Raw genomic sequence first — 285,518 nt, forward strand, 5'->3', positions numbered from 1 at the left:
GAGAGCGGGGCCAAGCGCACCAGGGTCAGATGTCGGGGACCAGCCAGAAGGGGAGGCCGAGGAGGAAGCTGATGAGGCGGGAAGGAGCCCGGAGGCCCCGGAGCGGGGGAGATCTGCCGGGCAGACGCTGACGGGATTCAAGTTCAAAAGACGGGGATTACGCCCTGGGTCGAGCAACGTGGAGAAGACCGTGGCAGAGCAGTGGGGCGGACCGGGTCTGCGGGACCGCACGCGGGCGTTCTGACGTCAGACGGAGACAGCGCGTTACGAAGTTTGCCGACGGGAGGTGCAGGGGACTGGGGCCAAGAGGAATTTGGGGCTGTTTTCCTGAGACGAGAGAAATAACAGCACATTCCTGCGCGAGTCGGAAAGACCAGGAAAGAGGGAGATCGGGCCGAGGCCGGCCAGGGAGCGTGGAATTGCTGCTCCCAGCCCAGGGCAGCCGCGGGGTGGGCCAGGTGCTCAGGGCAGGGTCTGGCCTTCAGTGCAGCGTGGCCGCCCATCCGATCCCAGAAGCGTGATCCACAGCAGTTCCCAGACGAAAGTAGAGGCAGGGCTCCCGCGGGGCAGCTGGCTGATTTGTTCAAAATAGAGACACTTGCAAGGCAGGTAGGCTTGTGCGTTTTGAAAAGCTCTCTGGAGACATTTAACGGCCCCATTACAAGGAGTCCCCACCTACCCAGCCCGGCCCCATTACAAGGAGCCCCTGGCATGCGGGATGCAGTGATACAGCCAAGAGACGGCTGGGCCTCTGAGGCCCTGGGGTGACAGTGGAGTGTGTGACAGAGGCTGTTCTGGGCACAGGTGGCAAAGGAGCAGGACGTGGGGCAGTTGGGCCTGCAGTCGGTGGAGAAACCGCGTCCCCATTCATTATATTTATGGCTCTGCTCTGATTCATTCATTGTGATTTTACAGATTATTTTCATTTTAATGTGCAATTTACTTTTCCTATTTCCAAGCCGGCAGGAATATTTCACTGCTGCCCCCCTGGGTCCCTCTCCACGTTCAGCTGCCCCTCTGCTTCAGATCCAGACAAGGTCATCCTCATCCTGGAGACCCTGAGTGGTCCAAACAACCCTGTTCTATTCACTATTCTATCCCTCAGCACAGCCCTACACAACCCCCTACACACACACACACACACACACACACACACACAGAGAAAATAACCGGAGAACCACACTCCCAAAGGTAACCATCCTCTGACTTGAGGTGTCAGTAGGACGTCCAAGTTTCTCTCCTGGTGCTGTAATGGCCCATCTCACTCCCTACAGCCCTGGGCAAGGTTCTCCCAGCTCTGCAGTGAAGGGCTCGCATGAAGGGAAGAAATTGAGATTGGAGTCAAGGAGGAGAGAGAAGGAAGGTGGTCACCTACCGGTTGCTGCCCCCGTGGTTCTGGGGGGAGAGGGTCCCCGACTCATGCCTGCCAAACCCAACCTGAATGCCTGGAGAGCGTCACGACCACACAGAGCGGAGCGGGGAGGAGGTGGTTTTATGGAAAAGACCTGACGGGGGGTGAGGGTGGAGGTGCACCTTGTACACAGTAGGTGCTGAGCAAGGATCCGTGAGAGGGGGAATGGATGAATGCAGGGCGAAGCGACAGCGGGTGAGCAGAGCCTGTCATGTGCCGAGCCGGAGCCTCAGGACGCAGGGTGGGAGCCAGTCGCCCAGGTGGGAACAGCAGCTGGAGGGTTCCCTGAAGCCCCTTCACCCTCCGCCAGAGACCACAGGCTCCGCGGGCTTCCCGACAGCCTTCAAGTGCCAAGATCAAAGGTGAGGAATGTTTTGAAACTAGGAGAAGCTTGGGCTCCATCCCTGGTTTCCCAACCCCTCTGTCCAGAGTCACTGTGATCTCTTCCCTGAGTGGAGTTTGCACAATTTTTCTCCAGCCCAGCTAACGCAAAGAAGTCGACGGGCTGGGAGGCTCTGCCACTTAAGTTAATCATCGTAAAGGGACAGCAGGCCGTTCCACATGCTTTCGTGTATTACCTCACTTAATCCTCACCACAGCCCTGTTTTTATCCACATTCCACAGTTGAGGAGACTGGGCAGTTACAAAGCCCCCCAAGGCCATGGTGAGTATATTGGTCCCTGGGAATTAGACACAGGCAGTGTGGCTGCACAGGGCTTGCTCTTAACCTCCAGGCTACACTGCCTCCCTTAAGCCAAAACACTAGGTTACGGCTGTCTGCTGTGTCCAGCCGTCCGTCCATCCACCCGACCATCCATCTGCCCACCCATCCAGTCAGCTGTCCACCTGTCCACACAGCCATCCATCCTACCATCCCTCCTTCCCACCATCCATCCCTCCATTCAACCATCCACCCCCCTGTCCATTTATCCATCCGTTAATCCATCTTTCCATCTGTCTGCCTGTCCATCCATCCACCCATCCAGCCATGCATTCATCCATCCATCTGTCCGTCTCTCTGTCCATCCAACCACCTATACATGTATCTATCACTAACAAGTCTTATAGGATACTGGTTAGGCAGGGGTCCAAACAAGATGACAAAGGGAGGAAAAGGAGATGACATGCCTATTGTCTGTATTATCACACGTATTAGTCTACACACATGGAGAAAACACGAAACAGAGGCTGAGGTCTGGTGAGCGTTCTTCTGCGGCCCAGGAGGAAAGCTCCCAGGTGTCTTCCCTATTGACCCCCCTCTAGGTCCATCCTCACCCTCATTCTACCTGTTATCTCTGCACTTCACACCATCCTTACACTCCCCCAGGAAAGCCTTTCTTCTCAGCCCCCAAGCTTCACGTTAGTTCTGGACGACACTGCATTTTTGCCGAAGCATAAACTTCATTTATGGAAGGAAACTATTTACACATCTTGTCATCAATTACCAGGACCAGAGTGACCTAAGGGGTCGACTGCATTGATTGGTGAAGTTATAACAAAACACATCTCATTTTCCACAATCTTCGCATCATATTCTATGACAAGTGAAACTCCCATCCTCGGGACAAGCTCTGTTGTAAATATAACGATGAACTATGAGCTATTTCTCAATCTTGTTACCACCAGCGTAAATTCAGATGTCAGCACGCAAGCGACTGCCAGGAGACAGCGTGAGTGCCAGCTCATAATGGAGTCTTTGTGTGTCCATCTGGTGCAAAAGAGAGGAAGCAGCTTTGATCAACAGATAATATGCACAGTCGTTGGGGGCTTTCAATACAGCCCATAAACACAATCTTAAAATTGAGTTCTGTAAAGCTATGCTCGCCTTTCGTTTCTTTGTACTGGCCTTGACCAACCTGAAGCTTCTGTAATGTTGCTACCCACGGGACAAAGTTGAAGGACAAACATTAGAACGAGAGAAATGAAAGGTAATCTTGCTTTTCCTTCTGATTTTAAAACAAGGTCGCTATGGGCTTCCCTGGTGGCGCAGTGGTTGAGAGTCCGCCTGCCGATGCAGGGGACGCGGGTTCGTGCCCCGGTCCGGGAAGATCCCACATGCCGCGGAGCGGCCGGGCCCGTGAGCCATGGCCGCTGAGCCTGCGCGTCCGGAGCCTGTGCTCCGCAACGGGAGAGGCCACAGCGGTGAGAGGCCCGCGTACCGCAAAAAAAAGAACCAAAAAATACCCCAAAAAACCAAGGTCACTATTTATCACATCCATATTATATATTACGTATCTCCAGACCCTCATTCTCCCGTTCGGTGAACGCTTGCTTAGCTATGCTTTTCTGAACAACAGCTCACGTTGATCCAGCGCAGAGACGGCAGCTAACGCTGCTCACTGGTACCATGAGACGCCCCCGCACTCAAATCCCTTTCCTCTGGCCACCGGTTCTGGCATCCTGGGCCCAGAAGAGGATAATGCAAACCCAGAGGACTCACGGCTGATGCCCAGTGGACGTGTAGAAGGAGCAGAAACTGACACCTTGGGGGTGTTGGACTCTGTGGGTCGTTGCAGCCTCCCTAATAAAAGTGCCCACTGGGCACCGGACTCTGTTCTAAAGCCTTTAGCTGCAGCCGCTCATTTTGTGCTCAGAGCAGCCCTCTGAGACGGACTCCGCTCGTGCCTGGTACAGAGCCTGAGGCACAGAGCGGAAAGGTTTATGGCACTCTTACACCCCAGCGCTTTAATAAATCAAGTCATTTATAAAACTCAGATTCTGTTCTTAAGGTCTTAAATATTCAGTTTTATGTGCACAACTGTGGATGACAACAGCAAGATGATTCCCCCTACTTCTTGAGAGTGAGGGACATTAAGACTGAATAAAGGATGCAGACCGCCCCCCTGGCCAGTCGGGAGTGGTCCACGACACTCGCCCCAGAGCAGTCAAGAATGTGACTAGAACCCAGCTTCCAAGCGGGTAGAGCTGCGTCAACCTCATTGGGCCGGTTTCAGCCATGAGCTGCTGAGCCCCGAGCCACACCTCCCCTGCCACCCCAGGACCTTCAGCTCGGTGCTCTCGAAAGGGGTTCAAACCCTGGGGTTTCCACAAGGAACCGCAACAGAAGAGAGTGAGGGCTTGCTTCCGGAGCTCCACCCACCCCCAGCTCACCAGAGCTCCTCTGCTCCCGGACTGATGCATTGGATTTCCATTCCAACCTTATCTGAAGAGAGAATTCCATGCCTTGAAAAAACGTTGAAACCCACTAGTATAAAATAAGCCTGCACTCAGCACTACCTACAATAGCCAAGACATGGAAACAACCTAAATGCCCACCGACAGATGAGTGGATAAAGAAGATGTGGTACATACATGCAGTGGAGTATTACTCAGCCATAAAAAGAATGAAATTACGCCATTTGCAGCAACATGGAGGGACCTAGAGATGATCATACTAAGCGAAGTAAGTCAGAAAGAGAAGGCCAAATACCATGTGATATCACTTGTATGTGGAATCTAAAATACGACCCAAATAAACATATCTAAGAAACAAAAACAGACTCACAGAGAAGAGACTTGTGGTTGCCAAGGGGGAGGGGGTGAGGGAGGGATGGATTGGGAGTTTGGGATTAGCAGATGCAAGCTATTACATATAGGATGGATAAACAACAAGGTCCTACTGTAGAGCACAGGGAACTCTATTCAATATCCAGTGATAAACCATAATGGAAAAGAATACAGATATGTGTAGCTGAGTCACTTTGCTGTACAGCAGAAATTAAACACAACATGTAAATCAACTAGACTTCAATAAAATTAAAAAAAAAAAATAAGCCTGCACTCAGGAGGCGCACAGAGCAGGTCGGCGAGCCAACTTTGCACTTCCGAGTCGTGCAGGCTTGCTAGAGTTACCTTCCCCATTACTTTAGTGCCTCGGGCATAAAATGGAAATAATAGGATATGGGACTTCCCTGGCGGTCCAGTGGTTAGGAGTCTGCGCTTCCACGGCAGGGGGCATGGGTTCAATCCCTGGTCGGGGAACTGAGATCCACAAGCCTCGTGGCGTGGCCAAAAAAAGAGAAAATATTAGGAAAATTGTGCCTACCTGGCAAGGCTGTGGAGCAGCTCCAACTGCACGTGGACTGTAAGGCTTGTGATGGATGCCAGGGCGTCCGCAGGTCTGGGAAGGACAGCCTTCCTGGAAGAGGCGGCATCTGAACTCAACCTGAAGGATGGAGAGGAAGCAGCTGACCTCCCTCTCCACGTGGAGGGGAAGCACAGGGTGAGACCGCTCCTGCGCCACGCGGATCAGCAGCTTGACATGGAAAGAATCTGCCTGCTGAGGTTCTTGCATTTTTTGTTACTCAGCTGCAGGCAGGGAGCAGAGCGGAGCGTACTGCTGCCAAAATAGATTTCTAAGATGATGTGCTTTGAATCCTGGCAGAACTCCCGGTTGGATTTATGCTCCATCCCAGTGGATTTCTAATTCTATGTTAGTTACCTCAAACGTAGCCATCTTCAAAGAAATTCACCGGCCCGTGACATTTGACTTAATCATAAAATCAGTCTCTGGGAGGAAAATCTCGTCCTCCAGGCTCCAAATCACGCGGTAGCAGCCGGGACAGAAAACAAGACTGAAAAGTACACCTTGGCCTCGATTAAGAGGCATACTTTGTGCATGAAAACCCAGTCAAGTTGAATGGAACTTTTCTATGGGAATTTTCACTGGGGTTGGACGGGGCTCTTCAGGGTAAGCGCGGATTCCAGGAGGGAAATGGCGCTCAGGTGGGCGGGGGCTTCCTGATTGCCCGACCTCGGCCAGGTTTCTGCGCTTCTGGCGGGGGAGGGGGGCTGGAGGGGGGGTCCCGTCCTCCTCCTGTGTTCCTCCAGCCACAGACCGAGGGCCCGAGGGTTGTGAGGACACAGGGAACATGCTTCTGAGTCCCCACCCGACGCAGGCCGGTGAGAAACGGGGCACGTCCCTCGGTGGGGGGCAAGCACCTGGACGGGCACCCCGCGAAGCCGCCGGGACGTCCTCCTCAAATCCGACTCTGCCATTCGTTCATGAACCGCGTGTTCATCCCCAGCTCTCCCACTCCAACCCCCCCCCTCCCCACCCGCCCAGGGAGGCCCAGGAACCGCCTGCTCTGCAGTGGACGGATTTGATCTCCATCTCACTGATTTAACTACCATTTTTGGTGACCTGGGTCCATCAATCTGATGTCCACAACCTCAGATTGTAACTCATCTTAAGCAAACTTTCCCCAGTGACCCGGCTGTGGCCTGAGCGTCACTGGCACCTGTGGCACACGTGTAGACCCCCGTGAACACACCCTTGCTTTCCCACCCGGGCCGGCGGAGTTGACGAGGTTCCCACCAGGCCCATTGGAGGCGGGCAGGTTGGTACTTCCAGCTTTGCTGGGTTCACGTTCTTCGAAGTTAGCCTAAGCGGCCTGAACCAGCTGCTTCACCGCCCGGGAGCTCAGGTCTTGACCTGTGCACTGGGGAGGACAACACCTTCCCCACGGCAGTGTGGTGTTTACGCACACAGTACCCGTGGATCCAGCAGCCATCTTGTTTATTTTCTTTAGTGGTAGCCGCCGGCTGAGTGACCAGCGTGCTCCCCGCGGGCGCGTCTGAGGACCTTGCCTCCGTCGGCTCGTCAGCCTGCAGGCTGCGCCATCCCCAGGCGCTCCCGGATCCTGGCAGTTATCGCCAGGGTAGCAGGGAGCTAGAGATAGATGGCTCAGGGCCCTCCCGCCGGTGGGGTCTCTCTTCTGAGACGGGGCTGTGCTCGGCCGGCCCCGTGAAGAGGCCGACACACAGGGGCCGGCCTGGAGGGAAGGCGCGACTTCCCAGAACAGGTCTGACGGGGTTGCTTAGTCACCAGCCACCTGACCTTCACAGCAAGTCACCCTGGGGCCTGTGGTCTCCCTCCTGAGCAGACCCCACCTGGGCGCACATCCTTGGTCCCGTCAAGGGGCGGGGGTGGCATCATTCACGCAGAAAGGACCACGGGGGGCCCGGCCAGCACACGTCAGCCGCCCAGAGCTCCCTGGACTTTTCTCCAAAGTGGTCCCTGACGGTGTTGTGAAAGGCTCTCCAGGATTCAACTAACCGTGTGGGGTTGCGCGGAGCGTTCGAGGGAACAGGCCTGGGGAAGCGTCCCCACAGGCCCGGGGGTGATGCAGGCGTGAGAGACGCTGGCTTCATCTTGGCGGCTTCGTCCTTGACCCCGGCACCTTCGTGGCCAGTTATTTCCTCTCTAGTTTGTCAGAATCGTCTAAAAACGCACATGGGGGTTTTCCAGATTCCTGTCTCTTCTTCCTCAGGTTATGACTCTATAATTAGCACTTGGATGTATTGAAAGGCTCCTCGGGGAGATGGCGCTGCTCTCATTTTCTGTAAAATCGCCTTCGTTTTCAGGAGGTAACATCTCTCAGCACTCAATCCCTCTCTGGGATCATCAGAACAGTACCTCAAGGTTCTACTTAGTTTTATACAGGGACCAAGTTTCAGCTGAAGAAACAGAATGAATGACCAAATGTAGACTCGAGAAATGCAGAATTAGGCTCATTTTAACACGTGGGTTGTAGCATCAGAAATGTGTCTGGCGTGGCTCCCCCGCACAGCATCATTCCTACATATGCATGAGACACGTTCTCCTCCATTGCAGTGAAACATTTTGCCCTAAAACAGTGAGTCCCCGCGTTTGCGCCTGATAACCACCCACGGGCTCGTGTCACCTGTCCCCAGGCTCACGGGGAGCGCCTGGTGGCCGAGCCGAGCCGCCAGGACCCCAGAAGCAGGTCTTCTAACCAAAGTCCACAGACGGGCCAGGCTCCAACGACGACCCCGCTTGAGGGGAAGGACGCGACGCCCTCCCAGGAAGGACACCCCGACTGTCCCGCCCACACCTGACGTTCAGCCGCCCTTCCTCGCCCTCCATCCGACTCCAGCAAAGCCCCCGATGGTCCCGCCAGGACAGCGCTTCCCAGTGGGAGGTGGAATCGTCCAAATGTGGTCCCTAGAGAGGAAGAGGGCGCCGACGCCCAGAACTGTGGCTTTGCCTCCTGTTACCCGAGAATACGACTCTCTCAGAAGACAGGGATTGTCCCCCGGGGTCGGGACCGAGGTGTGCAGGATGCCCATCACGGAGGTGAGAATGGAGCTTCCGTCGTGGGACAGCCAGGAAGGCCGTGGTCCCTCCTCCACCCAACCTCTCTTCCCGCGGCTTCTGAAGACCTGTCCTCTTCGGCACAAGCGCCCCTGCCCCTTTCCTCATTTCCGCAGAGCCTCTCCACCCAGACCCCACGTTCCCAGCACCTCTTTTACACATCGCCCCTCCTCCCCCAGTCTCTCTGCCTACGAGACCAGATCCAAGCCCCTGAGCGTGGTCTTCGTTCTCCTCTGCCCACCCAGCCTCGTGGTACACAGCACTCCTTCAAGCCAGGGCCCCGGTCCCGAGAGTGCCGTCTGCACGCCCTCTGGGCCAATGCTCCAGCAGCCCCAGCTTCCCTGCCCCCGACCCCATTCACAGGACCAGCCTCTGCTCTCCTCTCCGGGTGCTCAAATCCTGACCACCGCGTACGCAGATACCACCCTCACCTCAAGCCTGAACATCCCAGAGCAAACGCCTTCAGCCTCCTCATTGTTCTGGTACCCTCCGTGGGCTCTGTCGTTCATCCGGCCCCTCACAGGCACGCAGGGGGTCCCTGAGCATGGAGCATCTTCAGAAAGGATGAAGGCCTGCCCATCAATTGTTATAAACCATTCCTCCTGGTCCCGTCCATTTAGACACTCTGCAGTGGGGGAGCATCAAAACAGTTAACTGAACGGTAAACCAATTTAATATGTAAACCAATATATGCTTTAAAATGGTACAATCTCTTCCCCTTCATGCTCTAAACTACGTAATTATCACGTCAACACTTTTATATATGAAACCATTTACCAAGATGCAGGAATTGTAGCACAAATTGTTTATCCAACCTAATAATTTCCAAATCATCAACAGACACCCAGGACTTCCCTGGTGGCGCAGTGGTTAAGAATCCGTCTGCCAGTGCAGGGGACACAGGTTCAAGCCCTGGTCCAGGAAGATCCCACATGCCGCGGCGCAGCAAAGCCTGTGCGCCACAACTACTGAGGCTGCGCTCTAGAGCCCACGTGCCGCAACTACTGAGCCCACGTGCCACAACTACTGAGGCTGCGCTCTAGAGCCCACGAGCCACAACTACTAAGCCCGTGTGCTACAACTACCAAAGCACATGTGCCTAGAGCCCGTGCTCCGCAACAAAGAGAAGCCACCGCAATGAGAAGCCCGCGCACTGCAGCGAAGAGTAGCCCCCGTGCGCCGCAACTAGAGAAAGCCTGTGTGCAGCAATGAAGACCCAACACAGCGAAAAATAAATAAATAAATTTATTTTTTAAAAAAAGAAAAAAAACAGACATCTAAAAACTTGGGTGTGACTTTTATTTGACAGAGCTGTCCCTATAAGATGCCTCTGACTGAGCCACAATTGACATGGGAACCCCAAAATCCTTCCGGCTTCCCTTTTAATTACACTGTCGTTAGGCGACTTTAGTTCTTTTAACATCTTTGACATGGTTCATAGGACAGAAGCCTGTGTGAGCGTTTGCAACACTAACATCCATTCTGTGTAAATATTCCAGCTCTAAGAACACTGTCTGACATTTTCACGTGTTCAATATCTCTGCTATTAAACTAAATCTTGAAAATTGGTTCTTGGATTGTCACATTCACTAGCTGGCTGAATTTTCTTTCTCCACGGGACTTCACACATGTCATCTGACCTAGTTTCAGAATTCCAAAATTTAAAAACCTTAACATTTCATTTTATTTTTTCCCTTTTTTCATTAAACCACAAGTGCATTTTCACTTAATTTATGAGGCAAGCTGGTAGTTTTTCCTCTTGGAACAGCTACTGTATGCTTTCATTTCAAATTTCATATCTTATTTCTTCCCTTGAATATAATCTTCTACTTTTCCTTCATAGTTTCATTTATTTGTTTTCTGTGTTTGTTCACTGAAGAAATATTTGTGGAGCACCCACCAGGGGCAAGTGACATTTTAGGCACATGGGATACATCAGTGATCAAAATCGACAATAAAATTAACAAAAATCTCTGCCTGAAGGGGCTTACAGAGTAGAGGAAAGAAAATAAATAATAAACATAGCAAAAAAAGAAAATGATACCTGTTTAAAGATGATACGAGCTATGGGGGAAAAATAGAGCAGGGAAGAGGGTTCAGGAGTTCTGGGGACAGTGGGGACTGCTTTGAAATTTTAAATAGAATTCTCAGGGAAGTTCCCACCTTCAGGAATATATGTCTGAAAGCTTTCTTCATCCTTGCCTTAATAACTGAAATGTCTTTCTTAATGCTAAAGAAAATACTGACACCTTTGTTGGAGAGTAGTGTGCCTTAAAGCCAATATTTAAATGTTTATCCTCTCCCAGTTCACTAATTTTATTAGAGAGGCTGAACTTACCTTGATACTCTTCTTAAATGCTGTAATACCTCTAGCTGTACAGGGTACCCATTCAGATTCAAATATCCTTCTAATTTCCTTCATTTCTATTCCTAGCTCTTCAGATGTAGTATTTATAATTCTCTCTGCTGTTTCCTTGGTATATGAAACAAATATGAAACTTTTGGAGAAAAGCTATAAGGTGCTCAATTTACATATTTTATTATATCATCCAGATATAATTGAATGTGGTCATTTTAGACGATCTAAATTAAAACATTTGGAAATTTTGGCTAAATGAAAATTTAGCCAGAGCGACACACTTTCTCTCTCCAATTAATTACAATCAAACTACATTACAATGTAATTGTAATACATGGCTGGTTATACGTACCCAATATGTTCTCTATAGGAAGACTTTCCACCAAAATCATTTTTTCAAGCGCTAATAATAATGACTGATGTGTAGCTACGTCCACCCCTTCCAGAACCACAAAATCAACCAAACCATTAAACTATCTTCAAAGCTCTGATTCTGCACTTCAAATAAATGTTTACAACATTCTTAAGTGAAAGAGATGAAGCATGACCAACAGTGATGGAAATTTTGCTGGCTTGGTTTGTAAGTTTCTCTAAAAGTTGTTTTCACATTTCAAGAGATGCCCATTTTCAGTTAGCAGTGTCGAAAATCTAGGTTACAATGACCCACTTACATCAATGTTATATTTTTTGACGTTCTAGTAAATATTTCATGTCTGAAATGCCTGATTCATTTTAGCCACAGAGTAGGTGGTGTGAAAGATTATGATAGTACTTTCTCAGTGTTTTTTATTTGATTTATTGATACCCTTTAATAAAAATTTTATGCTTTTATTATTTTAAATATTTATTACATGAAACTGAATTATGATATTCTTTAAAAGTTTTCCACATTAACTATCACAAATATTCTTTACATAAACTATGCCTTTAGCAGAACAAGTTTATCCTTGTGCTAAAATACGTAGGTGATTAGCATTTTCACTTCTAATAAACATTGGCACCATCTGCATTGGTATTTATATCAGTATCAATAGGCCACTCAAGTTTTGTTGAAATAATCAGCCTGTTTTTAATTCCAGGAATAGAGCTTTTCTAGTGCATTCTTGCATAATATCAAACCCTGCTCCAAGCTAGCCTGGTGCTTACATGGTATCAGAAGATAGTCCAGGCAGCAGATCTCATTAACATCATTTCTTCTTTGTTCTGAAGACTCAGAAGATGCATGCGTATGAGATTTAAAGGGAGCATTAACACACCTAAATAGAGCGGTGTTTATAATATTTTATTATAAATCTGCAGTTACTACTTACATAAGAAGTTCAATGCACCATTGCAGTAAAAGCAAAAGTTTCTCAGAGGGCTTCCCTGGTGGCGCAGTGGTTGAGAGTCCGCCTGCCGATGCAGGGGACACGGGTTCGTGCCCTGGTCTGCGAAGATCCCACATGCCGCGGAGCGGCTGGGCCCGTGAGCCATGTCCACTGAGCCTGCGCGTCCGGAGCCTGTGCTCCACAATGGGAGAGGCCACAGCAGTGAGAGGCCTACGTACAGCAAAAAAATAAAAAATAAAAAAATAAAAATTTTCTCAGAAAACAGTGAAATAGGAGGCCCATTTATCTTTAGAAGTCATAATGGCTGTAACAAGTTTACATGGCCATAATGAGTTTACATGAGAATTTATATCATTATGAAATATTACCACTATCACAGATACTGTTAAGCTATTTACCAACCACTGGGGAGCTATTTCAGTATTTTCCCCGGCAGTTTCTTCTTGAGAACAGGTTCCTGCGTGGCCATATCTGGGCATGCTAGCTTGGTCCCAGCCAGATGATTGTTAAATCATGGTCAAGGGCTGTCCTTGAGGATGTGCAGATGGCTTTTTCATCCAACTAGAAGAGCAGAGTTGGCTACAATCATCTGTCCTCACACCACCCCCAGATTCCAGAACAGAGCCCTGCGTGCACCGCGTGCTCTGTGGTCATCAGGGCGTTAACGTGTGATGGGCCTTGCCTCCATCACGCCTCTCCGGGTGCGTGGCCAGACTGCACGTCCTGTTCTAGGGAAGGGTCTGCATCGTTCACCACGTAGCTCGGGCTGTTTTAGCCACCCCAGCACACTAGATCAACAGTTTTAGGAAATGGACCAACGAAAATTCTCAAGTACCTTTATCCAGTTTTCTTCTTTGAATGTTTTGAGGATGAAATGAGAAAACGTATACAAAGTGCCTGGTTCGTCCTCGGCCCTAAGTGACCATCAACTGCTCTTGCCGTGCAGTGCCTGCCCAGCGCTCCGGACGCTGCTTGGACTTTTCTCCCAGACACTCGTTCTCAGTGGCACTCACTTGGCGTTTGGTGTCCATCTGTCCGGACACGAGCCTTCCTGTCATAGTTCATCCTCCCGACGCTTCCTATCCGCGTGCTTTAGGGTCGATGGCAAACTTGATGATTCATTCCTTTGCTTTCTCCTTTAAAGGCCTGACTTCAGTCAATTTTCTTCTAACTGGGGGTCTGACAATCCAATTCAAGTATTTTTTAAATAAATGTTCTGTTTCTTCTGTTGCTTCCACGTGGACATTTTCCCAGCATCCAAAGAGAAGGTATGTGGGAGATTAAATAGTGAAGCCGTTATCAGTTACCTCTGTAATTTGCTCACTAATCTTCCCATAGGATTGATGAACACGACAATTATTACACAGATTTGGAATTTCTTGCTGTCTCTTTTGACTGCCTAAATATTTAGACACATGGTATCTAAGCCATACATATTTCTGTTCCCAATTACTTAGTTCTCAGCTTGGCCCACAAATAGAGAATGAGATTGTTTTGTTTACACTGGAGTGAGAAAGTCTGCTTTGCGAAATCCAGAGAATACGGTTTTCTAAACTGGGAAGGATTCTTGATAGAAGTGGGAGAGTTGCTATAACTATTCTTTGAAGGCGAGTGGGGAGCAGGGCGTTATCAGGCTTAGAGGAGGTTTCAGGCGTTGAGACTGGGGCTCCGGGGTCAACGTCAGACCTGCAGTCACCACGACCTCCAGGACAGCATCATCCACCCACGCATCAGCAGACCACATGGACCATGGGCCCGGGAGTGCGGATGCCCTCCTGCAGTGGCCGCCACCTTCAGCCCGTGCCCACACACTCCCTGGTCTCTAGCGGTTCCACAGGCTCCGGGGTTCCACCGGGTCTGCTACTGAGGACCCTGGCAGAGGAGGAGGGGCCGTTGCTGGACATCGCTGTCTCCAGGGACGTGTCGGGATGTCATTTTAATATATTATCGTGCTCTTGCTATGGATAATGGTAAAGGGACCCACGCTGATGGGTGGGAAATAGAAAAAAAATACTGGGGAGGGCATTTCCAGGTAAATGGAAATGAGCCAAATTCCGCTCCAGGTCAAGATGTACAAGTATCCACCTTAAATAAATGCAGGTGAACGAGGTCACCAGCTGTGAGCCCAACAAAGCAGCGCCGGCTTGCTCGGCCCGTCCATCTAAATACGCGGCTCAAACAGCGCACGCCGCCTGGTGGGCTGGCACGTGCTTCAACTGGTGCGCCGCGTACGCACATCAGTTTGGCCATGGGTAGGAGTGGTGTGACTGTCCCCAGTTCTATTGAGAACGGCATCATTCACTTCCCTGGCCCAATGACAGCTGCTTCTGAATAGGAAGCAGTGCTTGTAATATATTCAGGACCATGTTCGCTTCCCAGTGGCCTTTCACCTCTGTTCCTGAGCACTGGATAAGGAGGAGTTATGTTCACAGCCTGCCATGCAGCCCCATCATCCAGGCGCAGCAGACCGACAGGTCCTCATGGCGTCAGCACCAACCAGGCCCCCAGGGCTGTGCTCAGCTGCACAGAATCACACCATTCTCCCTTGTGGAAACACCCCCGTCCCCTCTCTATCACCACCGCCCTAGCTCCGTGGCTGCAGAAAACCGACAGCCCCACATGGGTCTCCAGCAGCAGCGGGGGCTCCAGCAGCCTGGACCCCGGCCCCGTTCCTCCTCGAACTCCTCTCCCTGCTGTGCCCGGCCCCCCACCGGTCCAGGCAGTTTACAGCCCGAGCCCCAGCGCCTCCAGCCCCTCCAGGATCTCCCCCTCCAAAGCCACAGCCAGACTCATCCCCCAGGTGCCCGGCCCTCCGTCCAGCCTCTCCTGCGCTCAGGAATGTACACGCCTCACAATTACCGGCCACGCGGCTCACCAACTCGCTCGTCTGGTTCTGGGGCCTTTCCGTGCCGTCTGCATCCAGCGTGCAGGTGACGCCCGATTCGTCCTGTCTGCCCCCGGCCCCCGGCCCCGCCAGGCTTTGGTGTGGCCACTTCCCCGGCCTCTGCTGGCTTCCCGCCCCAACTCTTCGCAGCAGTGCCCACCGTGCCGTGTGCAGAGCACTGCATGCCTGTCACCTCCCCACATGGCAGGCCAGGTGTGTGCTGGAGTCCCCACATTACAGCCTGGGCAACAGCTCAGGACAGCCAAGAAGCCTGCTCAGGACCGTGCTCCAAAGCAAGGCCAAGGCCGGGCCCCGGGGCCGGCCTGTCTACTCCGAAGCCCACGAGTCCTCACCCCCAATTGCACAGCCTCCCTTTCCTCCAACTCCTGGACCAGCTATTAGAGGCCCCTGCAGTGCAGCAAACTTTCTAGATAACGAGGCAGGTGCTTGGCTGAAAAGAGCCCAAAGTGCATCAAAAGTAGAAAGATATGAGCAATAAAAAGAGTGACTCTTAGTATAAGGCAGTGAGTGATTAATACCACATGAGTGGCAGAGATCACGTTACTACAGAAGGAAGAAAAGCTGCCTCTGAGGCTAAAATGGCCTGGAGACGGTGCTGTGGAGAAGGTGCATCTGAGCTGGGCCTAGAGTGACAGGCGTGTCCCTACGGTGTCGATAAACAGACAGGTTGGGGGGACCAGCTTCTGGAAGGAAGGATCGTCACGTTCCGAGTTTCTACTTCTCTTCCAGGTTGCAGTTTCTTGCTGCCTAACCGTCCCCTAAGATTCAGTCGAGCCTCCCCAACGATGCGTAAGGCATCGTCTTACAAACACAAATATATCCAAGGGTTGAAATACACACCTTCTCCTCCTCGGCCAGGGCACGGTGCCCGGGCTTCAGCTGTCCATGGTTTGTACGCGTCACGTTTCCCTGGGGGCTGGTGAGTCACCGGTGCTTCCACTTGCAGGCCTGCTCCCTCTGTCCGCCCTTCTTTGCGTCTTGAGAGGCAAAGTGCCCACGTTAGCTGTCCCAGTAGCCACCTGCTCGCGGAGGCGCGTATTCAAAAGAGAGAGGCTGGGTCTCTGCGTCTGAACAGCTGCGGTACCAGCAATTACGCTATTTCAAGAGACTCACTTTCTTTTATGCCCACGGATGAAACTTGGAGGCGCCACTGAAAGCCAGGTGGTCGTGCATGGATTCTGAATCTCTACCCGAGCGCCCCCGTGCCTGCTCGGCGCCAGCACTGCACTCGGGTTTCACCCGGGATCTCGGCCATCACTGTTCAAAGAGAATGGGCAGGGACTCCCCTGCTGGTCCAGTGGTTGAGACTCCGTGCTCCCAGTGCAGAAGGTGCGGGTTCAATCCCTTGTCGGGGAGCTAAGATCCCGCATGCCGTGCGACGCAGCCAAATATAGACACATGTAAACTAAGAGAACGGAGAGGATCAAACATCGCGAGATTTAACCCCCTTCCGGTGTTCCCTCCTTGCACACACGTCAACGGGCCCATCAAAGCAAAGTAGGTGGCCAAGCTCTTTGGCCACATGTGTAGAGGAGATGTGTGATGCGTTCCAGAAAATAACGCTGCAGCTTCATGAACCAGGCCCTCGTGAAATGCTTAGTGGGTGAATAAGTGGGTGAAGGACTGAATCACTGAGCAGGTGGACTTGGCACTGCACGGGCTCAATGGACCAGAGCTGGCAAACGCCAGTGTAGGCGGGCGGGTTCCCTGGGGGCAGATCCCTGCTCCACAGCTCCCCACCCCCGATACCAGAGGGTCATACAAACAAAAAATTGCTGCACGGGCCACAGAAGCAGCTCTAGATGCACAAGTCATCCAATGTCATTTCGCCCTCCCAACACGAGGTGTCCTCTTCTCCGTTCCTTAGGTGGAGAGACTGAGCACCACAAGGTAGTAACTCAGCTGAGGTTGGACAACCAGCCGGCAAAGGGCTGAGTTTCCAAGTCCGACTCCAAAATCTAGGCTCTGAATGTCTGTGCTGCGGTCGTGCTTCTCATACCTTAATAAGAAAAGGAAAGGTCTGGGCTGGGCTTGACAGCCTGCTTTTTGAACAACCATCCGGCAAAGCCCTGCTGGTGGCCGACAGACCTCAAATCACTCTCCCCGGTCAGTGCCGTGGTGATCTGTCCCTTAAGGCATCGCCCACAGCTTGCCTAATTATATGAATGATTCCAAAGTTTTATTTTTGTAATTCAGTTTTGTGTTAGTCAAGATTCCCCAGGGGGACTTCCCTGGCGGTCCAGCGGTTAAGACTCTGCGTTTCCACCGCAGAGGGCAGGGGTTCAATCCCTGATTGGGGAATTAAGATCCTACATGCTGTGCAACACGACAAAAAAAAAAGAAAAAAAGAAAAAGTTCCCTAGAGAAGAAAAACCAAGAGGAAAGACATACATAGAGAAAGAGAGAGAGATTTTAGGAATTGGCTCCCAGACCTGGGGGGCTGGCAGGTCTGGAATCTACAGGGCAGGTCAACAGCCTGGAGATTCAGGTCAAAGTTGATGTTACAGTCTTGAGCCTGAAGACAGTCTGGAGGCAGAGTTCCTCCTTCTTCAGGAAATCACAGTCTTTGCGCTTAAGGCTGATTGGATGAAGCCCAACACATTCCGAGAGTCACCTGCTTTACTCAAAGCTGGCTGATTTAAGGGTTCATCACATCTACGCAGCGCATCCACAGCAGCATCTGGAGGGTGTTTGAACAAACAACTGGTCATCATAGCCTCGCCAAGTCGACCCACAAAATTAACCATTACAAGTTTCAACTTCCAGAGGCATATCCCTCCTTCCCCTTATCGGGGCAACTACTCTTCAAGTTTTATCATCTCTGCCTTGGAAATAGGTCTCACCTGTGGTCCTCTTTCTCCATTGCCCTTTCTCATTTCTAATTTTCACCCCAAGCCTCAAATTCTGTCCTTGCCAAGAAACACTGTCAGTGATTTCCCTTGAATGAAGGCTCACTTCATTCATTTTCTGGCAGATGTCTGCCAAGTACCCAAGTTATTCTGACATTTGTTCTTTCAAGTAAAAGAAGATGTTCCACGGAAGAGTGGAGAGTTCAGCTGGCAGCTCAGACAGCCCTCAAGTCACCCGCCCATGATGCGTCGGCTTCTGGAGAAGGCTGTGCACGCCTGTCCCATTTCATTGCGTAGAAAATTTTAAAGATATGTAAGATCTCGATGGTTGAGACGTAATGAGGTTCATTTTGGCTGCTTCACGTTCTTAAGTGAAATTGGCAATTTTCTCACCGAAGTGCTTAGTATGGAGAATCCAGCGACCACCCACACAGGGAGCAGCCGTCCTGGGTGGTCCTGAGACACCAGGAGTTCTGCGTCAGGACACCTGTCCACACGGGGACAAAGGCAAATGACGTTTATATTCTTGCTACGAATATAGTTTTATTTTCACCTTTATATTTACATGGAGCACTATTATGAAACAGTTTTGACCTTGCAGACCTGAGAGGACGTTAGGGCTCCCCAGGGCCCCACGGACCACACTTTGAGAACCAGTGGCCTGGACTATTACATTCTACTCGTTATCTCACTCCCAACGCCCTCCACAACCTGACCCCTCTCACTATTACCTGATAATTCCATTTCTCACAACACCTTCAAAAAAGAGTTTATGTCAGTCAGACCTGTATTATAACACCAGCTCTGTTATTAGCTGTGTAACCTGGTGAAAATTAGCAAAACTTTATCAACTTCGGTTTTTCTCATCAGTAAACTAGGGGTCAAAATACTTACCCATCAGACAGCTGTGAAAATTAAAGGAGTGAATATATGTAAAGCACCTATCATTCATAAATATTAGCTCCCCTCCTTTGTCCCCCACTATGGCTAAAAGGACAGCAATTCCCTAAAAGGCCTGTCATGCCGTAACTCAAGCTTTAATCAGATTTCCTTGTGTCTGCAGGGAATTCCCAGGACTCCAAAATCGCGCTCCAAAATCCTTCCCCAAGGACTGGCTGACTTCCATCTCCCGCCTTTGAGCACGAAAGGCAAGTGTTTTCTGAATTATTCATTTAAGTTAGTCATACGCCTGTTCATTAACCATTTCACAAGTGTATCTTCTACCTACAACTAAAATCTAAGCTTTCTGAAGATGAACTATTTAAAAACTGTTATAACTCTTTGGTATTCGTGATCTGTTGCCCCGTGACAGATTACCCCAAAATGCGGTGGTTTAAAGACAGCAATGATCATGACGCTGTCTCCTGCTTCTCTGGGTCAGGTCACAGTGAGACGCCTTGTCCCTGCTCCGTGACAGCTGGGGTTGGAATTGGCTGGAGGCTCTCTCACTCCCATCAGTCAGCAGATGCTGGTGTCAGCTGGGGGCCTGGTGGCTGGACCACCCACCCACACGTGGCCTCTTCAGGTGGCCTGGGCTCCCTCACAACATGGCAGCTGGGTTCCCAGGGTGGGGTCCAACAGAGAGACAGAGCTGGGCAGAAGCTTGCGGCTTTCGATGACCTAGCCTCAAAGTCACACAGCCTTACCTCCACCAAAATCACTGGATGGGACGCTAACCAGATCCCACAGGGACTCAGAGGGAGGAAACATTGGCCCTCACCTCCCCAGGAAGGAAGGTCAATTCCATGACAAGTTTCAGGAAGAGTATGTGAGGTGAGCTAAATAGATAGGTGTGGCCACCTTTTGAAAAATCCTCCTACACCCTCTAGAAATTGCCTCTGAACGAGTGCAAGCGAGCACGCGTGAATGAATAAATGAAGGGAGAGATGACTGTCGTTTGGAACAGATAGTTTTTCTCAACTGAAACGAATCAGGGTGTAGCCGAGACTGTCACACTGAATTCTATTCTCTGTTTATTCGTCTGGTTCTCCTCCACCAAATGGTAAATTCTTTGCAGGTAAAAACTGTGTCTGGGATCCTCAGAGATTAACCCAGAGACTGGTAGGTAATAGGTGCTCAGTAAGTACTGATCGGAAAGAAAAAAGGAAGGAAGGAAGGCGGGAGGGGAGGGGAGGGAGAGGGAGGGAAGGGGAGGGGAGAGGAAGAAGGTTCTTTCAGATGCTCTGAACTCTAAGATTCAGTGATGTGGGCTGTTCTGGTTTCAGGAACCCACAGTTCCCATCTGTGCAGGAACCAGAGCAAAATTGGGATAGAAATGAAACATAAATTAATTCACTGTATGATTCTCTCTCCACGGCCAGGAGCCATTTTTGCCTGAAGGGGAAAACAGAGCCGCCTTTTTCAAAACAGCTCGTCTTTGGACACATTTTATAAACTCAAAAGGAGGCACCAGCGTGTTCTATTTCAAGTCAAATAAAAGCTACCGTACCTAATAGTGATTTCACCTATTTTTTTTTCTTCTGCACACCAGGGAATGTTTTTGCCCTTTTAAAGAAATAATTCACTTACATCTCTATTGTACATTTCCTCTGAAAGCATAAGGAAGAGAACACTTCAGAGATGAATGTATTTGCTAATGTTAATGCTGGATCAAAAAGGAGAGCTTTCTGTTTTTGAAAATTAAACTTACCTTTAAAAATAGTTGATGGAAAAATGAGTTAAATCCAGTAAGAAGCCTAGAGGTTTACATAAAATCTGATAATGAAAATCAGCTTCCTTAACTACTCCAACTTTATGAAAAGAGAGAGTATTTTCAAATCGGTCCTGAGTTAGGAATTCTACCAAATTACTCTCTTGATATTTGTCTATGACATCATAATTATTGTAAGATAAATAGGCTTTTCTCCCCGATACATTTTCCTTGCCTTCCATTTTCAGGCCGAATTTTATGAAATCAGTGTTTGTGTGATAACGTGGGTTTGCCTTCCTTCTGAGCCCGGCCCGTGGCCAAGACACCAGCATGAACATCCATCTCCCGAACTGGACCTTCCGCCGACCACTGGCTTGAGAGCTTTCAGAGTTATTCTAATTGATGCTTTCAGTGTCTCACCTGTGAATGTTTAAAGCATTCATCCACATTCAGTTCTTGAGTGGGTCCTGTATCCATGAGATCAGACACACCAGCTAACTTCCCAGATCCCAACAGGTAACCACGGTTCCTGGTAAACAGACGTGGCTTCATGCAGTGTCCCCAGCAAAGCCCACTTGTTGGCGCCAGAAGGACAAACAAGCCAGGTAATTTAGGCTTTCAAAAGAAGGAGAGAAAGAAAAAGCCCTGCGTTCCCTAATAACAAAGGATAACTCGGGGTGAGCTTTTCAGATAGCACCCCGCCTGTGTCACCATGCAGCTGAGCTCAGGGTCATCTCCAGCAGGTGTTTCCGCCGCCCAGTCCGACCAGCACCTGTCCCAGCAGCAGGAGTGTCTGCCAATACCCCAGCAGGTTCTGCTCTTCTGCGGAACGTCAGTTTATAACTGCAGAGACTGATCACAGTTACTTCTTACCTCGAAGAGTTCCTTCCAGTCCACAGCCAAAATGACCCTCTGAAATAATCTACACTACTTCGAATCTAACGCTCAAAATATACACCCCACTCCAATTTTTTCCCACTCTCCTAACCTCACTAAGGCCTTGCTCAGAACTGAAACCTTTAACAAATTTTATTTGCAAAATATTTGCGTGCACTTAACTTTCAGCATGCCTGTACCAGGCATATGAACATTAGTGAGGTTGGTGCAGGTCCTGGACCACACTGCTCCAAAGGCCAATTTCATTCACTTTCACTACTCAGGGCACATCAGTTACTCAAAAACGTCTCAGAAAGAACGTCATTTCATGAATAACTGTGAAGAGATTATATAAATATAGTAACTATATATCATATAATAACTATATTATGTAATAATTACATAGTACGTAATAATATATTTATATATAATAACTATGAGAAGTCAGATGTAAAAAAAGAAAACGTCATTGGGTATTTATGTGATCTTTTGCTGGAGAAGGGCTGTTTTTGTCTCTGTTTTGGCCGCCCCTCACGGCTTGCAGGACCCTAGTTCCCCAACCAGAGATTAAACCCAGGCCACAGCAGTGGAAGCACTGAGTCCTAACCACTGGACCACCAGGGAACTCCCAGAAAGGCTGTTTCTTTTTAACACACAAAAGCAAAGAAAGAACCCATAAACAAAACTGTGACAGATTTTTTTACCTAAAAATGTAATATCTTTATCTGTCAAAATCTCAATTAACAAAATTAAAAGAAAATGAAAATTGGAAGAAAACATTTGTATTATACATTAAGAAAAAGCATTAATATTTCTAACATATTTGATTATTTTAAAAATCAATAGGTAAAAGGTCGTCCCCATGACAAAAATGGGGACAGGGACTTAATTGGCAATTCATTAAAAATGTATCACAAATACATCAAATAGTATTCAACTTCTCTAAACTTCAAAGAAGAGTCTGTCAAAGCAATGAGAAATCTGTTGGTCATTGAAAATATTGTTTTATCTGGTTTTTATTATGTTTTGACAAGGGTCTTTTTTGGTGAAGATCTGATACACCAGACACTCTCAAACACAGGTAGAGGGAATGTAAATTTACCAAGAGACTTAACAATTTCAGATGCTATAACCCGTTTATTCCAGTTCTGTGAATCCAAGGAAGAATTGGAAATTTGCAAAGTTTTGGGTAAAAGGATGTTTGTGCGGCATTATTAACAATAATGCATGGGACATCCCTGGTGGCGCAGTGGTTAAGAATCTGCCTGCCAATGCAGGGAACACGGGTTCAAGCCCTGGTCCAGGAAGATCCCACATGCTGCAGAGCAACTAAGCCCGTGCACCACAACTACTGAGCCTGTACTCTAGAGCCCACGAGCCACAACTACTGAGCCCGCATGCCACGACTATTGAAGCCTGCATGCCTAGAGCCCGTGCTCTGCAACAGGAGAAGCCACCGCAATGAGAAGCCCGTGCACTGCGACAAAGAGTAGCCCCCACTCGCCGCAACTAGAGAAAGACCGCGTGCAGCAACAAAGACCCAACGCAGCCAAAAATAAATGAATAAATTTAGTAAAAAAACGAAACAACAAAAGAAAAAAAACAATAATGGGTCCTAAATGTTCAAAAACAGGAGACGGGAGGAATTAACTATGTTTTTTCCTGTTTGGTAGAAAACTATACAGCCATTTAAATAAACGTGATTTTAGAAAGTATCTATTGACCCTGGAAAACGCTTACGACAAAGTGAAGAGAAAAAAGCAGGCTCAGATCACAATGATTTCCCCAGCAACGTGTGTCAGAGTTACCTGTGTCTCTGTATTTATTAAAAGTTCACTCATTGATTCTAATGTATACCCCTCCACCAAGAATCACCAGTATGCTGTATTATCCCAGCTCTATCGCGTAGAAAAAAGATTGAAACAAAATCCACAAAGTATAGTGTTTTTTTCCCTAGATGGTGGAATTAACAGGCAATTTTATTTTGGCTTAAAACATTATTTTTCCCAAATTCTCAATAATGAGTATTCATTACATTTGTAATTTGAAAAGGGGGCTATTTTTAAAATGTAAAATAAAGTCTTTAATCTGGGATGAGACATGCTTTGAAATGTTGACAGGACTTGCTTCCCAGAGTGGTGAAAATACCAGACATCCTTGGTAACAGCATAAAGAGCATACTTACTGAGTGACTAACAACTTATAATCAACCAAGTTCTAATTGTTTAAAAATTATTTCAAATTAATTTGTGTTCTCTTTCTATCAAAATCCAACCCATCACTTAAAACGTGAGAATCGAAGCTTCCCTGAGTGCAGTCTGCTGTCATTTCTTTGTCCTCTGCGTTCCGGCTGTGACCTCTTTTCCACATCGATGCCTCCCTCACCTGTCCTCATCCAGCACCCGGTTAAGCTCGATATCTCAGGTGCAAAGCCGTAGATCCTTACCAAGCACAACGTGAACCCGGTGCTCAGAAGGCACGAGGTTCAAATTCCTGACGGTAACTTGCACCGCAGACTGCAATCTTACAAACCTCAAAGTCACAGAGGTGCTAATGTCCTCAGCTCCCAGCAGGTGTGTTTAGGGCCCAAAGGAACACACGCTGGGAGGTTGTTCTAAGCCAGAATCCACCAGCAGGTGAAGGGCTTACCTGGCCTGCACACGCTCAAGTGCTGTGGGCACCAGTGGGTCGTTGGAACCTGGGTAAAAGCGTGTGTTTTCACAGACCACGTCCCAGCCGGCACTGCCCGGCGGGGGCCTCTGCCCCTCAGAGTTGTCTCCTGTGCGGGCCGCACGCCGCTCGGCCAGCCTTTCCCCGCAGGCCCTCTCGTGTCAGTCACAGGCCACCTCGGCCCCAAAACATTCCCTGATCCAGTGGCTCGGCCCTGTTCTCTGCTGGCTTCTAGTGGTAGCAGAGTCTTCCTGAGGTTAAAATAAACTCATGTCTTCAAAACAAATAAAAAGCAAGGCAGAATGCGTAACTTGGTACATAACTGACCTACGCTATGGACTCTTAGGGTAAGCGTATTTCTCTGCAAACACGTATACTTCTCTACCCGTTATTACAACTTGTGTATGAGAGCCCTCCTTCCAGACCCTGACCTCCTGGGGGGCAGAGCTGTCCCCATCACGGGGCATCCCCACCAGAGCAGATGGTGATCGTGGCCATCGCTGGCGGGGGAGGTCACTCAGCCTTTCAGGAAGGGGCTGCCACGTGATTATGTGGCATTTATCGTAATCTGATCAACAAATTTTTCTCTTTGCATGAAATTTAATTTTATCTTTTTTCCCTCTTTACGTGGAAATTTTAACGTTTCATTTTTAAACCTCCTAAAGTAATGTGCTTCGCAGGAGAAAACGTATATAACTAGGGACACACGCTGCTGGAATCTCTGGCCCATGCCGTGTCAGTTAATCTTCCTCCCAAGGAGATGGGCTCCAAGCAGGTCCCCCGGCTGCCAGGTCAGAGGCAGGTCACACTCCAGGCTCGAGGCCGCCTCATCTGCATCAGAGGGGTCGCCCCTTGCATGTATTTCACCTTGTGTTTTTACCTTGGACTCTCTGATTTCTCATAAATTATAACTGGGAAGGACGTGCGTGCTTTGTGCTGGAGGGGCACACGATGGAAGCGTGGAGGCCAGTGTCCAGGGCCCTTGTGTCTGAGGCGATTTTATTCTCTGGCAGGAAATCGAACACCCGGCAGTGATGAGGCCCCGCAGGCGAGGATCGACGTGTTTCTTGTCCGGCCCTGGGGACGCAGAGTGCCGGCTGCTCCCACAGATGCAAAGCTGATCGTCCTGAATGTTTCCAGGAGATCCTGCTAATGGCCAAGGTCAATGGCGAGACCAGTTGAGTGCAGCCAGCCGTCAGGGCAGGGTCTCCTCTGGCTGGGGTTGAGGGAGGGCCGGCCTGCTGGGAGGTTAGAACAGCCCGAGGGAAGCACGAGCCGCAGCCCTGGGCTCCGAGTGTGAAGACACAGGCCAGGCTCCCCTCTCATCCGCTTCCGCACCGTGGCTGGAACACGCGGGGAGACACTTAATACTAAACACTGAGGCAGGAACGAGGGACACTCAGCAAAGTTCTCGCCAAATCCTCTTTCATTTACACATCTACAAAATAGGAAGCCTCAACTAGACGATTCTCATGATTGTAGAGTGGCTTGGTTTAGAGAATTCCTGCTTTTCCCCTGATTATCTACTTTCATACACGATTAAAGCAAATTGTAATCAAACCTCATTAATTTATAATTACAGGAGTAAGGCCCATCTAGTTCATTAAGAATCTGAATTATAACGTATCTGAAGAGAAATGCAAGTTTATTATTGGTAAACTCAATACATTGTACAAAGATGTAAGTGAATAAATGTAAAATGTTATATAAAAGGGCTTGTATGCTGGGGGTCTAGACTGTGAACTGCAAACTATAAAACATCCTAACAATAAAGTATAGTTCTGAACCCGGACCCTGAAGACATTCAGTGAAGCTCCTTTGTGCTATTTTATTGAGTTTGTTATTTATTTTAGATGGTTTAGTCTTGTCTCTCCAACAAGATATCAAGTCTCTAAAGCAAGGGAGTGTGTACCACAGGACTTATGAGAAGGCTCTTGAAAATTTTCAGGAGTAATTCGGAGATCCCTACCCGCGGGCAGCTGGACACGAGGATGCGACCTTCATCCTCAGGAGCTCGTGGGTGACAGCTTCCCCCGTGACACAGCCCTACCACGTGGGTCGGGCCAGATCCCTTCTTGCACTAACCAGAGCTGGGAACTGTGCAGGTCTGAGCTCTTGAGACGCCTGTTTTGAAAGATGCTGACTTTGTTCTGCTTAAATTAAAACGTCAGGACGCTATCTCACCTTGACCCCTGTGGGCTGTTTCTTGGTTACGACAGAGTCGCCTCAACCTGGTCCTTCCCGCCCTTCTCGGGCACGCGGGCTTTAGGGCTGAGTCTTCACAATATGATTCCTCTGGGGTTTGCAGTAAGAACATGCATTCAGCTGACACTGTATCCTGCCTTTATCTCCACTTCCAAGCAATCTCCACTTCATCTCTAGTGTGTTTTACAGTAAAATTGAAGAACAGAAAAATATACAGTTAAAAAGTAATGAAAAGCTGTCTATGGAAAGCGCAAAAAATAGCAAAACAAACAAAAACCTTTCAGAAGTCGGCACAGTGTTTGTGGGGATAGGGTGGGTGACAGGGCCTGGAAGTGGCCAAGGAGGCCCTGGCGTCCAAGGGTGCGGGGTGGATCCGCCCTGACGGTGAAGGGGTGCCGGGTCTGTGAAATTCACCACACGGAGGATTTAAGTACACTTTTCTATATGTCATATTTCCATAAGGGGTGAAAGAATTTTTAAAAAGCAATGGGAAAGAGGGCGTGGGTCACACAGATCAGGAGACCCCGAAGGCATCTGCTGACGGACGGGGTGCCCACGGTTCTCAGAAGGGCTGCTTTCCACAGAGCGTTCAGACGCAAATGCATGTTTAACGGCAGGATTTACATGCCTAAAATGCAAAAACCTGTTGAAACAAACTGTGCCTCTTTTCCCGACGGTCCCATTTAATAAGGCGCCAGGCAGTCCAGGGCCACGGACCACGTCCCTCCTGGGCCGCCCAGGTGTGCGGCCCAGCCAGCAAACGTGTGTGTTTCATATATTTTCCTTTAACCCTTTGAAAATAAGCACACGTGAGCGCTGTACATACGTGTTTTATGGCCTCATCCGAGGCCACAACTTTCTTTCCTTTTCTGACGATACTCAAAGTAATTTTTGATAAGAATGTGACCAAAGTCCTCACTTTTGACGTCTCAGAATTTCAAAGCAGCCCTGTTGTTGGGTTTTCGGTGCAAACTCTAAAAGGTCCGATTAGATGCCAAGTATGACCACCGTGATCCTAGTAGACTTTCTCCAGCACCCGAGGCAGCCTGGGGGGCTCTGAGACCCTCCATCCGTCTTGGTCCCTCCCCCTAAATCAGCTCATTCTCCTTAAAAACCGTCCGTATCTGACAACTGCCAAAGCATAGGCTACCCCGAGATCCTTGATGCCCATCAACACACACTCCCTGCGTTCTCAGTCACGGAACTCTGTATTTTCACTGCACATCTCATGCTACTTTTCCATGTGATTTTGGGGGTCCCTGGGGGGCAGATGGTTGCCCCCGCTGCTTTGAGACCATCACGTGCTCTGCCTGACACAGATTCTCTGCCCAACAAACATCAGATGATAAGTAAATTGTAGTTACACAGAAGCCAGGGGAGGCAAACGCCCTCCGTGTGGCTCTATAATTCAGCACCCGGAGCACGTTCCTTCCCGCGTATGCAGCAAAACTCTCCCTCTGAACCCACGGTCACCGCAGCCTCTGCAGATGTCCCCACTCACAGCTCCCTGAGAAACCTGTCTCGCCCATCGTGACCTAGAAAACACTCGGGCGTGTGTGGACCGGCCCCCAGCCCTGGCACCCTAGGGGGCAGCCCGGGGGGACAGCAGCCCTGTGACCGGAAGGTCCCGGGACATGGAAGGCTCACTGTCCCAGCACCTTCAGGCCACGGCCCCCTCATACAGCTTTAGTATTTCCTACCGCACTCAGCAAAGAGGGTTTATTCCTGTTCCCCCAAACATTTACGGCCCTACACAGATTCACTGTCATCGCAGAGCTAAGCAGACAGACAGCGGCTCATTGCTGGATACAAAAGTATAAAGATTCCCAGAGCTAAAGTCAGATAGCTGATAGATGGATGCAGAGAGAGAGAGATAAACACATAGCTAGATAGGTACATAGTTACAGAGCTAGGTACATAGATACAGAGCTAGATACATAGATAGATACATAGATAAGTGAGATAGAGATTGAGCGAGAGAGAGAGGTGATCCCTGGTTGAAGCAACTTTGATCACTACCATCTAGACAAGTGACAGACTCGGCATGTGGAAGTTTCTGGTGCTGTGCTGGTGTGCACAGGTTATGCATAAAAGCATTTTTGAAGGGGAAAGAGTGGAAGGAAGGAGGGGGGTAGAGAAGAGAAACAGGGGATAGAGAAGGCAGAGCAGACCTCCGTTTTTCCAACAGGTGGTTAACTGGGCAGCTGCAGCTGGACCCCTCTGCGGTTTCCCCACGCCCAGAACGATGCACACAGTTCCAGATTCTGCAACCATTAAATCAGAGACTCTCCTCCATGTTCAGACAGTTCATGAAGCAAACAGCTAGAGCAAACTACTTGCACATCGCTCCTCTGGGGCCAAGGTCACTCCTACTGGCCGTTTCTCGTCGCCAGCCACAGTGCTGGGGCAGCCCGCGTCTCCCCACTTTTCTGTGCCGGGGCCGCTCAGAAGCTGGGGGGCTCCCTGCATGCAGAGACAGCCCCAGACGAGGGAGCGGAGGGCGGGGGTCTCGCTTTGGACGTGTCCCACGGGTGCGTCCCACGTAGGGCTGTGTCTGCAGTGGTGACATCTCTGCTGCCAGTCCTTGCCCCGTTCCCCTTGCCGTGCCCCACCTCTGCTCCCTAACTCACCTCTCAGAGAAACCGCCTGCTTTCAGAGGCGCCCAGCCGAGACCCTTCTTAGCTCCTGGTCCCCCAAACCACCAAGCCTACCCTCCGTATCGACAGGATTTGGTGGTCTCGACAGTGCCGCTCAGTGGCGGCCACAGCCCTGATGAGTTGGAATCAACAGCACTGACCCCTTTCCTGACAGCATCGTGCACCTTGGCCTCATTGAGGACAAAAAGAAGCAATCGCGACAAAGGCGGCCCAAGCCTCTGTAGCAGGAGCTCGGAAACCTCACAGCTGCTCTGGACGGGCGGGGACAGCAGACAGGCATCCGGCAGGGGCCCTGCCTGGAACAGGGGGTCCCGTCTCTCAGCACCCCCGGGCCCTGTCTGAGAAGAGGGGCCCTTGTGGTCTTGCCAGGGCAACGGCAGGAGCTCAGCGAGCCCAGCCCTGCGCCTCACGGCCTGCGGGCACCTCCTACACATGCCACCAGTGGCCAGGCGGGCAGGGTGCCGGCCGCTTCTCGTGGACGGGCCCAGTGTGGTAGAATATTCAGAAGCAAGCCCTTGTCCAGCAGCCCTGCCCAGCAGCCCTGCCCAGCAGCCTGGGGCCGGTCCAGCTGTGAGCCTGCCTCTTTCACAAGCCCAGCTGAGGCCCGTGGACGGCTGGCAGGCGGAGAGGTCATCCGGCTCCCCTTGCAGCACAGAGAAAGGATGCGTTCGCAGCCGGGCACAGAGGCCCTGGCAGACAGCCCCATCCCATGCGATCAGGAGATGACTGAGCAATTCCAAACTGGGGCAGGAATGAGCCCGGACAGCAGGCAGGAGGACGCCCAGCACCTCAGCTGTGCTGCCACCCAGGGCTGCATCCACCCTCGCAGAGGTCAGGCTGCACGGTCCAGCACACGGGTGGGCCCCGGCTGAGACAGCCGGCCAAGTGCCCCCAGGAGGTGTCCCAGAGGATTGTTTCTGGTCAGCACGCACGGTTCCCAGTGTCAGCCATCATTGTTATAAATGGGGCAGGGATCGACGACAAAAGGGACGAGGAGGTCCCCACTGTCCCCGCCACCCGCTCATAAATGGGGCAGGGGTCGACTACAAAAGGGACAAGGAGGTCCCCACTCTCCCCGCCACCCGCTCATAAATGGGGCAGGAATCAACTACAAAAGGGACGAGGAGGTCCCCACTCTCCCCGCCACCCGCTCATAAATGGGGCAGGGATCGACTACAAAAGGGACGAGGAGGTCCCCACTCTCCCCGCCACCCGCTCCTCCTGGAACACCGTCCCACCCCCAGCATCCACCCCCTGGCCCTGCGGGACCCTGCCTCCCGGTCACTGGGAAGGGAGGGCGTGGGACTGCAGCTCCTCCCCAGCTCTGCTCTGGCCCCATCTCACCATGCGCGTCCATTCCAAATGCTCCTTCCAGGGGCTGAAAAACTAAATCACATGCATTTCTTTAGTTTCTTTAGTTAAGAAAATGAAGTTTCACAGGAGTTGTTACCATCCAGGTAGAGGGAGAAGAGGAAGATGAAAAATCAAGTGGGGAAGTTCTGCTCTGAGAAATGAGGAGAACAGGCACTTATTAAGCGCCTACTGTTTACCCTCCATAGGTGTCCATTCAATCGGCCCCGACAGCAGAGCTGTTGCGTCCCTTTTACAAGGAGGTTTCGACGCTTGAGGACCAGGCAGTTATCACCTGTGAGATGCAGCGTCTTCAGGCTGCTGGCAGGAACGGAGCGACGATCCTGAGCCTCTAGACAAAGGTGGTGGAGGTCAGAGCAGATGGAAAAACGTTCAGGAGGAGGTGTCCCAAGGTCGTGAATCCAGAAAGAGGCAATTCCACTGTGAAGTTAATGCACGCTTCCGCATTATGAAGGGAGAAGTGAAATGTGTTCTGTAATAGTGGTCCCTGTGCTGTGTTGCATGCGAAACGGTGTTATTCTTGTTACATGACAACGACAGAAGAGAAGACTTTTAATTCATCCATTCTGGAAAATTCCTGAAATGACTGAAGAACACAGACTCTGCCGAAAATTCTGGAGGCCGCTCTCCGTTTTTCAAGAGACTGCAATGTGGTGGTGATACAGTCACGTAAACAGTCGTAAGGGTTGCTATAAGTGTGAAGAGATGACCGGGACCCCAGGAAGAACGCCCTGTCACGCAGAGGGGCTCAAGACAGCCCCCACCTCGGAAGAAGTTGCTGGGAAAAAACTACTGTTGCTTTTTTTTTTTTTTTTTTTTTTTTTTTTGCGGTACGCGGGCCTCTCACTGCCGTGGCCTCTCCCGTTGCGGAGCACAGGCTCCGGACGCGCAGGCTCAGCGGCCACGGCTCACGGGCCCAGCCGCTCCGCGGCATGTGGGATCTTCCCGGACCGGGGCACGAACCCGTGTCCCCTGCATCGGCAGGCGGACTCTCAACCACTGCGCCACCAGGGAAGCCCCTAACTGTTGCTTTTTTAATGGCATTTCATCCACTATTACTGCTGATTTGGCAGTAGAAGAAGCGGTGGGCTGAAATTGTCTCGGAGCTCTTCTCAGCTGTGCTGTTCTGTGATGTTAACATGGTGGGAAGATTCTAGGCTGTTCCCAAAGGACAAGCCAGAAAGGACTCGCAGTCTTACAAAGCAGAAACAACCTCGCCTCTGCGGTTAAGAGATAACCTTCACCATCGCCGTGTCCTGACGCCCCTCAGGCCAGGCCTCAGTTTGGGGTCACATCACTGGGTCCAGGTCCACGGGCGGCTCCAGCGCTGGGCACCTGAGCTTCCGTCTCTGAAATGGAAATAGAAACAATGCCTGATGGGTGGCACCAAGGGTCCTGATGAGACAGGGGAAAGGTACAGTGCCCTGTGATGTTCAGTACCGAATGCGGGGCTTTCTCTCTCAAGAAAAGGTTACAGAAGAATGTAGGATTGACTAATAAATAAAGCCATCCCATGAATTGATAAAGAGGGAACACTTTCTGAGGTTAAATGAAATTTCCAGAGGTCTAGTGATTTTTACCATCCAAGTGAAATAGAACTCAAATTTTATCTGTGGTTCTGAAAAGTCCCCTTTTATGATAGCGTTTATTCAGTCCGGTTCTGAGTGAGTGTGCTGTTGGGATACAATTAGTTAATCTTCACCCTTCATTTGTCCAAATTGTTCAGCATGTGAATTTGTTCTTGAGGAGAACGACTCAAATTAATAACTAGATTTTTCCCCATCTTTGGAATGTGCTGCATCAAGTTCTGCCCCATTTCCTGGTAATTCAAATTCTAATGGTAACCTTCACTCTTTTGAAACTTCCTTTTGTGACAGGGATGAGGCTGTCTTAACCGCAAAGAGGAAACAAGAGAGGCCTGTGTCAGACACAGAAGGACAGTGGCACACTGACTGTCTCCTGATACCTCCTTCTCAGTGGGCCAACCCTTTCTGATGCCCTAGCACCCCAGAGAATTGGGGTACAGTTTTTGTGACTCTCAGTGACACCGGGGGTCTCCAGTGAGGGCAGGGCAACCCCATATCAGCTCTCAGAGCCCTGCTGACTGCTGCCCTGGCCACACTGCTGCCACCATAACATCTTCTCATTCCATCACTGGGTGCCTTCTTCTGGTTCAGTTAAGAATTCTCAGTCAGCTCTTAGTGAAATGGAGACAATAAGCAGTGTGCTGAAGGTCATGGAAATGGTACGTCGTAGCTCAAAACACACCAGCTTTCCTCATTTTCAGGCCAGCGTTCTATAAGTCAATCAGATCGTGTCTTTGAGTGTTCATTAGACACCCATCGCACGCTTAGTGTCACGTAAAGGGCCCTGAGGACGGAGGAGAGGAGGTGTGCCTCTGGGGCTTGAAACATTTATATTCTAGACCAGAGCATACACCCACCAGAAACAAAAGTGAGAGAAAGCAGAGCAGAAGAAAGCAGCTACGGAATGGGGCTGGAGAGGACTGCTTGAGGAGGGGAGGATCTCACGTCACGACGTCCTCGCTGAAAGCTCCTTGCATTTGGGGTCAGGGCAGGGTTCCAAGCTGCAAACATTTTTCTTTATACCTACTAGTCTACAGAGGAAAATTGAAAGGCAAAACTACTAAGAATGAATACACTTGCCAAAAACAACTAAATTTAATTTAGTAACAAAATGAACCAAGTTTAAAGTTGTTCAAGTTGGCAAGTAGTCGTCCATGTAAAAAAATGTTTTTTCTTTAAAAAGAGAAACTGGCTAGTTCAGGGAACCCTGGGGGTCCAGCTCGTGAAGGCTGGACGGCGGCTTCCAGGCACGGGCACTGCAGCCCCAGGGCTCCGATGCCACAGGCTCCGCCACCCAAACAGCCAGCTGCTTCCTTCCTGCCCCTTTTGTGAACATTTTGTTATGTTTTGTGAACATTTATTACTGACACTTTATTTGGTTGGTGTTATTCGAGAGTGAACTGTTTCATGCAATCTATTTTTCGAAATAATGGAAACTCACTCCCTTAAGGGCTAATACTTTTAAAAACTATTTTAGATGGTTTGTAATATGTGAAACTTCTTTTTGCATTCTTAAACACATAACAGTTTAAACTTTTTGCACGTGTGTGATTCAGTGCCTTTGTTAGGAGAGTCAAATTTTGGACAATTATGTCATTTAGAGACACTGAATTAGGGAGGGGTCTTCGTACCCACATTCAATGGTTCCAGACTTCAATTACCTTAATCTTTTGTATTTGCTTTTCATAGTTTCTCTTCTTCCTCCCGCGTCTGCTGTATTTTTCTTTAATAGATTTCAGATCTCATCTTGTGGGCTAAGACACATCATGGCTAAGTAGTTAGAGCGAAGAAAAGCTCAGGACAGGGAGAGGAATCAGGATAAAGAGACTAGAGAAAATATCAAAACTGAGATTTGCTGTTGTTGTTAGAAAGCCCCTGCTACCCGCCCACCCCGGCTGGGAGCGAGCGCAGAAGGGTTTCCGCCAGAGCGGCAGCTACGGAGGGCAGACGCTCTTCTCATATCCTCTCTGTCTCCTCGTCCCGGTCCACTTGGTCCTGAACATTTTCCTCTCCTCTGATGCTGCCCCGTCGCCATCACCAACGTATTGTACTGTGTCTCATTCAAAATCCGTGGGCTCTGCTCTCCCCGTTCCGCCGCCTTTACCACCAACCTTCTTGATAAATAGCACTTCCTGTTTCGACTTCCTCACGTCCCTTCACTCTCCAAAAAGCTGAAATTTGATTACCTGCCCCCCAGCTAGTAAGGAAATAAAATTCACCAAACCTGACCCCTAAAGAAGCTGCCCTTGCTGGTCGCCCACGACTTCCTAAACTGGTAAACCTGCGAGCAGGCTGCCACCCCCACAGCCCCCCAAGAACCATGCCCCCCTAAGGGCCCTGCCCTGATCCTTCCCGAACTGCTTCCTGTATCCGCCTGACTCCTCCTCAGCCTCCTGTGTGCACTTCCCTTCTTCCAGCTGCCCTCAAGGCCGGATCCGCCCAGGGATTCATCCGGACTGTTCTCCTCACTCCACTCTCAGCAGAAAAGCTGTCAGCCCGCAGATGCCCCAGCCTGTCGAGGCCGTGGCTCCGCCCACTGGGTTCTATCTTTGCTCCTCTCCCGGCAAACTTGGATTTGTTTGCTGTGTGACCAGAGCCAGCCTTTTGCTGTGCAAAACGCGGTGTACTGGCAAGATGGGGACGTGGGGAGAGTTAAAGGGCGTCAGAAGATGCAACTAAAAGGCGCCCGGGAGGGCTTCCCTGGTGACGCAGTGGTTGAGAGTCCGCCTGCCGATGCGGGGGACGCGGGTTCGTGCCCCGGTCCGGGAAGATCCCACATGCCGCGGAGCGGCTGGGCCCGTGAGCCATGGCCGCTGAGCCTGCGCGTCCGGAGCCTGTGCTCTGCAGCGGGAGAGGCCACAACAGTGAGAGGCCCGCGTAGCGCACAATAAATAAATAAAATAAAATAAAAGGTGCCTGGGAGAGTGACAGGGACCAGGTGCTGGGCGTCTTCACACTTTTCAAGGAGCAAAGGAAACCTGCGGAGCTTCCAGGCTTTCCAGGGCCCTGAGCTTGGCCTCTGCGGGCGGGGGCTCTGGGATGGAGCCATGTGGCCACACCACTTCCCTGAGCAGCAGTGTCATTACCTCCCTGCCTGGCGGGTATCTTGTGGCAGATCAAAGCGACTCTAACCCAGAGGACTTCTGCTTCTGCTTCTTTATTAGGGGCATCACCCACCTCTGATGGCCAGAGCTGGGAACTCAATTTCTCCAAATTGGCGAGCAGGCCCGAACCAGTGGGGTCCTGGCCCAAAAGGTGGCACACTGCAAAGGGTTTAACAGAAGAGAGTTCATGGAGGGACTATTTAGACAGATGTGGGCAGGGTTATGGGAACACAGAGGGAGGGGTGAAAGTTGGAGGCGTCCTTTTCTGTGAAATGTCCAGTGTGGGCATCTACAGAGGCAGAGAGTGGATCCGTGCTCACCTAAGACCAGAGGCCCAGGGGCCGGGGGCTGGGACAGTGACTGCTGGCAGGTGCCAGGCTTCTTCTGGGCTGAAGAAGGTGTTCTAAAATTGATGGTGGTGACAGCTGCACGACTCTGTGAATGTAGCCCAAACCATTGAATGGTCTACTTTAAATGGGCGACTCGTATGGCATGTGAATTATATCTCAATAAAACATATGTATATATATATGTGTGTATAGAGTGAAGCTTCTAGACATCTCAGAACTAAGCAACAGGGGAACTGTTGCCCCCAGACAGGAGGGGAGGGACCAGTGATGCTGGACCCTGAGAGTGGCAGAAAGTGAGGTAGCAGGGGCAGGAGAGACCCCACGCTCTCTTTTCCCCCACAGCCTCCAGCCTGTGTTCCCTAGTGTCACACTCAGTCAGGGGAGAGGTCAGCCTCCTGGGGCCCAGGGCAGGTGCCAGGGAAGGCAGATGGAGGATAGCCAGAAAGTATGAATTCACAGAATTATGAACTGCTTCATCCCGTCCTCCACCGTTGATACGTTTGCAAGGACCCTCATCAGGTCAGGCCTTGAGCTTAATAGAATCCTACTCCTAAAGCATCCGTAAGACAGCCAGTCCTCACGTGGACGCCGCGGGGCCTGATGCCGGGATGGGAGCAGTGAGAGCGCAGGGATGTGGCCGTGGCGAGACTGTCTGTGTGGAGGAGGGTACACACGTGCAAGCCGAGTGAGGGGAAAACAGCGATGTGTGCACAGCGTCTGGACTCAGGGCAGGGGTCGGGCTGACCCCAGGCTGCCTCTGTCAGGCACTTCTGGCCTATTCTCGTCCAGACAGCATGTTAAACCGCTGCTCTCAGATACGTTCTGTGTTAGCATTGAGTACTCCCCAGCTATAGCCATAAACATCATAAATGTAAACAAGGCATTTGGATGAGGAAATGTGTCACAGACTAAAAAGGAAACTCAAATCTTCTCCAGCAAACTGCAAATCACATCCAAGGGCACATGTTCTGGGAGTGGATCTTGAAAGAAAACTCTCCAGAAACACTTTATAAAGACATCGTTCAATGAAACTAAACACAAGCAGAATTTGGTGGTTTGGATGCTTTCCTTAAACAGAAGTTGCAATAAAATGTTTTGACAAAGAAATGCTAACTCACGTGGTTTAATATTTCATGATTTCCTTGTGAAAGTTTTACGAGAAGCTCTGGTAAGAATTTCTAAACGTTTTAACTCTTGTGGGTGTAGTAGCGTGGCCTATGATCGATATCCAATGCGAGCAGAGGCCCAGCAGGCACAGATGAGGCCACAGAAGTTAGAGGAGTCTGTCCGATCTTCAGTTAGGAACTAGAAACAGGAGAGATCGCCACAGTGTGTGTGAGGCTGTCAGCAGGATTTACCGCCGGGAGCGCTCCACAGTTAGTCCCGTGTCACACAAGCCTGAGCGAGCACCTGGTACCTCTCAGCGAGAATGATTTCTCATTTTCCTTTTTATAATCTACTCGTAGCCTACTCTTCTGTTTCCTGTAAACTACAATAGGAAAACACAACAAGACAGAACTAATGCACGGCGGACATTCTTTGGTTGCATTTTTTCTTACAAACATGCTGTACGGTATAAGGTGTACATTCGATGGATAACACTTAAAATAGGCACCCCATGCCAGATACTCGGGGACCACCTGAACATGAGAGCCTTGGTCTGTCCTTGGAGACATCTGAACAGCTGACTTGAGCTGAGAGAAAAACGCTGGTTGTTCATAGGTATAATTAGGACGTGAAACTTGAATCTAATCACAGGTACCAACTGAAACCTGAGAGAAAGGAATGATGAGTTGACAACTATTTACAGTCAACAAAACCAAATCTTGGTGTCAGAGAGGAAGGAAGCATCTTTTTGAGAGACTAGCATTTGCCAAGGTGATCTGGTGCCTCTTCCCATCCTCACAGTAACCCGAAGGTGGGTGTCAGCGACAGGCAGTGCGCAAGACTTCACCCTCTGTGCGAGCTGACGGGGTAGCCTGGCACAGTGCCAAGGATGCTGGCAGAAGACACAAGCCTCCCAGCTCAGAGAGGCCTCTACTGCTCCCAGCACAGCAGGCAGCATGAGTTCCACGCCTACCTCTGTCCCCCTTGACCCCCAAGTCCCACACGGGTGATGCAGCACATCCTGGGTTTGTGTCCCAGCGGATCAATTCCACGCCTAGGAGCCCCCAGTCTTTTATGATCGGTTGCAAACGACCTGCCCCCTGCCCCAGAGGGAGACATTATCCGTATTACAAACAACAGCGAATGAACCTGCCCCTTGCAGATTAGAGGGAGGAAGACACTCCATCTCCCCAGACTGTTTGCCTTACTCCCAACCTGGGGAAGATCGTTGTAACAAAAGCTGTCAGTGCGTCTGCTCACAAGAGACCCGTGGACAGTCATCTCCTGACTGTGGGCAATCTTCTTCCAGTTATTACAGATTTGTAAATTAAAGGCTGGAGGAGGCATCCAACCTGCTCAGGGTCACCAAGCTTAAGCTGAAGCATCAGGATCCCAGTGCAAGTGGGTCTGATCCCTGAGGTCATATCTATCAGACAGCCAGACAGCGTCCTTCCGCATGAGACAGCAGTTCGTTAATACAAAAGGCATCATTACCACACACTCCTGAATCTCCCACCTGGCTCCTTGAGTATGTAGATTTCTCAACGACAGACCTATCACCATCAATCCTTTTAAACAGGCCTCACAGCCTAGCACCACCATCCTGCATTTTTCACATGTAGAACATGAATTACAGAAAGTAAGCCAGCAGGAGAATCAGAATTGTAGCAGGGACGGGGCACATCCTTACTGGGTTTGGTCCCCCCTTTGGAAAGCAAGGCAAAGCAGGGACCTCTGTGTCCCCTTAAATCTTTGACTCTTCAGACCAGGCCATTTTTAATGCTACATGGTGTGGCACCTGAATTTGGGCACACCGCGCAATTTTTTTTCTTGTAAAGCCAATAATATTATATTTCTCGATAGTTCGGTAACCCAATTGAAAAAATTATTCTGGTCTATAAACAAATTTTCTAAGTCATTGTTATGTGTGCATTTCTGCAGGGATCTCTTACCAGAAAACACTTTTTAAAAAAATTGTATTTAAATTTAAAGATTATAATTCTTTTCTAGACACAGAGAAAGATTTTATACAATTGAAATGTATGGTTTATTCCCAATATCGTCTACTGATTTACTTCTAAAACGTTTGTGCTATATGTGCCCATTAAAAAAAGAGAAGCAGCGAAATTGCCCAAATTAGATGGTCTTAAAAAGGATCAGAAAGAAAAAAGTGGCCAGATTTTTGCCTAAATCTAACTACTTCAGGAAGTGAAAACCACACAGGAAACCACTTTGACCAAGTGCATGACATTTACTAGACATATAACATGATTTGGTTTTCAGATAGTGCAGAATCTTTCTGCCAGCTTTATTGAGGTATAATTAACATAAAATAAGATGCACATATTTAAAGAGTATAATTTTTTTAGTTTTCACATATGTACACACCCATGAAAATATCACCACAGTCAAGATACTGCCTTGTGATCCACTGTAATCCTCATTTTCTCCCCTCCCCAGGTGTATGTGTTGTATATATTTTCTTCCAGACTTGAGTAGAATCTTGACAACTCATGAAACCTCAGACATAAATGTTTCCAAATTAAAGCTTCTCAGATTAGCTGTGAAGTTTTACATTCTTAATTTGTATAGAAAAGCAAGATATGTTATACTCTATTTTTAACTAAAGCTTTCAATTTAATAATTATATCGTACAAAATACATTAGCCTATTTTTAAGTTATATTTAATAACTTAGGAAGATTTTTTCATTGACTAAGAATGCATTTTCGAAATATTAATTGTACAAACTTATCCTGCAACTTGATTTTTTTTTTCCTTTCAGCAAAATGAACTAAGGCGAGAATGTGTTAATCTATAAAATTAATTATAAATATGAACACCTTATGAAGCACACTGGGCAGGGATAACTAAGTCTAATACTGTAGTAGTAACGGTTACATTTTGATCATATTATAGGATTTGTATGGCAAGTTTTTTCATTTTAAAACAAAGTTATTCTGCAACAGGATGACCCTTGAAAACATGCTAAGTGAAGTGAAGAAGCCCGTCACAAAAGACCGCATGTTGTATGATACCTTTTAAATGAAATGTCGAAAATAGGCGTAAAAGTAGAAACAGAAAGATTAGTGGTTTACTAGGGTTGTGGGGTTAGGCAAGGTGAAGACTGACTGCCAATAGGTTTGGGGTGGAAGGATGTTCTGATATTAGCGGTGATGGTCGCACAGCTCTGTGAATATATCCAGAAACCCACTGAACTACACGCTTATAAAGGTGAATTTTATGGTATGTGAATTATATTTCAATAAAGTGAGTATTTTAAAAAATTTGCTGAACTTCCTGAAAAATATCAATAAAGCCCAACTTCCATTCCAATAATTTGAGTCTCTTTGTGTTCTCAACCAGATACTCAGCGTTTCCCAGAATTCACGTCCCTCTTAGATGACTGATGCTAATAAATAAAGCTGAGACTCAGCTCCTTGAAAGGGTTAGTGAAACAGAAATCTCAGCACAGAAATCTGAATTTAAAACATCCCCACCTCCACTCCCCACCGCCACCCTCCATCCCAAAACAGAACTCCAGGCCTAAGTCAAATCCAAATGTTTAAAGAGGGGTAGGGAAGATCAAAGAGAAAAAGGGGGACACTTCCAAGTAATTTTTATGAGACTAACATAAGTTTGACCTCAAAATCTAAAAGGACATTATAAGAAACTAAAGTGATAGGCTAAAATTCCTCATGCATATGGATCTAAAATTTATAAAAGGTATTAGCAAATCAAATATAGCAAAGTATAAAAAGGATAACACGTCACAAAATTTGGGGTTCATTCCTGGGAGTAGCATATTAACATTATTTTTTCTAAAAAGAAAAATTATGTAATCATAGACTTGATAAAGAAAAACCATGTGAAATCATTTAATCCATTTATGATTTGAAAGGAAAATCTCTTAGCATCTAGGAATAAACTTATATTTCATTATTACAATAACAGATATTTTTTGAAGGTAGGAATAAAGTGAAACGTCACCATCATGGTAAAGAGAATTTGAAAACATATTTAATAGTGAAATTTTGAAACTTTTCCACCTGAGATTAGGAAGTAAACAAGAATGTTTGGTGTCACCAACACTATTCATCATTAAACTATCAGTTCTAGCCAGTGGAATAAAAATATAAATGTTGGAAAAGCAGTAACAAACCTGCCATTGTTTGCAGATATATGATTGTGCATGTAGAAAACAAAAATTATTAGAATGAATAAATGAACTTAGCAAAGTTGTTAAACACAAGTCACTATTTTAAAAATCAAATATATTTCTATGTACAAGCAATAGAACAGCTGGAAAACAGCTGGAAACATATCATTTACAATACCATAAAAAAATCAAATATTTAGGACTAAATCTAAAAAAAGTTGAACAAGAACCACACAGAAAAAACTATACAACATCATTGCGAAAAAGTAAACATGATCTAATTAAATGGGGGGTATACCATGTACATGGATTAGAAATGTTTTTATTATATCAGTTTTACTCAAATTAATCTATAAATTCAATGCCACCCCAATAAAAATCTCAGCTAGATTTTTTTGTGGTAATTGACAGTTGATTCTAAAATTTACTTGGGAACACAAAGGCTCAAGAAGAGCCAAGATGGCTTCTAGTAAAAAGAACACAGTGGAAGGACTTAGTCTATCAGATGTCAAAATTTATTATAAAGTTTCAGTAACTAAGGCAGTTTTTTTAAATTGAAGTATAGTTGATTTATAATGTCATGTTAGTTTCAGGTGGACAGCACAGTGATTCAGTTATATATATGTGTGTGTATACATATATATATATATATAGTCTTTTTCAGATTTAAGGCAGTTTTTTTGTGTAACGATAGACACAAAGACCAAAGAAACAGAATAACTAGTTCAGGAACAGACTCACACATATGGACACCTGATTTACGGCAAGGGTGGCAGCATGCACAGCAGTAGAAGGATTTTTTTTCAATCAATGGTGTAGTCGGCAGTTGCTGGATCTTTCAGAATGCATTATAATTATAAATATCCCCAAATATTGGACACCTGGCTTGCCAGTAGAAAACCCCGAGAATCTCATTTTGGACTAGAACACTTTCTCTGGGCTAATTATCACTGCCCTCCAAGAACAGCTGTGAATCGGATGTCTTCTTGGTTTCAGCAAGGCAAGTATAGTGAAATCAAGTCCCATCTGATGCGAAGTGAATACTTTCCTCCCCTTTTACTTCCGTAACTTAATATCTCTTTATTAGCTAATACCATATATCTAGGTTTCTGAATGAATATCTTGTTTCATGTCACCTCTCTTTTTTATTTTTTCTTAACCATTTAAAAATGTGAAAGCATTCTTAGTTCGTGGGTCATACAAAAACGGAAAGCAGGCTGAATCTGGCCCACAGGCTTGTAGTTTGCCAACTGCTGGCTTAAAATATTAACATTCGTTCACATTAATCTGCAGCCTATGTGACCTCAGAATAGGGGCTGCTTGTGACGGTGTAGATTTGTGTAGAAAATTGTACAAGACTGAAAGTACTTAGAATGTACCTTTTTAAAGCGGGAATTCACCCTGCCTCGCCACTCCTTATAATTGCCTTGCAACAAGTAAACCAAATTATTAAACTAAAGAAAATAATTTTTTGGCATTTGTCTTTGAATGGGCATCTCTTCATGAATTTACTATATTTTAACAAATAGTTTCTAGGTAGAACATAACTCTTACTTGTAATTGGGTATATATCTGCTGGATACTTTGTTATATATATACTCTTGGCTACAGAGCCCCCTAGAAGTTTATTTTTTACTCTATTGCCAGTTTACTATTTATAAATTGAAACTCAAACTGTAATCCTGTCTTCTTTATTTAATAACTGTGTGGGAAATTAATAAACTGTGTGCTTCTTGAAAAAACTCTTGTTATTAAACCAAAAGAGTCTTGTTTCTGGAATCCCAGTGCAAATGAAAGGGCAGAATCATAGAAAATTCTCTCATAACTAGCTGCTGAGATTAATGTTTTAAAAGATGCTAATGATATCTTAAGCTTCTCATGGGAATTACAACCATGAAATACTCAAACTACATAGTACCTAATCCTAATACTGTTTAGTTAGTAATACATTCCTGACCGCGCTGTGGCTTCCTGCTAGCCTAGTGAAAAAGTCATGGTCTCAGGACGTATTAATATACAATTATTTTAAAGAATTTCGTATCTAAACAACAAATTGCTTCAATCTAATCTAAAATGCGAGTTACTCTATATTTATTCATTTTGACCTTGATATTTAAGTAAGTCTTCATTAAACAAACAAACCCTTGAAACCAAAAATTGTCATACTTTTCAAAATAGATACTCAGGTCAAAGGAAACTGGACACATTATATGAACAACTAAAATTTTTCAGTCTATGATTTTCATCTTTTCTGATAATTGGGTTTTTTTTAATAAATTAATTTCGTTTATTTTTGGCTGCATTGGGTCTTCATTGCTGCGCGTGAGCTTTCTCTAGTTGCGGCGAGCGGGGGCTACTCTTTGTTGTGGTGCACGGGTTTCTCATTGCGGTGGCTTCTCTTGCTGCAGAGCACGGGCTCTAGGCGCGTGGGCTTCAGGAGTTGTGGCACGCCGGCTCAGTAGTTGTGGCTCGCGGGCTCTAGAGCGCAGGCTCAGTAGTTGTGGCGCAAGGGCTTAGTTGCTCCACGGCATGTGGGATCTTCCCGGACCAGGGCTTGAACCTGTGTCCCCTGCATTGGCAGGTGATTCTTAACGACTCAGCAACCAGGGAAGCCCTGAAAATTGGTTCTTTAAATTGATTTTTCTTGTGAAAACTCAATCTAAAATTTATTTTTAAAAGATAATATTATTGTGTAATAATATAATCAAATTATTTACATAGTTATGTTTTGTCTTGGTAACTACCTTAAAAAATAAATATGTATCAATATCTGTGCCTTATTTTTAAAAAAATCAAGCTGGTAAAAAATAATCAAACTGGTGAAAACATTGGGCAGAAAAATTTATCTGTGCAGTCTTGTAATTATTCTATACATCACAGAGAGATAAAAATAAAATCTTACTCTCTGAAATTACTTTAAGGTTAGTGCGTTTTCTATACCAAGAAGAGAAAACGATGTCAATGTAAAGGTTTCCCATTTAGGGAACACTGCATCTATATGATTGCAGGATTGTAGTTCATTCATTTTTCACAATTCTGAGGCATCCTGCCAATTATTTAGACAAGAAAACTGGGTTTCAGAAAGAGAATTGGGCATTAGTGGCCAACAGCAGTTTGACATTCAACGAGGGGTCTGTGCGACTCTGAGCCCGTGGTCTCCATCACACCGGGTTACGATTGCTAACAGAGGTACAGACCACCTGCACGGGTCCACCGGGAGGAGGGGCCTGCAGCTGTGGTCAGCGGGGAGCACTTCTGCGAGGGCGTGGGCCTGGGTCTGGAAGTCGGCGGTACTGAAGACAGGCCACATTGTGCCCTAGTAATCACTGGCCCCACATTTCAGCGCTTAACGCCCACTGCGGGGCCCAGGGACTCTGCAGGGTCAGCCGGGGCTGAGACCAGCTGATCGATTTTACGGCACCTTCACTCCTACAGGGACTCGGTCACTGCAGCCAGGGAAGACGGGGCTGGGTGGCCACTCACTGGGTCTTCCACCCAGAAGAGACATACACCATTTGCATCTACACCATTTCATTGACCAAAACTAGTCACGTGGCCATAGCTGACATCACACGTGCAAGGTGACATTCTGTGTGCTTAGGAGAGGGAAATCGAAACCGGTCCACAGAGCTAACGTCTAAGGGAGATGGTTGGGATTTCAACCGGGGGGTCTGAATGGGGCATTCCCAGTGGAGGGAGGGAGATGAACAAGGCTGGTGGGCAGTGGGCAGAGGCGTGCTCGTCAGATGGGAGGGGGACGATCTGCTTGGAACTCACACGTGGAACAGTAGGAAACTGAGCTGAAAAAGTCACTTTGGATGCTAGGGTTTTTTCAGGGTGAACAGAGACATGATCAGAGGAGTGTGCTGGGAAGATGGGGACAGTTTGAACTGAGGAGAGGATGCAGCAAAGAACCCAATAGGAGGGTATATAGTCATAGAAAGAACTGCTAGGATGGGAGCCCAGTAGGATATGGAAAATGAAAGAGGAGGAAGAGTCAGGGACAACACTAAGATCAGAGTGACACGCGCCCAAGCCAGGCCTTCAGAGCAGCCATGTGATGGGGGGAGGGGGGAAGGGAACAGCAGCAAGACACCGTGAACCCTGCAGATGGAAAACGGCTGGAAAGGTGGCTTAGTAACTTAGGAGAGAAGAGAGGAGCACCTATTTCCCCTACACCTAGAAGTTTAAAATGTTACAGTATGTAACGTACCAAATTCAGTGTTGCAATGAAAACAATTGTAGCACATAGCCCCAACGAGAATACAGTCAGATAATGTTAATTCCTTAATTCTATGGCTTGAAACCCGCCCAAGGTTTACTGCAACATTCTGAGCAAATAGAAGTTCTAATGCAGTGTCTTTGAATAATTAAAATATGCATAAAAAGTTAAGATTTGATGATTTTTCTTTTTTTCCACATACATAAGCATGAATACTTCTGTACTGTTTTACTCCCATCCAAGTCCATTAAAAAAAAAAAAAAAAGCTTTTCTGGACTTTCCTTTTTCTCATGTACCTTTTTATCCCCTGCAGTGCCAATATTCAAATCTAAACTGAAGATATTTCTACACCCACGGACACTTGGAGAATACATTCATGTGCTTACTTTAACTTAAACCTTGTTGAAGCCTCCGTTAGGGGGGTTGTTCAGGTCATTGCCGTCAAGAAGGTTATTTTTTGCTTGAGAAACTGAGCCTCCGAGAGCTACAAGGACCCCCCTCACTGTCCTACGATTCGTGGAAGGGATGGATCTCACACTGCAGAATCTGACTCCTTCCCCAAAGCTGCTTTCTCATTCTAACGCCTCTGATCACAGGCATAAAATTGACTTCCATGCTAGTTCAGTGATATAATGGAACCAGCCTCACCCAGGAGAAAGGAGAAGTGTGACCGCAGATGTGTGACATTGGAAAAGTCATAGTCTCAAGGTCAGAAAGGACCTAAACAGTCATCTGAGCCAGCGATTATCAGCCCTGACTCTCAGAATCACTTAGGGAGACTTCAGATATACAGACTCCTGGACTCGCTCCGCATTCTGGTTCTGTGTCTGGGATTTGGGGCTGAGGAAACACATAGGTTTAAAAAGTCCTCTGAAATGAGAACAGAGTCGATAGTTGATGACTCTTGTTGTTTGTTTTCAAGGTATAATAACAGGAGGGGAATATATATTTTAATAGTCCTAGTCTTCTGAAGATACATCTGAAACACTAATGAAACAACACAATGTCTGTTTTTTTGTTTTAATTAAACACTAATGAAACAACACAATGTCTTCCCTCATCAGGGATGAGGGAAGAGGGCAGCGGGTCCATGAAGCAGGCTTGTGGTAACTGCTGGAGCTGGGTGATGAGTGGGGACGGAGGAGGGGTTTCTCATTATGCCTGCATGTATCACTGAGATGCTTCTATAACAAGGAAGTTGCAAAAAAAACTCCCCAGGAAATTCTGATCCGACCACACAGCCCTAATGCAGAGGTTGCCTGTGTTTCGTACCGTGTGCGCTCACCTACATCTTTGTGGTATTGCTGAAGATCACTCACCCATGCACGCCAAAGTGTGGAAATGGTTTGACTGAAATAGGGCATTTAGAATATAGAGAAGTGAGCACGTGGCTAGAAGTAAGTGTTCTCAGATACGGTTTGCTCCCCCAAAACCAGGGACTGTTTTCTGGGTCCACTCTTTGATACTCCACTTTCCCCTCCGTTTTCAGTCCATTCCCAGGTAACTTGTAACATTTCCACTTTGACCTTTTACCCTATAGTTTCCCTACTTTGTGTCCAGGTGTGTATTTAGTCTCATTCATCCTGATCCACGTTTGAAAGCACTTTTAATCTGAAGACTCTTGTTTCTCACATTCTGGAAAATTCCCAGCTTTTATTGCTTTAATTATGCTTCTCTGCCATTCTCTCTGTTCCCCTGGAATTCTGATGAGATGAGACTGACCTCTCCCAGACTATTCTTGTCTCTTACAGACTCTTATTTGTTTTATTATTTTTTTTTTGCGGTACGCGGGCCTCTCACTGTTGTGGCCTCTCCCGTTGCGGAGCACAGGCTCCAGGCACGCAGGCTCAGCGGCCATGGCTCATGGGCCCAGCCGCTCCACGGCATGTGGGACCCTCCCGGACCGGGGCACGAACCCGTGTTCCCTGCATCGGCAGGCGGACTCTCAACCACTGCGCCACCAGGGAAGCCCCAGACTCTTATTTTTTAAAAATCTTTCTTTCCATTCTACTTTCCAGAGGTGTTTCTCAGAACTTTTCTTCCTTCTATTGTGTTTTTTATGTCAACCCCTAAATGGATCATTTCTAGGATTTCTAATTGGTTCTTTTTTTTTAATTTTTATTTTTTGCGGTATGCGGGCCTGTCCTGTTGCGGAGCACAGGCTCTGGACGCGCAGGCCCAGCGGCCATGGCTCACGGGCCCAGCCGCTCCGCGGCATGTGGGATCTTCCTGGACCGAGGCACGAACCCGTGTCCCCTGCATCGGCAGGCAGACTCTCAACCACTGCGCCACCAGGGAAGCCCTCTAATTGGTTTTTTAAAAATACATTCTTGTTTTAGTTCTGTGAGTTCCTTATTTCACAATTTCTGATCCCTTTTTATGGATTTATTCCATCATATATTCCCTTAAGGTCCCTAAACATTTAAAGCTTTTTCTAGACTGTTCTATTACTTTTATTTTGTCTGGAGTGAGTTCATCTCTAGATTGCGGCTTTTGATGGTCCTTTAGCATTCAGTTTACACGTGGGTATTGGCATATTGGGCTTGTCAGCTCATCCTAGGTGGGGGACTCTCTCCCATGGTCTCTCTTGCTGTGCCCCTTTGCTCACCCCTGCCTCTGGCTAACGAAGGCCTTGACCTGGTCCACTGGGAGCCCTGCTCCTGGAGCGAGTCGTGTTATCTCAACCGGAGGCATCCCAGATGTAGCCACTGCAGGGCTCAGCTCAGCTCCAGGCCAGAGGCTGTATGAAGGTTTTCTCTCCTCCCGTGAGCACTCTGGTGCCCACGACCCGACAGGAGCCCAGCTTCCGGCAGCACCAACCGGGTTTGGGCCCCTGGGTTTGTCAGGACGGCTCCTCCGGCCCCTCTCACCACTGTGCACTTGTGTCTGGACACCAGTCCTCAGAGCTGGTCACGTTGTTTCAAGAGCCCTCTGAACTTACATTTTCTCCTTCTTTTTCGTCTTTTGCTCGTGTGTATTTAGAGCAGGTATATGTGTGTGGTACGGGAGCCTCAGAGCACAGACCTACAAACCATCATGACAGGAGCCTTACCCAAGCTTTTCACTTCTCATGGAATTATTGCAAACGTCAGCGGCACTTTCAAAAATGCGTTAAGTTGCACTGCAATTCCAAAAGCAAACACCTGAAATGTGGTATTTCGGATTTCCAGAGATGCTGGTGGATGAAGAAGAGATTTGGCTTGGGGGAAGTCTGGGGATGTCCCACTCCTGGGTTTCCCATGGACAAGACACTTGTCAACACTTTCTTCTCTGGTTTCTCTTAGTTTTACTGCTGGTAAAGCATTTAATAGCACATGTTCCCTTCATTTGGTATGTTTTTATTTGTTTAAGTACAATTTAATGGGAGTTTGCATTTAAAAATGCTTCCAGGAAAACATTACGTATATGCTATACCTCAGCATATATTATATATCACACAATTATATAAAATTTATATGCTTATATTTGTATAAATAATATAATGTATTACAAGTATTGTGTGTATATATATATATATATATATATATATATATATATATATATATATATACCCGTTTTCTAGCAAGAAAGGGCATGAGACACAGAGAACAGTTGATATATTTGTACCATTTGTCTTCTTAGGTCTATTAAGTTCCTGATCTTTTTCCTGATCCTATTTTCTGGAGTCTGTGAAAATTGGGCCGGGAGTCAGTTTTATTACATTTAGTTCATCTTAGAACCTGGTTTCCATAATGATGCCTACATTGTTTGGCTTCTGTCCTGTCAGTGGCAGCCAGTCGATAGCGTCCTATAAAGGCTGCTCAGGAGCTCGAGGCCTCAATTCAAGAGTGAGGGAGGTACTTTCCTCGTCTAGCCCCAGTTTTGGGGACTATTGTCACGAGAAAAGAGAAAGGCTGATGGAAAACTCCCAAGGCCTCCACGCTGAGGAAACTGCCCTTGTGAAGACCCCTCACTTGAGCAGCGGCCCACCGGGAGCTGCCAGCAGCCGTGGACGCTGTGTGCTAGCGGCCCCTCAGCACGCCATGCTCACCCAGTTGGGGTGATGTGTCTGACACCACTGCACGCGAAGCTCTGTGGGACACTCAGCAGTGGGAGCAGAGACAGAGTCAAAAATCAAGAGATGAGTCCCGACACCTGGGGCTGTGGACACAAACAAGGTGCACGAAGCAGCTTTCCAACACATTGCAAGGGGCATGAGCCATGTTCACGGGCTGTAATTCTCCCGCTAACACACACACACACACACACTGAACACAGGGACACTCGCAACACATATGGACACACATATACAGACAGACACACATGGGCTATTTTCTTTGTATTCAGTGTAAATATCTTATTTAACTGTTTTAGATTTGGTTTTTTTTTTCAGCATTATCTTAGGTTATAAAATGCTAGAGAACACATTTAACCACAGAAGTCTTTCTGCATTAGTAATATTTAATTTTTTAAACAAGTAAGATTAATTTCCTATTTTAAGGGCTTTTTTATCTCTTCTTTCTCTGAAATCTTGTTTCCTGAGAATTCTAATAGGTAATCTAAAATTTAACTAATTATCAGGAACATTGGAATATAATGAAGAAGAGTTTAAAGATACATTTCCCCATTTATCCAATAAAGTAGCACATACCCTACTTATTTCTTGAGACTTTATCCTCCGGAATTTCTCTCTCTCTCTTTTTTAAACTAAATTAGCCACACTGACCTCTTTAGTCATGGGTTAGGCAAAGGAAGAGTTTGGTTATTTAACTTTCTAGATTAGCTAACTAAATTAACTTTCACTTGCTTAAGCTACTGTGGAAGGTAGTCTACCCTAGAAATTCTTCAATTTGAACCTTTATTATATCCCTTTACTTTTTGTTTAAAGACCATCCTCTGAATTGATATAGCTAATAAAAAGCTTATAAGATGCTTTGTCAATTACAGGATGAAATATTTTAAAATTCGGTTAATTTACTGAAATATGAAATTTATTGGCAGCTAGAAAATGACCTATAGGTCATTAAATATAGCTAATATAGTGAAATATTGTTAATATATTTGTACCATTTTTTTCTTCTGAGATGGATTAAGTTCCTGATCTTTTCCCTGGCATTTTCTATTTTCCAGAGCCTGTGAAAACTGCAGCAGGAATAAGTTTATTCCATTTGGTTGGTCTCAGAAGCTGGGTTTCATAATGTTTCCAAAAATATTTTTAAATGTTCAAAGCTTAACCAGAATTTAAAATTTTTCATTATTTATTTGTTCTTATATATTTATCCCCATTACATGATACTGCAAGGTTTTAAGTAGGTTTAAGTTTTAGAGATATTTAGAACTATTTGTAGATCAGTGCTGACTTAAATAGGAGCTCTTAATAGTGTAGCTAAAAATAAAATAATACTTAGAAAAAGAAAACCAAAAGGTAAATATATACACTGCAAAATAAAATTTTTAAAATGGGTACTCAGATTAAAAAACCTGATTTAAACCTCACCCAATGAAGCTCTGTTTACCTTCGGTCTGGTCTCTCACCCCACACCTTAGTTCCTCTGTCTACACAGCAGGTTTAATAAAAAAATCCCACGTGACTTAATTTTTATACAGTATCTCTTGAATAGCACTTACATATGATTTCTGAAACGTATCAGAACTCAGCAGTGCCATAAGAATAGAAGATGGATAGCACGTGTACTTACAAAATTAACATACGGCTCAGTATATTTCTTACAATTAGTAGAACTTGTTAGCTTGAAGGTTTTCATGGCCTAAATGTACCAGTTCTAAGAGTCTTCATGAGTTAGTAATCATGTGTATTCTATGGGTCTCACCTTGCTTTTAAACCTTTGTCAAGAAACTAATGTTGGTTGGGACCTACTATGAATTGTATACTCATCTGCCATTCACACCTAATGCCAATGGGGATTTTTAATGAGTCAGAAAAACAATAATAACTAACATTGATTTAGAGCCTTCTACATGTCCTGCACCAAACTGTAGGCATTTCATGTATGCTACACACGTTTATTACAAAAACAACACTGCAGGGAGCCCATACTTATTTTTTAGCAATACTAAATTTTCTACATGTACTTACTTCAGACACCAGCAAACTAATTGCCGGCTTTGCAAACGAATTCTTTGCTCTAAGAGCCAAGTCATTCTTGCTAATAGCATAGTCAGGAATAAAGTTCTTACTGTTATAATTCAGTTGACACTATAGCTGATGACTCGCACGGCATGTGTGGAACTTAGCTGGACAGTTCTGAGCTGTATGGACACCGTGGTGTTCACCACAACAAACAAACAAACAAAATCCCAAAACAAAAAACAACTTGAGTCTATAAAGAAGCACAGGAACTAAAAAGCATAAAGGAACAGAATGTCAGAACACAGATGTCTCGTTTATATACATATGCTTTTCCGCAAGTCACCACATTTTAATTTTGAGAAAGGAGGCTGGAGATCTATTGAAGAATTCATTCCCCCATGGCACTGGTTCAACCCCGCAGGCTTCTCTGCTGAAAAGCCTCCTTATGAAGCTGAACTGTACTAGTGCCGCAGAAAAGAGAGCTGAAGACAGAACCCAGCAGGGATGGTAGAATTCTCGTCTTTCCCAGAAGAGAAGAAATCCAACTGGTGGAGGGAAAAATCATCTCACACTGGAAAAGACAATGACAAAAATAAAGAGCCTTTGTCAAATGTAGCTCACTGTTTTCATCACTTAGCTGTGGTATTTCAGAGATGAAGGTTTTTGTTGCAACACATCACAGATAACACAGGAGATTGACTTCACCTGGCCCAGCACTGCACGGGGGAAATAAATGTCTGCAGGCAGGTGTTCTGCTGCCAAATTTGTTTTTTTTTTTTTTGGCGGGGGGCGGCGGTGGGGAGGAGAATTAAAGAGAAAACACCTAATGAAATAAATACTCCTAAAATGGACGAAACTTGCTGCTGAAATGAATGTTAGGTCTGCAGAGGCACCGGGACACTCGGAGGCTCCAGCGCTGTGGAAAGGCAGCATCTCCCCGCGCCCGGGGGCACCTCGAGGGACCCCGTCACCTAAGGCTGCAACCTGGTGCTACGAGAAGACGTGTTTTCTGATCCACACGCAGCCAGGAGGCCGCTCCGACCGGACACCGTGGGACCAACACCGACATGGGGGCCCAGCCCCGGGGCGGGGGGACCCGCAGCGCCACGACAGACGCGCCCCCCCTCGGGAGGAAGGCCCAGCAGACGCGAGTCACCCCAGAGCCCACACGGGCATGGGGCGCTGCGGGGCCCCGTGCGCTCAGCGCCCAGAGGGGCTCTGCGAGTCCCAGCCCTGCGGCCTCCACGGCCCAGCGCGCCCAGCCGAACCTGGCCCGCTCGTCTGACCCGGCAGCGCCCGTCCGAACTCCGCCCACTAGCTGGATCCGATACCACCCGTCCCCACACGGTACCATACGAACCCAGCCCGCCCGTCTGAACCCACCGTCCGAACCTGGCCCCCTAGTCGGACCAGTACCGCCCATCCGAACCCCGCCCACCGGTCGGACCTGGTACCGCCCGTCTGAACCCGGTACCGTCCGAACCCGGCCGCCCGCCCGTCTGACCCGGTACCGTCCGCTCGAACCCGATACGGTCCGAACCTGGCTCACCAGTCGGACCCGGTACCGACCGTCGGAACCCAGCCCCGCCCAGCGGGCGGCGCGGCGCGCAGGCGGGCGCAGCATCACCTAGCGGAGGCCGGAGGTGCGGGCGCGGGCGCGCGGGCGCGGGGGCGCGCACGGCGGGCGGGGCGGCGGCGCGTGCGGGCGGGCGCTCGGGGCACACACCGGCCGGCGGGCTGACGCGGGGCGGGCAGGCGGCTGCGGCGGGGAGCGGGGCCGGTGGAGGCGGTTGAGGAGCCCGCGGAGCCCGAGAGCTCGAGCGCTGAGGCGGCCGGAGGCGGCCGCGGAGCCGGGAGCGCGGAACCGGGCGCGCGGAGCCGGGAGCCGGGAGCGCGGGGCGCCGGCCGGCGGGGCCGAGCCCCGAGCCGGGCCCGCAGACCTAGGCGCGTGGCCCCCCGCCCGACCCCGACCCGGCCCCGACCCCGCGGCGGCCCGGGCGGGCGGGCGAGCGCGGCCGGAGGATGTCGGCGGGCGGCCGCGACGAGGAGCGGCGGAAGCTGGCCGACATCATCCAGCACTGGAACGCCAACCGGCTGGACCTGTTCGAGATCAGCCAGCCCACCGAGGTACGCAGCCGGCCGGGGTCCCCCCCTCCCCGGCGACGCCCTTCCGCCCCCCGGGACCCCCTCCCGCGTCGGCCGCGCCCCCGGACCCGGGGTGGCCGCGCCGGGCGCGGGCGGAGCGCGGTCACCTGTGCCCCGGCGGGGGGCGGGGGAGGCGGGCGTGGCGGGGACGTCTTTCGCGGGTCTCCCCGCCCGCAGCCGGGGTCGCGGCGCTGGGCCCGGGCCCGCGGACCTTTGTCACCGGTACGCGCGAGCATGTGACCGCGGCCGCCGCGGTGGGTTTGGAACTTGGGGGTTGGCGGCCGGGAGCGTAAAGTAAATATCGGGATAGTTGTTCCAATTGTGCGGCTCTGCTGATAACGCGGCCCGGAATTGAACTCCCGTGGAAAGAAGGTTTCCTCCCATTCGCTGCCTGCGCTCAGGTGGACGGGAGGGCGCCCCTCCCCGCGCCGGCCGTGCGCGCGTCCGCGGTGACCCAGGCTGGAGAGGGGGAGGGGGAGGGGAGGGAGGGGGGGGAGGAGACCTGGGCTGGGGGAGGGGGCCCGGACCGGGCGGGGGGAAGATCGAGGGAGGGGGTGGGGCAGAGGACCTGGGCTGGGGGTGGGGGTGGGGGACGATCGAGGGAGGGGGAGGGGGGCTGGGCTGGGGGAGGGTGCCCGGACCGGGGGGGGGAGATCGAGGGAGGGGGAGGGACTGGGGGAGGGGCTGGGCGGGGGCGGGGGTGGTGGCTGGTCCTGGGCGTGCTCCTGGAAAAGGAGGAAATCTCTCTTGCTCTCGGCCTGGGACAATGGTAGTTGTTTATAGCAAAGCTGCTGAAAGAGTTCCCAACAGTTAAAAAAACAACAAAAAAAATAGGTTTGGTCCCCATCCGCCGGTCTGGGGGAGGTGGGGGATGGGAGTGGAGGTGAGGGTCAGGGAGGGACCCTGAAAACCGATTCATCCCAGCTAGCGCTCAGAGCTGTGCTTGCTTCTCAGGCTGTAGTTGCACAGACTTTAGCCACACGAAATACACCTTACAGAGGATTTACGTCCTCTTAGGAAATTATTTTAATAGCATCTGTTTCTGATTTGTTGTAGTAGGTAGTTCAAAGTTAGTATTATTTACTAAAATGCCAGCTTTTGGGCAGCAATACTGTTTGGCAAATTTGAACATTCTCATGAAATTTAATCCCTATCATTAAACTCCAGTTTATATTTCTGAGTAAACTTGACCTTCACCTTTTCAGCGTCTTGATTTTGCTTGTGGTGGGAAAGATCCATTTCTTCTGTCTTCCTGGGCAGAGCCATTCATCTTACTCCTTAGTTGAATACTAATATAAATTATTAGGTTCAGGTTGCCAATTTGAACACCGATACTGAGTTACTCCTGATTCACAGCTCATCTTCTCTAATGATTTTATGGGTTAGGTGCTAGTAAGCAAATTGATAATATGTAGTTAAGTGTTCATAGGCTTATTAGCACATCTTTTGAAAGGTGACTGCAGTAATTTGGCCTTCAGGATTATGTTGTCTTTCAGAATAATGAGTTCATTTTTCTTATCTCTGGCTTTAAAAATTCGGATGTAAAATATTATTTTGGTAGGTAGTTGTTTTTTTCTGTTTGAATGGACCTATTTATATATATATATTTTTCAGAGATTTCCCAAGTCTGGTTGTGAAAAGGAATATTTTTTCAGTTTAGTAATAGGTAATTCAGTTTACTCTTTGGGATTTTAAATTGCATTGGCATTTTAAAAAATCCTGAATCAAAAACAGATTAGTTAATTGATTTTATTAATTCTATTTTTAAGCACTCGATTGAAACTTTTTCTCTATTTTTTTAGGTATACGAGTAGTTAGTAAAGTAAAACTGACCTCTCATTTGGAGAGCTACTCTTTTCCTAGTTATTCTGTGGGTGAAAAGTTGCTGTGCCCACGTGTTGAAGCAAAGCAAAAGTTAAAGGACATTTCTGGGGAATGATTATATATTTCATTTAGTAGTTTTTCCTCCCCACGTATATCTGAACATTTCAGTTTTTAGAAATGATTCTCCAGGATTATGTTAGAAAGCTCTTCATAATGAAATAAGTTGGTTTTTTAAAACACCTGCATGTTATTTTCTTAGCTCTTATATTATCTCATACCTAGCTCACACTTTTTGTTTTCTGGAGAACCTTTGCACACCATTAAGCTTATCGTGGTCTTGGAAGGTTAAGCTTCGCATTTAGCATGTATTTTTCATTATGATGTAGGTAAAAACTAAAGTTAATAATTCTCTAAATCACTATTTCAAGGCCAACAGTTTCGATTTGCTTTATCTAAACTTTGTCGTCTGCAGTTTTTTACTATCTGAGAAATAATGAATTGTTACTCTATTTGTCCATCACAAGTCATTGTTCTTAGTTTTCTACAAGAATGTAACCATTATATTGGCCTTTATTATGGTCAGTAAATGTTGAGCAAATTTACTGCAGAATTTGATTTGTAGGAATATGATTTAAGCCTTATATGTATATATTTGGATAATCTTTTCTTATGTACATACATGAGAGTTTAGTTGTGGTTTGTTTTCTTTTGATTGCTTTTTTGGGGGTTACAGTGGTCAATATCTGTTATCAAATTATATAACTATAGATCATCTGTGATTGGTTTCAGGCAGCCTTGGATAACCACTGATCTGGGGTGTCTGTGTTTAGGAAGATGATAAACTTGGCTTTTTGCGTTACATTCACTTTTAAAGAACATTAGAATATGTTTTAAAATAAACTTGGTTAAGTTTGCTTCATATTCACCTTTGTGTGTTAAAGGGCTTCCAAAGAAAAAGCAAGTTATATTTTATCATTGTGTATTTTTCAACCGCTTCCTCACTCTGGATCCCAGGTCCTTTTGGAATTTAAAATGAGAGTTGATGATCTAAACTTAAAGTTGATGTTTTCTCACCGGGAGATTGATATTAAGCTGAATTAATATCTTGATTACTATGGGAAACTATAACTCATAATAAATGCTTCTGAGAGCTTTTTAGTCCTGTCTGTCCTTTTCTTATTTTTGATGTTAAGTCTTTATTTCCTTTAGGGATTTCTGATTATTTATTATGGCAGAGTTCTTGTTCCTAATCTCATTACCTCCTCAGAAGAGGGCTTCTCTAGTTACCCAAAGGTCTCCGTGTTGTTTTTTGGTGTTCTGTTGTTTAACTTATCCCAATTTTGTTATTATAGCCGTTGGTTTGTCTGAATCCCTCTCTGATTGCATGAAGGCAGGAGCTTAGAGTTTTATTGTTTTAAACAGTTTTATGGCTGTCACATGGTAGGTGCTCAGTAAATATTTTGTGGAAAGAATACTGAATATGGCTTCCTTCGTGTGTACCTTTATTCTTGACAAAATAAGATACATGCTTTTTTAAAACTTAGTGAAATTGTCTTTTAGGATCTTAAAGATTTATCTTTTCAAGTCTTATTCTTTTGCATAAAGTTTACACCTAAATGCAAAAACCATGCTAGGTAGTTGACCACTTCATGAGACATTTCTTAAAGTCATTTGTTTTATTACTTATTGAATTCATTGCCTTTATTTTGCATTGATGGGAAAAAAAGTAACCTAGAATTTGTGTGGATACCCATATATTCTTTATTAAAGGTAAATATGTTCTAGTTTAATATTCTGATTAATCTTGAGAAGTAATGTGGTGATTCATGTTACCCAGAGGTGTGTGTAAAAAATAACTTGAAGTTTGTCAGCGGAGGTGGAGTAGGCAGTCTTCAGATGAAGTAGTAGTAATTGCATAATTTAGAGCTAAATCTCTATTTCAGACTAATGCTTAGGTTGTAACTATGCTTTATCATACAACTTAACTATATTTGAAACTAGTTTGAAAACAACAGTTGTATTATTAAACGTTGGTACGTTAGAAGGTCTGTATTTCTGGTGAGTAATGTATAACGAGATAGGCAGTTGCCAGTGATGTGTTTTTAGTATTTATAGGTATCTCTGCTCCTTTTAAAAAAATCTTTAGGGCTTCCCTGGTGGCGCAGTGGTTGAGAGTTCACCTGCCGATGCAGGGGATGCAGGGGACACGGGTTCGTGCCCCGGTCCGGGAAGATCCCACATGCCGCGGAGCGGCTGGGCCCGTGAGTCATGGCCGCTGAGCCTGCGCGTCTGGAGCCTGAGCTCCGCAACGGGAGAGGCCACAGCAGTGAGAGGCCTGCGTACCGCAAAAAAAAAAACTTTCCTTTTTTTTCCTGTAATAATTGGTCGCAGTTTATGTTTGTGGGTGTGTGCTTGTGGGTATGAGATCTAGGCTCTGTGTCACTTTGTTTCCTTACCTTGTAACTGAAGCGGCATCTTGACTAGCTTCACTTTGCTGTGCTCCTGACAATGAAAAATAATTTTACTTTGTGCAATTTATAGACTTCATGGAATGTAAGTGTTGTAAGTGTAGGCTTTTCTAAAACTATCAATTTTTGATTGTGGTTAATAGTAGAATAGCAAAAGTGGTTCTTTCATATTCATGAAAAAATTTGATTTGCAGAAGATCAGGATATGGTACCAAGTTGGTGGGGTGTTTAAGAGAACAAGGTTTAGGGTTATGTCATTAAGGATTTAATTGAGCAGTTGTAGTGTATAAAGCATTATTATTAGTGGTTGGTCATTATTCTGGTGGCGTAGATTAATTTGTTTATAAACAGTTTTACCAGACTTGAACTTGGGTGTAATATCAGAAAATGCTAATAAATAATATAGCAGTTATTTTGATATTAGCTTGCTTTCCTTTATTATACATAAAATGTATATATGAATAATATTTATGGAAATTAAACTGACCTCTTAATTGAACATTATTTTCAGGTTAGGTAGAGTCTGTTGATTTTGGTTCAGAATTTTGCTGTTGCTATTAGCTTCCTGGCTGACTGTATTTTGGATACGCTCGTTCACCTTGACGATGCCTAGGACGGTGACCTATACTTACGTTTGTAAGTTAGATACTAAGCAGTGAGCCAGATCCCACAGACCCCACTTACTAGGTCTGGGCGTGTCCCAGGCGTTGGCTGACACTGACAGGCTGGCAGGCCCTGGGAATCCATTGGTGGCTCCCAGTCAGGGCCCCACAGGTATGAGGTGACGGTAGGTGTGGGCGTGCTGTCAAGGTGGACCATCTTTATGCAGGAGCTGTGCATGAGCTGGAGCTTTTCCTTATATTTGGGGTCATGGATGGGGTCTAAATAAAGCAGGCTGAGGGCTGGTGGGGGGGTATTGGCTTGTCTGTCTCAAGTCATCTGGTTGAGATTTTGTTCTACAACAATAAAAATATAAAAGCTCACTTATCATTTTGGCATAGGTGATTGACCAGAACCATAATACATGTAATTCAGAAAGTGAACGTGCTTTATAAAGTTTAAGTACACAGAGAAGTATCAGGAGTTCACGTGGAAGCCGGGAAAGTATTTTCCCAGTATCAGTGGACCCCAGACAATAAGGATGATCTGGAGTTTATACTGGCAGTTTTACCATTGTGTGTCATGAATGAAATTATTTACAGGAACCGAGATTGAATAGTTTACGATGACTGGAAAATAGCCAAAATTTCTGTGTTTTCACTCAAAAGAAGTTTAATGTTAAGGAAGAAGTCAGTTGTGTCACTTACAGAAAGTAAGGTGTGAACTTCTGTCGCTGTTGTTTGCGTCGTCGTGTTTTTAGGTTGGATACACACAGCATGCTTTGCTTTCTCAGGGCGGTCACTGCGTCATAGTTGGGTTGACCTGTGGAGCACTGCTGTGACGACTGATCACACCAGGATGACAGGCGTGAGGGAGGTTCACTCTTCGGCGTGAACAAGATGAACTTGCTTAAATTGTTTGTTTTTTCCATTCCCTGACTTTACTAGTGCTGTTCGTGCCCATTTGATCTCGGCACGCTGGACAGGATCATTCACTTCTTTGTGTTTTTAAAGAAAGCCATTTTCCATTTCGGTTGGACGGAGTAAACTGGAGGAGGACATGTCACTGTTGAATCTGGTTCTGCTACTGTCGGGCAGTACAAACAGTGGGACAGGTGCTTCCAAAGGAGAAGTCTCGCCTAGCTTCCTAAAACTCCCCCTGAGAGTTTCACTGTTATTCAGAGTAGAAGAGAGTTTGACCCCCAAAAATAGGACCCAAGAAAAAAATGCTCATTCGTTACTATTGTTTGGGTATTTTATTGGTTAAGAGCAGTCTAGCTGGTGTGTTTTATTCTGAATCATAGCTTACAGTTCTCTGTTGCTTGATTTCACACATGTTCTGTTAAAGGAAAATCAGACTTTGGTTTTGGCAAATTTAAACCATTTGTTCCTTTAAAGAATGTACCCTCTCTCTCTCTTTTTTTTTTTTTTTTTTTTGCGGTACACGGGCCTCTCACTGTCGTGGCCTCTCCCGCCGCGGAGCACAGGCTCCGGACGCGCAGGCTCAGCGGCCATGGCTCACGGGCCCAGCCGCTCTGTGGCATGTGGGATCCTCCCGGACCGGGGCACGAACCCGTGTCCCCTGCATCGGCAGGCGGACTGTCAACCGCTGCGCCACCAGGGAAGCCCCAACAATGTACCTTCTCTTTACCCTTGTTTGCTAATAGTGGTACTTTCCATGGTGACTTACTTATTATACTTTCTATTTCCTGATTTTTGCAGGAGAACTAACAGAATTTCTATCTTATAATTTCTTTTTGTGCTGCTGTTACCAGCTTTTGGTACTGAGGCTGGAGGTTGCCAGTTTTCTCCCCTCTTGCTTTGAATCTGGTCTAGTTCCATATGTTGAGTAGAGAAAATGAAACGTGAGCAGCAATACAGTCACCGTTGGACACGGTCAGATGTTTAAAAACCAGGGTATTCTTAACATGCGTGACTCTTCCTGTATTCATACTTGGTATAAAATGTGTGCCTTGGGAAGGTGTCTTTCAAATACATTATTTTTAGGTAGGTATTGATATTATCTGAATACATTTCTGAGTGCTCCAGACTTGTAGAGAAATGCTCGTGAAGTCTACCGTGGTTTGCCGTGAGTTTACGATAAACCGCGATTTTACATGAGCTCCTTAATGGGCTCTTAGTTTACGTTACATTAGATTTTTCACTTCAATGAATTTTTGTGTTGGCAAGTACTTGGGGGGATTATTGGGGGGATTATTTTTAAGAGACATTGGTAATAAAAGTAAGAATCAGTTATATGAAGATTTCTGGTTTGAACCTAAGTATTTTCACTTCTGGTACACAGTTCTCCTTTGGAAGATTGCTTTAAGTATTTTTCCTATTCTGTTACATTAAGATCCATTTGTCTGCTTTGCACTTGGAGTGGGTCTTGTACGCATGCGTGGTTTTGCGCCGGCATGCATTGACCGTTTGGAAAATACTGGTTCACTGAGCTGTGTGGGTTTTCCACATGTTGGTAGATTTCTTTAAACAATATAAAACGATCCCATTGTTAATATCATCACTGACTAGAAAACTCTTAAGTACTGGGAAGCTCTCAAGCTCAGTGGTGGAGACACATTTTCAAAACGCCTAGTGTTCTGTCAAAGCTCAGATTCTATTGCCGGCAGCCCTGCCACAGCAGCACTTGAAGGAAGGGGCTCTCGCTTCGTTTGTTCCTGAGGAAAGGCCCCACATCCACACCCGAATAACTGTAGTTTGTCAGCAGCTCTTCCAGGTGGGAGTGGTGTTCCGTGAAAAAAGCGGCTCGCTCAGCGCGCAACGTTTGCGCGGTCGCACACGCGCTTTTTCTTGAGAGAGCCGTCGGACTGTGATAAATGGAACTTCTCTATGTGCACTTCGTATTTTGGCAAATAGAATATTGAACAGATATACTCAAGAGCCCAAGTGAAACTGGCCTTTTTATAGGTGTGAATGAATAGCAGTGAGAAATACGTGCGCCATTAGTCCAGTTTGCTGCTGCTGCCTCGATTTGTGGTAACGTGCTGTCAGATTTACCTGTCATTACTTTGTACCGTCAGTTTAAATGCCAACGTGGTGAGAGAGGCTGATACTGCCTGAGTATTCGTAGGAAAAGAGTTTTGACCTCCCAGTTGACCTGAGAGGGTCTGAGGGGGGACCCCAGGGATTCCTGGATTACAGTTTGTGAGCTGCTACCTAGAATACTTAGTGATTGGTTTTAAGAGTTTTGGTTTGGGCTGATTTTTAAAATATATTCTCAGGTGGATATTAAAGTCTGTATTCATGGTATTTTCCAACTAGGGCTATAAAATTAACATGTAACATTTAAAGTGTGAACATAAGACTCATTATGATAGAAAGGTATATTTTAACATATATTAATTTATTTGACATATATATTTGCTTAATTTTTGTTTATAAATACCTATTTTAATTCTTAGTTATCAGTAATAAGATGCAAGCATTTTTACATTTTTGCTGTTGAAGGGTACTGGCCATAACCCAGCTAAAGCAGTGACTGTGAAGTTTTATTACTCTGATTCACTCAGGCTGTGACCTGGGCCACTCCCTCCTGGGCCGGAACAGTGGCAGGTAGCGTGGTTGGTGGGTGTGTCGTTGACGTGGGCTCATGTCTTCAGGTGCTTGTCTGCCCTTTCCAGTCTCTCCTTCCCAAACATCAGCTCTGCATTATGCCAACCACTGACTGTGTAAGGATGTTTTTTTTGTTGTTGTTTTTAAATTTTATTTTATCTATTTATATTTGGCTGCGTCGGGTCTTCGTTGCTGCACGCGGGCTTTCTCTGCTTGTGGCGAGCGGGGGCTACTCTTCGTTGCCGTGCAGGGCTTCTCATTGCAGTGGCTTCATTTGTTGCACAGCACGGGCTCTAGGTGCGCGGGCTCAGTAGTTGTGGCTCGCAGGCTCAGTAGTTGCGGCTCGCGGGCTCTAGAGCGCAGGCTCAGTAGTTGTGGCTCACGGGCTTAGTTGCTCCACGGCACGTGGGATCTTCCCGCACCAGGGCTCGAACCCATGTCCCCTGCATTGGCAGGTGGATTCTTAACCACTGCGCCACCAGGGAATCCCATAAAGATGTTTTTTTCCTACTGTTTTTAACCAACAAACAGTTTGTATTTTCCCTTAGCTTTAATATATCTCCCGAGAGAGAGACAGACAACACAGGTAGTATTTATATTTTAAAACTCGCCATGCACGATATGGAATTGTAATGCTTATAAATAATAGGTGAACATATTACTTTTTAAAATGCATATGGTAAAAACAAAATATTAGAATACTGAATTTGTGTTAAAGATTAGCAACACTTAAGATTAATGTAGCTACTCAGTGGCAGCTTTTTTTGCAGCAGATATGTTGTGTTCTTCATTCATGGCTAGGTGTAAGTTCATTTTGAAACTTTGGTGACCATTTCCTTTCTACTGATAGCATTACTAAATTATTTTGATGGTGCACTGTTTTTAACCACTTAGTGAGACATGTTTATTAATAGACATCTTGTTTTAATTTACCAGAGTAATAAAATACAGATAAGAAATCTGAATTGCTGAATAAGTGAATTTGTGAATGATTCCTTTGTAGATCAGCTGAGCTCTGCTTCTTCAGAGGAGGAGCCTACCCAGAGCGCCAGGGACAGTGTTTTCACCACATTTCATATTTAGGACCTCGAATATTTTGAAATGTGTTTTTAATTCTAGTTTGGCAAAGGTGACCTTGTTGAGTTCATAGTACAGTTAAGGTGTTTTTGTGCCAAGCTTGATTTCGGGTTTTAAAAATAATTTTTTATTACCTTCATGAAATTGTTATTTTGGGAATATCAGGGACAGTAAAATTAAGGCCAGTGAATCTGGAAGAGCACTAAAAAGCCTTTATGATGTTCTTTTATGGTTTACTTTTGAAGTGTATTCTTGAAAATGTTGTTAGACATCAGGAGTTAATGCATTTGCTTTTTTTCTGTTATGGAGATTATGTGCTTATTTTAGAATATTTGGAAGCACTTGAAGTATACATGTATGTTTAGTTGCATTTGGTTATTAATTATTTGCATTTTAAACAGTACTGAATCATGTTATGTTATTCATCATGTTATTTAGATTATCTAATCAGCCAGGTCTGTCAGGAATCCAGTTTTTAAAAGCTTCGTAGGTTATTCTGATAACAGTTATAATACTTAACATTCCGTGACTGTATAGTGTCTGTACGCATGGCGTTAGTGTAAATGCTTTGCATGTATTCCCTCTTAGTTTTTACAGCAGTCCTGTGAGGTGGGTACTTTTGCTAGAGTCTCATTTTGGTTGAAGAAACCAAGGCACAGGGAGGTCAAATAACTTGCTCAAGGGCATAGAACTGGTAAAGCTGGGAGCAGTGATCGGAACCCGGGTAGTCTGGCTCTAGAGCCTTCCTGTAACCACGATGAGAACTTGGAGAGTTAAGATCACTGCAGTTTAGAAACGGAACAATTTAGAGCTTAATTTTAAGGAAGAACCACAGGCATGACACAGTGAGACCTTATGTGCATGCGTATGCGTATCTTACGTATACATGAGTGTATGGATTTTCATCTTGACTTTTTAAAGCCCTATTATATCGTTTATCTTGGAGGCAGGTGATTCTGTGTTTTGTAGTCAACGTGGTGCAGCCGTATTTTATTTTCTAACTGTACGCAGACTGTTGGATACCTTGTATCTTGCACAGTAGCCAAGAATTTGGTAGCCTCGCTGATAGCCTTCCTGTGCCCGAGGGAAGGAGAGGTAGGCCCTGCCTCCCTGAGGTTCGGGGCGCTCTTCTGGCAGCAGGGCGGTGATTGGAGTCCAGCCGTCTGCCCACCCCGGAGTACTTCGTCCCCTTTCCTCTTGATGGCCTCCTTCACTGCCTTTCTTCCAGACTTTACTCTGGATCTGGCTGTGGCCCTGGCCCTTTCCTGGTCTGTGCCTCAAATGAAATGACAAGCAAAACTGCTGGGCTCAGTTAATTTAACTTCATGAAGTGTTGTTTACATGTTACCTAGCAATTTCCCCCCAGGTGACATTGGAGTTTCAACAGAGTCTTCCAGAGCTAATTCCTTGTTGGTTACTGACGATTCTAACTAAGGTCTACTGAGTAAATATTTGCCTTTCCCAAACTGGAAGGGAGAATTACAGGCAAAAACGGCGGTTTTGGAGAACAGTATAGTGGACCTTCGAGATCATACTCACTTCTCTGTCATGAGCCTACGTTTTCTCTTCTTGAAAGAAATGGTAAAGCGTGGAGGAAGTTTCTCGGTGGGAAGTTAAGTGTACTTTTCTTTTATGAGCCAAGGGCTGAGTATTTGATTATGGGAACCACGCGTTAGCATACCCAATTTGTGATGACAGCAGACTAAGTGTACTCGCTACACTAGCGTTACAGGGTGATTAGATGCATGTAACTTCACGTTGTCACCCATCATATTTTCCTTACTTGTATCAGTTTGATGTTGCATTTGCCTTTAGATGCTGTGGTTCATATTCTAGCATAAAATGTAATTTGACTTTAAAGTTATCATTAATTTTTTTTAACTGAGTGGCGCCTAAACTATTACATATTACTTGTCTGTGGTTTGCACAGCTTCTGAACACGTTTCCGGTGCTTCAGGAATGTTTCCATTTTATTGGGGTAATGACGCTTGTAGACATTTTATCTTTAGTGTAGTTACAAACGCATGGGATTGGTGTCAACAGCTCGATTCTTGGAAAACATTACAGACTTTATGTTACGTACAGTGATAATTCTTGTTTGCTTCTATGAACGTGTGAGCAAAGATTTTGGAAATGGTTATGCACTTACTTCAGGGCCTGAGTGCTGTGAGAAATTGCTTCTGTGGCATATCTGTTTTTGTTTCTTTTTCTAGTGGCTTAGCCCTGTTAAAACTATGGCATTTAAACACTTCTCTTGGGTTTGTCATAGGCTAGTGCAGTGTTCATTCATTCAGACTAATATTTATTGAGTGCCTCCATGTTTTAGGCTTTGTTTATAGGGCCTGGGCCTACACGAGAGAAAGCTGAACTGCTCTATCTGAGGGAGGGAAGGGAAACAAGACTCGGAATAATGGCCCCATTGTGCCCTAAGAAGAAAACTTAAGCTGTGGCCCGCAGTGCCGACAGCGCCTGGGCCTGAGGTAGAGCCCTGGCCCTCCCACGCGGTTCCCGTGACCCTCTCTGCCGCCGCATGTCCATGGGCGCTCACTCAGTGGTCACCTACTGCGTGCCAGTCGCTGCGTAAGTGCTGAGCCTGCAAAGCTTAGTGGACCCCGATCCTTTTCTCACGTAGCTCCCGTCCTAGTGTGGCAGGTAGACTGAAGGGCACGGCAGTAGTGTGGTGAGTGCTCCGCTGGGATGCTGAGGGGCAGGGGCCTCCTCATAGACTGTTGACATGGGTCTTGAGATGATGGGGAATTTTCCCTGTGGATCGGGGGAGGGTGTTCCTGGCAAAGAGCGTTACTAGTGCAGCAAATATGTGTTCATCTGATACCTGTGGGGCGGCGGTGATCAAGGGAGACATCTGTGTGCTGGTTTGGAGGAGTCAGGGGAGCACGTGGGGGCCGGGGGAGCACGTGGGTGGGCACAGTAAACAGGTGTGGAGGCCGGGGGAGCACGTAGGGGCCAGGGGAGCACGTGGGTGGGCACAGTAAATAGCTGTGGAGGCCCGGGGAGCACGTGGGTGGGTACAGTAAACAGGTGTGGAGACCGGGGGAGCACCTGGGGGCCGGGGAGCACGTGGGGACCAGGGGAGCACGTGGGCACTGCACCTCCCCTAGAGGGCAGGTCAGCAAAGCTTCACTGAGTTCATTTTAGGAAATGTTTACTCTGAGTCCTGAGGAATTTGTAGAAAAGGTGGAAAACTTATTTAAAAGTATTCAATCTGGTTGAATCTCTTTTTGCGCCCGTGAACATGCAGGTGCGTTGGTGACCTGCAGGCTGGCTTGTTCCTCAGTACTTTCTGCTCCTCCCTGAAAGAGGATCGTAGGGCTTTGCCTTCTTGGCACCAGGCTTGACCACGTGGCTTGCTTTGGCCAGTGACACGCCACTCTGAGCAGCAGCTTTAGGTCCCAGATGCACGCTTCTGTTACTGCTCTTCCCTCCTCCATGAATTAGCGTGTCCCAGGCTGGGGCTGATGAAGAAGCCTGGTGGAACAGAGTGATCGCGAGAGAGAAATGGAACTTTGGAGTTGTGGCCCCTGAGCTCTTGAGTTCATTTGTTTTTGCAGCATGGCCTAGTGTGTGTCCGTGTGTGTCTGGATGTATGAGTGTGCCCGCTGGCCTGTCTGGGCCAAGGTGCCAGCTGCTGGCTATGGAGCTGCAGGTGTTAACAGGGCTGGTTTCTTGTGGGCCTTGTAAGCCAAGGTGAGAATGCTGCAGATGAAAGAAGGCGATGAAGTTTGCAGTTGAGCGCACCTGGCCTCGCTGGCGTCAGAGTCTACGGGGCAAGGGGAGAGCGGGCCTGGAGGCAGGAGGCTGACAGGGTTTACGGCAGGTGTGTCTGTGGGATCAAGGCCGCAGTTCACGTGGAAGGAGAGGATGAAACCTGAGGAGGTACAGTTGGGACTTGGAGAGTGGCAAGGAGATTGTTGAAGAGAAAAAGTTGTCCAGGATCATCTCAGGTTTGTACTTAGCTACTAGGTAGGTGGTGGTACCCTTAGGCGGAGTTAAAAAAAAAATACAAGTGGTAGATTAGATTTGGGTGGGGAAGTAAAAAGTTGTCTTTGAGATGTATTGAATGTGAGGTGCTTATGAATGTCCGGGTAGAAGTTTCCTACATAGACAGCTAAGAGGAAGGGGACGGGGGAGAAGGGTGTGGCTGGAAGGTAGCCAAGGCTGGGTGAGCCTCAGGAGAGAAAGGACCTAGGTCGGAAAGCTTGACAACCAAACTCTCTGAGGTCGAGCGTACGGAAAGCCGGAGGCCATCCAAGTCCAGTACAGAAGAGCATGTTGCTGTCCAGCCGGGGGAAGGTTTGGAGCGAAGGTGTCTCGTGCTGAGCTTTCTGTTCTGTGATCTGCAGCCACCTTGTAACTCATCTCGTCCCTGCCTTCTTGCTTCCAATCCTCCTGGCCTGCTAAACTGCTTTTCTCGAGGTAGCCTTGGTTTCCTAATTGCCAGAACCAGTTGCCCATTGCAGGCCCACAGAAAACTTTATTTGCCCCCCCTTTTTCTTTGCAGTGGTATTTGTGCATTTTCACCTTCCCTGATTTCCCCTGGGTGACTCCATTTGGCTCTTCTTTCTTGGCGTTGTAAGTATTTTAACGTTGGACTCTATCCTCTACTTATTTTTTTTTTTAACATGTACAAACATCTCTTTTTAATAAATTTATTTTATTTATTTATTTATTTTACTTATTTATTTTTGGCTGCGTTGGGTCTCCATAGCTGCGTGCGGGCTTTCTAGTTGCGGTGAGCGGGGGCTGCTCTTCGTTGCGGTGGGCCGGCTTCTCATTGCGGTGGCTTCTCTTGTAGCGGAGCACGGGCTCTAGGCGTGCGGGCTCAGTAGTTGTGGCTCGCGGGCTCTAGAGCGCAAGCTCAGTAGTTGTGGTGCACGGGCTTAGTTGCTCCGCGGCATGTGGGATCTTCCTGGATCAGGGCTTGAACCCGTGTCCCCTGCATTGGCAGGCGGAGTCTCAACCACTGCGCCACCAGGGAAGCCCTCCTTATTTCTGTAATTCAGAAAAGACCTGTAATTAAGTATGGGACCATTATCCTGAGGTCTAGCGGGCAGGTTGGTGTGGAGCGGAGCTGACACAGCACATTTACTTAAGACATTGACTGTAGACGGTGCGCTTGCGTGGATACGGGCACACGTTGCTTGTGTTGCTGGGTCATGGGAGCCGCGGGGCGGTGGTTCGTGGGAGGGCTGGTGTCCTGGTGGCCGCTTCCCCTGTGCCGCCTTCTCTCCTCCTCTCCTGCGCCGCGCGTGTCTCGGAGTTGCTGTGGGGTCTCTGCAAGAAGACGGGGGCCTGGCGTGCTTTTTCGCTAGGAATTAGGGAATTTCCGAAACACGCGTAGCTCGTTGCAGAGACTAACGACTCGACAGCACATCGTAAGAAAGGATAGATTCTTTCCAGAAAAACGCCGCTGCTTTTTACCTAGAGCTGTGATCTCTAGTTAGAACCTTCTGTGGTTACATTTTGTTGACGGTTCAGTGTCTGACTGGCCCCAGGAGCAGAACCTCCTTGCGATAGTGGCTGTTGAAGAATTAAAATTAAGTAAGACTTTTAGGTGAGTAGTAACTGACTTATTTTTACTCAAAAGGAAGCTATAGACACCTTTATAACACCTATATAAAATTCTCTTAATTTTTGATAGCTATGTAATTAATATTCCGCGTACTAGTCATACTATTCACGCTCTGCAATACAGTGTTTCAGTAATGCTCCTGTGAACGTTTTGCGAACATCTCTTTCTGTAGTCGTATTTCTATAAACTAGATTTCCAAAAGCAGAATTTACATCACAGAACATTTTGATAGACTTTGCCAAATTCTTACCTTAAAAGGCTGTTGCAGTTCACACCGCCATGGTTGTGGGTATGACCCTTCACCTGACGCTGTATATTGAGAACCAGATTTCAGTCTGACAGTTAAAAGGTCATCGGTTTCAAACTTCACATCTCCTTGTTCATTGTTCAGGTGGAGCGTCTTTCACGAAGTCACTGGCCATTATACTTTTTAGGTGAAGTATCCCTTTTTCTGTGGCGATGTTTGTTTTAATCTTTTCAATTTGTACAAATGCGTATTGATGTTTTACCCTGTATTAAAAACATTTTTTTTTACTTAGTCATTTCGGTCTTCTAATTTTATATCCGTAAGTGAATGTATTTTACTGCTCATTTCTTTCTTTGTTTTTATGTACTTGAAAAGTAGCTAAAAGATCAAGGGAGCACCTGTTTTTAAAATTGTCGCTATCTTAGCTTGAGTTACAGCTGAGAGCTTCTCTCTCTTCCCTTTTACATTTAGTAATTACCATATTTTGTAAGCGCGTGGACAGCCTTTCTTTCTTAGATCAGGCTCAACTCTATTAAACTCTCCACCACCAGACTTTATAGTATCAGAAGGAGGCTTACACATAGATGGGTTTGTTTCTAAGGTCTTTAAATGTTGAACTAGTTTGGAGTTTTGCTTTATGTCCCTAGTTTTCAATATAACTATAAAATGCTAAATTAATTTTACTTTAATGATTTTATTTATTTCTGCATTGAGAGGATTCTCAGAATGAACTTTAGGGGTATGTTTTTCCTTTTTAGCAGTAAATGACCTTAAAACCTTTTCCAAAAACCAGAATATGAACTTTAGAAGTTCAAAGCTAAGTCATGAGCTTTGCAGAAATTAGCTTTATTGTTAGTTGTAAATAGTTAAGGTTATCTGACTACTTAAAACTTCTCATTGATTTGATTTGTTTTAGTGATATGGTATGTATTTTTTTCAATTTATGTTATTTCTATAAATATCACAGTAAAGAAATTAATATGTTAAAAAACGATGATTAGCATTAAAAAAAACCAGGTGGTTTTGTTTCCTGGTGTTATCTTTTAGAATCTTCTATGTGATTTGGGGGAGAGGTAGCGTATTGGATGCCTAGTAAATGGCATTTTCAGGGGAATCACTCATTGTAAAAGTCATCCTTAGAACTGCGTGTGTGTGTGTGTGTGTGTGTGTGTGTGTGTGTACCAAATGTTGTTTAACTCTGCCGAGCGATTCTGTCTTGTTAAGACAGTCAGTAATTACATGATTATTTTGCTGGTTTGGTTATTTGGTTGATGTGAACAGCCACCTATAAAAGGAGAAAACCGTGAAGTACAGCTGTACTTTGCTATCAGTTTAAATTGTCTGATTTTAAAGATGAAAGTTAAATTTTAGAACTTTGTCATTGCTTTTCACCCTAAGTTGCTCAACCCTCGACCTCACCCAAACCAGTGACCTTCAAACCGCCAGATGCGTCACCACCTCGCGCCCCTCTGACTTGCCCCCCCCCCCCCAACTCCATCTGCACTTGGCCTCCGGGTCTGGTCAGCTCTCCTTTGCCGCGGGGAGGAGCGCCCAGGTCTGGCTGTGACCTCCCCTCTGCCCCACAGGAGCTCTTTCCTTCTCAGGGCTTCAGGTGCCGGCACGGCCCAGTTTGTATCTGCAGGTGTGGTCACTGCCCAGAAGGGACGTGTCCGGCCCCAGTGCTGACTCCCCACTCCGCGCACACCTGCATCCCCTGCGGCCTCCCCGCCTGAGCACCAGCTGGCCCTCCGCTTGGCTCTCACCTTGCGCCCCAGCCTTGCCCCCGTTCCAGCTCGCAGACCTCCCGTTCCATCAGCCGCGGCAGAACCTGGCTGCTCTGCCTTCCAGGCATCATCATCGTCTCGCCTGTCCTCGGCATCCCCGCTGCCTGCTGCTGGCCCAGTCCAGGAGGGCCTCCTCCCTCACCTGGGCTGCTCCAGTAACCTCTTGGTTTTTCTTTTTCCCTCCCGTTGTCTACCTTTGCCCCCCTCACAGTCTGTTTCCCATGCAGAGATACACTTCTAAACCTTAAGTTAATAATACAGTTTTCTGTTCAGGCTCTCAAGTGGCTTTACTGTTACTCGGAGTGTAGCTCAGCCTCCAAAGCCCAGCACGATGCTGTTTTCTGAGAAGGTCTAATGCTGCATTTTCCCGTCTCATTCTGCTCTAGCAGCAGTGGTCTCGCCGTTTCTCAGATGTGCCCACCAGGCTTCTGCTTGTGGTCTTGCTCTCGTTTTCTCTGCTGGGAATGTTCCTTCCCTACAGCTCAGCTTTTGTTCAAGTCCCCCTTCCACTTACATCCCCCAGTGACTTTTGGTCCCTCTGCCTTACTTAATTCTTGTATCACCATCTGTCATTGTTGTGATCTCCTCCTGTTCGATTCTAAGTTCTGTGAGAACAGAGACGGTTTTGTTTGTTATTCTTCCCCCATCGCCTAGAGTTCGGGGACAAGAAGAGGAGGAGGGGGTGATGATGGTGATGATTTAACTGGAGATAAAAATGTTCTACCCCCTAGGCTTAAGGTCTGTTCTGAGTCTTTTTCGGTTACTAAATTACAGTTTTCATTTCTTTTTGAAACGTTTATTATAGATTGTTATTCCCGTGTTACTGAATATTTACATTTTTAATACAGCGTAAAAACGTTACTGTGAAGTGAGCTTTACCTTTGAACTGGCTGATGTCCCAGCTTTGGAAATCTGACCTGTGGTGATGGTTTTTATTTTGTCCTCCCTTCTAGACAGTTCCTTCCCTTTTCTTCCATTTCCATTCCTGGAGAATTATTACTGGAAAATTGTAGGGAACCCTTGTCCTGAAGAGCTCTGGCTAGGAGGTTCATGGTTCTACCACAGTTGGCATCCTGGGGGGTCCTCTGTCGTGGGGGTAGTGCTTTGGGGGGGTCCCGCGCTCCTCCCGGCCCATCTCCTGTATGAGTGACTGTCGCGGCCACGCCTCTGACATATTACACGCCGAGCAGTGGTTTAGATGCACAGCCAACCTGTCCCTCCATTTAATTCCCGAATCAACAAGGGATGTATTATTATTATTACCTACATCTCTTTCAGTTGAATGAGGCTCAGAAAATTCAAGGACTTAGTAGTTATAGTTCCTTCTCCCTTTCGGCCTCCAGAGATAACTACTGACCTGAAGACGGTAGAGAATAGTTCGTGTGTTTGAACTGTTGTGTAGTATTCCTCTGTCCATTATCTCTGCTCCTGTCTAGGGACGATCAGGTTGTTCATAGCTGTCCCGTGTTACAAAGGAGGATTTACAGAACACCCTTGTCCGTGTTTCCTTCTGTGCTAATGACAGTGTTTAGGAGGATATCTAGAGGTGTAATTTCTCGGTCAGAGGCCATACACAGTTTCTAATTTACCAGGTTCTGCCAAATTGGTCTTTGAGATGGTCTTTGAGATGGTTACACCAGTTGACATTTCAGACCTCAGAATTCCTCACGTCCTCAGTATATTCAGATGTTTTTGTAAGCTGGAATATATGAAATAATAATTATTACTTACATTAACCTGATTTCCGTGAGTGAACATGTTTTCTTACGTCTATGGTCATTCTGATTTTCTCTTTGAATTACCTATTTATATATATTTTGTCCTTATCTTTTTCGGTGAGCTGTTTGTATTTTTCTACTTGATTTGTAGGAAACCTTTATAAATCCTGAATACTAATCTTTTGTACATTATATATTTTGCCAATATATTTTTGTTTATAGTTTTTTATTGTTTATAATGTCTTATCACGTAGACTTAAAAACGTTAAAATGTAGTTGGGTTCATCAGTCTTCTCCTTAAGCTTTTGTTAGACCTTTTCCCTCTTGTTTGATGAATATGCTCCATGTTCTATTCTGAGTGTTTTACAGTTGAACTTTGTACATTCAGGTATTTAGTCTAATTAGAATTTCTTTGCGATGTGGGACTCCCCCGACCCTCCGCCCCCATTGTAGCCCAGTGCTTCAGTGCTGGTTTTTCTGGCCTTCCCTTTTGGACCTCTCTTTATAAACTCAGTGTGTGTCAGAAAACGCTGACACATTTGTGTTATCTGTCACGTAGTGGGATGCTTACCGATTGCTTAGTCTGCATGTGGCTGAAAGTGGGGAGGGTTACAGCCTTCTTTTATACAACAAGGTCAGAGATAGCTTCACATGGTGGTTAGAAGTATGGCCTCTGGTTTGAGATTTTCCTGAGTAAGAATTCTGGCCCATTGGTGTTAGCGGTGTGATCATGGTCAAGTGCCTTCGTTTTTCTAAGGCTCACATGAGGATCTGTAAGACAGGGAGATAATGGCACCCACCTCATAGGGTTGCTGTTAGGGTTGAAGTAGGTGATGTAAAGAAAGCACTTAGTTCAAGGTGGCTACTTTACTTCTGAACCGAGGAGACTCTGTTAGGGTGCGTACCTACACGAGTCAGGCGCTCTTCTGTTTGTATGGTTCTGTCATCATTATTATCTGGATTTTTCTTCCTTTCCGTGTTTTGCTTTCTTTGCTCCAGCAGACTGTCCTCCTTGTTCATCTCGGGACGGAAACTCAGATCTGTTTGCCTGGCCTTATATCAGTTGAGGTTATTTGTGGGGCCCCATTGTATGTTTTAGGTTGATTCTGTATTCCATATCTTAGATTGAAAAAAACTCTTATTTGTTACTGTTTCTGATTTTGTCTAGAAGTGGTAATATCTTCTTCAAAAGATACAGTGTAATGTTATATATAAAAATAGAATCAGTGGTTTTTGAGGCTTTCATTTACAGAAGCTAACACTTTTTTCTCATCTATCTGTACCTTTGTCTTTGAGTTCATGCCTACAACATAGTCCATTAATTATCTAAAGAATTTATTCCAGAATGTACTTTTTTAGTTTATTCATATATATGTGTTATAGTTAAATATCCCACATATTTGGAGTGTTTATTTTCAGTGTGGACAGTTCTGGAATAGAAGTTGGAAGTGTTATTTTGGTGAGCAGAGTGAGAATCTGCTTCAGTGATTGCTTCTTTTCATGAAAATTCTCGTTTGCAGTTATGTTAAGAAAACTCCTCAGTTGAACAGTGAGCTCTTCTCATCAGTGTCACTTTGCCCTTCTAAGTGTCTTTGCTAGATTAGTGCTGTTACAAGTCCTCCTAGACTTTGCCTTCAGCAGGAGTTCAGAGGGTGGTTCAAGATGGCGGAGTAGAAGGACGTGCGCTCACTCCCTCTTGCGAGAGCACCGGAATCACAACTAACTGCTGAACAGTCATCGACAGGAAGACACTGGAACTCCCCAAAAAAGATACCCCGCATCCAAAGACAAAGGAGAAGCCACAATGAGATGGTAGGAAGGGCGCAGTCACAATAAAATCAAATCCCATAACTGCTGGGTGGGTGACTCACAGACTGGAGAACACTTACACCACAGAAGTCCACCCACTAGAGTGAAGGTTCTGAGCCCCACATCAGGCTTCCCAACCTGGGGGTCCAGCAACAGGAGGAAGAATTCCCAGAGAATCAGATGTTGAAGGCTAGTGGGATTTGATTGCAGGACTTCGACAGGACTGGGGGAAACAGAGACTCCACTCTTGGAGGGCACACACAAAGCAGCGTGCGCATCAGGACCCAGGGGAAGGAGCAGTGACCCCACAGGAGACTGAACCGGACCTGCCTGCTAGTGTTGGGGGGTCTCCTGCAGAGGCATAGGGTGGCTCTGGCTCACCGTGAGGACAAGGACACTGGCAGCAGAAATTCTGGGAAGTACTCCTTGACATGAGCCCTCCCAGAGTCCACCATTAGCCCCACCACAGAGCCCAGGTAGGCTGCAGTGTTGGGTTGCCTCAGGCCAAACAACCAACAGGGAGGGAACACAGCCCCACCCATCAGCAGACAAGCGGATTAAAGTTTTACTGAGCTGCGCCCACCAGGGAAACACCCAGCTCTACCCACCACCAGCCCCTCCCACCAGGAAACTTGCACAAGCCTCTTAGATAGCCTCATCCACCAGAGGGCAGACAGCAGAAGCAAGAAGAACTGCAATCCTGCAGCCTGTGGAACTAAAACCACATTCACAGGAAGATAGACGAGATGAAAAGGCACAGGGCTATGTACCAGATGAAGGAACAAGATAAAACCCCAGAAAAACAACTAAATGAACTGGAGATAGGCAACGTTCCAGAAAAAGAATTCAGAATAATGATAGTGAAGATGATCCAGGACCTGGGAAAAAGAATGGAGGCAAAGATGGAGAAGATGCAAGAAATGTTTAACAAAGACCTAGAAGAATTAAAGAACAAACAGAGATGAACAATACAATAACTGAAATGAAAAATACGCTAGAAGGAATCAGTAGCAGAATAACTGAGGCAGATGAACGGATAAGTGACCTGGAAGACAGAATGGTGGAATGCACTGCTGCAGAACAGAATAAAGAAAAAAGAATGAAAAGAAATGAAGACAGACTACGAGGCCTCTGGGACAACATTAAAGGCAACAGCGTTCGCATTATAGGGGTCCCAGAAGGAGAAGAGAGAGAGAAAGAACCCGAGAAAATATTTGAAGAGATTATAGTCGAAAACTTCCCTAACATGGGAAAGGAAATAGCCACCCAAGTCCAGGAAGTGCAGCAAGTCTCATACAGGATAAACCCAAGGAGAAACATGCCAAGACACATAGTAATCAAACTGGCAAAAATTAAAGACAAAGAAAAATTATTGGAAGCAGCACGGGAAAAACGACAAATAACATATAAGGGAACTCCCATAAGGTCAACAGCTGATTTCTCAGCAGAAGCTCTACAAGCCAGAAGGGAGTGGCATGACATATTTAAAGTGATGAAAGGGAAGAACCTACAACCAAGATTACTTTATGCAACAAGGATTCAGATTCGATGGAGAAATCAAAAGCTTTACAGACAAGCAGAAGCTAAGAGAATTCATCACCACCAAACCAGCTCTACAACAAATGCTAAAGGAACTTCTCTAAGTGGGAAACACAAGAGAAGAAAAGGACCTACAAAAACAAATCCAAAACAATTGAGAAAATGGTAATAGGAACAAACATATTGATAATTACCTTAAACGTGAATGGATTAAATGCTCCAACCAAAAGACACAGGCTCGCTGAATGGATACAAAAACAAGACGCATATATATGCTGTCTACAAGAGACCCACTTCAGACCTAGGGACACATACAGACTGAAAGTGAGGGGATGGAAGAAGATATTCCATGCAAATGGAAATCAAAAGAAAGCTGGAGTAGCTATACTCATATCAGATAAAATAGACTTTAAAATAAAGAATGTTACAAGAGACAAGGAAGGACACTACATAATGATCAAGGGATCAATCCAAGAAGAAGACATAACAATTATAAGTAAATATGCACCCAACAGAGGAGCATCTCAATACATAAGGCAACTGCTAACGGCTGTAAAAGAGGAAATTGACAGTAACAGTAATAGTGGGGGACTTTAACACCTGACTTACACCAATGGACAGATCATCCAAACAGAAAATTAATAAGGAAACACAAGCTTTAAATGACACAATAGACCAGATAGATTTAATTGATATTTATAGGACATCCCATCCAAAAACAGCAGACTACATTTTCTTCTCAAGTGCACATGGAACATTCTCCAGGATAGATCACATCTTGGGTCACAAATCAAGCCTCAGTAAATTTAAGAAAATTGAAATCACATCAAGCATGTGTTCTGACCACAACGCTATGAGATTAGAAATCAATTACAGGGAAAAACACATAAGAAACACAAACACATGGAGGCTAAACAATACGTTACTAAATAACCAAGAGATCACTGAAGAAATCAAAGAGGAAATCAGAAAATATCTAGAGACAAATAACAATGAAAACACAGTGATCCAAAACCTATGGGATGCAGCAAAAGCAGTTCTAAGAGGGAAGTTTATAGCAATACAAGCTTACCTCAAGAAACAAGAGAGATCTCAAATAAACAATCTAGCCTTACACATAAAGGAACTAGAGAAAGAAGAACAAACTAAACCCATTTCTTAGTAAAGAAATCATAAAGATCAGAGCAGAAATAAATGAAACAGAAGCAAAGAAAACAGTAGCAAAGATCAATGACTGAAAGTTGGTTCTTTGAGAAGATAAACAAAATTGATAAAGCATTAGCCAGACTCATCAAGAAAAACAGGGAGAGGACTCAAATCAATAAAATTAGAAATGAAAAAGGAGGGCTTCCCTGGTGGCGCAGTGGTTGGGAGTCCACCTGCCGATGCAGGGGACATGGGTTCATGCCCCAGTCCGGGAAGATCCCACATGCTGCGGAGTGGCTGGGCCTGTGAGCCATGGCCGCTGGGCCTGTGCTTCCGGAGCCTGTGCTCCGCAATGGGAGGGGCCGCAGCGGTGGGAGGCCCATGTACTGCAAAAAAAAAAAGAAAGAAAGAAAGAAATGAAAAAGGAAAAGTTACAGCAGACACTGCAGAAATAAAAAGCATCCTAAGAGACTGCTACAAGCAACTCTGTGCCAATAAAATGGACAACCTGGAAGAAATGGACAAATTCTCAGTAAGGTATAACCTTCTGAGACTGAACCAGGAAGAAATGGAAAATGTGAACAGACCAATCACAAGTAATGAAATTGAAACTGTGATTAAAAATCTTCCAACAAACAAAAGTCCAGGACCAGATGGCTTCACGGATGAATTCTGTCAAACGTTTAGAGAAGAGCTAACACCCATCCTTCTCAGACTTTTCCAAAAAATTGCAGAGGAAGGAACACTTCCAAACTCATTCTATGAGGCCACCATCACCCTGATACCAAAACCAAAGATACTACAAAAGAAGAAAATTACGGACCAACATCACTCATGACTATAGATGCAAAAATCCTCAACAAAATACTAGCAAACAGAATCCAACAACACATTAAAAGGATCATACACCACGATCAAGTGGGATTTATCCCAGGGATGCAAGGATTCTTCAATATACGCAAATCAATCAATGTGATACACCATATTAACAAACTGAAGAATAAAAACCATATGATCTTCTCAATAGATGCAGAAAAAGCTTTTGACAAAATTCAGCACCCCATTTATGATTAAAAACTCTCCGGAAAGTGGGCACAGAGGGAACCTACCTCAACATAATAAAGGCCATATATGCTATGACAAACCACAGCAAACACCCTTCTCAATGGTGAAAAACTGGATGCATTTCCTTTAAGATCAAGAACAAGACAAGGATGTCCACTCTCACCACTGTTATCCAACATAGTTTTGGAACTCCTAGCCATGGCCATCAGAGAAGAAAAAGAAATAAAAGGAATACAAATTGGAAAAGAAGAAGTAAAACTGTCACTGTTTGCAGATGACATGATACTATACGTAGAGAATCCTAAAGATGCCACCAGAAAACTACTAGAGCTAATCAATGAATTTGGTAAAGTTGCAGGATACAAAATTAATGTGCAGAAATCTCTTGCATTCCTATATACTAATGATGAAAAATATGAAAGAGAAATTAAGGAAACACTCCCATTTACCATTGCAACAAAAAGAATAAAATACCTAGGAATAAACCTACCTAGGGAGACAAAAGACCTGTATGCAGAAAACTGTAAGACACTGATGAAAGAAATTAAAGATGATACCAACAGATGGAGAGATATACCATGTTCTTGGATTGGAAGAATCAATATTGTGAAAATGACTCTACTACCCAAAGCAATCTACAGATTCAGTGCAGTCCCTGTCAAATTACCAATGGCATTTTTCACAGAACTAGAACAAGAAATCTTAAAATTTTTATGGAGACACAAAAGACCCCGAATAGCCAAAGCAGTCTTAGGGGAAAAAATGGAGCTGGAGGAATCAGACTCCCTGACTTCAGACTATACTACAAAGCTACAGTAATCAAGACAATATGGTACTGGCACAAAAACAGAAACATAGATCAGTGGAACAAGATAGAAAGCCCAGAGATAAACCCACGCACCTATGGTCAACTAATCTATGACAAAGGAGGCAAGGATATACAATGGAGAAAAGAGTCTCTTCAATAAGTGGTGCTGGGAAAACTGGACAGCTACATGTAAAAGAATGAAATTAGCACACTCCGTAACACCATTCAAAAATAAACTCAAAACGGACCAGAGACCTAAATGTAAGACCGAACACTATAAAACTCTTAGAGGAAAACATAGGCAGAACACTCTATGACATAAATCACAGCAAGATTTTTTTGGATCCACCTCCTAGAGTAATGGAAATAAAAACAAAAATAAACAAATGGGACCTAATGAAACTTAAAAGCTTTTGCACAGCAAAGGAAACTACAAACAAGACGAAAAGACAACCCTCAGAATGGGAGAAAATGTTTGCAAACGAATCAACGGACAAAGGATTAGTCTCCAAAATATATAAACAGCTCATGCAGCTCAATATTAAGGAAACAAACAACCCAATCCAAAAATGAGCAGAAGTCCTAAATAGACATTTTTCCAAAGAAGACATACAGATGGCCAAGAAGCACATGAAAAGCTGCTCAACATCACTAATTAGTAGAGAAATGCAAATCAAAACTACAGTGAGGTATCACCTCACACCAGTTAGAATGGGCATCATCAGAAAATCGACAAGCAACAAATGCTGGAGAGGGTGTGGAGTAAAGGGGAACCCTCTTGCACTGTTGGTGGGAATGTAAATTGGTACAGCCACTATGGAGAACAGTATGGAGGTTCCTTAAAAAACTAAAAATAGAATTACCATATGACCCAGCAATCTCACTACTGGGCATATACCCATAGAAAACCATAATTCAAAAAAGACACATGCACCCCAATGTTCACTGCAGCAGTATTTACAATAGCCAGGACATGGAGGCAACCTAAATGCCCATTGACAGACAAATGGGTAAAGAAGATGTGGTACATATATACAATGGAATAATACTCAGCCATAAAGAGGAATGAAATTGGGTCATTTGTAGAGACATGGTTGGTTCTAGAGACTGTCATACAGAGTGAAGTAAGTCAGAAAGAGAAAAACAAATATATATTAACGCATATATGTGGAACCTAGAAGAATGGTACAGGTGAACCGGTTTGCAGGGCAGAAATAGAGACACAGATGTAGAGAACAAATGTTTGGAGACAAAGGGGGGAAAGTGGTGTTGGTGGGATGAATTGGGAGATTGGGATTGACATATATACACTTATATGTATAAAATGGATAACTGATGAGAACCTGCTGTATAAAAAAAATAAAAAAAATAAAAAGTACTTGTAAACAATATGCTTCCTTTCCAAAGTCTCTGCACTGGTTTATGCAGGTTACCTTTTTGTTTTTCTCTTACCCGGTACCAAGCGACATTCCAATCTCCTGTGGTCATTTGATAATGAAGAGTGAAACAGGAAGTACAGTCTGGAGGTACTGGTTGGCACCAGATATGCGGTTCAGGGTCCCTCATCGTAGCAGGGGAGAGAATGTCAGACGCTTGTACCAAAACAAAGTCTTTTGTTTTCTTTATAAAATCCCAACTAGAAGGCAGTAATGTTCATGTCACTGCTTTTGCACCCTCTATCCAAAAATTATTTTGTTTCTAATTTGTTCTTTCTACCTTGTTCCAACCCCCTTTAAAGTGTCTTATATGTAAGATATGAAAGGCCTTAAGATATGGAAGGACTCAAAAAACTGCCTGTGTTTCAAAATGTATTTTTTACTCATGCAGTATATACTACAGTAGAGATTTGAACATATTTTTAATTTAGGTAAGTTGCTTGAGTTTTTTTTTTAATCAAAATAGGTTGAGTACTATGAATTCAATTTTTAGTACATTAAAAGGATTCAGATGGAAGCATTTTGATTATAGGAAGCTTCTTTGAATCAGTTGTTATAGTTTGAGTATTTACTTTGCTATGAAAGTTACTGTAAATACAGTAAATGATAGTCTACCAGTTTCTGTATATAATTTGTATGGTGCATTACCCTTGTTCAAATTTAGAAACTTCTTTTTAATATTTCACATACTTAAGACTCAGTGCAGATATAAGAAGCAGGTTTTAAAAGACAATTTCCTCATTTATCTTTCTGGATTTTCTTTTGGATATTATAATATTGAGGTTGAGTTCAGGGACATGGTTATTTTCTTTGAACAAGAAGACATTTCAGCATTTTATATGTGTTGATTTGGTTACAGTCAGAGCATTGGAAAGGATTGATAACTTTTGGACAGTGAATTTCAGAAATAGAACTATGAATGTTGTACAGTGTGGTTTCTTCTGCAAAGCTTAGTATTTTGTATTTTTCATATACATGCATATAGACTTTTAATATGTGCTCAGTTTTTTGCCTTTGTGTGTATATTTGTATGTGTGTGTATATATATATATATATATTTTTTTTTTTTTTTTGCTAGAGATAGGATTATATACCTTGCAAACTAGTTCTCATGTAAGTATATGAACACTTGAGAACTTGTAGATGGGAAATGACATTTATCATTTAGTGCCTTTTTTGTGGCAGGTGTGTTTGTATGCCATAAATAACACAGTAATCACAAAACCCTGTGAAATAAATAGTGGCTTCTCCATTTTATAGGTAGGAAATGAGAGACTCAGATGTCTTACCCAGAGCTGCAAGCGCCTTAGGTGAAAGTCCTGGGACTTTTAACCACTGTCTGGCCATTCCTGAGGCTCTGCCTCACCTTCTTTCCACCACACACTGGCTGCTCAGTGTGAGCGAAAGATGTTTGGCCTCTGGTGTTAATTCCTTACCTGTCTGCGGTATCAAATTGCTTTGGATTTTTTCCCAGAGTCTCTTTTTATGAAAACAGGTTTATATTTAATACTATTTAGTTTGTACTTACAACTTATTTTCATATTTTTCATAGGAAAAATTTCAAACATAGATACAACTCACTTATATCCACCGCCCAGACTTCAGAATTTTCAAAATTTTGTCATTCTTAGTTCATTATTTTCTGTTGTTGTTTTTAGCTGAAGCGTTTTAAAGCTAATCCTAAAAACTAACGTTATTTCCCCTCTACTTCAGTGTGTATCTCAAAACAACTTAACCGTAAATACGGTAGCTCCATCAGTAAAATTAACCATAATTCCTTCTTTTCTAGTATCTAGACGACACTCAGATTTCCCTGTCTCCCTCGAGCATGTGTTTTTACAGTTAATTTATTTGAATCAGGATCCAAACAGGGTCCACACGTTATATTTAGTTCTCTTATGTTTCTTTTAACCTAGAGCATTCTAACCCCCCTCCCACCCCCATTTTTATTTCACGTCAGACTTGCTGAGAAAAAGTGCTCATTTTTCCTGTAGGACGTCCCTGTTCTGGACGGGCCTTTTCTTTTCTCCAAGGGTGGGCGGTGGAGTGTGACTTGTTTCTGTAGCTTCAAAGCCTTGGCGGTATCCAGCAGGGCCTCGTAAGCCGTGCCGTGTGTGTCCTGGGCCCCGTGCTGGTAGCGGAGGAGGAGCTGGGCCAGCCTGCGCCTCTGCACCCTCAGTGCCGGGTCCCCTCAGCCTTTCCGTCCTTGGCTCGGCCAGTGCCAGTCTTCGCCTAAATCAAGTAAGGGTTAAAAAATCGCGATCGGAATTCTGTCATTTCTTTCACATTTATTGGCGGGAATTCTTTAAAAAACAGAAGCACATCTTCCTCCTTTAAGCTACAGGAAAGCAAAAGGAATTATTAATTCTTTGACTTTAACTGCTTATTTTCCGACTGAGGAGTTGGTGCCCTTGTCGCCTCCAGTGGTAACAGTGATTTTGGTTTTGTTTGGGTTTTCTCATTTCTGTTTACTGTCATTATAAACTTGAGGATTTTCATGGATTCTGTGTCTCTGTGAGTTGCAGCCATTCTTCTTGCCGGTATTCAAATTGTCCGGATTTGGCCAGGTGCACCTTTTGTTTGGCTAGAGGGTTTTTTTTTTTTTGAGAAGTTTTTTTTGAGAACTTCCTTGTTTTATGGCATAACAAGGTGTCCCAAACTCATCTTGTCCATTTTGTGACCTATACCTGGATTAAACCATTTCTCCAGGGAGCCTGGGTTCCTTTTAGTGGAGAGTAGTATTTAGAGACAACGGTCTAGGTGCCAGAGGTGCTTATTTCTACAGCTTGTCTTTTGCTTCGTGACCATTTCAGTGGTAAGAGCTAGAAGATACTTTTCTGTGGGGAAAAAAAATCCATGAGTTCCTACTGATGTTTCCAGTTCAGATTTGGCCCTACTGGGTTTATATGTAATTACTTTGATTTTTAAAAGTCTCTTTTCTCTTACATTGAAAATTGTGTGTTTTTTTTTTTTTTTTTTTTTTTTTTGTGGTACGCGGGCCTCTCACTGCTGTGGCCTCTCCCGTTGCGGAGCACAGGCTCCGGACGCGCAGGCTCAGCGGCCATGGCTCACGGGCCCAGCCGCTCCGCGGCATGTGGGATCCTCCCGGACCGGGGCACGAACCCGTGTCCCCTGCATCGGCAGGTGGACTCTCAACCACTGCGCCACCAGGGAAGCCCGAAAATTGTGTGTTTGTAACTATATTAACACAGTACTTGTTTGCTTCATTCTATCATGTAGTTCTTGTATTAGGCATAATGGTACTAATATTATTATTAACAATAGGGCTTCTGAATAAAGATTAATATTTTTTCGCAAAATAATTATCCTTAGAATAGAGTCTACTAGGAATGTAAAGTCAAAACACTTTTCTAAGGTCACTTGAAAATGAGTCTTTTTTCTATATGGCAATGTGACCAACTTCATATATAGTTAGATGTTAATTTCTGTTTGTTTTAAATTTTTAGTGTTTACTTTTCGTTTAAGTTTTAATTTTTAAAATAATTAAATGGGTCCAGAGTTGAAGCTGTATAATAAAGTGGATTTAGAAAGGCTTTGCTTCCATCTTTTATTACATTTTGGTTTATCCACTTTAGGGAAGGTTTCTTTGTGCAGATATGATCAGGGGTGTATGTGTGTGTGTTTCTTGCCCTTTCACATAAAAGATGCTTACCATATACACTGTTTTGTTCCTTGCTTTTTTCACTTAACTGTGTACTTGTGATCCGTGCCATGTCACAGGGTGAAGAGTTTCCTCATTTCTTGTAGTGGCAGCATTTTATTCCATTATATGAAAGGACCAGAGTTTATTCAACCAGCATACCTTGCTGCAGCATTTCCAAACTTTTGCTGTTATAAATGGTGCTACAGTGAATAACTTTGCTAGTGTATCTTTGGAATAGATCCACAAAAGTAGAATTGCTGTGTCAAAAGGTACATGTGTATCTCATTTTGCCAAATATTGCCACAGTTCTGCTCCTTGGTGTACCTTGTTTTGCCAGCCCCACTAATAGAGGATGTTGTCAAACTTTCAGATTTTTACCAATTTGATTGAGAAACGGCATCTTATTATCTTTTTTTTTTTTGCGGTACGCGGGCCTCTCACTGTCGTGGCCTCTCCTGTTGCGGAGCACAGGCTCCGGACGCGCAGGCTCAGCGGCCATGGCTCACGGGCCCAGCCGCTCCGCGGCATGTGGGGTCCTCCCGGACCGAGGCACGAACCTGTGTCCCCTCCATCAGCAGGCGGACTCTCAACCACTGCGCCACCAGGGAAGCCCTTGTTATCTTATTTTAAAGTATTGAAGTTTTATCATTAATGAGGTGGTTCACCCTTTTTTATACTTGAGTCATATTCACTTCTTTGTGAAGTAACTGTTGAGGCTTTTTTTACCCATTTTAAAATGGGTTATTTATGTTTTTCTTCTCAAATTTTAGAGACTTTTTATATACTACATTATATTTCTTTCTGTCATGTAAGTTCGAAATGCTTTTTCCCCAGTGTGTCACTGGTCTTTGGACTTCACTTATTGTGTGCCTTTTTTTTTTTTGCTAAATTCAAGTTGTTGGGGTTTTTTTAAATTCATTTTTATTTTTGGCTGCGTTGGGTCTTCGTTGCTGCGTGTGGGCTTTCTCTAGGTGCGGTGAGCAGGGGCTACTCTTTGTTGTGGTGCGCAGGCTTCTCATTGCAGTGGCTTCTCTTGTTGCAGAGCGTGGGCTCTAGGTGCGCGGGCTTCAGTAGTTGTGGCGCACGGGCTTAGTTGCTCCACGGCATGTGGGAATCTTCCTGGACCAGGGCTCGAACCCATGTCCCCTGCATTGGCAGGCGGATTCTTAACCACTGTGCCACCAGGGAAGTCCCATCAAGTTTATTTTTATGTAGACAAGTTTATTAACATTTCTTAAATTGCCTTATGATGACATCTGTAATTTTTAAAGTGTGGGTTTCCATGAGGATATTTATTTATTACACAAGTTTTAAAAGCAATGTGTGAACTATGTACACTAACACTGTAGAGATGAACTTAAACTATTCATAGACATGCTCTCTGTGATTGTGGTAGGACTGGAAAGGAAGCTGCATCTTGGGGTTGGAAAGCTATGTGATCCCACTCACAGGAACCAGCCTGACTCAGTGGACACAGTGATGTCATTTCGTGTGTACGCCTGAGCGAGAGAGAGAGTAGGGCTGCCAGATTTGTAGATCAAGGAAATGCATTAGTCATGATGTGTCTGGACTTGAATCAAGGAATTCAACAGTGTCTTTCATCCTGTTCTTCTGTTTAAGGGCTGGATCTAAGTGCAGTGAGATGAATTAGGAACCGGGTGATTAGTTTTACCCAAAGGCTGTTGCTTAACAAATTAGTGCCAAGCTGGAGAAAGGTTCCTGGGTGGACTAATGGGGCAGTGACTCAAGACTTGTCATTTTACTGGAACCTCCTGTGAAACAGCAGTATTAGGTGCTCTCCAACAAGCTAATGTCATCTTAAATTGCATTAATTACAGGTATGATATTAGCATTAGCAGTATATTTGCAGCTGGTTAGACACACCTGGAGTTCTGTGATCAAGTCTGGAAACTATTTGAGGCTCAGAGGCTAGAACATGAATGTGTTCAGGAGAGAAGTGAACACAGTAGTAAGTGGATCTGAGATTATGTCCCAGGTAGGAGAAGACTTGGTTGAATGGGAATTAGAATGCGATGTTGAAGAGGTTCCAGGCTTATTCTGAGTCTTGGGTCCCCACCAGGACAGTTTTATCCCCTGGGGAGTCTGTGCAGGTATCTGGAGGCAATTTTGGTTGCCACAGCTGGGTGGGTGCTGCTGGCATCCGGTAGATAGAGGCCAGGGATGTTCTAGGCAGCCCGCAGAGCACAGCACAGCTCCCACAGCAAGGAATCAATCCAGCCCAAAACGTCAGAAGCCCTTTTCTCCATCTAAACCCATTTACCGTGACCGGTAGTAAGAAAGAACTGCCTTTTTCCTAGGAGCCCAGGGCGTGCACAGGAGCGCGCCTGGAGCTGAAGTCTCCTAGCCCAGAGCGCATGGTGCCTGGGAAATCTACTCTGCCCTGCTTCACGTCATCAGTGAATGGAAAAGAATGATCATTCATAAACCACGGTTTGAATACAGGTCTCAATGATACCAACAGGCAAAGTTAAGCAGTTGGCAAAGCGACGTGAGATGAATCTTGCTTTTGTATAAGGCGGTACTTTCTAGCTGTCGAGCTGCACAAAGAAAGCATCCGTTGCTTGGCTGGATGGTGCGTTTGTTATCACTGGAGATGTTCCATGGCGTTCTTAACTTGAGGTCTATGAATACATCCCATGGGATCTTTCAACGTGGGTGAGAAAATAAGTACATCTTAATTTTCAGTAAATTTTATTAGCCTCTAACTGAAATTTAGCATTTTCTTCATTTATGAGTTTAATCTCATATCTACTTCAAAATTGGAGTTCTAAAATTTTAAATGCATAAAATAAAATCTAGGCCTTATTTAATGTTAATAAAGAATACTCATGTTACTATGTCACAGGTTTTAAAAATATTTTAATAATTGTATTTTAATGTAATTGTTCACTTTGCAATCCTTTGTATTTTATTTTATGCATTTAACTTTTTTTTTTTTTTCGGTACGTGGGCCCCTCACTGTCGTGGCCTCTCCTGCTGCGGAGCACAGGCTCTGGACGCACAGGCTCAGCGGCCATGGCTCACGGGCCCAGCCGCTCCGCGGCATGTGGGATCTTCCCGGACCGGGGCACGAACCCGCGCCCCCTGCATCGGCAGGCGGACTCTCCACCACTGCGCCCCCAGGGAAGCCCCATTTAACATTTTTATTCTGAGAAGAGTTGCATAGGCTTCGCCAGACTGCCGAAGGATCCATGGCAAAGTTGGGTAGACCCCCGCCTAGAGAGGTGGCTTTGAGGGCTGTTTCGTTTACCTCTGTGCTGCACTTTACATTTGTACAAGTGCAGTGTTTAAAGGTTACAGTAGAAATAAAGATGGTCTTTAATCACATTTGTGATTATTGCTCTTCGGTCATGTGGGTTTAATGTGTTCTTCAAGTCGTCATATCTTTCGCTTCCCCAGTGTATGTTGTGTGGTAGGTATTCAGATACAGATTAAAAATTCTAAGAGGACTGTGGGGAAGACGTTGACCTTTTGATCCCGTCATAATGCTGACTGAGGGCGGGTAGAGTTCCGGGTCCGACGGAGTCTCACAGGGAAGCACAGACGGAACTTGCCTGGGAGCCGGCAGACTTCATGGCTCGTCGTTCTGTGTTGTGAGCGGGCAGGTGTTACGTAGATAATGTTGGCAGTGATTACTGTGGCCTTTAAAGAAAAAAAACGTTGGCCGATTGGTTTTCATGGCAGCCTGTGTTTTCTGGCAGAGAATTGTCTTATTTATAATGTTGACATGGTTGGATACTGGATGGATTTTTGCTAGAGTTCATTAAAGGGGCGATCTGCGTGTGTTCTCTCTGTGGGACATGTGTGTTTTCGATCGGTTTTTTAGTCCAGAGAACTTTTATCCTGAAAGATGACTTTTTCCCATTTTCAGTGAACTTGGTCTTCCTCAGCTTTGGTAAACTAGCCTCAAGATGTTAGGAGAACAGTAGTTGGCTCACATCCAACAGGTGTGCATTGTGATGTGTTAGAGATTCTGCCTTTATTTTCAGACAGAAAGATGTATTGGAGTCATTTTATTATAAAGACCAGTTAGACGTGTGCAGGTATAAACTGTTGCTGGGTGAGGATTGCTGGGTCAGAGCAGCTGCTCTCAGATGACGACTCAGGCTCGCTGCAGACACGGTGTGTTCCGTTCCAGATGCCACAGTAAAGCGAGGCACATGGATTTGTGTTGGTTTCCGGTTGCATATAAAAGTTATGTTTACATGATCCTGTAGTCTGTTAAGTGCACGGTAGCATTATGTCTGAAAAAACAATGTACATACCTTCATTAAAAAAGAGTTTATTGCTAAAAATTGCTAACCATTCATCATCTGACAACGCAGGGTTGCCTCAGATCTTCAATTTGTAAAAACCGCAGTATCTGTGAAGTGCAGTACAGTGAGATGTGCCTGTAGGCCAGTTTATGTCACACAGAGTGATGGAGCCCTGGGAGGCCGGGTGATGAAACAGAAATGATTGCCATGGGCAGAAGTGGGTGAAGGTACTTTCCAGATAGTTCTTTCAAGCTTTCAGGAGTATTTGTCTTGCAAAAGTTTTAGGTAATGAAATGCATATAATTTTAAAAAGTATTCTTGAAGTACTGGTTTAAAAAATAGTTCATACAAGTTTAAAAGATAGTGTTTATACAAGTAAGATTGCAGAAACCCATATTCAAGTATTTCTTCCATTCTCTACCTAACCTGTTGACATTGAAATGTTACTTCTGTTTTTAACGACGTGAGTCAGACGGCGGTTGTGCTGTTGATGGTTTATGTAGTGACGTGTGTGTGTTGAAGGCACGGCTGTATCTTTTCTTAACATTTTGCCCGTGTTGGAGGCGCCAGCCTGGGAATAAAGTGTGTGTGTGTGTGTGTGTGTGTGTGTGTGTGTAAAGTGGTGGTACTGTCAGTGGCTGTGCCCTCCGGGGGGGTTGGGACGCTGAGTACCTGTTTGCAGGTAGCATTGTCGTGCTACAGGCTAAGACGTGGATTTCAAATAACTGCTGAAAGTGAGGAGAAGAAACGTGCGTGGAGCCTGGTTGCCCTGTTTAAGCTTTAGAGCAAGTCGTTCTGATTAGCTTGAGCCAGAGGAGATTTGGGGTTGCTCTGGTGAGTTTCTGTTCTTTTGGATAAGAAGGCCGATTGGTTATCAGTTTCATTCACTAATGAGATATTGATAAAATATTGAAAAGCAAGTCTCCATCTTTAACTCGTGGTTCCTTGCTTTGGCTCTTTAGTGTGTAATTTCATAAGAAGCCTTCTCTCTCTCTCTTTTTTGTCTGTTGCATTCTTTCTGATAAACATGAAAATGCTTTTGTTTCAGAGTGGTTAACACAGCCCCAGGCAGTGTTGCATTTCTGTTGTAGAATTCGTCAGTGATCGTGTTTCTCACTTTATGTAAAGGTGAGTATATACCTTTAGGAAAAAAAGAAAGGTGTTTTCCTGTCAGGAAAAGTAACCATCAAGGAAAGGAACCAAGTGATGGTTATATTGTCTTTTCCTTCCCTCTGCACTGAGCTGTTGTGGTGGATATGCAGTACGCAGGTGACGAGAGGGGCTTGGTTCCTGTCCCGCCAGCTCCAGACAGAAGTTTCTCCCTGAAAACTCGCTGCCAGCAGGCAGCACTTCACCCAGATAAGGGAGGCCCTGCAGCAGTGCTTTTATTTTAAAGATTTTTTTTTTAAGGTCAAGTCTTTTATTGATTTATTTATTCTTAGCCGCGTTGCGTCTTCGTTGCTGCATGAGGGCTTTCTGTAGTTGCAGCGAGCGGGGGCTACTCTTTGTTGCAGTGCGTGGGCTTCTCATGGCGGTGGCTTCTCCTGTTGTGGAGCACGGGCTGTAGGTGCGCGGGTTTCAGTAGTTGTGGCATGTAGGCTCAGTAGTTGTGGGTCACGGGCTCTAGGTGTGCGGGCTTCAGTAGTTGTGGCTCGCGGGCTCAGTAGTTGTGGCTCGCAGGCTCAGTAGTTGTGGCTTGCAGGCTCAGTAGTTGTGGCTCACGGGCTTAGTTGCTCCGCGGCATGTGGGATCTTCCTAGATCAGGGATTGGACCCGTGTCCCCTGCATTGGCAGGCGGATTCTTAACCACTGCGCCACCAGGGACGTCCCAGTGCTTTTATTTTAAATGCTGTTTTATCTTGGGTGATAGGTGTAACCAGCACTAAGGAGGGGAGGAGTCTTTTTTAAGGAAATGTTTGCCTTTATAAAATTACGGCCGTGTTGGCTGCAGCAGCATCAGAATTCCAGCTGGCTACTGATTGCAAGTGTAAAGTTTTGTTTTTCAGAGTTCTGATCAGGTGAGAACAGACAACCATAGCTGGAGGCATCAGACATTGTTGCTGGAAGTTTTGACTCAAATGGGTTTGATTTTTATGTGTGAAGCATTGGAGACCGAGGGAGGACCTGGACTGTGAATGAAAGCTCCTCATCTCAGAAGAGCTGCCGTCCGTGGAGAGGCCGAGAGGAAGTCACCTTAGGAAGGGGCCCAGGCACTGCTGGCGCCTCCACTTTATAGTTGAGGGCATCCGAGCTCACGTGGGTGATGAAGACTCTCTCAGGGGTGCCTGCTCTCCTGTGCTCTGCTGTGCCTCCCCCGGGTGTCCCCCTGCGCCGGGCTGGGCTCCGTGGGGAGTGGGGGCCATGAGGACACCTGCAGCTGAGCACGTGCTGTCCAGGTCTCCAGCCCCTCTGAACCTTCGCTCTCAGTTACTCAGCTGTCCTCTGGTGCCTGCAGCCCGCCACTTGGTGGCTGTGTGATTGTAGCTCATGTGCTTAGCCTCTCTGGACCTCGTTTTTCTTTTTTCCCCTGTGCAGTGGGGCTGATGGTAGTACCTAACCCTTAGTTTGGGGAATTAAATGCTGAACCGTCAGTATCTGGCACATGGTAGACCCTCATATATATTAGTTAGTTATTACTGTGTGTTAGTTTGGGCACTACATGCCCAGTTTTTAGGTTCAGGAGCTTGATTTTAGCAGCCTTCTCAGGTTTGATAAAATTCTGTGGACTTATTCACACCAGCCAAAATTAGCTGAATGATCGAACAGAACGCTAATGTGTTCATTCATTAAGGGACCACCCCAGTAACGACTCTACTCACATGTTCTGTGTGATGTCAAGGTCACCAGGCAAACTAATTAATAGTTATTTATTAATACTTATTTAGTGCAAATGAAATCAAATCAAAGGTAGTTTTTATTGGCTACTTTATTTAGGCTCGACAGACCTGGAGAATTTTTTCTTTAAAAACATCAATAGAAATATTATTACTTCTCTGTAGACAGCTGTTGCTTGCTGGAGACCTGTGTCTGTAACCTTGGGTGTACTCTATTTAAAAAAAAATCTTTTATCTCAACATTTTATGTAAGATCAGTAGCTGAACCACATTAATAATGGAGGGTTAATATTTGTAGTTTTCTTTGTACCTATAAAGGGTAGTAATCTGTACGTGAGGGACTTTGATGAGGGTGACCAAGGATACGGGGGGCTGTCTCCAGGCTTGCCTCCATCTAGTTCTAGATGCTTTCCTTTGTTCTTGCCCAGTTGGGGTGGGCAGCCCCTCTCAGCCACAGATGCTGCCTCTGTTCCTTCAGTATCTGGTAGTTGGGAATTACTTGTTGGCTGTTCTCAGAGAAGCTGGTGCTTTCGTGTCTTTCGGGACCTGTAGGTGTATCTAGCTGTTTTATTCTCATCACAAATGATGTATTTAGAATGACCCAGTTATCAAAACGATTGAGTGCTACGGAGGGTAATCTAGAGAGGTGTAAGGGTGGGCTTCAGAGGAGACTGCTGGGTGCAGCGTAAAGATGATTTCAGGGCGGCGGTGGTGAAAGCGGAATTCTGGGATAAAAATGTGACTCCCATAATAAAAACTTCAGTGTGTGACCAGATTTCCAGACTAGGTGTTGCTTTCTGAAGCGCTGTCTCAGGGGCCTGTGGAGGAGGTTGGTCGGCAGGAAGAGTGAGACCTGGAATGGGGGTCCCTGAGTGACTTCCCGGGGCTGGGGCCAGGGGAGACATGTGGAGAGCGTTGAGCACCGTGCCTGGCTGGGGCAGATGCGTGCTGAGGAGGCCTTGGCTGTTCCTGGCGTTGACCCGAACCTGCGTACAGATTCTGAGTTGAGGGCATCTCTCCCGTGCATCCTTACTTACGGCCTTTAGGGTTGCCAGACTAACATGGAGATGGAGATATTTATTTTTAAAGGATATCAGCCTAATTTTTTTTGCTGCTTGACCCAGGCCAGACAAAGAAGACTCCTAATTCATTAAGCCTTCTCAGCTCTCACCCCGTAACCGTGGTCCTGCTTCATCCCAGAGTCCGTGGTTCAGTGGTGTTCTTCTGACACACATGCTCACTTACCTGTGTTTCTCCCCGGGGCAGGGGGAACAGGGAGGGCGGGTGGCCCAGTGGGCAGGGTCTGGGCGAGCACAGTAAAAGCTTCGTTGCTAGAAACGTGCCTTATAGTCTCGTTTTTCCGGTTTAACTTTCGAATGGTTACACCATTAACCCCATTCTATCAATAATATTCCATTTGCCTGCCTTTTCTTCAGATAAATACTTCCCAGTTCATAATTTTCAGTGAAGGTTAGGCTACTGGACTGGGACGTGGGCAGAAGCTTGACTGTGATGGTCTCTGAGCTGCAGGAGAAACTTGACGTCTGAGAGCGAAAGCCACTGCGAGGAAGAAAGCGAGGACTGATTTATCCGACTGGGTTTTGACAAGGTTTTGGATGGATTCTGGATGCATTTGGAGGTGGAGAGACTCCATGTGTCAGACGTGGCGGGGAGAGAAAGGCGGCCGTTGAAGAGCAGCCCGGCCGAGGCTTTTTGCTGCAGGAGGCTGAGCACAGAACCTCGGGGTCGGGTCACAAGTGCTCCTCAGGAGTTGGCGGGGAGCTGTGCTTTGTTCTGTGTTCATGGGAGTAATGGGGTGCACGGGAACCCTGGACCTCACTCTCTTACATCCCCAGATAAAGTGTAACCTGCCAAACAAACACGGATTCTCTTTGATGCGATGGTTCCCAGTCTGTGGGATGTGAACTGCTGAGTCTTATTTTCACAGTGATAGCAAAGGGCCTGAATAACCATCTCGTAATTGATTGAAAAGAAAAAAAAAAAGGAAGCCATGGGAAGGAGCCTTCCACAGTCACATGGGCTTCAGCCTGCTTGAAGTAGTCTTTGGTTGACATTCTGTCGAATTTTTCTCTAGAAGTAAGGTTTTAAGAAAAATCTAAATTGTGTCTGTTGATTTGGGGCAAGTCGTTCATAGTGAAAATTACTTACAATTACATTCCGCTAACGCTGAGTTTCCATTTCTTCACGTTCATGGTAGGATTGGGGTTAACATCGCCCCTCTGCTTTTAGAACAGTCTCTTCATTTAGGCTTTGTAATCTCGGGATGGGCTGGCACCTCGGGCAGATAGGCGTATGGACTTCAAAGTTCAGTGGATCTGGGTTTAATTCTGGATTTGCTGCATAACCAACTGCTTGAGCAAGATGCTCAAACTCTGTGAGTTTTAAAGACCGAATCTTGAGAATTGGGTTTGGTCATAGTATCTGCTTCACTGGGTTGTTACAAAGACGTGATAAAACGATGCCTGTCCAGGTGTGCCTGGCATTTGCTGACGGCTCTGACGCCGGGTGCTCTACAGCCGTTACCTTATACTTGAGACACGTAAGGAGGAGACAGATTGTAAATAACTTGTCCCAAGTCACATAATTAAATTTGAAGACATCATTTTAGGATGTTGTTTTTCCAAAAATGTATCATTTGTTTTCCTTTTAGGATTTGGAGTTCCATGGAGTGATGAGATTTTATTTTCAAGATAAAGCTGCTGGGAACTTTGCAACAAAATGTATCCGGGTCTCTAGTACCGCCACCACTCAGGACGTGCTGGAAACGCTCGCTGAGAAATTCCGCCCTGACATGCGGATGTTGTCATCACCCAAGTACTCCCTGTACGAAGTGCATGTCAGCGGAGGTCAGTGGACACAGACGGGGCTTGGGGGCCCTGCTTTACTGCTGACCCCCTCTTTCTTATTCTGGAGGGGCCGGGGAAGCAGTTAACGGGTTGGCAAAACTCGAGTATGTCTGCGAAATGTCCTTGTAAGTTCCTAGTAGGTGCGTTTATTTGTTGGGAGTTAGAATGAATAGATTAGTTTTACGTGTGCTCACTTCTCCAAAGATAAGTAGCATAGCGTTTCATAATTGAAATTCTCCAGCAGGTCTGTCACATACATTCATGGTACAGTAGGCTGCTTAATTTTGGAGAAGTATTTCATGTAACTCTTCTGCATAGGTTATAATATTACAATTAACGATAGCCCAGTGTTTTATGAGTACAGTATTTTATGGGTAAAACCCAGTGTTTTATCATGCTTGCTGTAATACTTTTGTAATGTGAAACAGTAACGTTCTTTTTTTTTTTTTTTTTTTTAGTAACGTTCTTTGGGAACAATTAGGACATCTTGAGGAAACTCTCTTATGTAGTTAGTAGTTTCTCCTTGTTTTAAGATTTGAAATTTCTGAAAGTATCCTATATATCACATGGCAATTGAAGTTGAACTGATTAGAAATGTAGAAATTTATAAAATTTTTTATGAATGCTTTTGAAGTACTGAGTCACCTGTTTAAAAAAAATAACAAATTCCAGTTAATGCAGTAAACAAAGGATTGTATATAGTACAAGCCCAATTTGAATACCTGTTTAAGTTTCAGCCACAAAACCTGTTGGAACATAATTTATTTTTCTTATCTTCAAAAGTGCAGCTTTCTTTGTACATTTGAAATTGGGCTGAAATTTTTGTAGTGTGTGGAATTCAGGTGTCACCAAATGCTACCAGTATTATATTAGGTAGGCTGTACTTGTTTATCACTCGTTTAAGGTTACTAGGGTATCACCTACATAAATAATACCCAAACTGAATTTGACAATAGTGGATGGTCTCAATTTTGGACGTTTTTTTGAGGTTGAATTCTCCTTTTACCTTAGAATCTTTTTAAATAGGTTACAAAGAGGAAGAAAGTATTTCTCACTTTCAGCCCTCTTCTCGCTGCACCATTGGGTCATTTGAATGCTGCCAAGTGAGGTCTTTGAAATGCTATCTAAGATTGGGATTTGAGATCTAAAAATGGAATGGGTTTGATTTTTTTTAAAGAACATTTTTTCTTTAAACTTTCTTTGCTAGATTTGTTTTTAATTAAAAAGTAAAATATGTTACTTGTAAGGGATGAAAACACAAGGAAGGTGTGTAAAGAAGGAAGTGTTCACCATCTTCCCCCGCCCCTGCAGTGACCACTAGGCTGGCCTGGCCGTGTCCTCCTGCACCTTCATACCCCGCCAGCGTCTCAGAGAGGAGCAGACCCTGGCGTGCAGGTTCTCAATCTCTTTCGGGTCACGGAGCCCTTAGTGTGTCAGTAATTGTTTTAGTGGCATCTCTAGGCCAAAGGAAATACCTAACAGTTCATTTTACTGCATAGATTCAGACGCGTTCATCAGGATTTACACTTTAACAGCTTGGTGGATGTGTGAAAAAACAGTACAGATCAGATGAAAGGAAAACTGAAAATTTCATCTCGTTCTTAACCACAGTTGCTCCCTGACGGGGCACGTGTGCCTCCTGGGCCCTGCCCAGCTCCTGGGTGGGGGCAGTGCCCTCCTTTCCTGTTCACATTGGTTTGCGGGCAGTGCTTGTTTCTACAGCGCCGTGGAAAGCCCGATGTGACCCTGGTGGGACAGTGCGCAACCTGGTGGGAACCAGCAGCTCCTGCAGCATCCGGCAGGTGCAGCTCGTTTCGCTGGAAATGTAACGTGCTCCTCAGTGAGCCGCTGGACACCGCAGCTGCTGTGTGAACCAGAGCGCTGGCCCAGCACCATGGAAACGCCACTCTCAGCTCTTCTCTGCGTTAGGGTTCCTTGTGTGAAATCAACGGGAAAAGTAAAAAGGATTCTGCTCTTCTAACATAAGGCAGAAGATACCTTAAGTTACAAAGTTGTAGCAGGGCCCTAATTATATTTGCATGCAGTAGTTAGGCACGTATGCTTTACAACAGCTCACCTTGTTTTTGTTTTATGATTTAGACTTAATTGTTCTTAAGACTGGTTCTCTAAAAAACATGCCACGAGGGATTTTGATCTAGTGAAGATTCTGCAACACGAACAACTTGGTAATTTTGGTTTTGCAGCAGGAATTTGGAACTTCTTGATCCAATATGTGACTTACTACTCTTTTCTCATATTTTCAGTTGATAAAATAATGACTTAGAATTTTTTTCCTGTATTCTGATCATTAACACTGCTGTTTACCTATAATATTCACTGAAAGCCTCTATAAACTATCTTCTCAGTTTGCCCCGTTGACTTGCTTCCTGTACCAATGTCATTCACCCCCTCTGGTCTCACTGCTTCCTGTCTTTGCTGCCCGTGTTGTGGTGCATCCTGTGTGCGTTTACCTGGGTAATCCTTGCCAGCTCTCGGCTTCTAGTAGGTGGTCAGGCTGTGTAGGGCCCTCAGTGGGCTGCCATGAGGCTTGTTAGGTTTCTAGTAAGGGAGGAAGTAGTCACTTAACATAGCACTTCATCGACAGAGAAAAGGCTGGTGCTTCATGGTGGGAGGGGCTGTGCGGGTCGAGGAGTGTGCGTTTTGGAGACGAGAATCAGAGGTACAGGGGGAGGAGGGAGAGTGAAGACTGATGGCGGTGGTGCCGTTTCTTGACAGCATCTTAACATTAAGAAAAATCCCATGAATCAGTGGAACTTCTGTGTGATATTAACATTATTTCTGTATTTTCCAGTTGTATGTGAGGGAATTTGATTTATAGAAACAAACGTACGGCAAAGCCCTGCTTATAATTTTTTCTAGTCCATGTGTATTTCTCTTATTTTCTGGGTTAGATTCTAAATGTTGCCAGGAAGCTGTGCCTGGTCTGTGTCTGGCATTGGACACGTGCTAGTACACATATAGTAGCACCAAAATACTGAATTAGTCATTGAAACTCTAACTTCACAGTGTGAATTACACTTCAGCCTATCAGTAAATAATCAAGGGAATTAGGTATTTTTGTCTATAAAATGTATCGTGTATCAGAATGTCGCATTGGCTAGTGCCGTTAGCTAACCACGGCTTCTTTCTTTTTCTTTTCATGTTGTGAAGAAGAAAGAAGATTGGATATAGACGAGAAACCCCTTGTTGTGCAGTTGAATTGGAATAAGGATGATCGAGAGGGCAGATTTGTCCTTAAGAATGAGAACGATGCCATTCCTGCTAAGGTGAGGCCTTGGGTCTCGGCCCGTGCTGTGCCTGGCCTGCGTCTGACCGCGTGTCGTGTCGGAGGGGTTCATTCTCTGTTTCGCTTCTCTTCCTGAACTACCCTTTTACCCCTGTCCTGGAACATAATTTAAAAGTAGCCCAGCTTCTCCCTGCTCCATCCTCTGTTTCACTGAATAATCCAAAATATTACTCCTTCCTTTTCAAAGAAGAGTTATGTAAGCTTTTGTTCCTAAGAGACTTAATGTTCAAATCAGCTTCAGGTTTTTTTCCCTAAATTATAAAGTCAAAATAGGTTTTAATAGGACTCAGAAGGGAAAATAAAACTTTAATAACCTATTTATATGTGAACTTCTAGATACAACTTAATAAGGCATATTTAAGACCTTTTTCATGTTATATGTGTAAGGTTAGAAATCAGTAAACTTCCTTGAGTGTCTTTGGATGATGAAATAGAGTGAGTCTAAAACTTTCTCAGGTAGTAGGATGTCTGGAATTCCTGTGCTACTGTTCTTTTTATGTGGAATACTATGAAATATTGATACAATTTTAAAACAATTATAATTCTGTTTTAAGTCAAGTGTCCTCTTACACTAGAATTCAGTATTGACAAGTGATAGCAAATGCAGAGGTTAAGAATATTTTGAGGAAAATCTTGTATTTAATTTTGTGCCCCAGCAGGCTGGGGGGAAAGTACCATTATTTACTTAGGGCAGCAGTTTCCACATTGTCTGTGTCATGTCCTCTGTGTTCCTGTTCCTGCGCTCCAGGGACTTTTATTGCCGTTGTGGCGAACACATGTGATACAAGAGCGGATACGTGTGTGTGTGTGTGTGTGTGTGTGTGTGTGTGTGTGTCCATGTTTTATTTTGTTCCTGCACCATGATTTCAGCTGATGTACCTTTTCACGGAGCCACAGATCCTGTTTGCTGTGTAGTAGAACTCTTCTGGGGTCGGGATGACAGGAGGGTGCTGGGGTAGCTTGCAAGGAAACGGAGATGCTCGCTCACAAAGCAGAAGGCAGTTTTCTTTCCCAATAAGATAATCTTTTATTTTTCTTGATTCTTTACCAGCCAACCTATTAAGTCACATAAAAATAATCTGTCTCTGTGTCATCTGCTGGCAGGCCAAGTTATAAATTAAGAATAAGGAAACGAGTAAGATCTGGAAAAGAAATTAGAAGTTTTTGCACAAACACAGTACTTATAACTTTGCTTCATGAAAGCCAGTTTATTAGGGCTACTCTTAACATTTCTTTTGAAGTTAAAACATATTTAAAGTAGACGATGATTCAAACAGTTATTTCCGTATTTTCATTAGTTTCCTTTTATTTAAGTTACTTCATGTAAATTATTTGGATTTTTATTTATTAAAAATAATAAATAAGCTGGTGTGATTCCAACCCCAGTTTTCTAACTGGGTTTGGATTTTCTTGTGTGTTTGCTTCCTTGGTTATAGTTTTGAATTAAGATACAATTTACACACGGTGAAATGAGATCTTGAATGTGTACGTTTTGATCCGTACACTCACGTAACTGTCGGCCCATCAAGACAAAGAACGTTTCTCACCCCAGACCTTCCCCTGCCCCAGTGGCTCTGTTTCTGGCCGCAGTGTATGAGGTGAAGTTAGCCAAGCCATAGATAGCTTTATGTCATTCTGTGTCATAGCCAGTGTAGTGATAATGTTAACTTTTATCAGAAGGCTCAAAGTAACGGACCTGAAAAGCAGGAAAAAGAAGGTGTTATCCAGAACTTCAAGAGAACTCTCTCAAAGAAAGAAAAGAAGGAAAAAAAGAAGCGAGAAAAAGAGGCAATGAGGCAGGCGTCTGATCGAGACGATAGACCTTTCCATGGGGATGACACGTAAGTTCATTTTGGAAATATTCCTGGTTCTTTGTGTTCTAAGCCCGGTGTTTTTCGTGCAGCAGACCTCATTAAATTACCAAGTAAAGGCCGAAGAGGGTGCGCCTCAGGTAAGTGCGCTGGGGCTCGTGCTGGGTCCTCGGCGTCGAGGGAAGCCGGTGGGGCTCTGACTGAGCTGCACGCGTCGCTCACAGGGCTGGTCTCTCTGTGCGCGCTCTTCCTAAAGATGCGGACTGATGAACAGTATTGCCGTTCCTGGGTAGACTGGGTGCAGGGTGTTCTTCGTCTCTGCCTGGCCTTTCCTTTCCTTTCTGTTGTTTTGGTCCTTAAGGCAGCAGTGGATTCTTAGACACCTCAGGTCCGCTTAACACCTGATCAGAGGTTGGCAAGACCAGTGAGAAAAGCTGGTGTTCGCTTTTCAGGTTCAAATGCACCATCAGGTTCACTCCAGCCCCCGCCAGCCCCCCTTCCTTATTCTCGCACAGCAGCCCCATCACAGGTGTCTTTGCCTGTCTGAAGGGATTTGAGCTTCCGACCTCGGAGCTGAGGGAATAAGGGAAACCGCTGTGTTTCGTTGTAACAGAAAGGACACGTGAGCAGAAGCTGGCCTTTCCTCCTCGCTTGGAGTCTCCTGGCCTCAGTGTCGCCTTGTCAGTTTTCAGTTCAGTTCATTCTCTTATCGTGGTTTCTCTTAGGCCTCTTCCTTGCCTTAGAGTTGACGGCATAGTGTTCTGTTTACAGCTTATTTTAGAAAGTCAGAGTAGATAGATTTGCCAGAAAGGGAAAAGGAGCTGCTTGTCACGTATGAACCCAAAGAGAGCCGTAGTTTGTTTATGCAACACGAATATATGCGCTTCATATATCTATGTAGAGAGTTTTTAAACAAGTATAATCAGTCTTTTGAAACCAGAACTTTTCACATGACATTTTTCCACTAAAATTATATGTATTTCACGTAAATACACAGTCAAAATATATATATGTTCACAAAAGACATACATATTAAATAAATGATTGTGCAGTATTCTATCGTATAGTTTTCCCATAATTCATGAAACCAGCCCTTTTCGTGTATTTGTGGAGAGTTTACAGGGTTTTTTTTGATATTATAAACGATACTCTGGTGAATATCCTTGTTTTTACAATTTTGAGGACTCCTGAATATTTCCTAAGGAAATGCTCTGGAAGAATGGTTCAGAGACCCCTTGGGATGCTTGTGTTGCCAGACAGCCCCTGGAAAGGTCTGCACAGCCCACGGGCCCTCTCGTTTCCATACCCTTAGTACTGCTGAGTGTAACAGAGCAGAGTACGGTCTCTGCAGTATGCGAGACCTTCAATAACTCGAGCTTACTGTATCATTAACAAGGTAGATGTCTCTCTGCACGTTTATTAACCGTTGCTGTTCTGCTGCTGCTGCGGTGACCTCTTCAAGTCTTTTTTCCATTTTTTGGTTGATTCTAAGTGTTGTGTGTGTCTTGAGGATATTAACCATTTGTCAGTGAAGGGAGTTTACTTTAGAGTGGAACTTGAGCCCATTGTAGAGTGCATCCAAATGGATTTAGATATTAATCTGTTAGGCAGAGACGCCTATGGGATACACATGAACTCTTGACTATAGTATTACATAGTAAGGCTCTACTTAGTGTATTTATACAAGAGAAAGAACTTGTATACATAGATTGTTCATATATGAAAAATACCAAGGAAAAGGAGAGTTTAGAACTTAGGCTACAGTTTGTTCTATTTATTTAGTTTATAGGGGGATAAACTATTTGTGTTAAGGAAATGAGCTACTTAAAATGAGTTAAGTTTAACTTATTGATTCGAAGCTTGACTGACTTAATGAAATTATTTTGTGATTTTAAAAATGGCATCCTTAAAGTATATTTATCAAAGTTTAGTCAAGCATATCAATCTTACCTAAATATTTAGTTTTCAACTCATCATTCTATACAGTTGACTCGTTATAGGAACTTACGGAGCAATTTCCTTTTAAAACTTTCGCTTCAAGAGAGTGAATGGTGGTAAATCTCTTAGTTGTTAAAAAATCAGGCTGTTTGAGTTCTTCAAGATTACTGTAATTTGAAGACAGATTTTTACTAAAGTATGTTCAATCCTTTATTTCTAGTGGTTGGAATGTTGTATCCCTCATTTAGTCTATTTTAAGATAACCGTGGTAGAAAGAACTGAAATGTATAATTTATACATTCTAGCTTTATTAATGAATACTCAATAATTAAGTTCTGTAAACTCACTATAAAATTTTAATTATAAATTTCTGCTTGGTTCAGTATTTCAGCTGGTATTGAGAGGAAGTGTATTCTCTATCCCTAGTAATTAACACGTGGTGAATGGTACGCGGCAGAACTGTGTAGGCTAGTAACGTCTGCCATTTTGAGTTTTGTATGATTTCAGTATAATTGTTTCTGATATAAAATTTAAAAAATCTTGTTATTGCCTTTTTCTCCTTACAGCGAAAATTCTCGACTGGCTGCTGAGGTTTACAAAGACATGCCTGAAACTAGCTTTACCCGAACGATTTCTAATCCCGAGGTGGTTATGAAACGACGGAGACAACAAAAACTGGAAAAGAGAATGCAGGAATTTCGGAGCTCAGATGGGCGGCCTGATTCAGGTGCAGACTTTGAATTGTTTTTCTGTTATATTTGTTGTAAAGTCTATTAATTTCATAATCCTTTTTATATATGCATGAGGCCCTGAATAAGTGAAGTTAATGGGCGATGTGACCTGTTCATAGCAAGCGTGTGCCATGTGTGTCTGGTACAAAGTCAGTTTTGCCTTCAATACGTTTAGTTACGTATTTATCCCCAGTATGGCTTTTTTTTTTTTAATTCTGGAAAATGTCAAGTATATACAAAAGAATAGAGATATAATGAAGTTCCCATGTGTTTATTACCAAGCAAGCTTCCATAATTAACACGTTTCATCTCTGCTTCTACATATATTGCTTTCATTCCCAGACTGTGTTATTTTTGAATCAAATCCCAACTTTCTCATTATCTCATCCATAAATATTTTGATATATTTTCCTGAAAGGTAACAATTCTAAAAAAGCAAAAACAAAAATAAAGCAAACCATAGTACCACTATCACATAGAAAAGAATTGACAGTAATTCCTTAAAAATCATCAGGTACCTAGTCATTGTTCAGATTTTCCTGATTTGCCTCAGATAATTCCTTTAGTTGAGTCAGGATACAAATAAAACCTAAATGTTGCATTTGCAATTGGTTAATTTGTCTTTTATGCCTTTCATTCTAAAATCCCCTCTCCTCTCTTGTATCTTAACCTCTCAGTTTGCTTATTTGTTGGTTTGTTTTAAAACCCTAGGTTGAATGTCTTGTAGGTTTTGCTGACGGCATCTTGTTGTGCGGTTTACCGCTGTTTTCCTCTTGTTTTCCTTGACTAGATACAGGTACAGGGTTAGGGTTTTTGGTGGTAGGCGGTGGGACAGGAATATTCACCTTAGTGTCATCCCCAGGTGAGCAGTGGTTTGTAAAATTTTAGTAAGCTCATGGATGTAAAGCTTCTCAATGTTTGTCCATCTTTTGCGGTTATTGTCGTCTGATTCTTGAATGGTGGCTTCGAGCCAGCGGGGCTGTCTTCCAGCTGGCACCCGGGTCTGTGACATGGCCCAGTGATCTCGAGAGCTTCCCTGGAGGATAGGATGTCTGCTCACCTCGTGCTTTCCTGCCCCGGCCTAGGAGTCAGCTCTTCCTCGGAGGAATCCTGTTCCTTTTGCTGGGATAAGTGTCTGGTTACTAGGAGCACTCTCTGTTACTGGTTAGTCTTTACTTCTAAGCCTGTTTAGTGGACAGAGCTTAGGAAATATGTGGTTTTTTACTACTTGGATTTTAGAAAATCTGGGTGTCTTTTCTCTAAAGGTAAAATTCTTCCCTCCTAAGAACAATAGAATAATTATTAACAACATAATTATATTAATCAGGTATAATACCAAAATCAAAATAGGGCTATTATTAATACCAATATGATACTGAAAACATTTTGTTTAAGCGTCTTGTGAAATCTGTGCTGTTTGAAATCGCACATTCGATTCCTGTGTATGTGATTGTATACCCGCGTGGATTTATACTGAGGTTTGTTTTATTTTACTTTTGACTTTGAAGGTTTGCTTCTTTAAAATGTAGTGTTGTTTAACAGTTTCTAAGTCAAATCTGCAAAACAAGGTACGTTTAGAGAAGTCCAGCTTTTTTGTCCCTGTGGACCCCTTGAATCAAAGGCAACATCCTGTACACATGTCCCACCGTGCTGTTTCCTGGAGATCACCCTGTATTTCTGAGGGAAATAAAGGTTAAAACGAGAAGTTAAAACACATGACTACTCTGTGAGCTATAAATTGGTTTTGTGTATTTTTAGCTATTTGATATAAAACTTTTATTTGTAATTAACCTCTAATTATACTCAGCAAGTAAAGTGGTTTTACTTGTTAAAAAATAATAGCATAATCATTTGTTTCAAAAACAATCCTTGTATTAGAAGGCTGTATCGTCGATCCAGCCTTTCCTAAGAATGTCTGACCTGGTAAGTCATCGCCTCTGCGGCTCTGTTGTAGCGCTGCGCTCCTGCTGGCTCACGCACGAGTTTTAAGGTCTGAGTGCTGGGACTGGCGGCTTTTCTCTGGAGCCGGGTTTATAGCAGTTTTGGTTGGGAAGGTTGCTTAATTGTGGGCCCATTCTCTCGGCTCCAAGGCTGAGTCAAAGGGTGTTAGTCCCTATCCAGACCCTCTTATTATCCGATATGTTTATGTGGCAGCAGGTGGGATCTGTCAGGGGAAGCTGTGCTCACACTCGCGTCACACTCGTGGGAGCAGCGTTATCCTCTTATTTTATTAGTGGTCCCTCTTCCCTTACCTCCATTCATGAGGTAGTCTGTGGACCGTGGTTCTGAAATGCATGGTTGCTTGATTCTGCCCACTTGACAGAAATTGCTGTGACCCATTTCTTGTGAGCTTGCCCAGAGCTTTGTGTTAGGGGGGCGTGTCATACAGCACCAGCCAAGGTGGGAGCCGGCCCTGGGACCTGGTTGTCTCTCCAGCATCACGGGTTTGCTTTGACCCTTAGTGCCTGTATGAACTGAGTCTCAATTATATGTTTCATGGGAATTATAGTATCGGTGATTCAAAAAAACTAGGACACTGAGAGACTTACTAGTTCTGTAAATAATTTGATAGATGGCTTTTGAGACCTAAATGATTATCTGTTTGTATATATTGTGTCTTGTTCAATCAGGAATTGAAAAAGACAAGAAAAAGAAAGTAAGGAGAAAGGAGGGAGAAACTACAGAGGTGAGGAAGGAGAAATGTAGTAAAAGTTTTAGAAAGGACGAGAGGAATGCTCAGGGGTACCTGCCACGTGCTAACCACGCTTCCGACCACGGGAAGGAGTCTGGCATCGTTATGGAAGTAACTTCCTCAGTGACCCCTTGAGGAATATTCAAGTATAGGCTCAGGGGTATGTGAGTCAGACTAAGGAGAGCTGGCTTAGAGTGTGAGTTTTTATAAGTAACTTAACAAAATCTTTTTATAAAAAGTATGTCTTTAATGTGGGTCAGGATGCAACATTATATATGTTGTTAAGATAAAGCAGGAAGCTTTTTTTTTCTTTTTTTTTTGCGGAACGTGGGCCTCTCACTGTTGTGGCCTCTCCCGTTGCGGAGCACAGGCTCCGGACGCGCAGGCTCAGCGGCCATGGCTCACGGGCCCAGCCGCTCCGTGGCATGTGGGATTCTCCCGGACCGGGGCACGAACCCGTGTCCCCTGCATCGGCAGGTGGACTCCCAACCACTGCGCCACCAGGGAAGCCCTAAGCAGGAAGCTTTTTGCAGGTAACTTCAGCCTGTGTCCCCAGAGATCCATATTTATTTTCCTGTGCCATTGGGGGTCCTTTGATGGAAGTATTTGGTATGATCTGTTAATAAACTGCTGAAAGTTTTAAGCTAGGGATTGAGAACGCTTTCAGTTAGCCCAGGCCTCCAATCTGGAGCGGTTACTCTGAGAGCAGAATCTAGGGTTGATTTGAGGGAATTGTGGTCAGAAGCAGGTGTCCCCCTTCAAAGGCTCGTGTGGCCCCGGAAGGACCGAGTCTCTGAGCTCAGTCGGGGACAGTGGTCATGAAGAGAGAAAAGCGGGAGCAATGTTAAGAGAGAATGATCGGGAAGCAGCGCCAGCCTGAGTTTTCTGAGGAGAGGAGGCCTTCCGGATGCCGCCCTGCCTTGAGCAGGATGGATGTGGGTCTGGGTGAAGGAGCATCCGGAGGGGAAGACGGGCTTCGTCTGTGTGTCTTGGGAGGGGCCGGCGTGGTGTGGGGGTGCCTTTAGGCTGCCAGCTCGGTGGCTGAGTGCTAGTCAGCGGTGCCAGGTGGAGAGAAAGATTCGGGAGCAAGCTGTTCTTGGGATGCAGCATCATGGGCATGGAAGAGATTTGGTGGAGGTAGGAAGTATACCGGTAATACACGGCCATTGTTGAGCAGTAGGCCAAGACAACAGGAACAAAACCCCAGAGAATTAGGAGAAGAAACAGCAAAACACCCATTGGAGTAGAGCTTGTCTGTTACAGGGATGGTTGGGTGGAAGGAACATTTTTCTGTACAAGCTCCTAGGAAACCCTAAAAAACTGGATACTGTTGGCAGAATAGCTGTTTGTGGTTAATATTAATGCAGTCAAATATAGTAAGTTCAAGTGTTCTGTTGGTTTTTAATAAACAACTTAGAAAACGATATCCTTATAACCTACTGAGGCTGTTAGCTTAGCGCTTAGGTTGGTGAAGAATGTTGTCACGGGTGGGTAAGGTTCCCTGAGAGTAACAGCCAAGTCTGTAATTTTCCTGTCTTGTTCGCCCGAGCGTTGGTTCCCCAAGTTCTGATGACCTACTTAAAGAGATCTGACTCACTTCACAGTGGATCAGAAGTCATAACTTGTAACAAGCCTTGGCCCCAGAGCTCATAAAGTATTTTTAACACTCAGACGTATTTACTTTCTTGATGTCTTCCAAGTATAATTGACCTCAGAATGCCCTTGGGAGTCAGCCCTTCTGCCTCAGTTTTCTTGTGGACAGCAGTCTTGGAGCTGTGGAGTGCTAGGACACGGACTCTGGAGCTGGGTTCCGGTAGGGACCCTTGTGTTCCGTGGGCCACGCTTTCTTCATCTTCTGAATAGGGGAATCATCCTCCCTTAATTTTAGAACTGAAATGTATATTTATTTATACAAACAGATTTTAGTCGATGGTAGAATTTTAAAATGTTAGCTTTTCTTCTATCTCCCCTTCCTTAGGAAATTGGGAGGTATGTATTTCTGTTGTGATGATACTATGGTATTATGCTTGTAAACTAAAAACCTCTTAAATTAGACTGTATCCAGTCAGTTACTTATTAATCTGTCCATGGATGTCGGTGGAGTGTAGGTCCTCTCTGCTGTTGTGTTACTGTCAGTTCCTCCCTTTATGTCTGCTAGTACTTTATGTAGTTAGGTGCTCATGTATAGGGTGCATATATATGAACTGAGTGTTCCTGTATTTATCCCTTTATCATTATATAATGCCCGTCTTTGTCTTTTGTTATAGACTTTGCTCCGAAGTCTGTTTTGTCTGATAGGAGTATTGCCACCCCCATTTTCTTGTCATTTCTGCTTGCATGAAATAAATATCTTTTTCTTTCCCCTCGCTTTCAGTCTGTATGGGTCATTAGCTGTGAAGTAAGTTTCTCGTAAGCGGCGCATAGGGGCTTCTGGTTTTTTATCCAATCATCCATCCTGTTTTTTGACTGCAGCATTTAGTCCATTGACATTTGAAGTAATTATTGATAGCTGTGTACTCACTGCCATTTTAGGACTTGTTTTCTGCTAGTTTTTGTACTTCTCTGTTCATGTCTTCTTTCTGTTTCTTCCCTTGTATTTTGATGATTTTTCTTAGTGGTACCTGTTTTTTTGTTTCTAGTTTTTGTGTGTTTATTGTAGGTTTTTGATTATTGGGTGCCATGGGTTTCATATATGTTGATCTGTATCTACTTGTGGTAAACTAGTAGTCATTTAAGTGCAGACACATTGTAAAAGATCTGCATTTTTTACTTCCCTCCCCTGCACTTTGTGTTTCTGATGTCATATTTTATGTCTTCATGTTGTTGTCTTGTTTGTTTTCTCCCCCTGATTTCGACCCTGCAATCAGGTTACAAGCTGTTTGGAGCCTAGGACGATGACCAGCTCATGCTGTGTCCTCAGCGTTGGGACGGGCGGTGTAGGGGGACCTTATAATCCCTGTGAGTTTGTAGACAGCCTGACCCCTGGCCTGTGTCAGCAGGTCCGCGTTCTAATACCAGCCTGGGCTTGCTGGTTCTTCTTTTTTTTTTTTTTTAACATCTTTATTGGAGTATGATTGCTTTACAATGGTGTGTTAGTTTCTGCTTCATAACAAAGTGAATCAGTTATCCATATACATATGCTCCCATATCTCTTCCCTCTTGTGTCTCCCTCCCTCCCACCCTCCCTATCCCACCCCTCCAGGCGGTCACAAAGCACCAAGCTGATCTCCCTGTGCTATGTGGCTGCTTCCCACTAGCTACCTTACGTTTGATAGTATATATATGTCCGTGCCACTCTCTCACTTCATCCCAGCTTACCCTTCCCCCTCCCCGTGTCATTGCTGATTATTCTTAAAAGACCAGTGTTATTTTATTGTAGTCAAGTTGTCATAATGCAGTGTGTGCCAGACTTGTTGAAAAAGAGGGTGTGAGAAACATTCAGTAGCCAGAGTAACTGCATTTGAATTCAGAAGAGGCAAAAAGGAGTCATAGAGATTTAGAATTTGCTTCAAGAGATCCACAGATGTTTAATCTAGCTCTTTAACGTAAAGGTGAGCAGAGGAAGTCGGGAAGCCTCCCCGAGGTCCCACATAGCATGGGGATGTGGCACCTTGCCTGAGTTGCCTACCTGCCCCCAGTAGTCTTTCAGCTAGACTTAAGATTTTAGGGCTTAAAAATCTTAGATCATAAGTAAAAAGCAAATTATGACACCAAAAATGTCAGTAATATAGCATATGTAGGATTGCATTAAAAAGAAATATACAGACAAAAAGAAAAGCTGAGGATCCACATTGCTCTGCCCTAGTTGACTTTTTTCCCTCCCGAATGAGTTCACAGCTAGAAATGACATTCTGGTTTGCAGCACCTGGAAATGTAGATAGAGCCCAGTGCTTTGGTGACAGGTTCCTTATGAAATGTCTTTGGACTCCAGCACCTGAAGTATCCTGATTTCTGGTTCACTTTTTTAAAAAACTGAGTTATTTAGTGGGATTAATATTGTTTGGGGTTTTTAAGTTTCAGATTGTTGGTCAGGAAGTAGCGGAAGTGGGGAAAGTAGATGTCTAACGCTGTGTAGGTAAGGAAGTGAGAAGGCAGTCAAAGCAAGAGCAGCACTTGGAAGAAACTCCGGGGTTTCTTCCCTTTCTGTCCTTTCCCCACAGTGGAAATCAGTTCGTCATTATAAAAACTGCACGGGCTTGAAGGGAGGACAGAAACAGCCTAGTCACACAGAATTACTCGCCCTGTCTAGCACAGGATCACTGGGTCGGCATGTCCCTGCCAGTGTGTGTCACCTACCAGGAAGTGGGGATAGAATTCGTATACAGATCTCTGGTATTGGAATAAAAGTTGTGATCAAAGATGTCACAATGTTTTTTGCAGGTGGAACATTGAGAATTTATGCAGATAGTTTAAAACCAAATATTCCCTACAAGACGATCCTGCTGTCTACCACAGATCCTGCAGACTTCGCTGTGGCTGAAGCTCTAGAGAAGTACGGTCTGGAGAAAGAAAATCCTAAGGATTATTGCATCGCCCGCGTGAGTACCTGCCACGTCGGTACTTCCCCATATTACACGTGCTAGAACTTTGCATTTAAATGGAAAGATATTCTTTAAATGAAGTTAAACTTAGGCTGAATTTCTCCACACTGTATCACTTAGAATCTGGTAAACCGAAACCATGTGTAAATGTATATAAGAAACAACATTCTCCTTTCCATTACAAAAGTAATCTGTGTTCCTGCTGTAAACTAAGAAAAGTATAAAAAGGCAAATGGAAGAAAGTCCTCTGTAGTTCTAATACCAAAGGATAAGCGCCATTAACATTTTGATGTATATCCTTCCAGTTTTTATTTTGCATATCTATAGGTGACAATTTTATTTTAGTAAAATCTGCTTTAATGATTTTTTTCTTAGGGTTTTTACTAAGATGTATCATAACGACCCAACTTTAAATAAATCTTGGTTTGCTGTTCATCATCAACCGACATTTGGCTGATAGGTTTAGTAGTCATCCGTAATTTCTTGGAGATAAAGGGTGTATCTTTGACCCCAGTACTCAAGAAATACAGTGAAATTTTATGCCTCAGAGTTGAATTGGTGACGCTAAGTAAAATCAAGCAGATTTTCTCTTCTAAGACAAACTTTTTGGAAAATTATTAACCTTTAAGTCAATCACAAGTATGTAATAACTTCTTTATACCCATTATTTCTCTGTCAAAATCTCATTGGAAGTAGATTTTTTTAAGAAGATATCCTTCTTTCTCTCATCTTAGCAATTGATTATTAAATAATGGAAGTGTGGTTACTTGTTTTAGTTCTTGCCCTCGCCAAGATTATTGAGAAATAATTAAAGTACAAGGTATTACATGTATTTAAAGTTTATAACACCATCGGCTTGGGCCTGCAGCACAGTGAACGTTTCCTTCACCTTCAGGAGTTTCCTTGTGCCTCGTGGTATTTTTGTGTTTCATTGTATGGACACGTCACACTTTGTTCATCCATTCACCTGTTAGAATTTGCCTTGTTTCCAGTTTTCAGTTTTGGGCTCTTACAGTAAAACTGCTGTGAGCATACATGTGCAAGTCTTCTCACAGAAGTACTTTTTTTCTTGAGTAAATACTCAAGTGAACGGCTCCGTAGGAGGCATATGTGTAACTGTTAAAGAAACTCTTTCCCACCTGAGTATGCCATTTGCATCCCCACAGTCATGTATGAGATGCCATTGCTCTGCCCCTCACCCATGCTTGGTTTGGTCAGTCATTTAAACTATTAGACATTCTGATGGGTGTAGTTGTATCTCATTGTGGAGGAAATTTGAGTTTTCCTGATTATCTGTATACATGTCAAGTCCTGTGTATGATACATGTACTGTGAATATTTTTTTCCCCGTCTGTGGCTTGGCTTTTCATTTTTAAGATGGTATCTTTCCGTGAGGAACAATTTATTATTTTGTTAAGTCCAGCTTGTTAACTTCTTAGTGCTCTGTACTTTCTGTATGAGAATTCGCTTCCTCCAAGGCTGCAGACACTTGTACCTATATTTTATTTTAGAAGTTTCATAGTTTTAGGTCTTAACATTTGGGTCTGTGTGTTCCATTTCAAGGTGACATTTGTGTATGGTGTGAGATTAGGGTCGATGCTCATTTTCTTCTGTACAGATACAGAAAAAAAGACTTTATTTTCTCCCACTGAGTGCATTGGCACCTTGTTGAAAATCAGTTGGCCATATATGTTTGGTTCTATTTCTGGAATCTTCTGTTTCATTTGTATATCTTATATCTTTTCACCAACACCAAACTGTTTTGATTACTGTGGATTTATGGTGAGTCTTAAAATCATATAAAGTCCCAGTTTTGCTTTCTCCTTTTGCTTTTAAAAAATTGCTTTGGTTATTCTAGGTTATTTGCATTTACAAATAAATTTTAGAATCAACTTATCAATTTCGACATAAAACCTGCTGGAGTTGTGACTGGGTTTGCATTAACTCTGCACATGAATCCGAATGCTAACAGTGTTCAGTTTTCCAGGCTGTGGACAGAGTGAGTGGTCTTCTGTAAGCTCTCAGCAGTGGTTTCTAGTGTTGCTACAGAGAGAATTAAATAAAAGGCCTTGCTTGAGTTTTATGGCTTTTTTCTTTTTGCTGAAAAGCTGAGACTTTATATTCGGTTGGAAAAACCATTTGGTAGATGTGTAATTTTATGAATAAAGTTCAATTTTCATTTGAAAATAGATGAGAAAACAGATGTTTTGATTCCACTGAGATGACAATAAAGGATAAAGCCCTGTGGGAGTGCACGAGAACAAAGAGAGTGAGCGAAGGGGCCAGCAGAGCAGTTGTAGATGAGAGTCTGAAGAAGTGGGTGGGTTGTATCTAAGTTGCTGGACCTGCAGAGGGGGCAGCCGAGGGGAAGCGCGCAGCTGCCTGTCTCCCAGCGCCTAGCGGACTCCGGCATGAGGGGCTCTGGCACGTTCTGAGGCAGCATTGAAAATTGGGCTGAAAACAAATTGGGTGGAAAGTTTTTATAAGCAGTAGTAGCCTCCAGCAGACTGCCTTCCCATCCAGCTACTGCGTCGTCTCTCCATCCGAAGGCCAGAGTAAAACCGCTGGGGGAGGAGGCCTTGGCTTTGGGGGTGACTGGCATAGCAGGGTCTTTACCACAAGCAGGAGGATGGAGGGGAAGGCTGTACCCAGAAGATTGAAGGATTCCTCCCAGAAGGCACTTTCTGGTCAGAGAAGAAAGATCTGTATGGAAACTGACCTTTGGACGTCTGGTCCAGCAGCCGTCCTCGCCGTTACCGTCAGCTTTCCTGTGACTCGTTGTCAGTGTGAGTGGACGGCCCAGACTCAGTAGACATTTGCAAATGCCTTTAAAATGAAAGACAGACCGACACAGACAGATCAGAGAATCTGGAGATCCAAGAGACAAAGCAGATGGAGTGTGGGAGAGCTAAGAGACTCGGCGGATGGTGCATCCGGAGCACAGTGAGGAGAAGCGTGCGGGGGCTCCTAGGGATTGAAAAGCCCAGGTAAATGAGGGGTGGGGGCAGAATGTCAGTGGAGGGATGAAAGAGCAAGTGGAGGAAATCTGCCGGAGGACAAAAAGAGAGGGGCTCCGGAATTTAGATTATCGGTGCAGAATATCTTAACATTTAGCCCAAGGAGGACCAGGTAGAAAAAGCAACAGGAAATGGAGAGATAGACGTTACCAAAGAAGCAATGCTAGACCATCTCCCAGGACTGAAGGATTTGAGTCTCTAGGTTGAAAAGGCCCACTAACTAATGGGACAGTTGCTTTGAAAAAGGCCCAAACCAGGGTGTAGTGAAAGTGCAGGAAACTAGAGAAAAAGAGAGGGTAATGATCGCAAAGAAGCAGGTTCAGGGCTTGTATAAAGGGTTGGGGGGCACAGTTGCAGCAGTCACTTCAGCAGTAGCCGTGGACTCTGGAATTCAGGGGAGCGGCACTTCCTGATGCAGAGGGAACCAACTTCTAGCCATACCCTCGGTCAGGCGCCGGGCGGCTGGAATAAAGACGTTTTAAGACACACACGGCAAAAATCTACCACCCACGCAGCCTCTCTCAGTAAGGTGCTGGAGGACATTCTCCAGCAAAATCGTGGTGTAGGCCAAGAAAGAGAAAAACAGGGTGTCGCAGAACGGGCTCTAGCACAGCAGAAGGGCGTCCCCAGCGACGGGGAAGGAGCGTCTGGGGGTCGCTGTGTAGCCATCCTCTGCGGCACCTGTTTCAGAGTGGAGGTGATGTCTGAGATGGAAAATATTCTTTAGAAGTACGGTGGTAAATATTAGTTTTAACGTCAAAATAAACAAATAGTCAGTAAATTCCTGAGTGTATTTCTGTAAAAACGTTTTTCCCGTGTCGTGTGTTATAGCAATAAACTGAATACTCATCGCTTAAGGAATACTTTGAATACCTTGTCATTATGAAACATTTTGAGTTAGGCCAATACCAGTTGACTCAGACGTACTTACATTTTAAACAATACCCTAGTTTTGGAAAAACAGTCACCATACAATAAAACCAAACAACAAAATTCTGTGTGTATGTATACGTGAGCACCAAGAAAGGTACATGCATAGGAAGAATACACACCAGCTTAACTGCCTACATGAGGGGAGGGAGAGGAACAGGAGACTTTAAAATGTTACATGTGATCAAGCCATGCACCTTCTTATGTAAAAAAAAAAAGCATAATTATAGAAAGCATGATCAGGAAAATACACTTATTGTCTCACAGATTTTTGTCCCCTCCTCCTTATGCTTTTCTGTATTTGAGTTTTTTGCGTTGAGCCTGTGTTATGTAGAATCAGAAGGAAGGACAGCAGAGCTCATTTCACTGTGGGGTGGAGGAAGGTAGATGGATGCTCGTGAGTATTTGCTTTTTGCTGCGCCTTTTCTTTCTTTTGGTCTTATTAGAAAGAGACTGAAAACCCGCCTTACTTTGGGGAGGGAGGGGCTGGGAGGGCGAGGTTGGGAGGATAGGTCATCGGGATAATCACGCATTCTCTCCAAAGGGAAAGAACCTGAGATTCAGGCCACGCTGGGCGTTTTCCTCCTGCAGGTGAGTTTGAGACAGGGGGACCCTGTTGTCATGATGGCTCCGTTGCTTTCCTGCTTGGGAGAAATAGCAGGATGGAGCAAGCATTAGTGTATGTATGGAAAATATATTTACACCTAAAGAATAATTGTGTCCATGGATTAATGGTAGATTTTGATACACGTTCCTCATAGTTTTGGTTAATAACTGCTGTAAAAAGTGTTCTTAGGATAAAACCAGTAAGACAGCGGTGTAAATAGGGTCTGCATTGCTAAACAGAGGGCTGGCCCTTCTCCAGCTGGGTCCCTGTCAGGCTGTGAGCGCAAGGGCAGGAGCTTAGCTACCGCTGCCGAACACTTGGGATTGCTCAAGCGCTCGCCAGGGCAGCGTTAACTTTTAAGTGTATATAAATCCATTAAATAATTCTCAGTTCCATAAAGGTGCATTTGATAGGGTGTGTGGTAGTGAACTTTATAACAGTTTTTTCCTTTCTTTAATTTCTGCCGTGTTTTTACTGATGAAAATCAGAAAGTGAAAGAACACCTTAACCAGGGCATGAAGTTATTGGGCTTTTCCTGAGGGTCCCTTTTGAGATCACTTGATGATTTCTTCTGAGGGTCGCCTAGTTTTGGTTTTTATTCCTCTCTGTTCTTGCGCATTTTCTTTCGCAAGCTTCAGGAGGATAAATTAGGAGTTGATTATTGTTTTAGCCTTGAGATGGAAGTCCTTTGTTTCCTTGCCGTCTCATCCATCATGTAGTATGTAGCCCTTTCATATTCATTCATTCATCTGTTATACCTACTCAGTGAATTAGTCAGTAAACATGTAGGTTCCTCTTATTGGTTAGATACTGTGCTGGGATGCAAGAATAAGAGCTGCCTTCAAGAGGTTACAGTACAGGGAGACAGAGAGTCCGAGAAAGAAGTGCAGGCAAGGAGCTCGAAATTAGAACGGAGGTCAGAGCAGGCTCCCTGGAGGAGTTGTACTTGGGCTGGGAGGTGAGAGGGCACGCTAGCTAGACCCGAAAGCTGGGGACGGGCCTTTGAGGCACAAGGGATCGTGGAAGCATGAGGTTTCGTGGCCCAGTCGAGAATTCGGAGAAGTTCTGTGTGACTGGATCTATGAGGATACGTGACAAAGACTGCGACTTAAAGAGATGAGTGAGGGTCAGGTCCTGAAGCAGTGTGTGTTCCAAGCCCACTGTACTACATGTAATACAAGACGCTGTGAGGAAAGGTTGGTTACTTTAGCATAAGGGTGTGTTGTAATAAACTTGTCTTTTTGGGGTAATTTGCAGCAGTGCGGAGCAAAGTTTTACAGTTCTGTGGAAGTCTAACCCATCTGGTCTATGCACACGATGATCTAATTGGGAGTGAGGTCTGTTAGGGTGACGTTATTACAGGAACTCCAGGCTGAAAATAATTCTCAGGTGCCAGTGCCTGGCTTCTCCTGTTTTCTGTAACCGTGTTTCAGTTGGTGCGAGCGGTGGGGCAGAAGTCAGCGGGGGGTCGGAGACAGAGCCCTGCGGCCGCTTGTTCTGTTCTCTGAGTTACAGAGAGTTTTCTCGAATGATTGAGAAAAGTCGTTTGCTGTAAAACATAGAATAAAGAGTAATCCAGTGTTACAGATTTTTGAGTGTGGTGAATGCAGTATCTTAAAGCATTTGTTGAATGAACGGCCCAGTAATACGTCTAAATGATCTGATTAAAATTTAATCATAAAAACGAATTTTCTACAAGAAAAAGAAAGCTAATCTCTTGTGTGGTTATGTGATGGTTACACCCTAAAAGGTTACCTGTTAGATGAAACTCCACACTAAAACGTTTGGTTATGAAAGATGGGTCCTGCAGTCCCCTTTCCCGAAGGCACTACGCACAGGTTGACTGTCGCGTGCAGTCTTTCCAAAAGAGAGTTTGTCAGAAAGCAGACTCAGGCTAGTATGGGCCGGGGAGCCGGGCGCAGCGCAGAGAAGCAGGGGAAGGAAGACGGTCCGGCTGGCTGGCCAGGCTTTCAATTGGAAACTATTTTCCGTCACTTCTGTCAGTGTTCTTGAGAATTGTTCATTGTGTTTGACCAATTCAGTTCTATCTACAGTGACTTTTTTATTTCCTCAAAAACAATACATTCTTTCTTTTACATACCTGCTAATTCACTTTTCGGGTGTAGTCACAGCTCGTTGTTCTTCCCTCCCAGGTGGTGCTTCCTCCTGGGGCCCAGCACTCTGATGAGACAGCTGCTGAAGAAATCATCCTTGATGACGACGAGTGTCCTCTACAGATCTTCAGGGAGTGGCCGAATGACAGAGGTGAGGAGTAATCTTACTTGTCCAAGACTTACCTCTGTGATGCGTCACACTCCGACTTGAAATATTAGTCGTTTAACTTACTGGAAGGTGTAGGAAGGTGCGCGTGGCAGTCTTTTGAGGGCTGTTTGCTGTGCAGGTTTCTGCCCCCTTCTTGGACTTGCTGGGTGGTTCCTAGGGGGTCCCCGCATCCTGAGGGCCGCTCTCTGCTGGTGGGTCTAGTGGGAGACCTGGCACAGACCGTTTTGTGGCAGCAGGAGCACCGTGTCCTGAAGAAGCTGGACTTCAGCCCCGTGTCAGGACGTGGGAGGTGGGTGTCTGTCAGCAGCGGGATCCTTTCCCTGCCGACCAGATGGACTGGTGATGTTTGGACAGATTTGTTGTGATAGGGAAAATAGCCTTCAACCCTAAATACCGTCTAGTAATTTAGTCATTTCATATAATGAATCCAGACTTTTCACTATCGAAACGATTTCTCCTAATTACGTCAAAGCAGTGAGGGTTTAAAGGTATGTTTTTTATGAAATAGAGTTTTCTTGCTTTCAGATACACATCTTAAGCTACCTGTCGCTCTGTGGAGGGCCTTTGCATTAATAAAGACATAAAAACTGACTGCCAGTCACATCTGAGTGTAGACCGCGAGTTTTAAACATACACTTGCTTAGTACCTTTTCTCGACAGTATAAAGCTAAACTTTATTAAAGTCAGATTGCTTTGAATTCTGAGTTAATTCGGTTGAATTAAATAAGATCAGGTTAACTAAGAATGTATGTGTAGTTGTGTGCGCATGTGCTATTACATGTGTGTATGAGTGTATTTATTGATCATAGGGTTCTTTACCAGTAGAAACATTCATTTATTCTGAAACTGGAGTGTTGTCTTTCATGCATGTGATATGCTTGGGAGGGGGTTAATTTAAAATAATTTTTGGAAATTGCTTGCTAGAGTTTTCAAGAACATGTCAAGAGAGTAGTATTTCCTCTGTTGAGGGAAAGTGTAAATTGGGTAGAGCTTTTGCTTAATTATTCCCTGGGAGATGTTATTAAATTACATTTTCTTGATAAATCTTTGAACAGTTGATTGCCAGTCAGCTGGCCGTCTACACTCACTTGAGTCTGGTTGCTAATTTACAGTGTTACTGTTCTAGGGATTTTAGTCTTTCAGCTGAAGAGGAGGCCACCAGACTACATCCCAAAGAAAAGCCAGAAGCACATGGATGGGAAGCCGCTGCACGGGAAGGAGCGAGTTGATGGGTCTGGCTACGGCGCTGCACTCCCACCGGAGAAACTGCCCTACCTCGTAGAGCTGAGCCCAGGTGAGAGGTGTTACCAGTGTACATTCTCAGCTTTACATGTTGTTCTTTTTAATGAATGTTATTTTAATCGGTCTTTCTTTTGACTGACAACCTTTTTAAGATCATTTATTTAAAAAAGTAACCATCATAAGATGGTATTCATTAAAAAAACAAAAACCCTTAATTAAGGTTATAGGATATGTATATCTATATGTATATGCATTAAAATATGTATATGCATTAAAAATAAACTTCACCTGCACAGAAATAAATACTGAAAAACAAAATTTTAGTGAATATAGAGAATTTAAGAAGTTTAAATGATTTACTCCCTTTTAAATTTTTTTTCCAAAATAACCCTGTAAAATACTTAACTACTAAAAATGAGAAGCTGAAATGTAGTCCTCTTAGGACAGACGTCATGGAGGCAGGTGTGTGTGTATTTATCACACTGTTGCTTCATGTATGAACAGTGTCAAAAGAATATTTGTAAATTTAATTACACCTAAGAAGTCCACCTGTAAGAGGAGCGACATTTGCTTAGTTTTAAAATTATAATAGACTAAGTTTGTGTTCACGTTAGCCTTCTAAATATTTCGTTTGTTGAGCTCTCCTCTCTTAAGCTAAAGCTGTTGTTATGACTTAGCCATCAGGTAGAGAGATACATTGACATTCTTAAGGAAATGTTTTATACGCGCGCGTCGTATGTAGTGTACGTATTTGTACGCATATTTAATATATGTGTGACACGTTTGTTTACTGTTCAGCTGAACTGTATCATTTCTTATTTATTTGGTTAAAATGATGGTATGTGACCTTTATTGTAAAATGCTGTGAAGAACAGAGCATTGTCCCTCCCACCCAGAACTGCTTTTTAAATAGAGCTCAGTAAGTAATTATAGAAAAAGTGAGCTAAAAACAGACTGGTTATGTAGATAATCTGTGTTTCCTTGGGCGGCAATTATGTTTTTCTCCTTGATTCCTGAGTATTTATTTTTGTTTACAAGATTATAACTAATGATTAGATGTGGCACTTGTGGTCCAGGGGTCTCCATGGCACAACTGGGTTGTGTTATATTGGTACAGGGAAAATGCTGTTGTTTTGACTGATACTCCATAATTAGTAGTCCGTGGCCGTGTGCTGCAGGTAGTGGTTTTTATGCTTAATTATGTTTGAAGGTTTTTTTAAATTGATTAGCTGTTTATGAGGAAGATGTGAGTGTTGCCTTGCCTCTCAGTTCTCCAGCTGAAAAGTTCATGAAACTTTGGTTTTCTCACAGTGGTTTGCAGACGTGATTAGTGGTGAGGGTTTGGTGCTCAGTGGTCCGAGGCAGTGAACGGCGACTGGAAGACAGCCATCTGTTTTTGAACTTAGAAGTTTTTAGGATCATCTTTGGGCATTGGGTCTGCCATTCAAGATTTTGCATTACGTGCTAGAAGCTAATGATTGTTTTCTCCCAAACTGAAATTTTTGAAAATAGGAGTATTAACCCAGAGAGAGTGGATGAATAGCACCTGACGTAGGATGATTTTCAAATGAATAGTGGAAAGTTGACTTGGTGGGCAGCAGAGACAGGATGAGAATTCATCCATTTATTTCTTTGACAAGTACTTACTGACTGCTTACTGTGTGTCAGACACTGTTGTGGACCTTGGAGATAGGAGCACACCAGCAAAGCGGATTAAGCCTGGCCGTGGGAACGTAGATTCTAGTGGGAATTGGCGTTCTGACTGCTTGCTTCATCCTTACGGCCTCCCGGGTAATAAAACAGAGAGAAATTTTTTGTCGGTGTAAGAAACTGATGGATCCGAGATAAACGCTAGCTGTGCCCTGCTGGTTGCCCAGTGCTGGCGGCAGCATCTACCAGACGCTTGTTAGAACACGGCTTCCCTCACGGCCCTCTGCCACTTCAGCCAGCGTTTACCGGGCTGCTGCTTTAGGCCGCGCAGTAGGTACACAGGTGACTCAGGTGGCTTCCAGAGAGACTCGTGGTCCGAATAGCTGGGCAGCCGGGGCCCCCGTGAGTCTGACGCGCCCGAGCGCCTGGGCCGCCTGCTGGAGAGCCGCAGCGCTCCGCAGGTGCCTGAAGTTCAGCTCCGCGCAGCACTCGCAGGTGAGCAGGTGACGGTGGGGGGGATGGGGGAAGGCCCGGTTGCCGGCCGGGGTCTGTCCCACTCCAGAGCTGTTCTCTTCGCCAGGTCACGCTGTCTTCTTAAGGTGTCGCTGCTGACCGAGCCCAGTCAGCACGCGGAGTGAGATGGACTTAGTTTCCCTGTGTTCGTGGATGCTGACTTGTTACGAGCGACTGTTTCCCTGGACACGTTGTCAGCCAAGCACGTGTCCTCGGGGTTGGGCCGAGGTCCTGTAGGTGTCGTTGGAGGCTTTTGAGATGTGGGCGGGTGCTTCCACTGTCTTTTGGAGGGACGGGGGTAGAAGTCGTTTTCGTCCCTTGCTCTGGGTTGGGCTGTGCTCCGCAGGGAAGGAGTGGGGTGGGTCTCCCTGTCACGGACAGACAGCTGCTCCCCTGCTGCTCGGGGACTCCCTGTCAACTCAGTGTCCCCCTCAGCAATGTGCCCACGCCGCGCGGAGCATGGCTGCCGTGTCCTCCAGCCCAGGGCTGGGGCGGGACGTGCCTTTCCCCCTGGACAGTCGCCTCCCTGCAGCTCACCCTCTCCTTCTCTCCCCTGCATGCGTCTGCATGGCCTCTGTCCGCCGCTGCTGCCTTCACCCGGGTCCCGCGCGGGTGTGCGCGCCCCAGGGAGAAGGGGTCGCTTTGCCTGCTACGGCTGGCGCGCTTCCTGCTACTGTCTCATCTCGAGCACTAACAACCTCGCGGGCAGAACAGCGGTAACTGACCAGATGCTGGATGTGTTGGCTTTTCAATTAATATAAATAACTTTTCTTAAGAGTTTAAGGTACTTTCATTTTACCTCTATCTAGTTAACTCTTCCGTATCCAGGATTCATTTCATTTAATAGCAGCTTATTTTGCAGAAATGTGCGGTGTCTTTGTTCAGGCTAAGTTTTAAGTGGGAACTTGGACTGAAGGAGGGAGAGAGCTGCTTTCCTGTCCTTCGACCCTGTGCGCCCCCAGGAGGAAGAGGGGGAGACACGGGGGGGAGGAGGTGCGGATGGGGGTGGGGGAGGAGGACAGAAGGAGAAATGGGGGTGGTGGGTGGGGGAGGGAGCGCCGATCGGGGCCCCGTGTCCGGTGACGCCAGGAGGCTGAGAAGGAAGAGGCCGCCACCCACTTAGTGCCGCTCGTGTCTGTATCGTTCTCGCGAGGCGCTCGCTGCCATCGTGAGCAGGGTTAGGGCGTCCTGGCCTCGGCCTGCCCTCCTGCTTGAGATCATATCTGGTTGGCGCAGCTGGACCTTCCTACTTGGAACTTGTTTCTCAGATTTTGTGCATTAGCATCTATCACCTTAAATAGTACAGGGAAATACTTCCTTTGTCTGTTTTTATATTTCAAGTGTCGTTTTTTACATGTCGATGTAACAATCAAAACTTTCTTGTATGTAAAGTTGACTCAGCCTTTCGGCATCTTATCAGTTTGTTGAATTTTCTCCAACCTGATCATACAGGTTTTCATTGGATATTAACCAAACTTGGAGTTTTAGTTTTTTATTCTTTTAAAGAAAAATGGAAACAAGGGATATTTAGTACCTATTTTGATATAATACGTAAGTAGAGTCTAAGACAGGTTTCTGTTGTTATTTTATTCCTGAAAAGGATTCCTTAATGTTTTCACGTGTTGGTTACTTTCACACTGTAAAAGAATGGAGCAAACAGAGAGACAAATACGTTTCCTCTTTTACCTGGTATGTACCGAAAACAGTTTCTTCCCTGTTGTACTGGTTCGCTAAAACGTAAGCGAACGGAAGCTCTCTGGGGGCCAGGACATGAGCTTACTTTCTCACCGCAGACCTCTGGCGTCCGCGCGGCGCCTGGGACACGGAAGCGCTGGTCAGCACTCCTTAAACGCGTGAGTCCCCCGCCCTCTGTTTGCAAGCGGGCGGCCAAGAGACGCCCCAGGCCGTCGTCCACCCAGCTGCCCAGAGGCAGAAGCAGGCCTGGATGTGTAGACATGCTGTGCAGTGACACCAGAAGTGTCCTGAAAAACGTTCTCAGGCTTTGCTCAGAGTCATCTATTTTAAGTGCGTCCCAAACGTTGGACATTTGACTGGTTGTTGCATATTCTGTTTGGTAACCCCAAATGGTATTCTAACGCTTGTGCAAGCCAGGAGAAGGAAGAACATGAGTATCGGGAGGTGTAATTATATACGCACAAAATAGACTCTGAAGATTTGCTTCTGGGTGGGGCAGGACTAGGCAGGGGCCGGGTGGGGAAGGGTGCGGTTCACCGGGTCCTTTTTGTGCCTTTTGAATTTTGCACCATATGAACGTGGTACGTATCTTTAAGGCAAAAGTATGAAATATTTCTAAAAAGCATTAAAGCCTCTGGAGGAAGCACTCGTCTGTGTGGTAGGGTTACTTCGGAAGATTTATCTCCGCCTTCAGAGGCACTGCGGATCCATTGTAGCTCTCAAGTGAGGAGAGGTGTGCTCCGGTACTGAAGCCAGAAATAGAGCATTTGTAGAATCCCTGTTGTGGAAGGGGATAAAATTTTAAGGTTTTTGTTTTAAGCCACAGTTTTACACGTTTGTTACTGCCTGTGAGGTGACTGTGCTCTTACTGAGGAGGGGCCTTGGATCTCCAAGAAGCTGTCAGTTACATTGTGAACGTTACTCGCCTCCGTTTCTGGGTTCTGCCCGAGGTCCCAGAACTCTGTTTTATCTGCCACGTGAGTGGCCCCTGTTTAGGTTATTCAGGATATACCTGTAAAGGTATCTTTGTTTTCTATTATTACTGTGAAGCAGAAAGAAAGAAGGGATTGGGAAGGTTTATTTCTGATCCGTCTGTCGATAGATTTCTGTCACAGAGAAAGGAGAGACTGAGAACGTTTGTATCTCTCCCTTTCTTTTTATATTTCTAAATTTGTGGATGTCAATGTTGATGCAGAAAAGTATATAATACCCATTTATTAGCTCACAAGGTACCCTTCAGAAGCATTCAAAATTCAGAAGGAAGCGAATGTGGATTTTTCTTTCACCCCTAAACAGACATATTTTTCATGTTCTTCTGTTTTTTAAACATTGTGATTGAAACAGTTGTTCTTGATCACTTCTTTGCTGCTTTTGCTGTCTTTATAATTCATTCGTATAATTCTGTGCGAGACCGTATCGCATTATTCTGTTCTCCACATTTTTAGTTAATAACTCCTCACTGTTAATACGTTAACGCTTTATTGAGCGCACGCTGCACTGAGCACCAGGTGTGGAGAGATTGTTCTAAAGACCTAGCCGCCTGGGAGCTCGGGTGGGAGAGGTGGGGAAGCAGAGACCCTCACCGGACATGGCCAGTGGGCTTGAGACGAAGTGGCTCTCGGTGCGGTGGGTGCCGGAGAGGGTGCTTCTTGACAAGGACCGTCCTTAGGCTGCCTGTGGTGTTTACAGCCAGCAGAGTGGTAAGCATCCCTCAGGGATTTGGGCTCCGCAGGTCTAGAAGGGAACTGAGTCCTGTCCAGGGAAAGCCCCGCGTGACTCGGAGGCCCCGTTTTGGATCAGTGCTTGGAGTTGAAATAAAGTTGTTTAAACGAGGCTTCAGCTGCCAGCAGATCTGATGAGGATGAGCTGTGGAGCGACGCAGACCCGGGGCCCGGCGTTTAGTGCCTGTGAGACGTGTGTCTCTCGAATGCTGCTTCAGTCTCGCCTTACCTTCACCCAGATCCCAGAGATCGCTGCAGACCTGTGGTTAGCGTGTGATCTTGTGCACTCTCAAATGAGCAACCGTTCTAACAGCTTGCACACCCATGTTCCTGGCGTCTTTGGTCTGTGAGAGTTGAGACCACACTGCACTAAGATTTTAGCAGTCTGCACTCCGTGTACACTGCAGTGTTTACACTCCTGATCCTGGGGACTAGAGATCTTAACTGCAGCTCGGTGAGCGATTCTGAAGTCTCTGAGGCTCTGGGGCAGCGGGGCCTGCGCAGCATGGGCACAGCGAGGCTGCTGCTGTCACGGCCCTGGGACCGTGTCCTGGCGCGTGAGTGCCGAGGCCCGTGTCCCCCGGTGCGATAGCGCTGAGATCAGAATGACCCTCTGTGTTAGGTGGGTTGGCTTGGCAGGTGAGGAGAGGAGGAGCCCATCCGGGGGTCAGTGGGCAGGGGCCGCGGCTCTTGTGGTCCCCCAAAGCCAGCCCGTCAGACAAAGTGATGGCAGGCAAGGGAAACATCTCAGCAGTTCCCGGAAGTATGAAATGACACAGAAGTAAAAAACCCAGGCTCTCCTTTTGTCCTTCACCCCAGCTCCACTCCGTGGACGTGAGCACTTTTCACGGCAGTTCTTTCTGGAGCTTCCTGCCAGGGGTGGCCGTCAGAATCACGTGGGGACACGCGCTGGGGCCTCATCTCCGGGGTCGGTCTGGTCCCGAAGGTCCGGGGTGAGCTGGGAGGTCATACTCCTTCCATCGGTAGCTCCGCTGCGCCCGGCGGTCTGTGAGGAGGTCTGGTCTGGAAGGAGCGTCTCCCTGTCTTCTTCAGAGTCAGACACAAGTCTGGGACCGTGTGGTGGGGAAACATTTTTTTCTGTGATAAGAAAACGTCGGTATGAATGACGGTGTTAGTACCTTGAATTATATTTTAAACAGAAGCTGATGTGCGTATGTCTTACTTTGAATTTTGTGTATTCAGTTACTTAAGTTGCATGATATAAATTTGGGGAGTTCTTTGAACAGAAATCCTGAGAATTGAGAACAGTAGTGTTGCTTCGAAGGTAACCTGTTGTTTGCTTGTTTGTTTCAAATAACATGATGAGCACATTCGACTTGGCTAGTGAAGCCCTGTCCTTCTCTCGTCGCAGATGGTTCCGACTCCAGAGACAAGCCAAAGCTCTACCGCCTTCAGCTGAGTGTCACTGAGGTTGGGACAGAGAAGTTCGACGACGGCTCCATCCAGGTGCGTGTCCGGCTGCCGCTTTGCCGCTTCGGTGGGTCATAGGGCAGCGTGTGGGCCTGCCGCGCCGCGGGTGAGTGGAAGGGAGGGAAAGCCTTTGTATGTAATGGAAGCAGCTTGCTTGCTCTGGGTCACTTCTCTCTGCTTCATTGTGAACAGAGCAGAGTGTGAGTGTCTGTCCCACTCCCCCCCAGACCTCCAGGGCTGTTGCTTTTCTCCAAAAGATGGTGATGGTTTTATAGGTTGTTTCAAGATTACAAGATTAAGGGGGATAACGTACGTGGAAGTGCCTGTCACTGGGTCACACACGCAGTAGGAGGCGTTCAGTGAAGTATAGTTAAAATGTTAGCTGAACCACAGTGCTCAGGCTGGATTAGAGGAGAGCTTAGCGTGCCTGTGCGTTGGGAAGGGCAGGGCTGCTCGCTTCCTGGGGCTTGGGCGTGGGCAGATGTCCCTTCTCTGTATTCTCACTTCTCAGTTGTGGCATGAGGGGCCCGATTACTAATGTCATTTTCAGTTCTAACCCCGTCCTCAGCACAGCAGTAAAACAGGTGAACAGGGATTTGTAGCCCTGATGATCTGTGTAGATTTACCCATTAATTGTCTCATATTCAAGATGACCACGTTTTATTTTTTAATAAATTTGTTTATTTATTTTTGGCTGCGTTGGGTCTTCTTTGCTGCGCGCGGGCTTTTCTCTAGTTGCGGTGAGCAGGGGCTACCCTTGTTGTGGTGCGCGGGCTTCTCAGTGCAGTAGCTTCTCTTGTTGCGGAGCACGGGCTCTAGGCGCATGGGCTTCAGTAGTTGTGGCACGCGGGCTCAGTAGTTGTGGCACATGGGCTCAGTAGTTGTGACTCGTGGGCTCTAGAACGCAGGCTCAGTAGTTGTGGCTCTCGGGCTTAGTTGCTCCACGGCATGTGGGATCTTCCTGGACCAGGGCTCGAACCCGTGACCCCTGCACTGGCAGGCGGATTCTTAACCACCGAGCCACCAGGGAAGCCCCCATATGCTTTTTAATGCAGAGTTGTGGTACCCCTTAAATCAAGCTGCTGGATGGTGAAAATATTCAGTTATTTTGACAGTGTTTATTTAGTTAATAAATTAAGGGGAAATTCCCTGAAAGCACCAAAAATCCAGAGTTTATTAGATTATATTTGTCATAAAAGAGGGACTTACAGTCTTAAAATTCAGTCTTTAAATCCTCCGTAGTTGGTGGTGGACGTCCCTTTGATTTTCCTTTCTTTTCAGTTGTTTGGTTCAGGAATTGAACCCCATCACTGTGACCTCACAAACATGGATGGAGTGGTCACGGTCACGCCGAGAAGCATGGATGCCGAGACCTACGTGGACGGGCAGCGCATCTCGGAGACGACGATGCTGCACAGCGGGATGAAGGTGCAGTTTGGGGTGTCCCATGTGTTTAAGTTCGTGGACCCCAGCCAGGACCACGCTCTGCCCAAGAGATCCATGGATGGAGGCCTGATGGCGAAGGGTCCCAGACAGAGGCCTGGGTAAGGAGCATCCGTCACTTTAAGAATTCCAGAGTGTTGTGATCGTGCTGAAAATGAAATGAATTCGCCACAGGTTATGTGTTTTATTGTGTTTTCAAAGTCTGTGGTTTGTGGTTCAGGTTCTTGTTGATTTGGGTTGGTTTCAGAGAAGAAGAAGAAGAAAGAAGGTCTTGACTTCATCTTGAAATTGGAAGTTGTGGCTGGTTTTTACTTTTAAATTTTGTTTTTTACCTGATACTTTTTTTAACATAAATTTATTTATTTTATTTTTGGCTGCGTTGGGTCTTCGTTGCTGCGCGCGGGCTTTTCTCTAGTTGCCGCGAGCGGGGGCTACTCTTCGTTGCGGTGCGCGGTCTTCTCACTGCGGTAGCCTCTCTTGTTAAGGAGCATGGGCGCCAGGTGTGCGGGCTTCAGTCGTTATGGCGCGCGGGCTCCGTAGTTGTGGCTCGCGGGCTCTAGAGCGCAGGCTCAAGAGTTGTGGCACGTGGGCTTAGCTGCTCCGCGGCATGTGGGATCTTCCCGGACCAGGGCAGGGCTCGAACTCGTGTCCCCTGCATCGGCAGGTGGATTCTTAACCACTGCGCCACCAGGGAAGCCCTAGCTGATACTTTAAAACAACACTTTATTTGAATTATGGTGTTGTGTGTTACGAGCCTTACATCACCGAGGTGTTTTTGTTGAGGTGTGCCTTCTCTGTTACTAGTAGTGAAGCACGTTGTTCTTTGTTAAGGAATTCAAGGTATTTGGCTCCACCTAGTGCCTGTCTGAGGACTTGCAACGTGGGCCTGGTGCTGGAAAAGGAAACTCCTTACCGTCTGGGAAAACTTCTCTGAGGGGAAGGGAATAGGACTTCCTTTTTGATAACATTTTGTTCATGAATATACTGCCCGGTGACTATTACCCGTCTTACAGGTTGCTAGGGTGTGGATCTTGGGAAGACAGGGGCAGTAGCTTCTCCCCGGCCCTGCTGAGAGCACAGACGTAGCATCCCAGGGGTGGCGCTCCTCGTTCCTGTGCCGTGGTTTCCTGCGTGAAACCGCGCAGAGCTTCCACCTGGGGCCACGTGGGGATCGTTCCCGTTCCCTCGTGCTGGCCCTTCGCTAGCTCACTGTCGGCACTAGGAGTTCTACCCTGACGGCTGCTGCCAGGCAGTTGAGGACGTCTTGGCCGCTCTTCTCACTCTGTCCACATTGAATCCTGGCGGTGGAGAAGGGTGAAGGGCAGTCGCGGTTGGTGCAGATAAGACGTAACACCACTCCCGGGTGGACGCTCTGTGGTTCGCGCATGTTCGCGTCAGCAGGGTGGATGTAGGGACTGCGTGCGGGTGTGGGGATCTGACGTCCCAGCGTCTCGCCTTCCAGTGCCAGGGTTCAGCAAGTGACCGAGCCCTTCGTCCCCGAAAGAACCGGCGTGGGTCTGTTCTGCACAGGAAGGTCCCTGTCTCCACCTTTAAACTGGGCGCGCGGTAAACCCGTCCTTCCCTACTGTGTCTGGCAGGACCAGGTGGTTTAAGTTCCTTTCTTCAGGTTGTGTTTGTTTATCAGCCGTCTCCCCATTTCCTGTCTCTTGTCGTGACCTTCCCACTGGCTCTTCTCTTCAGCAGATGGTCTTGCTGAAAGGGTTTCCATGTTAGTTAGCAGCTTTCCTTCGCCCCATTTCTTCCTTTCAGAACCAGACAGCTGGACAGGGTAAAGCCCGCCTGCTTAATAGCCTCACGCTTATTCCTCGGAAGTTTCTCCAGAGAACTTACCGTGTGAGCAGTTCTTCTGGTGTGGTGTGTATCGTCTATCAGCAGTGCCTACGATTACTGCCTCTTATTTGCAACTGGGCTTTACTTCTAGGTTTTGTATCATATTTATTTTGATGGTGTTAGTTGGTAGTGTTACTGTCATAAACACAGCTCTACAAACTGTCTCTGTCCCACTCTTGCAGTCGGCGCTTCAGTTTTGTGGGCGATGTTTTCCTGGGTGAGAACATCCGTCTCCTACTGCTTTTTGCCTTAATGGTTCCTGCTCTGGAGGCCTGCGGTTGTTGATTCTTGTCTTGTCTCTGGCTGAAAGCAGAGTTCGTGTAAGGACATGGAGAACATCTCATTGAGGGGTAGTGCTGCTGTGACATTTTATTTTTATTACATCTTTTTCCTGCAAAACTAGTCAAAACTGCTTAGTGGTTGAATATACCAGTACTTACACGGACATCCATAAAGTAGAACGGACTTTGCTTTTTTATAAAAATTAATACTGTTCTCATGTTAAACCCTTATGCAGATTTCTAGGTAGATAACTCAGGTATTCCTTTTTTTCACACATGTATGTATATTTCTTAAATGAGCTATAATTGGCATATTAGTTCAGGCGTGTGACATAGTGATTCAGTATTTGTATGTATTGTGAAATGATCACAGTAAGTCTAGTTACGTCCATCACCACACGTAGTTATGCAGTTTTTTCCTGTGATGAGAACTTTAGGATCTCCTCTTAGCAGCCTTCAGTTATGCAGCACAGTCTCAGGAAATGTAGTCACTGTGCTGTGCGTTACATCCCCAGGACTTAATTATTTTAAAACTGGAAGCCTGTACCTTTTGACCCATTTTGGCATTCCCCCCACCATCCGGACACCCCTGCCTCTGGTATCCACCAATGTTTGTATCTGTGAGTTTGGTTTTTTTGTTGTTACTGTTTTTTTATATACAGTTTTCAAAGGTCACTTCCCATTTACGGTTATTACAAAATATTGGCTCTGCTCCCCACGTCGTACAACATATCCTTGAGCCCGTGGTACACCCGGCGGTTTACGCCTCCCATCCCACAGCCCCTGTACTGCCCTTCTCCCCACCCCCGTCGTAACCACTAGTTTGTTCTCTGTGTCTGTGAGTCTGCTTCTTTTTTCTTGTATTCACCAGTCTGTTGTATTTTTCAGGTGGTATCTGTAGGATTTGTCTTTCTCTGTCTGACTTGACTTAGCATAATGCCCTCCAAGTCCATCCATGTTGCTGCAAATGGCAAAATTTCATTCCTTTTATGGCTGTCTTGTTGTTCTAAGTTCCACATGTAAGTGAGATCATATGGTAATTGTCTTTCTCTGACATTCCAGTGAGCACAGTTTCTTCACATTCCATTCATGTTGTCACAAATGGCAAGATTTCCTTCATTTTTATGGTTGAATGATATTCCTGTGAGCGTGTATACACAGACACAGGCGTGCGCGCGCACGCGCACACACACACTCCCACTATATCATCCTTATCCATTCTTCCATCAGTGGACACTTAGGCTGCTCCCATATCTTGGCGTTGTGAGTGAGGCTGCAGTGAACGTGAGGTGAGGATATCATATCAAGTCAGTGTTCTCATTGTCTTCGGATGTACACCCGGAAGTGGGATTGCTGGGTCATACGGTAGCTCTTGTGTTAATTGTTGAGGAACCTCCATTACCGGTCTCCATAGTGGCTGCACCGATCTCCATTCCCACCAACAGTGCACGAGTGTTCCCTTTTCTCCACACCCTCTCCAACACATACCTCTTGTCCTTTTGATGATGGCCATTCTGGTAGGTGTGAGGTGATGCCTCCTTGCGGTTTTGATTTGCGTTTCCCTGGTGATTAGTGACGTCGAGCATCTTGTCATGTACTTGTTGGTGATCTGTATGTCTTTAGAAAATGTTTATTCAGATCCTCTGCCCGTTTGTTAATTGTTTTTTGTTTTGGGAGGCGATGTTGTTCCTGAGTTGTATGAAGTCTTTATATATTTTGGATATTAACCCCTTATCAGATATATGGTTTGCAAATATTTTCTCCCCTTGCACACATTGCTTCTTCATTTTGTCGGTGGTTTCCTTTGCTGTGCAGAAGCTTTTAGTTTGCTGCAGTCCCACTTGTTTATTTTGCTTTTGTTGCCTTTTTTGTCAGATGCAAAAACTCATCACCAAGACTAGTGTCAAGGAGCTTACTGCCTATATTTTCTTCTGGGAGTTTATGGTTTCAGATCTTACTCAAGCCTTTGATCCATTTTGAGTTAATCTTTGTGTTTGGTGTAACATGGTGATCCATTCTCATTCTTTTGCACGTGGCTGTCCAGTGTTCCCAACACTTTTTATTGAAGAGACTGTCCTGTATGTTCTCTGTCATTGTATATTCTTGGCTCCTTTGTCATAGATTAATTGACCATATATGTGTGGGTTTATTTCTGGGCTCTCTATCCTGTTCCGTTGATCTGTGTGTCTGTTTTTATGCTGATACCATTCTGTTCTGATTACTATAGCTTTGTACAATAATATAGTTTGAAATCAGGGAGTGACTTGTTCTTTTTCTTTGTTCTGTCTCAAGGTTGCTTTCACTACTTGGGATCTTTTGTGGTTCCATAGAAATTTTAGAATTGTTCTATTTTTGTGAAAAATGCCATTGGAATTTTGATAGGGATTCCAATGAATGTATAGATTGCCTTGGGTGGTATGGACATTTTAACAATATCCATTCTTCCAGTCCATGAGCACAAAATAACAAATATCTTCCATTTATTTGTATCTTCTTCAGTTTCTTTTATCAGTGTCTTGGAGTTTTCAGTGTACTGGTCTTTCACCTCCTTGGTTAAATTTATTTTTAGGTGTTTTATGCTTTTTGATGCGGCTGTAAATGGGATTATTTTCTTAATGTCTCTGATATTTTATTACTTGTGCATAGAAACACAACATATTTTTGTTATTGGTTTTGAACGCTGCAAGCTTACTGGATTGGCTTATTCTAACACATTTTTTTAGTGGAGTCTTTAGGGTTTTCTGTATATAGCATCTTGTCATCTGCAAATAGTGACAGTTTCCCTTATTTTCTGATTTAGATGGTTCTTATTTCTTTTTCTTGCCTAATTGCTCTGGCTTTGTTGAATAAAACTGGTGAGAGTAGGCGTCCTTGTCTTGTTCCTGATCTTAGAGGAAATGCTTTCAGTTCTTCGCTGTTGAGTGTGATGTTGACTTAGGTTTGTCATACGTGGCCTTTGTGATGATGAGGGATGTTTCTTTTGTGCCCTCTTTGTGGAGAGTTTTTATCACAAATGGCTGTTGAATTTTGTCAGATCTTGTTCTGCATATGTGGAGATGACCGTGGTGTGCCGCGTTGGTGGATTTGTGGCTGTTGAACCATCTGTGTGCCTCCCTGGAATAAATCACACTTGATCATGGTGTATGAGCCTCTCAACAGATGTTTTAGGGCTCTTTCTCCCCTTCGGTTGGGCCTCTCCCGTGAGCTGGAATAAATGGATTGCATTCACCCTTCATTTCTGCCAAAGAGCTGTAGCTCGCCTCAGATTATTGACTCTTTGAAATGAGATTTCGTTTATATTCTCAACTAATTTTTCATAATGATAAGTTTAACAGTTTTGGTATTTTTGAGATATTCTTAAAAACTGTTTAGAATTACTCTGGATCTAATTATTAACATTATCAAAAATTTCTCCATTTCTTTATTTGTAGCCTAATGGTGGTATCCGTGAGCTTTTAAAAAACCATCAGCTTGGCTTTCAGGCAGGAGTCAGCTGGGCCTGTGCCTTGTCTTCATGCCCACTCCACCCCCCCACCCCACCCCAGCCTTCCCTGAGCCCACACGTGGGCTCCTGGCGCCTCAGGTGTCGGCGCTGTGTTCACACACCCCGGCCTTCCCTGAGCCCACACATGCCATTTGCCACCTAGAGAGACTCACTGACGGAACAGCTTTCTCTGTTTTCCTTTATGCTTCCTTTCAATTTTTTGTTATTAGTTTTCAAAAAACTGATCTCAAAAAAGGGAGAAGACTCAAATCAATAGAACTAGAAATGAAAAAGGAGAAGTAACAACTGACACTACAGAAATACAAAAGATCATGAGAGATTACTACAAGCAACTCTATGCCAATAAAATGGACAACCTGGAAGAAATGGACAAATACTTAGAAATGCAAAACCTGCCAAGACTGAACCAGGAAGAAAGAGAAAATATGAACAGACCAATCACAAGCACTGAAATTGTGACTGTGATTAAAAATCTTCCAACAAACAAAAGCCCAGGACCAGATGGCTTCACAGGCGAATTCTATCAAACATTTAGAGAAGAGCTAACACCTATCCTTCTCAAACTCTTCCAAAATATAGCAGAGGGAGGAACACTCCCAAATTCATTCTACGAGGCCACCATCACCTTGATACCAAAACCAGCCAAGGATGTCACAAAGAAAGAAAACTACAGGCCGATATCACTGATGAACATAGATGCAAAAATCCTCAACAAAATACTAGCAAACAGAATCCAACAGCACATTAAAAGGATCATACACCATGATCAAGTGGGGTTTATTCCAGGAATGCAAGGATTCTTCAATATACGCAGATCAATCAATGTGATACACCATATTAACAAAGTGAAGGAGAAAAACCATATGATCATCTCAATAGATGCAGAGAAAGCTTTTGACAAAATTCAACACCCATTTATGATAAAAAAAAAAAAACCTCCAGAAAGTAGGCATAGAGGGAACTTTCCTCAACATAATAAAGGTCATATATGACAAACCCACAGCCAACATCATCCTCAATGGTGAAACACTGAAAGCATTTCCACTAAGATCAGGAACAAGACAAGGTTGCCCACTCTCACCACTCTTACTCAATATAGTTTTGGAAGTTTTCGCCACAGCAATCAGAGAAGAAAAGGAAATAAAAGGAATCCAAATCGGAAAAGAAGAAGTAAAGCTGTCACTGTTTGCAGATGACATGATCCTATACATAGAGAATCCTAAAGATGCTACCAGAAAACTACTAGAGCTAATCAATGAATTTGGTAAAGTTGCAGGATACAAAATTAATGCACAGAAATCTCTTGCATTCCTATACACTAATGATGAAAAATCTGAAAGTGAAATCAAGAAAACAGTCCCATTTACCATTGCAACAAAAAGAATAAAATATCTAGGAATAAACCTACCTAAGGAGACAAAAGACCTGTATGCAGAAAATTATAAGACACTGATGAAAGAAATTAAAGATGATACAAATAGATGGAGAGATATACCATGTTCTTGGATTGGAAGAATCAACATTGTGAAAATGACTCTACCACCCAAAGCAATCTACAGATTCAATGCAATCCCTATCAAACTACCACTGGCATTTTTCACAGAACTAGAACAAAAAATTTCACAATTTGTATGGAAACACAAAAGACCCCGAATAGCCAAAGCAATCTTGAGCACGAAAAACGGAGCTGGAGGAATCAGGCTCCCTGACTTCAGACTATACTACAAAGCTACAGTAATCAAGACAGTATGGTACTGGCACAAAAACAGAAAGATAGATCAATGGAACAGGATAGAAAGCCCAGAGATAAACCCACGCACACATGGTCACCTTATCTTTGATAAAGGAGGCAGGAATGTACAGTGGAGAAAGGACAGCCTCTTCAATAAGTGGTGCTGGGAAAACTGGACAGGTACATGTAAAAGTATGAGATTAGATCACTCCCTAACACCATACACAAAAATAAGCTCAAAATGGATTAACGACCTAAACGTAAGGCCAGAAACTATCAAACTCTTAGAGGAAAACATAGACAGAACACTCTGTGACATAAATCACAGCAAGATCCTTTTTGACCCACCTCCTAGAGAAATGGAAATAAAAACAAAAATAAACAAATGGGACCTAATGAAACTTAAAAGCTTTTGCACAGCAAAGGAAACCATAAACAAGACCAAAAGACAACCCTCATAACGGGAGAAAATAGTTGCAAATGAAGCAACTGACAAAGGATTAATCTTCAAAATATACAAGCAGCTCATGCAGCTCAATAACAAAAAAAACAAGCAACCCAATCCAAAGATGGGCAGAAGACCTAAATAGACATTTTTCCAAAGAAGATTTACGGACTGCCAACAAACACATGAAAGAATGCTCAACATCACTAATCATCAGAGATATGCAAATCAAAACCAGAAAGAGATACCATCTCATACCAGTCAGAATGGCCATCACCAAAAAATCTAGAAACAATAAATGCTGGAGAGGGTGTGGAGAAAAGGGACCACTCCTGCACTGCTGATGGGAATGTGAATTGGTACAGCCACTATGGAGAACAGTATGGAGGTTCCTTAAAAAACTACAAATAGAACTACCATATGACCCAGCAATCCCACTACTGGGCATATACCCTGAGAAAACCATAATTCGAAAAGAGTCATGTACCAAAATGTTCATTGCAGCTCTATTTATTAATAGCCCGGAGATGGAAACAACCTAAGTGCCCATCATCGGATGAATGGATAAAGAAGATGTGGCACATATATACAATGGAATATTACTCAGCCATAAAAAGAAACGAAATTGAGCTATTTGTAATGAGGTGGATAGACCTAGAGTCTGTCATACAGAGTGAAGTAAGTCAGAGAAAGACAAATACCGTATGCTAACACATATATATGGAATTTAAGGGAAAAAAATGTCATGAAGAACCTAGGGGTAAGACAGGAATAAAGACACAGACCTACTGGAGAACGGACTTGAGGATATGGGGAGGGGGGAGGGTGAGCTGTGACAAAGCGAGAGAGAGGCATGGACATATATACACTACCAAAAGTAAGGTAGCTAGCTAGTGGGAAGCAGCCGCATAGCACAGGGAGATCAGCTCGGTGCTTTGTGACAGCCTGGAGGGGTGGGATAGGGAGGGTGGGAGGGAGGGAGACGCAAGAGGGAAGAGATATGGGAACATATGTGTGTGTATAACTGATTCACTTTGTTATAAAGCAGAAAGTAACACACCATTGTAAAGCAATTATACCCCAATAAAGATGTTAAAAAAAAAAAGAAAAATGATGATAAAGAATAAAAATGGGAGGTTGAGAAGGAATGCTCACTTTCTCACCTTTCAGGGTAGAGAGTCAAAAACAAAAATCTGATCTCAAGAGTATTCAGTATACATTGGTAGGAAAAGTTCATAAAGTCACAGTAGTTTTTTAATTCATTAAGTTCATATTCTGGCAGTAAAGTGATTGCTTGAAGATCTTTGAACGTTGGGATATTTAGCTAGCTAGCTATTCCTTTTGTGTTATAAAGAAGAGACTACCTCTTGTCATTGGAGAGTTATTAATTCTATGTATTTCTTTTTCTGTCTCAACAGAATTGTTCAGGAGACAACTTTTGATTTGGGAGGAGATGTTCATAGTGGGACAGCATTACCAGCGAGCAAGGTGGGTGATTGTCTCTTACCTAACAGGACTGTGTTTGTTTCGCATAACAGGACGTCTTTGATGAACTACTGATGACATCCTCGTAAAAGTATTGTACAGACAGACTTTAATAGTGGCCTGCGTGTGGGTGTCCTAACCACTTGTGTCTCTCGTGGTGATACGTGAGCAGCAGACCGTCTTTTCCGCTAAGGCCGGGAGGCTGTGCTCTCTCTCCCAAGCAGTGTGTCCTAGGCCTGTCCTCTGTGTGGCCAGCCTTTCTCGCTCAGGCCACCCCCGCAGATAGCGGACTCCTGCCCTTCTTACCTCAGCCTGGGTCCCGGCTCCCACCTGCCGCTTCACGCCCGTGGGCGCTGTGCTCTCTCTCTTGCACAGTTGGTTTACTTCTGTCCTCGTTCTGGTTCCCGTCTGCTGGGTCACACCCCACACCCAGACTCGGGGACTGAAGCAGCAGCTGTTTTGTTTCTTCGTAGCTGTGCAGGGCGGTTTGCTCAGGGCTCAGTCTGCTCTGCTGGTCTTGCTGGTGGCTCCTTGTGTGGGACGGCTGGTGGCCGGGACCCCTCGCCCATCTCTCTCCACGGGGGCGGCGGACGTCTTAGTGCCTCACGAGAAGCGCTGAGCTCCCAGGCCTTGCGCCTTCCACCGCGCCGTTCACGGGCCCGGCTCGGGGGCAGGAGCTGCTCGCGTGGGGCTCATCTTCGGGCACCGGAACAGATTTTTAAAACCCTTCCTTGCTGTCCTCTCCAGCTACTGCCCGTTTCCTACTCGTGTTCTCAGCACGGTTTCTGGCAGGGATCATCGGCGGTGGCCGTGTCCACGGCCTGCACTCCATCTCCTTTCCCGCTCGTAGGGCCGCGCCTGTCCCGGGCACCGACGCCCTCGGTTCCAGGTCCCATGTGGTCCGTCTCGGCGGTGCCAGCACCACCCAGCGGGTGCACGCCCTCCGCCCCAGGGCCTCTCTCGCCCCCGTCTCACGGCACCTTCCTCCTCAGTCTGATTGGTGGGTCCCCGTCCCCCCCCACCTGATTCTGAAATTGGGGGCCAAGGCTTCAGACCTCGGGCCCCCCTCTTCCGTTGGTACCTGTTCCCAGCTGACCTTAGACAGTTGGATGCCCTTTGTGCGCGCCACTCCCGTCTTGGGCGCCAGCCCCCCAGACTCGGCAGCACCCGTCACATTCAACGCAGCTGAGACAAACGGAGACTTTCTTTCTCACGCACCTTCTCTCCCTCACCCTTCCCCACCTCGGGGCCTGACGTCCCGTCCTCCAGCGTCCTCGGCATCGCTCGACAGAAACCTGTCGCGGGCCACCCTGGCCCCCCTCGTCCCCTCACCTGGTCACGCCCTCACCCGGTCATCGGCAGGTCCCGCCGGCACGGCCCCTGCCCTCTGACCCGCCTTTGTCTGTCGTCCCCGGGAGAGTCTGGCTCAGGCTGCAGCCGTCCTGTGGCGGAGGGACCGCAGAGCTTCTTAGACGGCAGCCCCTCCTCTGCTCTTCCCTGGCCCGTCATTCTCCTCCCGGCAGCTGAACCGAGGTATTAAAGACGTGAATTAGACGTTGCTACTGCCCTGCTTCCGAAGCCTCTGGGTGGTTTCTTGTCCCGCTGTCACACGGTCGTCGCTCTGTGTCACACAGCTCCTGGGGCCCGGCCCCCTTCCCTCTCAGCTCAGCATGTGCCACCACTGCTTCTGTTCCCGGGACGCCCACCCCCTTCCCACCCAAAGGCCGGGTGGGCCTGCTTCTCGTGGAACGCTCTTTCCACTGGTTGTCCCCCAGCGAGCCCCTTCTTACCTCGGGCTTCCTCTGCAGTCTCCTCCATGAAGGAGTCTTCCTTGAGCGCCCTGGCACTAGTGCACACCGTACGTGACATTCTTTGTGCAGCCCTTGATACCGTACGCTACTTGTTTGTCGATTGACTGTGGAGTGTGAGCTTGTGAGGGTGGTAGGGCTTGTGTGCTCACTGCTGCACTTCTGCTGCTTAGAAGAATGCCTGGTAGTACGTACAAGTCTCAGTAAAGGTCTTCTAAGCAACTTAATGAATAAGTACTCTCAGAACCCGATATGATAACCATCTTTATAAAAAATTTTGCTTCTTATAAGAACGCATAGTCAATATAGAACACTTGGCTAAATTGAGAAAATGTGTAAAAAAAACTGAAAACAGTTCATGGTTGGCTTTTGGTAAAATTTTGGTAGATCCTTTTCTGAACTCCTATGCGTGTGTGTGTTCATGTGTATTTTAACATGATTAAATCCTTCTCTACACAGACACACACCTTTCTTTCCTGCTTCCTTCAGCTGTTTTGTGAGCATTTGTTCTAAAAACCATTTGAAAACAGCTAAAGTGGTTTTGTAACATGTTAGTTTATAAACATAGCAGTTTATTTGTTCATTGCCTTACCATTGTTCATTTATAACAACTTTTTGTAGTCTAAATGTCGCCATCCACTGACCAAGCAATTTTATTTCCGTAGCCATACCTTAACAAAGTAATTAATTACTGTGTGTGAACATGTGTGTGTGTGTGTGTGTGTATTTATACACACACAAACAAGCACAGCTATCCTGACACTTCATACTGATGAACATTTTAAACAACCTAATAAAAATTGGTTTAATGAACCTTGACGAATAGACAACAGAATGTTAATACAGCCATTACAATTCTGTAACATAAAAATAATATTATGAGATGTCTACAGCATTAGAAAAAGTATCTTTTACAGAGTGTAGGCTGTGTAATGTCATTTATGGGAGATATAAAGAATGGAAAGATACATGCTGCACAAGGTTAATTCTGGTAGGTAAGGCCAGGATGATTTTTATTTACTTATCTGTGCTCAGTTTCTACAGTAAGGGATGTAGCAAGAAGTCTTACATAAATTTTTTGCTGCAATGGATTTTTTACCTAAATTTATTGATTCTGTTCTGATTGTTTTCTGAACATCAGTAACTCATCCCTCTGTCAGCCACAGGCTGGCTAGGACTGGGCACTGCTTGGAGGGACTTACATCGACTGTGTGGGGTTGCTTCATAGGTGTCTTTTCCCTGTGTTGATTAAGGGCAGGAAGCAAGCCAGTTTCGGTACTGAACCCTTCACTAGGTTTTGAGCTGTGATGAGTGAATTCCTTCATCCTTCCTTAAAACTCACAAGTAAACAGAGAGCCACCTCTTCGCGTTGTGCACATACCCTGTCCACTGTGTCCTGACCCAAGAGAACTCCGTGGAGTCAGGTCGCTGCTGTTACTGGACTTTCTGCAGGGCCCTGGTGTGTGTGCCCCACGCCTGCATGCCTGTGTTTTAGAGCCAGACGGGGAAAGTGGCCGTGTGTGCTGTTATTCTCTCAGTGACTGTGCTCTTGGGCACACTGCCGTGGACGTGGCATCCTCGGCACTGCTGGGCCCCTCCTGGCCTCTCCTGTCCCTCTGCGGCCCCCCCCCCGCCTCCCCCGCGACGCTGACTGAGTGTGAAGCGTGGTTGGTCCGCGTGCTGTGTTTAAACGCCCTGTGTTTCCCCTGGACTTAGAGCTCCTCCAGGCTGGACGGCGACAGGGGGCTGTCTGCCGCCAGCACCGCCGAGCGAGGGATGGTGAAGCCCATGGTCAGAGTGGAACAGCAGCTGGACTACCGCAGGCAAGAAAGCAGGTGGGAAATGGGTGCCTTTGGAATTGTGAAAGGAGTGAAAGTACACCTGGAGAGGGTTTGGGTTAAAGGTTACTCACTCCAGAGGTTTGGCTGACATTTTTAGAGTGTTAGCAGCACTTTAAGGTTATTTCCTTTTCATGTTACTGAATTGAAAAAAAAAGCTTCATCAACAGTTACATCCCTCGCTTACATGCCACGGCCTCATCCAGGTGAAACGGGAGGCAGTTTGAATTAAGATGTTTCCATGTTAAATGTGCTACTTCGTAAAAACAGGGAGAAAGGGAATTTTTGGAGGATTTTAATATTTGATCATTTTGATATTTAGATAAGACTAATCATTTGACCCATTTCCAGAGGAAATCCTCACGTGTTTAAAAATACACAGAGCCAAGAATGAGGTTGAGGTTGAGTGTCTCAGAGTCACGGAGCACATCCTGCTCTGTCTCACGCCCTGGCAGCTCCCCGTTGATAGACGGAGATGAGTCTTTTTCTCTGCTGGCACTGGTCTTGCCTAGTTTTTTTGAACAGAGAACATAGACCTTTTGTTATTTCCTTTTCTTAAGATTTTTAAATATATCTCACCTTAAGTCAGAATTCTGCTTCCTTGTGGCTTCTAAAATTGTTTCGGTGTAGGAAAGCATGGTGGTTCATTGTAGGTGGTGAGCCCTCCTCGCACAGAAACGGGGGAGCTGGGTGTGAACGCTCTCGTTATCAGCAGTGGAGCCGGGAGCGCTCGTCTTTGGTGCTTTTCAGACTTTTGATGAGGCCATGCTGACCGTTCCCTTTCGCAGATCCAGTAACCAAGGCATTAGCTGAGGCAGGTCGCTTACATTTGGTGACAGGCGACAAGCGACCGATACAGTTCTTAAGTTTTCCGTCTTGCAGCAGAGGGCACTGTACATTGTAAGATTTTAATAGCGTTCATCATAGTGATTAAATCTGTGGACTCATCTGGGAATCTCAAGTTTTTACCTCATTTTTATTATGGGCTTTTGGTTATTATTCAGTATTTTTTTGTGAATTTTTTTACAATTACAATATGAATCATTATACGTGGAGAATTTTTTTTAGATATAATAATAAATAGCCTACTTTCTGTGTCCGGACTTGTTTTTGGTAGTGTATTCTAGGATTAGATGTTCAGAACAGTGAATTAGTATTATAAGGAGTTAACCTCCATTTGCTTATAAGGTGATCAAGAGGTGTGTATCATAGTTCTTAGCCCATAAATACTTGAATAAGCAAATCGTCATTAGGGGAGGGGAAGATTGATTAGGATAATGTTTTTAGGGTATGCAAAATTAATAAGTATATACTTACTAACATATTAATAGTTAATAAATATATGATAATATAGTGTCAGAATAGCCATATGATGATTAATTATGTGTCAGAAATTATTTTTTCCTGTGAGCATATGTTTTAGTTAAGTTTTTTGCAGGGTCATACTCTTTTGTTTTGCCAAGACTTGTTTACGGTTTACTGGATATGAATGTGTGTTGCTTTGCTGCTATGAGGACAGTGATGGAAACAGATGGCTCTTCCCATTCTCAGCCTCTGTTTCCGTGTATGTGACACATCGTTAGTACAAGCAGGTCCTCTACACTGGTGCGGTCATGAAAACTAAGCAGCTTTCATGAGCGATTAAATACTAACCTTGTCAAGGAAACAGCTATGAATGATGGAAAAGACTTTTAAAGTACCACTGACACATTTTTAAAATTTTTTCAATGAGAATTTAAATTCCTTATTTCTAATAGATGTGTTGAAGTGATGAAGCATTAAAAAAATTTGGTAAAAATTTATCCAGGTTCACGTTATGGGTATTAAATTGAAAATAACTGCTTAGCTACAATTTCAGATGTTTACAAATACGGCAGCATAAGAAAGACATTAAAATAATTGAGCTTTTGAATTACTTCTGTTTCTAAGAGCATTTTTATACCTAAATTATTGAGTTAAATCCAAATTAATAAATCATAGACTGGATAATAAACTTTGAAGCATGTAATTTGGTGAAAAGAAGGTTTTTTTGTTTTTACTTTTCATGTTTATGATAGTTTGAATGAACCCACATTATATTTCTCCTTATTCATCTTTTGGTGCGTGGAGATGAGGATGGAGGGACCAGAACATTTGTTGTTGGAAAGGAATCACTTTAGTTCGCCCGTCTGTACCTGCAGATCTGTAGTCAGCCGTGTTAGTCATCCTACGGCGTGGTCACCGTGCGCGGGGACAAATGCTAACACTGAGTGGTCGAGGGGACCTGGAATGGCAGGGGTCACGTGTCTAACCTCTATTGGGAGAGAAAGGCGATGTCTAGCTCTTAGGACACTTTTCCTTTTCCTGTGTGAGAGCTCAGTTTCAAGCTCAGTGTGGTTTAGATTTTCTCTGTGTCTCCCAGCAGTGTCTCTTCATTGTCACTTGAGCCATCGCGGTAGCAGGTGCCTGGCAGCCTGATCTCTCTGCTCCACGCGACGTCTTCATCAATAATAAAGAAACAGGGTCAGATCTGTTCTCCTGAGGGAAGCAGATACTTCAAGGACCTGACCTCTGTGAGGAGCTGGGACGTGGTCACTCCCAGTTCACTCATTTGAACGCTTGAATAGGTTCCACGTGAAAACCAGTCATCGGGCTGTGTGTTATTTGAAAAAATTTTATATATAGACATTTGAGAAACAGTTGCAGAAATCTGCACTGGCTGTCGGTGATGTTATTAGCTAATGTGACCGGATTTTAAGAAATGGCCATTTTCCTCTTTCAGAACTCAGGACGCTCCTGGGCCTGACCTAATACTGCCTGCAAGCATTGAATTCAGGGAAAGTTGTGAGTAATTTCAGATTGCATTGGTAGTGAATTACTTCTTGTTCCATTTTTCTCCATCTGATTTTCATGGGGTTTTTTTGTTCTTTTTTTTTTTTTCTTCTTCTTCTTTTTTGAAATCTTTTCACAGCTGAAGATTCATTTTTATCTGCCATTATAAATTACACTAATAGCTCTACAGTCCATTTTAAGTTGTCACCTACATACGTGTTATATATGGCGTGTCGGTATGTATTGTCCAGCCAGTACAGACCCGATGTCAGTCCCGCAGAACGGACGCACAAAGTGATTGCCATTGTCAACAAGATGGTGAGCATGATGGAAGGGGTCATTCAGGTAAGCGCCAGCCTGCAAAGCCAGTTCAATGACCGTGTTTATAATTTTTAAATCAGTTAAGTTAGTTTTTTTAACATTTCAGATTTGCTTACATGTTTGACTTCGTCTTAATCTTTTCTAAAACGAAAGTTACATAAGTAGGATTAGAAATTGTGTAGCTTTAAAAGTTGAAAAGAAATGTAAACTTCTTTTCTGTTTCTTCCCTCCAAAATTTAAAATAAGGGAAGAGAGACTGTACATGGTAACATAATGATCATGAAAAAGACCCTTGAAATTACACTAGTTGTGAGAAGGCATTGAGAATTTAAAAAATAATAATAAATTACTGAGGTGAAATTCACGTAACATAAAATGAACCCTTTTAAAGTGAGTAGTTGGGTAGCATCAGTACATTCACAGTGTTGTGCAGCCTCCTGAACTTGGTTCCATAGCTTTCCCATCACTCCAGACAGACCCCTCACCCATCGAGCAGTTTCTCTCCATTACCCGCCCCATCAGTTCCTGACACCTCCTTAGAATTTTTTAATGGTTATGAAAAAGGACTTGTTCTTTTATAATGAGCCTACTAGGATGTTGGTAGTTAGCATCTGGGTTTTTTGATAGCAAACTTGTGTAGGTATAATGGACATCGTGACATTTCTCACTTACGATGAAAATCAGATTCAAATTCTTTCATAAACCAGTTTTAAAGTTTTCGGGAAATTAGGATATTTTCGTGGCAGAATGGTTTGTTTCCTTTAGTACTGTCTTGTCTGTAGTTGATAAAATTGGCATAATCGTTTTCCAGACTTTTAGATAACTTGGAGGTTTAAAGTCCTTAAAAGTAAATTTACAGATTTTTTTAAAAAGTGTTCCTAAATCACTTGTCAACGCTATTTATTACTCAGCTGTGAAACTCTAGGTATATAATGTTACATAGCATGGCTAGATGGTTTGATTGTTTTTCTCCTGTCAGGATACTTTTCAAACTAGAAAAGACTAGTTTGAGGCAGACTAGTCTTTTAATTCCCTCAGAACTGTTTTAAAAGGCCAGACATTTGCAAGAAGGGTTTCTTTCATGTTTGAGTGGTTAGCCTGTGAATTTGAGGGGGTTGTGAGTCTTCCACCCAAGTGAGGAAACAGATAAAAAGGAAAGTCGTTCTGTTTGGGTACCATTTTGTTACTCTCTTATTATTTTATAGACAGATGTGGATTTCCTTTCCAGTTGTCATTCAGAGCCATTGTCTGTCTTCCATCGCGTTCGGATTTCAAATTACCAGACTCCCATCAGCAAACTACTTTTGATGGCCTTTCCTTACTAGGCAGTGAAATCACCGTTATCAGGACAAGCCTTTCAGACTTCAGGTTTAGGTTCAGTATGTGACTGGAGATCTAAAAATTTTCAATATTAAGGTTGAAGATCTAAAAGTCTTCAATTTTTAGAGAGTAATTATGGAATAATTAAAATTCTTTCATTTTTTGTAAAAACCTACTTTCAAAAAACAAGTTACTCCTTTCTAGTATAGAAATAATGCATCTTTAATACATTTTTAAGTTCTCAGCTCTTACTGTTTTTGCTGGTCTTTCTTGTTTTTCATTCTTATTAACTGGTCCAGGAGAATAGACGCTCAAGTTATGTACGTTTAAGTCGTCTCAAACACGCAACGCTGTTACGAGATGTTAAGAAGTCCTTTTCTTTGTAAATCTTTTAAAGAGATCAGTGTATTCATTTGTTTATTGTAACATCTTCTTTATAGATAAACTCTAGGAATTCCCTTCGTTACTGTGCCAGTTTTAAGAACATGAAACTAATCGTTTATGCCCTAGGCTTCCAAAGCTGCCTCAGACTGTAAATGAGTGTGTAACGTGGGAATAGCGTAACTAAGTGTCGTACCCTCATGTCGTACCTTCATGTTAGTGTTTTGATTTTTTTCTTTTTTTAACTATCATGATTGTTTACAAGTTTCTTTCTCTCGTTCTGCTTGGTTTCCCCGCGTCTGTTTTTCTCCAGGAAGTAGACCAGGTTGATCAGGTAGGACATACTGCTGGGAGCCGATCCTCCTGGCTGTGTTGGCTTAGCTGAGTTTCTCATGCTGCTTCCATGTCAAAGTACAACAACAACCGGACCGAGGCTCATAACACTCATTTGGCAGCTGGAACATGCAGTACTAAAACCCTTTTTGGACTGTGCAGCCTTTATCAGCATTTCATAACTTTTGCTTAATGCACTTCAGTGTGGATATGAAATGACAAAAGTTCTGTTTCTTCTCTTTATTGTTTATCCTTGGTTCCTATTCTTTGGATCTCATCTGAGGTTGCCTGGCCTGCACATGTGGTCGGGAGATGACACGATAGATCAGTACTTGATACCGAGTTGCTTGGTGTCCAAGCCAGTGACTTTGAGTATCAGGGTGGCTGTTGGGTAACCATGGATACACGTGTGTATACTTCACAGATTACCAGATAATGCACAATCTCCAATTTGGTGTTGTATTATTCGATACCTCCTTCCCCCCACTGATTCCATAAATTGTAGCTCATTAGATCCGTGTGTCTATACATGAATCCTAAGAAGTTGCAGTGGGTTTTTACTTTCCATTGCGATGTATGTACCCAAATTCCTCTGCACGTATCTGGTATCTGTGGTAAATACCTTGGTGAAAATGGGAAGGTACTGGTCTATCTTCAGCAGCTTTTCAAGAGCATTCCTTTTTATTTTTATTGTTGTTGTTTGTCCTGTGGTTGCTATGGAAACGTGTTCTGTCTACAGAAACAGAAGAATATCGCAGGAGCGCTTGCTTTCTGGATGGCGAATGCATCTGAGCTGCTCAACTTCATAAAGCAGGACCGAGATCTGAGTCGAATCACGCTGGATGCCCAGGATGTTCTAGCACACTTGGTTCAGATGGCCTTTAAGTAAGAACGTGTGTTTGGAGATGATACTGTTCTGTAAAGATTTAAATCATGTTTTCTGGTTAAATTTTCAAAACTAATTTTAAGGGGTTTTATTTACCCTAATTGAAGATGGATATCAAGAAGCATAATTAACTATATGCAAAATGTGTTGATTTAATAAATTTAATTCACTTAGCTGTGTTTCAAGAATCCTGAGAGTAGAACTCTTACATATATTTTTTACATGAAAGATATTTCTAAACAGTACGAATTGTTTCTCTTGTGATATTGTGTCTGATGATAGCAGGGCGTCATTCTGAGATTATTAAAATTGTTTACGTATTTTCAGATACCTGGTTCACTGTCTTCAGTCAGAACTGAATAATTACATGCCAGCCTTTCTGGACGACCCCGAAGAGAACAGTCTGCAGAGACCCAAAATAGGTTAGGCTTCTCTTTTTCTCCTTCGTCCCCTCCTTCCCTCCTTCTCCTGTTTGTTTAGCTTCATTTTAATATTTGCTGTATGTGAGAGGGAGGTATTATGAAAGTAATGAGACATCCTGTTGGATCTGGCATTCTTAACTAATAAATTGTGATCACCACGTGTCTTGTTTAAGAAGAGTTACCTTGTCGCATCCTGCTGGTGCGACATCAGACTTTCCCAGAGGTCTGTCTGGGTGAACTTAAGTAGATACAGTTCATACCGCTACGTATTGGTGGTTCGAGACCACGTCACTGCTCCCTGTTGGGGTGAGATTGCTTTTCTAAAGAGGTTGAACAGACGTCACGCGCGTTTACCGCTAATTCCGGAGCGCTCTCGGTGACGCAGTGCCGTCTCTCTGCACAGACGACGTGCTGCACACGCTCACGGGGGCCATGTCGCTGCTGCGCCGCTGCCGGGTCAACGCCGCGCTGACCATCCAGCTCTTCTCCCAGCTCTTCCACTTCATCAACATGTGGCTGTTCAACAGGCTGGTGACCGACCCCGAGTCGGGGCTGTGCTCCCACTACTGGGGCGCCATCATCCGCCAGCAGCTCGGGCACGTGGAGGCCTGGGCGGAGAAGCAGGGCCTGGAGCTGGCGGCTGACTGCCACCTCAGCAGGATTGTGCAGGTGGGTGGTCCCAGCCCCGCTGCCCCGCTCAGTGGCGCTGTCGTACACGTCTCTGGTTCTACCACGGGGGGGAACGTGGACTCCGCAGAGCTCAGCACCCTCCTTCTGGGGTTTTTCACATGTACACGTAGGTTTATTAGTTTGCCTGGGTTGCTTGAACAAAGTGCACAAATGTGGTGGCTTAAACAGCAGAAATGTATTGTGTCTGGAGGCCAGAAGTCTGAGATCAAGGCCAGGGCACGTTGGTTCCTGCGAGGGAGACTCTGCTCCAGGCCTCCGTAGGCTCTGCTGGCTGTTGGCAGTCTTTGGTGTCCCCGGGCTTGTGGACACACCACCCGTCCCCGCCTCTGCCTTTGTCTTCCTGGACGCACACCTGTGTCCAAACGTCCGCCTTTTATGAAGACGCCAGACCTACTGACCTGATTTAACTTGATTCCTTCTGTTAGGATCATGTCTCCAAATAAAGTGACGTTCTGAGGTAAACAGGGTTAGGACTTCCCCATATGAATTTTGGAGGACACAGTACAGCCCGTAATAGGTGGTACTCAGTAGAATAAATACCTTAAAGGGTTTTTTAAATTGAGAATAGTAAGGTATATTTCATGAAGCTCCTTACTGAAAGATAAAGTCCAGTTTGAAAATGGATGGTGACTGCCTCTTTAGGAATACAAAGCCAGGTGACCGCAGAGCAAAGACCTATAGCAGATACACAGATAAAGAGAAAGGGATCTAAGCACACCACTGCAGAAAATCATCAGGTCACCAGGAACAGAGCAGGAGAAGAGGAAAGGAACAAAGGAGTACAGCAGAGCCATGTCCTAATGGCTTAACCAGTTCTAGGAACTTCCTAGGTATTAAGACTAGAAACTGGTGTTTTGCAGTTAAGGAAATGAGTATCTAGAGCCTCATACCCTAGGACATTTTTTTAGTATTATTATTATTATTACAGTGTATTATTACAGTGTATTATTACAGTGTATAATTTTGTATTTTTTTCTCAGTCTCTTAAAAAGATTTAGTTTCGAAAGAGGTTTCTGCCCTCTTACTTTCATTGAATCAGCGAGTTATTTAAAAAGTCATTACAGGGACTTCCCTGGTGGTCCAGTGGGAAAGAATCCACCTTACAGTGCAGGGGACGTGGGTTTGATCCCTGGTCCGGGAACTGGGGTCTCACATGCCGCGGGGCAACTAAGCCTGCGCGCCGCAACTGCTAAGCTTGTGCTCCTCAGCTAGAGAGCCTGCGTGCCACAAACTACAGAGCCCACGCGCCCTGGAGCCCGTGCACCACAACTAGAGAAGCCTGCCCATCACAATGGAAGATCCCGCGTGCTGCAACTAAGGCCTGATGCAGCAAAAAATAAATAAATTAAACAAATAAATAATAAATAAATCTTTTAAAAAAGAAGTCATTACAGTGGTAGTTTACTCAGACCTTAGTAATTGGTGATCTTAGTGGTTATATAAATGTTGAAGTTTCTAAGAAGTTTTTGTTGTTTTTGTTTTTGTTTGTTTTTGCGGTATGTGGGCCTCTCACTGTTGTGGCCTCTCCCGTTGCGGAGCACAGGCTCCGGACGCACAGGCTCAGCGGCCATGCCTCACGGGCCCAGCCGCTCTGTGGGAAGATGTGGGATCTTCCCACACCGGGGCACGAACCCGCGTCCCCTGCATCAGCAGGCGGATTCTTAACCACTGCACCACCAGGGAAGCCCTCTAAGAAGTTTTAAATGCTCTCTGAACATAAATTATTGAGTCTCATTATAAATATATATTTTAATAAAACAATTCATCTAAAAACCTTTACGATGCTTTGAGTTCAGTTTAACACATATAGGTAATGTTAATGGAACTGTATTTTCTTAAAAACACCCTGCATTTCAAAATCAAATTAGCAAGTTATTGCAGTTTTACAAATGTTATGTAAAGGGGAATATTTATGAAATACTTTTAAATCATGATCTTTCATGTTGCTCATTCCAAATTAGGCAACCACTTTGCTCACGATGGATAAGTACGCACCCGATGACATCCCAAATATAAACAGTACCTGCTTCAAGTTAAATTCGCTGCAGCTTCAAGCCTTACTTCAGAACTACCACTGTGCACCCGATGAGCCTTTTGTCCCTACAGTAAGTGACAGCACCACACTGCCACTCCATGCGGGCCGTGTCTGCACAGGGAAATGTGGAGAAAAAGGAAAATTTATGTAATCAGTTCCCTTATTTCTTTAGTAAGTAAGATCATTCACTTGGTCGTCTCACGAGGTCACTTTTGCTATTGATGTCTGTATGAGTTAGAGGTCGGTGCAAGAAGTGGAAACTACATAAGCATGTTAAGTAGAAAGGGATTTAATTCGGGGATTGAGGTTGTTGGAAAATGGTTGGAAAGCCGGGGCGGGGAGTGAGGAAGTTGCCCTGACATCTGAGTTCTCGGGCGCGGCGCTGTGACCCGAGACCCCGAGTGCCATCCTTGTGTTCACGCAGCAATAGCTGCAGGGGCTCCCCAACCTGTGCAGAGGTGTCTGCCTGGTAAAACCCAGGTTCTTGTCCAGAACAGAGTCTGCTATTTTGGGATGCCTCCTAGAAGGGACAGAGGGTGAGAAGCACAGAAAACAGTACGTGCTGCAGCTGGCTCTCTATAGAGAGGAATGCTGCATGTGCCCTGAGAATTCGGCAGAGAAGTAACCTAATTGGATGGATGGCTTGATCTCCAGTGTGGGGTTTATGCCTACAGAAGACAGGTACAGAATCGCCCAAACCTGGAAACTACTACCTGTCCCCAAATAGACCGTGTCGCAGTCCGGTAGAGGAGCCTGACGCGGCTGCACAGCAACGCAGGAAGTCACGCACCAGCTCTACACCCTGGGCTTCCCTTTGCACGGACTCGGGGACACAGGAGGACGCGGCTTAGAAGCCTGGGTGGCCGAGACTTTGGGGACGGAGGGCAGGGCAGTGAGGGCAGCTTCGCAGTGGGTGTGGTTCGGTCCCCCGAGCGGGCTGGTTGGTGGGGGCGGAGCTGTACAGTTAGGATTTGTGAACTGTCCTGTGTGTACGTTATCTCACTACCGGAAAGTTTTTAAACAAGAATCACCCATAAACCCATAATAAGGCAATAACCTGCGTAAGCCGGGAATAGATATTTTTGTCCTGATTTTTTTTACATTTAACATTGTGTGAGATTTTTCCGATGTCGTTAAGTATAAAAATAAGGTTATTAGCAAATGGATGTTAAAAAATTGTGCAAGGAAAAAACTATTTTTGAGAAGGGAAAAAGACCGTTTTCTTGTGGTCGAAGAATTTCTGTTTAAAACTACAGGTCTTTGGAAATTAATAATTAATATGGAAGCTGACATATTAAGAGTGTGTGCTGTACTAGTGTTTTATTGCTTTACAGACTGATTTGAATTGTTGATAGACTTCACTCTCCCTGCACGTGTGTATGTAGCCACGCTATGCGTGCTTAAACGTTTTTCTGACAGCTGCTGGTCAGCTGCGCCCGTCACCGAGCGTGTCCTTAGCTCTGTGTCTGTTTTCCAACCAGGACCTGATGGAGCATGTGGTGGCTGTGGCGGAGAACACAGCCGACGAGCTGGCACGCAGTGACGGGCGGGAGGTGCAGCTGGAGGAGGACCCCGACCTGCAGCTGCCGTTCCTTCTGCCCGAGGACGGCTACTCCTGCGACGTTGTCAGAAACATCCCAAATGGCTTACAGGAGTTTCTGGACCCTTTGTGCCAGAGAGGTGGGTGGCGGTGCCCACACCTGGCATCCGAGCTGGCCCGCATGCAGGCGAGCCTTGCACTCGTGTGTCAACCCACCCGCGTTGTGTGCGCCCTGTGTGCTGGAAAAGCTGGGGGTCCAGCGGCTTGGAAGGGAGCGTCCCGTGGGGACGTGGGGTCAGAGGCGTGCAGACCATGGGGTCCTGGGTGTTGCCCCGGCTACCCGCGAGCTTGCCTGGTGTCAGGTTACAGCAGGAGGGACCTTGGCTGCCCCTCCCTCCTGGGTTCTGTGAGAGCCTGGGAGCTCCATCTGCCCCGTTAGCGCGAACCGTAAGTGTTGGTGCCCCCAGAGCAGAGCAGGCAAGAACAGCACCAGCGTTAGAACCAGACGGCCGGAGCTCTGACTCCACTGTCGCCTTTGACCTCCCCCGTGCAGTGGGCGTGTCGACGGTGCCACCCCACGGGGCTGTCTTGAGGATTGAGCAGGTGGCTGAGTGTGGAGCCCCTGGCACTGTGGCACGGGGCGAGCCCGTGCACGTCACGATGCCAAGCTCGCACGCGCGTGTGTGCCGATGCACCGGCACAGCGCAGCTCGCTTCCCGCTTTTACTCTGTGCCCTCTGTCCACCCTCTTGTTGATGTGTTCCGAGGAAGACACAGGCCGACCTCGGAGGCGCCGTGGGTCTGGTTCCAGGCCACGGCGATGAAGAGGACGCCGCAGGAAAGCAAGGCGCGTGGAGCTCTGGTTCCCAGCACGTGTGCGGAGGTTATGTTCACACCGTGCTGTAATCCGTCTGTTAGGCGTGCAGAAGTAGTATGTCTGAAAAGCAATGGACGGGCCTTCGATAAAAAAGTACCTTATCGCTGAGAAATGCTGGTCACCGTCCAAGCCTCAGCAAGTCTGAGTCGTCACAGATCGATCACAGGCCACCGTGACACACACGATAATAATGGAAAAGCTTGAAAGAGTGCAAGAATTCCCAGCATGTGACACGCAGACCTGAAGTGAGCAGATGCTGTGGGGAAAGTGGCGTCGACAGCCTTGCCTGGTGCAGGGCTGCCACAGACCTTCCCATCTGTGGGAAACAGTCTTTGCAAAGTGCGATAAAATGAGGTCTGCCTACCACAGTTACACCTGAGCCACGAGCTTTTAAATTAGACCGGATTTCACTTCTCGTCTGCTGCTTTTGTGTAATGTGGAGCTCAGATGAGTAGCAGAAGGGAAGCAAAATTTAGGAGTTAACTTTTCTATTTTTTTTTTTTTTGCTTAAATTAAGGTCTGTAGATATATAAATATATAAACTTAGTGTGACTTTTAACTTCAGTGAATGTTTCAGTCACCACAATAGGTCTTTACATCTTCAAAGGTTTTGATCGTTTTAAAAAATTCATTTTATAAAGGCTGCTGCTTGTAACGAAATGTGTTTGTACAGCAGCTGGCAGACGTGTCTGTAACCCTCCCCGGAGCGCTGACTGAGCTCTTGGTGCTGTCCTGGGAGAAGCACAGGCAGGGTGGGATGTGGTTCTTAAAGCATCGGTGTGTGTGCAGGATGAAGGGGCGGGGGCAGCGGTGGGCTGGCAGAGCCCTCAGTTCAGCCCTGACTCTGGGACAAGCGGGGCGGAAGGGAGGGGTGCGGGCTGCAGGCACGTCTGAGAGAGCTTCAGTCGGGCAGCGGGAGTCCCTGAGCCGCAGTGGCCTGAGCCTGGGCCTGGTAGGGAGGTGGTGGCCAGGGCAGCTGCTCTGGGGCCGTGGGGCTGCTTTGGGGTGTCCTCCCTGCTCCCGTGGGCTCCCTGACACTCAACGCAGCAGCCCTGCACCTTCGCCGCCGGGCTGGTTCCTGCTCTCCTGCTCTGAACGTCCCCGTCACCTGCCTTTGGGCGTGGCACCATCTCCTGCCAGTCCTGGCCCCCTATCTGCAAGCACACGAGCCGTGCTCCCAGTACTGGACCGTGTGCTGTGCCTCCATGGGGTCGCTCCCCGCGTCCACTCCTCTCCCCGCTGTCTGACTCCCGGCAGTGGCCCTGTTTTTCTGAAATTCCAGCCAGCATCCCTTTGTCTGTGGACTCAGCCTCTCCCTCACACTGCTGCCACCTTCCCCCCCCCGTGGTTCTCCCCGTCTTCGGTGATACTTGGTGCCAGTGTGTGAGCCGTCTGTGCTTCCAGCAGGACAGGCTGGCGGTCGTCCCCGCTCTCCGCCTGCTCAGTGCCGGGCAGAGGGCCTTCGGGGCCACGTGCCGGCAGAGCTGCTCTTCGGGGCCTTGTGAATAAGCCTGCGGAGGCTGACTCACCAGCCCCCGTGGGACGTGCTAGGCGTGCTGGGTACCCAGCTGCCGGCTCCACAGTAGGTGCTGCGGAGAGGGTCTCGGCCAGCCCGGGGGCAGCGCCATCCTGACTGCACGATGCCATTTTTTCCGTGATTTCCCCTTAGGCTTTCCCGAATGATTCGTTGTGGAGCGTACGTGGTATTTCCTCACGGTCTAGGCGGCCCCACGCTGTTTTCATACATCTTAGATGATAATGTAGCCAAGTACAAAGCCACTTTTAAATAAGACTTACAGAGAACTGGGTGTTTTCTTCTATGACGTCAGCGGTTTTAATTCTTCATGCTCAATTTTTTTGTAAGCCAAGGAAAGAACTGCTGTGTGCTCTCAATTTACGTTCCTTTGGCTTTTTCGTGTGATACGATTCTATGAGAGAAGCTATAAAACCAGCACGGACTCATACCTGACCTGAGGTGCGTTCCTGGTGCTGAGAAAGTGAACCGTCTGTGTGCATATGGTCCAGACGTGCAAACCTGATGTTTAAAAAATTAGAAAATTACAACTGTTGACGTTTCAAAACCGTGAGAATTATGATTCCCTAAAGCATGGGAAAGAGAAGTAAATTGTAGTAATAATTCAATGAAACTGGATTGAAACTGATTTTTTTTTTAAAAAAGGACTAAAACTAAGTGAAAATAATTTTTGCCCATATTTTAATTGAGTATATTTGTGATGTCTTCTTTTCCCTCTACCACAAACAACCTCATAACTGTCCAAAGATAACAGCCCCCCCACCCCCACCCCCCCAGCACCCAGGTCGTGGGGACCAGGGCGTGTCTGGCAAGCAGTGTGCTCTTCGTAATTGTGAGCTGCTGCTAATAAGACCACTTTGGAGAAAAGAATTGTGCAGGGCCTGTGTGATCTGACTTCGTCACGAAATCTCTGAGAAGCTCTGTAAGATCTGACAAATGAGGAACGACGTAGGCTTAGTTTTGTAAAGATGTCATTTGTCCCTGATGAACATATCAGAGATATTCTTTAAAACAGTATAAAGTGATTCTAAATTTTCGTTTGGAAGAAATTTAAGTGAGTGTGACTTGTCAGAAAATGTGGGCAAAGAGTGATGAGAAGGAGGCCAGTCCTACCCCAGAATTGCTACACGAGTGGAATCAATCGTTTGCCCCAGTGCGTGAGCCTGTGCGCAGACGTCTGTGCTGGTGCCGTTCTCTGGCCCCTCTTTCCTTCCCTGTGTTAGAGATTCTCAGCGTGACTGAGGAGCTCTTAGTTGAGCAGAGCAGGCCAGTCTGCAAGGAAGCAATTTCCATGCACTTCTGTAATTTTTCATCGATGTTAGAGAAAAAGTCTTTGGAATAAAGAAGAGGGGAGACCAATTTCACTTCTCTGCTTGGTGCTGAAATTCCATTGGACCAAAGCAAATACGCACTTTTAAATGTCTGATGATGCTGTTTTCAGAGAGAGTAAAAGTAATTCAGGAAGATAAATGTCATTAGGCGTCATGCAGTTGCTGCTTTCGGTTGCTTCCCTTGTTGAACATTATGGGTCCGACGTGTGCTTTGCATTCTTAACAGTTTGCCTGTTTTCTCCGCAGGATTTTGCAGGTTAATTCCTCACCCACGCTCGCCAGGCACGTGGACGATATATTTTGAAGGTGCAGATTATGAGAGTCACCTTACGCGGGAGAACACGGAACTGGCAAGTATCGTGACAATGACAGATGGACAAGGAAAAGAAGCGGGTGCCTTACGATTTGAAAATATTTTCTTTATTTTCAGGCCATGTCTGTATAGTTTTGTCTATAAACAAATGGTACTTTTAAAAATAAAGCATACTTATACCCACAGTTAACATCAACCATAATACCTATTTAAAAAATATATTAATATAGTAGTCTCAATGGGTTTTATTAGAAAAGTTTTCTTTGGTAAAAGTATTTTCTTTTTTCTAGTCAGTTCTGCCTTGTCTTAAATGTGTGCCAAATCATTTACTAATATTTTGTATCTTTCTGAAAGAGCGGTCATCCCGGCATTCACTAGCCTCATAGATTTTAGGGAGAATTCTGCCTTGCTTCCCACAGAGAGTTTTAAACGAGAAAGGGTGCTTTTCCTTGTCTTAGAAAGTGGTGCCAGACCAGAGTTGTCATATGCCACGTACACTAGCAAGTCATTCCAGGAAAAACACAAACAAATGAAATTTGTCCTTTAGAACTTTTTTGTTCCATTCCATTTACCTTAAACGTTACCTTAAATGTAATTGCCTCTTAAGCCACGTAAGGGTTCAGGGGAGCCAAGCAGAGTGACCACACGTTGGGCAGGTGACTGTGGGTGGGGTCCGTGTGCTACGTGCGACGGACGTGGCAGTCAGTCCCCTGGCCCTGACACCAGTGTGCCCAGGCCAAGATTCAGGGATTCTCGTCTATGCAAAACAGCCACAAGTCTACTGAAGCTTTAGAAACTTCCTTGTGGTGTCCTAACTTATTCCTTACTCGAAACATTGTGCCTAGTACTTACCTGATTTCTAAGAAACCCAGAGTATGTAAGGTGACAACACTTAATGTAAGGTGAACAGTGTGATGTGTTTTGTATATTAAATTCAAAGTAATTATTTTTGCTTAGTAGCAAACTTTAGATTTGAGCATCTCCAAAAATTGAATTAGTTGGTGATTGCTGTTACACCAAGTAGATCACATTTAAGTACCGATACAGTGAATGTGCCGCTAATACTCTTTACTAGCTGTTGTTTAGCTCATAGCAAGTAACAGCAGCAGCAATTTCTAATTCCCAGACGTCATAGAAAAACAAGTGCCTTAGATGGAATCACTGATTCTTTTCAACTTTCTAGTTTATTCATGGATCCCTGAGAAGATTTCAGGTCTTGATATTTTAAAAAGCTTTGTCACCTAATCTTATTTATTTCCCTTAAAATATTATCATCCAGACTTTGGTTCTGAATTAACAAGCCGTGTGTACAGTCACCACTTCTTGGCCACGTGCCTGCATACTTACGTGTTTAACTAATTAAATTCTGTCAACGTGGGCCCTGGGAGTTTCTTCTTCACTTTTGTTGGCTCTTTCACGTGCGGTAGGACATGTACAGGACATGGAACTTCAGTGGCTAATTTTACTTGCTCATGTGTTGGTGGATCTGTTCAAAAACTGGCCTGTCTCATTGGTCGGTAACTTATTCCCCAGCCACGGGCTTCACAGAATCATGCAGAACTTTGGGTCCCACTGTCTGAAGCCTGTGGCTGCTGTATTTTTGCTGTTGAATTTTCTTAAGAGACAGAGATGTGAGATCATCTTTGTCGTCACTGTTTTTGCAGTCCTCCCCATAGACAGTGTAAAGTAAGTGTAAATTTCTTTTTTAAAAAACACCTAGTAATCGGCGCTGAAAGATAATAAAGTAAAAATTTAATTTTATGATCAGGTTTTTCTCATGTGATAGTAATGCAAGGTTAGTTTTATTTTATAAATTAAGTTCTTTAGATAACATTTAAATAGCATCTGTGATGATTCATCTTTAAGGCTCTGGAGTCAAGACTATTGGTATTTACTTTTCCAGGTCACTCCAGGAGGAGTATCTGTGTTCGTTGATTTTTACTGTTTCCTTTTCCACTCTCCGTTGGTTTCCTCTCCCCACTACCGGAGAGAAAACGAGTGACCGAGTGGCGGTCCTTGCGTTTCAGGCCTGTGGTAAAGTTCTGTTTCCATCTCTTAGGCTCAGCCTCTGAGGAAAGAACCGGAAGTAATCACGGTGACCCTCAAAAAGCAGAACGGGATGGGCCTCAGCATTGTCGCAGCAAAGGTAGGACGGCACAGGTGGTGGCCGGGCTGCCAGCCTTCATTCTTGAGGCCTTGGACCAGCAGCTGTCGGGGCCGAGCTGCGCGTCCAGTTCTGCGTCTGGGAGGGGGCGAAGGCATGGGAATGGAGCCCCGGGCTCGCTGCGTTCCCGGGGTGACTACTCCGCGGACGGGCCAGGGTGCGAGCTCCCCAAGCTGGGCAGGTGGTGCTCCCGGGGAGCCAGGGCGGGAGGGACCCGACACCCTGCTCCCGTGTCCGTGTGCAGCGGGCCCCCGGGTCCCTGGCCCCCCGCTGGCTGCAGCTCCTGGCAGCAGGGGTCCTAGAGGCCGCGAGCCGCGTGCACGCGCCACACGGGCACTGCAGCAAGGGAGCACCGCACGGCACGGCCCTGTCTGGGGAGAGCGGAGGGGAAAGAGGGCCTTCGCTCATTTTGAAGACTCTCCGTTGACAGGTGGGGTGTTCTGTTTCTCAGAGAAACGAAAGGGTTTGGAAGGAAGAAGGGACATGGTGCAACCGAGATTGTAGGGCCTTGGTGTGCAGGAGGCAGTACAGCGCCGGGACTAAAGCAGCCAGAGGGCCTTGGTGTGCAGGAGGCAGTACAGCGCCGGGACTAAAGCAGCCAGAGGGCCTTGGTGTGCAGGAGGCAGCACAGCGCTGGGACTGAAGCAGCCAGAGGAGCTGAGCCTCTGCATTAGCACGTGGAAGGCAGGTGTGGTCTGGGGCACAGCATCACCTGGGCTCACCCAAGGAGGCCAAGGAGCCAGGCCAGAGCCTTGCAGGCCAGGACTCACGCTCACCCCTTCCAATGCGGTCCCGCTCGTGGGCCATGTTTCCCGCCTGTCGTGATCAGGTGGGCCCACAGCTCAGAACGCTGGGGGATGTGAGCGGGAAGTTACAGGCCACAGACTGTTCTCCTCTTTGCTCAGCGAGTCAAATGCCCATTTTCAGGGCGGGAAAAAAGTTATTAGGATAAAAATTACCCCACCATACTCCAGTATACAGGAAAAATGTAACGTCCGCATTTTCTGATTTTTACATGTATATATGTATATAAAAATCTTATTTCAGATACGTGTCTTACTTGAGATTTGAAATTCTCCTGATCTCTTTCAGTACAAAGCTACCTGTCTTCTGTAGGTTTAAGTAGGATCTACTTAAGTGTCTCTGGGCCCTTCCCTCTGGCCCGAGTCCTGAGTGTAGCGAACAGTGAGGCACCGCATGAGCGCCCCCCAAACCCCCCCTGGCCGGCCTCTGGCCTCGCCCGGCTGCCAGGTGTCCGTGGGCAGCTAGGACAAGGAGCCAGGCTGGGAGTCGCCGTCCAGCCTTGTCCCCGTGCCTGCGGTTGCCGGCGAGAGGCAGGAGCGAAGGGCGCTAGCCCCAGGGCTCCGCTGCGCCAGGTGCGTGGCCAGGGTCGGTGAAGAGCAGCCGCAGGAAGCCCTCTCCCTGCCAGCGCGGAGTCGGGGTCAGCGAAGGCCCCCGAGGAGATGCCTCGTGCGCTGGACCTCGGAGGGTGAGCCGTGAAACGTGGCGGAGGGGCGGGCACAGGCTTTGCGGCCCCGGGGCCAGCGCGCGGAGGCAAGGGGAGCCCTTGGAGGCGGCCCGAGAGCAGGCGAGGCCGGACGCCGGGCAGCAGGGTCTGCAGGCCCCCGTGGGGCCCAGGCGGGCAGACTCTCCGCTCCGCGGGCGTGTGGTCACAGCGGGAAAGCGGGCAGGGCAGTGGTCAGTGAGGCGTGTGGCCGGGTCCCCAGGACGCTGATTCCAAGAAGCCCGAGGGCTTGCTGCAGTTCAGGCTTTAGAGGAAGTAGCCACTGAAGGGCTCACGTAAGACGTGGTGGCGTCAGAGTGCAGTCCTGAGAGTTTATTCCTCCTGCCTTGGAGAGCGTGGTCCGGGGGGCTCAGAAGTGCAGCCAGGGGCTAGTGAGGGAGCTACGCCTGGTTTTGCAAGTGGGAGGAGTGTCCGCTCAGCGGGGGAAGGAGGTGGCGGCGGAGACGGAGGCCGGGCAGCCGCGGCAGCACGTTTACTTGTGGACCAGTGTGGCGTCGCTGGGACAGACACCCCTGCAGGCAGCCGGGCCCCAGCGTGTCCGCCGCTGCAGGGCTGCCAGCTTCCGGTGCGCCTGCCGGGCCCCGGCGCGTCCGCCGCTGCAGGGCTGCCAGCTTCCGGTGCATCTTGGGCGCTGATGTGTATTCGTTGAATGGCAGCTTTCATCTTGGCTGTTGAACGGGGTGTGTGTAGTGAGTGGAAGAGAGAAATATCAGTGTATCCCGGGTCTGTCTTCAGCAGCTGGGCGTGTGGGCGTGTTTACTGAAGGTGGAGCTCCTGAAAAGGAGCACGTTTTGGCAGGGAGAGAATCGAGAGCTCAGTTTTGAGCGTGTTAGATTTGAGAGCTGGGTGGATGCCTGTTGAGCTGGGCAAGCGAGCACGTTATCGCATGCATCGCCGGATACCCGAGTGTGGAACTCGGAGGGAGGGTCAGAGGCATAGGGTGCTCTAAGGGGGTAAGAGCAAGCTCTAGTAACCAGATGGCGTGCCGTTTTCAGGCATGAAAAAGTGTGTCAATGTCTGTTCTTACAATGAGACACGACTCCAGCAGTTCACCTGTGGACTCCATGGCTTTTTCTCCAGCAGAGCTGTAGTCTGTCTGGTGCTCACAAAGGAATGTTGAGCAGGAGTGAACAAGTCCTGTGATGGGCCCACGTTGCTGAAACGGCGCTCTGTGCCTGATGCCCGGCTAGGGCTGTGCCGGCCCTCATGACAGCGCAGGTGGCCTCGGGAGAGTCCAAGGCCGTGCGGCGAGCGCGGGCAGCCGGGGTGCTCGCAGAGCTCTGCGTCCTCCGTGGTGGGCGCCCGGAGCAGAGCGCTTCCCGCCACACGCTCAGTGTGCCCGCACCTCGAGTCTCGGGGAGAGGAGCCTGTGGGGCGTTTCCAGCTGGTCCCTGAGGATCACACAGTGCCGTCACCTGTCATTTTGTTCCTGTTAGACACAGAAGAGCCCGCGGCCGCTGTGTTGAATTTTACCCCCGTCACCCTTGCTTGCGTCTGTGTGTTTTGGTCTTTTCCGTGAGCTCCTGCGGCCTTTGTGTTCGGCTCCGTTCTTCTTTACTTCTTCCTAATTAGCATGTGGCCTCGTGGCCGTGAGCCTGGGCAGGGTTCTGATGTCAGCCCGCCGACGCCCCTTCCAGGCTGCGGCTGTTTTATGGGATCCAGATGCCTTGGAACCGTCGTGCTCTGTCCACTCTGTGAAACCCTGCTTTGGGGACGTTTGGGGCGCTACTTCTCACTCAGCTGAGGGCCGGCATGGTGCTTCCTGTTTAATTTGGATTTTTTAAATAGCAACCGTTCCCTCCTTTTTATTTTTCTAGCTCTTTTTAAAGTTTAATAAAGTACAAAGTAAATGAAACTCTGAGCTTGCCCGGTTACGTAAGAGTCCGAGTGTTGCATCAGTCTGGCTGGAGTTGCTCAATGCCGTCCGGGTTGTGGCGTCCAGCTCAGCTTCGTGGTGGCGAGCCTTGAGAGGCCAGCTGTGTGCCACTGTTGCCACCGGGGGAAGTAGACAGTTGTGTTTCAGCTGGAGAAGCTGGTGCGCCCGAGAGACCAAAATGTGGCTCTCTGTTGTCGGAAGAGCAGAGTCTGTGGTGAGTCTCTTCGGGGCCGTGGTGGACGCGGATGTTCTCTTTAGAGTCTGCTTTCCCTCCACGGTAACGTGCTTCAACCTGTCCGGGGTTCACTCGCCCGTGCAGCAGCCGTGTAAGGGAGCTCGTGATTACACACCCAGATGTTTACTGCTCTGTAGCTGAGCACTATGGATTCCTGAGGTTCGTGAAGCTCTAAGGCTTCTGTGTACTTTTTATACAAGAAAAACCATTAATCTACTCCTGCCGGTTGTAGTATAGTGAAAGTTGCTTGAAACAGTGGAAGCTGCTGCTGTAGAATTTGCCCAGGACATGCAGGAATCTCCACAGTGCAACTTCTTCTGGGCCGCTTTAGGTGCTTTTTACTGCAGGCTTTCTCCAAAACCTGGTTTTTCTAAAAGTGAGCATAAAAGTGACAATTTGAAAGGTACTTAGGATATTTTACTATTTTGTTTAAAAATGAATGGTTAATTGAATCTTAGTTTGTGCTTTGACTATATACGGTTTTTAAGGTTTTAAATCTTAGCTTAAAACACAAAATAAAATTCCTGTGCCTTAAAAAGGAGAGTCTAAAAGCAGCGTTTATTGATCACACTGCCTTTTCACCACTTACAAAGCGAGTGTGAGCTACAGTTTAGGCCTTTAAGGAATTTGAGACCTTCACCCTATGTTCCTTGGTGACCTTATTGGGACCAGGTGGGAAAGACCTAGTCAAAGAAATGAGTTGGGAAATTCTCAGTTCCCTTTTAAGATCAATTCCAAAGTACCAGGTGACTGCAATTACTCCCGTGGACATGCCAGGAATAACTTTCCGTTAAGTTGTGCGAAACGACCGAGTGCCCTGCATGGCTGTTGGCTTATGAATTTGGAAACAATGTTTTATATTTCTGTCCTAATAGTAAATTATATAAAAGAACAATGTTTTACCTATACATTTACAGTAGTGGCCTACGTGCAAACTTCTTGGGTCCACTGAAATAACTGAATTCAATTACAGTATTAAAATAATGTAATCGGAAGAGTCACGTTAACCCTGTAAAGCAGAGCCCTCTTTTCACGTGGTGGTTGGTACCCGTAGAGAACGACGGTATTTGCAGGGTCCCCGGGTGGAGGGATTGGCTGTGGAGCAGCCCAGTCTGGCGAGGCCCAGACAGCCCCGGGGCACCTGCCTGAGCCGTGGGTCACCTTCCTTGTCTCACTCTTGAGCCACAGACGCTCTGAGGCTCCTGGGGAAGCTGCCCCTTCGCCCTGGAGAACCCTCCTCGCGCCCTGGGGAACGCTCCTCGCACCCTGGGTCGTGCGCCCACGCTTCTGGGCTCCAAGGCCTCCTGCAGCCCATCTGGAGGGCCCAGTTCAGAATCAGTGTGGTTTGCTTCCTTTACTTTATGGAGAGTGAAAACATAGATGACACAGTGTTGTTTGTTTGTGCTTTATGCAAACGGTAGAAGATGGGCAGAGCTGACCCTGGAGCGTGCGTCTCTGGCAGAAAGGGCACTTACCACGCAAGTGCCGTCCAGGCTGCTAGGGTGGAGAGTGTCTCGGGTATGAGTTTGAAAACTGATTGTTTCAGAACTAAGGTAACGCCTACCAAAAAGAGAGAGCCTGACAATGTTTTAAAAACTCTAGTCTGAATTTTAGTAGTTTATGAATCAGAACTCTTGTCTGACTAGAACTAAAGCGGCTCCGAACACTGAGGAAGGGGCGGGTGGGCAGAGCGTTGTACTGAATCTGCCTGATGAGTTTTAAATACTCCTGGCTCTCAGGTCAGCCCAGCCCACTGATTGTTTGAAAGCCATTCGCCAGGGTGCAGGCTGTTTCCACGCCGGGAACAATAGGCTGAACCCATGCTGCTGTGGCTGGCCAGTCTGTCTTCCTCCTGCTGCTGCCTTTTTTTTTTTTTTTTCGGTGGGGGCGGGGATTGTGTTTTAATGATGTTTTTATGCTGTAACTCATATCACACTCCCACACTCACCTCAGACATTGCAGCTGGAATGTTTGAAGCGGGGTTCCTTCTGACTGAGTCTCTCTGAGCGGGAGGTGAGAGCACCTGTGCTTCAGTCTTTCCCAAGGTGCCTTAGAAGACTTAGAGCAAACAAGGTATTTGGGAGCAGCCTTTTCTAAACTTGTAGCCGGTTCTCATCGGATACATCAGGCAGCTGACTGACAGGTGCGTGTTTCTTTCAGTTCTGGGGAAAGCGCAGTGCGGCTTCTGCTGTCTGTCGTTCTGTTTGGGCATCATTTTTGTCAGCTGACCGCCATTCTCTCGTGTACCTATTCTGCAGGTAAATTCCAGGTGTGGTTGCTTCACCCCCTTCAACCTCTGCCCTTTCCTTCTCTCCTCCTCCTCGCAGACTCCTTCTCCTCAAGCCTCCTTCTCTCCCTTTTAAGGGAAAGGAGAGCACCTCCAGGATGCACTTTAAGGTTAAATACTGAGACCACACAGGAGTGACCTGTGTTATTTCACTTTAACTGCTTTTTTCAGGACTGAGGATCTAGCCCTCTGCCTTCTTTTGTGCCCCTGGCTAGTGTGTGTGGTCCCCATTCTCTAACCTCCCAAAATTACGTTAAAGGCCACAAATGCCAAACAGCAGCTCGAGCGCTGTACTGCGTGTTCCCCTCATCAGTGCCTCTGGAAGGGAAAGTGTGGTTGTGGTTTTTTTAAATGGACTTTTAATATTTAATTCCAAAGTTGTGTCTAGTGAAATTCGTAATTCCTGATGCCTTTGGAACACATCACTGCTTTCCAGAAGACAGTTTTTAAAAAGGAATTTGATTTGTCAGGTGAGGAATGGGTAGTTCCAAATGGTTATGCTTATCCTGTTCATTTTAATTTTACAAATAACACGGACCAAAAATACAATAATATCTTTTCAAATGCCGGTTTAGACAACTTTAGGCAAGTAATTCTTAAAATACTTTACTATTTATATATTTACTTATTATACTGTGGTTCTCTTCTCATCGTTGGAAATCAGGGTGTGTAATGTTAGCGTATATATTGTGTTGCAGTTAGACCTTGTTTTTACACAGTTATCTGCATAATTATAGATTATTGCTAGTATCTTTGGTTACTAATAACATAGATATGCCATGAAAAGCTTATAGTTTTAGAGCAGTGATGTCCAGTAGAAATAGAATACGTGGGCCGTGTAGGTAATTCAGAATCTTCTATTAGCTACATGTAAAAAAATAAAAGAATCTGGAATTAACTTTAATAGTGTGTCTTCTTTTATGCAGTTATGATTTCAACGTGTAGCCGTGTCGGTCGTTAGTGAGACAGTTTAGATTCTTCCTTTGCGCTCAGTCTTTGAAGTTGGGGCGCTTCGCGCTCGGTCTTTGAAGGTGGGGCGCTTTGCGCTCGGTCTTTGAAGTTGGGGCGCTTCGCGCTCGGTCTTTGAAGTTGGGGCGCTTCGCGCTCGGTCTTTGAAGGTGGGGCGCTTCGCGCTCGGTCTTTGAAGGTGGGGCGCTTCGCGCTCGGTCTTTGAAGTTGGGGCGCTTCGCGCTCGGTCTTTGAAGGTGGGGCGCTTCGCGCTCGGTCTTTGAAGGTGGGGCGCTTCGCGCTCGGTCTTTGAAGGTGGGGCGCTTCGCGCTCGGTCTTTGAAGGTGGGGCGCTTCGCGCTCGGTCTTTGAAGGTGGGGCGCTTCGCGCTCGGTCTTTGAAGTTGGGGCGCTTCGCGCTCGGTCTTTGAAGGTGGGGCGCTTCGCGCTCGGTCTTTGAAGGTGGGGCGCTTCGCGCTCGGTCTTTGAAGGTGGGGCGCTTCGCGCTCGGTCTTTGAAGGTGGGGCGCTTCGCGCTCGGTCTTTGAAGTTGGGGCGCTTCGCGCTCGGTCTTTTGAAGGTGGGGCGCTTCGCGCTCGGTCTTTGAAGGTGGGGCGCTTCGCGCTCGGTCTTTGAAGTTGGGGCGCTTCGCGCTCGGTCTTTGAAGGTGGGGCGCTTCGCGCTCGGTCTTTGAAGGTGGGGCGCTTCGCGCTCGGTCTTTGAAGGTGGGGCGCTTCGCGCTCGGTCTTTGAAGGTGGGGCGCTTCGCGCTCGGTCTTTGAAGGTGGGGCGCTTCGCGCTCGGTCTTTGAAGTTGGGGCGCTTCGCGCTCGGTCTTTGAAGGTGGGGCGCTTCGCGCTCGGTCTTTGAAGGTGGGGCGCTTCGCGCTCGGTCTTTGAAGGTGGGGCGCTTCGCGCTCGGTCTTTGAAGGTGGGGCGCTTCGCGCTCGGTCTTTGAAGTTGGGGCGCTTCGCGCTCGGTCTTTTGAAGGTGGGGCGCTTCGCGCTCGGTCTTTGAAGGTGGGGCGCTTCGCGCTCGGTCTTTGAAGTTGGGGCGCTTCGCGCTCGGTCTTTGAAGGTGGGGCGCTTCGCGCTCGGTCTTTGAAGGTGGGGCGCTTCGCGCTCGGTCTTTGAAGGTGGGGCGCTTCGCGCTCGGTCTTTGAAGGTGGGGCGCTTCGCGCTCGGTCTTTGAAGGTGGGGCGCTTCGCGCTCGGTCTTTGAAGTTGGGGCGCTTCGCGCTCGGTCTTTGAAGGTGGGGCGCTTCGCGCTCGGTCTTTGAAGGTGGGGCGCTTCGCGCTCGGTCTTTGAAGGTGGGGCGCTTCGCGCTCGGTCTTTGAAGGTGGGGCGCTTCGCGCTCGGTCTTTGAAGTTGGGGCGCTTCGCGCTCGGTCTTTTGAAGGTGGGGCGCTTCGCGCTCGGTCTTTGAAGGTGGGGCGCTTCGCGCTCGGTCTTTGAAGGTGGGGCGCTTCGCGCTCGGTCTTTGAAGGTGGGGCGCTTCGCGCTCGGTCTTTGAAGGTGGGGCGCTTCGCGCTCGGTCTTTGAAGGTGGGGCGCTTCGCGCTCGGTCTTTGAAGGTGGGGCGCTTCGCGCTCGGTCTTTGAAGGTGGGGCGCTTCGCGCTCGGTCTTTGAAGGTGGGGCGCTTCGCGCTCGGTCTTTGAAGTCGGGGCGCTTCGCGCTCGGTCTTTGAAGTCGGGGCGCTTCGCGCTCGGTCTTTGAAGTCGGGGCGCTTCGCGCTCGGTCTTTGAAGTCGGGGCGCTTCGCGCTCGGTCTTTGAAGTCGGGGCGCTTCGCGCTCGGTCTTTGAAGTCGGGGCGCTTCGCGCGCTCGGTCTTCGAAGTCGGGGCGCTTCGCGCTCGGTCTTCGAAGTTGGGGCGCTTCGCGCCGAGCTGCACATTTTGGTCTGGGCGAGCCGCATCCCAGCGCCCAGCAGCCCCTGGACCTCGTGGCTGCCGCGCCAGACACGCCTAACGTGCCTTCGCCAGCGAGCGTCTGGAAAGCTCTCTGCGTACATTCCTCTTGTTGGCCTTTGGTCAGTGCTTAGGCCGCTCTTCCTTACATTCTTCTAATGACAGATGTGATGCCTTGATACGTAGCAGCAAAAAGGTATAACTTGTGGACTCCGTTTTCATTTCTTAATTAGAAAAGTAGAATTACCATAAAATGAATTTTAATTTTGGGCGTATGTAAATAAAAGAGGAACTTAATAGAATTTGTCGAGTAAATTTTTTTAAAGTTCAGTCTTACTGGGCTAGTGTGTGCATTATTGTGTAGAAATGAGACATAAGTGGTTTAATATTTCTGGAATTAATAAATTTTGCTTTATTCATTTTTTTTATCATAGTCTATAACGTTTTTGTTTTTATTCGGATGAAATGGGGTGGGAGGCAGAGCGCTCTGTAATGTTAAGGAACGATTATGTCTTTTCCAAGAGCTGACCTGTTCCCAATACAGATGGTAGTGGGTAGGGACCCACACAGCTCACCAGCTCCCCGTCTCCCCAGTCACGGGGGCCGTTCCAGCCAGGGCTGCTCTGGCCAGAGTGAGGCCTTGGATCACCTCAGCGTTGCTCAAAGATTCCGGTCTTTGGGGTGGAAAGTAACTAAACTATCCATGGCGATTTTATAGAGAGAGAGAGGGAGAGAGAGAGAGTGTAAGGAATTCCGTAGAGTTCTTTCATCTCCAGGTGGTATATTCATCTTTGATTTTGTTTTTCTAAAGTCGTTACCGGTGGGACTGTAATTTATCTGTACAGCAGTTGCATTTACAGATTTTTATGGCCAGTTTATAGTCATGAGCTACCCACGAAGTACAGATAAGATTCAAATAAGGAGAGATGGGAGAGATCCAGCCTGGAAAGAGGGAAGGGCCCCCCCGTAGAGACAGGCAGTCTGCAGAAAGGGACACGCTGACAGACGTGTAGGCAGAGTGCTCTGTTAAGTAAGGAATATTCACTAGGTAAATAGTGCGAGGTTGAGACCACATTTGGAAGATTCAAATGCCAACCAAAGTTTGGATACCTGTTAGAGCAGCGGTCCCCAACCTTTTTGGCACCAGGGACTGGTTTCGTGGCAGACAGTTTTTCCACGGACTGGGGGGGTGGCCCAGGCGGTGATGTGAGCGGTGGGGGTGGATCAGAGCAATGGGGGGATCCGGAGCGGATTATGAAGCTTCCCTCGCTCGCCTGCAGCTCACCTCCTGCTGTGCGGCCCGGCCGTTGGGGACCCCTGTCTTCGAATATTACTTATGTATCTCCCTACCCCCAAGAGTCTTTTTAAAAGATCATCTTTTATCATGGTGCTTTGTTGATGACTTTTAACTAAAGTCAGTTTTTATGACGAACCTTCAGTAGAGCTTTTAGATGCTCGTGGTCTTCTGAATTGAGGTCTCTAATAATCATGACCTCTCGTTTCTTCCTTGTGACAAGGAAGCATAAATTGAACTTACTTGGAACTAAAAGGAGCGGCTGTGACTTAGAATTTAGGTAACTTCCCGTCATGCGAGGCAGTAAGTCCAGCAGTTCTTCAGCGCCGTGCCTTCCTCGTCACCTGCTGCCTGACAGCGGTGGGTCCGAGTGTCTCAGAAATGCTTGAGGTTTCTAACTTTTTACACCAGTAGCTCCGCAGTGCTGTGTTGCCAGCTCCCAGATAACGCACATATCAGCTGCTTCTTAGCCTGCCAACGTATTCATTCAGTAAGATTCTGGATTTCCCCAGAGAGGGTTTTTAAAATAAGGAGTTGACCCCGTTGTTGTAGCCTGACTGCAGGGATTTTGGGAAGCGGCCCTGGCAGGGAGCTAGGGGAGGAGCCGCCTGTAACCGTCTGAGGGAACACAGGAAATCCCATGGGAACATGAGCCAGCGAGAGGTCGCATCCTGCCTGGCCTTGGCAGGGTGAGCGGGCCGGCAGGTGGGCCTAGGGGTCCAGTGATAAAAGGATTTTGGCAGAGCCGTTGCATCCGAAAGTCGTTCTGTGTGGTGAGAACAGCATAAATAAAAGCAAGGACCTGGCAGCCGGGGGTGGGAGGGGGGATGTGCAGGGCAATCAGGTGGGCGTGGTGTGCTCGAACTTGAACTTGGGCGCCATATGCAGGAGGCTTGTGCCCACTGACAGATAGCTGGTGACCTGTCGGGTCAGGAGAGCTTTGTTGGAGGCGTGCGCTTCCGGAAGGGGAATTTTGTAAGGCAGGTTGGATAGAGGGGGCCAGCGGGCGAGTCGTAAGGAGAGTTTTCCTCATTTTGCCAGAATTTTTCTGAAATTTATAATGGAAACTAATGCTTGTTTAAAGATGTGGCTTCAATAAAAAAAATTTTTAAATGATGCTGTTAAATATCTATTACAGGATCGGTTACTTGAATACTTAGAACTTAGGTTTATTAAATTTCGTATTGCATGTAACGCGTAATAAATTATCTGTTTAAAAACATTAGGCTTTGGGGTTATTTCCGTGCTGCTTGCAGCTCATGTGGAGTCTGCTGAATTCAAGCCTGCGTATTAGTTGTCTAAAATACAGGGCGGTCGTGAGATCCTAGAGCCCGGTAGTTACCCGCAGCCGTGTGATTACTGGTCTAAAGGAAGAGGTTGAAGACAGGAAGTAATAATGTAGTGAAGCTACAGTTTATCGTGGACGTGCAGCCGGGGCACCTTCCTGGAGGGAAAGCTGTGACTAACGGAGGCCCTGACGGGTATGCAGCGAAAAGCGCGTTTGCGAGTTCTTGGTTTATCCGGAGGAAGCAGAACAGCATTTTCATGGTTTTCTTGTACTTTCTATTTTGTGACTTTAAAAAGATTAAAGTTTTCTTATCACTTTAATTTGTCCAAATAAATGAGATTTTTTTCTTTATTAATAATAATCTTTCATACCAGAAATGGGGAGGAGGGCTTGATTTATTGTTTTAAAATATCCAAATATGTATTTGGTATTTTGTTTACATCAGTTACTAAAAATACTGTCTTACTGGTATTGCTGCTAGAGATTTCTTTTGTCAAAGGTAGTAGTGATTGACTATCTTATTAAAAGTACAATTTTTATTATCTAAATTACAAGGACAGTATTGCATTCCCAAAAATTAATGCTTGTGAAAATGTAGTGTGTCCATTCACACTAAAAACTGGGATTTTGAAGTTTAATAGTCAGTCAAATAGAGAGCAGAAGAAAAAAGTAACTATGCTTTTAGAACCTTTCCCCCAAAATCTGGCCTTGTTACCAGGAAATAATCACGCAGTGTTTGCAGAAAAAGATAAAGAGGGATTTTCAGTACCCCGGTCAGAAATATTATCTGACATCCGCAAAGAAAACTACTCTAGAATATGAGCTCCTTTGGGGGTGGGGACGTGGCGAGGTGTCTGTTTTGTTCGTTCACGTACCCAGAGAGCTTAGGGTGGTACAGGCATTCAGTGACTATTTGCGGAATGAACGCAGCTGTTATTCAAAGAGCCCAATTAGGTAATTAATCATAGATTACATCGAAGTATAGAATGTTATTTGAAGGAGTCATTTAATTAGGCAATATAGGAGGGGTGCCCACTTTAACAGATGGGGCAGGGGGGCTGCCCTAGAAGTAGTGTCCCACGGATCATCTTAGGCCTCAGGTTCAAGGCAACCATATTGGCACAAGGGAAGTCAGATGAGAGCTGTATTTATTGCTTTTTTGCTAAGCGATAGGCTAAAATTCAGAAAGTTCCCGTTTATTGAGTGACTATATATACACACATGTACACACACGTGTGTGTGTGAAATTTCAAATGTACCCAGAAAAGTACAGTATTTCCCCAGTATGCCAGTAATTTTTTACGTGAGGCAGAAGGGCCAGCTGAGTCCTCGGGGCATGTGGTTGGGTGTCTGGACCGGGCAGGAGACGTGTAATGAGGCAGGGTGGTGGATGTCGACGTATAGACAGACAGAAACGGAGAGGGGTCTTGAGGGGAACAGTCGGGAAACCTCAGCCAGAGGGTCAGGAGCTGCTGAGGAGAAAACGGATTTTACTTACCGTGTGTAGAGCTTTTGTAGAATCAGCTCCCAGATAATGTAACCCCAGGAAACCTGGAGTGGAGCTGTTGTGTTGAGGCAGTGTGTATGGTCTTCAGAAAGAGGTAAGTGGTAGGTGCTCTTAGGCTCACAAAACGGCACCTCTGCTGGGTTTTCCCTGAGGCGGGAGGTTGGGCAGACTGCCCTCTTTTACCCTGTTCTGTTAACTAAAGGGAAAAATAAGTTTTCAAGTGGAAATTTGGGAGTTCCAGAGTGTTGTAGAAAATTGGTGTCAATTAAGTCATTGGTTGAACTATCTTTATACCTTTCTGTGATACCTTACGTTTTTGCTTTTGTGATACAATATTTCATAAGTACTGAGGTTCGAGCTGAGAAATACGTTCTCAGTTGTAGAATATTGGTAGTGACATCCAAATGACGTTTCATACGTATGAATGCTTCCTTTGGTGGCCCTAATAAATTATCTGAAATTCAGATGTTACGTTGGAGTTGTAACGTCCAAATAGAACACTGGCGATTCTGTAAGGCAATTGTATCTATTTCTTCCATCCGCCTCACAGAGGTTCCTCGCCCGTCCGTGATGTAGCGTGCAGTGAAGCTAGTGCACGCGCGCGTGCTGCGTGGGCTGGTGCTTGTAGTTCGGGACTTCCTTAGGGTTACAATGCGTGATCCTTAAATTGCAGCAGTGTAGAGTATTTTCTGCATAATTGTCTCTCCCTAAGTCCCTCTTCTTGTTTGCCACAAGAAGGTTTTCCTTGTTTTAGATTTTAAACTTTACGGGTGTAAGGGGAGGTGGGTAAGCTTTGGAACGCAGAAACCCTCTGGTGAGCTGCTCTTGTATCGAGGTGAGCAGCAGTGCTTGCTGCGAGCGTGGCCCACGTACACTTGTGCCGCCAGGACTCACCTCTGCCTGCAGGACTGCAGGTCGGTCGTGGTCACCTCGCCAGCTGGCTGGTGATTGACTGATTTTTCAGAAGTAGTTTTTCTTAATTTGGAAAGACAAAGTGGGTGCATTTCCTGTTAGTTTCTTTATATTTACCGGAGTGTTGATTCTATTAATATAGTTTTCGCAATTCTAATTTTCATGTAAAAACAATAGCTGAGACTTTACTTACAGTCATCTGTATGCATGTTTTATTTTTACGTTTCTTACTGTGTATTTTCAGTACGGTGTTTTCCACCTTGTTTTTGTTTAGGGTGCTGGTCAAGACAAACTTGGAATCTACGTCAAGTCTGTTGTAAAAGGAGGTGCTGCTGACGTGGTGGGTATGACTCTTAAAGCGGCCAGCTCTCAGTGCGCCGTGTGTTTAACAGACGACATGCGATGTTCTGGCTCTTTTAGTCTGTGGAAAACCCAAGTCTGAGCGTACTTACCGTTGGCTTCCTCTCCCCCCTTCTCCCTCTGCTGTCCCCCCCTCCTCTCCTGTCTGCATGCCTTCCGGGTGTGTCCAGGACGGGCGGCTGGCTGCAGGTGACCAGCTCCTCAGCGTGGATGGACGGAGTCTGGTAGGACTCTCTCAAGAAAGGTATCGTTTCTTTATTTGTTTAAAGCTTAAGAAGAGCACTTTTTAGGGATATTTCATATTAAATTTTGGAATTGGAAGACGAAAAACCATGCTAAAAACTATGCCCTTCCTCTCTAAGTGTAAAAGTCTTAGTGTACATGAAAATTATGTATTTTAGTCTGAATACGTTTCTTTGACTCTAAGCACTTGCTGAAATTTCTGGAAGTCATCTACTGTTCTTATTGATAGTCAGAGGGAGGGAGTCTGTCAGAACTTGACTCAGGCTGGCGGGTGAGGCCGGCGGGCGTGCTGGCCTCGCCCTGACCACAAGCTGCCGTGGGGACAGGACGGGTGCCTGAATCACTTCTCTTACAGCCGTGATGCTCTCTTCCCAGGGCAGCAGAACTGATGACAAGGACAAGCTCCGTGGTGACGCTGGAAGTAGCAAAGCAAGGAGCCATTTATCACGGTCTCGCTACCCTGCTCAATCAGCCGTCGCCCATGATGCAGAGAAGTAAGGACTGCGGGTCGCCGCCGCCCCCATTGACTGCTGCCAGTCGTAGCTCATGCTTACTGATCACCTGCCGTGTGCCAGGCTTTTTCCAGTCGTGGCCTCGTCTAATACTCACAGACCCTGTGGAATAGGCCCTGTTGTCGTTACTACCCCGGTTTTAAAGAAAGACACGAGGCTGAGCGCGGTGCCCAGGATTACTAGATCATGGGCTGCGGGGGCCAGTCGCGCTATGGTGGTGGTAGTTTATTAGGGCCCCCCCCCCGGCAAGAGCCACTGACAACGTGCACACGCCTGGTGACTGCAGGGGACCCCGCACGTTCCACATGCCAGCAGCACTCGGGGCCCTTGGTCGGTAGTAAGTGGAGGAATGACTTTTCATCTTTGACAGACAAACACACACGGGATATAAAGCCTTCAAAGAACAAGTAGAATCCTCTCCCGAAGGAATGTTTACACGCGTGTGTACGAATAGTTGTTTCAGTCTTGCATGCTCTGAGATAGGGCATGACTGTTATGTAGAGAGTTCACTTTAACTAAAAAGCTCAGTTTTTGAATGAATAATTCGTTGGTGGGAACCGTGGTTTTTGTAGTACATCAAAAACCTCAGAATAAAATCAGTATAAATGTGGGGCTTTGTAAAGAATTAGCTGAGAAACCAGGGGAAAACCATGATGATGCCCATTGTCTGTGAAATCCCCACATACTTTGTACGTCCTTGGCTGGCTGTGTACATCCCCAGAGCCGGTGCCCTGGGCGAGCCCGGAGCCCATGCCTGGTAGTGACTGCGGCCGAAGCGCTGAGAGCCTGGAAGACAGACACAGGCCTCCACACGGCACTGTGGTTGTGCTTTTTTCATGACATGGTGCTTAACATATGGTTGTCTGATGCCTTAGTTTATAGTCATTTGAAAGAAGCAGACTAGGTGATGAGTTTAGGACCAACGGGGGAAACTGTTGGAATAAATAATAGGTCAGGGCCGTGGAGTGAGAGGACAGGAAAGCTAGAAAGTAAAGAGTGAGCGATCACAGCAGTGACACAGCGGTTCCCGATGAGGACAGCAACCCTGGGTGACTAAAGGAATTAATACACGTTTTAAAAACTGAGGGAAGCGAGTTGATGTTTCAGCCGGAAGAGTCACTTTAACAGTAATCCTGTTGCCTAAGCAGGTACGCTAGTGAGAAAATGAGCTTTGAAAGAGTAGTTTCTCTCGTCAGTGACCCTTAAATGTTGCTTCCTTTGAAAACTTCCTAGAGATTCTTCAGAAAGATTTTACGTTTATATGAAAATCACCTCATTTCTTCTGGTAAAAACATTCTTACTTGCGGAGTTTTAAGTATTTGTAGCTTCACCTCTCCTTTAAGACTAAACGGTGTTTCAGATAAGATCTTGAACAAAGGAACAGGTCTTGAAGGCGTTTTGATTTCAGTTTCAGATCGTCGTGGATCAGGTAAACCCCGACCAAAGAGTGAGGGTTTTGAGCTCTATAACAACTCAGCTCAAAACGGGTCCCCGGAGAGCCCTCAGATGCCTTGGGCAGAATACAGCGAACCAAAGAAGCTGCCTGGCGACGACAGGCTGATGAAAAACAGGGCTGACCACCGCTCCAGCCCCAACGTCGCAAGTAAGAGGAGCCTCGCGGCCCTTCTCTCATCGAGACGCGCGCCCCGCCACGTGCCCGCTCACAGCCAGAGGGAGGAGGGCGCCCCGGCTTTGCTGCGCGTTAAAAGAACATTATTACCTGCGTAGATTAGCCACCTGGGATGTGTTTTCATGAAAGATGCTACAGCTAAGGTGCTAACAGGAAATAAAAACTAGTCTGGGAACGTCGATTCCTGGATGCTCCGGGCAGGTACACTGATGAGGGGGGAGCACAGGTTGCTGGATGCCCCGTGGGGCAGCAGACAGTCTTCATGGTGTTAAAGGGTTGTCAGCAGGAAGCAGCAGCTTCCTGGGAGGAGACATGCCCCAGATACCAGGTTTGCAGATACAGCTTCGTGGCTCCGGGCTCTTGATAATTCAGGAGGCGGGAGTGGGCGAGGTGAGCCCTCACCTCCACGCGCCTTGTTTCTGTGTCTGTGCTCTCGACACCTCGCTGGTGGCGTGCAGGTGCCCGGCGCGCGGTTACTGCCTGTAAAGAGCTCTCGCGATGTTACGTCGGGCTTGTTTATTTAACATTAGCTTTCTTTCCTGTTTTCCACCAACAGATGAGCCCCCTAGTCCCGGCGGGAAAGGCGCCTATACCTCTGGGACAGCGGCCAAGATAACGTCCGTCTCCACTGGAAACCTCTGCGCTGAGGTCTGAGACGTGAGCACACAGATGCTCCGACAGCAGACCCTTGGGTTCCCCCAGGGGGCCTGAGTTATCTAGGAAAAAGTTCTCATGGTTTCTGGTTCCTGAGTGTTTGGGTTTTGAATTTTTAATATAATGGGGAAATGAGCTTTCAGTTAGTAAGTCGGGGCAAAATAAAATGTTTTTAATTATTCTCAGTCCAGGATCTGGCACTTTAAATTTTTAACACCGCTTGTAAAATACACGGATCCTGCTTTAAAAGCGGGCCTGGGACATTGGATCGGTCTGCGGTGCGGGCTGCGGAAAGCTCAGCTGCCTTCCCTCTGCCCGCCTGCAGGAGCGGACGCCCCCCCCCCGAGCCGAGGCCTACCCCATCCCGACGCAGACCTACGCCAGGGAGTACTTCACCTTCCCAGCCTCCAAGTCCCAGGACCGCACGGCTCCTCCTCAGGACCAGTGGCCCCGTTACGAGGAGAAGCCCCACATGCACACGGACAGCAGCCACTCCAGTACTGCAGTCCAGGTGAGAGGGGCGGCGTCCCGACACGTCCTTGGCCCTCGAGGGGACCAGCTTGCGGGAAAACGGAGGGATTTCCGGGGCACAGCTGCCATTTTCTGCAGAGCAGCACTGCTGGTCCTCTCTTTGTTTCTCTCGGGTTTCGTGGTCACCTGAGGAAAAGAGGGCATAGGAGGGAATACTGAGCGTGAAAGGTGGTTCTCTGCTCTCTTGCTGAAGGCTTCACTAGGGTCTGTAGGCGAGGCTCACTGATCCTGGAGTGGGGCGGGGGGGGGAAGCAGGAGGCGTCCCCGGCACTCGGCGCGCACCGGCGGCTGTTCCAAGCCCCGGGAAAGCTGAGACGGCCGTGGTCCCGCCCGTGAAGCTGAAGCTGAAGCTGGGGTGGGACGCTCACCTAGACCGTAATCACGGGAGCTGGGTTCTGAGCTGAGGGTACGAGGCGCGAGGAGGGTTGCCTCGGCAGGGGCAGCGTGAGCGAGGCCGGGAGGAGCCCCGTCTGACGGGCCCGGGCACGAGTCGCCTGGCTGTTCTGTTCGCCCTGAGGCAGACCTCCTTCCGTGCGTGGAGGCACGGGGGTTGGACAGCGCCAGGGACCTGCATGCCTACGGCCCGTGAGTGCTGTTTGCCTCGGCCTCCCAGCGTGGGTAATAAGCACCGGAGGAGGGCCAGGGAGCTGAAGGGTCACTTACGTGGATGGTGAAATGACCAAGAATTGGACAGGACTTATCGCAGGGGGGCGGTGAGTGGGCACCAGCAGCGAAGTGAAGTCCTCGAGGAAAGCGAAGGGTGGCCTTGTTGTCACTGGGCTGCGAGGGCTAGCGGGTGTGTGGTCTGGATGCACCAGCTCCAAAGCTTTGTACTCGAGAAGCGCCGTCCACACGCAGCAGGCAGTCTGGCCGTGCTTTCATGTGAGCTGCAGGCCGTGCGCCCAGTAGTCAGAGAGCTGTGCTTCTGCGCACACGGCAAAGCTGTAGAAAATGTGGGAAGTACATGTTCCATTTTTCTAGCAGGCTGCTGGTTTTTCAAGTGATATATTTCATTTTTTTGTTCTTGGTGTGCCTTTTGAGAAAAGGGAAATAATTTATTTTCCAGATTTGTGTCTTCAATTTCTACTCATTAATAGGGCTGGAAAGAAAACTGTTTGGCTGGGACATCATTCATAGCAGATCATTTTCTGGGGGCTTCCCTGGTGGCTCAGTGGTTGAGAATCTGCCTGCTAATGCAGGGGACACGGGTTCGAGCCCTGGTCTGGGAGGATCCCACATGCTGCGGAGCAACTAGGCCCGTGAGCCACAACTACTGAGCCTGTGCGTCTGGAGCCTGTGCTCCGCAACAAGAGAGGCCGCGACAGTGAGAGGCCCGTGCACCGCGATGAAGAGTGGCCCCCGCTTGCCACAACTAGAGAAAGCCCTCGCACAGAAACGAAGACCCAACACAGCCAAAAATTAATTAATTAATTACTAAACAACTACCCCCAGCATCTTAAAAAAAAAAAATCATTTTCTGTCGCATCACGCCACTTTCAGACATGCCTCTTCCACGTGCAAGACTAGCCTCGGAAGCAGGTGTACTCTGTTTCGTACATGTGCAGCGGGTGTGTCCCTCAGATCATCCCGCCGCCTTTCTGAGACTCGGGTACAGGCTCATCCCTCCTCGCCGCGCCCGGCTCTGTCTGTGCGCTCGTGGGCCCGTGGGCCCGTGGTCAGCTGGCGGGACTCGGAAAGTCGCGGATGGATCACGTGGCTAGGATTTGATAATTAGTCTGAATGCTAATTAGAATTTTACTGCAGAGAAGTAGTTCTTGTCGCTCTTCAGGACACAAGACTAAGCACATTGCTCTGCTCAAGGTCAGCCCCGTGTCTGGCACCGCAGTGCAGACGCCCGTGAGGCCCCAGGACAAGGACGGTGCCGGATGTGGAGAGCCCGAGCCTTCGTGCATTTCGCTGCTTGGCCATTGATGTGGACAGGACGCGCCGCTTTCCCTTTTCCCCTTTAGCTTTCTAACAGATACAGACGTCCTCTGGGAAAGCACCGTCGCGGGATTAGCGCTGGGTGCGGGCAGCCTCGGCCCGTCCTGTACGCTCACCGCACACTTCCCCTAACACTCCTTTCTTCCTGAGCTGAACTGTTTATGTACTTTCAGTAACTTCTGACGCTGGCTGAAACACAACGGTTTCCCGTTTTCTTTTTCCAGCGCGTGACCCGGTCCCAGGAGGAGCTCCGGGAGGATGTCGCGTACCACCTGGAGCGGCAGAGGGTGGAGGCGGCGATGGAGCGCAGGTCTGACGGCGGCGACGCGTGGCTCAACCAGGGCTCCTCGCTGGGCTCCAGCACCTCCAGCCAGGAGCACCTGGGCCCCCCTTCCAAGGCGGGCACCCCCGCGTCCACGCTCACCAAGAGCGGCCCTGGGCGCTGGAAGACCCCAGCCGCCTCCCCGCCGGTGCGGACCGACCCGCCCCCCGGGCACTACGGCGATGGGGACGGAGTCCCCGCGGACTCGCCCCTCCCGCCGCCTCCCATCGGCGCCCAGGCGGCTGCAGAGCGGAAGAAGCGGGAGGAGCAGCAGCGCTGGTACGAGAAGGAAAAGGCGCGCCTGGAGGAGGAGCGCGAGCGCCGGCGGCGGGAGCAAGAGCGCAGGCTGGGCCAGCTTCGGGCGCAGGCGCCGCCCCCCGGGCCCCCGCCCCCCGGGCCGCCCTCGCCCGCCGCCCCGCCGGCCCCCGCCCGCGCCCCGGACACCGTCATCCGGGAGCTGCAGCCCCAGCAGCAGCCGCGCACCATTGAGCGCCGGGACTTGCAGTACATCACGGTTAGCAGGGAGGAGCTGGCCTCGGGGGACAGCCTGTCCCCCGACCCCTGGAAGCGGGACGCGCGGGAGAAGCTGGAGAAGCAGCAGCAGCTGCACATCGTGGACCTGCTGAGCCGCGAGATCCAGGAGCTGCAGGGCAAGGCCGAGCGCTCGGCCGAGGAGAGCGACCGCCTGCGCAAGCTCATGCTGGAGTGGCAGTTCCAGAAGCGGCTGCAGGAGTCCAAGCAGAAGGACGAGGACGACGAGGAGGAGGAGGACGACGACGTGGACACCGTGCTGCTCATGCAGCGCCTGGAGGCCGAGCGCAGAGCGCGGGTAACGGGGCCGGGCGGGCGGGTGGGCGGGCACGCGGCACGGGCTCCCAGCCTCCGCGGGGCGTGGGCGTGGCCGGAGATGCTGTCCTGCGGCGCCGGGGCGAGATGCTCTGGGCACGAGTGCTGGAGAGGCGCTGGTTCTGCGCGGTCCGACGGCGCTTGACAGCTGTGGGGCGCCCACTGGCTGCAGCCGGCTGGCTGGCTGGCACGTGGGTGGAGAAGACGCGTTAATAACCGGTGATCACCGTGATCAGGGGTTGGCAACGTGTCTTTCAACGGCTGCAGAGTAAACGTCTCTCAGGCTCTGTGGGCCGGACAGGCTGTTAACTGCCCCGCTCTGCCGCCGTCGCCGGCACACGGAGGCAGGCGTGCAGTGCCCTGAAGCTTCATGCCGGGACGGGCTGCTCCTGGTCTCCATGGTCCGTGCTCCCCAGGGGTAGCAGAGGAGCGGTTCACAGCTCAGGGTCAGGGCCGGCGTCACGGCCCAGATAGAGGGAGACTCTCGAGTGTTATTAAAGTGCTAAGCAATTATATTTCAGTGGTAGCTTAAAGGGAGTGAGAACTTAGAATTTTATTCATGGTTCTCCATGTTATAAAAATAACTTCTATTCCTTTTGTGTCAAGTCAAAGAAGAAAACTTAAATTTATATTAGTTTAATGCAGTCGCTTGTTAAAGTGCCGCATCTGAGATTCTCTGTTACCCTGTGTATCGGGACAGTTGTTGACAGAGAAGCATTTACTGGTATTAACTTGCAGTGAGTGCTAGGGACTATTTTACGTTAATGCACTTCAGTGATTTTTTTTTTTTCAGATATAATGCAGTATTCTGAGAAAAAACAGCAAAGGGCATGTCCTTTTTGTCTTTTGGATTTTGTTTCTAATTCCACCTCTGATGTCATCTGTACTGGAGACCTAAACCAAGGGTCTCCTGTCCCGTCAGACCCTTGAATCTTTCCAGCTCAGGATGAAATTCAATCCTAGACCCTCGGCAGTGAGTGCCTTGAGCCGGCACTGTGATGCCTTTTCACTTTGCTCTGAATTATTTTCCTGGAATGTCACTGCACACACTTCTTGTTAGCTCTGTGTTCTCAAGCAGACGTATATGTAACTTGGTCCAAAATTCAGCTGGAATTCCTCTGAGGAAACTTAAATTTCTTAAGTGAAGATCTAAATGGTAAACATTACATTGTTTTATTAGTAGTTTCCAAGTCATCAGTAGTAAACGTCCTCAAAAACAAGTGTATTTACCATCAATACTGTTTTGTTTGAAAGAGCAGCTGTTTGATGAAGGACTGATTATTTTCCGCATAAGGATCCTTTGAACTATTTCCACTTTCTGGTCAGCACTCTGGCCCGTCTGTAGGTGGTTAGCTGTGTGCCTGTCACGGCCGCCACCCCTGCTCCACCTGGGTCCTAGTGGACGCGCTGAAGGTGGGCTCCCCGAGAGGCTGCTGTGGCCGTGGCCCTGGGGCTCTGTCCCCACAATGCGAGGCAAGAAGGCTTACCTCTGATGCAGCCTTAGCTCTGAATCTAAAGCTGATGTTTATGGTAAATAAGTGGACGTCATTAATATTTACTGTTGAGGGAGAAGTTAGAAACCACGTTGCAGTATTTCTATAATTATGCTTTCCTTTGAAGGCTAAAATTTTATTGAATGTCTCTCAGTTTTTCCAAGTGATTAAAAAACAGTGAATATTTCAAAGCCCCTTAGTATGAATTACGATAGTTTAAAGTATCTGTGTGTTTTATCATTACTTAATTTAAGATTAATATGTTAGTCTGCAAATAAGAGAGCTAAGGGAAATTTTACTCATTTTAGTTGCTGTGTGTCTTAATAATAAAGCTCAAGGACTTAATACCATGCGGGCATTTTTCTATTTCCGAATGCTGGAAATTGGTCTGTAGTGTCCGTACTTTCCTCACTGGGTTGTCCTTCAAACACAGATGGAGCGTGGGAACCACAGACACGCTGGTGGCGGATACAGATCTAACCTGAACCTGTTTCTCACACTTCATCTTTCTTTCTTTTCCTTCTCTGTTACCTGCAGCAGACTGCTATGCCAGCAATCTCTGTTCTAGATTTGGTATGTTCTTGTTTCTTTCCCTTGGGTACTTTTTTCCTGTCTTGATTTCCTTTTTTTCCTTTTAGTGGTGGTGGTTTTATGTTTTCAGTAGATCTGGTTCTCAGGGGTGTCCTAGATCAGGATCTGTAGTTCCCTGACTCTAGAAGCATGCTTTTGAATGTGTTTAGATTTAGTTATTCTTTGCTTTCTCTCTGTTACTTTTTAACTGTTACTTACTGTTTGTTTATGGTTTTGACCTTTACTCAGTTTTAGTCATAAAATTCGTACTCTGTATTCTTACGTACTCATAAATACATAGGCAAATGAGAAATTTTGCAGTGAGTAATCTATTTTTTTCTTGTTACATTAGAAATACGTTTTAAGTATTCATTATTAGAAGCTCAGTTCAACTGGTATTGACATTGTTTGTCACTTAAGATGTAACTGTCTAGGGTGTAACTGTCTATTGGCAGAGAAAGAGGAATTTCCAGTAAACGTTTAGTCTGTGTTTTCTTCAATAACACCACATGATTTTAGTTTAGTTTATCGGCTATACCAGTTCATTGCCAAAAAATACTTGAGGTCGCATTCTGCTGTAACTGTGATGCGTTTATGTCCATATTGGGGAAATTGAGTTGGTCATTTAGCACCCTCGTGCTTGAGGGCGGTACCTCTCGCGGCTGCCAGACACTCATGCTCTGGTGTATTGATACTGACTCTAAGTCAACATTTGTTAGTCAGCTTTTAAATGATACAAGGCCAGTATCTGACACTACTTTTTAAAAAATCTCTGAATCCAGGTTTGACTCTAATGGCCTTTTCACCAAGTAACAGCCCTCCTTTTTTTGTTTTGTTCTTTTTTTTTCAATTTAAATAGCATGATGGCAGCGCCACTCCAAAGGGAAACCTTTCTTGAAAACATCTCTCCTCGATGACTGAGAGGCATGTTTTCTGGGCTTTGTGTTTTTCTCCGTATGAGACAGAGACGGAAGTATCTGCTTCTTTCCCTGCCTCTCTGTGTGTTAAGGTGTCCGTATGGAAGGGGGTGGGAGACAACAGTCAGTCCCACTCGTCTCTTCAGGTACCAGGTCCTTGTCACACGCGTGCAGGCCAGGCAGCCTGGGGCCTCAGCTTTGAGATGCGCCGACTGAGGCCCCAAGAGAATCCTGAGTCGGGGCGGGGGGGGGAGCGTGGTGGTGACAGGTGAGTGACAATACCCAAGGGTAAAGGGTGCACTGAGAATTTTATTTCAAAGGCGTAGTTCGGGGTTTTCTTCCTTCAAAAGACAATTATTTTGAGGGCTGATGTTGACGGTAAGCACCGTGTTTCCGAGCATTTCTTAGCCTGATTCCCCAGCAGAAGTTGAGCTCTTGCCTTGTCCCGGGGGCTGTTAGGCACTGGGCCCCCGGGGACGATGGGGACCGGGTACAGGCGTGTGCCCACTTGTGTAGGGCCCCGCCCGTGCGGTCTGTAAGGCCTTTCCTTAGGCTTTGTCCCGGGATATTTACGGTGACGCGTGGGAGAAATGGGAGCTTCGGAGAGGTGGAGAGGTGGCGAGGCTGCCCTGGCGGCTCTGGGCCCCGGGTCCCTGAGTGCCCGTCGCCCCGCGTGGGCCCAGGGCCGCCCTACCCTGCGCTCACCTACCTCCTCCCGGACCCGAGCCTCCCGTGCACTTGCATACGGGACGGGACAGCGAGCTGCCGTCTGCTGCACCTGCAGCTTCCCTGCCGCGCCCGACTCTCCCAGTCGCCCAGTCTGGGGAGCCTGCGGTTGCCGTGGCGCCTCTCCCCTCCCTGCAGAGGGATTCCCAGCTTCCTGGGAAGCTGACCACCTGCAGAGTGGCTCGCTCGCCCCGGGCCCGTGCTCCCTTTGCAGACTCTCCTGCACACGGCCGCCGCCGCCCGGCAGGTCGCAGAAGCCCCGCGACCCTGCAGCGGCCCCCTGCCCCTCCAGAAGCGCCCCGGGTCTCCCGGCCCGCAGGACGCCTCCCGGGCCCACCCGGCGCTGCGGCCGCGCCTGCTGGCCCTGCTGACCTCTGAGGGGCAGCCGGTCCTGCCCCCTGCAGACAGGAGGGGAGCTCAGCCTTCACTGCTCTAGGCGGCTGGGTGACCGCTTCTGTGGCCCTCTCGTCCGTGACAACTGCAACGTGCGCAGACGAGAAGGGCAGGCCTAGTACCCGATGTCGTGTAGACTGAGAGTAGAGATCCGGACCAGAATATTCTGGGTTCATATTGAGTATTCTCTGTGCTTCACGAAAACGTCTGCTGCTCATAAAACGGTTACTGCGAACCATCTTTCAAGGAGACGCTTCCGAGACCAGCAGTCTCTCAGCTGGCCCGTCGCAGCTTCGTCTCCTGCCAGTTGAGTGGTTCATCTTCCGTCTCAGATGACCCGACAGCTCACGGGAAGAATCCCTCCCCCTTGGGTAGAGCAGGGAGGGGGTGTTTTCAGAGACGCTGTGGGCTGCCTTCTTGTTTGGCCTTTATGTAGAAATTGGCCACGGCCCTCTGGAGCATCTCTGGTATGGAAGCAGTTGAACTAGACGCTTTGTAGAAACCTCAAGCAAGAATCAGTAGGAACCTTAAGGGAGAGTTGTACCTGCGGAGGGGCCTGTCTCAGAAGGCAGCAGAGCGTTCTCTGCCTGTTCAGGTGGGAGACCCTGCCCAGGATGTTGAGGCTGGAGGGTAGACACAGCCCACCTTCGGGAAGCGTCAGTTTTATTCAAGGAGGAGAAATAAGTTCATACTCAAACCAGCATGTGTGCGCTTGGGAGTAGAACACGAAGTTCCTGTGGTTGTGTCGGGGAGAACAGCTGCCCTAGGCGAACGTCAGATGTCTGCTCTGGGCTGCTGTGAGCCACGCTTCTTACCTGTCTCTGCTGCTGGAGTAGGCCTGCACCTGTAGGTCTCCCCTTAGAACTCTGGACAGAATCATGTTCCTTCAGTTACAAAGAAGGGGACGGCTGCACCCGGGGCAGGGAGCCCCACTGACGGAGGGCCGAGAGCTGGTGTCGTCCAGTGGCAGCCCTTCCCACTTGCTGATGGGGAGGGCCCTCCCTCCAGAGGGAAATTCCCCGCCCCCCCCGCCCCCCCCCCCCAGAAGAGACGCGGCAGGAAGCTGCGTGTGCTAGGACAGGATGCCAGAGTCCTGTCCTAATAAGTGGCCTATCGGGACCTCTTTATCTGGGGGCCTTAAAGTTGTTTTAGGGTGAGTATTTTTAATGGGTGGGAGCATAAGCAGAAAAGGCCTGCAGAGAGAAAGGGTGATGTGCTTAACAGACTTACAGTTGCTTTTCAGAGAAAATGTCAAAAAGTAAAGGATGTTTTGGCCCCGTTTTGTATTCAGATATTTCAACATGAAATTAAAGATATAAGTTACCGTATTTTTGTGGAACAAAAGTATAAAGTATAGGGCTTCCCTGGTGGCGCAGTGGTTGGGAGTCTGCCTGCTGACGCAGGGGACACGGGTTCGTGCCCCGGTCCGGGAAGATTCCCAAAAAAAAGTATAAAGTCTAAACACACAGATCTCAACGTACTATTTTTTCAACTATTTTTTTCGGACTGCCTCAGTATCGCAAGGCCTTGGGTCAGGCTTGCGTGCTGCTTTCAGAATCCCAGCCTAGTTCTTGGCTGGAGTAGCTTCAGTCTGGGCTGTCTTGGCTCACTCTATAAGAATGAGTACTGTGTCTGTTCAAGTCTAGCTCCCCCAAGTAGAACGTCCTACGAGACGGTTTTGATAGCACGCGACTTTTCGTTCCTTTAATGTGAGACAGCGAGCTTGTCTGCGTTTCACGTAACCTCACAGTGTTCAGGCCCCGCCAGGCACTGGCTCTCAGAACCATGAACTTCCCAACGTAAGTTGAAGTGCTCTTTAACTGTTGTGAGACGTAACCGTACACCTCGGTGTACCACCTGGCTCTGTTATGTGGGGAAAAGTAAGAGGTTCTCTTTTCTCTCTCTCTCTCTTTTTTTTTTTTTTTTTTTTGAGTAAAGCAGCATATTTTTGAAAAGCAAAACAGCCTGTGTTTTGAAAATGAAAATACCTGAAACAGCTTATCAAAGAGTGGAAAGAAACTGCCTTAGCTCTAACAGCACTGGTTCATTTGCTACCTTTATAGAAACCAGTGAAACAGCACGAGGGGAAGGCTCCTCGTTTACCACCGTCAGGATTTTAAGAGAAAATGCCTGTTGATAGATTTATAAGATAGAGTTCTGTACCTTTAATTATGAGAATTGAAATTGCTCTGATTTCTTAAAATTATCCTGTTTAACTTAAAAGAGCTGATTCAGTGTGTACTGATTTTCTTGCTCAGAACTTGTTTTTCATTAGGTCTAAAAAGTACTGAGAGAACATAATGAAATTAGTTTTTGCTTTATTGGGTAACAGAAACACTTCTGATGCATTCATGCAATTTTACATTCTTCCACAAATTACTTTTCTGTAGATGTCTAATGTGATCAATTGCTTTTTTATTTTGTTATTTTTATTTGGATGCTGTGTCCCATAATTTGTGCTGATGACTCTAAGATTCCTGGTAAGTCCTTTCCTCTGCGTTTCCACGCAGCAGGGCACTTCTGACTGTTTCCGTGCTGCTTAATCATTAGCATCTACTGCCACAAAACCTCCAAAACCTAATAATTATCCTAGCATCCTTCTAGGCTTATACCTAGAGTATACTAAAGAGGTAATTAATTTGTTCTCCTTGAGAAGGGAATTTTAATTTTTTTCTGAGATGTTTTATTTTTGTTCACTGACAAGAAAAAGCGTGATTACACAAGTTAGTTACTTTCCCACCAGATACAGGTTTTGTTTCACAGAAACCAAGCAAGAGTCAAGTTGTTCGGTTTTTGTTTTTGTTTAGGAAAAAAATACACTCCAACAGTTCAGATCCAGAAGTTAACGTTTTCTGGGTTTGCTATGAATAACCTATAGGGTAACTAGTGATTATGTAGATGCAGAAGTACACCTCGAGTGGTTTTCTGTCGGGTTCCTGCAGTGGTTAGAGGTTGAACTCGGTGGCCTCAGTGCTACTTTAATGTAAAACTTTGAGTCACCTCTTGTGCCGCGCCCAGGTCTGGAACAGAGAAGAAGTAAATGGCGAGTGCGAGCTTTTCCAAGCCGCGTTGCCTCAGGCTGTAACTACAAAAGTAGCTGCAGCCTGCGGACAAGGCGAGAAGAGACCCTTACTCTGCTCTCCGCTAGCCAAATGCGCTTCGAATCCACGGCTCCCTGAGGCGCTTTCGACCTGTAGTGTGCAGAGGCGTGTGAGCAGGAGGGCACAGGAGCTGAAGCCGAGCGTCTCGGGTGTTTGAAGGTGTCCTTAAGTATCTGAATGGTGTGGAGGACAGATACTAAATGCGTTTTGTATTGTGTCAGAAAGGCAGAACCTGCAGGACGAAAGACAGACAGCGATGAGGGGATGGAGTTTAGAGCAGTAGGAAGGCTTTTGGGCTAGTAGTTACCACTGTCCTGGGAGGCAGGCTGTAGGCCCCAGACACTGAAGGTGCTCGAACAGGATGGACAGTTACTTGACAGACATGTAGCGGGACAGAGTTCCAGTAAGGTTCCTCCCAAATTTCAGCTTCACATTCTGTGAATCAGACTTTGGGGGATCCCTGAACTGGGCAGGAATTCTTGGCGTCTGGGGTGGGACCCAGAGGGAACGGATGGCAAAGGGCCAGGACGGGCACGGGCGGGAGGAGAGCTAGAAGCCGTGTCCCTGAGACGAGGCGGCCGCTGGCCCCTGGAGCTTCTGCTGCCCCGTGGGCCTCGCCCCACCCCCATCCAGAGGCTAGTTCACCTGCCACGGGCCGCGAGAGTGGGGAGTCTTCCTTGACCTTCACGGTGGAAACTGAACCGGGGCGAAGGAAGGGGGTGGGCCAGTGTGTCTCACGGCTCCGTACGTTGGAGCCTTCTCTGCCCCCACGTGAGCTGCTTAAGCTGAGTATGTCCTAGTGAAAGAACTGTGCTGTTTCACGTGTAAGCGTCCAGGGTATATGCCTCCTCCTCTGAGCCACAGTCGATGGAAGCGTAGCTCTGGAGCGGTGGGGACGGAGTCGTTAGGTGGCGGGCTCTGGTGTCCGCCGTGACCTCCGCCTGGTGTCTGTTCTCAGCCGTGCGTGTGCTTGTGTCGTGTGCGCGTCCTGTGTCTGGCGCTGGGACGCTCCGGGCGCGCACTGAACGGGACCTGTCCTCAGTTGCAGGACGAGGAGCGGCGGCGGCAGCAGCAGCTGGAGGAGATACGGACCCGGGAGGCTGAGCAGCGGGCCCGGCAGGAGGAGCAGCGGGCCAGGCGCGAGGCCGAAGAAAAGGTCCTGGTGCTCTGAGGGCGAGGGGTGCGCGGCTGAGGGGCCCGGGACGCGCAAGGGGGCTGCCGCTGAAACTGGAGCCCGGTCAGCCAGCCGGGCCCCGGCCCTGTCCTCTGAGCTGTCATCCCCTTTTCCCCCGGGCTGTCCCCCTCCCCCCTCTCCAGGCTGTCCCCCTCCCCCTTCTCCTCCTGCTTGTCCCCCTTCCCCCTTCTCCTCCTGCCTGTCCCCCTCCCCCTTCTCCTCTGGGCTGTCCCCCTCCCCCTTTGCCTCCTGGCTGTCCCCCCTCCCCCTTCGTCTCCTGGCTGTCCCCCCTCCCCCTTCGCCTCCAGGCTGTCCCCCCTCCCCCTTCTCCTCGGTCTGTCCCCCCTCCCCCTTCTCCTGGCTATCCCCCCTCCCCCTTTTCCTCTGGGCTGTCCCCCCCTCCCCCTTCTCCTCCTGGCTCTCCCCCCACCCCCTGTCCTCCGAGTCTTGTCGCTCAAGCTTGTGGACTGTGGGGCCTCTGTGTGCTCGGGGCTCTGGTCTTTGCTGGACGGGGTCCAGCTTGTCACTGTGAAGGTGACAAGTGTCCAGTTGTTCACAGGGAGGTCGGGCCGTGGGAAGGACAGGAAACTAGGAAGTCACTGTTAACCTTAAGGGTTTCAAATCGGTTATTTCATGACTTAATTCTGGTCAGGGGTGAAGAGAGCAAATGGCTTATAGAAAACACGATACAAGGACATTTAATTTAGTGTGTAATCTGGTAGATATCCTGAGTTATTGCTTTGTTTCCGTATGTGGGTTTCTGAGATTCAGGTAATCCTTTCAATTGCCTTTAACATGACAGCACACGAGCTCCCCTGAGAAATGGGCGCTTGGTGATGCTGCCCTCCGGGCCCTGCCGTCTGTGGGCGCGTCGCCGCGGCTCTGGGCTCGCTTCTGGGTCTCTCCAGGGCTGGCCGGTCCCTGGACAAGGTGTGGGAGAAGCTGGCCTTCCGTTACTTCCCTTCTGTGAAGGCGGGAGCTCTGAGGTCATGGCTCCTGGTGGGGAAGGTCCAGCGAGCACCCTCACGGCGCACCCTGCAGGAGGAAGCTTGGGGGGCTCTGGCAGTGATGGGGTCTGTGGGGACGCGACAGGCAGAGAGTAAGACAGTGGAAATGACGGATGACTTGGTTAAGTGCGAGCCAGGTAGATGACGTGGGCACACCTGCACTGAAACGAGCCATGTCTACAGTCTGTTGGCCTTTGCCGTCCCGGTCATCGTGCTGTCGGCTGTGCCTGAAGAGCTTGTGCGCTGTTCCCAGAGTCGGGTTTCGTGGTGAGGCTCCCCTCGAGCTTGTCAAAGTCAGTAATGCGTCTAAGGAAATGGGGTTTCCACAGTTTGAGCCACTAGACCCGGGTTTTACAGTGTCTGTTGTGCTGCTGTCCCGGGGCTGCTCGCAGGGTGTGTTTTCCTGGCCGGGCCCCTCAGCTGTCTGTCCCACCTCTGCCTGAGCCCTCGGCCACCTGGGAGTGTAGTGCCCGCGGGGAGGCGGCCAGGCCGTGTTCTCCACGTTGGGAAATTCCTGGGTTATTTGACTTTTTTCCAGTGTGCGTTCTCACAACTCGTGATTACGTCAGGTGCACCTGTGTGTGGGTAACTGCTTCTATAATTGAGCACTCAGTGTAAAAGGAAGCCAAGTAACCTATTTTTTATAGAGAATGTCCAAAATTGATGGGTTTCTCTGTCCTAGGAAAACGTGCCGTTCACTTGTGGGTAGAATGAAGTCTTCTCGGTTCATGTGCCTGTACACCTGCTCTTAGTGTAACTGAAAGAACATGTTGTGGTTTCCCTAAAATGTGACCAAGTGAGCTTTGTTCACATAATACTAAGATTCCTCACAACTGCACTTAAGCTCTGCGGAGGTCGTTCCAGATTTAATTCCCCACTCTAAGAGAACGCTCATTTTGTGTAGAAAATAAGGTAAAAATGTTTTTCCTTCAGGGTGTCTCAACATAGTGTAAGAAGATGACGTGAGAAATGGGGCCCAGGGCCAGGATTGAGGCTGGCATCTGTCCTTAGCGTTTTCTCCCTCAGAAGGTGAAGCTTTGCCCACTGTGTACTCGTGTGTGTGTGTGTGTGTGTGTGTGTGTGTGTGTGTGTGTGTGTGTGTGTGTGTGTGTGTGTGTGTGTGTGTGTGTGTGTGTGGTGTGGAGGGAGTAGGGAGAAGACACAGTGTGCAAAGTGAAATGGGGACTAAAAACTTTAATCGTAATGCCAGCAAGGCCCCTAAAATTGGTCCCCTTCCGTTGAATGAATTTAAAGTCCACTGTACTTCCGTTCTGTGCACATTGTACATTGAACATTCCTCAAGTTAAGGCAGATTACTGTTTGATCTTTCAGCTCTTTTCTTCTTCACTTGTTTCTTGTGTTCTGAAACTTTTGTCAATCTTTAACAAAACTGTGCTGTTACTTTTTTCAATGTTAAGTTAACGCTGTCAACTGTAGTTTGTGCAGATATATGTCAGAAAAGAATGTACAGTCTGTGTCAAAATATATTTGAATATCTTGCTTCCTGGCTCAGTTTTCTGTCTGGCAGGGAGTTTATTAAGATTTGAAATACCAATTAAAAACCGTGGAAAGCGTATTGGTTGTGACCCTGGAAAGATGAGTCATGTTTTTTTACAGTTCGGGGTTTCCTAGTCGCTTCCCTCTGAATACCTAGAAGTCAGCCAGGTGACGTAATCACGTCCTTCTTGTCAAGGAAGGACCGCTCTTCTGAGCTTACTGGGGTTCGGTGGAAAAGCACACAGGGCTGCACTTCGGGGAGTGCCAGCTCTAGAAAGGCAGGTGCAGCCTAGCTTTGGGGTGCCTGTGTCTTTAAACTCAGGAGTGACAGGTAAGTTACTGTCCCACCGGCAACAGAAGGAGAGAGAGAGAAGCGGCTGGGGATGGGACAGCCTCGTGGTACCTGGGGCTGGGGCCCTGACAGCTCCTTCATTCCTCCCTCCCCCGTCCCCACGCGGTCTGGCGTCGGAGACCGAGTCCCAAGGGAAGACGGTGTCCGGGTCCATCCGCCGTGGTGCTGGGGGACCCGGGGCAGGCCCGTCCCTTCCTGCCCGCTGACCTCGCGCTTCTGTCCACTGCCACAGAGGCGACAGGAGGAGGGGTATTACAGCCGCCTGGAGGCCGAGCGGCGCCGACAGCACGACGAGGCCGAGCGCCAGCTGCTGGAGCCCGAGGAGCTGGGCCTGGGCCGCCCTCCGCTCCCGCGGGGCTACGAGCCCTCGGCCCCCGCGCCCCCGCCGCCGCCCCAGCGCACCGCCTCCTACCTGCAGGCGCAGGTGCTCTCCCCCGACGCCCTGTACACCGCCAAGCTCGTGGCTTACACCGAGGAGGACGACGACGAGGACGGCGGCCCGGCAGGTCAGGATGCGCCTCCCGCGCCAGGCCCTCCCCCCGCCGCGGCGCCGGCCTGCGGTGGCGTCTTCCTCTCCAGCCCACCCCCCGCCCCTGCCACCAAGCCGAGCTTCTGCCGTCTGTCCGGCAGCCCCTCCGCTCCGCCCGCCGAGGAGCGGGGCTCTCCCTGCTCCACCGCAGCCGGAAGGCCGGCGTTCCTGCTCTGGGGCAGGCCCTCTCAGGGTGCCAGCAGTGATCTCCGCACTGGAAACCGTCCCGTTTCCGCAGTCAGCCGGCAGCGGCAGCCCTCCTCCGTCCCCCTAAGCGCTTGAAGCGCTGTTGGTCCCGGCCCGCGTCCCCTGCCTCAAATAAGTGGGTGCGCGCTCGAGCATCTCGGTGTCCACAGTTCAGCTTCTGCCTGTCGCGAGTGCCGTCGGCCCCTGTGCTCCAGCTGTTCAGCACACGCAGAACGTCGTGTTGCCGGCTGAGCCGCCCTGTCGGGGTGGGTGTGAAGCGACCCCTGCCCGAGCCGGCCCCGGCCCGCCCCGGCCCGCCCCGGCCCGCCCACGCTCAGACGTCCCGGCCCTGCTGGCCAGGCCCAGGCGGCGTGCGGCTGCCTCTGGCCGTGACCCTCCGTGGACCGCAGAGCACACCCACGGGTGCTGCAGGCCCATGTTCCTAATCAGCGTTGGAGACAGCGCTGAAAGCTAGATTGAAAGCACAGCTGTGCGTTACCAAGATTCAGGCTTCAGCCTGGTCTGGCCACTGTAAACATTGGGAGGCTGGCGGTGAACGTGCTCTGAGTCTTCTCGGTTCTGCAGAGTCCGTGCATCGGGCTCCCGGCAGTTCTAAAAGAACTGAATAGTCAAACTGAAGTAACCGTGACTCGTAGGTAAACGAGTTTTACTAGGATCTTTCTTGCCACCTGAGTCAGAGCTCTGAGTCACTTGGGAGGTTTAGTAGATAATCCTTAGGTCGAGTCACTTAGAAGCCAGCGTTAAATCTTTTTGTAAAATTTCTGTTGCAAACATCTAGAATGTGGTACCTTGAAAGACCTGTGTGATGATAGCAGTTTTTGAAGCAAGATGCCATCAGATTGCAGGCTGAACCTCAGCTGTCTTGTGGGTGTCGTGACACAGATAAATAGGTTTGGTGAGGGATATCGTAGTGCGGAGTCGCTTCTAGCCATCTGGGCTTTCAGTCACGTCACTAACCCTCTACTTCACACTAAAAGTACCGCATGGGAGCAGGTCACACCCTGCGTCGGGTCGCTCCTGCTTCTTGAAGATTCCTCGTAAAGTGCAGAGCTGTGTGCGTTCTGCCCTCGTGTCCGCCAGCTCCCCCACTGTCTCGCCCTGTTCAGCTCCCCCCTCTGCCATGAGCCTCTGTGGCCTGGACTCGGTTCTTCCCCTGATGCTGTGAGGAGTAGGGTTAGGGTACGGATTGGAATGGATGCTGTCAAATTTTAGCATAGCAACGTGTTAAAAAATGTTCTTCACTAAAGCTCTTCGAAAATGATTTGAAGAATGTGTAGTGTTGGGCTTCCCTGGTGGCGCAGTGGTTGGGAGTCCGCCTGCCGATGCAGGGGACGCGGGTTCGTGCCCCGGTCCGGGGGGATCCCACGTGCCGCGGAGCGGCTGGGCCCGTGAGCCATGGCCGCTGAGCCTGCGCGTCCCGAGCCTGTGCTCCGCAACGGGAGAGGCCCCAACAGTGAGAGGCCCGCGTACCGCAAAAAAAAGAAAGAAAAAAAAAAGAACGTATAGTGTTACTTCATATATAGTCAGCCGAAACTGTTCGATATTCTGATTAAAAATTCTGAAATTTTTCAAGAACTGATTTTTACCAGTGGGAAGAAGCAAGTATTCTTAAAGCTCAAAAGATAAAACACGTTTTTAAAGCAAAATGAAGGAAAAATGTAGAATTAAAATTGAAAGCTTTCCACTCTGCAAATAATTTATCTAAAGGCCCGGAACAGATTACTTTAAGTTAGAGATGTGTTTCTCTTTAATCTTTTGAGTCTTGGCGGAGGGTGACTTCCCGGGCCACGATCCGGTGGCCTGCGCTAACTCGTGAGGGAAGATGCGGTGCGTGCAGGGACCCATCAGAAGTGACTGAGCTCCGTCTTGGACGTATCAGACATGGCTGCACGTCACACGCTCCTTTTATAAAGGGAAGAAAGAAACATAAGCATTCATTTTTGTGCAACCTGTCTGAAAAGGATAATTTTAGTGTTGAAATATTGTGATAGTTTTGTGGCCTGTTTAACCCAGTGCACGACACTGTCAGTGTTTGCTGAGTACTTTGAGCGTTTATTCCTTCACCCTAGGTTATAAGCAAAAGATTTTTCAAAGTGTGAAATTTTCTTGCTGATGTTAACCGTTAGCAGAAGTACCTTAGCACCGATTTAATCGTGCATCCTTAGCGGCACTATTACCTACATTCGGATGCGTCTGAAGCTTTTTACGTGCATCTTCCCTTTTGATCCTCAGCAGCCCTTTGCAGTAGACGAGCATGTGGTGCTGGTACCAGGCCGGCCCACGTCGCTCGCCCACAGTTACCGGCCGGGCCGGGCAGGTGTCTTGACGGCCACCCCGTGCTGATCCAGGTCTCCTTTTTGTCTTGTCAGTGATTTTGTATACACAGCGTTAGTATCAAACGTTAGGGGGTGTTGGTACCTCATTTTTTACAAAAGTTTTAAGAATTCTAGCCATTTATTTTGTGGGGGAACAATTCAGTAGCTGTCCTGAAAAGAGGAGCATTACTTCTTCATCTTTGGGTTACGTTTGCTGTTGGTGATTTTGTAAGAAAATTCTTAGTGTCAGGAGTGTCTGAAAAATGTTGCCGTCTCCCCACTTGAGTCAGTCTTCTGTGGATTTTATCGTGAATTCATGATACTTACACATTTTACCTGATTTGAACTTTTCGGCTGTTACCCCCTGAGACTGATGCTGGTTTCCTCTCTAATAGTAAAAGGCAGCAGGCCAGGCACTTAGCGCCTTGTGAGGGTCCTGACTGGGTTGCTCAGGCCACCGAGGGATGTGAATGTCCAGTTGTTGGATCTTTTACTGATTTGAAGAGCCCTTGGCTGCTTTATTCAGGACTTAAAGACGTCATGAGCACTGCATCGTCATCATGAGTGAAGTTTGGGAACTAATGCAAGTACTTTAACTTTGACTTTTCCTTTTATGGGAAAGGACCAAACTCTTACGTGGGATCTGCTGGAACACTGATCGGGGCCCATGACGTTTATCGCGATCCGAGAGAGAAACTGTCTAAAAGGTATTTGCTAGAACTTGCTAGAACTGAACTTGTGCTGGACGAGTGTCTCGTCCTCAAGGACTTTTTTCTTGCACCACCGTTTATGAGGCTGGGCTGAAATGTCAGACTTCGTGGTCAGCTCAGGTGTTTCTCATTGTACAGAACTGTGTGAGCACAGAGGCTTTGTTTTATCTTGTGTTGCTAACATAGTTCTGCTTCAGACGGTGCGTAGGTACCAGGCTTTCTGGTCAGAACTTTAGAAGCAGCTGGACACATTGCTGTTCGCTTCCACCAAAGAAGGTCGCAAAGTCCAGGGCAAAAAGCCCAGGTGTCCTGATGGACCGCGAAAGGCCTCCCCCTCAGGCTTCAGCGAACGTCCTCAACTAGGTTTTAGTCAGAACGGCTGATGCCCAAACAGTTCTTAAGTCATTGACGTTGAACTAATCCAGAAAACCTTTAGCATCTTACTATAACTTTTTATGAAGTTAGTATGTTGATAGATGCCTCTCGGATACATGTAGGATTCATTAAAATGCTGGGTTTGAAAACGACCCTCTTTAGTTCACCTCAGCTACTGAGCAGCATCTCCTTGCTAAAACTGAAGCCTCTGGCCTTTTGAGAGTTGGGTGTGACTGGAGAAAGTTAACATTTTAGTAAGGAGAACATTTTGCCCTTTTTCTACACGGGTTTAAGTACAGCCCACAGGCAGGAGTATGACAAAATTTAACAAAGAATGAGTCTTTGTTCTAACTTTTACTTAATCGCGCATTATGTAAACTTAGCTACTCCTTGACGGGTTGTTTCTATTTTGAAGAGTAACCCTTTGCATTTCCTTCCAATGCAGCCAAGACGCGGATGTGCCTGGGGGTCCTGGAGCCCCTGAAAACCTGACGTTCAGAGAGCGCCAGCGCCTCTTCTCCCAAGGCCACGACGTCTCCAACAAAGTGAAAGCCTCTCGCAAATTAACGGAGCTGGAGAACGAGCTGAACACGAAGTGAGGACGGCCCTGTGTCCAGCCCAGGCCTCTCGCTGTGCTTCCGGGCTGCGCCTGCCTGGAGGATGGGGCGGGCCACCTTCCCAAGCCACTGGTGATTCCTGTTTCTAGAAGCGTTGGCATTTGGAAGCGTTCCAGCGCTAAGAAATTCCATTTTATTTTACCAAGAGAGTGTCATTTCTACAATTTAGACCCTGTCTGCTTTCTTCATTATCTGACGCCCACGAAGATAACTTTTTCTCTTAGTTTCTCTTTTAGAGTCTGGGCCTGAAAGGGGGCAGAATGAAGGGCAGTAGAGGATAATGAGATGCTTCTTCTCCCCTGTCTTCCCCCAGGGAGCACGAAGAAATCCTATTTCTGTTCTTTTTCTGAAACCTTACGTTCGCTTATCAGACAGAGTAGCTTGAACTCCCCAGGCTGTCGTTTGCACTGTGTAGCGGCACCTGCAGTCTCTTTTGCAGGAGAGTCAGGTTTCGCCTTCCAGGAGGGACCACGCGGAGACGCGCTTGTGTGCTGAGGAGTCCACGGCTGGCGTCCTCCTGTCCCTGCAGCCAGGAAGCAGCCCAGACCCAAGTGTCCTCCAAGTAAGATGCTCCATTCTGCGCCCTACAGGGACAGCCCTCCGGCTCAGCTCTAGTATTTGATTAAAACAAGTTTCTCCAAGAAGAAAATTTTGAGGATTTAAGCTTAGGAAATTTTATTTTTATAAATATCAGATGATTATTATACCAGTAAGTCATCGGTGACTTTGAAGGTGGCGGTTACGTTAGAAGGTTAACTGTTTGAAATATTCCAAGGGAATCTGTAAAAGAGGACATCTTTACGGAACAGTGTTGACATGAATAGGAACAAAAATATCTAAGAAGAGTGAGAGCTTAGTAGGTGACACTTGAGCACAACTCGGAAACTGAAAATTTGAAAAAGGACTGGATTTACATGGATCTGCTGCCAGGGAGAGGAGGGGGCTCGATCGCATTCAGCATCTAATTTAAACACTGTAAGAGAAGTTCGTATGGCGGTTCAGGCTCTTCGTTTACATTCTAATAGAGTTATTTAATGTTCATGTACGGAATTATTAGTTACCACTGTCACTGCTGCAGCTGTGAATACGTGGCTGGTGTTGGGGAAACGGACCTCACTTTGTTTTATATTATGTGATGTTCAAACAGTAAATTACTTTGTGATTAAGAGCAGATGTTCTATTTGACAAGCCCTGCTGTGGGTCTCGATGGTTTTTCTGTACCACGTTGTTCTCTTGCCAGGAGGTGTGTTAGGAGAATACGCACACTTTCACGAGAGCTGTATGGCAAGTCTTTAAAAGGCGAGTGTAAATAGTTTCTGTGTCTGTCAGGTTCTTACTTGGAAGTGTGCTTTCAGCAGCTCCCTTGTTAAGTAAGAGAGTAAAGTGGTTCTAAGTGTTTATGAAGCATTTGCATGCTTGCTCCTCCCAGACGTCTTGAGAGCACTGGCGGCCTTATGGGGACTAAATCCACGCCTTCTTTAAAGAAAAAGATGCAGGTGAACTATTATTCTGTTAATATATAGAAAAACAACAAATACGCCTAAGTACATGCAAGTACATGTAAATATTTACACGCAGGGATATTGGTATGTGTGGTTGTAAACTGGTACACGTGGATCTGGCCGTCCTTGGGCGATTAGTTCGAATGTGAATATGTGTAGAAGTGCGTGTCGTGGCTGTGCATTACTATGGAGAAGACATCAGAACTGCTGTAGTTTTCCATTTCTACTGTATTTCATTGGCAACCTATTTTTAATAAACTTTGTATGTATTTAAGTGTATTTGCTATGATTTTGACAGTGCTGAAAAGATTGCCTTTGTGCTATCAGTCCCCCTCCCGTCTCCCACTCCCATCCACTCATCCGTCCACCGGGCATCAGTCCCGTCCCGTGTCAGTCGGGCGGACGTTCTCCATCCCGATCACACGCACGGACGGACGGAGGGTCGGAGGGTCCAGGTCCCCTTGGCCGCGGCTCCAGTGCCCAGCCTGCGGGCGTCCAGGACTCGCCTTGCGCCTCGGCTGCTCTGTCCTGCTGGGCACCGAGGCTGCTGCTCGGTTACACCGTCCCGCCGTTGCCCGTGTGTGTGAACCGGATGCCTGTGCCACGTGCTTGAGGGCAAGGGCCCGCCCACCGGGGGCTCGTGGTCGCCTGCGTGTCCCGTCCACCTTCACCATGGCCTCTGAGCGGGGCTGTCGGGTTTCAGGAAAGACTTTCCCAAAGGAAGGGGCATCTCGGTGGTAGAAACTCAGGAGACCTTCTCGTAGCACCGGCTGTTAACATGTTGGGACTGTAAGTGTTCACTTTTAGTATATTTTAAGGCCCAAAAAGGTACTTGAAGTCGGGAGAACGAAAACTTAATTAAAAGAGACGGTGTTAATACTGATTCCGTTTCATTCCAGGGCCACAGTTCTGTTGCTTTTAATGGCAGTAATGACTCTGCACCCCAGGGGTCTGTCCGCTGGGTCAGCGAGCACCAGACAGCTTTCCAGTGTGGCCGTGGGACAGTGGATTCCTCTGCTTTGCCTGTGGAAAGCTGATTTCAAAGGTTTAGTCACACATTTAGGGTAACATTAGGCCCTGGCAAAACTGAGGTGGGGGCTTGCAGAAGGGAGATAGGTACAAAAAGTGACCAGTTCTCATGCCTGTATTCACGCAGTTTATTCAGAGAAGTCATGTAACCCCAGAGATATATATTCGACTTGAAATTGGGATATAAAAGCCAATTTCTTGCGCAGTTTATTCAACAAATATGCCTTATGAGTGCCTACCTGTGAGTCACTGGTCACCCAGGTGTCCCAAAGCAGATCTTGGGCGACAGAAATACATGGTTCATTTACATAAACGTAGTAACTATGAATTTGCATAAAGAAGATGTCCAGGGCACTTAGAAGGTTTACTAGGAGGACCCAGTTGAAATCACGGAGGTGGTAGACTGAGAAAACAGCCCTCCCTTTGGGAGACAAGACTGTTACAGGCAGAAGGGGAAACTGAGGCAAGGCTGCTGCCCTCAGAGCAACGGGCCAGGGCGCCCGAGCCCAGGCGGAGCGGTGCCAGGGGGCGCAGGCTGGACATGCAGCTTCCTGCTGGCTCTGAGCAGGTGAGGGAGGAAGCCAGCGCCCTCCTGAGGGCGGCTCTGGCCGCCGTGGGGAGAAAGGGCAGGCGGCGTCTGCGGGGTGACAAGGACCACGCACGTCTGGGGCTCGCCCACAGTGGGTTTCCAGCTTGAATGACCCAAGTGGATGATGGGCTGCTGATGGAGGTGGGAAAGAGGAGGGGCCGGGGGCGGGGGCACGGCTGAGGTCCGGGGGGAAGTCGGCAGAGTCTATGGAGGTACCACCAGGGAGCGTGGGCAGCGTGTCTGCAGGGCCACAGCGGTATCATCACGTGTCGTCGGTGGGTTAAGCCTCATTTTTCACTGCTTTTGTCAAGCTTGTATTTTATTCTTTATGGAGAAGACAGGTGCAAATGGCCTAAATCTAAACTGGTGACAATGGTTCCAGCTTCAAACTGGGATTTTTAAAACATAGTATGAAACGTTTAAGTAATCTAGCAGCAAAGAAAGGAGAGACCTGAAAAACACTAGGTTAGTTGTGCAGCCTGGAAGAAGTCCTGTCTCCCCCACATTTTTCTTCCATGGGAATGGGCCCAAACACTGGGACAGCCTGAGTTGAGCAGGTGTGACACGCTCCGCGCGGCATGTCCAGGACAAGGAGTGAGGCGTAGCCGGGGATCGGGGCCTCCGTGTCGGCCGCCCTGATTTCTGTTCTTTACCTGTCGTTACTCGAGTACTTGAAGATTACTGACAGTCATGGAAACTGTCCTCAAAGCCTCCCAATCTTGGGACGTAGAGTTTGACGTATTTCAGTGAACGCGTCTCTCCGGGCCGTTTGTGGTGTTTCTTGCTCATTCTTTCCAGTTGTTTAATTGATCTTTAATACAATTAAAGTGATGGCTCAGAAGAAACTGGGTGCCGCTTGACTTCCCCCTGAATCGTCCACTCAGGTCTCCTCTCAGGGTCCCCATCTCCTGTGGCAACCAAAGACACTAGTGGAGTCCAGTCAACCCCAGGAACTCAGGAGGAAGAGTGGCCTGTGGACGGGGGTCCCACCCTCGGGTGGCCAGGACGGAGCCTCCGTCTCGCGGGCACTTTGCCGGTTGGCACCCGGCAGGGACGGCACCGACGGAGTCTGGCCTCAGTAGCAGAGAGGCGCCCCTCGGCGGGGCTGGCGGCGGGGAGCAGACCCCTCGGGCCGGTGATACCACATAGTGGCGCCAGGCAGCGGTGGAAGCATTTTGCTCCGGAGCCGCTGCAACACGGGGTGACCGTGCAGCCGGGGCTCAGATCCAGATGCAGCGGGGACGGTGGGGGGGGGCTCGGGCGATGGAGTGTCGCTGTGCAGACAGCAGGAGCTGGATCGGACTTACCCCCGCTCCCCACATCGAGGAGAGTGTCCATCTGTCGGTGGAGCCAGGAGACACACAGAAGTGTCTGTGCTTGGTCCACGCTGCTCACGACCGCTGCCTGCCATCCGTCACGTGACAGGCCGTCACTGCCTGGTCATCGCCTTGACGACGCCGTGAGCTGTGCGCCTACGGGGACCGAGGCGCCTCCCCGTCGGCCCCGGCTGCAGCACAAAGACGCGAGTGTGGGGCGAGGGAGCCGTGAGGACCCGGCCCCGGGGCACTGGGTGGGAGACGGGACCCGGGTCTGCACTGAGGCTGACAGCTCAGCTCTGTGACCCTGTTCCCGCGTCCTAAGATAAAGGAGGGTGCAGTAAAACACGATGCCAACCACTTAGGAAACTTTAAATTTTCTAGTAGCCACTTAGAAAATGGGTGAAATAACTTATTTTGCCCAGTATGTCCAAGAAGTGCAAGATGGATCCCTGAGCCGTTCCACATTCTCCTCGTGCAGCCCCGGCGATCCGGAGTGCGTTTTGCACTCAGCACGTCTCGGTGTGGACCGGCCGTGCTGAGCGCCTGCGGGTCACCCGGCTCCAGGCACCGGTGCTGACGGAAGCAGGTGGATGTGCTCGAGCAGCCCAGTGACCAGGTCACGTGCTAAGGTACGGATGGGCGTTCCTAAGTGCTGGCCACTGGTGTTGACTGTTATTAATAACTTCACGTCAAAGGGTTTTCTCTGTTTATCTGAATCCAACTTTGGCGTTACATTAGGCAGACCGTGTTCGTTTCTGGACACACCGGGTAATCGAGGCCAGGAGTTCAGCTCACACCGTTGGCTGGTGGTCTGGGCCACAGTGTGAGGCCCACAGGGCAAGTCAGCAGAAGGGGGACCCGGAGCCCTGGGCTGGTCCTGGCTGCCCGACTTCACACTTCTAGACGCTTCAGTGCAGTTGCTTCCTGAGCTGCTGATGTAAACTAAGAGAACATTAGCAAACGGTTCCAGCATAATCGGTTGATGGCAACAACTGGCACAGACTTTGGAAGTTCTTAAATATGCAAAACAATGACAGTTTATCTGCCAGAAATTAATATATACTCAAGACTTATTACTCCTTTGAAGGTGACAGTTTTAAATTTGCACAGGGGCTTCCCTGGCGGTCCAGTGGTTAGGACTGCACGCTCGCACTGCAGGGGGCGTGGGTTTGATCCCTCGTCAGGGAACTAAGATCCCACATGCCTCGTGGCCAAAAAATAAAATAAAATTTGTACAGAACTCGCTATTTTTTCCTCCCCGGCGGAATAAAGTTACTCCTGGCATATCACTGTACCACAATCCCACCTACCATTTGAGACGCTGCTCAGAGACTGGAGGGATTTTCCAGAGACTTCTCCTTCCTACCTCTCACCTGAATGCTCTCTCCTGCCCCAAACTGAAGACCCAGGACGAGGGAGAAACATTTTCCTGCTGGCACTGGGATTCGTCTTCAGGGAGCACAGCCTCCTGCGGCTGCGGGGAACATTGGGGCAGGCGCAGGGCCAGGGCCTGCGGGGGGGGGGGCTGAGGGCAGACGGTGCCAGGACCTCTGGCTTCCCAGGAGTGCCTGCAAGTCGTTCTGAAAACTCTGCAAAGAACAAGCAGTCCAGAGGCAGAGGTGACCCGGAGCATGGAGACCCGGGTGGAGTCCACAGACTCAGTGCGTGGAGTGGGCATTCGGGAGCCCGAGACCCCGGCTGTCATGGTTGTCAGTCTTTGCACGAGTTGCATGCCATCTTGAAAAACCTAATTCTAGTCACTTGCAGACTTCTAGAGATACACAGATAACCATCATAAGAGGTCAAATTTCATTTCTCATCTTCCCGGGCATCCGTTTTTTTCTCTCTAGAAAAATGAGATAAGCCAACCAGTTTTCCAAGCATCACTGAGACCAAGAAAAATGTTTGTTTTATGTTTAAGACCATTAGCTATAGAATGCCAGATGAAGTCTGCAACATTTGGGGCGTTTGTATTGTAAGTCCCTGTATTCTTTTTTGATAATTAAATAACAGAAAGTCTTCGTGTTTGTGGCCCACACCCCCTGCACCCTCCCAACTTCCAACACCGTTGCCTCAGCCCCTCTGAACCGCAGTGGGAGCGGACGGGGTGTGTGTGGATGGCGTGTCCAGCACTGAGGACTCTGCCATGAAACGGTGTTCTCATTTTCACCCCCAACCGTGCAGCCCGGGGACAGCTGTCGTCCTGACCCTAAGATAATGTCGCCGGTTACTGCAGCCCTTCCTGCCCACCGACGTCCCCAGGGTGGCTCTTCCTGCCCGGGACTAATACTCCTGTTTTCAGTTTCACACTTGCCTAAAATAAGTCCAGGACCCTTTGCCCGAGTGACGGTGTTTGTACTCATCCAGCCTGATTCCTGCCTCTCCCTGGTGTGCGCCCCCCATGGGAAGCCTCCGAAATCTTCTCCCATCTCTGCTCACCCAGCCGCTGCCAAGCATCCCCTCCTCCCGGCAGAGACGCCGGCCTCCTGTTGCACAGTCGGGCTTCCTGCCTCTCCAAGGTCAGGACACCTGTGTCAGCTTGCGACCCTGGAGCACCGGGGTGGGCATGCCCTTCCTGCTGGGACCAGCCTCCCACCCCGTAACCCCGTAACCCCGGCTGCTCAGCTGCTGAGACCCGTCCCTTGGCACAGGGGTCAGCGTCTGGTCCCTGTCCTAGCTCGGTCCTGGCTCCACCTTCACGATTCCATGTCCACTGTTCCAAGCATGTGCCTTGGGCCCTCTGTCCTGGCCTCCCCCTGCCGCTGGCATTATTTTGCGTGTCCCCCACCTGCCCCCATGGACAGTGTCACATAGTGTCCCTCCCCCCCATCACCCCCCAGATGTCTCTGCCCTCTGCCCCGCCCGAAGATAAGAAGTGGGTTCCCGCTAATGAAGTGAGTGCACATCCCGTATTTCATGTGGCTTTTGAGCTGTGCATCTCAGTGCTGGGTACATGGTAACTCTGTCTTATCATGCAGGTGATGACATGATGGTGGGTGGTATTGGTAGTTCAACCAGGTGTTTTCACTGTATGGGAACATGTGGTTGCAGTTCTGGGGGAAAAACTGTTTGTAATGTTTACTGGCTTATAAGGATGTAGTGTGAGAGCATAAACACCTAAATAAATAGAGTGGGAACCAAACAAAACGAAGCAAAATCCCAAGCTCATTACCTTTGCCCCAGTACCTCGTGGCATCTCCCCACCAGCGGCTCAGGCCAGAGCCTCATTCCTGTCCCGTCCCGAGGGTTTGATCCATCGATCTGTCCCCACTGTGATAGTCTGACGTCCAGGCCACCATGGACGGACCTCTGTCCGTAGTCTGAGCGGTCTGCCCCTTCCCTCCTGTCCTCCCCACAAGACACCTGGAGTGATCTTTGTGAACATGGACCTGGGCTAGAAGTCGTCCGCTGGCTCGGCACCACTCTTCACAGGGAGCAGCCTCATGGGCGGAGACGCACGCGCTCGACCTTGGCCCAGCTCTGCTGCGCTGCCCAGGTAGGAAGAATTTCTCTGGAAGTCAGTCTTCATTTCCACCATGAATGTTGCTGTTCAGTAGTGAGGGTGATTATTTTCTGGTGAATTGTGTAAGTCATGCCTGTCAAAATACATCTACTCTGTATTTATTTATTTTTATTGAAGTCTAGTTGATTTGCAATTTTGTGTTAGTTTCTGCTGCACAGCAAAGTGATTCAGTTATACATATATATATATATACATTCTTCTTTTAAAAATATTCTTTTCCATTATGGTTTATCCCAGTAGATCTACTCTTATGGAATTAAAAGAAGCCTTAATTTTAGGAGGTAAAGCCCCTCCGCGTATTAGTTATAGATTTTCCATTCCAAGGGACTGATCTGGCCTTGTTGATTACATTATAAAATTGTTACCATTTTTATAATCGATTGTAGCTGGAGTTCACTTTGGGAGTTCTTTCTGAAACTACATAGAAGACTAAGCCTCAAAACACGATTGGGGTCCTGAGCAAAAATAGGAAAGGAAAATGCATTTGGCCGTGAGACGGATCGCTGCGTTTACCTGGTCCTTGAGCTTCACACATCGCGGTTGCTCTCGTTTTCATTTCTGCGTCAAATGGTAGAAAACTGGTTTGTCTGTGTCGATCCAGTGGCATTAATACAGCGGGTCGTCAAAGAAAGCAGCTCCTCTTAAAGACCGTGGCTTCTGGAAGAAGCTGGAAAAGGAGCCACGGATCCGCTGGAAGGTCTCCAAGGTGGATGCGTTTAGAGCATTTTTCACCTTTTGTTACAAACAATGTGACCAGGGTAAAGATTAGAAGCACAAAAAAAAAGATAATTATTACAACAATGGAAACACCATCTGTAAACAGGATTAATGTGCCCTTGGGGTGACTCGTTCCGGTTCCCAGCCCTGCCCCGCACGAACTGCTTTACTGTATTTAGAACGGGTTATACAGAACGGATTCTCCATTCTCTTCCACCCGGGTAAAATGAATCCATCTCTGAATAAAGGATATAACTTCACCTGCATTCCGTATAGTAAAAATACTTTAATTCAGTTTAATTTTGATGTTTTACGAAAACGTTTCCCAAACATACTAAAGTGATCTCCATTTCATAGCAAGAAAAGACTTAACAAAAGAGACAAAGAACAGCGGTTTCAGTTCAGTTAAGGTTCCACGAGTTGAGTGTTTGATATTAAACAGTAGCATCTCCGTTCTGTCATCCCATGGACCTGTCCTCAAGCCAAAATTCCTTCAAGTAATTTCAGGAAGAAGAAAGCGTACCTTCCGCGTAGGGTGCTATTGTGTTGCATTGTCGCGTTGTTCCCAAAGGTCTCTGGAAACGGCATGTTTATGAGCCTGGAATGCCGTTGCGCACGTTTATATCCCGGGCGTGCATTGTTCTCCCCATGGCTTGTGATCAGTTGGCTTCCAGGGGCTGGTCTGCATAGTAGATTAGAGCTTTGTTCCCAGGAGGGGAGGGCGGGCATCACAGGAAGTAAACAGCAGGTGGAAAAACGTCCTAGGCGAGCTCTTCACCATGGGATGAGCTGTGCTTCCTACGGACACGGGTGACAGACTTGATATTCTTAAATACGCCAACTGTGTAAGTATGTAAAGTCACATGTGCTGCTCTGTAAAGCGCAAAGCCCGGATCTCGTGGCTCAGAGCGTCTGAAGTGAGCCCAGGCACGTACGTCACTGAAACCCTTGGCTGGCAACGGCGTGTGTGTCTGTGATTGAGGACGTCAACTTTGCATAGAGTTAGTTCGTGATAAATTCATGTCTGATTGTGTTAAGGCTGTGTCCTTATCTTACAGAAGCTTTGTGGTTATGCTGTGATGATTAGTAATCATAGGCATTGTATTAGTCGTGCACGTTCTTTTTTTTTTTTTTTTTTTTTTTTTTTTTGCGGTACTCGGGCCTCTCACTGTTGTGGCCTCTCCCGTTGCGGAGCATAGGCTCCGGACGCGCAGGCTCAGCGGCCATGGCTCACGGGCCCAGCCGCTCCGCGGCATGTGGGATCTTCCAGGACCGGGGCACGAACCCGCGCCCCATGCATCGGCAGGCGGACTCCCAACCACTGCGCCACCCGGGAAGCCCCTCCTTCAGGACTTATATTTTGCCACCTTAGTCCTTAGCATCCTCGTTGACTGGTCCTGACAATAGGACACGCCTAGCACAGCTGTGCAGTCCCGCGGTCAGTGGTCCTAAAATGTGATGTGTCCGCGAAAGTGCTTTGGGAGCGGTGTTCACAGAGTGCCTTGTCACATTGTTAATCTACTTCTGTGCTGCCTGATAAGGTAGCTTCCTGCCACATGTAGTTTTGTGACTTTAAATGAATAAAAGTTAAATAAAATTAGATGTGTAGTTTCTCAGTTGCACTGGCCACACCTCAGGTGCGCTGCTGGACAGTTCACGTGGTACGTTTCCATCATCACAAGAAAGCTCTGTCGGACGGCGCTGCCCTGGGCTGATCAACTTCACACAGATTCACAAGAGGCTTTGTGAACTATCTTTTGTGCTCCTATATTATTTACATTCATTTAATTTTAGTGGTTTTTTTTTTTTTTTGGCCGCACTGTACGGCATGCAGGATCTTAGTTCCCCAGCCAGGGATCGAACCCTTGCCCCCTGCAGTGGAAGCGCAGCATCTTCATCACTGGACCGCCAGGGAAGTCCCTAATTTTAGTTTTGAAACATGTTGCCTCTTTCCGGATTCATGATTGCCTTCAAATACCTGAGCTCCTGAAGTCGTAGACCTTGGTATAATTTTCCTTCTGTCTCCGTCGCCCCCAAGCTTCTAACCTCAGGCTGTACGTCTGGGAGGTATTTACATATAGACGCATGTATCACACAACACAACTAGGGAATACAAAAATACGAAACAAAGCAGAGGTAGAGAGAAAAAATGCCGAGGGAAGGTAAAAAGGAGGGAGGAGAGATGAAGGTAGGAAAAGGATAGAAAAATGGATACCTGGGTGCGAGAAGGTGTCAGGGAACAGAAGGGAGGGAGCAGGAAATAAACCCCAGTGCTGGAGAAGCAGAGGGACTTCAGAAAGAATTCCATCGTCATGTGTATTTTAAATGTTGTCTCACCCCCTCAGCTCTGTGTCTGGAGGAGCATCTATGCAGTGGATGGCGTGAGTGAAGTTTCCTAACACATTGTGTTTGGAAGCTTCCTATTGGATGGTTCAAATATCCCCACCATTGAGAGGGATTCAGAGGCTGAAAGAATGTAAAAGAATTTCCTCCTTTATTCATGCTTTCTTAGTTAATGAAGACTGCTTCTGTTTCTTGATTTCTATCAGACGGGAAATTAATGCGGCATCAGGTGCACTTCCCCACGTGAACACATAAGGTTTCTCACTTGTAGCTCAGCGTGAGGAAAGTCACTTCGCTTTCATTAATTTTCCAGCCCCCAAATCAATCAGTGCACGTGTGAGTGAGTCCTAAAATTTGTAGCATAAGAAAAGAAACACAAGTATCAGACTAATAAAGTTAAGTATGACCTTAGTAGTTTTAAATTTGAAACAGGCATTTCTACTATGAACTCATGATTGTGTTTTCCCTTTAAAACCCACCTGTTTCTTATCTTTGTCTCTAGAAAAGGCCTAGGAGTGGCAGTGGGGACCCAGACCGTGGTCTCTAGGTACAGGGCAGTGGGACTCCTTGAGGGGGCACGGGTCCTCGGGTGCCAGAAGGGCGGTGCTGGACAGGAAGTGAAGTGTCAGGACAGTGGGGTCGTGTCAGAGGATGCAGAATCAACTTAGCGGGGCGCCCCCAGACGTCGGATAGAATAATGGCGCTTAGGCAGTGCCTGAAGCAGACGGAAATACACACTCCTGTGAAAACCTTCAGTTCAGAGTTATTATTATTTTAAAATCTCATGGATCACCTTGGGAGAGGGCTAGAGCATCAGGCCTTTATTCTAAAAAATGATAAAGAAATAAACATTGTGATGCCTCTTCTGCATTGATGAGGGGAAATTCTTCTTTATTAGGAGAGTCTGGTGAATAAACTCAGAGTAGATGATAAAATTAGAAAATCACGATCTGAAACCCCTAATGACTCTAGGTAACGGTCATCAACAGGTGTTAGACCACTGGGGCTGACGGGATCTTTACGGTGCGGGGGGGCCTCTGGACCCCCTAAGCACTCTGGTTTCTCTGGAAGCAAACCTCGCGGTCATTAGGGGCTGGAGGTGGCGGCCGTAGGCCACCCACGGCCTCCGTAACCGAGGCTGCTGCTCTCGGTCAATCTCAGCGTCCATCCACGATCCGCCAAGTCAGAATGGGGACGTTTCGCAGGACGAATGACCTGCTTCCTCTAATGGGTGAATAACTTCAGAAGGTGGGAGTGAAGGCATGAGGGTGCTGCAGGACAGGGGCTTACGAGGCCCAGGACCACCGTGGTGGGGCCTCCTTTGAACCTGGTTTGAAGGAGCCACTACCAAGACATTTTGGAGACAACCAAGGAAGAATTCACATGTATTGGATGGTTTTAACTTTATACGGTAAGATTAATGGCCTGGTGGTTATATTTTTAAAAAAGGTCCTATCCGTTAGATATACAGACTGAAATTAAATGATATGCTGTCTGACATTTAATTAAAAATACGCTAGACAACAGGGAGGTGGGTTGAGTGGGAATATGTGTAAAACAAGATTGGCCACAAGTTAAAGACGCTGGCTGAGGGTTCATTATCCTGCTTCATCCATTTTTGTATCTATTTGAAAATCTCCATAAATAAAAGTTTTAAAAGATGTTGGGCTTGTACTTAATTCTAGCTTTATTATGACGGTCACAAAATAATTTGGAAAGCATACAAAATGCTAACGTTTTAGTTACTATTGATCATTTTCGTTGAATGTGGAAGTCCCAGGCCCCCTAGAGGACAGCGACCGTTTTGAAGGTGTTTTTGTCGTGTATTGATTCCTCTAAATCCCTGCCCTTGTCCCCAAGGCCTGTCCTCTGAGTCAGTTACTATGGTGACACATCGTTAACCTCAGCAACTCTTTTTAAAGTGGTTTCAGTTGATGGACTGACGGCTTCATTTTTTACAAGGAAGCCGCGAAAATCGTTGTAGCTGATTGTAAACTTCCTTATAAAACGAGCGCTTTAAAAATTCCTTGCTTTAAGTACGTTTTCTTCCATCATTTTACGCCCGTATGTCTCCTTCAGTACCAGGATTATTGCGGTGAGCAGAAGGGAACCAATTTATCCTCATGATTAGCAGTCTGGGTTAGAGAGGGTCCTGGGGACCGTCTTACCACCTCCCCCGTAGGTGAAGGCACTGAGTATCTGTGGTTAAGTTACTGCCTTTTCTACATGTTCCGAGCTCTGAGGGCATCCTGGTCAACGCGAGGAGCTTTCAGTGGGAGGGTATTGGCCCCACCCCTCCCCCTTCCCCACCCCTCCCCCCTTCCCCACCCCTCCCCCCTCCCTTCCCACCCCTCCCCCTTCCCTTCCCCTCGCCCCTCCCCCCTCCCCTATCTGCCCCCAGCACGAGGTGGAGGCTCATCCCTGTTGCTGTGCTTGGTTACATCTTCATTATCCTGACGGGCCCTCCCGTCCCTGTACAATTTCCACGGAATCTTCAAATTCAGAAGTTTGACGGTTTAAAAAAATACTTTACCCATCATGATCAGAAAATTTCTTTTGATTGGGGCATTTTGGATTATGTTGTAGAAAATCAGCAGAATCCAAGGTTTTTTTTTACCTTTAATTGACTTGTTTGTTAAAAGACTTCATGTCATTAAATCTGCTGAGAACGCAAGTGAACTGTTTTGTGACACTGTAGCTCTTGGCTCCCACGTTGTTTTTATTTCCAAAGTCTAAAGAGAGCTTGCGTTTGTACTGGGCGTGTAGCACAGCACTTCATCTCGATGAGCAATCGAATTCCACACTGAAGCGTTTTGGATTCAGCCTATGAGTACAATCAGTCTCAGCTGGGAGTCCGGGTCCTGCCCTAGTTCTCGGGGACTGGCGTCAGTGTTACCCATCTGCCTGTTTGCACCTGCCTGTTTGATAATCCACTGTGGAAGAACAGATTCCTGGCTTGTGTGAGAGCCTTTGGGGTGGCTCATTCGGGTCTCAGACAGAAACTTTCTAGAACGAATTCTCGATTGTCCCTCCGATGGCCTTGAACGCCACAAGCCCTGTGCTGCCTCAGAGCCTCAGCACACGCCCTTCTCTGTCCCGATGCTCCCCCGCCCACCTGGCTCACCTGCCCACCCTCACAGTAAGCATCACGGGCTCAGGAAGACCTCTCCTGGTGTCCGGTCTAACGAGGACACCTCTCATGCAGTCTCACCGTATCTGTATTTTTCTTCGAGGTTCTTCATAGTATTTCGTATGATTCTTTTGTTAAATTTGTCTGTGTCGCCAGATCTTGAGGCTGGTCCAGGCAGGCTGACGTCTCTTCTGTTCACCTGAAAACTCCACGAAGGGTGTGGCACAGACGCCTCTCCAAACATACTCGCCACGTGAGTGACTAAAAGGATGAAACGCACATTTCTAGCTTGGTCTGTTTCTGGGCAGATGATCCTCAGAGACTGAGATTGTCTTTGCCAATAATTTACTTAACCCAGGTTCACTGTGGGAATGAAAATAATTTCATAAGCCCATAGCACACAGGATAATGTCTCTTAAAAAGCCAGTAAGGGAGTAACACCCTACAAACAAATGACAGATTGATCACACGTTGTTCCAGGTAAGGGGGATGAAAGAAAGTGCAGATTGAAGTGAGCCTTTCTAGAAGCTGGCTCTGGGGAGGGGCGACCTCACCAACCACACGCCGATCCAGGCGCCGACGCAAACCCAGAGCCCCCGTGGCTGGAGCACGTGGCTGGACCCAGCCTTCACCTCGGCGGGAGCTAGTGCCCCGAGGTCTTCCGGGGCTGGGTCGGCGAAAGGCCGCCTGCCCAGAAGGGACACACTCGGATGGTCCCAAGTGTCTCCTCCCCAAAGATGCTGCCTCCTCTCTTCTTATGGAGAAGAATCCCCCGCAGGGGCCCCTCGGCTGCTGGATGAGTGACAAGATGATAGGACAACATCCTGACACAGCTCACCTCATCCTCACGGCAAAACACCTCACTTCTAGAAGCAACTTCATTCTGGGATCAAAACAACTTCACTCTTGAAAACAGTTTCATTATTGCCATCAGCAAGTGGATTTGAAATCATACCCAACCGGTATACCACGGCTCGTCCCAGGGCCCTGGCGTGTCTCATCCGCACCGTGACAGAGAGATTTCCATGGAAACGAGACCCGAGTCACGGGCCGAATATGTAACTCTTGTCACTTTACTTCTCCAGGACAGGTGAAGCTTTGCTCTTTCCTACTGTAAAGTTCTACGTCTAAAAGGGGCTTTGCTAGAATCAGGATTTGGTTTCTCAAATATGAACCATTTTGAGGAACTGAAAATTGTTATAAAACAAAGTATGGCTTTACAGACTGCGGGCAGAGAAAGACTTGGATTTTTTTTAAGGTATTACAAGGATTTAAGGAAGAAGTTGTTTCAGTTTCCATCAGTTTACTTCAAACTGATTCTCTGTATTTTACATTTTCTTCTACTGATGGGCTGTTTTACATCTTTAAATCAGGTTGACGGAGAGGATCTGTCCCTCATCACCTGTGTTCAGGGAAGGACGCTGCTATTCTTCCAGAAATTTCTGCCGAGTCTTCTGCGCGGTGCTCTGTGTACACGTGGCGTGGGCTTGTTTTATACCAGTTTGTTTCGGGAAATGATCTTCTCTTTCATCCGGCCCGTAGAAGGGTTTTCCTTTACTGTAGCGAAAGTTCCTAATATTTTCTTGTTTTATGAAAGAATTTAACCCAAATTTTAGATCCGCAGACTCAACGAATCATATAATTGTAAGGCCCCTCTAGGACTAGCCTCCACACCAGCGCGTTTGACCGACGGCAGACAACGAGACTTTAAAAAGATGAGCGACTTGCTCAAGGTCACATAACTAGTTGGTAGCAGAATTGGAATTAGCGAAGAGGTTTTGTGCCAGTTCTGAAGCAATCTGTGGCGGTTCCTTACCCGGGGAGCTTGAAGAACAGGGGAGCCTGCACGCAGCTGCAGTCGGGAAGCTTCTAGGAGGCCCTGCTCAGCCTTAGGGGATGGCCTGACCACGTGGACACCACGGTCCCTGGGCCAGCCCGGTGGTGTCTGGTGTCTTGTCCCCTCTCAGCCACTGTGGAAATCTACCAGCATCTATTTTTGAGAATCATTTTCCCTTCTTACCTTTCTAAAAATCGAAGTATAGTTGACTTACAATATTATATTAGATACTGTATGATCCAGCAATTCCACTCCTGGGTGTGGAGAAAACAAAAACCTCGTTTGAAAACATACCTGCACCCCAATGTTCATAGCGGCATCATTTACAATAGTCAAGACGTGGAAGCGGCCTGAGTGTCCATCAGCAGGGGAACGGATAAAGCAGACGTGGCATCTGTCTACATGCACAATGGAACGCCGCTCAGCCCTCGTTACCGTGATCCACGCACACACACACGCACGTGGAGCTGTGAGAGCGGACCTTCCCCCGACCATGTTCCTGATCTCAGAGGGTATGGGAGGACATCTGGACGCGCAGGAACCCTTGCGCAGGGTCCCCTCTCGGTCACCACCACACTGTGAAAGCAGAAGGAACCAGGAGCTACATAATAACATGTGTTAGTAACACACAAAAATATTAATAAATCTATTCTTCCAGCTGCTTAAAAAGAACTCCAGTAGGAAATGGACATCATCCCTTGTGTTCTCTCATTAGTTTAGCAGTAAAACAGTATTACTTACTATTGCTACGTAAGTTAATTTAAAAAGAAGCTTGTCGTGTGCCGTACATGAGTGTCGTGAGCGATGTGCTTGGAACTAACCCTCCTGGTGGCATCAGCGCGACACCAAGCCTCTTTATTCCGAGGTCATCATAAGAAATGTACTGGCACCCTTTGGCACTTGGTGAGAGGTACCGTACGTGTGGTATTTGCCTTACCACTGAAGCCAGGCAGCTGTGAGCAGAGGTGGATGTGGGTAGGTAGGGAGTAGGTGTCACTTTCCTGGCCCTGAGGACCACGGGGATGCAAGTGCGGAACCAGCCATGAGTGAAAGGGGTGCTCCGGGCACAGCCCCAGCCGCCCGTCCTACACGTAGCAGCTGTGAGGTGACACACATCGGGTTCCCAAAGACGAGAACCAACTAGTGAAGTGGATTTGCCCGTTAGGCAGAAATTCACAAACGAGAGGAAGAAAGATGTAACCAACCCCAGCGGCAGGTTGCCCGTCGTTTGGAGCTGAGGTGCACAGGGCGACAGCGGACACGCAGAGCAGTCGATAGATCGACAGATGGATCACCCACTGGGATTCAGAGCACAGACTAGGAGCAGGCTTCCGGAAGGTTCCACACTCACGGGACATGTGGAAAAGTGCCTACAGACCAAGACGGACAACCCAGCTGGGCCCCCCCCAACCCCGCTCTGCGCCCTTCGCTCTGTGGTCACAGGTCCTGTGCAAATTGCTTCGGTTCGGTGTCTGTTCTCATGGCCACCCCGGGAGGGGTCCCGCTCCTGCCGCTGTCCTGCAGCGTGGAAGCACCTGTCCACTGCCTTGTGCTTGTGGTGGGAAGGCCCACATGGGCATCGGACGCCGCATGAGCCAGTTCCGGCCAGGAGGACGTGTGTGATCCGGCCTGGCTGCTGGGGAACGGGGTGGAGACTGCGTGGACCTGGTCAGACGCGCCCGGTTTCAGATCCTTGTGGTCTGCTGCCCAAGGGCACGTCCCCAAACACCGTGGTTCAGTCCCGCCCGCTTTCAGGTTGAGTCCTTAAGTCTTCTTGGCCTTTGGTTCGCGCCTCTCCTCTCTTTCCTATGTTTTGTCTCTGGAGCAGTCGGGGCCCAGGACCTGGGAGTTTCGCACCGTCCGCGTGATGCTGACGACGTGTCCTTGCCGCCGCCCAGCGTGTTCCTCTGTCCTCTGTGCATTGCAGAGTGGCAGGTTGACCCCGAGGCTTGGCCAGACCGGGTTCAATCCCGAGGGGGAAGGTGGTGGCTCTGGTGGTGGCATCAACAGCGAGGATGCAAAACGTGCTGACGTGGTGCTGGAACCTCTTCCTGGAACCTCTGAAAGAGCTGCTTTCCCCACGCCCTGGTCCTCCAGCAGCACCGTCGCCCAGGGACGGCGGGCGACGCGCCATCTTCCTCGGTTATTGGCCAGCTTCCAAACAGGGAGGAGGCTCCTGGCTTCCTGCAGTGGCACCAGTGAAGGTTTTCGCTGAGCATCATGTGATCTTGTGGATCGAAGCGTATCGGTGGGTTTTCGTCCACAGCAGTAGTCCTGGCGCCCGAATCGTCCGTCTCTGCCCAACGGGAGCTGCTCCAAGTCCCGCCCCAGGGGCACTGCCGTCTCGGGGACAACCCTGCTGCTCTTGTGGGCGACCTCACGTCCAGCCACCACCTCCCCACCTGCTCGGGGTCTGCAGGTCACTCGCTTTTATAGTAAATAGCGTGGATCTTTGGTTTTACCGTCTGGTCGCTCTGTTTCTTAAAGTGGAGATTTAGGGTGGTTCAAAGTCTGTGCCTGCGTATTTATTTTAATGACGTCCAGACTTCTCTGAATCCATCACCCGGTATGGACCTGTCTGTATTTGCTCGCAAGAAGTCATTGGTTGGTTTTAGCTGTATTCTGGGGGGACTGAGTTTTTATACTCAACTTGGCTTTGCGGAGACGTATCCGTACCGGTGCAGATGCCCGGCAAAGGCGCGGTGACGCGTTGGAGGCCGTCTTCTTGGGGCCCTGGTACTCGGCATCCCCTCCAGGAGAGGATCATCGCTCTAGGTCTGCAAACTCAGGGCCCATCTCAGGAGAAGGATGTGCACCCCCAAAGGTGGTGCTGAGTGCTGACTGCAGCGGAGGACTCCGATATCTGCTGTGACGTCACACAGCGCTCCGCTCCGCCCCGCCCCCGGGAAGGTGGAGGCTGACCTTCCCTGCTGCACGTGGACCAGGGCGTGACTGAGGCCCACCGACCTTGGTGAGGGCGGTTTCCGAGGCTCAGAAAACGCTGAGACGGCCTGAGAGAGGCACCAGGGGTTGGGGAGAACCTGTAGGGGAACCGGAGGCCTGGGCTTTCCTTCTGAATGTGGTTCACTTACCTCCGCTTGGCCTCAGATTTCTTTCTGGAAAATGTGGGATTTGGATTAAAGTTTACTTTTAGCTCTAAAACTTGATGACTGAGTTGATGGCAAAGAATTTTATGCCCCAGATGCTTTGAAAGCTTCCTAGGGAGTTGGATACAAATAAGAAAATAGACGATAAAGCAGCTCGACGTAAGGGAAATAACCATCATTGATCACTGGCTCTGAGCCAGGCACCCCTGTCGTGTTGCCCCATCTGGGCCGTTCCGTGAGGCGGAGGCTGTAAGGGAGATCTGGAGACCAAGCCCGGTGTCCGGACCCACGGCTCTGCACAGCCCAGGTGCATCCGGAAAGGAAGGATCTCCAGCGGTCAAAAGCCGGGGGATTGTGATAAAAGGGAGTTACTCTAAAAGGCCAAGGGAAAGACTCTTGTTTGTTTGTGGGATGTGCACAGGCAGGGAGAACATTGAAGCTGTGTTTGGAAAATTAAACTCTGCTCTTGGAATCATCTCAGACACTGTTTAAAATCTAGTCACCATACTGTGGGATGACATTCTAAACGGTCGTAGGGAGATTCTGGATTCAGGCTTGTTTTCATGGCTTTGTATGTTCCTCATATGGTGTCCCTGGAGCTTTTGGGTGAAACACTGTAAACCTTAGCAGTTTTCGCTTGTTTTTCTTTATGGTTAAAACGTAGGCGTTTGAGGACATCAGTAAAACCCTTTGCGGTGTGTGTTCCGGGCAGCTCGTCCTTAGGGTTACATTTTGGCCTGATGTTAAAGGAGCGGCAACAGAAAAAGGAAATTATGCCCCGGGGGGTGGGGGGTGGGGTGGGGCGGGCGGGACCTGGCTGGCGGACAGACTCCAGGGCCAGGCGCCCGCCGTTGGGCCCAGGCCTCTCAGCTGCGTCAGAGCCTCGGTCCTGGTGAGTGTCTGAGCTCTCCCCAACCTTCCTCCAGAGTCTGGGAGCGGAAAGGATGTAAGAGCTCCTTCTGCTGTAGGGGACATCGCTGGCGTTATATCGGAATTACACCTCCTGAAACAGATTCCGGCGTCCGACGAGGCCTCCATGGAGAGACAATGTCTCAGTCAGTCAGTGACTCCCCTGGTAAGCGGGTTAGAACCCAGGCACCCACGCCTCCCTGCGTCCATCAGAGGAGGCCATCTCGGCGGCTCTGCCATGGTCGGAGGCCCCCATCACCAAGCTTACCTCTCCCTCACTGCTGAAGCCGCCGTGACTGGTGTCCACCCCCATCCGCCCTACTGAAGGGACTCAGGGTGTTCATTAAGCCAGCAGAGGACCTCCCAGGACATATCCAGTGCGTCACTTGCCATCAGGGCCTAAGTGGCCCCACGGTGACACACTCTGCATCACTCGTTCCTCCTCAGACCTCTCTCTCCAGCCCCAGTGATTTCATTCACTCCCTCCTTGTTTAATTTACATTTTGGAAATACCTCTATGGGAGCAATGTCTAGAGTACGCTAGAAGGGCTGTAGTCTTGGGACAGAGTGACCAGCTGGGGATGGTCAGGGGCCGTTGCATCGGCCTGGGTGGTGGATGAACTAGTCCCTTAGCAGGTGTGGAGAAGAGGGACCAATCGAGATGCTTCAGAAGTCGAGGCTGAGTCAACAAGCGCGTGCGGCCGAGGAATGACTCCCGGAGCATCTGACCTCTGACGCTGAGACAGCAAAGGATCACCTCTCTGGGGATACCAGCACTTAGCACCAGGAGACCCTGCAGTGTCCAAATGTGGCAGCATCCACTCCCACAGCTGCCCGTGACCGAGCTCTCAACAGAGGAGGAGACGGCGGCGGGGCCACTGCAGGCGGGGAAGTTGCCAGTGGTCACCTGCCCCGTCTGGGGATCGGGGAGGGGGCACCAGCTCCGTCAGCTGAGACGGGAGCATCCTCCTTGGTTGGCGTCTCAGTGGCCATACACAGGGTTCAGGTTGAAGGGGAGGGTCCTCGCTGTGGAGCTTGGGCTGAGCCCAAAGAGAAAGGAAGGAACGTGTGTAACGTGCTGTACAACTAGGTGAGAGGAAAAGCTGAAATTTACCTCTGCACTCAGGGCTGATTCTGGTCTCGGGACGCAGGATCAGCTGACTGTACAGGTGGTGGGGCATGTGGGTCTTAGCAAACCACAACGCTGTTTATTTTCTAACAGCTTTTTATGGAACTAGTAAATGTCACAATATTTTATTTCAGTTCTGAAGGAAAATCTCAACAGTTTCAGCACTTAACTCCTTTTTAAAGTAAACGTGGCTGCAGGGGAAAGCACAGGCTTTACCACTTGGGAAGCTACAAATGGCCCCATGGTCAGAAGAAAGTGGTCTCGTAAGCAGAATAAAATAGTATTGTTTTTAAAAAAACAAACTAAAAGTAACAGGAATTGACCCAAAATGCAATGGGAAAAATAAGTCACTTTTATTGTTTTGAGTGTAATTTGCGTATCAGGCAGCTGGAGGCCTCTCGACTGTGTTCTTTTACTGTGTGTGGTTATGCCGTGATGTACCTACCAACATATTTGTAGTAATTTCTACGTGTAGTTGTTCAAGTTCAAGCGTTGACTGACCCCCGGTTATGGGCAAGACACCCTATTAGGTATGACGGGCACAGGTAAGGCGAAGATAGGCCCCACGGTCAGAGCTGCATGTGGGGACCGTGCCGGGGAGCACAGGACGCAGGGCTGAGCAGAGATGCAGGTGCGCTGGCCACTGGGTCTCCACCGTCAGCTGAGCGAGAGCAGCCAGGGAGAGAAGGAGAGAAAGGGCCGGCCTCCCCCGGCCACCTGGGCCTGCCTTTCCTCTACCTGCTTAGCTCACCTGTCAGAACCCGCTTCCCCATCGCTCCCCTGGGGGCCCGTTGTCGGCCTCGGGGTGGCTGCCGGCTGTGGCGAGAAACGACATCTCTCCATGGCTTCCCTTCCGAGTCAGACCCCACGTCCTTTCACGTGGTTGAGTTAGGGGCATTTCTTTTTTTCTGTGAGCTCTTCATATCTCTAGCTGTTTTCCTATAAAAACATAGAAAGGATTTCTAATAGAAGGAATATATAAGAAATTTAAGGAATATAAGGGATACTCTTTCTATTATACTCTACATTTTTTCTTCTGTATTTTTAGGGAAATCAACCTTTTGTCAGTGATTGAAGCTGCAGCTGTTTCCCCTAGTTGTCACTTGTATTTTTTCCTTTGCTTCTGATATCTTTCAGCCATGCAAAGTCTCTTATTCCCCTTTAACGTAATTGTAGTCACAAAGGCTGCCGGGTAATAGACAAATATACCCGTGTGCTTTAGTAGTTGCAGTGGCCGGGTTTCTTACATTAATCAAATCTTATGACCCATTTGGAATGAACCGTATGAGGAATGGTTCCAGTTTTATTTTTTCATGTGTCTATCCAGTTACCTCAGTACCACCCATTAAATCACGTCTTCTCCCCTAACCTGGGATGTCCCCTTTATCAGAGAGTACATTGCTCTTTGCAGTTGTATCTGTTTCTGAATTTTCTCTTCTGCCCCAGGGTCTGTCTATTCACCACATGCCCTGACCATTCTCCCCGAAGCATGGGCTTCACCACAACTCCACGTCCCACTGCTCTTCCCCCAGGGTTTTCCTCTCTATTCTGCTCTTTGATTTTGCTAAATAAGTTTTATAATCAAATTGTCTAGCCTCAGAAAAAAACTGATAGTATATGTGGTATTTGGGGGGCGTTCAGCTCAATTTATAAGCTAACTTTGGAAAAACGAACGTCTTCATGTTGGGACTTCATATCCAAGGACATGGCGCTGCGTATCTTTTCATTCATTGAGTTGAATTATGTGTCTTTCAGGAGGGGCTTATGGTTTTCTTCATAAAGGGTTTAGACATTTCTTATTAAGATCTACACCTTGGTTTTCTATTTTCTGGTTTCCTATCATGTATACAGTCTTTCTCCCATTATATCAGGGAGCTCATGTTGTTCGTATATATGAATGCTATTGGGTTTGTACATGAATTGTACAACCTGCTACTTTGCTAAATTCTGTTGTTGATTTGGTGATTTTCTTCATCATTTGGCTTTGGCTTGCCCAGATGTCGGGCCGTATCACCTCTAAGCAGTCAGCGGTTCCATCTGCTTTGTGCTCCTCACGTCCCAAGTTAGCTAACGAGGACTTGGTACCATGGTGAGTAGCTGTGCAGTGCAGGCTTGCCACCTTTTCCTCCTGTTGGTGAGAAAGGCTCCAGTGTCTCTTTAAGTAAGATGTTCATAAAGCCTAAAATAGTTACTATTCAGAAAAAGTTTGCTACCCCTGAATATCTATGAAGACATTCAACCAGCTGCAATGATTCTTAAAAACTGACAGGAAGGGCTTCCCTGGTGGCGCAGTGGTTAAGAGTCCGCCTGCCAATGCAGGGGACACGGGTTCGAGCCCTGGTTCGGGAAGATCCCACATACCGCGGAGCAACTAAGCCCCGTGCACCACAACTACTGAGCCTGCGCTCTAGAGCCCACGTGCCACAACTACTGAAGCCCACGCGCCTAGAGCCCGTGCTCCACAACAAGAGAAGCCACCGCAATGAGAAGCCCGCGCACCGCAACGAAGACCCAGCACAGCCAAAAATAAAGTAAATAAAGTAAAATAAAATAAATTAACTTAAAAAAAACTGACAGGAAAAATAAACTTATTAGAGAACTGGAGAAATGTGTACACTACCCTCATCTTGGATGATATAAAGGAATTACTGTTAATTTGTAAAAGCGTGACAATGGTTAACACTGTGATGATTTTTAGGAGTCATCATCCCTTAGAGATGCATACAGAACATTTATGGACAAGCTGGACCTGAGGTCAGTTTCAGAGGCTCCGGGCTGAGGTGTGGCTGTTAGGTGAGGCTGGGGACAGTCGGTGATTGTAGGAGCTGGTGGTGCACAGATTGGACTCCTTCACTGTTCTTCCTGCTTTTGTATTTTGGTGGGACTTTTTCGGTGAAAAGTTAATTGAAGAGTTCAGCCCTGTCCCTCTTGTTCTAAATGTCCTCCTCGGCGACTTCCCTGGAAGGCTGGTGGTTAGGACTTCACGCTTCCACTGCAGGGGGCGCGGGTTCGATCCCTGGTTGGGAACTAAGATCCCACATGTCGTGTGGTGTGGCAAAAAAAAAAAAAAAAAAAAAAGCCCTCCTCATCATGTATAACAAGCAGCATTTTATAAGGAAGGCCCTTCAGGTTTAACATCAGTCCTGCTTCTAGACATGGTCTGGCTCAACTGAGCATTAGGACACATTTTGAAAATGAAAGAAAAGTTTGGTTCCAGTTAAGTAAAAACCTGTATTTCAGAAAACTAAGCTTAAAATCTAAGTATATTCGATTCGCACATGACACACCGGGCGGCCCATCGCTGCCTCTGCCCTTGGGGCGTTGTTCCCATCTTGCTTCACGCTGCAGTGAGCTACGGTTTCTGGAAGCCACTTCCTACTTGGGTTTATCTGTACATGTTTATAAACACACAGACTGTCCCTGTCATAGCCGGCATTCCAGTCCCATTTTGTGTATTAATGCTTGGCCGAACCAACCTGGGGCCTAGGAGAACAATATTTTTAAGAGCTTGAACATAAAAATTCAGTATTACATATCAAATATTGCCGGAGTATGATTTTTACATCCTTGTTGTTGGACCCACTTAAGTGGAACTCATTTAGCTATGGGTAATTATATGGTATCCTTTCTTTTTTTCTTGCTTGCTTTTTCTTTCTGCTTTGCAAGCATTTGTAACTTTGCTTACGCTTATTACATTTTTACAGCAGAGGAAACAATTTTTATTCTTTCTTAACCTCTGTTAGCTTGAAAAGTAATAAAATTAATCTTTCATTGTTTCAAAATGTATGACTCTTGACGGTGTTGGGGTTCACGTGAGAAGCACATAAGGTTATTTTGTTTCTCAGGTTTCTGTATTTGGATAGTAACGTATATCTCTTTTTCTCCCAAGAATGCATCATTTTCCCTTTGCCTCTCAGAGTTTATGGTCGAGCAGAACTTCAGAACATGGTGTTTGAGGACGTGTGTCCCCTTCTGACGTCCTGAGATGGGTGAGTTAAAATATTTCTGAGGTCACTTAACACAGCTACATGTAAATGTAAGTGGAGTTCATTCATGCTACACGCGAGAGTTGAACATGAGCATCTGAGCCTTTTATGTGCGTGTAGAGCAGACCCCAGCCCAGCCTCCACGGCCCTTCTCCTGGGAGGAGGTGTAAACACGATCTGAGGAATAATTGTTAAAGGAACACGAATGCCTTGGGTCCAGATGATCATTCAGTTGTATCACCTGCCGCCGTAAGACTGAGACGGCAGCAGCCTTCTTCTCTCCGGGATCCTTTGTACATTTCAGGCTTTTCTAAAGTCTGTTAACAATGTTGACAGTAGATCAAGGGGCTTGTCCCTGTGGGAAGGAGCCTTTCCCCATGGAAACTACTACTGGTTTCCAAGGCAGTGGCCATGACCTAGGAATAAGGGTCACTTTTCAGCAGTAAAGTGCACGGCTCTGTTGACTTAACTGACACACGAGAAGCCAACACTTTCCACTTCAGGGCATTTTGAAGAATCTCGGTTTGGCGGAGAAGTTGACATCAAGCGTCCCGAAGGAGATGCATTTGTATTTGTCCAGCACAGCCAAATCCAACAAAATGGGAGCTGTAATTATAGGGCTGGATCCAACCACAGCGCTGCAGCATCTGACATCATGGGGTGCAGGGAAGGCTCGCGAACCCAGAGGTCGGGTCAGCACAGAAACCGCGTGTTGTCAACTGCACACACCTACCCGGCCCCTCCTCTGGAATATTGGGGTTTTTAACGTCCATCTGACAAAATTTCTTCCATTGAAAATGATAGGAGTCTCTCTCTCTCTCTTTTTTCCTAAGTAGGCATCTAATTAAGCAGATTCCAGAAATAAAAACTGGCATCGTGGTTAAAATGGTCTTTGCCTGAGTTGCCTTTTCCATGATAAATATGAAACAGATGGCATATTTGAAGTCCTGGGCCAGTTCATTCCTCTCTGCATTCCTTAGTGGTTTGAAAGATCCCTTTAAGAGCTCATTTATCCACTGCCGCCGTTATCCACTGCCCCCCGCTCCCCCGCCAAATACACATGCATCTCTCAGGGAAGGTGTAAGAGATGTGGAATGCTGTGGGGTCACGTTATAAATACCTGGAGAGTCTTCAGTTCTGGAAGAAGAAAAACACAGGATGGTAGCAGAGAGGGCTTTGATCAGTTCTCGCGCTCACATATGGTTTCCATCGTCTTTTCAGGGAACGGTCAACCTTGGAGGCGGAGGCCTCCAGGATCCCTAGGGCTCTTCATGTCACTGTTCAAGGTCAGAGCCCATCGGACTCTTCGAAGTCGTTTTATCAGAGCCACAGCCTTTGTTTCACCGCAGCAGGGGAGGGGTCTGATTAAAGGTTGCTCCCTGGAACCAGAATCTCTTCGGGTGGGGCCTGTGCTTGGATGTTTAATCTCCCAGGAGACACGAAAGGGGGTCGGGGCTTAGCTTCAGCCACTTGTGGGCCAGGATCACCCGCACCTTCATGGCCAAGCACGTAAGTGTGTACCGTAAACTTACTTCAGATGTTTCCCATCTTCTCCTTGACGTCTTGGGCTAATAGCGCAAATGGAAGAACACTGACGGATCCTTCATTGTTCTTGTCTTCTGTGAAGTGAGCTGCCCCAAAATCACCCCGGGCTGTAGGACTGTGGTGGGCAGGCCGGCCTGGCACTGAGAGGGTGTCGGCACAGTCTGGCTGAAGTGAAACCCCAAGGCCCGTGGAGAAACGAAGTGTAAGAATACTTCACAACCTTAAGTTCAACTGTGGTCAGCAACGCTGGCGATCATAAATGTCATGGGGAAGAATATTTTTAGGACATCAGAAGAAAATATGCGAACTTTTATATCGTTTCCTACACACTTCAGTTGGCCTGATTTTATGAACATGAGCTTACTTCAGGCAACTCCAGAAGTTCGAATGAGTGGAATTTAGGAGGAGGGCCTGGCTCAGGATGGCATCCTCGGGCAGGCTCTGAGGGCACGAGCGCCAGCCGTGGTCTCCCACGAGGAACTGTGGAGACACGTGCGAGAACCAGGTATCGCTGAGCTGCCTGTGCGTGTGTAAACGTGAATATGATTTAATCCAACGTGTAACCAAATAACCACACGGGTGGATTATGCAAAAGACGGTTGTCTTAAACGAAGGCCCGGTTTCTCGGGAACGGAGGAACAGAGGCTTCACAGGGAAGTGTGTTCAGGTGTTCATCCACGTGGCACTCGTCTCAGAGTCCAGTCATGGCACCAGGCCCACTGTGTGTCTTTCTGTCCTGAAGTCTGGCTTGCATTTCAGATACAATGTTTGCATCTCGGCTTACGGACAGACAGGAAGTGGGAAGAGCTTCACCACGCTGGGCCCGCGTTCCAGGGAGGAGCCGACCCCGCTGTCGGAATCCTTCGGCGACTCGGACATCATCCCCAGAGCCGCTGGAGGACTCTTCAGGTACCGGGCGGGCAGTGAGGATGAACAGAGATACAATAGATGCGGTGCTGAGGGTGACAGTGTGTGGGAGACCACGTCCCATCTCCAGCAGGACACGTTCAGAACTGCCGAGCGTTCACTTCTGGGCGTTATTACCACAAATGCTAGAAATGCTTATGACACATTTATGTCGAAATTCTATCAGTGAGACAACACTTCTCGAGGAGATCTCTAGTTAGATGGCTTCCCCGGTCAAGGGAGGGTGGAGGGTGCAAGACAGCAGGGAGGGGACAGAGTGAAAACCCGTGGGTTTGCCCTTCTTCCTGCCTGGGCAGAGCAGACACACCTGGTCCTCTTTGTGGGGTGACAGCGAACGTGCGTTGAAGAGTCTCCTGTGCCACTAACACGGCCCCAGGAGCCACAGAGGCACGTCCCCTGCTGTTGTCACGATTTTCCCACTACAGTCACTGCTAGAAAAAACCAGTAACAGTTGCCCCGTGTGGTCCAGGAGGCCGTGGTGCCAATGTCTCCTCCCGTTGGTCACTGACCTCCCGCCCTTGGGGAGTCCCGGTGTGAGATACTCATCTTCACTTTTTAAAAAAAATTAACTAATTAATTTATTTTTTGCTGCGTTGGGTCTTCGTTGCTGTGCACAGGCTTCCTCTAGTTGTGGCGAGCGGGGGCTACTCTTGGTTGTGGTGCCCAGGCTTCTCATTGCAGAGGCTTCTCTTGTTGGGGAGCACAGGCTCTAAGTGTGCGTGCTCAGTAATTGTGGCTCTCAGGCTCAGTAGTTGTGGCGTGCAGGCTCAGCAGTTGTGGCACGTGGGCTCAGTAATTGTGGTTCTCAGGCTCAGTAGTTGTGGCTTGCGGGCTTAGTTGCTCTGCAGCATGTGGGATCTTCCCGGACCAGGACTCGAACCCGTGTCCCCTGAATTGGCAGGCGGGTTCCTAACCACTGCGCAGCCAGGGAAGCCCCAGCTCATCTTCACTTTTCTCACCGTTTCCTAAGAGCTGTGGCTCACCCCACGTGCGCGCCGTATGTCCCTAGAGCCTGTCAGCCCCTGGAGGGAAGGCGTCTCCTGCGGCAGGTGTTCAGTGGAGCCCGCTGGCCCTCTGTGCTCCTATAACCCCTGGAATTCGGCTTTTGTCTCCATATCTTCTTACATCGTCCTTTTGTGTCTTAAAATCGGAGCCAAAACCTAAGAAGTCCCACAAAAGCCTGATATTTTGGTTCCTCTTCAAACCAATATTCTTTCATTATTAGTGCACGTGAAAGATGTATTTGTTAATTTACTTCTTCTAACCCCTTCTGAGAAAAGACCTCGGTGAAATATTCCCCGATTTTTGGTAGTTCTCGTTCTCCAATCGTCTCCTGTGATTTTCAGAATCAGATTGTTTCCTAGGAGATCAAAGCCGTCAGCACTGGTGAGCTGCTGCTGCGGTAACAAGCATCCTGAAAGTCCCTGAGGCCACAAGGCCCTCGAGGGCTGTGCTCAGCGTGGCCACCAGAACGCATGGGGAAGGCCTGGGACGAGGCCAGCCCGGGGGACCCTGCCTGCCTCGTCGGCCCGAGAAGGCAGAGGGCCAGACCTGAGTTCCACGGGCAGGACGCTTGTGGGCAACAGAGCGGCCCTCCCAGACACAGGGTTCACTCACTTAGGGACGAAGCCCTCCTCTGGGGACACGGCACCACGTGAAGCGTTTGGTTCCGTTTCAGGTTCAAGACACAGAAGCTTCGGCGTGAGTCAGAACTTCTCTGCAGAGCCACTGGCATTTGCTAAGGGTGTCACCCGGTCCCTCGCCAGGGACCCCTCGGCTGGCCACAGCCACGCTTGCTGGAAGTTGGGTAGCAGCATGGGAGGATGTGGCGGGACTGCTGCAGCAGCGGGTGGCTTTCCTGGATGTCATGGAAGAGGGACACGGGAGAGACAGGTAGTGGGTGAGAGGAGGGTGCTGTGTCCGCCACGGAGAGGGGTCCTGGGGAGAAGCGCTCCGCCCGTCTCCCCGGCCCTCATCTTACCCACATTTAAAGCGCCTGATCCGAGGGGCGGCAGGTTACCAGGTTACCAGGTTACCAGGTTACCAGGTGTGCTGGTAACGCTCACAACCGTCCAGCCCGGTGGAAGCAGTGTGGCTGGTGCCAGGTATCAAAGCATTGACCGGTAACTTACCTCCCCGCTAAGCACACTTTCAAGGCCCAGAAACAGAGAGATGAGGCGATAGAAAGAAGAGCCCAGGTCAGAAACGGGGCCAGAAGAGCGGGGAGTTAGAGAACCCTGCCCCTGAGCCTCACACGGCTGCCGTCTTCGTGTCTTGTGCTGGGGCCCCCGGGGGGCAGGCAAAGCAGGGTTTGGCTGCATTGAATCCCTGGTGTGAGCTGTGCACCTGCTTACAGTCTGCTCCGGACGAAGCTGGATTTGCAGACAAATAACGTACAGGTCACGTGTGTTTGGTTCTGAAGCTTGTCCACGAGGGCAGCAAACAGAGGCCAAGGACTCAGGGCAGGACAGAGGCTGCTGAAGGCGTCCGGAAAGAGATCCATTAGGACCACACTTGGACAGTCAGCCTGTTAGAGATGGACACACAGCTTCACCAAATAGGGACGTCACACTGACACATTATTAAGTCACCTCGTTTCTACAGCGGGTTTATTCATGTTTTGAGTCTTGGGCATGAAGTGATAACTTAAAGTATAGTGACAGGTGCTCCCACAGAGCTCGGGGTCTTACAGTGCTAGGAGCCTTCAGACGGGATTGTGACTCTGTTCTTCCGAGTGGGTGGCCACGGGCGAGGCTTACCTCACTGTCATCGTTTGCAAAATGAGAATGATAGTCCAAACGTGGAAAATTTTCTACCTCTTTGTTTTCTAATCACAAGTGGACAAGATCCAGAAAGGAACGCGTGCAGCCGTCTTCGCGGGTGAGTTTGTGCCCAACTCAAGATGCAGCACAAAACCATAATAACCTCGGGCATCGGTATCAGAGGATGTTTATATGAACGGTTTACCTTAAAAAAGGTGACTCTTAAATTGCTAAGGGGACCAAAGGAAGGTATCCCCCTGCCATTTCCAATAAAGCAAAATTCTAGTTGGGGTTCTTTCTGCCTAACACCCTCTCCTGCGTCCTCGGGAACCCAGCTGCTGGCCTGCCTCTTCTCCAGTGACCTCGGCTGTCATTCTTACCCATGGCATTTACAAGGCTTTCCTACCTGCTGGACACCACTGCAGGCACACGTGATCATATTCAACCCTCAAGGTGTCTAGAACAGAAACAGACAAATAACCAGGACCCAGGAGGACCCGGGTGGGAATAGGTGAACAGGACGAAGGTGGCCGAGGACACCTGGAGGGGGTGCTCGTTGGCGGGGGCTGTGATGGACCCGCCACCTCCCCCCGCTCTGACTCTGGGCTCAGCCCCTGTCCTGCGTCTCATGGGAGCTTCTGCGTATTTTATATAAAATGTATCACACTATGTAGGAATCGTTTGCCTACTAAACACTTCGTTTCTTCAAAGCCAAGAATGAAGACTAGTTTTACCATTGTTCCCAGAATCTAGCCAGTAACTGAGTGATACTTGTGTGACGAATGAATCAACGCATTAAACAAATCAAGTACTTAATTTAACGGAAGAAAAATCTTTCCAATTAGCTCCCCGGTATTGTATAGATAAGAAATGTAATTCAGGTTTGGGGCCCCTCGGAGGGATGGAGCTGAGTGCTAAGAGGGGGTCTGTGTGCGTTTTTCCTGACGTGTGGCGGAGGGGGTGTACAATCTTCAGCTTAGCGCACCTTGGTTTTTCACTTTTCAGACAGATATTCTTAGTGTCCTCAGCAAACCCCAGTGCTGAGAACAACCCCAATCTGAGCTCTTTGCTAGCAATTATTTTCATCAGAGAATTTAGCTTATTTTTCTTTCATTGTCGTCTTTTTGATCTTCTTTTTTTTACAATTTATTTATTTATTTTTGACCGCACTGGGTCTCCACTGCTGTGCGTGGGCTTTCTCTAGTTGTGGCGAGCAGGGGCTACTCTTCGTTGTGGTGCACGGGTTTCTCATTGTGGTAGCTTCTCTTGTTGTGGAGCACGGGCTCTAGGCGCGCAGGCTTCAGTAGTTGTCGCGCACAGGCTCAGTAGTTGTGGCTCGCGGGCTCTAGAGCGCAGGCTCAGTAGTTGTGGCGAACGGGCTTAGTTGCTCTGCGGCATCTGGGATCTTCCCAAACCAGGGTTTGAACCCGTGTCCCCTGCATTGGCAGGCGGATTCTTAACCACTGCACCACCAGGGAAGCCCCTAATTTTCTTAATTATCATTAGAAGACATTAATGGCTCATTTTATCCATAGATCTCTTGTGGATGCTGGTGAAAAACCCAACCCAGCAATGGTTGAGTAGGACCCGTCCAGGCCAGTGCTCAGAATGGACAAGGAAAAGCACAGTAGTCAGAATCAGACTGGCTTTGCCGGGCAAGTGTCCAAGATGAAATTGTTTGTTCCTTGGTGACTGGGTTGTCTGTCAAAGGGACAAAGCAGGGACGTGGGCGTCGGGGAGGAAACCCAGGGTCAGGGTCACTTCTCCCTGGGGTAGGCCTCTGGGGTTTTGCTCTAAGTGTGTAGTGACTTTATTTTTAAACTGATCTGCAATCTGCAGGTAGTACTTTAAAACCTAAAACAAAATAAGATGTGTGGTTGTTTTCTTAAGAGCCTGGGTGGGTTTTAGAGAGGTCATGGTCAGGGCTTAGTTGGAAGGCGCTATACCAGTGGAACTGACTCAGTTCCATGGACTCGATCTCCCCTGAAACAGGACAGATTTTAAAATAAACAAGCCCAGTTGCTGGACCAGGGCTCAAAGCCTCTGCAGCTTGCTTTGGGCTTCTGGGTGGGATTCAACTCGGGTGCGGTGACTTCTGAATCAAGGCTGTGGGCTCTTCAAGCATCTTTATAGAATGTGATTAGAAACCGAATGCTGGAATCATTGATTTAGATACAACTCAGATAAAACTGTCTGTATTCCCAAGACCGTTATTTTTCTCTGCAATTTAAGGAGGACATTCCCTTCTTCCTCCGTCATCTTGATTAGTGAGATGCTACCCTGTGATCATGAATCATGAGTTTTGCTGCCCATTTTCCAGGACTGTCTCTCATTGAAATCATTCTCTAACCGCTTTCTCCACGGGGTTAGCTAAGCTCCTCTGACGGTTTAGTCTCTTGTGTGTCCCTCCCTGCCCCTCCTCCAGGCTAATTTCAGAAGATCCGTCAAGGAGCCCCGAGGTGGAAGTTTCCATAGTGCAAGTTTATAACAATGACATTTTTGACCTCCTGGCCAACGACAGGTGTCGAGAGGCGTCTGGGTCGGAGCCACAGGTGCCGACAACCCAGGAGGGGAAGGAGGTCTCTGGGCTGACCTACGAGTGAGTAGTCCAGGTGCCGAGCTCTGGGAACAACGGCACCTGCAAGGGGCCCCACGGAGAACCGGCCGCGTCGTCCAAGTCGGTGCTGTCCCCGAGAGATGGTCCATTGTGTTTCACTGCTTAGTGTGTGGTTCACAATTTTCAGTTTGCTTTAGAAGTGATCTTTAAAATCACAATGAAAGCAAATTAATTAATCCTTTAGAATACCTTCATTAAGAGTTGACGGGACAGGTGTTATCCCCGCAGCTCAGCTGAGGGAACAGGTGTGGAGAAGTCACAGGACTTGCCCGAGGTCACTCAGTTAAGCACAGTATCCTTGGGCACCACTTGCCATGTCAGTATTTTACCGAATACACTAAGGAAGCACAGCTCCTCACCTTAATTAGATCTTCTCCTCAGAGCTCTGCTTTCTTTCTTTCTTTTTTTTGCGGTACGCGGGCCTCTCACTGTTGTGGCCTCTCCCGTTGCGGAGCACAGGCTCCGGATGCGCAGGCTCAGCGGCCATGGCTCACGGGCCCAGCCGCTCCGCGGCATGTGGGATCTTCCCGGACCGGGGCATGAACCCGCGTCCCCTGCATCGGCAGGCGGACTCCCAACCACTGCGCCACCAGGGGAGCCCCAGAGCTCTGCATTCTTAAACCCATGTTCGTGAATCAGCTTTGCTCCAAGCGGGGGGTCACCTGACTGACCACACAGGGAGGAGAAGGGATAAAGGGTCAGCGTCATGCTGCCCGCGTCCTGTGGTCTCGAAGTTATCGAGGGAAGGGTCTGCAAGCTATTTCTAACACTTGAAAAGGCCTAAAGGAAATCACAGTAAGTTTACACAAGTTATCCAAAACTGTCAGCTTTTGATTAATAGATAACATGATCAAAATATTGTCTCCTGCAGATCAAAAGTTCTACTTAGCTGTCAAATCTCATGAATTAAAATAAGAAAGTAAATTAAATTTTTCTTTCATAAGTTTGATTTGATACACAAAGTATGTTAAAGTCTTGAGGCTCTTGAAGGTGCCGTACCTGAAAGAACACTTGATGTTGAAAAGGCTGGGAACCTCCATTTGGTTCCAAAACAGCTGATTATTCCAGGGTGAAGCAGTTAGAGGCACAGTAAGGCAGTCAGGCCTCATAGCAGTAAAAATCTGATTTATGATGTTTAATTTTGTCTACGACGTGCTGCCTTCTTGAGCTGGGTACGCTTAGCTTGTATGCGAGGTCTCTGTGCGGAGAGTTAGAGGTTGACGTGCAGGCGGCCTCCCCGGTCCCTCGGGGACGTTCGTGTGCTCTGGGCACCCTCGGGGTCCGCCCGCAGTGCGGTGGGGCTCGTGACGCTCGTGGCGGGGTCCGCAGCTCAGCCGCGCGGGCAGCCACCGCAGCGCCTGCCGACTTCTCCAGATCTCACCTGCTGACCGCGGTGCCTCTACCACAGCTGCTTCCCCCGCAGCAGCGGCGAGCGGCCGTCGGCGCCCGGTCAGTTGCCTGTAATAGAAAGCCACGTGCGAAGGACAGAATCCGCGCACCTGTAGGCTCTGGGCATCGCACAGAGCCCTGGGGAGGAACTGCAGCCACTTATTCGGAGGGTCTGGAACCCAAACCCAAGAGCCACAGGGACCCCAGGCTGAGAAGAAAGGGGGTGTGGGGGGGGAGGAAGGAGGGCGCTTTGTTAAATAAGAAGGAAATGGCATATTTTTACCTTGCAATGTGATGCGTTCAGCATGAATGACGCTGTAATTGTGATTTGGGCTTGGAAAGTTACACACCAGTATATAAAGTAATTCCAGTTGTGTAAGAAAATCATGCACGTGTCGCCAGGTCTGTAGGTCATCATTGGTCGGTAAGTCTAGGGGAGCGCACACGGGGTCACCTGCGGGGTTTGTGGAAACACAGACACCCCCTCACCCCACACCGTGATCGCAGCCCCAGGGCTGGGGCGAGGCCGAGGGATGTGCATTTCTCCAAGCTCACGGGCCCAGAGCCGCCGTGGAGAGCTACTGGTCTAGGGCCTACACTCGGTAACAAAGAAGCCCCGGGCCCAGGGGGTTCACCCTAGAAAGGGCATCCTCACCCCAGTCTCAGGCCAGTGTGGGCTACGTTCCTGACCCATCTTGTCTCGAAGTCACTTGAAACTCATGGCCCAGGCAAGGGGGCAGAGAGGGGAAGGGGATGCCCGGATTACTAACTGCCCACCAGCTGGACCCGCACTAACCAGTCCTAGGACCGACCTTGCCCCCAGGGAGCGCCGGGCGGACAGTGCTGCTGAGGGAGCCCTGGCTGTTGGTGCCCACACATCTGGTCCACAGACGAAAAGGCTGGGCGCCCCCAGGCAGTGGGCCCAGAGCCGCTTTCATGTTCTTTCTAAACGTAAGTGTGTTTTCTTTGCTTTCTACATAGGGACACACTATTCAGGGTTTGTGTAAAAAATCTTTTAAAAAAGTCTGTTTAGGAATAACACACGATGAAACTGCTACGTACACGAGCATGAAGAAGCAGTTCTGTGGTGCATTATTACAACGGAAACTGTAGACTTTGTTTCTATAAGATAACAGATTTTCCCGCTGGGATTCTAATTAATGTCATTACCAAGTCTTTCTAACAAACCTTAGCTCATTTTCTTGGAACTACTTAGGCACTAGTTCAGCTTTCACCAGTGACAAATGCTCTCTCCTGCCTGTTCTTTCCTATTTTACCCAGAGGATCCCCTCAGGGTCACTGGGCCCCTTTCCTGTCAGCCTTTAAGAGGAAGGGATGAAGCCAACCAGGGTCTTGCTCTGTGCGAGGTGTTGGCCTCTGGGACGGAGCTGGCGGGGCCTCAGCGGGTGGCAGGCTGAGGGGAGCTTGGGGACCGTCTCCTGTCACTGGTCACTCCCCGGCAGCAGACCCGCGGTCAAGTCGGTCACTGCCCACGGGCTCCTCTGCCCCGCACCCCGGTTGCCGGCCACCGGGAGGAGCCCGAGCACGTCCCGCAGAACCGCTTCTGTGTCGCCGAGGACCCAAGGACTCGGGCGGGGGTCCCTGGGCCCCACCAGCCACGGGGAGCTTGTGCGCGCCAAGCTGCGGCTCGTGGGCCTGGCGGGCAGTGAGCGCGGGTGAGAGCGGGAAGCCTTCCCCTGGGTGGCCTGGGGACCAGGGGTCCTGACCGTGAGCGGACGGGGGTCCCAGGCCCGCTGTCCCCTCCCAGATGCCCTCTAAACTCCAGCCCCATCCTCCTGGTGCCGTCTCAGCACCGAGACCCTGGGCGTCAATCCAAACACTGCTCCCTGCGGGCGACCTGCGGGGCGAGGAGCCCGGTTCCCCTAAAAGCTTCCCCTGCTGGCGCTGCGTGGGTGTCAGAGGGGGACACCAAGGGGACGCAGGGTCTCCTCCACCTGCTCTTTCCGAGAAGCCTCCATTTTGCTTTTCTGATTCATCTTGATGTCGCCCTGAATTCATGTAAATCCTGTGTGTGGCGAGGTCTCTGCACTTTGCCCCAGGGTGTCTGGAGCGACGGGATCAGCCCTGAGGGAGACTTTGTGCAGGAACTGGAGCCTGGCAGCCCTCGCAGACATCCTGGGGGTGCTGTCGGCAGGCAGAGGCCACGTCCCAACAGGAACAGTGGGCTCACGCACCTGCTCCAGGACGCGCTCGGCACTGCCGTCCCCATCGGTGCCCCAAAGAGGGGAACTGCTGCCCCGCTGCCCCTCGCCCCGGGCTCGCCCCTCCCGGCCACACCTCCTGGGGGGCTTCCCGGCGCTCGGGGTCACTGCCGGCCCTTCCTCAGGATTTGCAGTGCTGTTGAGAACACTGTCGCTCTTCTCAGTGTTGTCTGGCCCTGGGTGGTTTGTGGAGTGTGGGCACCACCAGCCCCTCCGGCTGGGTTCCAAGTTCCTAGGGGTGTGGCACACGCAGGGGGTCTCTGAGCTGTGGGACTGCACTGCACTTGCACGGACGCCCCTGCTCTGGGCTGTGTGCACTGGCTGGCCATGTGGAGGCTGGACTCCTGGTTGCAGGTGCCAGAGACCCGACTGAGTTAGAAGAAGTGTGGGCGACCCTCGGGGCCGTTGAAGCATCAGGCTGTGGGTTTGGGGATCGAGGTGACCTGACGACGTTGGCCCTCACCAGCTCAAGCTCTGAGCCGATGGGGGGGAGCTCGATGGGGCTCTGTCCTGCACCAGGCTGTCTGTCCCGGCAGGCAGGTTCCTGAGCTGAGCTTCTCTGTCAGACTTTCCTCAAGGCAGCCCTGGCCTGGCTCAGGCCGCCCACCCCACAGGGAGCTCGGGACGGGACGGGCAGGGTGGGCACCCCCAGCGTCTCCTACCGAATTTGACAACAGTTAAGTGGCTTGTCTTTCCTTGGGAGACACCAGTCATGGGAGGCTAATGGAGCTCCTGCCATGGGGGATAAACATGGGGCAGGGGATGGAAACACACAGGGGAGGGGTAGAAACGAGGCGAGGGGACAGATTGCTCTGTTTGGAGCTGCAGCCCGTCCTGGGATGACTGAGGTGATGCTCCAGGGCCCCTTCTGTCCCTGGTCTCGGCGTCTCCCTCTCGCTCCGTCCACAGGATGAGAGGGGGGCTGCTCCCAGGGCCCGTGCTCAGCCCAGGACGTGCACGGCTGAGGGGGAGGGGATGCAGGGCCGGGCGCCCGCAGCCCACACTCTAGTCCCCATGGCCGGGCTGCTGTTTCCGCCTCGGGTTCCCTCCGCGCCTGCCCTTCCCCTGTCTTTGGTCTTCCTCCCAAACTGTTCACCCTACTGCTGGCCCTTGAGGAAAGCAAGAGCTGGATTCCACTGTGGGGAGAAGCCCCGGTGCTCCTTGCCAAGGGCCTGGAGGAGGCCGAGGGCCCTGTGAAGCACAAAGCGGGACCCCAGCCTCACCAGGTGCAGCCGGGGGCCTCTGCCCCCTAAGCGCAGGGGCACTCCGCGGGGAGCCCCTGGGGCGCCTGGGCTGGCGCTGCTGGGGGCCGGGCTCACCCCTCCTGAGCCGGTGCATACGGAGACGGCGGGTATGGCCACGACCTGGGCTTCGCAGGGCTTTAGAGATGCCACTTTTGCATTAGAATCTTTCCAACTGTGTGTCGTCACTTCTTTTTTCAAGGAGCTGATGCAAAGTTACTGGGCGATCGTGGGCGTGGCCCAGGCCAGAGGCACGTGGCTGAGACGCTGCAGAGCCTGGGGCTTGGAGCCCAAGTGAGCGCCGCAAGCGGAGCGAGGCCGTCCAGCCCCCAGAAAACTCAGGTGAAGGAGAGGTGGATGCGGGCTTTTCTCCCTTAAAATGTGCTTCCTGGCATTGCCTATAATGCATGTGCTGTGAAAATAAACACGCTGAATTTGAAGCCTGTAAAGCCGGCCCACGTCTGGACAGATCACTGAGACAGCAGGAGGCTGGGGGAGGCAGGTGCATCTGAGGAGCCGCCTTTGGGGAAGAGGACTTGGGCAGGGCCCACGGGTGGGTCCCAGGGGCTGGCCGGCTGCCGGCAGGAGGGACAGGGAACCTGTCCTCTCGTTCGGCACAGATGGGGTGTAATGGGGTGCCGGGTGCACGCACCCCGCAAAGAGCAGGTGACTGTGTGTCCTTATTCCCCCTCACGAGGACCTGTTCGAGCCCACGTCAGGGGGCCGAGCACGATGCAGACTCGAGGGGGGACCCCGGCCCTCAACCCTGGGGCCTGCGGACAGAACTGGGGGGCCCTGCAGACTTGGAGAGGAGAGCGGGGCAGCTTTATCCCCCTGAAGCCCGGCAGCTGCGAACGTGGGAAACACACCCCGTCGTTGTTCCTGGCTGTGGTCCTGGCTGTCCCCACATCCCTCCTGGGACAGGTGCAGCCCCGTCGCCGCCGGCGGCTGAGCGGGCTGTCAGTGCAGTAACGGACTTTCCGCTGCTTCTCAGAGCATCTGAGCATTGCTACAGGCCCGCCAGGCTGCGGAGGGCCGTCCACAAGGGTGGACCGTCCACGTGGCTCTCCCCACATCACCCCATTGCTCCGAGGGTTTGGCACGTGCCCGGAGAGGACGGTGCTCAGGAGGGAGCTGCCCGGTGCAGGGCCCGGCGGGCAGGTGGGCGTGGAGGCATCAGCTGCTTAGTGCGGTGTGGCCACCCGTTTCCCAGCAGGAAGAGACTAGCTCCGCAGCAGGGAACACGCGGGCGTCCCCGAGAGAGGACCAGGGTCTCGTCACCGGTCTCACAGAGGGCGTGACCCCAGCCTCCGGGAGCCTGGTCCGTGAGGCCTGGCCCTGGCCTGGCCCTGTCGGGGAGGGAGGAAGATGAGCGGGAGAGGGGGTTGCCCGGGTGGGAAGACCCCGCAAGGGCTGCCACGCTCCGGGCAAGAAGAATCCCAGAGCCGCGCGGAAGATGTGCATTCTGATTTAGATCAGAATGGTTTAGATCTTTTCTACACGCGGAAATGAAAGCGATAACACCCAAAGACGAAGCGAAGAGCTGAGGACCCTGGCAGAGATTTTGTGCACAGCTCAGGGAGTGGGTCGCAGTGGGTCCGGGTCAACGCCCAGGCACAGCCAGCACCTCCAGGAAGGATGGGACACGCTGGTCCCAGCCCAAAGGAGGGCCTCCGCTCCACAGTGGCCGCCAGTGTCTCGGGCTGGGCACTCTGCACCCCTCCAGGGCACCCACCTCCCGAGTGTGCCTTCTAGGTGCCCACGACAGGAGGGGGGCAGCCGCGCGATGCAGGAGCCGTGGGCTGCTCCCCGAGTCCCAGCCGCCGGGACACGGCTCCCCGGGGACCCGAGGGGCCAGCGCTGGGGGTGGGAGGGGCGCTGCGTGGAGGAATCACACACCATCAACCACACAATTAGATCCACGATAGACGGATCAGCAGAGAGATGGCAGACGACTGTAAACAGAAGGGCTAAGTGGACCTGTTGTGTGTGACACCTGCACGAACGTGGCAGCTGCGGAAGCAGCAGAGCACAGAAGTGTTTCGTATTCACAGCTCAGATATCGTGAGCAGCGTAGCCAGTGGAGGCAGAATCTTCTAAAATGGTGAAAACTCCCTAACGTGACAAACAAATCAGTTTCCGCTTCCCTTGACTCACGTGACTTTCGCGTTCCTGCGAAGAGGGGCGTTAAAGCAGCCGGGGCGATCCCGCGTGACGTGGCGGGGAGCAGGGTGGGGGCCCAGGCTCAGCGCACGCACGGTCCTCACCTGGGAGTGCCCGCCGGCGTGTCGGCAGATCCTGCGGGTGTGAGGGATGTGTTCGCGGAACAGGACCCGTCTGCGCGCTGCGTAATCCTAGGACGCCCAGCCCCCTCGTGGTGACAACCTGAGACTGCCACTGCGCCGTCGCCCCCCGAGGGCTTAAAGGGCTGGCCCGAAAGCAGGTGGATGCGACTGCAGCGAGCTCCGCTCTCAAACTGCCCCTCCCCTGCTTGCCAAGCTTAGGAACCCCGTCAGTGGGACGAGGCCTTTGGGGCGGATTCGAAGCCGCAATACAGCAGGACAGCAGTAACCGAGTTTCTCCACAGGACAGGCGCAGACCTCAGCAGCTGGGCAGGACCACTGTCAGCTCCTGCGTCTATTTCGGCGTAGAAGAGGGAGCTGGGGGACACGGGTGCCCAGAGAGCCAGGGACAGGTCACAGCCCTGAGGGCTGCGAGGCCAGAGGAGCCGCCCGCCATGCTCCCATGGTGCCCGGCCGTGTGAGATGGGCTCTGCCCTGAGGGACAGTGGCCGCTGCTCTAGGCACTGGGCCCTGGGCCAGGCTCCGTGTGACCATCCGATCGTGTCTCTGTTCGTCCCCTGGGCCCACGCGTCCACCGCCCCCGCTTGGCTGTTCTTTGGGGAGAAGCAGGTGGCGGCGGCTGTGGCGGGTACAGTGCCCCACCTCTCTCCCGTGCGTGTGACCAGTTCTCCCTGCTCCACGTCCCCTGTCCCCCCACAGCCCCGTGTCCTCCTGCGGTGAGAACAGCACCCGGGAGACGCTGCCTGCCACGCTGGACGCCCGCTGAGGACGTCCCTTGAGACAGTCACTGGTCGCCCAGGCCTGGGCCACCACGAGCCTCATGGTTGGAACAGCGGGCCACACCCTGACAGACAGTGACAGGGGCATGAGGAGGAGGGGGGAGAGCTGCCACCGGCCAAGGGCAGGGCTCCTGGGGGCCGGCCAGGGCTGTGCCAACACATCGTCGTGGCCGCTGGCATCCCAGCCCTCAGAGTGGCCGCTGGCCAGCCTCAGGACAGAGCACAGGACAGCTCTCTGACTCTGCGCTGTTGGCAGAAACAGAAAACACTTCATTTGCGGAGGAGGCAGACGTGGGGTCTCAGGCTCACCGTGGCGTCCCTGTGGGGCGCCAGCACGCTGTCCAGCTTCCAGGGGTCCCGCGGTCCAGGCACGCGGGCAGCTGCCCACACCCTCCCTCCGGGGGGAGGCCCGGGCTGGGCCGGAGGCAGGGTTCGTGGGGCCCAGAGGGAGCCGGCACCGCCCCCTGGGCGCCCTGGGCACCTGCACCAGGCGTGTCGCCCATGTCCACTCGCTCACTCAGTCACGGGGCCACCCCTGGGAAGCCCACTGCACGACGCTGCGCCCTGTGGGAGCACCGGGCTGCTCCGTACATGGGGCAAAGCCCCGCCCTCGAAGACTCCATAACCAGTTGGGGGTTAGATGTGGCCCCCATGTCTGCGCCCCCGTCCACACAGCAGCAGCAGGGGCAGGTGTGTGGACCAGAACCTCTCAGGTAGACCCAGGTGCCCCCGCCCTGCTGTCCCGGGACAGGCCTCGTACAAGGACAGATGAGGGAGGGAGCTGGCCATCTTCGGGGACTTGTTGCCACTCTGGGGAACCTGCTTCCCGGACTTGCTAACCATCGCCAGGCCGAGCTGCCCGCCACGGACGGCCCAAGCCCTTGGGCTACACTCACCCCGCACCTCCCTCTGCCGGCTGCCCCCCTCCCCCTCAAAGCCTCCAGCCATGCCCACGAGATTCCCCGGGGGGCAGTGGCCTTTTCAGGTGGCCGAGGCGTATTAACGATTAACGTGTTCCTACATCTGCTCTCGGAGGAAAGCTGGGTTTGCATTCACGGGAGCCCCACGCCCCCGGGAGGAAGCAGAGAGCAGAGGGGGCGCAGGGACACGTTCCCATCTGTGACCAGAGGTCCTCGGGCAGAGCCCCTGGCGGGCCTGGGTGGGCTGGGCCTGCGGCCTGAATCTTATATAAACTGACGGTGACGGGGACCCTCCCGCAAGGGAAAAAAAAATAAGGTGACGCACTCTAAAGGAGGTAGCAGACACATACCTAGAGAAAAACGTCACCACCGTCAAGTCACAACGTTAAACTTTTCAAAGCATGCGAATTGCACTAATAACCACAGGATTCCGCGAGGCGCTTCCACCACTTCATCCGACAGCACCCGCAGCCTCTCCTGGCTGCGTCCTCGACCACGTCCTTGACCGAGGAGTTCACCCTGCTTTCTCCCAGTTTCCCCTGACGCTGGTGTCTGCGGCTTGTGCCCTTCACAGCCACGGGAGGGCCTGGGATGTCCGTGAGCCGTGGGCTTCCCTGCCACCCCCGCCCCCGCGGTGCCAGCTTTGCTGCCGCGTGCTTCCGGCACTGGGGGGTCAAGGTCCCCACGAGACGTGACCTCTGACCGCAGGGGTCCTCCCGCAGGCCACTGCTGTCCCCGTCCAGCTGTCCGTGACTGTGAACCCTGCGGGTATCTCCCACCAAACCCCACTTCCCCCTTGGCTGGGCCCCGAGTGCCCGCCGGCTCCGCCCACGGGGAGGGTGACGGGGTGCACGGTGGGTGGACAGCCAGCTTAACCACTGACGGTCAAAAAGTCCCAGTCCTGCACATTTTTCCAAACGGTGTCCCCATGTGAACATGCCGATGGGGCCCAAAGCCCAATGCCCATGGCCTGGCGGTCAGCTCGCCCTGCCCGTCTCCTCCGTGCCTGGGCCGCAGAGTCCCCACCGCAGGAGCCCCGGGCGGGGCCTGCCCCCAGGGTCCCCGGACACAGCTGAGCGACGCGGTCCTCTCTTCCGAGTCTCAAAGCCCATGCAGCCCTTCTTGGGGCATCAGGCTTTCCTGGAGAAAGGACACCCTGAACCCGGATTCTGTCTCCCAAGAGGGAGCCAGGGCCGTTGGGCAGAGAAGGCTTCACAGAACGGAGGTGGCCGGCTGGACACGTACCCTGGAGTCCTGGCCCATGACCGAGAGGGTGAGGCCCCCAAACACCTGCCGCCAGGTTGGGCTGCGGTGCTTCTCTGGCCCCAGAGTCCCCGGGGCAGATGGGCCACGCTGGTCCACATGCAGGTTCCCAGGGCCCAGCAGCGGGTGGCTGGCCCTGAACAAGCCCTCGGGGTTCTCGGGAACTGGACCTGCTGGCGTGACCTCCGGCCTCACGGGGGAGCCGGTGGTCATGTCCGGCCTACTCGTTCCTGAGCCATCTGCCCGCCCGCCCTCCAGCGTCCAGAGGGAACCTGGGGGTCTTGCCTCTCAGCCCTGACGAGTGTGGAGGGAGACGTCTCGGGGCGCCCCCCGCAGCCCTGGGGGCCACACGACCCCCGGGGCGAAGGTGGGTCAGTCCTGAGTGACCCCTCACAACTGCGGCCCCTGCTGGCTAACACCCGTTTTCCGGGGCGTCTGCAGCATCTGCCTTGCCCGGAAGGCCTTGGGTCCCCACCCACGCAAGATGAAGAGGCGGCTTTCCCGCTGCTGCACAGAAGCCTCCTTCCTCTCCTGCGGACGGGCCCCCTCTGCCGGCCTTCGCGGCCGGCGGGACGGGGAGGGAGGCCGCAGGGGGCGGGGCTGGAGACCCGGGCGCGGCGCCGCCCAGCCACCGCGGAGCCCCGGCGCTGAGCGGACACGCGGCCGTTTGCCGTGTCTCCGCAAGGCCCAGAGGGAGCGCAGAAATAGGAACAGGGCTCGGGTGGTTTCCGGGGTCAGCCAGCGGTCCCTGCCGCCTCTTCCGCCAAGGACACGGGCTGCGCGCAGCCTCTCTCGACCCGTGGCGCCGGCCACCCTCAAGTCGGGGTGGCTTGGATCAGGGGTGACAGACGCAGGCGCAGCCCGCGTTCGAGGTCGGAAGCCACGCAGCCTGAGCGGCCCCGCCCGCAACCCCGAGGCCACGCCCCCGCCTTCCAGAGCCGCCCCTGAGCCGCGCGGGGGCGGGACGCACCCAGGTCCCTGCCGCCCCGGAGCCACAGCGCGCCGCCAGCGCCCTCTCGTGGCAGCCACGGGACGCGCGGGCGCGGGAGCCGGCGCTCAGACACCGGAGCTCCGAGTCCCCGCGAGGGGCTCCGAGTGGGCACCCGGTGAGAGCTTCCCTCCACCGCTCCGCGCCCACTCACCACTTCTGCCCACGTTCGTGTGCACGCGTGTGCTTGCGTGTGCACACGTATGGGTGTGTGTGGGACCGCAAAGCAGTCCGTTAGGCTGGGCTCTTGCTCCCAAAAGTTCCTTTAAAGGACCCTAGACCAGGGCAGATGCAGCCTCAGTTCTTACCATGGGGACCCGACTCAGTGTGACCTCGGAAACTCACGGAAAAGCAAGGGCTCAGGCTCGCAACAGCTCTGGAGGCCCAACCCCGTCCTCCAGGACCACACCTCCCTCGCCGCCTGCTCTTGTGGCCACAGGCTAGGAGTCCTCGCGAGCCCTGTTTCGGGGAGGCCCAGCTGGGCATGTGGGCACCTCCTGCACAGGGGACTCTGAAGGGCGGCCCGGGAGGTCCAGCACTGCCACGGCCGACCCTGGCCCTCACCGCGCTCCGTGCTGGGGGGTGCTGCCCCCGTCTGGCGTCCACCCCGTGCTGGCACGTGACCTGACTCAGTGACGTCTGCTTAATGAGGGAAAGACTGAGCAGATGAGGCCACCTCGACCGACCCCTGGCCACCCTGCCGGCCCGTGCCCCACGGCAGCACCGCCCTTCAGCCGCCCCCACCATGCTTCTTTAAAAAACGACTTAGACAAATATGAACTCCAAGGGCGGGGGCTGGTCTCCCCTCCAAGCTCCTCCGTCCACGCAGCGCTAGGACACCGTGGTTCTTCACGAGGTGAAGCTCTCGGTGTCCAGGAACCCTCACGGCGAGAATCTAGTACTCGTGTGGCCGCTCCGCCCAGCCTCCCGGCGCCCCGCCCCCGGCGCAGGCTGCCCAGGTGCAGACACACGGACGTGTGTGCAGCTCTTCATTACACATGCGCGGTGTGAGCACGAGCGCGATTTCCTTTCACAGTAAGGACCAAGAGGCCGGGTTAAGGCCAGGCTGCAGAGCCCGCCCCCTGGGCTCAGGCTCCACCCCGTCCCCAAAACACGGCCCTTGTGGGGTCCTCAAGGAGTGAGCAGAACAGGGAGGGGACGATGGTGTCTCGGGCACAGCGTCTGGGACTATCTGACAGTGACACACGGGTCAGTGCATCCAGACAGAGAGCAGCAGGTGTGCAAGGGGGGGGAGGGCCAGAGGGACGCACAGGTGAATTAAGCCATACCACGCCACGTGCCTGTCACCAGCCTCAGGCTGGGAGGGTGGTGTTACCCGTGGAGTCCCACCTGTTCCAGAGCAAGGAATGCAGGGCCCAGCTGGGGTCAGGAGATAGGTGAGACACGGCACCAGCCCTGCTTTTCCCTCTGGGGACACAGAGCGCCAGCCTGAGGCCAGCTCCCTCTGCCGTCTGGGCTCAGCGCAGCCACTCTGCACTGTCCATGAGGTGGACGGTTCGAGAAGGCCCCCTGCACTTAGGGCCCTGGAGGCGGTGGGGGCCATGTCTCAGCCCTGGGGCAGCTGCCCTGACTTGGACGGGAAAGCACAGCGTTAACTACAGCCCACCCTCCGGGCGCCCCGACCCCGGCGGGTCCAGCCCCAAGTGGGACACTCGGCCTGCTCACTGGCCTCTTAATCACCGGCCAGTACGGCCCCCAGCGAAGGTCAAAGTCCCTCAATATGCTTTTCCAGAAATCGCTGTGAAACTCCACTCAGCCATTCAGCCACCTGTGGAGCCGCCAGCTGGAGAGGTGGCGAAGCTCGGAAGGGGTCTCCTGCCCCAGACGAGGGGTGTTGGCGGTCCGGACCCATCCCTGTCCCCACCTCCCATCCAGTCTTCTGACTCGGGGAGGGGAAGGGGCAATGAATGGCCGGTGGGCGGGGGGTGACCAGTGCTGACTAGATGCCACGGCTCCCTGGTGCCCAGACGCCCTCCGGGCTGGGTGGATACTGGGGCAGGAGGTGGGGAAGGACCACCTTCAGAGCCTGACTTGTGATGGGAAGGAGAAAACTCAGGCTCTGCGCTGGCGGGCTTTCTTCTGGAGCCTTCCTTCTGTGAGTGAGAGTAGATCACGGCTTCCTCCTTAGCCTGCCCCTCCCACTTCCTGCCACCAGCTCCACAGGACCAGTGTCCACGTGGCTGTGCGGTTCCAGGCCCGGTGCCTCTGTGTACACACGGCGGACAAGGTGGGCTCTGCTGAGGGTCTGGGGTGACGCAGCTGGGCCCACGGCTCACAGAGGCACCTCTGTCCAGTGGGCCCAGGGCTGTGAACAGCAGGGGCTGCAGAGAGGGTGGTCTGGGGAACCTGTGGCCAGTGCAGTGACAACGACGGTGACCGTGACCTCAAGGACTCCCGGGAAGCTTGCTGTTCTTGGTCTCACCATCTATCGAGGAGTTGGTGGCAGGGGAACCCCAGAGGTCTCTCCAATGTCCGAGAGCAGCTAGGACATTGGTTCCCAAACTTTTTGGCATGAGGGACCGGTTTGGTGGAAGACAATCTTTCCACAGGCGGGGTGGCGGGTGGGGGTGGGGGGAATGATGGTTCAGGCGGTAATGCGAGCTCCGGAGGGCATGCTGTGCGGCCCGGCCCCAAACAGGCCGCGGCCAGGCGGTTGGGGACCCCTGAGCTGAGACACCTTCCCTCGAGCGTTAGAGGCAGCGCGGCCCACGCGCCACTGCGCAGAGACTGGAGCCGCGGACCTCGGAAGATGCTCGGACCGGCCATAGTCCGAGCAGCAGGGAAAGTGAGACCTCGTCGGCACCTCCAGGCCTGACAGAGCTGGCTCCACCCCTCAGACAGGTGAAGGTGCAAAGCCGCCAGGTAAAAGGGGCGGTGCCAGAGGCCCCGTTCAGCCTGGCGGTGGTAGGTGGGAGCCTCCAGGGCAGAGAGGGCCGGCGAGACGTGGATGGAGAGATGGACGGAGCCCCGCGTGGATGGAGCGGCGCTGCAGGGACAGAGTCCCAAGTGGGCGGAGCCGTGCGGCGCGGACGGGGCCCTGCGGGGGTGAAGCGGAGCCCCGAGGCGTCTACACCACAAACTCCTCAGGGTGGTGGTCTTCTCCGAGCAGGTCCAGGGAGCGGGAGTTCACGGACCTCCTCGGCCCGGGGTCCAGCGCGCGGCGGAGGGGGCAGCTGCGCGGGGCGGGGCGCGGGGCGGGACGCGGGGCGGGGCGCGCGTCGTCCACGCTGCGGCTGCGCGGGGCCGCGGGGTCGGCTGCCGCCCGGGCCTCCGGCACCTGCAGGGAGAGACCAGGAGGCCGTCCTGCAGCCGCCTCACCCTCCCCTCCATTCTCTCCCCCTCCCGCCCCCGCCCCCGCGGAACTCCCACCTCCTGCCGGGCCCCCGCCCGCCCGCCTCCCTCTGAGTCAAATCGCACCCTAACATTCACTCTCTTTCCAGGGTCACCACCCGCCCACTGGGGCTCCCCCAGGTCTGCCCTAAGCAAGGCCCGGCGCCTCCAGCCCCCGCTTCCTCTGCCTCACCTCCCAGGGCCACTGGCTTTGGCCCCCCTCCTGCTCCTGGGGGCCGGGGCGCAGCCCCCCAGAGCCCCGCACTCCTGGGGCCCGAGCTGTGCGGGCCTTGTTCACACCGCCCACCGCCTGGGAAGGGGGCGGGGCCGGGGGCCGCACCACACGGCAGGCCGAACTCTCAGCTCTCAGACGCAGAGGACCCAGCTCCCGACCCGCCTCGCTCCCTAAAGCCTCACCGGTCCCCCACTGCCCGACGAGTCTCCCGGGGACCCTCGGGCGGGCCTAGGGCCCCTGACCTGACGAGGCGCGATGCAGAACAGGGAGAGGCCGCCTGGCCCACGTGGGGACCTACCTGGTGCAGGGCCTCAGCGCTCGGGCCCGTCGTGCTCACCAGTGTGACCCGCACCGCGGCCAAGGGCTGCTGGGGAGAGGCTGCGAGGAGGACGAGGGCACGTGAGCAGGGCCCGGGGACACCCGCCTGCTCCCTGCAGAGGGCAGCCCACCCCAGGGCCCCAAACTCTGAGATGAGACTGGGTGCCTCTATGGTTCCCGCACCCCTCCTCTCAGGCCTCGGGGTCACAGAGAGGTGGGCTGTGACCTTGGCCTCCTCCCTGCAGGTCATCTGGAACCCCAGAGTATCACGTGTCTTCTCCACGTGAGGTGTCGGAGCCCTTTCGAGGAGCGATGGTTTCTGTGGGCGACCTGGGCTCCTCCCCTTAGGTGGTCTCCGCCTATCCCAGCCTTCTCCCTGCATGGTCCCCCAGGACCCCACCCACTCCCTGCCCCCCCCCCCCCCCAGCTCACACTGCCCTGTCCTTCCGCACTGGGCTGCTTTAGTTGTCCAAGTGCTCTGATGTCTAATCAAAGCAGGTGCTTACTGGGCAAACAGCATCTTATCATTATTATTGCTCATTCCAGATTGCAGACCACACACTTGGGCAAAACCTCAGAGCTGGAGACCGATCTGTCCTTTATCGCTCAGAATGTAAAGGTGGACACGGCAGGTTGACCAAAACCACCTGACACTGTGTGATCTTGGCTGACCTTGGGTAACCCTGAATGACTCTGGTTGGCCCTAGGTGATCTTGGGTGACTCTAGGCGACCCTGGGTAGCACTGGGTGATCCTGAATGATTCTGGGTGACCTTAGGTGACCCTGAATGACTCTGATTGGCCCTAGGTGATCTTGGGTGACTCTAGGTGACCCTGGGTAGCACTGGGTGACCCTGAATGACTCTGGGTGACCTTAGGTGACCCTGAATGACTCTGGGTGGACGTGGGTGATGCTGGGTGTCCCTGCATAACCTTGGGTGACTCTAGGTGGACCTGGGTGGCCAGGCCCTGAGGCTGGTCCCCACGATTACCCATTGCATCCACTCTCAAAGACGCTGCAGGTGCTCAGGGAATAGCAGAGCCTGCGTAACCTTCCTGGGGTGACAAGGAACCACTTCAGGGCCCCCACTCCCAGACCTACTGCAGAGGCATCCCTGGGGACAAGGAGCTCTTGCTAAGCCGGGTGGGTGCTTGGTCCTAGAATGGCTCATAAGTGGCCGACTGTCATGTGACTTCTACTGACCCCGTGGGTAGCAAGAGAGAAACGTGGCTGAATGCTTTCCGATGGGATCTTACATGAGGGACGCTGGCCAGGCCAGGCTCCCTAGGAGTTACCAGCTGCAGGGGGATTGAAGGACCACCACCCACCGCGTCTTGCAGGGAGGGCCCTGTCCTCCCTTCTCTGCTCCCAGGCCCTGTGGTGGAGGGGCCCCTGTGTAACAAGGTCCCCAGAATCAGGGTGACGAGCACCCCAGCCTCTCCCGGCACCCACAGCGATGACCCAGCCGGCATCTAGCCAAGCAACACACTCACCTTCCCCCTGGTCCCGGGTGTCGCCCTCAGGCCCACCTCTGCCACCATCAACTGTGCCACGGCTGCTCTGGCTGGTCCTGGAGCTGCTGGGCGGCTCCTCCCCGTGGAGCGCGGCAGCCCCGACGATGGGCTCATCCACCGACATCTCCCCGGGCTCCACGGGCTCCGCCAGCTGGGAGTCGGCCTCGATGCCCGACGAGCGGGAGCTGCAGTGGCTGCCAGACGAGAGGAGCGAGAGGCGGTGCGGCGGACGCCAGCCTCCGTCCCTATTGTCCCCGCTGCCAGGGGAGCCGGGGGACGCCCTGCTGGCCAGGTCCAGGTCCAGGTCCAGCTCTAGCACGTCGCTGACGCAGGACTCCCGGTAGCACTTCTTCTCTGTGCGGGGGGAGGGGGAGGAGCGCTGGAGACGGAGCCGCAGGTGGCCGACAGAGGCCCAGGGGTGCAGCCCACCGCCAGGCCCAGGAAGATGCAGAGTCGGGGGAGGGAACTGCCACCCAGAGGTCAGGGCCCCGAGTGTCCGCTGTCACAGCCCAGGCAGCCGGTAAGCTCCTAATACTTGCCCGTGTGCTCACGGCCCTAGGGCTCCCAGGTCTCAGGGCGAGAGGCCCCAAGCAGCCCCCGCAAGCAGGTGTGCACACATGTGCACACAGGCACTCCACGCTCACACACACGCGTGCATCGCCAGGGCCTCCAGGAACCGCGTGGGGGTTACTGCAGCCCTTGGCTCGCTTCCCCCCGGCCCCCATCTTTAGAATCAGGCCCCAGGAGAGCTGGAGGAGTGGGGTCTCCACCACCCCCTTGCCAAGCCCCCCTCTGGGAAAACAGGGTGCGACGCGGGCTGCCGCGCCCAGCGTCCGACCTAGACCGCAGAGGAGGGGTGGGCGCGGAGGGGACGGCCCCACCTTGGGCCTCCTCCAGCTGCCGCAGCCGCTGCAGCGCGGGCTGCAGGGTCAGGTGCAGCTGGTGGCTGCTACTGAGCAGGTGCAGCAGGTGGCGGGAGCGCCAGGAACAGCCCGTGCGGTACACCAGCTTCCGGGCCGCGGGCAGCCCGTCCGGCCAGAGCTCAAACCTCTTGCCCTGAGCAGAGAAGAGACGCGATGTGACATACCAAGAAAGCCAGAGGACGGCATCAGCCAGGCCCTCTGCTGGGGGCTCCCCTGTTTCTGTCCTGCCACCAGATTTCTCCTGGGGGTGCGGGTGGGGGAGGGGCCTCAGGGCAGCTGTAACCCGGCGCCCACCGCGCTGGGCCGGGGGAGGTGGACCCTGTGGGCCCACGGCCGTGTTGGGCCCTCGAGTTCAGCCTGCACCCAGGACCCACCGTCCCTGCCACCCGCCCAGCGCCAGGCCCGGCCCAGGGTGTCTGGATGGAGCGCGTCTGCGGCCTCCTCCTCGGCCCCCCTTTATTGTCCCCACCCAGGAGCCAGAAGTCCTCCTGGTGACGAGAGCCAGGACACCCAGCCCGGCAGAAGGGCACTTCCAGGGGGTGGGGCCGTCTCCACGCGGGACACTCCCCAGGCCTCGGGCTGTGCCTGCACCTCGTGGGCCATGACATGCCTGGTCAACGTCCTGAAGGACAAGCGTCTGCCAGGCTCCTCTGGGCTCCTGGGGGCTAAGACACCCCCGACCCCAGCCCCGACCCCATCAGACACGCACCAGAAAGGCCAGCTTCCCGATGTGGCGCCAGGGGAAGTCGTAGAGCAGCTGCGGAGCGCGGTTCACCTCCTGCAAGACAGCAGGGCCGCGTGCACAGGGCCAGCCAGAGGGAAGCAGCAAGCCCAGCCCCCGTGGGGGAGGGGAGGGGCCATTAAGGAGAAAGAGGAGGGGGATGGGGAGGGGATGGGGAGGGGAGGGGGAGGGGAGGAGGGGGAGGGGAGGGGGAGGGGAGGGGAGGGGAGGGGGGGGAGGGGAGGGGAGGGAGGGGAGGGGAGGGGAGGAGGGGGAGGGGAGGAGGGGAGGGGGAGGGGAGGAGGGGAGGGGAGGGGGAGGGGAGGAGGGGAGGGGAGGGGAGGGGGAGGGGGAGGGGGAGGGGAGGGGAGGGGGAGGGGAGGGGGAGGGGAGGGGAGGGGAGGGGGAGGAGGGCCCCTGCCGGTCACCTGATAGACCTGCACCCCTCTGAGGGTCAGTCCCAGGACAATGGTAGGTCGGTCCTCCTTCTTATCCTAAGAGGACACAGACGTTGGCAAGGTCTAGAGCCCCTGGCCTGGGGTTGTGGCCCCCCTCGCAGACCCTCGCTGGTGGACCAGGGGTGCCTGAGGGCTGAGGTGGGGTCCCCGGGCCTCCTCCCATTTCCCCTCTGATGCTGGCTGGGGGTCCCGGCCCTAGGACAGCCGTGGGGACTCTGTCCCTCCTGTCCTGGGTCGGGGTCCCGGCCGCCCTGTGGACCCTTGGGGAGGTGCGTCCCAGGCCTGAGCCGCCCTCCCCCACCCGGCGTCCCCGCAGCTGGACCTTGTACAGCCTGAAGAAATGGACGGGCACGTCCTCCAGCCGGCAGGCCTCCCGGATGAAGCGCAGCACGGCCTCCTTGGGGCTCAGGCCCCCCTGCTCACGGTGCAGGGTGGGCGCGTGCCTGAGGATGTAGGCGCTGCCCCTCTTGGTGATGATCTGAGGAGGGAGCCGCCAGCCATCTGTCCAGCCTGCTCCCCCTCCAGCCCGGGGTCTCCCCCCGCCCCTGGGGGTGGCGGCCAGGATGGAGAGAGGGGCCTCACCCACTGCGGGAAGTAGGCCTGCGGCTCAAAGTAGCGGCCCGAGTGTGCTGGCTCGCGGAAATTGCCCAGGTCGGCCTGCAGCCCGTAGGCAGCCAGCAGAAAGTAGGCCTCCTCCCGGTGGGCGCACTGGGACCGCAGCACCCGCTCCTTCAGGTGGCAGTAGTACAGGTGCCTGGCCGTCCTGTCGCTGGCGGGCGAGCGGGCTTGGGAGCGCCGTCCCCCTGCAGCCTGCGGCCTCCCACCCCGCCAGTCGCCGCCCCCCGCCCGCCACGCCCCGTCTCGTTGCCCCAGGGCCCCAGGACCCTCAGGGCCCCGAAGCGGGGGAGGTACAGGTGGACGTGCTGCCGCCCCCTGCTGCTGAGAAGCCAGGTGAGCCTGACTTTGGGCAGGGCTCCTGGGACCCAGGACTGGCCGACCTGGCTTACAGCTGCCTCCTAAGAGACAGGCCCCTTTCTTCTGCTAGTTTCCCAACACACACGGGGGGCAGCGCCCCTGGGAAGAACAGGTTCAGATCTTCTAACACTACCACCAGCGACTGGCCCCACAGCACGGGGCAGCCACGCTCCCTGCCCGCAACCTGCCTGTTCGCCCCTCCGAGACTTTTCCAGAACCTTCCCCCCCACCAGCTCTCTGCCTGGGGAGGCTTGTGGGGACCCCGGCCCACTTGCACCTGCTCAGGGGGCTCCTGGGACACGGGCCCCGCTTACCCGCCCCCGCTCTGGGGGCGCCCCAGCATCTGTATTTTCCCACATGCTCTGGTGGGGTTCTCTCGGGAAAGTAGGCCCAGGAACTCAGAAGGAGGCCCTGCAGGTGTGCCAGCCTGGGGCCCTTTCCCACCCGGACGGGCACCAGCAGCTGGGCGCGCAGACCAGAGCAGGAGGAGGCCCCGCTTACAGAGGAATCCGCAGACCCTCCAGCACACACCTGGGAAACCCCACCCTAGGGCATAAAATACCTGTGTTCGAAACACTCTTGTTTCTGCCCTAGTCTTTACATGTTGGTTAATTAAAAAGAATGGCTGCGCCTCTGCCCCCCAAGCAACAGCGATACCGCATCCTGACAGGTGGTCACCCTTCTGGGAACGTGCCAGAGAACCAGCGAGCGACTTTACCTGATAAGCCTTCCGTTTTCCACGTAGTACTGCACCCTGAGGAAGGCCACGAAGGGGGCCCCGGGCCTGCCGCTTCCCTGGGGCTGGAAGGGTGAGAGAAGGCGGTGCTGAGACCTGGGGGGAGGGGCCTGACCCCGGCTGGTGCTCAGGAGGGAGCACCATCTGCATCGCTTCAGACCCAGCCAGAGGCCACAGCTCAGGTCTGTACTGCGGGGCAAATGTCCAGAACACTGGAGGGCGTTGCACCTGCACCCACAGGGCTGGCTTCCCTGCGCCCGGCAGACTCCGCGCCGGGACCTGGGGCGGGGGCCAGCAGCTGGGCCTCCCGGGCCCCTCCACCCTGCCCTCCCCCGCCTGGCAGTTTAGCTCACTCTATGCCTTTCTCTCTTCCAGTCCTTTGAGAAGTATTTGCTGAGCTTCTGCTCCAGATCCATGAAGACGTGCTCGCTGTCTACAGAGAGAAGCAGGGCCTGGAGCAGAGCGTGCTGGGAGGGGCCCGTGTGCGAGCAGTCACACGCGGTGGCCTCCTTGGGGTGGCAGGCTGAGGAGCGTGTCTCCTGACGTCCAGGCTTTACCGGGTGGTTTTCCAAAGTGCGGAATCTTTAGACACTGACAGCGCGACGGCACTGGAGCTGGTCCTTGCCGGGAGCGTGACCGTCCGGAAGGGTCTTCCTCCCAACAGCCCCTCTCCCAGCTGTAGACCGAGTCCTTCGAAACTGGAAAGGCCTGTAAACCTGGGACCAAGCTCCCCAACTTCAAGTCAAGTCACATTAACGTGGTAATGCTGGGAATGGTCATGGGACCCTTCTTTCCAAATTCTACGCTCTGTGTTTTTGGACTATTACGACCACGTGTTTCCTTTGTGAGCTGGAGAAAAATGAGATTATTCTAGAGAGGAGCGTGGGGCGGGCCGGCCTCCCTCCGTTACTGTCAGGCTCAGCTCCAGAACCCGTGACTCTCAGGGCCTCGACTGCGCCACCTGCAGGCCCCTCTCTGAGGACAGCAGGACAGCCTGACCCCTCCCAGCTCTACGAGGCAGCCTTCCGGGGTATAGACGGGGCGGTGCCAGGGGACCAGGGCGGGGCCCGCCACACCACTCAGCAGCCCCCGCCTCAGGAGGGGGTGTGCCTGCCGCGTGCAGGCTCTGGGCTTGGGACCCTGAGCCAACCCCCGCATCCTCAACACCTCGGCTGTTATCTCTGCTCACTTTGCAGAGGAGGAAACCGGGCCTTGTAGAGGCTTGGAAGCACGCCAGTCACACGGCTAATAAAACCCTGGTAGGGGTCCCCAGGCCAAGGACCCTCGAAGCCCGGGGTCAGCAAAGGAGGGCCCTGGGCCAAGCAGAGCACAGCCGGGCTCCTCTGCTGCATAATGTCTGTAGCTGCGTTCGTGCTCCAAAGCCAGAGACACTCGCTACCTGGCCCTGTACAGGAAGCGTGCCCACCTCTGCTCTGAGCAAGCACTGCTTTTCATTCATCTAGACCATCCTCTGTGTCTGGGAGGCTCCCCCAGGGTGGTTGGAGCCCACAGGCTTAGCCATCGCGTGCCGTCTGACCTTGGCGGCGCTGTTAAAGGATCGGGGTTCTGTCGAAGGAGCCTGCACGTGGGAACAGGTGTGAAAAGCCAAGCCCCACTTGCAAGGGCTGCGAGGGTCCTTTTCCGCATGTGATTATCCAAATCACTTGCCTGCTCCTTCCAAGCTCCCCGCCAAGTTCATGATAAAGAACAGAAAGAAACAAACCACCTTCAGCTTAAGTTCAAGCTCCAGAAGAAAAGTCCCGACAGCATCACTAACCTAGACGACAAAGGCGCTAGAAACGGATCGAATGTGCTCTCAAAGTCGCCCACTAGCCCCCCAGCTGCAGCCCACCCGCTGGACGTGGGCTTCCAGCACTGCCCACCTGAACCCATGGGCCAATCTCGCACCACTAGAAGTAGGGCCCAGACGTGGCGTCCGGTGACGGACCCGCCCAGGGCCAGCCCTGCAGTACGTGTGATGCTGTCCCACCCAGAAGGCTGAGTGGAGTGACTGGGCGGTCCCGCCAACTTCCGGGACAGGGAAGTGTGGGGTGAGAGCCAATTTAGGTGATGCTGGGAGGAAACGGGGTCCTAGAGTGTGGGGCTGCCAGTGGGACAGTGGACGCACCGGCCTCAGCGAGCCACTGGCGTGAAAAAGGGGAGGGGTGTCAGAAGCCGCATGTGTCCCCAAATTCTTATGTTGGAGCCCAAACCCCCAGGGCCTCACAACGTGACTGTATTTAGAGCTGGGCCTTCTAAGAGGTGCTTAAGTTAAAATGAGGTCATTAGGGTGGATCCTGATCCGGCGGGACTGGGGTCCACATAACAAGAGGCGCTCAGACACAGATCTGCACAGAGGGCTGGCCACGTGAGTTCAAGGGGAGAAGATGGCCAAGTACACGCCGAGGGGAGAGGCCTCAGGAGGAACGGCCCCACTGACCCTGGGATCTCAGACCTCTAGCCTCCGGACTGCGAGAAAACAGGTTTCTGTCGTTTACGCCACCTGGTCTGAGGCCTCTGTTACCTGAGGCCGTGCAGGCTGCGCAGAGGCTGGTTCTGATCCTAAGAGGTTTAGGGACCAGGTGACAAAACACAACGCGGGGATGCTATTTGGGTCCTTATTCTTACAAAGCAGCTATAAACAGACATTTCTGAAACAACTGGGAAATTTAAATATCAAGCGAATATTAAATAATATCAAGAGGGGCTTCCCTGGTGGCGCAGTGGTTGAGAGTCCGCCTGCCGACGCAGGGGATGCGGGTTCGTGCCCTGGTCCGGGAGGATCCCACATGCCGCGGAGCGGCTGGGCCCGTGAGCCATGGCCGCTGAGCCTGTGCGTCCGGAGCCTGTGCTCCGCAACGGGAGAGGCCACAGCAGTGAGAGGCCCGCGTACCGCAAAAAAAAATAAAAATAAATAAAAAAAATAAAATAATAATATCAAGAAATTGTTAATTCTGTTGGGTGTACAAATGGCATTGTGGCTATTTAAGAAAATATTCTCTTTCAAGAGATGCGTAAAGAGTATTTAGGGATGGAATATCACGAAGCCTGGGATTTATTTTAAATAATCAGCAGAACATTCCGGGTTCAATGGAGCAGGTTTGGCAAAAGGTTGGCAACTGCTGCTGTTGTCTCTACTTCCAGGGATGTCGGAAAATCCTCAAAGTACTGTTTCAGTAAAATGAGCATTGCGTCTCTCTTCTATCCTGCAGGGCTACCTGCCGGACGGGGGGCTGGCTGCGCGGCCCGCCGTCCTGGGCAGAGGGAGACTGGGGTGGGCCTGTGAATGCCACTGGCCTCCTGCTTCTCCCTCTGAGACCTCCTTGCTCCGGCGGCCAGCCCGCCACCCCTCTCCCGACGTCCCTCGATTGCTTTACTGCCGGTGGCCGGGCTTCAGGTCCATCCTCACTCCGCGTCTGGAGCCCCCAACGTGCCCACCCACTGAGTCTGAGCCCGCCTGCACGTCCCACACCCAGACCCCAGCGGGGCCTCGGAGGGTCAGGTGGTGGCGGCACTGCACCTCACGCCCTGGCGCGGGGACCCAAGAGCTGGCGGCTGTCCTGGACCAGAGAGGCCCGGAGTGGCACACGCCCTCAGCTAAGCCACCTCCAGATGCTCCAGAGGCCCGGGCTCCCAAGTGACAAAGCTCAGGAGGAAGAGGTACCCCTGAACCCAACCACCGCGTCCCAGGGGTCGGGGCCCCCCAGAGCCTGTGACCCCCTCCCCCCAGGGCTCCGGGTCTCAACGAGTCCCCGCACGAAGTCACCACGCGTGTGCGTGCCCTCTCTCTGCTTTACTGCCCGCGTGTGCCCGGTCCTACGCCACGAGGCCTGTGCCGCGAAGTGAGCGGTCCCGCCACCTACCCCAGCCCCCCGCTCAGCCTTCACCAGGCCCACCAGGACCCTCTCTGGAACGATGGGGACTTCATTTCCATGAAGCGGGAAACTTCTAGAACAAGACGACAGACTTGTTGAGGAATGGGCACTGGCAACCCTCCCCTCCCCCAAACAAACCAAGCTTCTTAGAAACGCTCGCGTCCTGACTGGCTGTCTGCGAGGGCCAGGCATCGCGTCCTGACTGGCTGTCTGCGAGGGCCAGGCACAAGGCGGCGGCGGCCAACGGCTAAGACGGCGATTCTGGACGGAAGCGTAAACTGGGGCAAAGCTACCCATTAACTGAGCTTTCCCTGCAAACCGGGAAAAGTCCACTAATATTAAAATTTAACCCAAAGCTGCTACTCCAGGACATGAACCCCATGCTGGGCGCCGGGCCCCTTGCCTGCAGCACCGTCTCACCGATGTCCCCGATTCTGTCCGGGACCCGGAACTGGGGAGCGATTTCCTGACAGGAGAAAAGGCGGTTGTCCTGAGCTCTACCACCTCCCCCGGGCCAGCCTGGGGGTCCCACACGGGACACCCCAAGTCCACGCCAGGGGGCGCATGGCCAGGTCTAAGGGCAGGAATTCCCATGGGGACCTTGACCAGTGACCCCACCTCATCCTCCTTCTCTTCCCTGCTTCGTCCGCGCCCCCCACCCGCCCCCCAAGTCCCTAGGCACTTGGCCACCAGAAGTCCCAGGGCTCGGCTCTCAGTCACGCTGAGACGAAATTACAAGCTCCAAAGAGAGCCTGGCGGAGACGGGAGTCGCACCAGTGACAAGCCTGGGGCCTCCACCGCTGTGCTCGGGGCCCGGAGAGGTCAGGCGGCCCAAGCACGGAATCTTCTCTGCGGCTGGGGCCGAGGGAGCCCACGTGGGACGAAGGCCTGGGTCACCACGTGGGGGCCACCGCAGGATTGTTTCCCTCGGAGAAATGCTCACGAGTCTGCAGGACACGCTGCACGGACCGCCGAGGGAGAGGCCAGGTCCTCAGAGCCCATGTCCCCATGGGGTCTCCCCATCTCACTCGGCCCCCACCTGGACGCCTGCCTGGGGTGCACAGGCTGCGGGATCCAGGAGGAGGATCAAGCTCCCCTGCTCTGCCCTGTGCTCGTCCACTCAGCCTGGGGGCCTGGAGGGAGCCTGGGACGGGGGGACAAGGCGGCCGCCCCACCTCGTCTGCCAGCACTGCCCCTCCTCACACCAGGGGTCCACGGAAGCTCCATCTGACCCCCGGCTCTGAACTGGGCCCTGCACACCAGCAGAGCCCAGGGCTTCCAGAAAGCAAGCTTCCAGCCTGCTCACCTTTTCTCTCCAGAGGAGGGAAGTGTGCAAGTGTATATGTGTGTGTGTGCATGTGTGCACCCGTGTGACAGCATGTAAATACGTGTGAGTGTGTGCCTATAAGTGTGAATAAGTATGTGAGGGTATGAGTGTGTCAGCACGTGTGTGAGTATGTAAGTGCGCACGTGTGAATGTGTTAAGTGTGTAAATATGTGAGACAGTGTGCACGAGTGTGGTTATGTGTGTTTGTGTACTTTGTGTGCGCGTGAATACTTGAACATGTATGTGTGTGCCTGAGTGTGCATGTGTGTGAATGTGCAACTATGTAAATATCTGCATGTGTGAGCATGAGTGCACGCGCCTGTGCTCCGGTGCAGCGAGGGGGAATCGCCCAGACACCCTGGTGCCCTCGGAACACGTGGGCACCAGGCGGCACCAGGCGGAGGCCTGGGGTCTCCTTCAGACTCAGCCCCAAGCACCCGCCCTCCCTGCCCTGGGAGGGGCCCGGGGGGCCCAGGGTCGTCGGGCGACGCTTGCTTACTTCTTATCACACTGAGGCCAAAGAAGTGGGCTTCTCTGATGCCGGCCAGGTCGCACACCTGCTGGAAGAGCTCGTGCCCGGCAGCCTGCACCTGCGATAGAGATCAGAGGTGCTCAGGGCGCTGAGCAGGGCGACCTCTGGAAGAGGAGGGAGTCCAGAGGAGGGTCCACCGAGCCGGGCTGGTGGGCAGGGGGTCTGGCTCAGCGGGCTTCCCGCTCAGCAGGGTCAGGGCTCGGGGTCCCTGGTCACTCCCCAGGCTGACGGCTAGAAGTCCCCCCAACACAGCAGGCCGCCTGTGAGAGGGTGAGACCCTCACGAGGGCAGGGGCGGCGTGTCCGACCCCAGGACAGGAGGCTGCTCCCTCCAAGGACGGGGTGTGGGAGGCTCCGTGTCCCCAGGAACCCCACTGGGCTCTCTCCTCACTCGAAGCCAGCATCGCTAGGCGACTCCTGAAAGCGGGGCTGGCGTCTGGGCACTCCTGAAAGGGGCGTGTGCTGCAGGGGAGGCCCATGTCTCCCCACGGCCCAGTTCTGCCACAGCAGCCGTCCTGCCCCACAGGAACCTCCTGCCGGGCTGCAGGGCCCAGGCCGAGCCCCAGCGCCGTCACCTCCCCGCCCCTCCCCGCTCCCACGCGGCCCCAGTCCTGGGTGTGCGTCCACGCCTGCACGAGTGAGGTCTCTCTCGCATCGGTGTGTGTACACGGAAGGGCGGGCTCTCGCCCTCACCACAACTATTAGCCAGTCGGCTTTCCATTATCCACAAATGCTTCATGACACCTAAAGCGTTAACAACATCTTCATATCAGCCATCCCACACGTTCAAATTTCCGGTTGTCTCACAAACGTCAGCGTTTTCGTGCTTTGTTGATTTGAATCCAGACTCAGGGAAGGCCCCACCCCGGGACCTTCCCCGCCGTTGATTCGTTGGGCACACAGGCCCTTTATCCCGTGGCCGACACAGCTCCCTGGTGGGTCTGGTCCTCTGTCCTCTGTGCTTCCTGGGCCGGTGATTGGTCCCCACAGACCTACGTTGCCGTCTGGCGCCCGTGTCCGTGTGTGTGAGGCCGGCTGGTGGAGGCTCGGGTTCACCGAACGGAGACCCATTTACCGGGGGCAGCTGAGGGGCTGGAGTGCGACGGCCGGGCAGCCTGAGGACGCTGGTCGCAGGCTTCCTGGGGACGGGCGGAGCTCCTGTGACTCGGGGAGTCCCACTTCTTAGTGGTCAGTGCCCGGGAGGCCGGCCTTGTCATCGTCCGTCTGATCTGGTGAGGGACAATCCCTCCGCCCGCGATGACGGTGACGCGTATTCGCAGCAAGGCTTCCCAGCCCATGGCTTCCTAATGCTTGGTGTGAAGCCGCACGCGGTACAGTTAAATACGGGCTCCTCCCTCACTGCTAGCCCAGTGCGCACACCCCAGAAGTAACTTCCTCTGGGCTCCGCGTGGCAGGGCCAGGAGGGCGAGGCCACGGGCACTGGAGGCTGGCTCCGTGGGCCCCGTCGCAGCCAGGATCCACGTCTCCTTCTAGAGGGTTCAGCTCTGCTCCGGCTGCACGGTCCTTCAGGAAGACCTTCCCGTGAATTTCACCCAGGAACCAGGCTCCCACAGGGCAGGGCCAATGCCCCAGGACCTCCCCTCCCCCCACCCCGCCCCAGGTCCCCTTGCTGCACCCTCCCCGTGGCATAAGGCACCTCTAAGGACACAGCGAACCCCCGGGAAGCCCATCGATCAGCTCCAGCATCTCATCGCTGGATGGGGACGCCGAGGCTTGGGGACCTTGACTCCAGTACAGAAGTGTGTCCCTGAGCAGAGGAGAAATTCCCAGGACACAGGCAAGACATTCCCGGGAGCCGTGGGGCATCTCAGACCCCTTCCGCCCCCTCCCAAAGGCAGCCCCAAACCAGCCCCGCAGGGTCCAGCGCTCTTCGCCAGACCCCTCCCACTTCAAGTGCCGCGTTTCACAAACCGCAGTCATCCTTCAGTGAGGTTACGCCCTCCCCCAGGGGCCCGCCCACTTTATGGGTGCTTTCCGTTGCCTCTCAACTCAACTAAGACAGGCAGACAAGGTGAGAGTAGGAAGGAAAGACAGACACAGAGATTCCGTCTTCCTCTGATTGGGCCCTAGACAGCCCGAGCGTCCGCGATGGCCGAACACATGAGATAGACATTTCCACGTGGACGTTAGCTTCCCGAGTTCTCCGTCGCCCTCGCACCCTGCACCCCGCGTTCCCAGAAAGGAGATGCAGAAACAGGAACTTATTTCTCACAGTCAGCAACGTCTATCAGGAACACTCCCTTCACGGGCCAAATGGGAGGGCTGACCCCTCCCCGGCGTGCCTCCAAGACGGGGCCTGGGGCTCCAGAGCACCCGCGCCCTGCCCCCCTGGCTCTGCTCCCCTGCGGGCGGGGGGCTACACCTACAGCGAGAACGCAGACGGGCTCTGGAACCAGGCGGCCCGGGCTGCAGCCCCAGCTCGGCACCAAGTGCTCGCCAACCCTGGGCCTCAGTTTCCCGTCTGTGAGATCAGACCAGCGGGGGGCAGGGCCCCGGCTGCGCGTGGAGAGGGCTAAGGGAGGGGGCAGAGCCGGACACGTGGGGGCACCAGTTAGCGCAGGAGGAGCTGCTCCGGGCCGCGATGGGGAAGAGAGACCTCGACCTCAGCTCAGACACGCCCGGAAGGGCCACTACAACCGAGCTCCAGAGACCGCCTGGCACCGGAGGGCTCAGGCCACTTCACTTTCTCTCGGGCAACTGGAATGAGGTGGAAAGACGTCAAAATCCTGGCTGGAAGCGACCTGGCCCTGCACGGACCCACTAGACGCCCCGTGTCCCGAGGGCCGGAGCTGGGGCGCAGGCAGCCCGCGGTGCAGGCTCTGAGTTGCCGTGGGGCACAGCAGCGGACCCACAGCACGGCCGGCTCGTCTGGTGTGTCCCCGCGGGTGTTTGTGCTCAGGCCAGGCCCCACGCACCCCTACAGCTGCTGTACAGAGACGGGGGCTCCCCTCCCCGGCTCACCGTACCCCCGCTCCCCGGGAGGTCCCGTCGGGGAGGGTCTCTGCGGGGCTGGGAGTCCCTGTGCGGGGCCCGCGCGCAGCCCCTCTCTCGTTCTGGGCGCTCCTTCACAGGGAGGGAGGGGCAGGCGGGGCGGGCCTGCGGGGCGCCCTGAAGACGTCTGCGTGGCAGCCGCTGTCCCGGGGTGGCCGGGGGCCTGGGGAAGGCGGTAGAGGCGAGCTTCGTCCCCAGGGCTGCACTGGTCCTCACAGACGAGGTGGCATTCAAAGCCGGGCACACGCCACCTCGGTGACGAGCTTCTTAGCTAATGGCTCTGACTTCAAACAGCTTCACTGTCTGGTGGGAGCTTGCAGGAGTCACACGCTTCCTAAAGAGAGCCTCCGTCCTGTACCTGCGCCTGCGTGTCATCCTGCGTGTGGAGTGAAGCCATGGACGCCTAAGCGACAACTCACATCTCCCCTGAAAGGACAACCTGAGTCACGTGGCCATCAGGTAGAGGCCAAGCAGGGTCTCTCACGGACACTGTCGAGCGAACCCCTGCTCCGCTGCCCCCAGCCCAGCGCTTCAGGGCTGCCCTTCCCAGGGAAGGCGGGAGCCACCTTCCTGGGAGGACAGACCCGCGGCCTCGCCCCTCCAGGCAGGACCTCACGGTCACCCGCAGACAAGGTGTGGGCGGCCTGACTCCCATCTGCCAGGTCTGAATCTGGCTCCCTCAGCAGCTTTAGTGTTTATTCCAGGCCGAGGACGCAGCTGCCCTCAGATCCACCCCCGCCCGGGTCATGGGAAGAGGCTCCAGAAGGGATGGGCCCCTCGGAACAAAATCTGCCCACGCAGGCGCCGGACGCTGCGGACTGTGTCTGGCCTGGGCCACAGCCGGGGGCTGCAGACCGAGAGGGACACACACTGTGTAAAGGTGGCCAGAGCCAGCGTCCGTTTCTCTAAGCTGGGGGGCAGTGGTGTGATTAGAACACAGTGCGGTCCCAGGGGGCAGGCCCGCCGGCACACTGGCCCCATGTGGTCCCCACGGCCACCCCTCACACATGGCCTGGCTCACCCTGTGGCCCCTGCTGCCCCCCGCTGTCGCCCACCCGGCCCTCCTCCGCGCTCACCCCCACAGCCAGCCGCAGCCGTTCCTGCGTGGGGAGTAGCACCAGGACGTCCCTGCGCTCCGAGGGCATCTCGCCGTCCCAGGGCCACTTCCGCCAGCCGCACATGGGGTCTCAGGACCAGGAGCCCTCCATCCGCCCTGCGGGAGAGAGCTCGTCAGGGGCGCGGCACCGGAGGCACAGAACCGTGTGTCACCACGCGTGGGCCCTCTTCCACCGGCCGGACACAGGTGCGGCCCTGCGCCCCCAGACTCACCCAGCTCCGGGCTCCCTGGGGACAGGCACCCTGCTGAGCTCCTGGCTGGGAAACCGCCCGCAGTGGAGCCAGGCCAAGGTCCAGGGTCCTAAGTAGCCGGCTACGTGCAGGTTGATTGGAATGCAAATAAACAACGCGCCAGGCTGGCACTGCCGGCTGCAGCTAAGCCAACTCCCCCACGTACCGCCTTCTCCGTTTCAGGGACCGAGAGTAGGGCCACCCGAGGCCCGTGGCACAGACCCCGGACCCAGGGCTGCCGTGGCGGGCACTGGAGGGGCACCGCGAGCACTGGGCACGCCCGGTCCCCACTACAGCCCCTGCCGCTCGCGTCTGGAAACGAATCCCGAGGTAGCAGATGAGGTAGCAGACACTGGTCCCCAAACAAGGTCTCCCTGAAGGCCCGCTCTGATCCCTTCGGGCCGAGGTCACAGCCTCCTGCCGGGCCCTGAGCCGGTGACCTGCTGAGCTCGTGAGCTCTGACCCGCGGGGAAGAGCAGTGTTAAAGGGTGGGGCCCCTGTAGCCCCCTGAACGCGGTTTCTGCTCCCACAGGCCGGCTGGTACCCCCGTGTTTCTGTTACGGGGTGAGCCTGGAAGGGTCCCGAGCTGTCCCTCTTTGAGAGGGACTCCAAGGGGCTTTTATTTGACAAACACAGGAAGCTCCTCGAGGGGCAGCTGGGCAGGTCCTAAGGAATTCGGTTCCCGCTGTCCCTACGTCTGGCCCTATGGGGCTGGAAGGTGGGGAACACAATGGAGAGAAGGAAACCTCTTGCTGGCTCTATCTGCCTGTGATTCCCACCCAGCTGTACGGGTCACACGTGAATCTGAAGAGGCTGCCGCCCTATCTTTTTCTCTCCAGGGTGAATGCAAAATTATTCTCTTCCGAGATGTGTGTGTCCTTTTTACCGGCAACTTAATGATTTTTAAAATGGCCAAAGAGCCTGAAAACAGATGCTGTATCCCGTGATCCCCTGCACGTGCACCCTGGTTGCTCGATTCACTGGCCGAGATGTCCTGTGACCCACTGACGAGAGGTCCCTGGCGCTCCTGCTATAAGGAGCAAACAGGGAGGACGTGAGGTGACCGGGCAGCTGCAGAAAGCGTGGGCACACACACACACACACACACACACACACACACACAGAGGAACCCCGAGGTGGTGGACGGAGGGACACGGAAGTGGGGCTTCTCCCGAGGAAGGTGTCGGGGACGGACGTCAGCCCCCGCTGGGCATTCAATGATCCACGGGCGAGATGCTCCATCCCAGCTGTGCTCCTCTGACCAGCGCTGGGTGACGGTGCCTCACTTGCCTGTTCGGTGCTGGCTGTGTCGTAGGTGACAGTTGGCAAAGGGCTCCAAACACCTCCAGTGACGAAAAGGAAAAGAAAGGCTGCTTCTTGTTGATAAATGCTCCACCTTGCATCATGTATCAGGTATCAGGGCAGTGGGTGCACTTCCCGGAGGGGCTGCAGAGGGGCTGCAGAATGTCTGCACCAGGTGCCCCAGGGCCCGCTCCCACCAGTCAGGGACCCCTGTCCTCTCGCTTCTCAGGAAGGTGGGAGTGAGATAAACACACTTCAAACACTCGGGTCTTCAGCCAACATCATTCTCAATGGTGAAAAACTGAAAGCATTTCCTTTAAGATCAGGAGCAAGACAAGGTTGTCCACTCTCACCACTCTTATTCAACATAGTTTTGGAAGTCCTAGCCACGGCAACCAGAGAAGAAAAACAAGTAAAAGGAATACAAATTGGAAAAAAATAAGTAAAACTGTCACTGTTTGCAGATGACATGATACTATACATAGAGAATCCTAACGATGCCACCAGAAAACGACTAGAGCTAATCAATGTATTTGGTAGAGTAGCAGGATACAAAATTAATGCACAGAAATCTCTTGCATTCCTATACACTAACAATGAAAGATCAGAAAGAGAAATTAAGGAAACACTCCCATTCACCATTGCAACAAAAAGAATAAAATACCTAGGAATAAACCTACCTAAGGAGGTAAAAGACCTATACTCAGAAAACTATAAGACACTGATGAAAGAAATCAAAGATGACACAAACAGATGGAGAGATATACTATGTTTTTGGATTGGAAGAATCAATACTGTGAAAATGACTATACTACCCAAAGCAATCTATTCAATGCAATCCCTATCAAATTACCAATGGCATTTTTTACAGAACTAGAACAAAAAAATCTTAAAATTTGTATGGAGACACAAAAGACCCTGAAGAGCCAAAGCAATCTTGAGGGAAAAAAACGGAGCTGGAGGAATCAGGCTCCCTGACTTCAGACTATACTACAAAGCTACAGTAATCCAGACAGTATGGTACTGGCACAAAAACAGAAATATAGATCAGTGGAACAGGATAGAAAGCACAGACATAAACCCACACACCTATGATCAACTAATCTATGACAAAGGAGTCAAGGATATACAATGGAGAAAAGACAGTCTCTTCAATAAGCGGTGCTGGGAAAACTGGACGGCTACAGGTAAAAGAATGACATTAGAACACTCCCTAACACCATACACAAAAATAAACTCAAAATGGATTATAGACCTAAATGTAAGACTGGACACTATAAAACGCTTAGAGGAAAACATAGGCAGAACACTGTATGACATAAATCACAGCAAGATCTTTTTTGACCCACCTCCTAGAGTAATGGAAATAAAAACAAAAATAAACAAATGGGACCTAATGAAACTTAAAAGCTTTTGCACAGCAAAGGAAACTATAAACAAGATGAGAAGACAACCCTCAGAATGGGAGAAAATATTTGCAAACGAATCAACGGACAAAGGGTTAATCTCCAAAATATATAAACAGCTCATGCAGCTCAGCTCAACATTAAAAAAACAAACAACCCAATCCAAAAATGGGCAGAAGATCTAAATAGACATTTCTCCAAAGAAGATATACAGATGGCCAAGAAGCACATGAAAAGCTGCTCAACATCACTAATTATTAGAGAAATGCAGATCAAAACTACAATGAGGTATCACCTCACACCAGTTAGAATGGGCATCATCAGAAAATCTACAAACAGCAAATGCTGGAGAGGGTGTGGAGAAAAGGGAACCCTCTTGCACTGTTGGTGGGAATGTAAATTGATACAGCCACTATGGAGAACAGTATGGAGGTTCCTTGAAAAACTAAAAATAAAATTACCATATGACCCAGCAATCCTACTACTGGGCATATACCCAGAGAAAACCGTAATTCAAAAAGACACATGCACCCCAATGTTCACTGCAGCTCTATTTACAATAGCCAGGTCATGGAAGTAACCTAAATGCCCATTGACAGACGAATGGATAAAGAAGATGTGGTACGTATATACAATGGAATACTACTCAGCCATAAAAAGGAACAAAATTGGGTCATTTGTAGAGACGTGGATGGAGCTAGAGGCTGTCATACAGAGTGAAGTAAGTCAGAAAGAGAAAAACAAAAATTGTATATTAACTCATATATGTGGAGCCTAGAAAAATGGTACAGATGAATCAGTTTGCAGGGCAGAAAGTGACACAGATGTAGAGAACAAACATATGGACGCCAAGGGGGGAAAGCGGGCGGTGGGATGAATTGGGAGATTGGGATTGACATATATACACTAATAGGTATAAAATAGCTAACTAATAAGAACTGCTGTATTTAAAAAATAAAATAAAATTCAAAACAAAAAACCACTCGCGTCTTCTGAGCCGGGTGGGTGCTCAGGTGGGAAGCGGCCACCTGCTGAGAGTCTGTGGTTCCGGGTCTGGGGGGAGGGCCACCCCTGCACTGGGCCCTCCTGAGGGCTGCTGCCCCGGGACCCCTTCTCTGTGCAGCCTGCCTTTCTCTGGATGAGAGAAAGCATCCTCTAGCATGAGATGGACCTGCCAAGAATGTTCTAGAAATGAAGCTTCTGAACCATAAGCCCGTAAGGAACAGATGTCACAAAACAACACAGGAAAACCATTCAGCAATACTGGTAGGTGGACAAACGTCAGTCATGCCGACCCAAAGAACACATCTTACATGATTCCATGAAATGTCCAGAAGGGGCAACATCCACAGAGACAGGAAGCAGGTGTGCGATGCCTGGGGGGAGGAGCCTGCACACGGCGTGGGGACGTGCCACAGTCAGATGGTGGAGGCTGCACAGTCATAAGTTTACCAAAACTCACTCAATTGTTCACTGAAAATGAACGTATTTTACAGTATGTAAATCCTACCTCAATAAGGCTACTAAAATACATGTTATAAAATAGTAGAAACCCACAAAAAGTCATCAGTCAATGGCACAGAATGCAATGCAACCATCTGCCGGAAATGCCCCTTCCAGCAGGTGTGTGTGTGCGTGTGCGTGCGCACACGGGCGTGTGCACGTGTGAGTGCCCTGATGACAGGCTCTCCTGCACCGTCAGTACCGCGTGTGGACCCTTCCCCGTGTGCCTCGCCTGCCCTTTACGGAGCCAGTTCTGATGGCCGCAATGGCCCATTTTAGGGAGTTCAGGGGTCTTAGTTAGCGGTCGGGGAGGGGAGGCCCGCCTGCCTTCCGCCCCACCGCTACGCCCACGTGCACTTTGCCCGCCCCCTCTGGTGCTCCTCCGGCCTGACCCATCTGGCGTTCAGTGAAGAGCCCATCCCAGCCCAGCCGCCCTGGGCCATTCTCACACCGCTTCTTAAAGTGCTTCTTTTATTGTCACCTTTCCTGAAAAGGTGGTTGGCCAGATGCAGCGTATTTTGCTCATTTTATCCGTAGGGAACGTGAGGCACAGAGAACCAAATGCTGTGCAGGGCCCCTGGCTACAGCGTCTCTAAGAACCCCCCCAGAGTCACGTGACAAGTGCTCATTCGCACGGACACGTCCAGGGTGACTCCCGCACTCAGGAATGACAGACGTCAGCGTTTGGGGAAGCGCAGGAGTCTGACTGCCGTTGGGAGTTGCAGGTGGGTGCGGAGTGCTGGGGGGTCCCTGATGTGCCTCTGCTGGGCGACGGGAACTGAGGACCCCTCACAGCGCCAGCCTGGTGACGGAGACACTGGAGGGGTCGCCCCGCGGGTGTCCAGGGCCCGGGTGCCTGTGGGGCTGAGAAGAGCCGGCCCAGAGGAGAGGCTAGGCGGCTGGAGCGCTGCCTGCTGCCCACGCAGGCGGGCCATGCTGCGTCTGCCGCCCCCTCCACCTCTTGACCTCCATTAAAACCCAGGGCCCAAGAGCAGGGTGCGGGGCGGCGTGCAAGCCCATCGTCCACCCCTTGGTGCGCCAGCTGCTTTTCCTCCAGCTGACAGCTGGCCAGGGTTCCAAAGCGACGCCCTGCGGGGAGTAGCGCCTGGCGACGGGGAGTAGCGCCTGGCGAACTCCTCATTTGCCAACAGCAAGTGCTGGCACCGGCCCCCCCGCCCCCCCCACCGCCACGCAGTTGGAAGCAGGGCTCCCGGGCTCACCTGCCACCCACAGGCCTCACACGGCACATCGCAGGGCGCCTCTGGGCCCTACTCTCAGGCTAAGATCCAGGGACACGATGGTGACAGACAAAGAAAGGAAGGGGGCCGAGGGACCGCGTTAGCGGACACAGTGGGACGAGGGCCAGACCCACCACAGCTACAGGAGCACCAGGCCCCCGGCCCCTGGGGAGGGACCTCCCAGCACTCACCGGAGACCGCTGCCCCCAGGCTGTGCTCCCATGTCCCTCTCACGCAACTCTCTAAAACCAAGCCACCCAGTAACTCGCCCTGGCACCGCAGCTCCTGCCGGGTCCCCCAGTCCAGCCGGGGAGCTGCTGTGAGCGAGGGAACCTGCTTCTGGGCTCGCTCCCTGGGCCTGATGCCAGTGCGACAAAGCTCCCGGGTCCACTGCCCGTTTGTGGGGCACCTGCGTTGTTAGTGTCCACGCAGCTCCCAGGAAGAGGAGGCACGAAAACGAGAGCTTGGGGCAGAGAAGCGTATCTCAAGGATGTGTGCCTTTCTCGTGTGTTCTAGAATGGTTTCTATTTCAGAGAAATGAATCATAGCGAACAAAATTCTATGAAGTCAGAAAATTAGCCAACCTAGTTGAACAAGAAATTAAATAAATGAATTAACCCGAACAGTAAAGGCATCTGAGAAGCACGGCGGGAAGGACAGTGAAACTGTCAGATCGTGGGAGGGGCTGCCCTGTCCCCGCGTCCCTGGGCGCAGAGATGGATCTGGAAGAATTTGCTGAGACATGGGAACACGTAAGGGCCGACCGTGTAGGGCGTGGACATGGCTGGGGGCCCGTTTGGGCCCCGGAGTTCGGGCTCAGCAGGTCTGGACGCCCACACTAGGGTGTGGGCTGGCAGCAGGAAGTCCGCCGGCGCCCGGCCCCCATGGGGACACACTGGGGGGCAGCAGAGTGAAACACCTCTTCCGTGAAACCCGAGTCCTTCCTAGTCTTTAATATAAATCAACTCATGTGTTACGTGTGACACTTTATTTTCAAGACTCCCTAAGCCAGGGTCTCCCACACTTGCCCTGAAGCCCTGTGGAGGGGATGAGGACAGGGGGTGTCCGGGGACCTTCACCCCAAGCAGCAGGTGAGGCGGCGGCCAGCCGGCAGCCCCAGAAAGGACTACGGTGGCTGGTGAGGTCAGCTGGCTCACGTGTTCAATTTGCCTTGGCAAGATTTGAAGGAAACTTCTATTTCAGGCCTCTGCTTCTTCCCCCGGGAAACAGCCTGTCCCAGGACCACCAGCCCCTACGGACGTCAGATTAAAACAAGCCCGTCACACTGCTGCTGCCACCGTCACCGGGCCGGGAATGGAGCTGAGTAGGAAATATCGGAGCGATGCGTGTAGCAAAGATTCCTTAAATCTGCACCCCGGGCTGGGACGCGTGCTGTGTTTGTGCTTCACGAGTGTGAAAACCTCATAACCCCTGGATTAAGAAAGCCCAAGGCAGCAAATGCTCACAACGTGCCCTGAACGCGCTGCGCCTTCCCGTGGGCTGCAGGAGGACGAAGCCCGCAGGAAGGGGGAGCGTGGGTGGAGGTGTGTGCGGTGCCCCGCATCAGCAAGGCTCCCCGGAAACAGACTGCGCTTGTCCCGGCCCCAAGAAGCCATCCCCGTCCCCCGCCCCCAGGAAACGCTCCCCCACACACAGGAGCCACACCCTCCCTCTGCGTCAGTCCCAGCTCCAGTCACTGTGCCCTTTAGATGACTACAGTGCACAGCCCTGCAGAAACAAAGCAGCCTCCCGGGACCCAGCTCTGTAAGGCAGAGGGACACAAGGTCTCGAACCTGAGAGGCAGCCCCTGAGGCCACAGCCTCGTTTCTCCCCGTCTGAGGGGAGCGGGGCCCCTGCGACAGGGTGGTGCCCACCACAAGGTCGAGGCGAGCTCACTCCTGCCAAGGGCTTGAGTTCACGGAAAGAAGGAGGTGCGAGCAGCCCCATGAGATACGCCTCCGCAGCTCCCACCTCATTACAGGGCTGACTCGGGGGACGGTCACCCTCCGGCAGAGACCACGGCCACGCGCTGAGCATGCGCAGACGGGGCTGCAGAGCCGCCTCTGGTCTTAGGGGGCTGGATGCGAAGGCTGGGAGTGAGGCCACAGCTAAGGTCCCACTGGGCAGGGGGCTGGGGACGGGCCCTGTCCTCCCCGGACCGACGCACACAGGGCTGTGGTCAGCGGTGCCTGTGAATGAACGCAGAAAGCCTGCGGGGCCCAGGGGGACGGTACGTGGGCTCCGAGGCTGGGCGGGGTGCTGAGGAAGCTGATGTGAGGCCGAGGCAGGAAGCCTGTCCTGCAGGACGCTTGTCATTTGCAGGGACTCCGGCGAAGGTTTCGAGTCTTCTGCAGAGAACAAGGGACGCGTGGCCCGGCCCTGAAGACCATGACAACGGGATGTGGGAAACGCAGGGGGGCTGCCGCTGCTCCAGCAAACCTGCTCCCTGACCTTCCATGGCTCCCAGCCGCCCAGCGCCCCTCCCCCTCCAGACACCACCTCCCCAGAACAGCGTATCACTCGAAATCTCCGCCTGGCGCGGTGGATGGGGGTAACTTCGAACATCAGGAAGATGTAAAGGTCACATCAGTTAGGAAAAGAGGGCTCCCTGCCGTTAGGGGTGAACCTCGCCCCCAGCCGGGGCCCCAGTCCTGGATGGAGCCTGTGGCGGTGTGCTCACTGCGCCCTCCTGTCATCCTCCCAACCCCCCACCTCCTTGCTCAGGCCCCGCCCCCCGTCTTCCTGCAGCTGCCTCGGACCTCCCCTCCCCCCCCCAGCTGGGACTGTGTTATTTCAGGGGAGCGGGTGCTGGGGGGACTGCCCGTCCCAGCATCTCTGGTCACAGTCCCCTGAGCCGCCCTGGAGCACATCCCCACCCCCATTTTCCATCTCATCCCTGCATTCCCACCACTGAGTTGGGTCTCATCTCACCTCTCACTGTGAGAGCTGCGCACACCAGCGGGGCTCCTGCCAGCAACAAGGCGGGGAACCCTAAGCCCAACCCCTCTGAGGCACAGAACGGGACAGCTGGGGCCAGCGTGGGGGGAGCGGTCCTGAGGCCCTCAGTTACTTTCCCCCTAATGTCAGCTCTCCTTGGGTCACGTCACTTAAAGGGGTGAAGCAAGACACTGTCCTCGTACCCCCTCCATTTTGGTAGGGTCTCCCCTGTGGATGGGATGGTGGCCCCGTCACCCGCTGGGGCCCTCCACCCCTCCTGCACCGGGCTTTAAATTGTGCGCCCAGAGCACAGACTTGGAAATTGGGAACGGGGCAGGGAGCGTGGGTCACAGACAGACGGAGGGTGTTGGCGGTGGACAGAATTTGGTGTTTGCAGAAACCACCCCCGCCGCCGCAGGACGGCAGGGCTGGGGTGTCCCTGGGGAGAGCTGGCTCTGAGTCACGCTGATGGCCCCCCCCATCTTATGACAAGCTGGGGGCAAGGACTTCCTTGTTCCCATTGCAGGGATAAGAGCACTGAGGCTGGAGGAGCCGGGGGCTCGTCCAAAGGCTGCAGCTGTTACTTGGCTGGGCACACTGGGGCTTGTTCCAGTTTGGGACTCGGGGTTCTGCTGCTCCAGCTGTAACCTCCTGTCGCGGTCACCAGCTCCGTAAGGTCAGCAGAGGAGCCCTGGGGTTGCCCTGCATCAACCCTCAGTCTTGCTCTGGGGCGACCCAGGATGGGAGGAGGGAGTGCAGGAAAGGACAGGACTCGGCCAGTTACTACAGCTGGGCAGTGGCCCAGGCCCCACCCCCAGCTCCCGTTTCCCCCTTCTGCCCCGAGAGCAGATTCTTGGATTTCCCTCCCCGCCAGCCTCCTCTCTGTGCTGAATTGCCATGACTGTGAACTTAGGAACTAGAGCCCCTATGCCCCCAACACGCCCAGAAGAGCGAAACCTCCTCTCTGTGCTGAACTTGCCATGACTGTGAACTTAGGAACTAGAGCCCCTATGCCCCCAACACGCCCAGAAGAGCGAAGCTGGCTGTGCACAGGTGGCACTTTGCCCGGCCGTGTGGAGCAGAGGGCAAGGGCTTTGGGGAGCAGCTCAGTACCCACGCTTGCAGCCCTGGCCAGTGGGCGGCCGTGCACGCAGCTCAGCTGCAGGAGCGCCTGCCTTCGACCCCGTCTAGCGAAGCTGACTTCTTCCCAATTGTGAGTGGTCCAAACCAAGGTGCCTGTGACGTATTTGTCTGTCTGCTGCTGGGTGACTCGTTTCTGCTCCTCGAGGCCTGCCTGCCGGCTCTTCTGGGTAAGCGCCTACCCTCGCTGGGAGCCCACGCTGTCCCACTGCTCTGATGCACAGGGACACTGGAGCTGCAGCTCAGCAGAAAGACACACTTTGGAAAGTACAGTGGATTTTGGCAAAAGGCTGTCCAGGTGCCAGGGCCACACGCTGGGGCTGTCTCCCTTGGGAGGCCGCGCGGGGCAGGGAAGGTGCTGACACCGGCGCCAGGCTACGGGTTCCACCCCGGACTGGCCACTGGCAGCGGGGTGACGTGGGGAGGGGTCCCCGAGTCTCCGCACCTCCGCAGATCCTGTGCTAAGAGACCTGGCGGGCGCGGGGCAGAGGGGCGAGATGGGGACGGCCCACCCCACACGGAGGGGGTGTGCGGCTGACACTCGCCGTGGACGGTGGCAGGAAAGCAGACCTGTCCAGTGCGTTTTATTGCTTCTTTTGAATCCTCTACACATGGGGCAGCACATCTCACCCGCTCGGGGGAGACCCGCCCGAGGCCTCTGAGGGTCCCGTGCGGGCCGCGGAGACCCAAACGCAGACCTGGCCACAGCGGCCCTGCTCATCTGAAAGCAGGACTCTGCCCTGAAACAGGCGTGAGGACCTCGGCCAAGACAGAAGGTCACGGGACACGCGGTGCCGGCCGGGCAGCGTGGGGCAGGTCACCCCTGTGCTTGGCGGAATCCATCCCTTCATTGATCCGGGAGGCGTCTGCTGAGCCCACAGACGAGCTGCCAGGTGCCGCCCGAGTCCCTGGGAAACAAAAACAGCCCCTCAGCCACGCGCTCCGTCCCTCCCGCCCTCTGCTCTGGACAGCAGGCTTGGGAGTGGCCTGGTTTCTTTCTTCTCCCACCCCAAGTCCAGACGGTAGCAAATCCTCACGGTTTTATCATCAAACCACGCCCAGCACCTTCCGGCCACGCCCCCCTCCACTGCCTGGTCCACACCCCTCTCATCTTTAGCCTGGACGAGCGCAGGGGCTCCCAAAGTCTCCTCTCTCAGCCCCCAGCCCTGTGCTCTTAACATCTCAGCCCCCAATTCTTGCTAAAACACGGGGCAGATCACGCACTCCAGCTCAAAGCCCGAGAACGGCGCACACCTCCCACCAAGGAGAGACCGGAGTCCTGAAAGTTACCTCGGCCTTCAAGCCCCTGGACCTTGGCCTGTGTCCCCTTCAGAACTCAAGGCCGTGGCCATCACACGCCCCCCCTCCTTGAGAACTCAAGGTCATGGCCATCCGGCCATCCCACATACCACCCCCCGCCCCCTTCTCCGGGCCTGAAGAGAAGCCCTGTCAGTGGCGGTGGACCAGTGCACTTGGTATTACACTTGGCCACGACCAAACCCATTTCCTAGGCGGAAGTGTCACTGTAGACCCTGACAAGGATCCTTCCAAGTTTATAGGTCTGTCTGACTTTTACAAGGTGGCTCAGGTTCCCTGGACCAACCCCAAGGTTTCCATCTGCTCAAGGTCACAGCAGTACCCGAGAAATGTAAACCAAGGTGGACTGAGGCTTTTCTCAGAACCGCCAATGGATTCTCAGGTCGGAGAAGCACATCAGGGCATTCAGAGGCCAAAAGGTCTTTGGAAGTCTTTGGAGATGCTGTTAAGGGCACGTGTTGGGAGTGGAATTCACGAGATCTGGACCCTCCCTCATGAGACACTCGGAACAGCCACCTAAAGTGTTGCTCTTCCAGAACTTTCTGCTTCTTCGCTTAGGAAGCTGAGTTCTGGGGCTGGGGGATCCAACACATAAGCTCCTCTTGTTGGCGGGTGGAGTGAAACGAGGCTGTTGTCTCATGTGTCGTGTGCTGTGACCTCAGCGCCCCTCGTTCAGTGTAAGAGGTGCGTGTGCTCTACAGACGCGTGTCCTCACCAGCCACTTGCTGGCAGGGGACCTTGGCGAGCTAGCTAACCCCTCCCACTCAGGAGTCCCTGAACCCCTCCCTGCTCAGCAGAGCCTGACCTTCGCCTGACACCGCCTCCTGCCCCTTCCCAGCAAGGTTCCACCTCCGGGGAGCCTGGCTGAGACCTCACATTTGCACTTTCATACTTTCTTTAAATATAATGCATTTTACATTTCACTTCTGTATATTTACACTTTAAACTTTTGCAAACGCTTTTCTATACGCCGTCCCGTAAGACAAAAGGGGCAAGAGAAGCGCCCAGGAACAGAACCAATCACCGAGACCAGAACCGAGACACCCGGCCGGTGCTGCTCTCACCCTGCCTCCACAGGGCTAGCCAGGCCAGGGGCCTCCCAGCCCGGATGCCCGGGCGGGTCCTCCGTGTGTTCTGAGGGGCCCTGGCTCGCTCTGGACCAGAGAAGTCCTGAGTGCAGACCTCCCCGAGGTGCACAGAGGGGCAGAGCCTCCCCAGCCCCTGCAGCAGGAAATGAGGCGTCCTGCAATTCCCGAGAGAATGAACAAGACGGCTCTAGTGAAAGGGGACGGCGCCTGCTTCTCCTCGACTTCACGTTATGAGTTTACAAGCCAGGGGTGGAAGCTTATAGACAGGGTCCTGAGCAGCAAGAAAACCGCAGACCGAGCTCCCGCACGCAGGCAGAACGCCCGGCACGCGGCACAGCGACGCCCACGTCAGCCCCTCCCTGCTGCATGACTCCCCGGGGGGACCCTTCCGCCGAGGCAGTGGCGCCCCCTGCTGAGAGCTGTCGGCGGCTGAGAAGTGGAACGAAAACCTGAGCCCGCAGCTAGGAAAGCACGGTGTTGAGGAAAGGCTGAGCCTCAGGCCAGACCGGCCCAAGCTCCAGGCGACTTTGGGCCCGTTCCCCTGGGCGCCAGGACACTGGGCCTGTACAGGCAGGCTGGCCACAGACGGGGTGCCCAGCCCGCCGGGCTCGCGGCTCCGACGCCTGGCTCTTCTGCTCGTCCTCCTGCTGCTGAGGGTGTGCGGGTCCTGACACCTGTCATATGGAGCCTCAGAACACGCAGCTCCCGGCCCTGCAGCAGCCCAGGCCCAGCGGGTCCTGACACTCGTCATATGGAGCCCCAGAACACCCAGATCCCGGCCCTGCAGCAGCCCAGGCCCAGCGGAGAAGCCGCGCTTGGTGCCTGCTTTCGGGAGACCAGGGAAGAGCCAGGGCGGGAGCCTCTGCATAGCGCGCGTCTCCAAAGACGTGACTGATCCAAGTTGCTGTTAATGCAAAGAATCGAGAACGATTTCAAATACACACCAATTTCAAACCAACAGCATCAAACCAACAGTTCCAGTTTGAAACACGCACCATTATTCATGAAACGGCGCTGGTTTAAGGGCAAAGCCGTGGTGGGCGGGAAATGGCGGGTGTGGTGACCAGTTATCCGAAGCCGACAGCCCATCCTATTTCCCAGGGAGCAGGAATGTTTTTTCCAAACCCTGGGTGTTTTCCGAGGGTGCTCCACGTGTGGGCGGGGCACAGACACCCACCCCAGAGCCCGGTCTCAGGGTCCAGCACCAGTAAACGCCCTCTCTTTCCAGAACCCAAAGGACGAATCCCGACGGCAAAACCCCTCGAAGCTGAGAGAGAGCCGCTCAGACCTAAGGAGCATCGGGGTGAGAGACGCTTGCTCTGGGGAAGAGGCGCCCTGGGAGGAGGCAAGGGAGGCCGCGGGGGCAGAGCGTCCTGGGGGACCGGGGAAGCGCCCCTGTCAGGGACCAGCTTATCTGGTTAACTAGTCACCTGGCAAGAGCTCTGGGAAAGGCGCGGATGCGGGAAGATGGACAGATGCCCGAGTGGGGGCTCCAGCACCGAGAAGAGTGGGCGTCCACTCCGCCGATGGGGCCTCATGTGCCCCGAGGACGTGCCCAGGCCGCATGGGGCAGGCCTGACGCAGTGTGGACCCCGGGGGGCCGGGGGAGTGCCCTGGCGGGTGCGGGGAGTGGCTGCTGCCTGCGAGCTTCCCAGACCTTCCTCAGGTTACGGGAGCGGGGATGGGGGGGGGGGTGCGTGGGGGGAGGGGCCTGCTCTGGCCTGGGGCCCTGACCCTGCTGCAGGTGTGCGCTGCTCGGTGCTCCCTCTGCCTGGAGGGTGAGCCCCGGGACCCCTGCGCGTTCAAAGGCAAAGTCAAGGGTCAGCCCAGGACACACAGGTCCCCAGACTGGGGAGGGTCCTGGGCCCAACCTCACGAAGCAGTGGCCTGAGGCCCACAGTGGGGGGCACCTCCTGGGGAAGCAGAGGCTTCCTACACGGGGGCCCCCGAAGGGTCTCCATCACCTTTCATGTTGCACCCAGCACGTAGCCTGCGGGGTCGCTGGGAGGGGTTCGGCCAGCAGCCCGGTGCCCCCGCCCCGAGTCCCAGCCCCTGCCTGCCGGCCCCCAGGGCTGCACTGGCTCATCGACCATGGCCCCGGAGGAGCACGTTTCACCTGTGATCGGGGTCACACACGCGTGTCGGCCCGGAGGAAGCGCGAGGCCTCCAGCGGACGCCCCACGGTGGAGGCGGCCATCGAGAGAACGTGACCACCGGCTGACCACCAGCCGGACCCAGACGCTCCGTACCCGCCCTCGGACGCAGGCTCTGCCGCCGGTTCCCGCAGGAGAGGCAGTGTCAGAGCCGCGGCTGAGGCCCTCTGGAGGTGAACTCAGCCGACCGTCAGGGCCTCCGTGTGAACTTGAGACTCTGGCGGGCGGGGTGCCCGAGATGGGCGTCGCACCCAAGTCCCTGCTTAGTAAACTTGCACCTGCCGCCCGGGTGTCTGCCTCTTTCCTGGTCTCTCCCGCCCTCCACTTACGGAGCCAACTTCAAATGCCACCCGGGAAACTCCCGAGCCTGCGAACCGGCCAGGGGCAAAGCTGGGTGGGTCGCGGTGAGCGCCGCTCCCTGAAATCGCTGTTCCCGCGTTGGGAGCGTGCGCTAGGGCTCGGGGGAAACCTTTACTTATCGGGGTCCCAGTCACGAGTTAGCTGGCCGCTCCTGAGACCCCAGGGCCCCAGCACCCGAAAGGGGCCCACAGGCCCGTGCCCAGCCTAGAGGACCACGTGCGGCCTCGTGGCTGCCCAGCCCTCGTGTGTCCGCCTGGCTGGGCCACGTAGCCGGTGTCCGGCTGCTCGGAGGGGGTTTTGGGGTGAAGTTATGGTCTAAACAGCTGACTTAAGCAAAGCCCGTGAGCCTCCGCAGTGTGGGCGGGCCGCACGCAAGCGGTCCAAGGCCTTGAGGAAAGACTGAGGTCCCTGGAGGAGGCCATTCTCCTCCAGACGGCCTTCGACTCGAGTTGCAGCGTCAGCTCTTCCTGGGTCTGCAGCCCTGCCGCCTGGCCCGCCCCGTGGATTTCAGACCTGCCCGCCACTCAGTCGCGACCCAGCCCCTCAAAATGCAGCTCTCTCCCGGAGAGCCACGACTAAACCCCCATGTTCGACACCCATTCTATTTATCTAAACCCACATTCCTGCTTCCTGGTGACGCCCCGCGGAACACACGCGGGCAGGTGGGGGGCTCCTGCACGGTCCTCTGCCCTCCTCCCTTCCAGGGCACCCCGCCTGCCGGGTCCAGGGGAGCAGACCCGTCCCACCTCCTCTCTGCCCTGTGCCACGCGCTGGCGTTTCCCTCCTTTCTCCTCCAGCCTGGCCTGTGCCGCCCACATGTCCCGCTTGGGCCAACAAAGCAGCCTGCTCCCCTGCCGCCCCTCCCTCCCTCCCTCCCTCTCCTCACAGCTGCCCAGACAGACGTCTGGAAACAGGGTGGGATGCGCCTGCCGCCCGCCCAGGGCAAGTCCTCCAAAGGCACCCCTGCCCCTCAGGGCGTCTCCCCCTGACTTGGCGCAGCGGCTGGGCTCTGTCGTCCTCCACCTCCTCCTCTCCTGCCCAGCCCCTCACCTTCTCCGCGTCCAGAATTCTACGGGGCCTTCCCACCACGGCCCGCACGGGCTGCCCACCTCAGGGTCCCCCCACCTTGGGGACCCCACCTCTGCGCCGTCCTGAGTACCGTTCTCTCCGCCTGGGATGCGCTACCTCAGGCCAAGGCCCCTTCCCACCGTCCACTGGCCTCTGGCCGCCAGCCACCTGGCACCGACCCTGTATCTCCACGGGCACGTGGACTCCTGTGTGCCAGACCTCTGTGCCCCCCGTGTCCTCGGGCTGGTCTCCCGTGCTGCGCCCCACACTTCCTAGGGCAGGTCTGTGACCGGCTGCTTCGCTGCCCCTGGGCCCAGCTGCCCGGTGCACACGCATGAGAAGCCCAGGGCCACGTCCCTCTCTCGGGAGCAGAGAACAAGCTGCAGGGTCACCCGTGGCTTCCTCTACAAGAGCAGAGGCAGGTCCGCTCAGCCCTGTGTCCTGGCAGGGGCTCGACTCGTGGCACAGGGCATGCACCTGTGAAGATCCCCTCCAAGAAAGGACTGACTTTCACCCGCTCCCCCCAGACTTTTCTCCCTGTTGGGTGGGGCTGGGAGGGAGGCACCGACAGGAGGTCTTGGCCGTGGCCTCAGGGGACGAGGAGAAAACGGCCAAGGGCAGGGTCCCCTGGGTGTCCAGGCGCACAGGCAGGCACCGCGGCCTCAGGGCTCATCCTGCCGGCGCTCAGCCTCCCTCCTGCATGTGCCGCGCTATCAGGATCACACTCTAGGTGTCCTTCCGCCAGGGTTTGGGGTCCTGGGGCCCGCGGGCACCCTGTAAACCTCTCTGCATCCTGATCCATTATGTTGTCGAGCGAAGTAACTGGAATAACGACCCCCTTGGTGATGAAAGAAGCTTAATGTCATCATCACAGTCAAGCCCGTGTGTGCAGGTGGTGCCCCAGGAACCAGCGGCCACCCAGACCCACCCAGAGGGGCTGCTGCCCATTGCCGTCAGGGGTCCCTCCACGGGTGCCTAGAGAAGGGAGCCTCAGGTGTTGGGCCCTGTCGTGCTCTGTAGACAGGACAGGGAGCATGGTCACGCAGGCCGTGTCTGGGCTTGTGTGGGGAGCAGAGGGCGGGGTCCCTGGGGCGCTGACACTGGTGTAGGGCGCGCGGCCCCCTTTCCCCACCCCCGTCCACACATCTGTGTCGTGATGGCCACAGTCGCTCTCGCACTTGCTCACTGAGTCCCCTCGCTGACTGATCCACCAGCCTCCCGCCGGGCTTCCCAGGAGGGGCACAGGGGGGTGTGGACTGCAGGGTGAGAGGTGCCCAGCCCAGGGGTGCAGGACTGGGGAGGGGGCCGAGCCCAGGGGTGCAGGGACTGGGGACAGGGCCGAGCCCAGGGGTGCAGGACTGGGGAGGGGGCCGAGCCCAGGGGTGTATGGACTGGGGAGGGGGCCGAGCCCAGGGGTGCACAGACTGGGGAGGGGGCCGAGCCCAGGGGTGTAGGGACTGGGGAGGGGACCCAGCCCAGGGGTGCAGGGACTGGGGAGGGGGCTGAGCGCAGGGGTGCAGGGACTGGGGAGGGGGCTGAGCGCAGGGGTGCAGGGACTGGGGAGGGGGCTGAGCCCAGGGTGCAGGGACTGGGGAGGGGGCTGAGCGCAGGGGTGCAGGGACTGGGGAGGGGGCCGAGCGCAGGGTGCAGGGAGATACAAGGTTCCCGTAGTCAGAGACGTTCCCTCCCTGCTGGCGCCCACCCTCAGCCGCGCCCAGGTGCCTGGGTCACACTGTGTGCTCTAAGGATGGGGGAGAACAAGGTTCAGGTGATCCCGAGGCTTTCCTGAGTGACAGCCGCCCTCAGACAGCAGGTGTCATCTGAGAACATCCCAGCCCCACGGTCCTGCCACGGCAGAGACCTGACCAGCTCCTCAAAATCCAGTCATTTCGAAAACAAGGCACAGTTCTTGTCAAGTACAAAGTACCCGGTCTTTGCGTCAGGGACACTTCAAACTTTAAGGAAGCCAGCGACTCTGTGTAGGCAAGTCTTGTACTTTTCCAAACCAACCACCTTCCTAAAAAGGCTGAGGCCGCGAAACCAACGGGCCAGGAGTCAAGAAGCAGCTCTGCTCGCCCTGAGCTCAGGGCGCATCTGTGCAGCTCTGCTTGCCCTGAGCACAGGGCGCATCTGTGCAGTGCCAGCCACCTCTGCGGGGCGGGGGGGGGGGGGGGAGCCACGCCTAAGAAGATGCACAAACGGCCCTCCTGGCGGGATCAGGCGGCCGAGACGGGAAACCCGCAGGCCTGCACCTTGTCAACACGGCTGGCTGGCGTTCAGCCCGCCCTTCTCGAGAGTAAAATGGCGCAGCGACGGCTGGCGGATTAAAGCTCCTGGGGAGTTACTGCTTCCAGAAGAGAGGAAATGGGGGCCCTCTGCAGGCCCCTGTTAGGAGGAGGGCAGGGTGCCCCAAACAGTCCCCGTGGGGCAGACCAGTCCTGGCTAAAGTGGGGCTGGGGTGAGGTGACAGACGACCAGGCCCTGCCCTCTGAGTAGCCGGCAGGCCACCCAACCCTGCCGTGTCCTGCTGAAAAACACGTTGAGGTTCTAGTGGGCCTGTCTTCCCAGTCTTGGGAGGCCTAGGATTTCCTGAGGTTCAGGTTCACGTCTCCCGCTCACCGCAGGGACTGCTCGGTGCCAGGCCGGAGTCCGGGAGGACCGGCACCTGATGACAGCTGCTCTCGGAAAAGCCACTCTTCACTTGGGGGCCACAGGGCCCTGCCACGCACACAGCCCCGCACGTCCCACCTACAGCCCCACCGTCGGGGCGTGGACCTCAACATACCCACCAGCCATCCAGCCCGTGCCCAGAGGCCAGGAAGGGGTTGCCACAAAATGCCCACCTGGGCCCACCAGGTCACCACTTTAATAACCTAACCCAGGCCAGCAGGTGGCTGGGGCCTCTGTGCCCTCGCGTCACCACATCCTGGTCACCAGAAGATCCCTGAAAGTCCAAGAGGAATGAACTGGACACAACTATGTTACGTGGGGCGTGGCTTACAGAGCCTCCTCGTGTCAAGCACGCAGCTGGCCCTGTGCACCCCGGCCCCCAGGTAAGCACAGCCGCGGGGCCTGGGCTGGGCCTTCCCCCCACTTCCTTTTGTCTGCCTGCCTCTGCTGGGAGGACACTGGGACTGGGTGGGTGGGCGCGGGACACACGTCCCTTTTTGTCTTCAGTCACATTCGTCCATATTTGATGGACGCAGGGGGCCGAGGTTCCACAGAAAAGCGGGAACAGGGGTGTTTCAGGGCCAAGTGGCCAGCAGCCCCCTTCCCGATGGAAAGGCCCAGCTCCCCACCAGCAGCGTCCTAGAGAAGTCCGCTCGCCTTTCAAGGAAACTCGGAAGGTGGAAGAAGACACACTCACCCACTGACCCCAGCGCTGGCCTCAGCCCCTCCCCCGCAGCCCCTCCCCCGCGGCCCCTCCCCACGCCCCAGCCGCTTTCTGCTCCAGTCTTCCTCTCTGGGGAGGAAGAAGAGAGGGGCTGTGGCCACGCAGCTGAACCAAGGAATGCCCTCAACTTGGTGATTCACAGCTAATGTCGTTTTGTTGCCTTGCGCCAATGCCACCCCCCCACCCCACACACAAATCACCCAGAACAGCCCGACCCTGTGACCTGGGAAGTTCCAGTCCCCCTGGGAATCCCATACCCTGCAGGCAGGCAGGTACCCCTCACCTGGGTGTCTGCCTCTCGGTGCTTTGGCCGGTCCTCCAGGCTTCTCCAGGTCAGCCTCAGGCAACGTTCAGAGTCGCGCCCTCTCCAAAGGAGCTCAGAAAGCCCACGTTTCAGGCCGCACCTGGATGGAGAGTCGGGGGGGGGGCGGGGCGGGGGGCGGATAAAGGAGGCCGCGCCGCCAATGCAGACCAGCGCCGCAGCCCCGGACTGAGTCGGGAGCACGGGCCACTGTGGGGTGTGGGTGTGGTGGTGATGGGGCTGCGAGAAGCCGCGGAAGGAGTGCAGGGCGGGGGGGCCGGAGGGGCCGGGGGTCCAGGGGGTGCCAGGGGGGCCGGGGGCTTCCTCTAGAAGGGCTGGCCGGGACGCGCCGGACCGCTCCGCGCAGAGCCTGGGCCCGGACCGGGTCTCTAAGTAAGAAGCCGCCCAGGGGCGATAGCAGGCCCGGGGGAGGGTCCCGACCTCCGCCTCTGGGTGGGACCTAGAGGCGTAAACCAGGAAAGGCGACGGCCGTGAGGTGACAGCCGTCGGATCCGGTGCCCGCGACCCCCGGGACCCCCGGCAGGGGCCGGGGCCGGGGTCGCAGGAAGGGGGTGCCCCCCGCCGCGGAGACTGACACGCTCACCTGCGGGGATCAAAGTCGGGGTCCAGACAGGGTTCACGGTTCCGGGTCCGGGTCGGGGTCTGGGTGGGCGTCGGGGTCCGTATCGGGGTCAGGATTTGGGTTCGGGTTGGGGTCCGGGTCGGGGTGAGGGTCCGGGTCTGGGTCAGGGTCCGGGTCTGGCTTCGGGTCCGGTTCCGGTTCGGGGTCGGGGTCCGGATCCGGGTCGGGGTGAGGGTCTGGGCGAGGGTCCAGGTCGAGTCCCGGGGCGGCGGACTGAACGTCGCCGCAGCTCGGTTGCAGTCAGGCTGGAACCCGCGGGGGCGGCGGTTGGGGACGATCCCCAGGGGGAGGTGCCCGGGCTCGGGATTGGCCGGCGCCCCAGCCACTGCCCGCTTCCTCCCGCCCCCGCCCCGCCTTCTCCCCCTTTCTCCCAGCCCCGCTCTTCCTCAGCCCCCACCACCGCGTTCCTCCCTCCCCGCCGGACCAGCTGGACGGCCCGGCCGCGGGGCTCGAGCATCCCGGGTCGCACCTTGCTGAGGGTGCAGCCTCGCGGGGTCGCAAGGTCCTTGGGTCCCATTCTCCGGCGTTCGCACGGGCCCGGGCGCACCGGTGGTGTCTGGTGGAAACGTCCCGCCGGACCTCCACCAGCCAGCGCGCACCCGCTCGCACTGGAGGCGCAGCGCGGTGCCTGGCGAGCGGAGGTGTGCCCAGGGACCTGGTGACCTGCGGGGGGACCCAGAACCCACCAGTGGGACGCGCGCGAGGCGGTAGTGGGAGAGCCCGGCGCGCGCGTGGAGGGATGCACGCCGTTTCCAGTGCCGCAGGGCCCGAAGCTGATGCAGCCGCGGGACCCCGAGGAAGGGCTGGGGTATGATGTCGAGAGAAAAGTAGGCCCAGGGCCCTGGGAGGGGCTGCGAGGGAGCAGTCCTGAACCCTAAACCTCACCAATTCCCAGCTTTGTTTTTCTTCATAGCTCGTGTCAGCTTCTAGTATATTACCTTATTTACTCTTTCATTTTGATCAAGTCCCCCCCACCAGGGCAGGTATTTCTGTTTGTTTGCTGCGGAGACCCAAACACCTAGAAGAGTGGCTGGCAGCTCACGGTTGTTTGTTCAGTGAGTAAGTTCGTACCTCGGGGTCACACTCAAACCGACAACTGGGGTAAAGCTGTCCCCAGCTCCATTTACTCACGGCTTCCTTGGGACGCTCTCAGCACTGCAAACCTCAATTACTTCACAGACTCAGTTGCAGTGTGATTTTTCAGGTGCCCCCCCCCCCCACTCAACGGTGAGAGCCTTGTAGTTGGGTACAAGGTATTTTTCATAATGCCAACCATCTACTGGGTGCTCAATAGTATGCTGAATTCTGCAAGACAGGGACCAATCTTCCTATTTTATAGAGCAGGACAGTGAGGGCTGGAACAGATCAAAACTCGGGTAAGGGGGCCCAAGGCTTTCCCCCGTTGCACAGCCTAGAGATCCACCGTGTCCTGCTGCTGCGTTTGCCCTTCACCATGTAGTCAACACTCAGCGGGTGAGTCTCGTTCGTCGGCAGGCAGAAACTTGTTGAATAAATGAATTTATTAGCAAACCATTATAAATTGTGCCCTTACACTTATTTAATTCTGCCCTTACATTTACACCTTTCAAAACAGCTTCATCTAGTATCTCATGGGATCAGCCCAACGTGAAAACTGGCAGAGGAAGTATTACGCAGTGGCTAAGCACGTAGATTCCGGAGCCGGACTGTGGGGTCCAAAACCTGGCTTTGTCACTTTCTTGCTGTGTGATCTTAGGCTACTTAACCTCTCCTTGCCTAAAAAGGGGATGATAATAGTACTTACTCATAGAGGGGTCTGAGGATTAATTGAGTTAATATTTGTAAAACATTCAGAAGTGCCTGGCATGTAAGGGCTAAGGAAGCGTTGGCCTCTCTCCTTTTTTCCACCCAACAAGACAATCTGCAGATAGAACAGATCAACAACGTAAAACATGTGCAAAGCACCGGGCCCTCTGTCTCACAGGGAGGAGCTCTGGTGGTCTTAACTTATCCCTCCAGCCCTTCCACTTCCTTTCTAGCTGCAGCGGTGACAGAGCAAAGACCCACGTCAATGAGGATGGCCCCTGCCATTGTGCCAAGAACGGTGCCATGAACGGTGAAGACCTTGGTGCTGGGGACAGGGTAGCACAGACCAGCATGTTCCAGAAACCTCAAGAAGGCTTGGAGTCCAGGTGTCGTGATGCCTGGATATGTGCGTTGTCTGGGTGCTTTCTGGTTTTGTCTGTGTTGGTTTATAAGCTTGTAGGGGAGCCGTGACAACTCCCATATTTGCCCAGGCTCACTGTCTGGAATCCCTAGCTGGCCATCCAGATCTGCACTGGTACAGTCCACACCCATCTCCAGGAGGCCTTGATCTGCTCATCCCCTTTGTCCTGTCCTCAGCAGAGATGGGGCTGAAGGGCATCAGTCTTCCTGATGCTCCACTGGGTAGCAGGGGGTGGCTGGGATCCCCCCTCTGAGTGAGTTAGCTCAATGTTTCCCTTCCTTTTACATCTTCATAAGCTCCAAATTGTCACAAGACGCCCTGCACGCAATTCTATGTCTGAGGTTGTTTTGTGAAAGTTGTCATATAATTCCAAGTATCAGTGTTAATATCCATGAGCAGTTATTACACATGGTGACAATTATCTTACGTAATTAACGAAGGAAATTAAAATTCACTTTGTGACCTTTTCAGTGTCACAATAACTGGGCAACAGTGAACTTAGTCTAAGTTCAGTCTAAGATACACAGTTTCATTTTCCTAGAAGGTGCTAAAATAACAAGTTGGTGCTGCCCTGGTGCACTTGCTGGAACGTACCACCAGCCTGGAGATGCAGCTCTGAGGCCCAAGGCAATTTCCTATGTGATAAACATGATATGCTAAACAGCAATGGCTGTTAACCTTTCTAGCTGAGAGTTTAATGATTCTCTCTCCCTAGAAAAAGATATAAAATGTCCAGCCTGGAGAGGAGGGAAGGAAAATAATTTTTTTAAATTATATATTTACAGAGAAAAATGTCTGGATGGAAATACGTGAACACACATCAAAAGTAGTAAGATTTTAGGGTTTTTTAGCTTGTCTTTTTTGTTAATGAATAATTCTTAACAGTAATAAGAAGAGTTATTTGTAAATAATAAGTATCAAATAAATAATAAGTATCAAATTATTTCTTACTTGATAAGAATTAACAAAGAAAAACACCCAACAACCTGTTGGAAGAGGGAATGCTTTAGTTCCAGGAAACAAGATAAATTGCTGGTTGATTTCTCCATCCTCAGTTTTTTAGCTGCAAAAATAGAACAGAATTTCAGCTCTGTCACTGCAGCCTCGCCTAAGGATGCCGGTGAGGAGAACTGTCCTTGCCTCAAGGCGCAGAGCTCCAGCTCCACCCGGGGCCCATCTCACTGTTGATCAGCTGTTTCTACAGATTCCCTGAATAACCGGCCCACAAACTGCTGGTTCTGCTTCAGGGTGGGCTTCTTCCAGAAGCCTGGTACCAGGCTTGTTTTGTTTTGTTGTTTCAAAAAGCTTCTCTGGATGTAGACTTCTCTCTTTGGACCCTGGTGGCTCCACTGCCTTTCCAAATGATTTTTCCCTCTTAAAGAGAACAGTTATCAAGAAGATGTTTTTTGTTTATTTGCTTTTGTTTTTAAAGGGGGAGCAACAGGAACTCTCACACGTTGCTGGTGGGAACGCAAAATGGTGCGGCCAGTTTGGAAGACAGTCTGGGGGTTTCTTACAAAACTGAACATATTCTCACCATACGATCCAGCAATCACATCCCTTGGTATTTACTCAAGTGAACTGAAAACTTATGTCTGCACAGGAAACCTGCACATGGATATTTATAAGAGCTTTACTCATAATTGCCCAAACTTGGAAGCAACCAAGATGTCCTTCCGTAGGTGAATAGAATAAACCTTGGTTTTATTTATGTTCATCCGGACAATGGAATATTATTCAGCAGTCGAAAGAAACAAGCCGTCAAGCCATGAAAAGACATGAAGGAACCTTAAACGCATACGACCAAATGAAAGAAGCCAACCTGAAAAGCTACGTACTGTGTGATTCCAACTATATGGAAAAGGCAAAACTATGCAGAAAGTGAAAAGATCAGGGGATGCCAGGGGCTGAGGTGCGGGAGGGAGGGATAAGCACAGCACAGGGGATTTTTAGGGCAGTGAAACTACTCTGCATGATACCGTAACGGTGTCATTATACGTTTGTCCAAACCCACGGGAAGTACACACCAAGAGTGACCTGAAGCAAACGATGCCTGGACTTCAGTTAATAACAATGTATCGACATTGGCTCATCAGTTGTAACAAATGTGCTGATTCAGTAGAAGACGGTAGTGACAGGGGAAACTGGAGGAGGGATGAGGCGGGTATATGGAAACTGGAGGAGGGATGAGGCGGGTATATGGAAACTGGAGGAGGGATGAGGCGGGTATATGGAAACTGGAGGAGGGATGAGGCGGGTATATGGAAACTGGAGGAGGGATGAGGCGGGTATATGGAAACTGGAGGAGGGATGAGGCGGGTATATGGAAACTGGAGGAGGGATGAGGCGGGTATATGGAAACTGGAGGAGGGATGAGGCGGGTATATGGAAACTGGAGGAGGGATGAGGCGGGTATATGGAAACTGGAGGAGGGATGAGGCGGGTATATGGAAACTGGAGGAGGGATGAGGCGGGTATATGGAAACTGGAGGAGGGATGAGGCGGGTATATGGAAACTGGAGGAGGGATGAGGCGGGTATATGGAAACTGGAGGAGGGATGAGGCGGGTATATGGAAACTGGAGGAGGGATGAGGCGGGTATATGGAAACTGGAGGAGGGATGAGGCGGGTATATGGAAACTGGAGGAGGGATGAGGCGGGTATATGGAAACTGGAGGAGGGATGAGGCGGGTATATGGAAACTGGAGGAGGGATGAGGTGGGTATATGGAAATTGGAGGAGGGATGAGGTGGGTATAAGGAAATTCTCTGTATTTTCTGCTCAATTTTTTCTGAAAACCTAAAATTGCTCAAAACAAATTTTCAGAAGGGGACTGTGCTGTGGGTTGACGAGGATGTGTGCCCATGTAAATAAGTACTAAAAGGGAGGGCGGGCATAGAAGAGAATTCTTGAAGACTTAAGAGTTAAAAAAATGTCAAAATCATGATCTCTTCACCATCGCTTTGACAAAATTCTTTCCCTTCTCTCTCATTTGTAGGATATCTTTCCAGGTGGTAGAGAGGCGAGCGGCCCTGTGCACCATTTAAAGAACAAAGCGGTTGGGAAGCAGTGGTGCTGGGGGAAGGGTCACCCGAAGGCCTGCTTGGGCAGGAGGTGCACCTCCAGGACGGCCCACGTACCTGGCTCATAGCCAAGCTCACCGCGCCTCATGTGGACCTCTGAAGGGGGCTTGTGTCTTCCCAACAGGACAGCAAGGGCAATGAGGACCACGTCCCAGTCCCCTTTAGGACCAAGTCTCCGAAGGCACACCCTGTCACGTCCCCCTTTATTCTAGTGGCCAGAGCGGCTCAGGGAGTCTAGCCCACCCCCAAGTGGAAGCAGGAGCAGCAGAGGTGCTGTGGACACATTTAAGGTCCTCACCCCACTCAGCGGGCGGCGCTGGAGCAGCTTTTGGAGCTCTGGACAACGCGACAGCCACCAGCCAGGAGCGGCTGTTGACCACCTGAAATATAACTGGTCCAAAGTGAAATGTACATTAAGTATAAAACACACATCAAATTTTGAAGACTTAGCATGAAAAATATGCAAAGTATCTTATTAGTTTTTAAAATCCCAGTTACGTATTGAAATGACAGCGTGTGTGTTTCTGTTGGAAAGGCCCTCTGGGCCGAGCACTTAGGTCCCCAGGCCCCCAGTGTCCCTTTTGCTCAAGGATTCAGCCCCGCCACGCCCTCTCCAGCTGGTTCCCCACAGAATCTGGGCCCTTCTCTGTCACCGTGAAGGACCTCGACATGTGGCGACCTTCCGGAATCTGTGCCTGTGTGAGGTTTGGAGGACCGACAGGGCAGGGACCGGAGAGTTTCTTGGGGTGCAGACACTCCAGCAAGACTTCTGGGTGGTCTGGAAACCACAGGGGGCAGCAGCCAGGACAGGATTCCTGCCAGCGGGAGGGGGGAGAATGGAGCTGCGCTTACCCGCCCCCCTGGGGGGACACTTGGAGCCCTGGATGGGGTCACGAAGGATACTGGTGGGCTGAATTGTGTCCCAAAAAACATGTTGATGTCCTAAGCCTCGGTGCCAATGAAGTGGCCTTATATGCAAGTAGAGTCTTGCAGGTGTATTCAGTTAAGATGAGGTCATGCTGGGTGGGGTGGGGGGGGTACGGGGCGGTGCATGATCACACGTGACCGGGGTCCTTGTAAAAAGAGGAAAGATGCAAAGACAGACACACAGACAGGGAGGAGAAGGCTGTGTGACGATGGAGAAAGAGAGTGGGCCGTGTGTCCTTCCCCGTGTCTCTCTCCGTTTCTCTTAGGGACACCAGCCCGCTTGGGTTAGGGCCCTCCCTCCTCTTAACTAATTAAGTCTGCAGCCACCCTGTTTCCAAATTGGGCACATTCCGAGGTCTCAGGGGTTAGGATGTCAACATATCTTTTTTGGGGGGGACACAATTGAATCCCTAACATACACCTAAAGCAATCCCCCATCTCTCCTTCTTTAATTCTGTGTTTCTCTTGACCCGCGGGTGTTCTCACCAGGACAAGGGTCAAAGGTGAGGCAGGGCAGGGTAGAGGCGAGCAAAATAAAAGCTGCTTCCCAGGTGATTTGATTTAATCCCCATTTTTAGGCTTAAACTAGGAGGTGGCAACACAAATGCCAGGAACTAGGTGCCCTGGTTTCTCCTAGACGAAATTGGCAATATTTTCAGAACAGATCTGGCTTCCAACCCACCTGAGCCGGGAGATGAGCCGCGAGGTTTCCCACATCCGATGCCCTGGAGCCCAGCGGCCGTGCTGGCTGCTCTCGCTCCAGTGGTCTGTGGTGTGGCTACCTTGTCCCTTGGCGCCACCAGGAGCCTGGGTGAGCGTCCAGCTGAGAAACAGCGACGTTATCAGCACCATCAGATACCAGTGGGTGCCGGCGTTCAAGGGGAAAGACTTCAAAGTGAAATTTAAGCACGGCATGCGGGAGATGAACCCAAGCTTTCCACGTCTCCAGTGTGGGGCTGACAAAGGATGGAGAGACCGTCTCCTCATTGAACAAAGACTAACATCACATTGGGACCAGTGTCTGGGGTTTCACTGACCTCGGACAACAAACCAGATGGAATCCAGCTCGAACCTCCCATCCAGCACTTAGAAGATTACAGAAATGCACCCCTGGGAAATTGGTATTGGAAGGGAGCAAATGCCTAGATGTGGATACTTAGCCTCTACAATTCAAAACTTCAGGAATGTTATCCATTTAGGAGTGGCATCCAGATGGACATCCTTGCAAACTACCTGGCATGTCTCTCTACCTGCTGGAGCTCGTCGTGCCCTGCAGTGGGGACATGGGCAGGAAACACGCTGCCGAGTGTGTTACAGCTCCTTGCAGAGCGAGGAGGAAAATGGCGGAGTCCGTGATGGAAAGTCACTGGGGAACCTGCTTGGATGTGTTGTAGAAAATGGAATTCCCCCTGGTCTGTAAGTGAATTCACTGCCTTAGTTAATCAATACATAAATCCGGTAGACTCTAGGGTTAGAGAACCCAGAGCCTCCAGTCAAAGGAAGCCAACCTAGGAAAGGCCAGAGTCAGCAGACCTGCTAAGGATTCAGAAAGTAAAAACGGAAGGGATTCAAGGATGCTGTTTCCCAGCGTCAGGGATGCGTGAACACGGGCTGCCATGCCCTGCAGGGAAGCAGGCGGGTGACGGTGTCGAGACTGGACTTAACTTCAGGATGTGTTGTTTCTGAGATACTTGTGAGATATCCAAGAAATCAGTGAGAGGCAGTGCCCAACATTCCTTTGGAAATTATTGATATTACTGAAAGTATACAGCACACAACAAAATTATACCTTTTTACTCACTTTTAATTGTATTTGCTCTGTACTGATCTGAAAAAATATTTTAAATAAAAGTAATGTTGTAGCAAAATTATGCAAGAACCAAACTTCAATGCACACAGTGCCCTGAAAGTTATTGAAAGATTAAGAAATTATTTCAATAAAAAGAAAGCAATCATGTTTACAAAATGACATATTATTAATGTTAAAATAAAGATGACAAAGCCTCTTGACAGTTGATGCCAAGTTTGCCGACAAAGAAAATAATAGGAAAAGAAAAAAGAATGCTCATTCTACCTGTGCAACTTATATTCAGCCCATCTTTGAAACGTAAAACAATGTAAGAATAATTTATTTTCTGTGTTAGAGACAATAATAATTTTGAAATAAAGTTTTGAGACTGAAATAATTTTATGGCCTTTCCAGTTTTCCAGATGCCTTATGAAATCTGAAAATTAGATGAATTGAATTCTGCCAGTACATAAAATGTGTCTACACTGAATCTACCGTTGAACATGGTAAGAAGGTGATATTAGCTGGGGGTGGGTGGGTGGAGCGGGGGACCAGTGTATGAGAATCTAGGAATTTCAGGTTGTTTTCTAAAACTGGATGACTCCCATTCAAGTCCTAAGATAGATTTGCGGCAGTAATTTATTGGATACATTTCTAAATAATTTCGAATCTCTCAGGACATACACAACTATGCCGGTATCATTTGCTAGTGGAAAGTGTAGCTTCTCAAAATGTCCCTAAAACTGCCTGTGATCCACAGTGTCACAAAAAACTGTCAAATCAGGGACCTGTTGTAAAATGCAATATTGAAGCCAGTAAGTAATGAAATGCATCTTGAAAATTTTCTCAGCCAAAAGCAAGGCATGTTTGTATAAATATTATATCCTAGTGCCATAGTTTCTAATTATTGTGATTAAAACTTAAATTTTTATTATTTCATGTTTAATAATTGTTTGTACAAGTTATACAGGCTGACTTTATGTGTTGTAGTAGTTGTTGAGAAATAAATAGTATACTCATCTGACAAAGTTTACTAAAAAAGGGTTTTGCCTTTTAAAATTCACACGGAAGCATGGGCCGGTCACTACCCTGAAATAGACAAGATTATCATGTAAATCAGCCTTATTAAAGTGGATTGGCCAAGGATTAGAAATAACTATGTTAACTACATCTAAGCAGATAAAGAAGATTTATCAGTACAAAATAAAACCAAGAAATAAAAAGGCCCGAGTGGAAACACTCAGCATGAAAAATGCAGTCTCTGTAACGAGAACACGTAGATAGCATCGCTTACAGCGGCAAGAGCTGCACCCAGTCCCTGGGGGGACTCCCCCCCACCAAGCGATGCCCCAACACCAGCTGGGGGTCCTGCAGTTCAACTCATATCCGGCACCATCTACCTGGAGCTGGTGTCAGACCCCACCAGGTAAGGGCTCAGTCCCACTTCAGACACCAGTTCCAAGCCCCGGTCATCACCTGTGCTTCCGACCCATGGGATATACATCTGAGGTTCCAAGGACCCCTTTCTTGGTTTCTTGTTAATTTGTTTGAGTAGCGCACAGGTCTCAGGAAACCAGCTAAACTGGTTTGACCAGTTAACTCAGGAAACTCACTAGATTATGGGTTTATTAAAAAAGGGCATAACTCAGGAACAGCCAGAGAAGAGATGCAAGGGCAAGGCTCTGGGGAAGGGCTTCCATGCTGCCCAGGTGCGCCAGGCTCCCAGCACCTCCAGGTGTCCACCGCCCCGGACACTCTCCAAACTCCATCCTTTTGGGTTTACGGAGACTTCATTGCACAGACAGGATTGATTACATCTTTGGTGGTTGGCGATTGAACTCCGTCTCCAGCCCCTCTTCCCTCCCTGGGGGTCGGGGGTGGGACTGAAATTTCCAACCTGTAACCACGTGGTTGGTCTCCTGGCAACCAACCTGCAACCGTAGAAGCTTTCCTAGAGTGACCTCGTTAACACAACAAAAGACAGCTTTATAGTTTATCAGTTAGGAAACTCCAACAGTTTTAGGACCCCTGTGCCTGGAACAGAGGAAGGCCAAATATATACATAAGTGTAAAATAAATCACAATATCGCAGGTGGATACCTACAGGATGGATGAATAAAATAGAAAGCAAGTGGAAACAGCCTCGGGAGTCTGCAGGAGAGAATAAAGAAATAAAAGCTGCACGAGAAAAATAAAGAGATACCGAGGGTAGGATTAGAGGTGCCAGGTTAGAGGAATTGCAGAAACGAGCTTTAAAAAATACAGGTGAACTATTTGGAGGGAAAAAACGTTGAGGGCCTTTGGTTTGAAGCCAGAGGGTGAAGGCAGAGCAGAGGCTCCAGGGAGACAGGGGGGCCTCTCCCAGGTGGCTCAGACAGACTGGGTCTCGGGGGTGTTTCCAAAGGGGCCGGCACAGCAGGAGGATGTTCCAGGAACATGCTGGAAGGAAAGAGGAAGCGGGTGAGGACCCAGGACGTGCAAGGTCCCTGGGGGCCATCTCAGCACATGGCCGCCCCGTCCCCGTCCAGAGGTGCCAGGGCCTTGAACAGA

At 50.0% G+C, this 285,518-nt stretch overlaps 2 protein-coding genes and 1 long non-coding RNA gene across 6 annotated transcripts; 2 read left to right on the forward strand and 1 right to left on the reverse strand.

The window, feature by feature from the left end:
• Positions 1–52,739: 52,739 nt before the first annotated feature.
• AFDN (afadin, adherens junction formation factor) lies at positions 52,740–193,485 on the forward strand. 4 transcript variants are annotated; one of them, XM_082668965.1, is made up of 33 exons: positions 52,740–53,122; positions 93,270–93,465; positions 96,637–96,752; positions 98,450–98,613; positions 101,088–101,248; positions 108,325–108,482; positions 115,193–115,304; positions 116,449–116,616; positions 123,516–123,610; positions 124,856–125,118; positions 134,250–134,319; positions 137,841–137,959; positions 140,724–140,785; positions 140,913–141,118; positions 143,109–143,129; positions 143,868–144,013; positions 144,342–144,436; positions 144,840–145,105; positions 147,088–147,231; positions 148,643–148,841; positions 152,689–152,792; positions 154,815–154,901; positions 168,964–169,029; positions 169,220–169,293; positions 169,668–169,786; positions 171,213–171,407; positions 171,991–172,082; positions 172,414–172,599; positions 174,788–175,714; positions 183,974–184,087; positions 187,194–187,467; positions 190,635–190,719; positions 191,543–193,485. In XM_082668965.1, exons 1-33 carry the CDS (start codon positions 53,018–53,020, stop codon positions 191,694–191,696), a joined length of 5,343 nt encoding a protein of 1,780 aa, XP_082525091.1. In that variant the 5' UTR covers positions 52,740–53,017; the 3' UTR covers positions 191,697–193,485. The 4 variants fall into 4 exon arrangements, with proteins under 4 accessions (XP_082525091.1, XP_082525093.1, XP_082525092.1 ...); XM_082668967.1 differs by having other exon boundaries at positions 98,453–98,613; XM_082668966.1 differs by having other exon boundaries at positions 96,640–96,752.
• Positions 193,486–238,878: 45,393 nt separating this feature from the next.
• On the reverse strand, positions 238,879–255,194 carry FRMD1 (FERM domain containing 1; the record flags this gene model as incomplete). The annotated part of the gene is made up of 15 exons (XM_082668725.1): positions 255,096–255,194; positions 254,843–254,979; positions 250,723–250,813; positions 245,375–245,454; positions 245,004–245,086; positions 243,893–244,079; positions 243,633–243,788; positions 243,281–243,346; positions 242,841–242,909; positions 242,090–242,264; positions 241,188–241,562; positions 239,675–239,754; positions 239,559–239,618; positions 239,335–239,451; positions 238,879–239,088 (listed from the first exon to the last, which is right to left on the reverse strand). Exons 2-15 carry the CDS (start codon positions 254,945–254,947, stop codon positions 238,879–238,881), a joined length of 1,854 nt encoding a protein of 617 aa, XP_082524851.1. The 5' UTR covers positions 254,948–254,979; positions 255,096–255,194.
• Positions 255,195–264,631: 9,437 nt separating this feature from the next.
• LOC309831719 lies at positions 264,632–269,453 on the forward strand. The gene is made up of 3 exons (XR_014297630.1): positions 264,632–264,809; positions 268,273–268,347; positions 269,115–269,453. It is a non-coding gene; the product is annotated as an uncharacterized lncRNA (long non-coding RNA).
• The last annotated feature ends 16,065 nt before the right edge of the window (positions 269,454–285,518 follow it).

This window comes from Grampus griseus, assembly GCF_964374135.1.
Source record: "Grampus griseus genome assembly, chromosome: 13".
Classification (NCBI taxonomy): Eukaryota; Metazoa; Chordata; class Mammalia; order Artiodactyla; family Delphinidae; genus Grampus; species Grampus griseus.

Bases quoted from the DNA above. Each gene is read 5' to 3' on its own strand.
- AFDN (XM_082668965.1), top strand. From the start codon at position 53,018: ATGTCGGCGGGCGGCCGCGACGAGGAGCGGCGGAAGCTGGCCGACATC. The intron at 96,753-98,449 runs GTGAGGCCTTGG...AACTTTTATCAG, and splicing joins ACGATGCCATTCCTGCTAAG to AAGGCTCAAAGTAACGGACC. The intron at 145,106-147,087 runs GTGGGTGGTCCC...ATTCCAAATTAG, and splicing joins ACCTCAGCAGGATTGTGCAG to GCAACCACTTTGCTCACGAT.